We start from the raw sequence: 288358 nt of genomic DNA, 5'->3' as shown, positions 1-288358 counted from the left end.
GTGACTCCTTTGATTTAAACAAAGAGGACAGAGATGAGGATGGTGGAAGAAAGGGAGCAGTACCATGAAGTGGGTGGAAACTCATGTTCCAGGGCAAATCCTTACATCTGTGCCCTGGTGATGCTGAGAGGATCATGTCTGAGGTGAGGCAGTGGGTGGTCAAAGCCCAGTGACAGGATGAGACTCCCCAGAAACACAGGCCTCTCCCAAGGACCGTACCAGGACCCAGCGTCAGCAGCTCTCCTGAAGGTAACTGCTTTGTAGCCCCCAGGCCATGGGGGACCAGGAACCCCTCCTTCATTCCTGCCAAGTGGGAGGGCACAGGGGTAGCATGACCAATGCTCACTTTTTCCCTGCAAATACAACTTCCCTTGTACCCACTGCTCCACGGGGAGAAAAGCCTCTTACTCTAAAACCAACACAGCTAACTTAGAAGAACTGCTCCTCTTCCTGCACTTTGCTTGAAAGTCACCCTCCCAGTTTTCTAGCCTGATCTGTTCACCAGACAGCAGAGCTGGAAAAGGAGGGGCCTGACTATAGTGGGTCTGCATGGCAAGGTTTTGGTAGCAGGGGGGCTACAGGGGTGGCTTCTGTGAGAAGCTGCCAGAAGCTTCTCCCGTGTCTGATGGAGCAAAGCCAGCCGGCTCCAAGACAGACCCGCTGCTGGCCAAGGACGAGCCCATCAGCGACAGTGGTAGCTCCCTTGGGATAATGTATTTAAGAAAGGGGAAAAAAACCCAACTGTGCGACTGCAGCCAGAGAGAGGAATGAGAATATTTGAGAGAAACAGCCTTGCAGACACCAAGGCCAGTGAAGGAGGAGGGGCAGGAGGTGCTCCAGGTGCTGGAGCAGAGATTCCCCTGCAGCCCGTGGTGCAGCCCATGGCGAGGCAGCTGTGCCCTGCACCCAGGGAGGTCCATGGTGGAGCGGATGCCCATCTGCAGGCTGTGGGGGACCGACCACACATTGGAGCAGGGGGATGCCCGAAGGAGGCTGTGACCCCGTGGGAAGCCCACACTGAAGCAGGTTTGCTGACAGGACTGCACCCCGTGGAAGGCACCCACACGGGAGCAGTTTGTGAAGAAGTGCAGCCCTTTGGGAAGAACTTACATTGGAGAAGTTCATGGAGGACTCCCATGGGAGGGGTTTTAAGAAGGGAAGGTGTTTTAAGATTTGGGTTTGTTTCTCATTATCTTACTCTGATTTGATTGGTAATAAAATTAAACTAATTTCCCCAAGTCAAGTCTGTTTTGCCTGTGATGGTAATTGGTGAGTGATCTCTCCCTGTCCTTATCTCAGCTCACAAGCCTTTGTTATATTCTCTCTCCCCTGTCCAGCTGAGTAGGGGAGTGATGGAATGGCTTTGGTAGGACCTGGCGTCCAGCCAGGGTCAGCCCCCGACACTGACTCTCCGAGCACAGAGCACCGCGGGCACATTGCAACTGAGGGCAGGACACTGCAGTGGGCTCTGATCCCTTCTGCACCCTCGGCTTGTCATGTCATCTTGTAAAAACTGTTTCCCCTTGCTCTGCACAGACCAGCAGTGATTTTAGAGATCTCTGCAAAGCCGCCTGCACTCCCTTCATTACACAGGCATTATAAATTGCAGCAACAGCAAAATTCCTGCAATGTTCCTTATAAGCTCCTGGCATCACCGGGGAAAGGCTTAAAACCTTTTGTTGGGAGACAGCTAAGCCCGGGGAGAAGGAGAGAGGCCAGGTAGCTGAGTGACCCAGGGGCAGCCAGATCCTCCCCAAGTGTAACGGGGATATCATTTACTCTCTGACTTTCCCAGGATCAGTGTCTGGGAGCTCCAATGCTCTTCTCTCCCTCCCTTTGCATCTGAAAAGACTCCAGCATCTTCTTAAGCCCTGCTTAGCATCTAGAGAAACCATCTGGATACACAAAAGACACTTGATAAAAGCCTTCCTCTTTAGTACAGAGCAGAACTATGTAGGAAAAATGTGCTCTGAATTGGTTAGAGACATATAGAAAAGTCCTTTAACAGCTAGCACTTTCTGTGGAAAGCCCGAGAGAAAAATCACTACTGCATGCCTTCCTGAGAAAGGTATTTTTTATTTAAGATACAAAACATTATTGTGTTTGTGTGCTGCCCTTCATCTGCATTACTCCACTTAAAATCCCATTTAAGAAATATGAAATAATTCTGTTTTCTTTAAAGATACATAAGCCCTGTTCCCAGAGGGATAAAAGAGCAACATAAAAAAAGGGACAGCTTTAGTAAAACAGCACTGCCAGGGGGCATAATAAATACATAAATTACTCACAACCAGCAAGGCATACTCACAAACTGCAGAACAAGCTCCCAGAATACAAAGAAATATATTCACACGCTAAAGGAAACCTGCACAGTAATGCAGTGCCCTCCTGCCTGGTGCTGCAGCCCCTCCACTAGTCATTGGCAATGTTCTCTAGACGAAGAAGGAGTCATAGCAGTGTCTATACTGCCAGGCTAGTGTTTGCCTCTGGGTCTCTAATCATCAAACTTTCAAACCTGTGGCCTGAAAGAAGCTGCACTTCTTCTGGAGCATAACATTGGAGCCCAACAAGCTCCCATCCAAAGAGGATGGCTTACACTGCTCACCACCCTTCAGGATGTGAGCAGAGATGGTGAGCCAGCAGCACCCCAGGTCCATGCAAAGATGGTTCTGTAGGGCAGTGGGTGCTCAGGAAAGACTCGGGAAGCCCAAATTCCTCATATGGTTTGCCCAGCTGTGTGTTGCTGGACCTGAGGACCATAGGTTGTCAACACCCAGATCAGCACTTGGCCATTTTTGTTGTGTCTCCCTCTATTCCCGCCATTCTTTTACACTTGTTGGTTCCTTTCCCTTTTCCCATCACCCCCCTTCTGTTCATTATTGTATTATGCTCCTTCTCCAAGTTAGACATCTCAGTCCTTATCCTTGAGCTGCTCACAGAGAGCCAGAGGAGCATGGTCAGACTGTGCCAGCACTGGGGCAGGGAAGGAGGAAAGATAAGAGAATTTGCTGCTCACGTGATGCTGCTACAATCAGCACCAGGAGGTGGCAGGAGCTTGGAAGCTGATGAGTACAAGTCCACCAACTATGTAAGTGTCTCACACAGAGACACGGAGCAGAGCCTGTTGAAGTCCAGACAATGTGTCTAAACAGTCTCAGTTGGTGAGTCACCATAGTGCCACTCACAGCCCATGGGCCACCTAGACTTGGGTTAGACTTTGTGTAATGACAATGATCCTGGCAAAATCTTCAAGCCTTGGGGTAAGACCACCAACAAACTTTCCTCAGCCACTGTCCCCAGCAACATCTCTAGGAGAACTGGCTTCATTATAATTATCTAGCTCTGATAAATCTCTTGCTCTATTTATTCTAGTTTCAAACCAGGAGGAGGTGGGAAGGAAAAGGAAGAAGCTGTGGTGGACTCTCTATGGTCCCATAATCCCCCAGATTCCTTCTCTTCCATTGCACATATACCTAGTAACAGAGTTCACTTAGATATATTATGTGATGTATTTCTGTATAATCATTCTTACATATTATAACCTTCTAACTTTGCACAAATGGTTGTAATAAAAATTATCCTGTATGTGGGAGGCTGGGGTCCACTACGTGCTAGAGTTCTACAAACTTATATTGTGGCGAGAAGAGTTTGGCTCCGTCATCTCTGTAACTCTCCTTCAAGTAGTTGTATGCAACTATTAGATTATGCACCCTCACCTCCTCTTCATTACATGAAACCATCCCAGCTGTTCAGTGTCTTCTTGTTGGACATGTGCTCCAAGCCCAGGGCCACCTTTTCAGGTCTCCAGTGGATCCCTTACAGTTTCTCAGCATCTCTCTTGAACTGGGGGAGCTCAAAATTGGACATAGTACTGCAGGCATACTTTTCCCCCATGTCAAGCAAAGGGCCATAACACTTTCCCTCAGAATGCTGGCCACTCTCCTCCCAAACATAGCCCATGGTACAGTTTGTTTTAATTGCAATAAAAACCACTGTTGGTTCATACTCACCCTGGTATGCATTATAACCCTCAGGCCCTTTTCAGCAGGACCAGTGTCTCAGCAAGCAAGCAGTTCATAGTGTGGTCCAGCTTCCCAGCAGTCTAAATCCAATGAAATTGAGCTAAAGTTTCTTATTAAAGATACTGAATTGGTGCCTTATATACTGAATTATGCATTCATAATGGCTATTATCATCCATCATGGGTTGTTATGCTCTTTTTAATTGGCTAATGATTTTATCCATACGCTGAACACACACTAACATTGTAGTTATTTTTAGAAGCTATATTTAGGTATTTTCTGTCCTGCATATCTTTCGCCATGCAATACCTCAGGTGTCTTTTGTATCTCTTCATTGTCCTTTGAAGGATTACCATCATCACTCCTACTCGTTATTACCTGTGTACTTATCAGTTGAACTCCTGAGTTCCCCATTAATTCAATTGGAGTTAAAATAACCAGGCATTTTTTCAGGCATATACAGCACTTCTTTAGCCTGCTGTATTCACTACTGGAAGTATTGGCTTCTTCAGACTTGTCTTGCACATTTGCAGAAAAAGATTATAGTGCTATACCCTTATATTGCACTAATTATGAAAAATAAAACAGAGATATGACCTAAAGAATACCCATGTGGGTCAGCGGTGTTAGGAAAAAGAATTGGGAGATGGCAGAGCAGATGTGGGACCCCATGTCTCTGAAGTGCCTACAGAGAATCAAGAGGAAGGGTATGTGATGCACCAGGAGACAAGATCATCACAGCTGGCAGCCTCCACTCTGTTTGCCTTTGCTCCAGCGATCACCCAGGTGCCACCACTGGCTCTATCCAGTGTCTGACAAGGGACGGTGCTGCGGCAATAGTAAAGTTGGCGGACAAGCTGGAAAACTGGCTCTCCATCCTATGGGCCTTTGGGGATTTCTCTGTCTTTGGTTCCTTGTCACTTTGTGCCTGTCCTTTCTCTTGTGTCATTATTTACGGCTAAGCACGAGGCCTCCTCATGTGCAGTGCTGTAACATCCATTCTAATGGGACCTCAGCTGCTCTTGCAGCATTGTCAACATTGCAGCACGCCTGGGAGTGAGGAGAGAGATGGCCTTTTGCCTGCATTCATGAAACCCCACACAAGGAGAAAGGTAACAACAAGGAGAGTATCTCCTTCTACCTCCAACAGACAGGACTCGGCAGAACAGCACTCATAGGCTGGCTGAGGAAGTCGTGAGGATGGAAAAGGCTTGGGGAATAGGAGTTCGTACCTGCAAGAGTACTAACCTCTCACCTCTTCTCAGATGCTTTCTGCTCTTTATGTTCTCCCTAGTGAGGTTCAGCATATCCTCTTAGCGTGTTTGTTGAAGCCTGTTCTGACATTTTCAAAGTGGCATGTTGGTTGGATTACTATATTATATCCTTAATGCAGCAAGGACAAATTGAAGAGTCAGCAACTTCAAATGTTACCTTTCAGAGAGCATGCTTTATTATTATGAATTCTTAACTGCCTTCATTCATTTTTATTTGCTGTCATCTCAGTTGTTCCCTTCTCTTTCCATCCCTGTATTTAAGGTGTTTTCTTTTTAGCAGATCCACCTTTGGGGGCTTTCACGCTCTACAGCTGTGCATCATCACATAGCTGCTCTGGTCTGGCACAGTTCTGCTTGGCTCCACCCTATCTCCAAAAGGTTTTGACACCTGCTGTGGCTAGACCCCGTGATGATCCAGTCCTGCAGATTTGAAGACAAGGGCTATTGCAATTCAGCTGTTTCTGTCAAGGAAACTTCTGTTCTGATCCATAGATTTAGAAGATTTGGGAGTTTTTTAGCATTAGTAAGCAGTTCCTAGAAAGCAAATGAAACAGTTCAATTACTTTTGGCTTCTCCCAGGAGGTCTTTGAGTTAGTAAAGTTAATTAATAAAAGAAAGCAGCAAACAAGCTAACACAAGAGGAATATATTACCATCCTTAACTCTGATGTTACAGTCGCATTTGCTCATCTTGACTCTCTTGACACTGAGAATGAGCAGCAGAGACTGAAGGAGGGAGATCCAAGCAGTAGAAAGACAAGAAAACTTGACATGAGGAGGGGGTGAGCATAAGGCAAGAGGCTTATTCACCAACACCACAGGCTGAAACTCACCTTGCTGGCTTCTGGGTGGCGTAACTGAAAAATTATATCTTGTCCTTACCCCTTCCATTACTGCTGCAGTTTCTTATGGCCTCTGACGGTGCCGAGCCTTTGACCTATGCTCTTTCTTCTTTCTCGGTCTCTGCCTAGCCATGTTTGACCCCCCCTGCCTGTGCCTTCATCCATCATCTCATAATCCAGTGAGGATGTCCTCATGAAACACTGCCACGAGCAAATAATCTTAGCCCCATGAGCTCTGAGCTCCTTTTGTTTAGCCACTGCAGCACTGGTGTATCTTTGAGCATTTCGCTCTCTATCACTCGTTTTCTCATCCCAGTCTTTAATTCCCTGCAGCTTGTCCTGTTTAGAGTTGTTCTTTAACTACTTCATGAATTAACCCTTCTGTCACTGTGTATTACTAAACCCCGCCACCCACTCTCAGAAGATTTTATGAACCCTCCTCCAAAGCCACCTGTGCTGTGACAGTCACAAAAACACTGACTATAGCCAGCCTGCTGCCTGCTACATTAGTGTTCATTTGCATTCTCAAAGCATATGATGTGATGGCAATTTTTTTTGGAGCAGAAACTCTCCATTCATCACAGAGATACATGGACTCCATAGTGGTAGTCACGTATTTATGAATCTCCACATAATATTAAATTAATACAATGGTAATTTATCAGCCTGGCATCTCTTAATCTAACAGGACTAAGAGGCAATGGGAAGAAAACGGATGCTGAGTTTTTTCCTAGGTTAAAGTATTTGCATCTGGTACTGGTGAATCATAAGATACAGCACTATAAAGGTTTCGTGGGCTCTTTCACAGCCTGGCTGTGCTATTCTGACAGATACCTAGCACAGGGTGTTGCAAGCCCTGAACCCTGAGTCGGTGTAATTTTCAGGCCCTGAACCTCTGGGTTTACTGCATCAAAGCTGTACAGAACAGAAAGTGTTTCTGCTGGAGTCTGGCACAGGAGGTCTGGCCCTGCATTTTGATACCTGCAGTAGGATGCACTCTGCTCATCAACTGCAAAGGGCAAGGAGGATTTGAAGAGACCATGGTGTTGTCTTAGAATAAATAAGACCCTCAGCTGGATCTATTTATCAGAGGATGTATCTTAAACTGAAATGCAAGCAGGAAGACTATAGAACAAAATGATAAAATGACAGGAACCCTCCCCAGAATCAGACAGCATTCACACAGGAGTCCTAAGGGAACTCAGGGACAAAATAGCAGTTGTAGGCAACCTCCGGTTTAAAACCATCATGGGATTAGAGAATTTTTTTTCAGCTTTTCTGGTTTAGCTAACAACAAGTCTAAAAGCCCAGAGTCTTCACAGGCATTTGTAGGGAAGTGGCTAAAGATAATGTGTTGGAACGAGTCAGTGCAGCTTTTCTCAGGGGAAGTCAAACTACTACTGAACACCACCAAAGGAGCCCACAGTCACATCCCAGGGGAGGCCTGGTTCATTCAGTCTACTCATAGTCTGAAGAGTATGCAGTAAGGTCCCTCACAAGAGGCTTTTAGAGAAATTACGTTGCCTTAGGAAGAAATGTGAAGGTCCTCATGTGGGTGAATATATGGTTGAAAGAAAACAAAGAGGTTACGAGTAAATGAGCAGCATCACAGTGGAGGGAGGGCAGCCGTGAACTGCCCGGGTTTCTGTGACAGGGTCTGTGCTGCTCAGCTTTCTCATAAACAATCTGGAGAGGACCATGAGTGCTTAGGGAGTGGTTTGCTCCTGAGGCACCGTTGCTCAGGGGACCAAGGAGAAAGAATCATAGAAGCACAATGTGATACAATGGAAGGTGAAGTTTAATGTAAATAAATGTAAAGTCAAGTGCATGGGGGAAAACACTAATTACGCATCTCCAGCAATGGGATCCAAGTTGGTTACTGTCATTCAGGAGTGATGTAGTGAGATTATAACAGCTAGTTCCATGAATACATCAACTCAATACACAAAAAAGCAAATTAAATTATAGAATTACTAGGACAAGAGAGGACAGATACATAAAAATATGTATATGATATCAGTAAATCCATGATAAACTTCTACCCAAATACTGTGCACAGTTCTGGTCCCTCCCATCTGAAACAGGAAATACAGAAGAGCTGAAAAAGGTAGAAAAAAGCACAACAGAGTGAATAAGGTCATGGAAGGATTTCTGTATGAGGAGCAATTGGATAGTCCAGGACATTTCAGAAAGAGGTAGATGTGACAAGAAATATGGAAAACAGGAAACGGGTGTGAAGGTGACAGGCTCAGAGATAGACAAGGGGAACACCAGAGGTAGACAGCTTGGTAGGGAAGCTCTCTCAGAAGGCATCAAGGGAGCTTCTGGACATGCTCCAGAGCACCATGCTTGGAGACATGTACAGAGAAAAGGGAGGAAACAGTTCTCACAGTCACTGCAACACTCCTTATTGAACCTGGTCGTTATAGGATCTAGCAGACCTCAAATGAGGATATGACAAAGCCTGAAACCACAAGTGAAGGAGACTGGGGTAGGATAGGAAAAAGGGGTTGGACCTTGGAGGAAATAGAGGAGATAGCTGCCTTACAAATGAGATAAATGGGGTCAGGTGCTTCTCCCAGTATGCTTTGTCTGAGAGGCAAGAAGGGGGGAAAAAAAAAAAAACATTTGGTGCTTTATCTCAAAGCAGCCCATGGGAGACCGCAGAGGGCAGGCCCAGCAGCAGGACATGGATCTACTCCCAGTCTGGCTGGTGGTTTTTGGGAGGCAGGATGTTAGGGCAGATGGACTTCACATGACCTTGTACAGCCATTTTCTCTCTACACTCTTCTCCCTTTTCCTATTCATGCAGCAATGAGGCTTTCAGTGATCAATGGGGAAGTGAGAGCACAAGTGTCCAGCAAACACAAGCCTGGCAACACTGATAGCACTTCATTAGAGAAGTCAGTTAGCATTAGCGTGTACACTCACTTTACTGTATAAAATGAACCTCTTTTGCATGTGTTAAAAAGGCAGGGCTGCGTGACTAGAGATCTGATCCCAAGCTCTTCTGGACAGAATTTTGAAGTGATGCAGCTCTGCTGTCAGCCGATATCCCGTTTGTGCCCCTAAATGCAGCTGTGGCTTTACACATGCAGGGTGGGTGCTATGCTTGAACAAGCTGAGCTCTGTAAATCACACACTGGCCTTTAGAGCTGTCCAGGTTGTGGCAGGGGTAGAGTTAATTTTCTTCCTAGTAGCTGGTACAGTGCTGTGTTTTGGATTCAGTGTGAGAATAACTTTGATAACACACTGATGTTTTAGTCATTGCTAAGCAGTGCTTATCCTAAGTCAAGGATTGTTCAGTTTCCCAGGCTCTGCCAGTGAGAAGGTGCACAAGGAGCTGGGAGGGAGCATGGCCAGGACAGCTGACCCGAACTAGCCAAAGGGATGTGCCATACCATAGAACACCATGCTCAGTATATAAACGGGGGGGAGTTGACCAGGAGGAGGGCATTGCTGTTCAGGCATCCATCAGCAGGTGGTGAGCAATTGCATTGTGCATCATTTGGTTTTTCTTGGGGTTTATTTCTCTCTATTTTTGTTATCTTCTTTTTCATTATTATTATTATTATTACTGTTATAATATTTTATTTTAGTTATTAAACTGTTCTTAACCCACAAATTTTACTTTTTTTCCAATTCTCCTCCCCATCCCATCAGGGAGGGCAGCAGGAGTGAGTGAGGGGCTGCATGGTGCTTAGTTACTGGCTGGGGTTAAACCCAGAGCGCGGGGTTTACTTGCTGATGCAAAGTATTGTGCAACTGTGCTGGAAGATCTCTCAGCTGCAATCTCTGTCTATAGAGTTGGGACAACTGAGCAATGGGACATAAGAAAACTGTGTCTCCTTAGGATCTTGAACTGTGCAAGCCACACAGTGGCCCTGAGCTGGTGTTGGGTCGTTAGGAGCTTCTGCCACAGTTGTAACGTGGACTTGATCAAAACAAGATGTGTTCTCTTTTTTGACATTGATGATTTTCAGCAATGACAAACGTAATTCCCTGGACTCTGGTCCTTGGTGAAAAAGGCCTGAGAGACACTAATAAAGATGGGCATTGTCTGTTATCTATGTTCAAAGTCTGCTGGAAGATGACAGGCACTAAAGCAGGGACCACATCTTTAGACCACACACGATTCAAGCATGCTGGCAGCCTTCCAGGGAGAAACGATGCAAACCAGAGTAGGTTTATACATTTGTTTTCTTTTGCAACAGTAGTCAGGGGGCTGTTCTGTCAGAGGGATATCTCAGGAAAAGGACAAACAGAAGCTGAGCTACCCATCCAAACAGAAAGTGAAATCATTATCTTTGAATGGTCTCTGATATTCCTGGCTGCTCTGAGGCAGTGACCTTTTCATCATGTTCCTCTCTGCCCTGACGGTGAGCGTGTGGATGCCTGCCACCGTACTCACAGCTTCGCTGCTCCTCTGGGTTAACAACTCTGCCACTTCCCTAGGTGTTACATCCCCTGCCCTACGGCTGCAGGGTCCTCTTTGCCCTTTGACCTATATTTTGTCTGATCCACCAGCTGGGGAGAGCTCACAGCTCTTCTCAGATCCTACCTCAGAGGTAAGATCAGAGGAGGAGGTGGGATCTGAGGTCAGAAGGGACCTCTGCAAGTTTCTGATTCAACCTCTGCTCAAAGCAGGGCCAACATCAGGTTTCTCAGGGCTTTGTGCTGTTGTTGTCTAAATATCTCCAGGGACAGAGATCCCACAACTCCTCTGTGTGCCTGTCCCAGTGTTTGAGGACCCTCAACGCCATTTATTTCCATTATACAGCCCTTCCACCCACCAAGTGTGGAGCTGCCCCTCCTGCTCCTGCCACGCACGCTGTCATCCCGGATACCCTCCATCTGCACATGCTTCTCGCTGGCCCTACCAGCCCATGCAGAGACTGGCTGTGCGTTGGCTGTCAGCTCCCCAAGCTGTGATGTTTGCTGGATGTTCGTGTCCACGATTCTGCAGAACTGCCCCCCTTGGTGCTCGCAGTCTGGACTGATTTCAATGCTGGGAGCAAAATTCTCCCGTTTCTCCTGGCAATGACAGAGATGCGATCTCAACTATTTCATTTGGAATGAAACATCAAACTAATGTCTTGCTTTCTGTACAAATTAGCTTTCTTGCCCTGAAAGAAGGTTCTGGTCAAATTCCAGTGAAGGTAATTACACTGAGCTCACCTAAATTCCTCTAAAGCCTGAACTGAAGACATTATTAAGGAATAATTGTTTCTTAATTTGCTTCCCACAACACAGCTTTGTACAGTGTCAAATAGTTGTACTCCAAGGGTGGCTGAATTTCAGCCATGGTCACAATGCAGCTGATGGCTCTGTAATATTTCCTGGCTGTTGCCATGATGTAGCTCTTATACAACAGATTTGGAGCTAAAATTTAATCCATTATGGCTGTAAACAACACACTCCAATGTGAAGCAGGTGTAACCTGTGCTGTCTGCTGAAAATATGAAGTAATAACTCTGAGAAAATGGTGAAAATCTAACCGTCTGTCTAGCTATTTGTCAGTGTGTAATGTCCCCTGCATCCCACTATTACTGGGGGGTGGGATTCATCTAGCTACATGTGTCCCTCTGCAGTTGCTGGAGCTCTCATCAGTACAAGCAGCAGAGCCCAATCCACCATTAATCTTATCCTAAAGTCTAAAATAGGTCAGCAAACAGCACCTGAAAGTGCCACTTTGTCTCCAGATACTATAAATGGAGCCCACAGAGATGTGATCAGAGAGAGGCATTAAAAATTAGGAGGAATAAATCCCCCAGTGAGTATCTTACCATGTACCTGAGCATCCTCATTGATCCCTGCATAAGTTTACTCCAAAAAGTAATGGAAGAAGACACAGACACTGCTAACTCTGTCCCTACAGCAGTTCATCTCTTATATGTCATGTTCTGGCATGTTCACGCATGACTTGCATGTTCATCCAAATCAACCATGAACTGACACGGTGACACCACCATCGAGTAAGACCAGGGCAAGTTGTCCATTTACCTTTTATCAGTCTGAACACTGATCTGTGCCAATCCTGTGCCCTTGGACATAACCCACACCATCTATACTTCTATCTCGGGGCAACTGGGATCTTCTTGAGTCATCACCTTGTATTCATTGGGGCATGATGAGTCCTGGCAAGTGGTAAAATGTGGTCCAGGTAACCCTGAGTGGGGAGAGACTAAAGGGCAAAGTTCACAGTGTCTGAATCCAGAGTGTAGAAGCAAGTCCTTTTTACCCGAGGGAAAGGAGGTGAGCAAAAAAAGTGCCGTCCCCATAGATATTCCCAGGTCTGGAGGCCCCTGCCCCATAGGTAGGTGCCTGAAAAGCTGGGCCAGTCATGTGCTATCCCAAGTCATATCCATTTGTGGTCAGAAAAGGCTGCAGAGCTTGTTTTTCTCACCTTACCTCCTTCTGTGGTAACACGTCAAGAGTCATGGTCTTGAAGGAGCTTTTCTATCCTGTAACATATTGCATTCAGCATAAAAGTAATTTCACACAAGGAACAAACTGCAGGGTATATTTCTTCTCACCCTAATCTCTCTGAGAACAGAAGCAGGCAGCAGCTCAGGTGGCCGGGGTGGACAGGGAGGAGTTCAATTTATTGCCTGGAACATAACCCAGCATAAACAGAGCCGTGATGGAAACGTGGAAACTATTCCGGAGAAAGGCTGTTAGGAAAATGAGTTGGACCTTTCTGATAAGCTGCTACATTTATTACACAGCCCCTCTGTGAACCTAAACACATTTGCTTTCCTTTCCATATCTTCTTTCTGTGCCATTCAGGATTTCTGGGCCATCTGTGAACCATTGTCACTGTCCCCAAACCGGCCAACACAAGCATCCAGAGGTTACCCAATTCCAGATTCACAAATAAGACAGCAGGAGGGAAGTCTAGAGAAAGCAACCAAGTTCATTAGAAAGTTGGCAAGCAGGGGAAGAGTGGGGCAGTGCAGTTCAAAGAGGACACTGCTGCAGACATGTACCAAGATGCAGAGCAACAAATGCTCTGGAGAAGATGAAATGGGTGATCAGAGTCATCCCCTCTCCTAGCACAAAGGAGTCAGAGCAAGAAGTAACTGTGCTGAGAAATGAAAAAGCAGAGATATTTTTTGTTTAGTGACAACACACTAGAAGCCATAGGAGCTCACTGCAGTGAGATGTGGAACAAAACAGCTCTTGGAACTCTTGGAACTCTTTTCAGTAGGAATCAGACAATAAGAAAACCATCTGAAAATATATCAAATGAGATCATTGGCTTTCATATTTCAGCTTTTGTCCTGACAGTAGGAAGCCGCTTTCTCTCCTAGCCTGGTGTTCTCTCATTGTGCATGACAGAGTGGTATGTCAGGTTGGGGTCATAAGCTGGATGCTGGACTAAGTGTGAGATTCACCCAGTGGAGGTTGGTGTTTAGGGGTACGACTCCGACATGGGTTGGCTCCTTGCACCAGCTTTGACTCAGGGTCATCTTGCTGGGGCATCCATCACCAGTAAGACAGACTTCATGACAAGGTGGCTGCCCAGACAAGTACCCAGCATACCTAGCAACCCATATTCAGTCTATTTATACGTGTTACTACCCACACCAGTTAGGTGAGTGCCAGCTCTGATCAAACTGGGCTGCTGCAGCGATGCCTCTCTCTTACTGCTTTTGTTTGCTGGAATAAACCTGTCAAGGCTGCTTCTTTCAAATTTTCTGGGGCTGGAACACACCAAATGTTTTAGTGCTCCTGAAGACAGGAGCCAGAAGGAGTTCGAGTGACAGGAAGGCTGTGCTGGACTGTCCCTAAGGACAGCCCTTTTGCACTCACACTGCAGATGGCCCATGTGCTAGCTGGGAAGAAGTTAGTCCTCAGACTGTGTCTCTTACCAGTATTCCAAAACCTGCCCGCTCCAGCTGGGAGAGAGGGAAGCAGAAGACATGTCCACGCAGGCTGGTCCTTCTCACGGGAACCACCATGCACCATTCAAGTGACAGCCAGAGTTATGCTGGCTTCTTGTCCCTTATTTTAAAGGTAGATCCCTGATGGTTTTGATTTGTTCCTTGAGGTGATTGTTTATTCCTTCTTACAAGAGATGACCCTTATTTCATTTGTTACATGAGTTATAGGAAGGCCGTATCAATCAGTCAAAGCCTGGAGAGTAAGCAGTCCCACCATTGATTAAACCTTGCTCTCTGTGTGGAATTCAGCCTGGGGAAACCTTGTCTTTTAACAGAAACTAATCATAAAGTTAGGGGGAAAAGGAGTTTCTACTTTTGTGTTGCCAAATATGGTGTTCCTTGTGCAGTCTCACTAAAATATCATAGATATAGTGTTGTGTTCAAGACTTTGCCTGTCAGATGTTATTATCCCCAGCCTCTGTTGTCAATCCAGCAGGGGAAAGACATACAAGAAAAGTCTCCCAGACAGATCCATGGAGAAAAAAACAGAAAATGTTCAGCCTACCTGGACACTCTGACATTCTACTGCAAGGATTTAGCGAGTCTAATGGGTAGGACAGGGCTTTGAGACATCATACAAGGTCATCTCTCTCTGACAGGACCTGAATGTTAGAGCCTGGTGCTCTGAAAATCTCCATCCCTGGCTGGCAGGAGGGCTCCGGAGCCAGACTGCAATTACCTTCCTTGAAAGCTACCTCATTTCCAAAAACTTTGGGATCAAGTTCAGCATACTTCATCTCAAATACAAAGAAATCACATCTACACAGCATCTTGAGAACCAGGGGGCTGCTACGTTACTCAGAGGAGCAGTTTCCAGAAATTATTTCTGTTTCCACTGATATATAATGACCTGTTTGAAATGTGTGTTTAGATAGTCTACAGCTGAGATAACACTAGGCAGTCAATCTTTTCTCAACATAAGGGTTTTTTTTAATCTATAAATATATGATAGTTAAGCACTGGCTGACCAAGGCAGGTCTCTGTGGTCCACTGGCCCAGTGTACTGGAAGGCAAGCAGGGTGGCCAAGAGCAGTGACTCAGTCACAGTGCAGTTTCTGTGTCCCACATGGATTGCAACCGTGTGAGTGACTGTAGCAAGTCAAAATATGCCCTTAAAAAGAAAGAAGCTTTCTGTTTTCCCAACTGAGAAGCTCTCCCATAGATCACTAAATATAACAGTAATTTCCATAAGCCTTGCTGGAGTTTATATGGAAGTAGGTTCTCAATTGCTTGAGGTGGGTAATCAGATATAAGTCAGTATGCAAACGGAACAGTGCAAATTCTAAAATTACGGCATCAGAATTTTATAGAATATAATTACCAATTATTTTTGTATATAATTATTTTTATATAATTATCATGGAACTTGTATGAGAAGAACTCTTGGAACTTTTGCATGAGGAAGATGAAAATATAGAAAATGACAAGGTAACTGCTGCAGAAACAAAAGTGTATCACAGCATTATCCGTAATCATTAATATAGAATTTTGTGATTGTCATAACAAATGCAACACTTCCTTCTCGGACTTCACTTACTGGTAAAATGGCAAATCTTGGTGGGGCAAAGGAAGTATGTATACTGCCAACATGTGAGCTCTCCTTCATCTGAGGAAAATTATTAATAAAGTCTGGACATGGTTTTCTTCATTGTTGATGCTTTGTGCTGTGGAAATAACAAAATCTGTTGTTATGCATTACAACATCGTTATCATCTGCTTGATTATTTTCAAGATAAGAAATGTGACGCAGTGCTTCTTTCAGAATATAAAAAAAAAATCAAACATTTTGAGCTTTTGACTATTTATCATCATTTGTAGATTCTATGCTAATATTAATTTTGGTAGATACCATTGACTCCAAATTAACAGGAAATGAGAATGAATATGTGCCCTGCGCTAACTACCAGCTTATATACAGCACAAAATAACAGGGTATGCCATAGATATATCATAATTTTATCTTCAGAATCATCAATAAACAATTTCAATCACTCTTTTTAACTTATGAAAGGTGTTCCAGCACAACAGAGGTCTTTCATTTTGGCAGTCTTGAGCACGTGGAAATATTGAGGTATATCCACAGAAGCCTTTTTTATTCTTTGCTGTGCGTCTAAAAGGATCATTAAATGATTTCCAGTTATTAGAGATTACTCCTGCACATTGAGGGAGGACTTTCCACACTGAATTTTTTATGTTGATAAACAGTAGTAAAGCTGGTGATGCAGAGACCCTCTTTTTGATATAGCAATATGTACATATTTATTTATTTATTTCCCAAGACACCCGAAGATTTTCTTTTTATGACACAGCTAATTAAAACAGTCTCATCTCGCGTTCCATTTATGAGGTATTGCAGACATTGAAGTGTGAACTAAAAAAAAAAAAAAAAGAAATGGGTGACAGATTATTTGGCCACAAATACAGCTCCTATTAAAAAGACAGACACTGGCAAAGTAGGAAAGATGCAAACAAGTTTCATTGCATTGCATCGTGGGATGAGGAGGAGGGCTTTTTTTATCAGGAGGTGTTTGAGAGGCTTTAAGTTGATATTGCTGCTTGTACAAGGACTACTGTGTGCAGAAAGACTCAGTACAGTATGTGTGTATCAACGGTCCAGAAGCCCTGTTGTCCACAGACATTTCCTGTATGTGGAAATGTCTGAAATTCAAGCTTCAAATAGTTCTTTCAAATTCTTACACCAGGGACATGTGTTGTTCAGATATCAATGGGAAAAAAAATTCCTTGAATAACTAAATATGAATAGGCTACACAAATCTATGAAATATTGATTCTGTTCAGGCTGGTCTGTGAATTAAAGTTAATCCTGTTCGTACGTGTAAAGAGTGTTTTACAAATTCATTAAAAATAACATAGGAGCTCCAGAATGCACTAAAGGTGATTAATATGTACCATTTAAAATAACATACTACAGTTTACAAAATCTGAATTATTTATGAGGGCAGTAGTAACATCTAGTGGAAAGAAAAATAAATGAATATCTAAAATAAACTGTTTTTCTAAATGTCACTTAACATACAACATTATTTCCTTATTACCAGTTGGTTGTTCCTCATCTTCATAGAACCACAGAATTGCTGAAGTTGAAGGCATCTCTGGAGATCACCTAGTTCAACTCCCCTGATCAAGGAGGGTCACCTAGACCCGATTGTCCAGGACAGTGTCTAGTAGGGTTCTGAATATCTCCAAGGATGGATACTTCACAACATTCTGGACAACCTGTTCCAGTGCTTGACCACACTCAAATCAAAAAGCTTTTTTCTTAGGTGTAAGTGGAATTTGTTGTATTTCAGGTTTTGGCCATTGCCTCTGGTCCTGTCACTGGGCACCACTAAGAACCTGGTTCTGACTTCTTCACAACCTCCTATCAGCTATTTATATGCACTGATGAGATCTGCCTGGAGCCTTCTCTGCTCCGGGCTGAAGCATCCCAGCTCTTGCAGCCTCTCTGTGTATGAAAGATGCTGCCATTCCATAATCATCCTCTTGGCCCTTTGCTGGACCCCTGCTCCCATGACAGGAGATGTGAAGGAGGAGCTGCAGCCACAGGAGGAGAGGCAGAGAAAGCTGTGGCACTGAACACCTCTGGAGCCAGGGCAGATTTACTACTCCTGGCAAGTGTTTTGATTCCAGTTTGGGGTTTTGAGACATCAACTAAAACCTCAACAAGATGCAATAGGAAGCAAGATCTCCCCTCTGCTGTCCCCAGCGCATCATCATCCCCATCCCAGTTACTGTCGTTTGACCACGCTCAGCCACCTGAACCACACGGTAATTCTTTGCCTTGCCAGTGCTGCAGCAGCACAGGTTGGATTTATCACTTGTGCAGCCACCTCCAGCAGCTGTTAGAAGAAAATGGAAAAAGGAGCCCTCCATCATCCCCTGGGGTCCCACTGAGACAGAAACTCCAAGCATCTGTTGTGAAGATGGACAGTTTTAATACCATACAAGAGCTCACAGACACTCGCCCTGACTATAGTGTGTTTGACAGTGCTTACTTCACTGGCACATGCCTGCTCTCACCTCTTGATATTTTTATTATTTTGCTGTCAGTTTTTCTTTCAAGCTGTTTTATGAGCCAGACTTTTCATTGTGCTTAAAGCCCAGGAAGCATCAAGCAGGGACAGGGTTAAAGAAGGTCAAAGGAGGAGGCAGGAATTGCAGTCTGCAGCTAGGATGTTTTATGTTCTCCCTAGACCTAGCTGCCAGCTCCTCCTGCTGTTGCCACATGATGGATTTGCTCTTGGCGCCTCACTAGACACCTTGCACAGCAAAAGCACTGGGAGAGAGATTACATCCAAATCTGGAGTGGGTAGTTGTAGCCCAAACTGGCCACCACTCGTAACTCAACAGCACCAATCGATGCTGAGCACTGTGGAGGGAGTGGAGTGGAGAAGGTGGGGAAACACATGTGAGGTTGTGCTGCTGGCTGTGTTTGGGCAGCTCAGGCAGGTTCCTTGCTTCAGAGTGTGAAGGTGGTAGGATGGCAGCAGGTGAGTGGCCGCCTTCACTAGCCAGCGTAAGACAGAGCTGCCCCAGCCAACAATGCTCAGGACTAACTCCCCTTCTTAGCTGAGAGTGGTGCATCAGTGATGTCCCTGCGGGAAAGTCATCCCGAGGTCAGTAGGACCCACTGGACCAAGCCTGCACAGGTTAGCCTCCTGAGCAGAGAGGAACGACACCAAGCCTCCCCTCGGGTGCAGGGGCTCTGCAGGATTCATCTGTGATTAAGCACTAGAGACGGACTTTGGCCAAGATTCAGAGACCTGATCTGGCCTGATCTTCATATGTCACCCAGTTCTACCTCCTCCAGATCACCATTAGATGACAAGGATGAAGGGGACTCTGGCATAGTTTTCTGTCTCTCACGTGCCATTCATCCAACAGGGAAGAATGCAGTGTGGCAGAGACTCAAGCCGTCAAGTGCAGAAAGGGAGAGGACCTCCCATGGAATTTGGTGGTCCAGATCACCTGCTTGTTACAAAGCACCCAGAGGACAGCACATAACATCCAATGCTGTCAAGGTTGGGTCTCCTCTGGACCCTCTGCACTCATCATTTCCTCTCAAAAGATAAGAAGAAATGGGTGAGAATTATGCCTTTTGCCAGACTTCTCCACTGTTGCTGTTCTCCAGTGGAACTGTAGCAAAACCCACAACCATGGCAATGATATGACACAGGTAGATGCAGTTATTCACCTCCTGGACAGCCAAACTTTTAGCATCATGACAGCTGTGAAACAAATGCCTGGATATTTCCACCACTGATGGTACACAAGAGAGACAGCAGAATTAGGAATGCCTGAAATAGGCGAAAAGGATGGTTCTTTCCAGCGGAGCTGTTTATTTGGAAATGTGCCATTGATGAAGTTGTTTTTCTATTCGGTTTCTTATTATGACACCGCATTACAGTCATTAGCACTTCACATTTAATGACAATCTCCTTCCTTTGGAGACCATTATGATATGAGATTATGAGGCAGGAATGATCTGAGTGCTTCTCAAGGGGACCTCATTATCTTGTCCAAAGAAACTCATGTTAATGTTAAAACATAAGCTAGAAAACCAACAACAGCAGCCATCACGATCAAAACCAAGACCCTGTTTTGAATTGCCAGCCAAATTGGCTCAGTAGGTACAGCCATGTGTCGTGGCTTAACCCCAGCCAGCAACTAAGCACCACGCAGCCATTTGCTCACCCCTCTTCCCTCCCAGTGGGACGGGGAGGAGAATCGGGAAAAAAGTACAACTCATGGGTCAAGATAGGAACAGATTGATAACTGAAATAAAATATGGCAATAACAGTAATTAATAATAATAATAATAATTTAAAAAAAGGAAGATAACAAAAATAGAGAGAAATAAAACCCAGGACAAGTGATGCACAATGCAATTGTTCACCACCCACTGTCCAATGCCTGAGCAGCAATCCACCCTTCTCAGCCAACTCCCCCCCAGTTTATATACTGGGCATGACATCCTATGGTATGGAGTATCCCTGTGGCTAGTTCGGGTCAGCTGTCCTGGCCATGCTCCCTCTCAGCTCCTTGTGCACCTTCTCACTGGCAGAGCCTGGGAAACTGAACAATCCTTGACTTAGGATAAGCACTGCTTAGCAATGACTAAAACATCAGTGTGTTATCAAAGTTATTCTCACACTGAATCCAAAACACAGCACTGTACCAGCTACTAGGAAGAAAATTAACTCTACCCCTGCCACAACCAGGACACCATGGCATGACATCAAGGAAATTAATCACTTCAGGGTCTCTTCCTGCAGCCCTGGTTGGGTTTCAGCAGGCGAGACAGGAAGAGTCAGGTAAGGCAAGAGGGTAGCGTACTACCCCAGCATTCATTTGCTCAAATTGCTGAGCACCTGCTATTGAATAGAAACAACAGTCTCTGCTCCTGGACATGTGTTGGAAGTAAGACTGGGTGAATAATTGATTTTTCAGTTCAACTACCAAGTTAAAAAGTGAAAAAAATCAATTTGATCTAGACTAAAGCAGATTTTTTTCAAGTTTCCTTGCCAAAAAGAAAAATGAAACAATTTCACTTCAGTGATTAAAAACAAAAAAGTTTTATTCCAGTTTGGGCCATTTTGAGCAAAATGCACCTGCAGCTGGGAAACCAAAGTTACAGCATCTTTTTATACTCAACAGCCCGTTACATTCAGCATTAGCATTGCCTGGAGCGGTGTCTCAGCACTCAACCTCCACACAGGGGACAATGTCCCCAGGTTTCATGGTGAGTCTGTTCCACTTGTGCTTTACTCACTGGAACAAAAAAGGAAAGCAGGTGTCTCCACTACCACCATAACCCTCTGAGATGCAGGGTCATCCTAGTCCCCAAATTAAGTATTTTGTCTTAAGTGGAACAATCAAGGTATCGTACCAATATCTTCCTGCAGATAGAGGAATTCAGCAGAGGTGGATCACCCCATTGACTCAGAGGTCTACTTTGAATTAATCAGAAAGTGGATTTCAATTGCGGAGAGCAATTTAACCTCCTAATTGAAGGAAAGAGAGTGGTTTATCTTCTTGAAACTCTTTGTTTGCTTGTTCACTCTTAACAGACTGGACATTTTACGAAATAGTTACTTTGAAATGCAGATCAGAGCAAAACATTTTAGACTGGTTCATTCCAACACTGAAGTTCACTTACCTGAGTTGTCACTGAACCTCATGAAGGCAGTCTGTCAGATTGCTTTGCATTTAGAAACTTGCCCAGAGTGCAAAATTTTTACTATTAAGTTTTAATTCAACCCCAGTAGTAGCAGGTACCACTAATGGTGCTGTCAAGAAAGGCAAAGCTGTTTCACTGGTCCACCTCGTACCAGAAGACAGAACTCAAGCATATCTCTTGTTTCATCATAAGGTAGATGACTTGTATTATCTAGAAAGAAAGTTCTTCTTGAAGGTCTTTAAAAGAAAAGGATGTGGGGGACAGCAAGGAGAGCCATGTGAAAACAGAAACATAACAGCAAGTGTTAACACTAACCAACCTTTTATCTCAAATTGGAAACACCCACCTAAGCTGCAAGAAACTTAAGAAACTTATTTGCTCTTCTGCTTCAGGATATCCCAAGGCACATGTCCTTCCCAGAGAAGGCTCTCACTGCTTCTCAAGTGGCTACTTGGAAAAAGCTAGCTGGGACGGAGGAAATAGGGACTTTCCTCCTATTTTTTAGAATCTGGCCCCCTAAAAATAACTCAGAATTTAGGTTGTGGGATAAAACTGAGTTTGCTTGTGTAGTTGAATGTTTGGAGGACACCCTTACTGCAGGAAAGTACTTTTGCACTAACAATGGGCACTTTATTATCTAAAGTACCTCAGGACATGGGGCCAGGACACTCCCATCCCACTCTGACTGAACTAACTGGAGTTACACTACAGCTTTGGGGCCATCAAATCTTTATAGTTCTACAAAAGGACCAGTCTGGCAGTTGGGAAGGTGTCCCACACTGAAGAACTGCCTCCAGTTAGTAGTAGGTCACCCTTCAAGGGAAATGAAAGAGAACATTGTTCAAGGAGAACTTTGAGCAAATAGAGAACTTCAAGGTAGAAAAAACCCCAAACAAACAAAACCAGCACATTTCAGGTAGCTGAAAAGGCTCAGAACACTGTTAAGATTTTTGCTATAAGCAGTGTTGAAGATTTGGATTTTGCACCTATGTTTCATGTCTCTATCCAAGTCTTCAGGCAAAAAGATTCTCAAAATGTCTGAGGTAGAAAATACACCTACACTGAGGTCTCTGGGATTGCAGTGCTGACGTTACATGCATACTAACAGCAAGCCACAGCAGCTGTTGAAAATACTAACAGTCTCCAAAGTGAGAAAGAGGTGCTCATCCTTCCCTTCTGAGAGACCACGTTACAGAGTCACAGAAGCATCTGCTGGGTGTTACTTGACCCAGCAGCCTTCCTCCCGCATGACTTGCGGTCTCCTTGTCCATGACTCCCTCCTACCTCCATCCCAAATAAACCAAGGCTGTGATAGCTCAATCCATAGCACAACTGCCAAGCAACAGCAGAAAGATGAGCAGTCAAGGGATTCACACCAAACTGGTACAAGCATCAGTCAAAGCTCTTCTTCTCACCAGAGCTGCTGGGCATGGACCATCTGAGTATGTCCATAAAATCAGCCAGAAGTGGGCCAGTGATGGTGTGGCAGGAGCTCTGCCTTCATGTGCATCAGCACTTACTCAGCAGGGCTTTGGCTTCTTTGCATGGCAGCATCTGTCTCAGGCTAACCCCATTCCCCACCTAAGCAATACTCACTTCAGTCCCGCAGAAATTCCTCTATTTAATTGTTGCCCAATTCTACTAATTGAGACTCTTGGAAAATTTTATACATGACAAGTGCAGGGAAGGATGCTGGGCTCAGAGCGGGTACAGTACAGATTCATCCAGACAACCTGCTTTGCAGAAAAAGGTGGGGGAAGAGCAGTAACACACACAAAACTTCTGAAAACACAAAGGGCACTTATGGAGAAACATACCGGGAGTGGATTTTTTTCAGAATTAATCCTAAGGGAGGCAGCCATCTCTGTATTTCCCTTACTGCTAAAATGGAGAAGCTTTGTTTGCATTTCAGACCTCTGTCCCACCATGCTTGACAGCACATTTCGCTCTACGAGTACAAGACCTTTAGATCAAGCCTTTTAGAAACATCATATTGTTATTCTCAGTGCAGCCCTGTTTCTGCCTCAGATTTTCTGGCCTGAAATATGTGCACATACATGCCTCAGTGCAGGCTTAGAAAGCCAGCTGTTGTAGGAAGAGTCTCACTTCCTGCATCAAAAAAACTAAATTCACAAATGTTACATCCAGTGTTTCTAGAGGGTGTGGGACCTCGGGCTTATGTGCACTGCAGTTGGTGTAGATACATGCAGTGGATGCAGATGGGATTTCTGCATCTGAACAGTCCAGTTAGTGCGAGTTCACAGAAAATACAACTGGGCTGCTCTCAGCCTGGGGAGACTTTGTTTGGATGTAATTACTGCGTGGAATAGAGGGCATCTCCCAGGAAAACCAGCTAGGTGTTCTTAGCCCGGCAGAAGTTTCAAGGGGGGTAGTTTGGAGAACTTGTCTTTAGGGGAGGAGAAATCAAGCCCCATGGTAGAGGAAAAAACACTGACTGGATAAAACAGCAGGACCATGTGCATGAAATGGAGGTTTCCCCCAGCCCAGCCTGCAGGAGGGCAGAGTAAGGCAGAAGAAATTAGGGAGAGCTGATCCTCAGAGGAACCATAAGAAGCATCACTGAGGCCACCTCTTACCAAGATGATGCTCTCTGTGTCCCTGAATGACGGTGAGCAAGCACTCAGCTTCATCCTGAAAAGTGAGAGAGGGGGCTGGAGCAGAGGCTGTGTTTCTGCTCTCTCGCTTTGCATCTGTTGTTCGGAGAGAAGACGTTGCTTTCCGAGGCTGCCAGTCTATCACCTTTCATCAGCACAAAGTATGTTTCGATAAAGAAATGAAATATGCAAGCTGAGGATAATTGCAGGTTGTAGATGGCGATAATAGCTGTAATTTGGATTGTGGAAGCAATAAACCCAGGCTCAATCACTGGCTGCTTTATCTGGGAAGGAGCCCAAGCTGCAAACATTGAAAATGAAATTTATGAAAAATATATATTTCAAGAAAAGAAATTAGCATATGTCTGTTGCTGTGGTTGCAGGGGACTGAGTGCTTCCAACTTTGTGCAGGCTAAGCCAAGATGTTTGCTTCAAGATAGGCAGGCTGGGTGGGAGACAGTTCCTCACAGGCTATCATGGGTAGCCAGCACAGGTGGGATGAATCACCTGTCAGAGGCATGAATCTTTCGTTATCAATGATGAGTTGCATAGATTGGACATTGAATTTTTAGACAGCTAAAGGTAGGTGGGATAAATTTTACTGTCATTTGATTGACATTGGGTCATCAAAGAGACACTGTAAAAAAAAATCATTCCCACTGAGGTTGCTGTGGTCATGCCAGTGGACTGTAAAACATTTCTAATTGTGCCTGCTGCTGACGGCTGACTCATTTCATGCTGCTCCAGTTTATGACATGCTCAACAGGTCATACGATGAGAAGAAGATAGGGTAAAACCCATCTCAGTTTTTTGATTCTGTCTTCCTTTTTTCTTTTTCGTTGGCAGTCTGGAGCTTTCTGTTAGCTTCTCTGCACCAGTGTCCTGCCCAGCTACATCTAGGCTCATGTTAAGCATCTCAAGTAAAACAAGACCAAAAAAAGGGTGCAATTAATAAGCAAACTGTTCCAAAAATTAGATTCAGAGTGAATGAGACTACATTTTATTGTTGACCAAATTCAGTTAGTGTTCTGGGCATAAAGAAATGGAGGAAATCAAAAATGCACAAGTCTAGACAGTTTCAAAAAAAAAAAAATCTGTGCTCAGGAAATGCAAGAAGAGTTTAATTTTTTTTTTAATTAAATTGCAGCTTTTCAATGTAAAAGTGGCCAGCATCAAAAGAGCAAGACTTATATAAATCAGGCACAGTATTTATCTGCCTCTCAGTAGAAACATTTCAGACCCAAAATGAATTGAGGGGGTTTTGCCAAAGTCTGTGCTTTCAGCAAGAACAACAAAAATTCCTTCCAAAACAAACTTCACTGGATTTTTAAGCTTGGTCACTGACATGAAAACTCTATTATTTTCCCAGATCATATCTGAATAACTAAAGTTTCAATCATCTCCCTCCCAGAACTTCTTCCCCTGTAAAATTGATCTCCAGGGAGAGTTTCCCTGACAGTCAGTTTAACCATCCGTTCTCTCATTTTCATCCCATTACTCCTAGCAAATTATTTTGTTAGGGTTATTGTGATGAGCGATGGGTATTCCTGAGACCCTTCTCACTCTGATCTGTGTATTATGGGATGGGAATGTGGTTGGGAAACCTCTTACTGCTGATGGATCGGTAATTGTTTTACCTTTAAATATCTCTTCAGCAAAATATCTCAGGTCTGTCTATTTTTTATGGACACGGGACTTCACCCTCATGAAATCAAAACTGCAAAATTAATGACCCATGTAACTCATTCTGGAGGTGGGACGGCTGTCCAGGAACAAAAAAAAAAAAAGAAGAGAGAAGTTGTAACTCACATGAGTTCCTATAGAATCCTGGAAAAACAAAACAAAAAATAAAAGTGCTTTTCATCTTATTTACCTATGGGAGCAGGGGTCATCTCTTTGTTTGATAAATTTTAAGCAGAACCCCCCCTGTGTCTGCCAGTCTGGACATGGTTTATTTAAACATAAACAAGTTCTGATCCAAATAGTATTTCCTGAAGAAAGAGCACACACATAGAGGCATCTTCACACTCATCTTGAACATGTTAGGGCAGACCCAACTGCAGTTTCACTCTCTGGACACAAATAAACCATGCTGGAAAACCAGTTGCCAGCATCAGCACATGGCCAGACAGCTGAAGACCTCTCGCAGACTGCTCCTGCTCCCCCCGGAGATGGCCTCTCACGTCTTCAGAGCAACAGGCACATGCTGAGAGGAGGAGATGTGCAGACTGTGGCCTTACAGGGAAACTCCAGAGACCGTGCACTATCCTGCTGCAGGTTTTCTAGCTGCTGGAGCATTCAGGAAGCTCCCGCCTCACATTTATGCTCTGTGCAGGGTCAACAGATGATGCTTCTGCTTTCAGGCATTCGTTCATTCATTTATGGCAGCAGTGAATGGTCCACTCCGTCTCCTTCTGACACAGTCATTTGTAGGTCATCATCTTCTCCACCACTTGTGCCCATTGCCTTGGCTGTCTAACATCAACCACAGGCACCAATACTGCGTAAGATAAAAGCTGAAATTTATCTTTTTTCAATTATTAGCCAAACAAATCAGTAAACCCTTTTCACAGCTGTTTAAGGGTTTCCATCACCAGCTTCTCTCTTGTGTCTGGACCAGCACTTGCATCAGATCGTTTTGCCATGTTCTCTGAAAGAGAGGGAATGGGAAGAGCTTCAAGAGCCCTGGCTGACAGTCTGGCCCTGGCTCTGCAAGAATTCTATGCACTAGGTGATATAATGATGCCAAAGCCTTCCAAGTGAACACACTCAGCACTGAAAGACATTTGATCCAAGGAAGGTAACTAGGTGACATCCTGAGATAGAAATCCCAGGGATCAGCAAGAAAGGAGGAGTACAGACACAGCTGAGGTCTCGAGGGTAGTTGTGGTGCACCTAATAAACTCCAGCATGGTATGTAATCCTTGATTTTCCATAAAGTCTGCACAAAGTTACATCTGCCTGCAAATATTTAACACTTGGGAAGTGATAAAATGAGCTAATAAATACTTGTCTTTGCATGTCAGTAGGACACAATGTCCTTGGCTTCAGCATGCCAGCAGGTGGCAATGGCCTTTGGGCACTCCAATTCACACAGCTTTAAGTGCTTGGACGTGTTACTCTCCTCTTAAACACTCTGACCATTCCTCAGCATTTTGGTCAAGAGACTTCCAACACCATGTGACATCAACAAGCCTGTGTGCTCTTCGCAAGTGCTGTCCAACTGAGATCATTGTTTTCCAGAGGAGACAGGAAGACTTATGACCTGGTGTGTCCGACTGACGTTTGCTCCGCTCGGTTGCCACTGATAATTTCCTCAGGTTTTATTGCAGATTTAGTCAGAGAGCACTGCAGGGAGAAACACAAACGCAATTTGTCACTGACTCAACAGAAGAAATGAGTAGTTTGGCAGCTATCAGAAAGTTGCCATTGTCAAAATATCATAGGCTATTTCTGTCATTCTCACCTTACTAATTCCACAAAACCATGCCTGGAGCTCCTCACAGGTCTCATTTGGCTCTAAGACACCCTATTCTCAACCCAGGCTAAGTACCCTTCACAAGCAACACAAATGCTCAACAGGAGAAATGCAGAGCAGTCATGCAAAAGCGGATGCTCAGCCCTAAACTGTGCTGGTCTAAGACAGGGTATACATCTGAGAGATTCAGATTTTAGCTAAGGAATCACAAGATTTGTATTCACATCCATTTACGGCTATGGACTCCCAGTCTAAACAAAATTTTACAGGTAAATCTGACAGGGACACTTAAAATAGGAGCTAGATTTGGTAACCCATGTCTGAAATTGTGGTATTCTTCAAGATCCTTTTTCAACTTCTGTCTACCCCTGGAAGTTCTGCTTCAGCTTTCAGTGTTCAGCCCCACCAACCTGGCTTCCAGGTCGGGCAGTTTGGACCCAGGATGACAAGGGCACCTCACAGATGCTAATTACATCCTACTCACCTCTGTAGACTTTGGTCATGTCATAACACCAAAACTAGCTGTTCCTCCTCATGTCCCCCAGTCCATCTACCAGGTCAGGCTCTTCATAAAATGGACCTGTCACTTTTCCTTTTAAAATACAGCTGAAGTAGAAGGGGTTTCACAAGGGCAAGTCAGGGGTACCGACCTGCCTGACTTCAACAAACCTGTCAGCCTGGAGCCAAGGAGCTGCAAGGAAGGACCCCCATCAGGAAGGTCTCCCACCAGACCTCTACAGGTGCACTGACCTTGAAGTCATTGTGTAGCCTGATAACCTGCAACGCTAAGACTGCAGAGCTGTTTTCCCTTTCTTCAGATCTGGAGAAGCACAGCCCACAGACCCCCCAAAACCTCTAGAAGAGGAGCAGATGCCTCTGGGGAAAGTATTTTTCTGTTGGAGAAGGCAGGAGGAAGCATGCAGAGTGGCCCACATCCCCACGTATGTCAGCTAGGAGAGAGCTTACATTGGAGACAGCATTTGTATTCCCTTTGGAAATGTCTGGGTTTGGTGTACCCAGCACAAGGGATACCTGGACCTCTGCTGGAGCAAGACTGGGGAAAAGCAGACATGAAAGACTAGGCATGAAAATTATATCCAGGAGCAAGTTTTCTTCAGTGATAAAGGCACTGGTATGATCTTACATGCCATGAATGCCAGTCTGGAGTATGAAACACTGGAGAGTTAACTTGAGCAGCCACAGGTGTTGTTCCTGCTGTTTGGAGCTGGCTGCTCAGTGTGGTTATCAGTACCACTACTGAAAATTAAAACCAGAAAGAGAAGGCAGCTGCCACAGCAAGACAAGGGCAGCACAGAGGACTGCATGACTTATTGCTTTTTTCTTTGTTTAAACTGTTCAGATTTGTAGTTTGGATTCATGATTCAAAAGAGTGTTTATACTATCAGGCTGATTTCATTGCTGGAGTTTCTAGGTAGGATAGCCCAGTTGTTTTACTGCCCTGCAGCCCCTGACAAAACAGCAAGGGCCAGACAACCTCATTTTGTCCAGAGAAAATGCTGGGAGATTGTGATTCGCTTCTGCATTCAAATCTGAATGATTCCTGAGGAGGGATGCAGCCTTTAGTCATGAGAGAGGGCTGCTCATCACTGCCTTGCCCCATGGGGGTGATTTGGTGTTCCCCACTGTGCACGGGTGTTCCCCGTCCTGTTCCACTCACACAGCAGAAGTGCAGCCACACTGCTGCAGCCGCCTCTTCTGCTGTGACATTGCCTCTCCAGCACAAATATAACATGCACCGGCATGTATGATGATTTGGACTCAGCTCTCACATAGAGTTTACCTGGTGCTGTCCTCCACTATCTGCACTGGGAAGGTCTTCTGCTATTATGCACATTTTAAAAGATCAGTCCCTGGCAGTGCTCCATTGGTAGCTCTGGAGGAAAAGTTGTGCTGACATTTACCCGCAGTCTGAAATTTAAATTTCTACAGCCACAAGAGCAACCTCAGCCCCTTCCAGAAGTAAATTGAGGTTTTTCCTGCCCACTCTCATGTTTGAGCTCTCAGGCAAGGGATGCTTTTCACGGTTGTTGACAAAGCAATTCTCACCTGCAGAAGAAACTGTGTGGGATGCTATGTCACCAGTTGTCATCTGCCAGCTCTTGTCTGTGGACTCAGGAGGTGACAGGGAGCCACTCCTTGTCCCCATACTGCAAAGCTCAAAAAGAAATAAATATCTTGTGGTCAGCAGGTCAAGGGAAGTAATTCTGTCCCTCTACTCCACTCTGGTGAGACCCCACCTCAGGTACTGTGTCCAGCTCTGGAGTCCTCAGCACAGGAAAGACATGGACCTGATGAGGCAGATCCAGAGGCCACAGAAATGATCAGGGGGATGTAACACCTCTCCTGTGAGGACAGGTTGAGAGACTCAGGGTTGTTCAGCCTGGAGAAGAGAAGGCTCCGGGTAGACCTTATTGTGGGCTTTCAATATTTATTGCAGCTTATAAGAAAGATGGGGACAGACTTTTCAGTAGGGCCTGTAGTGATAAGACAAGGAGTAATGGTTTTAAACTAAAATAGGGTAGATTTAGCCTAGATATAAGGAAGAAATATTTTACAGTAAGGGTGCTGAAACACTGGAATAGGTTGCCCAGAGAGGTGGCAGATGCCCCATCCCTGGAAACATTCAAGGTCAAGCTGGACAGGGCTCTGAGCAACCTGATCTCATTGAAGATGTCCCTGTTCAGTGCAGGGGGGTTGGACTCAATGACCTTTAAAGGTCCCCTCAAACTATTCTATGATTCTATGGTTCTATGATCTTCCCTCTGAAGATTGTGCTTCAGCTGACCTAATGTATTTGCAAGGTCCACAGTCACACAGTACGGCAGGAGAGAGGACACAGTGTATAAATCCCATGAGATATCATCATTTCTTGTTAATAGTAGGACCTGGTGGTAATACAGAAGGTCACTGTTGTTCATGCACTGTGCTAGATGTGTTCAGACACACCCAGAATATCAAAGAAACATAACGCAAGCATGAGGAAATAGCACACAGCTGAACACAAAAAGCAGTATCTGTCTCCCTTAAAAACTGCATTTGTTCTTCACCTTCCCCTGAAAAACAGAGTTGAAAAAGCAGGATGATGAAAAAGGGAACAGAAGTTAATCAACAAAGAAGTTCTGGCAAGAAACCAAGTCACCTTTGGAGCTTCTTGTGTTGAACGAGAAACCATCAATGATAAGGTATAGCCGTAAATGATTTTCACAATGGACTGGCCCAAACACTGAAATTATTCTACAGGGAACAGCTCTTCACAGGCTAATTGAGCTTGTTCAGTCTTGAACGCCAAGGATACACAAGGGGCTAGTTTCATTTATTGGGTTTAGAAGAAGTATTTACAAATCTAAAACCATAAATCTGAGGCTTTGTAGCCTTAGCTAAAGAGCAGAAAGGGAGCTAAGACTGATGTCAGCCAGGACTTTGCCTTCATCCTTGAGCTTAACTGATTGAGTTACATGTAGATCATTAAAAACCATATATTAAAAGAAAACTCCTGACCTCTGGGGAGACCAGCCCCGAATACTTTAATGCTAGCAAAAAACAACCACCAGAATTCAGCAACAAAAATAAGAAAGAAACCTGCAGCAGCATAGCATCAAGCAGATAGAAATAATTCTAGTCAGAAGCCAAAAATTCCCAGCCTGCCTCTCTTCTTTTCATGGTGGGCAGGAGCACTTTGATTTTGTGAACTCAGTGTCATCACAGCTGGACTACAGTGGACCGAGATGGTGACAGGTTCAACCATGAACAAGGTGGACATTGAAGAAGGCTGATGTCCAGCTCGACAGCCTTTATAAGTCACAGCAAACACCCTGTTTGCAGGGCTGCAGGGCTTCCCCCAGACCAGGGACTAGCTAGACCAAGGCAAATATTCATTAATTAGCAAACTCTCTCAAACGTGTGATCTCAGAGGGAGTAAGATAAGTCACGAATGTCAGTGAAATCTGGCTGAAAAAAAAATCACGAAACTTTCTGGTATAGGAAAAAATCATCAAATATATTTCAGGTTGGACGGGACCTCAGGAGATTTCTATTCCAAACTCTTGCTCAAAGCATAGTCATTTATGAGATGAGATTACTTAGAGCTTTGTCCAGGTTTGTCTTAAAAACCTGCAGGTGTGTAGACTCCGCATCCTCCATGGGCAACCTCTTCCAATCCTTGGCTGTCCTAATGGTGAAAAAAATGGATCTGGGCTTTTCACTATTGAGTGGTCCTCTTCAAAAGAGCAGGAGAGAGGGAAAAATACAGATAAAGTGGGCAGGCAAAGGAAAAATAAAACACCCTTATGTCAAGTAGTGGGTCAAGCAGAAGGAGCAGAGCTCATTTCACCTTTTTTTTTGAGCTGGTCATTCCTCCTTGCTGCCCGAGAACTGATACACTTAGTATATTATCCAGTCCATCTCAAAGGAAACATCTAATATGGCTTAGACCAGTGCCCCTCAGGACTTCTCTGTCTCTGGTGACTGTGAGAGGACCATAGGCTACTCCTGCAGAAAAATACACCTTCACCGGGATATATAAAGCTGGGGTTGATGACTCCTGCCCTGCCCACCTCTTTCACACCATCCCCCAAACACAATTCCCTTGTTTCTGCTCCCCTCACCAAAAGCTGCTGGAACCGCAATATCAGCTCAACTTCCAACCAAAAGGTTTGGCATCATCCTTATAGATGCAAAAGCCAAGACATTAAAACTAAGGAAAATGTGCTTGCAGAACAGCTTGGGGGAATGGATTTTCCCCCCACTTATAAGCAAAAAAGGGACTCCAGCCTCTCAGAGAGGGGCTGATCCACACTCTTTGTGCTTGCTTTTCCTAACCCTCCAGTTTCCTCCTTCAGAGGCAAACCCAGGTCCAGCCAGTTGGCTTGTGTGTGTCCCTGGGGCTCCCTGCAAGCTCTAAGCGAGCTTGGAAAGACAATACATTTGCTTGTACATGCAAAATACCATTGGCATCGAAATCACAGCTCACAAGGTGGTCTGGCTTGCTCAGGGTGCCACATCCAACACCCTCGTATATCAATCCAAGCATGCACGTGGAGCTGATTCACGGTGAGCTTGGTATGGACAATAAAATACTATTTGTCATCTAATTACTCTGGACCGTAGTGGGTTGTATACTTTAAAGGGCTCATTAATTTAAACTAGTCTCCTATTTAGCTGTTACTTTTATGCAGCCTCTCTCATCACTCAGTCAGGCCTCAGCGTACTCCATCAGCACCGTGTTGTCTGAAGCTGTACATCCAGCTCCAGGTGCCAAGCAGCCCCCTTTCCAGCTCACATGGACCAGCCGCCAAGGCAACAACTGGAGCTCGGGACTGAACATTAGGTGTGAGCCAGTTGTAAATGTCACTTCAGTGTTTTGGCTCCTGCAAGGAGGGATCAGTCCAAGTAGCTTTGGGAGTGGTAAACCTGGTTTGCAAATCCAACTCCTCTGATGACACGCTTTCTGCATTGTGCACAGAAATGATCAAAATGGTAAGAACCTGAAACAGAAAAATCATTTGATGTAGTCCTCTTTATTTTCCAACTCATCTGTAGGAGGGATTGTTTGGGCACAGAGCAGTAGAGAAATTAGCATTGTTAATTTGATGCAAGCCAGGGTAGCTATATGCGTTCAAGAAATGCAACACAATTAATTAGCCTCTAAAAAAAGCATTTGAAGTGTTTATTGCAGGATCAAGCTCCTGGTTTTATAAGCAGATGGGGAAATAAAGTGCTAGGAATGACATGGAGAAAACAGCTGCCCTGGGATCAGAAGCCTAATTCATAATTCAACAGACTAATCAGTGAACATCTTCTGCAGTTCCTCAGCTGTAATGGAAGAACGTGAGGAGGCAAACGATTAGGCTGCTTTATTTCTTAAAGAAGCTCCTACCAATTAGCTTTCTTTCTCTGTTGCCCATGTACAAATCTAATGATGTGGCCCATGTTATTAAAGAGACAGAGAAAAGTAGGTCAGCCTAAAATAATTGTCTTAATGATAAACACTCTGAGGCACAATTTCAATACAGTTTGCTGAGAATTAATTAAAAGAGTAAAGACCTGTTCACACTCACTTTTCTGATCTTTCCCATTCTCCTGCATGAAGAGAAAGGGCTGATGTTTTGTTGCTGCTGCTGTTTGCTCTGTAACTGCCTTTTAGTAGTGACTGCAGAGTCAGCCATGGTGGTGGTTCATCTCCATGCAGATCCAACCAGCACAACACAGCTTTGCATTCAGGGTGTAGCTTTCTCCTGCCTTAGCTTCGCAGTCTGGATACCTAGTACTCATTGTAGGCACCCAGGAAGATTCACCTTGTCACTAAAAGGGACAGATCTGAGGCATCTGCCCCTCCACAGAAACAGAAGGGGAGCCAGCTGTGACTGGCCCAGATTGCAACAGCAATTCAGTGTCTATGGCCAGATGATTAGGAGCTGTAGGGAGATGACTGCTTTCAAGGAAAAGTGAATCCTAGCTTGGATCTGTCCCTGAATCCAACAAGAAAGCTTTTTCTGGGGAAAACACTGCAGGAGGGTCAGTGTCCTATGCTGTCTGACCTCCTGGGAATAAGGACTTCGCCTTGGCATAGTCTACTGTTCATCAAGAGCTTGGCTTGGAGTACACCTGACATGGTCTCTGCCCTAGGCAGAAACATTATGCTTTTCTTCCAATTAAAAGCCATTTGTCTGACCTAAGATCCACCCAGATGACCCTACCATCTGCATTTCAACTTCTTTCCCAGAATCTTTCTTCCTGGTCTAACCTGGAGGTCACTTCACTGGGAGCCTTGTTGCCTGCTGGCTCAATTTCCCTTCATTGGCATCAGGGCATTGAGTACTGACTTTTTCTGTGTCACACCAGAATAACAGCCTGGCCCTGGTTGCCTCCAAGTATCTCTGTGCAGGTCTGTGCAGCTGGGTGAGCCCAAGGTCCAAGATAAACTCACTGGTCTTGGCGTCCCTGTGCTGGCAGTAATCTCAGTTGAGATGTGATTTTTCCTTTTCATGGATCCCCCAATTAAAATCTTCAATTACAATTAGTAGAGTCAACACACTGTGTACCTCTGCTGTTCTTCCCAAGGTTGTGAGAGTCCAGGTACCATAAAAATGCAGTTGGAGAGCATCAGCCCAGTGGTTCTGGAAGAAATGTGCTTCCCTTGGTGTAGCAGCAAATCTTCTGAGCAGAGAGGGGCTGACATCTTCCTGTTTGCCTGCTGAAACCTGTTGCAAAACCAGACCAAACTGCAAAGTTTTCTTTAGCTGAGGTTTTAATCAACTTTGAAAAGTGGAACATTTCCCAACAAAATGTTTTGCTTATTCTTTTCTTAACAATAACTTGTCAGCCTTTGCATTTTCAAATAACTAATGCATAAAATTCAGTGAGGCATCTTGTCATTTCTTCCTTTTTACACCAAACCCAAAAACATTTTCAAGTTCTTCCAGAATGATTTTTAAAGCTTTTTAAAATTTAATTTGATGTAAAAGCCCAATTTTTTCCAAATCTGACTGGGATAAAAATTGATGTTCAGAGCCCATTGATATTATCAGGCTGCACCTGGCTGTTCTGACATTTGTTTAGAGACAAGCCAAAGCCAGAGCCACAGATCAGAGCTGCTGCCTGAAGAACAAATGGCTGGGTCCTCCCTGCCGGGCACTTTGAAAACACCAAACCTTGTGCTTGTCCGCTCTGCTTCTGCCTCAGAGCATCCCCTGCCAGCTTCTCCCTCAAGACCTGCTCTTGTGACCTATCTGAGCTACGCTGTCTCTCACAAAGCTGCAGTTTGTCATCTCCTACATCTCCAGAGCAGTTTGGGGCTCTGAATGTGTTGCCTAGATGGGAGCTGCAAAGGTGCCTCAGTACAGACGTGCATAGGCCACATATGCCACCTTCTTCTCTGGAGGCAAAACCAGTCCTTCCCAAGACATCGCTTTCTACAAAGCCCTCATGGAGCACGAGGCTCTGATTAAAAGGAAAGGAAGTTTTTCGATGTCTCCCTTCAAGAACTGTATTACTGAGCTTTTCAATAATTACTGAGCTAATCCGACATTCATGATCCTTTCTAAGAGATGGACTTGATTTCACTCATTCATTCAGTGCCATATAGAATCTGATTAATAAGATGTTACTTAGTGGAACACAGTTTCTCTTCTTCCCCAAGGACATTATAATTTTAGAAATAATTTAAATATTACAAAGTATAGCAGGTAATTGGCAGGAGCACTCATCATGCTGCTTATTAATTCATGGGCTTCCTGGCCACTAGGAGAGGTCTTTCCCAAAAGTTGGGGGGGAGCAGTCAGGAAGGAGATGATATTCCTCCACAGATTTCCAGTTGCTCACCTTTGAGCCAACAGCCTGTGCAGCATCATACCTGTTTAACAGCCTATTCCTCCTGGGGTCCGCTGACCCCATGGATGCTGTTGTGGGACAGGGCATCTCCACTCTCTTCTGTCCGCTCTAGTCCAAACCTATGCATTTTCCAAGATGTTATGTACCATTTGAAGTGCCACGCAAATCTGACAAATAAAACTACAGCAACATTAATTGCATACTTATTTTTATTGCACCCAACCCTAGTGGGGAGCAGATGATATAAAATGGATGAAAATGTTGACAAGACCAGCTTATCTCTTTGTTATAATTGTGCTGGGGGCTGCCTGTCTTTGTGAAGTTCAGCCCAGTGTCTCAGTGCTGACAGCCTGGCAGTGTATTCCTCCTAAGCCTCAAGCCCCTGCTGTCTTTTACAAAGAGAATATTAATGTTCTTTCTGTCATGCCAGATCCGGGGCTGTAGACCTCATGCAGTTCATTATAATTCTCTCAATAGATTTAAAATTAATTCAATACCTTCATGCCTGCTTTTTCTCATGGACATTATTGGGTTAATTAATATCTGGCTGACTTTCACCGAGCCCTGTGTGCAATACATTTGAATATGAGCATTACAGGAAAATGTCATCATGAAAAAAATGCATGTTAAGTGTACCACATATTGCCCTACTTCTAAAAGCAGTTTAGGCTACTCACACGGCCTATGTGGAGCTCTTTGCCCAGCTTTACTGCTGTCTCCACACAAAGCCCCAACTTTGCATCTTATTTCTAATGTGAATCTAACAAAAACGGACTACATCGTCCCCCACTGTTCCTCTGGTAGCTGTGTACAACGAGTCCAGAATAGGCTGGCTGACTGATTTTTGGGACACAAATTTAAATGTCTGGATATTTGCAAAGTGAGAGTATGGAAAATAGACCCTGCAGGAGCCTCTCTGTGAAGTGCTCAGGACTTCTCTGGTGACCAATGAGCATTTGTGCTTACCCGTAACAGATTCTTGCCATGTTTTGTGAGCATCACTGATGTTGCTGAGGATTAGGAGCACATCAGTTGTCAGGGCTCAGAGGGGTCGCTACCTGTGCAGATGTTCTTCCACAGCTCCCCCTCAAATGAAATGGTGCTTCAGCTTCCAAGCTCCTATACAAAGGTGGACGTGACAGTGAAGCCAGCCCGGGGCTGCCCAGGATGCTCCTTCGCGGTCCCTTCTGCACTTCAATTCCCCTGGGTGAGCCCATGTGAATATGGAGAGATCCGGGGTACAAACTGGGTTAGTAACAAAGGTCTATTTTAAAGGCAATTCACCTAAAACAGCAACAGGAAGATCTGCTCAGGATCCTGTGGAACAACATCACTTTGAATTCAGACTGCAACCTTTCGCCTGCTATAACCTGCACATGGTGGTGCTTGGCTGGGAGCTAAAGCAGAGGCTCTGGGTGTTTGCCTTCGTCTCAAAGCCTGTGGCATCTTTCAGGAAAGGGATGGTGTTGACCTCCACAGCTCTCCTCATGCACCCCCCCAGTGGTCTCCTTCTGCCTTCCTGAACAGGCTTTCCTTGCCTGCAATGTGTAATCCTAAACCCCATGTGGCTGAAATAATGCTTTCTCCTATCAAAAAAAAAAAAAAGGAGGGGGGGCTTTAATTAAAGAAATTAAATCAAACCTTTAGAGATTTTTGGGGTTTAGAACCTGAGAACTTTCTTAAATAAAATACTTTTATTACTCAAAACAATGAAAAAGTGACGAAAAAGCAAGTGAAATTAAGCTAATGAAAATCTAAATAATTTAACTGAGAAATGAATTCTCAATAAATGCCGGAGTTTATTTTTTTCCCTCTCAAATGTCAGACCTTTTTTCTCCTAAGCTCTCACCCACAGCTTTTGTTCCTTTTACCACCCACTCCCCAAAGCTCACTGCAGCCTTACAATGCTGTTCGGAGCGATTCCTGTGCATTGCTTGGTTTAGTCCTCAGTTTATAAAGACTGTTAAATACTTTTGGATGTCACTCATGTCACCTGTCCTCCCAGTCATCCTCCTTAAAAATGATTTCCAGAAATGGGCAAGCAGAGTAGGTTATCCCAGACTTCTAGGTCAGCCACCAACCCTCTCTGTTTCTTTGGGCTCTGTAATTTTTAAATTTTTTCCTATTTACAGTGCAACAGTGAGCCTGTGCTTCCCACAGTAGCATCCTCAGTGACATGTGACAGAGCTGAAGTGGGACAAGTGGAATTGATGAAGTGGAAGAAGGGTTATTGTCACATTTTTCCTTTACTAGTGGAATTGGAGTGGTTAGGAAAAAACAATTCACCCCCATAATAGAGACATCACAGGCCATCACAGTTTCAGAGAAGGCTGAATTGTTTGGTTTCCCTCTAAATGAGCAGATGGACTCAGTACTTCCATAGGTTGTTTGGAACTTCTGCAGTTTGGAGGTTACCAATTCTTGCCATTTCATCACAATAAGAAATACTTTATTAAAAAAAAAAAAAAAAAAACACCAAAAAAAAAAAAAAACAAAAAAAAACCCCAACCAAAACCCAACAAACAAACAAAAACAAAACCAAAAGAACCACAGCCATTTCACAATTTCAGGTGGATTTTTTCAGTTAACTCTTATTCTTCTGATTAGCAAGGAGGATTAGGAAACATGACCTTCAAAGGCATAAAGCAAATACACAGAGGTCATGGTTAAATCTCCCTTGTATTCAACCACTTCCAGCACTTAGTGGGACTTGTCTGTTAGTTTGTGAATGTACAGGATTGGCAACAGTCCTGCAGTGCGTGGAGGATCCCACATAACTATTGATGAAGCCATTTTGCCCAACAAGGACAAATCAGAGCAAGTTTTTGCAAAGGGTCCCAAACCAAGCAGTCCTCCAAACTGAACATTTGGAAAGCAGGAGCCATATGAGCCCTCCTTTACCATTATAAATCGTGACAGCACTCCCACAATGACTGCATCATTTTTAGAAAGATTGTGCACACTTTGGTTTGTGCATTTGGTCTAAGTGGTGCCCACTTCTGCAGCATCTCATGGAGCGATCCTGTCCACATATGCCAACTGTTCACATTAACAGTGATACCCACTGCAGTGCATCGTTTAAAACATTGATTTTTCTGCATGTGCTGATGCTTTTCCAGTCTAACAATTAATATCAGAGACCAAGTGTGGTGGTGCATCAGAAAGACATCATCTTCCATCATCATTATCATCCATGGGCATGGACTGTCATGGCACCCTACTGCCTCCATCACTGCATTAACCAGTTCTTTGCTGGCTGCAAGAGTTTCTTTGGAAAATTGAACCATTTCACACACATGCTAATTTCATAACACTTTCAGCTGTTTTAGATAAGAATCTTGATGTGTAATTCCTTCTACAACAAATGTAAAGTTGTTCCTAGAGATATCATACACTACTTCTTTGAAGAACCCAGCTCTGATTCCCTGCTGCTTTGTCTCTGTGGGACAGCACCAAGTTTTTCAGTGAGGCTTTCCCAGTTTGACTTTCAGAAATGAATAGAGCAGCAGAAGGACATGGTTTCTGATGTTATACTTGCTTTGATTCGCATAGCAACTGTCGTCACAACATGTGTGGGATACTGTCCACAATAGCCTTATGCACAGTCTGGTGGGGACACTGAATAAACTAGATAGAGGTGCACTGCTGTTTCCCATGGTTGCCATGGACATAATTAGGGATTGCTGGGCCATGACTGAACTCAGGTGATGTTTGTCCGCTTGTGCTACAGAGTTTCCATTATCGTTATTTTTGTTATGGACCAGCTGATGTTATGGCATTTGGACTTTCCAACAACCACTATAGATCTTGTTTGGTGGCAAGGACCTCTCTGATATATTTGCCTGCCCCACTGAGAAGTCTTTCCCATGGTGCCAATGATCTGCCCAGCTCAACATTTTTTTTTTCCATATAATAGCGGGTGTTTTGCAGAATTTGCAGATGCTCAGAGTCTGGCAGGAGCGGCAAGAGGGATGCTCCTACCCTGGCCTAACAGTGGTACAAATATGTAAAGACCCGAACCAAAATGCAGGAAGGAGACTGAAATACTGGCAAGCCACCTGGTATGTATAACGATATGTTATAATGATGAGTAGGGAAAGCTATCCTTATCGTGTGATGTAAGCAACATGTTAATTAATGTAACAAGTACTGACAGCCTTGGCATACTGGAGGTGGTACCTGTTTCATTCCTCACTGAGAAACATCCAACATAAGATGATTTTGGCTTAAAAATTAATATCGTCATCAGGGTGCCAGGATAAGGGAAAAGACCCATCCCTGGTTAGGCTATTAGCTCTCTGTATCTTTTGGAACTAAATGAAGGCACAGTTTCAAGAAAATACAAAGGGGAAGGCTCATTTCACAGAATCACAGAATATTTGAGGATGGAAGAGATGTCCAGAGGTCATCAATCCTCCTGCTCAAGCAGGGTCAGTAGACCAGGTAGTCCAGGCCTGTGTTCAGTTGGGTTGTGAATACCTCCAATATTTCCTATTAGTCACGGTTGCTTCAAGTCAGCTTGTTGTGCTGGAAGCAGCGGAGCAGATCCAAAATGATCAAAAGCGATTAGGGATTCCTGGGAATGATCTCACAGGAAGCTGCAACAAACTTCAAGTAATTATGTTGTTGCGGTTTATTGTGTACTTATTAGTTTAAAACTAATTATTAAACCCCACAGAAGACACTTGAATTAATTATTCTCATTTGGAGAGACATGCTTCAAATAACGACTCTGATTTGCAGAATCGCATTAGCTAGTACTCAAACGCTAACCGACCCTGGGAGAAAAAGCATAATCATTCCTGTTATTCGAGGAGAATTGTGGAGTCTGAAGCCCAAAGTCAAAACAAGCTGACCCCAGCAAAAGACAAAGTCAGCTGGACGATTCGGGTACCAGCCTGGGTCTAGTCCTTAGACCTGTTGTGCAGTGCCAGCACACCCAGCGAGAGCAGACTGATGGGTGTGATGAGGAATGCTTCCCTGTGCACCCAGCAACCCCTCTCGTGGGATTTTCCATGCATATGTAGAGCAATTATTCCACACGCACGTGGAAAAGCAAACACACTTCTGGCCTGAATTTCAATTCAGGGAAGAATCTTCTTTACTAGAAACAGTGAAGCACTGAGAACAGAGACTCCAGCGAAACCTTTCCCTCTGCTGCTTATTTATCTTTTTTTCACATATGCAAATAAAGCCCCCGTACACAGCCTTCTCTACAGAACTGGGTGCAGGTTCAATGGGAAAGAGGTCACACTGACTGCACCAAATTGGTTTATGTATCTTGCTAAATCAGATTACGGGCACCAGACGGGAGATTTAAAATATATTGAATATCAAAAATTTGAATATGTTTTATGAATCTTCCAGCTTCTACAAGAGCACAGCATTCAAAATAATGAAGGGATTTAAAGTATGCATTCTGGAATGTTTCTGCTAGCTGTGACCTCTAACAGCATTCCTCTGTTGTGTTGAGAAGCTGACCTCATGCATATACACTGAGCAGATTCTTGATGTTCTAGTAGCTGTCTGAGCATCACCAGTGAATGCTGCTGATTCATGTTCAGCCAAGTGCCCCATTTCTTCATGCCTGGGAAACTGCTCGATGAGACTGATCAATTTTGTGTGCCTTAAGGGTTTCTCAGAGAGGCAAAACCCACAAAACAACGATTAGGCCCAAGCAAGTCCCAAGAGCTACCTGCCAGTCTTTACATTTCATAGAATCATAGGACGGTTTGGGTTGGAAGGGACCTTAAAGATCACTTAATCCCACCCCCCCTGCCATGGGCAGGGACACCTTCCACTACCCCAGGTTGCTCAAAGCCCAGGCCAACCTGGCTTTGAACATTTCCAGGGAGGGAGAATCCATAACTTCTCTAGGTAACCTGTTCCAGTGTCTCACCACCCACACAGTGAAGAATTTCTTCCTTATATCTAATCTAAATCTACCTTCTTTCAGTTTAAAACCATTACCCCTCATCCTATCCCTACACTCCCAGATAAACCGTCCCTCCCCATCTTTCCTGTAGGCCCCCACTATAACATCTCCCATCCCTGCCCTCCCTTTAATCCTGGACCCATAATCTCTCTGTCAGCTCCTCATCCACCCCCAGGTGGAGCTCCCTGCACTCCAGCTGGTCAGTGACATAGAGGGTGACCCCCACTCCTCGTCTCCCCTGCCTGTCCTTCCTAAGGAGCCCGTACCCTTCCATTGCAGCACTCCAGTCACAGGAGCCATCCCACCACACCTCCATGATGCCAATAAGATCGTAGCCCTGCAGGTGTGTGCACATCTCTAACTCCTCTTGTTCATTCCCCATCCTATGTGTTTGCATAGAAAGTCTAGTTGCAGGAAGATTTTAGATCTTTGGCTTCAAATTCCTGAAAAGCAGAACTACAAACACTCAAACTGTGTCAGATCCTTGAGATATTAGCAATGGACAGTAAGATGTTGCAGCTTAATGCCCAGCTCAAAACTGGGGAAAACATACCATGCCAGTCCAATAAAAATTAAATCATGAGGCCTGGGAGGTCTCAGGGTTGGGGCAGTAGAAGAGTAAAACAGGTAAAAATGTCACAATCCTGCTGGGGACAGACTGAAGGAACACAATTTAACATATAAAGGTGAAAGAGAGACACAAATGATGGATTTAGCTGCAGGAAAGATTTCAAATAATGAAGTGTTGAATCCAACTGCTAAAAGCAGATCAGGAACCAGTGGCAAAACCCTAAAACCAGGCTAATCCAGATTACAACTGAAATACCACAGTCGGGGATGTTAGTTTACCTGCTTCTTGAAGTGTGCAGTAAATTGGATGTCTTCCTAAAATATATACTGCAGTTCATCCACAAATGGTCAATGCCCTGAAGGAGTTATGTCTTCTGTTCTGTGTGATGTGGCAGACTGGAAGATGACATGTGTTCCTCCTGAAGAAGACATGAGACAAATCTCTGATGCTTCCATATACAGACCAAGATGTATCAATTTGACTTGATGGAAAATCATGTGTGAAAACTTAAAAGTACATCAAAAATGAGCTGAACAGTGAAAAAATTGGTTTTGGTGGAAACAGGCAAAGCGTCAGAAAACAGTATCAGTACTGGTACAACTGGTGTTTGAGGAATATCTGAGATAAGAAGTTCTTCACCTCTTCCTTGGTGATGCCATGATGTTAAGACCAAGATTAGGACAGAAACTGAAAGGAGGTTGCAGAGAGTTGGGGACGAGTCTCTAACCAAGTAACAAGTGATAGGACAAGAGGTAATGGCCTCAAATTGTGCCAGGGAAGGTTTAGACTGGATATTAGGAAACATTTCTTTACAGAACGGGTAGTCAGGCGTTGGAATGGGCTGCCCAGGGAGGTGGTGGAGTCCCCATCCCTGGAGGTATTTAAGAGTAAAATTGACTTAGCGCTTAGGGATATGGTGTAGTTGGGAACTGTCAGTGTTAGGTCAATGGTTGGACTGGATGATCTTCAAGGTCTTTTCCAACCTGGACAATTCTGTGATTCTGTGATTCTGTGCTGGAAGTGGCCAGCATATCCCACTGCACATTTATCTGGCCAGCACAATTTAGCACAGAGTGATGGGGACACCAGCAGCAGCCACACCTGGCTGCAGGTTGGAGACCGCAGTCCTTCCTTATCTCTTATTGCTATTTCCAGAGGAAGAGGATTAACATCTTGGCCAGCAGCTGCCTTCCCACAATGAAGTGTGAAATTTAAGACCCAGACCCCCACTGCTTTGATCAAGGGGAAGATGCTCCCTGGCTGGAAGAGGACCTGGGCTGGCTTCAGGGAGCGGTGCTCAAAGCCACCCTTACCAGAGCAAGATCTATCGCCACAGCTTGTCTCCCTCCTGGCCTTTGGGAGTCCCTCTCTGCACCATTCGGGTTTGGGGTGATGTTGGGGTCACCATTAGCCGGGGTCCTTATTTCTCCGTGCGGGAACAGGAACGACACAACCCCAATATGATGATCAGATTGTCCACCTTTATTTCCCAATCCTGGTTACATTTATATCCTACTAAGTTCCGTACACGCACTCATCTATCTTCTAATAGGCTACAGGTTATCTGCACGCGCTGTTCATGCACCTCTACAAGCATTTGCATTGGTTAATTGCAATTAGCATGTAAAGCCCAAAACTTGCCAAAAACTCCCTTATCTCATACCCTGTTTTGCTCAGACTTGTGTGCTTTTGCTGACCACAGGTGTTTCTCACTTACCTGCTATCTTGTGTGTTTTTGCCAGCCTTATTTTGCTGGCCTTGTCTTGGTCCTTGCATTCTTCTGCCTGCACTAACTTCCCTCCAGCGCGGCCCAGACTCCTACAGGGTGATGGTGCTGTTTGTGTTCAATTCAAGAGGTGGCCGGAGAAGGGAGGGAGTGCATCCCTGCTGAGGTACCGTGATGCTGTGCAGCAGAGTATGTAAATGTGTGACTGTCTTTGTAATTAGCCATTAAGCCAAACAACTAATCTTCACACAAGCCTGTGAAAGCCTATTTCTAATGATATTGACATTATTCTATCCACATTTCAGCTTGCATGTTTTCTATTAAGATTATTTATATGCCCCTTAAAGCAAGGCCTCACGGACTCTATTTGCCATTCCAAGGCAGTTGCATTAACTTTATCTAATGGGACATTTCAGCTATTAAAGATGGAACAATTCCAGTTTAAGTATACTTCAGAAAGTCAGACATTAATTACAGCAACAAGCTTAAGAGAATTAAAGACAACTAATGAATGGGCTGCTTCATTGTTTGTCAGAAGTGATTTCTTCTGATAGAAAATGGAGCTTAAGAGCAACTTTACAAATGTGAAGTAATCATGGATCTGAAAATATATCTCCTTCCAGAAAATTTGGCAATAATTTCTGCTGGGAATGAAATTTCTGTCACTTCCAACCTTTTCTTCTTGGTTCCTGTTCTTGAGAGATGAATCTCATGTATCATTTCAGTCAACCAGTTATGCCATTAGATAAGACATCACAAAAGTGATGTTACATTTTTCATCCCAGAATATTTGATGTTTTGAAATTCTGGGGTTTTTTTAAATTTTGGAACGTAGAGTTTTTCAATATATTTAGAAGAGAGGAAGAAAAAACGGAACGGCATAGGTTATTTTTTTTTAAATGTTGAGAAGATTTGTGTGATGCTCTTACCTAGGTAGTTCTGGCCTTAGAGCAAGAAAGGAAGTTGAGGATTCAAGAAGAAAGAGCAACAGTGAGCAGACTCTTCCCTTTTGATCTAGCAAAGTGTCTTTTTCCTGTCTTGCCATAAATATCCCTTCCACCCCTCCATCATGCTCCATTTTATCAACGTCCAGTCCTGTATGACAGTGAGTATGATACATAGCCCAGTTCCAGAGCCCATATTTCAGAAAGCATCAAAACTGAAGAATTCAGGAAAAACCTGCAGAAGTTATTTGAGGATCAGAAAATATGTCTTCTAGCAAAAGACCAGAATGTTACATTTGTGGTTTTCAGACAGAGGAGAGTCGCTGGACTGCGGTTAAAATTTTCTCTCTCTCCAGTCAAGTAAGGCAGACATAGCCAAGAAACTTACATTTGCTGTAGAAGGTTTTGCGCCTTTACAGAGAAAAAAAATAGGGGTCTGCAAATCAAAAATGACTGACATGCTCTATGAAAATGTGAAATGATGATATGATTGCAGCTTCTGGGGACTTACCAGCAAAGAGATTTCTGACCAGAGCCAGACTTCTCATTGCATGCAGCAAAGGCACCTATGAGCTAGAAGCTGCAGGTAGGGACATCTGGGCCGGATACACAATGCAGTGTTTAACAGGGGATTAGCCACTGGGATCCATCTCTAGGAATAAACTGAATCCCGACAGTTTTTATACAAGGTGCACTCAAGCACAGAAGCAATGGGCTCCATGCAGGAGGCACCAGGTGGGACTGTCTGGCCTGACCTGTGTGAAAAGGTCAGTCTAGTCAGTCATGGGGATCTCACCTGCCTTCAAATCCAGAACTGTTTTATTGTCCCTCAGGGTATGTGCGTATGAGTGGCAAGTGTTGAGCAAAGATTCAGGAAGCTCCATGGCAACATTGACAGGACAGAATAACATGAGCTCTCTGCCACGTGGGCAGGAGCATGTCCTACCATGGTATCCACATCCCAGGGTGGGCCATGGCATTGGCGGATGGAGAAATGAGCAGGATCAGTACTGAAGGGCCCTATGGACATCGCTGCAAAGTACAGGGGACTCATTGATCCAACTCCTCTCCTTGACAGTGACGTAGCACATGCAAGAGGGGCCCAGACTGAGGCTGATGCCAGTTGCACAGGCATGCTGTAGCTGATGGATGGATGTGCATTAAGGATCTGAGCAGCTATGGCGCCCTGGGTTACACAGAGATTATTCTAATCCTTTCATTAGCTTAAATCCTGCTTTTCTCCAGAATGGTTGATACTGTTACAAGGAGAAAAGAGTCAGCAGTGCAGGAGCACACTTACCCTTTTCTGCCAGGGAGAAGGATCTGGGAATAATCCCCTTTGTTGAACTCGGATGAATGGTGTGTGATTGGCACCACTGGTCCCTCTGCTAATCACACTGGAGTGCATGGAGATGCTCCATGCACACACAGCAGCTTGGGAAACAAGAAGCAAAAACCTCAGAAGACATTTCTTAATTAGGAAGATTTCATTTCTGCAGATTAACGTATTTATTATAACCATTAATCAACCCGTCCTGTGTCCTACCAGAGCACAGCTCAGCAGGATCAGGGTGCCCCATCTTCCCTTGCCAGGGTGGGATGGGAGCACCCCACCAAGGAGCCAGTGTCTTCCAGGAGACCCTCCCAGCAGAGAGCATCCTTCTGCTCCAATGTCACTGGAAACAAGCCAGGAAGGTCCTTGTCAATGTGATACCAGTTGTCACCACTGCCACAGGGGACTGCATCCCAGACTCCTACCCTCTCTGGACAGGGTGAATTGAGAAAAGGAAGCGTAATCACTTCTCCCTTTGAGAAGTTCTGGCCATGAATGTCCCAGGGAGGTGCAGACCCATCTCTGTGATCAATGACAAATCTGACTCCTGTGTTCACAGCTTCCAAGGGGTTCCAGGGATTCTCTTGCTGGCCACAGGCAATTCCCCACTCAGCTCCCAGCCCCTCCAGAGACCCCCAGGACATGCCCAGTTCCCAGCTCAGCCAGGAGATCCACCCTTTACTTAAGGTGCTGTGATCCAGCAGTCAGGGACCAGTCCACTGTCACAGCAGGAGACTTACAAGCAGCAAAACCGGGGGATTTGGATTGGTAGGTTGGTTGGTTTGTCTTTTTCTTCCAGCACTGAGTGACTCCTCTGGATTCAGATGAGGAGTCTATTCCCTGCCAAGGTCCAAACCCACAGTCTCCTGTCCTGCTCTATTGCCCTGTCTATAGGATCATCCTCCTCTGCTGGGGTGGTGGATCTGAGCATAGAGTGTGGACTCAGCAAAAACAGACGTACTGACTCTGGTATCCCATCAGTAGGGCATACGGGATGAGGATTTCTCCAGGCCTGATTTCTGGGTCATTTCCACCTCCTACAAGCACCACATCCCTCCCAACAGGGCAAGACAGGCTCACCAAGCATCTCCCTCAGCAGCTCTTGCAGCTGGGTTGCAGGTAGTGCTGGAGACTCTGAACACCTCAGGCCTACCTGAACCCTTCAGCTTGCCACACTTGGCTGCCTCCTGCTATTAGGGCCTTTGTTTATAATTTAAAATGCATTTTACCCCAAATCCAAAATGCACCCCTGAGGTTTCTTCTGTACCAGATGGGTGATACCTTTTTCCCTGCAGTGACCCTTTATCCAGGGCTCAGCACGGGAGGAAGCCTGGCTGGTGCTGTTGGTGTACTGTGTGGAAGGGGCTGTGCTGGATGTGACAGCCTGCCTACCTGCTGACCCTGGCCAGCCACGCTTGCAGCACCACGCAGCGAAGCCTGTGCTCTCTACCCTTCATTCAGTGACTGTTTCTTTCAGCTTTTCCCTTTGCTAGCACTAAGCTGCACTCCTCCAGGAGATTGTCTAAACTTTGAAGTCCACAGTGACCATGAAGTGTTCAAATACAAGCAACCGAATTATTATGCTATTGTATTTTTCCTGCTTAATTGCCTCTGCCCTGCTCCTGGAAGAGAAACAGAAGGATGGCACTTGCTTTCCTCCCCATAGCACTGTACACAGCCACCAACATGAAAGGAAGCCCATTGATCTCCGACTTTCTGTGTCTGACCTACTTTCTGACTCTGAGAAAGGGAGAGGAGCCGCTGTGTGCTACAGCTCACAGCTCCTGAGGGCAACATGCTCCACAGAAAGGGGAGCACCAGGGCATGCGGGCAGGCTGTACCCTAATAGCAACAATGGAAACAGTTTTGGGGAGGACTGGGCAGAGCAGACAGTTATAGATGCTCAGGAACAAGGATTATTTTAAAGCAATGTTTCCTCTGGGCACCAAAGGAGCAGATTATGGCTGGATTTGCAGCGATGTGCAGTATAGAGTCTGTCATCCATCACACTGTGCCTCTAAGAGGGTTCCCCTAATTAGAAATCCCATTTCAGAGCTTCATGCCCATCCACTTTCTGACAGAGTACAAGCATGACCCTCCCTCTCCTTAACTCCAACCGAACACATGATTTTTCTTCATCTACTACTAACATCTAGATGTGCTTGTTGGGAACTGTTGGCCAGCAGCCAGAAGCAGCAGTAGAAGTGGCTGCATGTCAGTGGTCCATGAGATAAGAGATTTGCAAAGGATCTAAGGCCCATTCAGGATGGCACATGGCACTGGCTCCCCACAGTGTACCCCAGTGTCTCCCAGTTCATCAGAACCGAGCTGGATTCAGTCTAGGGACTTCCTGGCAATGAGACCAACCTGCAGCCCTAGCACTAGCCAGCTGCAAATGGGTGTCACATGTCCTCCATTCATCTGTACCGTGGATGTGTGCCAAAGTCAGCAATGCTGCTGGCAGCTTTTCTCCTGTCCCACCCCCAGGGTCAGTGGGCAGTGCCCTTCCTCTGAGCAGATGTTCTTGGTTGTGTTGCCTTTGCCCCCAGAGCTATTACCTGATATCAATTTGCATTGCACAAGCCTTCCATCTAATAAGTCAGCTAATTACATGACTGAATTCCTTCATGTCTTTTAGCAATATTATACTGTCACCAAGCTGGAGTTAGGAAAGTAGCCAAAGACCCTGAACAAACCACATGGGAAGGCAAATGCTTGTTCAAAGTCCAGGCTGTATCCTGACTCGCTGCCTAGCATTTGCTTGGCATTGGTCACATCGGTGTGTTCAGCTGCCACAGTGGATGTCCTTGCTCTGTGCTGCAGAGAAAGATGGAAAAGGGGCTGCAGCTGTGGTGCTGGGCCAGCCCTTGCAGATACATTTCTGATTCATCTTACTGCTGAGGGCCATCTGTGGCTTAGAAAGAAGCCCACAATTTTCCTTGAGTCCCAGGTGCTCATGATTCATTTTTTTCCCCAGAAAAGTCATGTCCCCACTCCCAATCACTCTGTCTTTGGTGAGTGAGACAGAGAGATGGCTATCTATGAGGAAAGAGCAGCTTGTTCACACAGCTCAGATATAAGCCCTGGTTGGCCTTGGGCAGCCCCACAGCAGAGATCTTCCTCCCAGAGCTCCCATGAAGAAGAGGTGATCCCGTGGGGTCATGTTCACGCTGCACATGCAGGACTGGGCTCTGTCCCTGCAGTACCCAAGAGTGCTGGCATCAGCTCTGTGGCAGCAAGTTGAGGCTCCTGAAACCTGGAAAAGTGGCGTCACTTCAAAATTACAGCAAACACAGACTAGAGCCAAGAGCTCTCCAAATGAAAGTGCAGCAGAGTTCCCAATGTTCATTAGCAGGAGGATGTATGGGCAGAAATGCAGAAGGCAGGAGGTTTATTTTCAGAAATTGTTTTCTATGTCTGACTTTTCTTACCATTTTTCTCTAAAGATTTGCTGGAGGTTACTGTCAGAGATACCAAGCTAGATGGACCTCTCATGTCTATTTGCCTAGTGGGTGCATGGAGTTGTGGAACAGAATATCTGGGAATTTTTTAGGCCCCCAAAGACACACAACCCATTAAATGTAGCCTCATTTGTCCACTAAGTAGGGAAGAGAGGACACCAGATCTGTGGAGGGAATCTCTTCCTGTCTCCACCATAACTCAGGTACTGATGATTTGGGGAGATCAACTGTTCTGCAGAATAGAGTCACGGCAGAGACCACGGGGCTGGCACAAGAACTGGCAGAGGATAATCAAATTGTACTTCAGCAGATGCAATAACAGAAGAAGATAAATGGGTGGAAGCTAGGAGGGAAGCAGCAACAATGAATAGGGACTGTAAGACCTGATAGATCAAACAAGATAAAAAGCAATAAATATGTACATTTCTAGTAAACAAGGATTAATGGGAAACAGCGGATGTTGCAAGGAGGGATTTATTGGAGCCAGAAGGCGGAGCAGAGAGGAATAGAACTAATGAGACATCATGATGAAACAGAAACGGTGGCTGGTAAACCTTGCACCATCACAGCAAAGAGGAAAAGCAAGAACCAGATGGGTAGGACCCCATTGCTTTGGTTAGTAAAGAGGACAGGAAGCTGACTGGACTGTGAGGGACAAGAATGAGCAGTCTGGACTCACCACGCTTTGGTCTCACATCTGCATGGCTCAGAGGCAGGCTGTGATGGAGCCAGTCACTGCTGTAGGAGCACTAGTTTCCCCACACCAGCTCCCCGCATGCAGGGGACTTATGGTTGTTAGTTATTGTGGGAACCAAGACTTTTTTCTGCTGCTCCTAGGAAGGGTGGTACCTTCATTCACTGTGAGGATGCAGACTCCCTCAAGCAGCACCAACTGTTCAGTTTTATTGCCCACAAAAAAAGCAGAGCTTGAACCCATCTCTCTTTTTCTTTACAGCAGGACCTCCAATGGTCCTTCACGAGAAGTTTGCAGCCTTGATCCTACCGCACAGCTTTTTTGCCAAACACCTTTACCCACAGGTTTGGTCACTACCTGCCTTCTGTTACAACTGCAGAGACCCAGAGCAAGGAGGGCAGGGGAAGGAGGATCATTTGGCAGCCTGAGCTTGCCCATCTTGGAGGGGCTTTCAGAGAAGAGGAGCTGGGGACTGTGGTAGGTAGTTCTGGCCAAGGAAAGGAACCTTACCCAGCTAAACTGTCCACCAGGTGCTGAGAGATGGGAGCCATCTATTAAACATAATTTCCCTTTTCCCATCAAGCTGCAGATTCTGCAGTGATAAAATTAATTAACAACTGCAATTAAATCAAAACCTTCCCTGTTTTGTCAGGATGAGTTATCAGGAGCTGGGTTTTATAATGGCTCCACCATCCAGGGGAGAGCAAGGGGGTGAAGTGTTCACAAGTTGTGATCCCCTGAGCTCTAAATCACTTTGTTCTCCTTGGGGAAAAATGTATTAGAAGGCTTGGATCTACCTCTTGGAAGGCAGGGAGCCAAACTGCCTGAATATCCAGGAAGAGGTCCTGATGGCCAGGAGAGCTTGAAGATGGACTCCAGCTCTGAGATTGCAGGGATCCTGGGTTCATGGCAGAGACCAGAGGATAAGAAAGGTCCTGTGTGAAGACCTGCCTTGGCCCTATAGCAGAAACTGTTTTCAGGATCCCTCCCAGCCCATAAAGAGGTGAAAACTGTCATCAGACCATGTGAGGTCATGGGTACATCCTGCACCTATGAGGCAATGTGTGGTGCTCCAGAGACCAGCCCTAGCCTGGAAAGTACCCAAGCTTTCAATGTGCTGGGCACCAAGGTGTGTGGTAGGGAAGGGATTCCTGTTCCTGTCCAGCGTCTTCTGATCATGAGAGCCACAGGGGATGCTATTCCCCATCCTGGAGGGGTGACTGCCTCACCAGAGATGGTGGCTTCTCTAAGACACTGTGGCTAAAGCTGCAGGGCTTGGGCAGACACAGGGTGAGTCTGTTCATGCACCCTGGTAGTACCAACAGCTCGTGGAAGTCCCTGGATGACAGTCAACTGGATGTTCTGAGATGGTGCAACTCAGGCACCTCTTTCCTGACCAAGAGATGCAACCTCAGTGAGAGCTTCATCTCCTGATGTGCCCCTGAAGCATGTGGATGATCTGCCTTGCCAGACACCCTCTGCAACCTGCACATCACTACAGCCTGACCAGAGCTGCTTTCTTTGCCTAAAGCTGGGGTGAATAAGGAGAGCAAAGGCATTTTGGGCTGAGCACCAGCAATGCTCCTGTGCCCTCAACAGGAAAACAACATGGATGGTGCACTGCATCAGGACCCTGGGCAAGGGCCCGACAGGTGATTTTTGTTCTGGAGTTTCAGTTTTTCTCCCCTGACAGTAAAAGGGGACACAGGGAGAAAAGCTTAAATAGAAGTGCTGATGTTGCTGATGCCCAAATTTGCAGTGGTGTGAGTCCTAACTCTTACTTCTGAGAGCAATAATCCCGTCTAGTCTGTGCTCTTAATGACATCAATTATATTAATTGAATTAAAAGCCATTTATACAGAACCTGATTATTTCAGGTCTTTGTGGAGCCTTTAAGAGAGCAAAACTTTCAAGCAGAACCTGACTATACCCAGGGATATCTATAAACCTTACCAGTACAAGACAGAGAGAAAAGCCCCAGTGAAAACCTACTGCATGGAGCCGAGAGTGGATTTTGGCTCCACATTAAGACATCAGCAGTTACACGTCCTCATGCAGGGCAGATGTCTATGTCTGAGATTGTGTAGTCTCCAACCTTGGAGATTTCAAGATCAGATTGAATAAAAGCTCTGAGCAATCTTGCCTGACCTCAAGCTGCTCTGAGCAGGTCTAGAGACCTCCTGAGGACGCCTCCAACCTGAGTTCTGCTGTGATCGCTTTAGTCATTAATGGGACCTTGCCTTTTCCACAGCTGCAAACTGTTGATTCTGCAAAAATATTAAGTATCTGTTGGGTGACTACTGTTAGGCTAACAGCAAATCTCTCCAGACTTTTTTTCTTTCTTAAAGGAGTTTTGAATTCAGGGTCCTGTGCTGCAGAAAGCACAGGGGCAGCAAACCCTACAGCCGCAAGTAACAACACTTTAATTACAGGCTCACTGCAACACCGAGGAAACATTTCAGAATGAATAAAATATTTGGGGTTTTTCACCAGAAGTACTTCAGGGCTTTTCTATGCTTGGTTTTTAAATAAATGCAGCAGTATTTGCCACGAACAACAAGTATACTGTCATTAAAGCAATAAAGAAAAGATTAGCACTTTGAGGGGAAATTTTCAATTTGCCTACAGGTGACATTTAAAGCCTCTTCATTGGACCTTTCCCTTCCTCAGTCTCTGGAACAGGTTGCTTGCTTACCTAGCTGAGATAATGAAGTGGCATCAGTGCAGGAATAATTAAAAAAAAGTAGAATTAGTCATATTTAATTTGTCTTAATTTTGCAGGAAATAAACAAAAGGGCTGTGTTCCTGTACACACGGAGTCTGGCATGGAGCTTGAAGCTCTTTCCTTTGCCTTCAATTATCTACTGAAATGCCAGGGAAAGAGAGAAGCCCTTCTATTTAAAATCTTTGCATTTGCTTTCACCCCCCAGAGACATCCCTGGTACACCGCGGCCAGAGGAGGAAAACAAATCTCATTGTGTAGTTCCAAGGGCTGAGTTTTACAACAGACTGATTGTGATTTAATAACAGGTACTTAATAGAAATACTGAACGTTTGCCTCACACAAAACGGGGATCAAACTGAGCCAGAATACTTGAGAAAGGAAAAAATCTTTCAGACAGCCTGTCTCCAGCAAGAGGCTGAGAGATTAATACTGGCTTGATTTTGTGGGATTATCCCTGCTTGTGTATTTTTAATTTACTCACTGTTATGGATAGGTGCTTTGAACATCTAAATAAATGATTCAACTGCATAAATTCTCCATCAGATTTAATTTTCACTTATTAAAGAATTATCTTGTAATGCCATTCGTACCCGTGTCTTATTAAAAAGATCTGCAGAAGTTTCTTTTTCTTTCCCAGTTTTACAGTTAAGGTACTTGTTAGTAACACAAAATGACAAATCAAGTACTAATGAGAAGGAAAATCTTCTTTTTGGGGGGAACCGAATCTGAAAACCACCATTCGGTACAAATGCTTGGGATGAATCTTTGGCTGTGCTCCCCACCTCTGACAAAGACATGTTTTAGTAGTCTCTCTCCCAGTGTCAAGGCAGAGCCTCTCTGCCAGCACAGACAGACCTAATCCCTGTGTCCTCCTTGCTTTTCTGCACTACCTAATGATTTCTTACTGTTTCACAGATTAGGGAAAAAAAAAAAAAAAAAAAGAAAGCAAGCCCTTCCCAATGTTGTCTGGCAACATCAAAAGCAGAGAATTGCTTTAAATCTCTCTTGACTCCTGAGACAGAGCAATGGTCTGTGTGTCCTATGGCTGCAGACAGCCCTACTTGACTTCCTACTCTTTAGTTCAGACAAATGTTTCCTTTCCCAGCTATGCTGGAAAGGCAAAACACATCTAATAAGACCACAAATACAATCATAATTAGTTTTCAGACTGTGCATGAAATAAATAGCTATAGAAGAAATCTCCTTATGGATCATTCAGGTTTTATTAGGTAACGTGCTTATGAAGCTGGTCCACGTGAAAGAGGGTTATGGCTGCACAAACATGGCCAGGAAGATGTTTGGATTTTTAAGACCAGTTGGCAAGTCTTTATCTTAGGAAAAAAATAATGTTCCTGTGGGAATGAGAGCATGGAGAGAGCAAGAACACTGAAGAGACCCTCTGACAAAACAACTGGTGTCCCCAGTAATCTTTTTCCAAACGAGCCATATCTGAGGAGCACTGTGGTTTAACACATTGCGTCAGGCTGCAGCAATGTACAACCAGTGGATACTCAAAAAGAGAGGGGGGTTGGACCAGGGACGTGCTTCACACAGGGTGTCCCTTGGTGCCAAGTCCTGGGACAGCAGCAAAGACTTGTTTTGCTCCTGCCATGTCTGATGCTGCCAGAGAGAAAGGAAGTAGAGATGGGTCCAAGCAGGGCATTTGTGTGGGGGTGAAAGCAGGAGAGGCTGAGCAGAGGCTGGCCAGGAGCCCCCACACAGGATGGGACCCAGGTGGTTGTCTGGAGAGCAGAGGGCTCCAGAGCATCCATCTTGGAGGGTGGCAGTGGCCACCACCTACCACAAACCCTGGTCCTGAGCCAGTCCTCCAGCACCCTGCTGTGCTTCAGGGGGTTCAGCAGTGCAGGGGATGAGCACGGTCTACCCATTCCAGAGACCCACAGCACCTTGCATGATAGAGTGCAATGTATTTGAATCACAGATAAGGTCATGTTGAGATATTTACAGTTATTTTATTTACCATTTTGATCTTACATCCCCAGGTGTTGCTTGTCTCCACCATCAGGAAAAGGGGACGTTGCCTCTTCTTCCCTTCCCTAAAAACAAACATTGAGCTCCCACTTACATCACTTACCCCCAGTCTTAAGCAACTCCCCATCCCCTGGAAGACACGTGAAGTGAGGTCACTGCAAACACTGACTGCTCTGCATGTAACCCTGTTTTAAGTTAATCTACCAAGCAACAAGCAAGAGAGTGTTGTACCTATTCTATGGCTTGGAGAGACCTTCTGGATTACCTACCCTCCTCTCTGAGAAAAAGCAACTGTCCCTGGGTGAAATAATAGGATACAGTAGGAGAAAGTCCTTTTCAATCCTGCCTTGGTGGTCTACCCACTGAGACCTACGGGGCTCCAGAGTGTCCAGGAGCATCACCTGTGTGACCTGCCTGACCCAGGCATGCTGCTGAGTCACTCAGCATCATGCCCAGACAAAACCTTGCTGCCACTGGGAGCAGGGCAGCGTGCACACCAAAGCATGCCCAGAGTCCTCCTGTGCCTGTGCCAGTTCTGGGCAGGACCTCAAGAGCCCTGCCAGAGCCTTGCTGTGATGGGAACAGGAGGAGAGGATACATGCAAGGATTTGTCTTTGACACAGAGAAATCATTTGGGTTTTGCTAATGGATAACGAGGCAGTTACAGCCTTGAAGTGTGCTTAGACCATATGATGTGGTTGTCTCAGTGTTGGTAGTGAGGTTTCGGTGAGCCCGCTGCAAGGATCTGTTCAGACGCAAGAGTTTTTGCTTAGACATGGGTAGAGACTCATTCGGTGAGCCCTGATCCAGACCTGTTGTCTGCAGCCTGCACTGCCCAGGCTACAGGCTGCCCAGGCATTGCATCACTCCTGTGAGCACTATGAGGCTCTTGAAGAATTCACCCCCCACCCCAAACATTGCCACTACCCGTGACCTGCACCACGAATGGAGCTCACATCACTCCACACCCATGCCTGGGGGAGCCCACTGCCCTCCTGTTGCCCAGGACCTTCTCTTTTTTAGCTCCTCCATCATCCTGAAGGGCCATGGTCCTCTTTTGCAGAGCAAAGGACCCCAAACTTGCCTTTTCACTTGCTGCCCTCCAACTGAACACCTTGCCAGCATGCTGATTTGTTTGCTTTTCTCCCTTTTGCCAGCAGCCAAATGTCTTTCTGATCCCTCCTTCTGCCCCATCCTGCAGTTCACACCAGAGGTGTAGCAGGAGAACACCAGGCAGCACATCTGCACGCACAGCTCTGGGCAGCACCTGCACGCACACCAAGCACGACCTGTGACTCTGTGAGGTTTCACAGCCTCCCCACATCTCCTTGTTATTCTATTTTTTACTTCATTATTAAGAACACACCCCCTTCCTCTGACTTGAATGATGCCCATATTGAGCCCACAGAACTGTCTGCTGACACCACTACATGACGCTCTTCAACATGCCCATGCAGTGGTTGTAAAGACGTTTTCTGCAGTTGCCGTTTGCTTCTGGACTGCATGGGCAGCCTCCTTCGGTGCGTGCAGGATGCTTCTCCTCAATTCTGGAAAGAGATTTAGATAAAGTTTTGTAGCTCCCTTTAAAACTTCAGTCCAGCACTTGAGCTCTTTTCCTTTGGGAATACGGGATCAGGCCTCGTAACTCCTATTTTGAGATCTTCTCTGCAGATCTCCCTTTTAATCCTTTGGGTTTCCTAGCAGGGTCCTAGGTCACTTGTGAATATCTAAGTAAAGCAAGATTTTATGCCTTTAGCAACATGATTAGTAAGCCTTATACCCAGGGAGACCTCTAGGCATGCATTAAATCTTTACTCTATTTGCTTTTTACTGAAGGTATCTTAAAAGACACTGAGTTTCAGAGTTAGTTGTAATGTCTTAAAGAATTTTCTCCAGCCATCTTCAGAAATCTGTTCTGTGCCTCAAACTTTGTTTTTTATTTTGTTTTGTACTGGAACCAGGAATACTGTCACTGCTATGTGAATATGTCATGAAACTACATATCTATAATTTTCATGTCCCTGCTGTAAAATGACTTTGTGTTGTGTTTGCATTTTGAATTTGCTGGTGGAACAATAATATTCCATTTGGGTCAGAATTAGGGTCCTTGTACTATGATAAAATTTTATGCTTAACATGAATATTTTGTTTGCTATGTGGGCACTGCAAGATTTATGATGCCCCTAACCATTCACTTAGTTGCTTTTAAGTGGCCAGGTGTTTTGGATGCTGTGATAAGTAAGTGCATTGTTGTCAGTCAGCCACCATAATTGGCTTTTGAAACAAAGACTTCTGGCTTTTGGAATATTTACAAGCAAGTTGTGACATTTTTGACAGATCAGGCAAAGCTGCTGACTCAAAAAAGCTTATTTTTGTGACTATCAGCAACATGACCTCCCTGGTTTGAAAAGAAAAAGAAGTGATCTGGTTAGAGCTGACAACGAGGTTTCACATTCTTTCTCATATTCACAGCATATTTCTAATACAACTCGGTAATGGAAACTGCACTTAAAGGGATATATTTCAGTGCTACACACGCATTCAAACTCAGGTCAGGAAAAGTTTTGGCTTAGGAAATGCATCATTATGAATGCAGAAATACACTAGCCCAGGCAGCAACAAAATTCCCACTTCTTATCATCAAAAGGTACCGAGAAGGGATAGACATCTGCTCCACTGTCACATTTGCAAATGGCACACCTCTTGTAGGAGCACACATAGTTACTGGCTGCAAATAATCACTCTTACTGCCTTCAATACTAAAAAAGTTTCTTCTTCTCACCTTCTGCTCACCTTCCTGACAGCGATTCCAGAGCCTGTAATTGGAGATAACCTAATTAAATGGCTGTGAGTCTCTTTTGCTGTGGTCATGTCCAGAGTATCTGTGTGAGCTGCCACATGACACCACAATTTCTGGACATGAAACCCTTGATATTTTGTCTTTCTCTTGCTGAGACTCTGCTCTGCATTGCTATCAAAGTTGTGACAGGCACTACAAAAATGGTGGTGTATTTGCATCTAAGCTTTACACCTCCAGCTCTACTAAAAATCAGTACTAAAGTTAAGCACAGCTAAAAAACGAGCTTGAATTTAGGTTCCAGGATGGAAATGACCTGATGTTGGCAAACTGATATTCTAGGAGGTAACCATAGAAACGTTCCCAGCGGCGTATGTGGAAGATTAAAAGTTGCAAGAAGGCAGAAACATGCTCTGGATTAGTTTTTATTCGTGCAAGGCCATCACCCTGGCAAGGTATTATTAATTACACGTTCTAATTCTGCACTTCTAAGGAGCTGCCTTGATGCAACTGCAGCTGCTTCCTAGACAGATGGAGAGCCCCTCTTCCCCGAAGGAAAAGCAGATCATGTACGTACACACGTGCACATTTTGCAGCTCTTGCAATTGCATTACTAAGTGTGGACGCAGGCATTGTGGTGTGCAGACAGCTGTGCTGTGACACAGTGCAGCTGGTGTTGCACATGGAGTCACTGAGCTAAAGTCAGGGTTGATGTTGGGGAAAACGTTTCTGCTTTTAAATACAGGAAGAGTCAAACTTTGGTAGAGAGATGACTGTGAGAAATTTAAAGTTGTTAACAAGAGGAGGAGAGACTGTGGAGGAAGAGGAGCTTGGGTTTAGTCCACTGAAGGGCTGGGCTGGCCTGCCTGACTCCATAGGATCCTCTCTGTAGACCATCTGCTGCAGAAATATGGATGTGCTCAAGGCTAGGACAGTGAGTCTTTCATCATCCCTGATGAGCTCAGGTGTCAGTGAAATGCAGAAACTATCAGAGCAAAGAGTGACTCAACGAAAGGATCAAAGCCCTTCTGGACACATCCTTGATCTGAAGGTAGGCAGCTGCCATCACCTCACAGCGCCACCGGCTCACACAGCAAATCAGCCCTCCCTGAAAATACAGGCCTGGCAAAAAATTCGCGTTCCCAAAATATAGATTTGTACCAGTCCCTGTAGGTTTGAATAATTCATTATGTATTGCATCTTTTTGCTTTCGGGATCCTCAAATCCAATTCTCTGTTTTCCCACAAAATCTGTGCCACTTCTATAAGATGCAAAAACACCTGAGGACAGTATTAATTTTTGTCCAATTTACACAGGGGCAAGAAAAAGGTACAAGATTTGGGGCATCACCATGACATCTACTTACAAGCCTCTCTATTGAGCAACTTTCATGTGCACGCAAAAACCAAATTAAAGCCATCAAAATCAATTTACTTTAGGAGTGTAGCCCTGTACTCACCGCACTTGTTTTGATAATAACTTATGAATCATTAGGTGTGAATCAGAAGAGCAATCATGGTTTACTTTGTTTCACAATACTCCTGTAATATTCCATGTATAGTTGAATTATATTGAAAACCACGAATCATTCATGTAAACTTGCTATTAACTGTTGCTACTGTAACAAAGAAAAAAATAAGAAATACCCCACGCTCAAAAGAAACCCACAGTCACTAAAATGATTTTCTGGCTCAGTTTTCAAAATGCTTATACTTGACTAGAGACTCATCCCACAGGCAAACTGCTGGGGATGAGATGTGAAGCTGTTTTCACCCATGCCAGGGTAACTGTGACGTGTCCATGGGGACTGCACGTGGAGCAGGTGGCTCTCCTCTGGAGTTGCAGATGGGACATAAAAACTCTGCACCTCATCCTCCATACCTACCACTGGACCTATGGAGTAAGCAGTGTGACATCTTGTTTGTATCTGGACCAGGGAATCAGTTCTGTGCAAGGACACAGCCACTATACTCCATGACTTGACTGTACCCATGCCACACATGGGCAGGGAGCCTGGCTGGGGGTCATACCCTCAGGTATGTCCTAGAATCCTCAGGAACCTGGGCAGTGCTCAGAGCTCCCTGCTCACATCATCAGATGGGTGGAAAGATGAGATCAGGAAGGCAGATGGCAACATAAGTCTGTTGCTCCATTGCCCACGGAAAATCCTGTTCCTCTGTGAGTTGTTTCCTCCCAAAGGCAGGTTCAACTCTTGATGCTGGTGTACTGCCACCTTTGGGCTAAAGTTCCACGTGTCTTTGCGCTAACACTGACCATGAAGACAACATTCACAGGCTCTTGTGGCTAATCCTGTCTCTTACTTTGGTTTAAGCTGCTCTGAGGAGGGGTAGCAGAGCCCAGAGCTCTGCAGTGTGGTGAGGAGACACCTAGCATCCTTACCAGACCTTAGTTCTCACTTACAGAGCAGTTAATGAGTCATACATGGCAAAGTCAAAGATAAGGCTTTGATGCACTTGCAGCTGTGCTTCTCTGAGACTGTATGGGTGCAAAGCCCGGGCAGAAGAGCCTAGGATATGATGCTCAGGAAGTGCTTTGCACAGAGACCTCACTACACAAGTTTTCCGGAAGAAAGGATGTGGGTCCAAGGCCTGAACAATTTTCCTTAAGGACTTTTTCCATAGGAAAATCTTCCACCGTGCATTGCATCCTCAATACAAAAAATTGCTGTGTACCCCTAGATACCACCAAACTTCTCAAAAAAAACCCTCTACAAACTATACAAAGAAATAAGGCTTTCACAGGAAGATCCTATCCCCGTGGGCATTTTTATGTGTTTGCTTGCTTTTAATTCTACTTTTAATTCAAATCTTGCTTTTAATTCAATACACCTACTTCTTTATGCACTCTGTTGGACATCTGTGAGGACCCCCAATGGGTGAATCACACATGACCACACTCACTGCAGTTGTCCCAGCTCATTGTTGCAGGCTACAAACCTGATGGTCACCAGGAAAAGAAATATGTGAGGAAAAAAATCTCATACTTCTAAAACAACGATAATGCCTTGCTAATGGCAAAACATGCAGTGAGGCATGGATGATCCATATCTCAGTTATTTGTCTTTTTTTTTCCTTGTGTCAAAGAGTAAAAGAAATACCAGGTGGTATCAAAAGGCAGATGAATCAGACGCACTTCTCCCTTTGCAACATATGTTACTGCTAATAAATTTTTGTTGATGATCTATTTGTGGGGTTCATGCTCCTGCCCTTTCTTTGTAGTATCTGGACAGCTTCTATATAAAATTAATAACAAGAATTAAATCCCTAGTGAGCTTCAGGCATTATCTGATCCTTTTCCCTGCCAAGGACAAAGCTCTGCTCCATGTGGGTTTAATAGGGCTCTGCTAACCGGAGTAGTGTAGAAGAGAGACGTTGGGTTTTAGCATAAAGATTTTTAAAGATTTTGAAATATAGTCCCAAAAGGAATGAGAAACGAAACATTTATATATTCTCGATGGGTAATTCTTGAGGGGAAAATTACAAGCAGCCAATGAAAACATTTAATTTTGGCACAATGTAGTGTGATTTTGATTCTTAAATTGTATAATCAATTACAATATATTATATTATAAACCGTGTTACATTCTCTGCAGTCTAGAAGATAACAGTTTAAAAATGAAAAGTAAAACTTTCCATTGCAATAGCCTGCAGGAATCAAAAACAATACCACCCTGAAGGACTGGAGGCCTGTGAGAGTAGGAGGCAGAGTGGTATCTTGGAGGCTTTTGCAGTGAGTGTCTCCAGCAGAGCAGGATGTGTCTGTGGACTGGAGCAGGTGTGGGTGAACGGCACAGTGGAAGGAGCTCGGGTCAGCTGAAATGTGTTGGGTCTTATACAGCAATGGAAGGTCCCTCAAAAAAGTGGGTGGTGGCACAAGCAGAGGGACTGGGAAGCTCTTCAGTCATGCTCCAGCCAATGCACCCTAGTCTTCTCCTCCATCTAGGATCTCAGCTCACACATGCCACTGTGTCATGGTATGGACACTTGATAGAGAAGTCAACAAATTGTGTCAACCCAAAGGTCCATCTACTCATTACCTGTCTCTGAATGTGTCCAGTAAAATACACTTGAGAACAGAGTGTGATAAAGGAAAAAGCAAGTTTATTCCTCTACCTGTGGTATATGTCCCAGTGACCACAGCTTAGGACTCACCCACCTGAGGGCTTTCAGTGCATCTTTCTGCTTAATAACTCTTCTTGGACTTCCTCTGTCAACTTCTTTAACCACAGATTGAATTCACTAATACTTTCAGACACCAAGTACATTGTGGTCGAGAGTTGTGCAATTTAGTCATACTTTGAATGAAAAAACCCAAACAAATAGATTTAGTCTGTTTTATATCTGGTCTCACACCATCCTGTTTACTACCTACCCATTTTCAGTTTGTGAGAGATAGTGGATAGTCATTACAATTCCTATTCCTATGACACTCTTGCGTTTATATACCTTTAATAGATGTTCACTTATCTCTGTTCCAGGCTGAATGGGTACAGCCTACTTTGTCTATTTGTGGAGGCCATTCCAGGACTCAGTAATTTTTGTTGCCTTTCTCTGGATCTTTTCAAATCTGTTCCTGCCTTTGGCGTAGGGATCAGAACTGCACACGTACCCAAGGAGCAGGCACATGGTGGATTATAGAGCTGCACAAGCATGTCTTATGTCCTCTTCATCACTTCATCTTAACACTACCTAAAGACTCTGAGACATCAATGAACTCCGAGATAGCATTTGCAGAGGACTCCCCAGAGTCGCTCTAAGATCTCTTTCCTGAGCAGCAATATCTAGCTCAGAGTACACCTTTCTAAACGATTGTGCCTTGCTTTGCAATTATTGACATTGCAATTCACCTGCCATTTTCTGACTTAGTCACTGAGGATCATGAGATCCTTCAGCAACTTTTCACAATCAGCTGTCATTTCTCCCTGCTGAGGTGGAAATGTCAGAGGCTGACAAATACAGAAACATCCCTTTTTGCTGAGCAGATTAGATTACACCTCGCAACTGAACTAAGGACCGAAGATGAGGTTAAAAGAGATTACTCATCCTAGGTAAAATAAACTCATACCAGAAAAAGAAAAGTTACAGAGAACAAACTTCCTAATTAACTTCAAGACTCTAAGTACCAAACCCAGTGTATTTATTAATCTTACGATTCAGATACACACTTTTCTGTATGTGGATCAGCTGTCTTGTTCTTTAATTGCTGCATCTCTAGTTCTGATGTCCATCTTCAAGTATGTTAGCTGAGAAATATTAGATATGAAAAAGAATGTATGTGTGAAACATACTCCATTTAGAGAAGTAACTGGATTTTACTGTTTTCTCTAAATTTCTGTAACGCTGAAGAATGAAATGAGCTTCCTAGCACAAGGACAGTAAGAACACTGAGCATACTTAAACATGCTGTATAATAACCTGGAATATTAAAATTAATCACTTAATTGAAATGAATAGGGTGAATTAGTACAGCAATACAACCTCTGAAATGGAGAAAATATAAAAGGCTCCGACAAGAAACAGATCAAAGAAAGCTGTTATGTGCTGATGCCATCTCCTGGGTGTAGAGGGAAGGGTGCAGAGGGAAACAGAGCAGTGAAATCTACAAGTCCAGGAGGAATAAAGGAACTCTCCTCCAGCAAATACAGGACCGCAGTGTAGGAAAACTGAGCTCACATAGACACCTTAGATTTGCTAGAGTCCCTAGGGTCAGCTTCTTCCCCACCTGAATACAGCCAGTAAAGGGGAGTGAGAAAACTGCCTATTCACTATTTGTATCTTATTTTATATTTTTTACTACAGAGAACTAAAAGGCTCCTTGCACACTCAAGATATATCATCCTATATATCTGTATAATTCTATCTATCAAATCATGCTTATGCACCTGTGTGATACTTCCTGAATTAGTATATATATTGATTATGAGGTATCATCAAATGTACCTGAACTGAAAAATGCTTTTGAGGGAAAAGTGGAACCGGAAAGCCCTAATGTTAAATTTATTGAGTTAAAAGTCCCAATAAAAAGACTTTTTCTTTTTCTATTCTATTCTATTCTATTCTAGTCTAGTCTAGTCTAGTCTAGTCTAGTCTAGTCTAGTCTAGTCTAGTCTAGTCTGTAAGCTATGTAAACTGGATCATCTACTTTGTTAAGTAAGACTTTGGCTTTGCTATCTGCCTGGCATCTAAGCAACCCCAGAGCACTCAGCCTCTTTCCCACTTATAAAAAGAACTCAGGCACCAGACCCTTTCTCAGCTGTCTTTTAACAGGCTCGTCAGTCTCCTTTATATGCTCCACTGATGATGTGATTTCATTAACAAGAAATGAACAGTTCATCCCATTTAAAGGTAAGGGAAGTAGTCGGAACAAGAGTTCCCCTTGGCTTAACTGCAAGCTTCTGAGTCTGATTGAAACCAAGAGAGAAGGGTACCAGAGATGGAAAAGTGGACGAATACCCATTGAGAACTGCAAGGACATTGACAGGGTATGCAGAGATGCAGTTAGAAAAGCAAAAGCTCAACTCGAATAGAAATTGGCCAGAGATGTCAAAAAATACAAGAAAGGGCTCTTGGTACGTAAACAACAAGCAGAAACAAAAGGAAAATATTGGCCCGCTATTAAACAGGAGAGATTAATTAGTCACCAGCAACACTGAAAAGGCAGAGGTTCTCAACACTTTGTTCACCACTGTCTTTACCAGCACGGTTGGGCCCCAGGCCTTGGGAACAAAAATCCAGGTTGACGCAAACACAGACCCATCATCAATGAAGGAAGAGTTGGTATGTGAACGATTACAGAGCTTGACCCCTACAGGTCCACGACCCCTGAAGTTATCCACCCGAGGGTGTTAAAAGATCTGGCTGATAACCTTGTGAGGCCACTCTCCATAAACTTTGAGAAGTCATGGAGATTTGAGGACATACCAGAAGACTGGAAGAAGGTTGATGTCACCGTCATCTACAAGAGAGTCTTAAAGAAGAATCCAGGAAATTATAGGCCCGTCAGTCTTACTTCAATCCCTGGGAAAGTTATGGAATGAATCCTCCTGGGGGCTACCACAAGTCAAATGAAGCATGTGACTGGGAAAAGCCAGCATGGATCCACCAAGGGCAAATTGTTCTTGACAAACCTGATCGCCTTCTACAAAAGAGTAACCTACTCGGTTGATGTGGGACAAGCAGTGGAAATTGTCTACATGGATTTCTCCAAGGCTTTCAATACACAGCCTCCCCCACAGCCTCCTCCTAGAGAAACTGATACATTATGGTCAAGACAAGTGATCTGTACAGTGCGTGGGGAACTGGCTGACAGGCCCCACCCAGAGGGTGGTGGGAAATGGCTCCTTTTCAAACTGGCAACCTGTTACAAGTGGGGTCCCCCAGGGATCGATATTGGGCCCAACGCTGTTTAGTATCTTCATAAGGGATCTGGGTGATGGATCACTGAGTGGTGAAGTGGACACTGCGGAAGGGAGACCCACCCTGGAAGACCTGGATAGGCTGGAGGAGTGGGCTAACAAGAACCTTATGAAGTTCAACAAGGCCAAGTGTATGGTCTTGCACCTGGGAAAACTTAATCCAGAAGCGCAGGCTGGGATCCACCTGGCTGGAGAACATCTGTGGAAAGGGACCTGGGGGTCCTGGTGGACAACAAGCTGAACATGAGTGAACAGTGAGCTGCAGCAGCAAAGAAAGCCAATGGGATGCTGGGTTCAATCAACAAGGCCATCACCAGCAGAGATAACATCATTATCCTGCTCTACTCAGCACTTGTCAGGCCACGGATGGAATGCTGGGTTCAGTTTTGGTCCCTGCTATACAAAAAAAGCTGTGGCCAGGCTGGAGAGGGCCCAGAGAAGGGCCACAAAGATGATCAACGGACTAGGAAGCCTGCCCTGTGAGGAAGGCTGAGAGAATTGGGTTTGTTCAGCCTTGGGAAGAGAAGGCTTAGAGCAGACCTTATCACCATGGTCCAGGCTACAAAGAAGATGGAGACTCCCTTTTTACAAGGAGTCACGTGGAAAAGACAAGGGGTAATGGGTACAGGTTTTTCTTTGGGAGATTCTAATTGGACACAAGAGGAAAATTTTTCACAGTGAGAACAATCAGCCACTGCAATAATCTCCCCAGAGAAGTGGTGGATTCCCCAACACTGGACACTTTTAAGATTCATCTGGACAGAGTGCTAGGCCATCTTGTCTAGACTGTGCTTTGGCCAAGGAAGGTTGGATCAGACAATCCTTGAGGTCCCTTCCTGGTATTCTATGATTCTCCCCCTCTACTCCACTCTCGTGAAACCCCACCTGGAGTACTGTGTTCAACTCTGGGGCCCCCAACATAAGAAGGACATGAACCCATTGGAGCGAGTCCAGAGTAGGGCCACGAAGATGATCGGAGGGCTGGAGAACCTCTTCTATGAAGACAGGCTGAGAGAGTTGGAGTTGTTCAGCCTGGAGAAGAGAAGGACTCTTGATCAGTGAGTGTAGAGATAGGACAAGAGGTAATGGTTTTAAACCGAAAGAGGGTAGATTTAGATTAGATATAATGAAGACATTCTTTACTGTGAATGTGGTGAGGCACTGGAACAGGTTACCCAGAGAAGTTCTGGCTGCCCCCTCCCTGAAAATGTACAAGGCCACATTAGATGGGGCTTTGGGCAACCTGGGCTAGTGGAAGGTGCTCCTGCCCATGGCAGGGGGGTTGGGACTAGATGATCTTTAATGTCCCTTCCAACCCAAACCATTCTATGATTCTATCAGTAGCTCTTGCAAAGCTGCGTTCTCTGAGCACACATGCTTTGGAGGGTTCTTGTCTCTTGTCACTCCAGCTGTGACCTACCAGCTATGCTCTCTCTGTCATCCACCTGTGAGACTGTACTTCAAAATAAAATACATTCACCATTTAATATGTTTGCTTGCTCCATCCCGTAGTCACTAAATACCCTGCAGATGTTTGATGGTAAGAAATGTGCAAACAAGAAAACTATAAAGAATTTTAATGCCTAATTTTCTGGTTAATTTGTTTGAACTTTTGGCTTTCATTTCATTTTCTGTGCTACACTCTTGAAAGAACATTATTTTCGTCTTTGAACTCTCCCAGTACCTGTTCTCTTTGTGTATAATGGACTACAGGACATACTTTGCTTATAGGGTTAAATCACCCTTATTGAAGAAGCCTGAAAACCTTCCAGATTTCATCATTATGCTGCTGCCCAAACTACGCAAGTTGATGAAAACCACCTTCAACTTTCAGTCCTGAAAGTATTTCTTTTACTCTTTTGAAAACATTTGTTCAGAGTCAGTGTGGCAGGAGCCAGACACTGACCTGGACTTCCCAGCAGCATGACATTACACATGACATGCACATTACAAAAGAGCAAAAGTGGGTGCCAGATATTGATTCTCCAGTTCAACAGTGAAAGTACTGATGTTTGATTATTCCTCTGACAGCCCTGTGGTATTCGGGTGAAGGGGTGTAGGCTTTGGGAGGTTTAGGGGTTCTTTTGTCAGCCTACTTTTTTCTTGTTCCTCTCCACATACGAATCCTGAGAATCAGGGTTCCTGCCTTCAGCCTCCTGATTTTGTGGCTCTGAGGGGAAGGTTTGATAATAGTTTTCCTCCCTGTTTCATGAATGTCTCGGATTGCATTCAAAACAGTTTATTCAACTAATTTTTGTGCTGTTACTGGGAGGTTTCCTTATCCGGTTGGAATCTTGAAAAGAATTTTTGCCTCTTTGGGAGGGCGAGGTGAGATCAGGCAACGTGTCCCCAGATGCCACATGCCCAGGAGGCTGCATTTTTTGGCTACCCTGCCTGGTGGCAAACACAAATCAACACGCATCAGCTGGATGGTGGGAATTGCCCAGAGCCCATCTGTGGTTAAGCACAAGTGAAAGCCATGGACGTAAGTGTAGTACTTCTGGGTGACCTTTCACGGTAAAGAGTAATTTACACATCGAATTATCTTTATTTTATGGAGAACAGAGTTGAGGCTTAGTAGTTTCAGGCCAAGTGTTTGAACCAGAATAACACAATAGACTGGTGCGGAGAGGCCAAAAGCCCTGGGTCTCTCTGTGTGCCAGCTAATGTCAGCTGCAGGCATGTGAAATAACCCAGGAAAAACAAGTTAATGCACAAAAAAGGATCAGAAACACACAAGCCTGCAAAATTCAAATGTACCATGGTCCTCTGCACCCTGTTGTATGTTTACAGCTGCAAAACATAGTCCTCCCACCTAGACTGTCGTGTTGTGTGTTGTCTTTTAAACAAGAGTAGCAGTAGGTCACCACTCAACTTCTGTAGACTGTAGAGCAAAGCTCTGCTCAGAGAGAAGGTAGATTTGAGGACTGTCAACTCCAGCATTGTAGTCTCTCAATACATGCCTGGCCTGAGCAGGGTGAATCAAAAACTAGTGATGGGTTCAACAGAGGGATTAGCCAGAGTCTCCAGATGATGGCTGGAGACAACATCTAGTTCGGGAAGACTTTAAACCCTGGAGAACTGGAAGCTGGGAGGGATGAGGAAAGAGCACTGTTTGCAAAAGGGGGTTGTCAGCAGCACGGTGCCTTGAACCAGCTCCCCATGAGGTCCTACAGTGATTGTGGCAGCCCAAAGGGAAGGGGAAGAGCAGTGTTTTGGGGCAACAAAACAGACAGGGCACAGCAGACCCAGCCGAGGTCAGCTACACTGCACACACCAGTCCAGTCCCTTTGCACTGCTCCTTTGGATGGTCTGTGGGAAGCAGTTCCATGCACTTCCAAGCCATCAAAAAGGAACCTGCCACAACTCTGTTGTTACTCTATGGGGTCTCCACATCTTAAGAGAAATCGCATGGTAGCTGATGAGCCTGCAGTATATTAGCCAGTGTTACTGCGAGGCCATGGAGTCTGCTTTGATGTTGTTATCCCAGGCATAATTCATGTAGGAATCAAGGTCTTTTTAGCAATTTCCTATGTTTTTTGGCCATATCCTTTTTGTGACAATCCTGCCACAGAAAACAGGAATACCTCAATTAAGGATGTGGCAAGCTTTAAACACACAAACATACATTTTTGTGTCTCTGGAAATAGCCTACTAACTTCAAATATAAATTGTTTGAAGAGTCAGCTAAGGGGTGCCTGGGTGGGACGTTCTGGCCTCCACAGGTGCAGCCAGATGATGGTCATAAAGGTCCACCCCACCTTGGACCTCTGTACAGCGATGGGAAAAAGAGATGCCATGAACTGCAATGAGGACAAGACTGAGATTTGTAATTTTTTTCTGCTCTCCCAGGGGAGGTCTGGTTGTGCAGGACACGCAGGCAGGCAGGCAGGCAGGCCCTCATGCCTCCAGTTTGCCCGCAGCAGTGTCTGCCAGCAGTTACTTTCAGGCACACAGTTAGAAGTCACCTGTCAAAAAAAAAAAAAGAGAGAGCGTGAGATCTTTTGCCTGTCATTCCTGGGTCACTTCAAGTTTAGCTTAATGCTTGTGGAGGGGAAGCACCAGACTGAGAAAAGCCTGCAGTTAATTAACTGCTGTGTGGGGGTGATTGGCAGCTTGGTCATTCAGCTTCTCAGCTGTTTGCAGGGGCTTGGGTTGAATACAAAAGGCTTAACACGTCTTTCCCGATTATCCTTTGGTAAGGAACAGTTAACGAGGGGGAGCTGGTGGATGGTTTTCACCCTGCTGTGAAAGCACCAGGGGAGCTTGGGTGAGAAGTGCCTCCTCTGCACCTCTCACCTTAGGAGCAGGCTTGACTCCAGCCTGTATAAAGTGTGGTGCCCTTAGAAACATATATTCCTGATCACCAAATCCTTTTTGTGGGCCACACAGCAACTTTCATTGGGCCCTGAATCCTGCAGCTGTGAGTTTAATTAGCCAACACCTCATTGGTACGTCCTCCCCACCAGTCACTGCTCAGCCTTGACACTACAGATCTGACCATGAACTTACTCCAGATTCAGTACGGCCAGATCCCACTGACTTCAGCAGTTGGGTCCTGCTTCACTTCCAATTAATTGAGCTCAAACTTTGATGCTTTCTCCATTCAGATCCACGGCATGGCAAATTTCCTTTAGGACAGCAAAATAATTCATTTCCCTGCCTTTTGGAATAGAAGTTTTGGGTCATTATGTTTTTTTCTTGGTCCACTGGGAGTACAGAGCTCAGAATCTGAAGTCCAGAGTTTCATAACAAACATGCAAGGAAATGTGTAATTATTGTCTAGAGAATTACATGATTATATTACAAAATGGAGATCTCCTTGTCATTAGCAAATCTCTCCATAGGCACTTTTTTACTGGGAAGCTTTGAAACTATTAGCATAATAAGCTGTTCCTCAAATCCTGATTGCTAATTAAAGCCATATATTATTGTCAGCTCCCCCATTGGTATGTGAGCTTGGTTTTACCTCATTATAGTGTAATAAATGCTTCTTTTTTCCCAGTCTTTTGTTTCCTTTTTTCCTTCTTTTTTCTTGCTAAAACAAACTTTCAGAAAACTTGCCACTACATGAAATTGGACTATTTCTTTCCCCCTTTTCTGGAGGGAAACTACACAGTCTATTCAGCATATTTTTTATGTTTTTTCCACAAATAAAGGAAGCCAAATAGCTATATTGACTGCTCCCAAAGATATCACACAGCTTTGGAGCTAATTAAAAGTCAGTCTCTGTGCAATTGCCATGGAATAGGGTAAAGGCAACCGAAGTGAACAGCAAAATGCTTGAAGATTTTCCTTTGAAAATCAACCCCAGAGCTATTTTGTGCAAATACTAAATGAGGAAGTTAGTTCAAAAAAACAAGAAAATGATGGTTGTTCTGCTCAGCACAGAGGCTATTTAAATAACTTGAGAGTCCCAGAAGGGTTATGTGACCCAAAATTACAGACACAAAAGAAGATGTAAGATGTTAGACTGCTACACAAGTGGGACAGGCTGAACACGCGGTGCTGAGCAGCATCTCCCTGCACTGGCACTGCAGTCCAGTAAACATCACTGGAAGAAATTTGAGATACCAGAGGAGTGAGAAAAGACAACAAGAAGCCATGGAGTGAAGGAGACCATAGTAAATACATACCGGGAAGGCTGGAAGCATTCTCCATCCCCTAAAGCTGTATGCCTGCCCCATGGATGTATGCCAAAATGTGCTGCCCTGGTGCTTACAGGTTGTCTTTAAACAACAGCCTTGGACTTCCTGGAGAGGGAATCACCCCTTTGTGGGTAAACACGTTATGTTGGGATACAAATTTAACATAAAGGTAAATCCTTGCCAAAGAGTCTGAGCCTCCTGTGAGACAGGTGAGATACAGAAGGGTAATAACAATGCCAAAAGTAGAGAACTGGCTTTTCTGTTCCTAACAGCTATGCACTGCTCATGAATTGAATGACACGTTCACTTACGTCATGGCACTCTCCTACATTTGCTCGCCAAGTAAGAGAGCTTCTTCAGGCTGTCTTGGGAGTCCCAAGGGAAACTGCACCCACACCATGGTGAGCATGAGGAATACTGGTACCATCCATCTATTCCCCATCCCCACTCTTGGCAAGCCCTATCCTCTTTGTTGGAGACCCATTCCTCAGAGATCATTGCAGCTTGTGACTTGGGAGTATTTTCTGAAAAAGGGTAAGAAATCTATAAGGACACCCCTGATTTTTAATTGCATGAGTTCTTTTGGTGGTGGTTTTAACTGGGGAGAGTTGAAGCTGGGAATTATCTTTAAGGTCATACAGGAAGAAGAAAGCTCTTCTCTTGTACTGTGTCTGTTGCCATTAGACCCCAAACACAAGCAGATGGAAAACTGTACCATTTGCAGAAAATGACACAATTTAACTCCAGAACAACTCCATGCTTATTGGAATTTGTAATCTCAGGCATGCAGATTTTTGAGTGCAGATATTTTATGTTCCTGTGTTACTCTATTAAATAACTTTGTCTGGAGGAGCAAAAGGAAAAGTCTGTTAGGATTCCTTCTCAAAAAAACAGACTGGAAGTCCCCTTCCAGGCGTGATGCCTCTTGGAGGAAGGAGGATTGTCTCTTGTAACTTGCAAATCCAGTACAAAATATGTCCCTGGCAAAATGAAACTCACATCAGATCTTAACTCATTTTGAAATCCCAGATAAATGTCAATTTGAAAATAAAAAATTGACACGTTACATTTTATGCAGGAGGGAATGGTGACGCTTCTTGAGGGGACTAGGAGGTTATGCATAAAGGAGGGAATGAAAATTAATTGAAACGGTTTCCAACCTGGGGGCCTACTCAGAAAGGCTCCATTCATCAGCGAAGCAATAGAGAGACTCTTTGAAGTAATCCCTAAAGAGCAAATGCTCAGGAGGAAGGATATAGATGCTATAACGAAAACATATTTGACCTGAGCAAGGGAAATTCCGCAGGAGAGGGTTGGTCATCAACGAAAGCTTAGCTGCTGGTGAGGGTCAACTCACCACACCTATCATCTCCAAGGCCTTGGTAAGATATCCTTCTGGGCTGTCCCCTGCTGCAATCCCCAGTCCATCATCTGTAATGCCTCTTTGGCCACTGTCCTGTAACACACCCTAGTGTGCTGAGCCTCAGCTCCTGCATCTCTGCTATTCCTGATGTCAGGAGGCTCTTTCCAACTTGTACCAAATGAGTTCTCCAAGCACAGTTGCTCTTCTCCCTTGCTATGCAAGAGAGTCTTACTCTCCTGCCTGGACACGGCCAGTGTTACATATGCAATTCATCTCTCATAGCTTGGGTGCAAAAAGTTAGACAACTTGTCACCAGAAGAAATATGTTCAACTTGGACATGGGACTTTCAGATGTGAATATGTCAAGGGGATGTAGGGGATGTGTCCTTTAACAACGTTCACAGAATTGCAGGGGTCACATCTGAATGTTTAAATATCTGAATATTGTAGGTGAGTTCAGTGCTGATGAGAGGCCACAGTCCAGCTACCCTGACAACTCCCGCTGAATGAGGATGGGTGACAGGCTCAGCCCTGTGTTTTCCCAGTTCCTGGATCTCACTTCCTTTCATGAAAAGTAACAGAGTTTCCATAGAAAAGAACATCCCAACTGAAACAATGTCTCTCCTTGGTCACTGGGAAGGAATCTCCCATGGCAGAGCAGGAATCAGGGCAGAGACTTCTCCTGTCCTGAGACTAAACACTCATCCCATTCACAGCAGTGTTCCTCAGGCATTAATACTATTTTTTCTGAAAACCATGATCCCACTCAAGGCTTTCAGGCCATGAATCCCCCTCCTCCTGTCAATCTGAACATGGTGCCTAAACCACAGGGAATATTCAAGACAAATCTCCATCTCAGGGTCTCCTGTTAGGCAGATCAGGATCATTCCCACCCAGGGCACCCTCTCTCCCATCCCCAGTTTGAGGTACCAGTATCCCATACAGTTCCTCTCCAGTGGGCTAAAAAGTGGTGCTCAGCTCCATAACCATGCTGTGGTGTCCCAGAATAAGCGAGAGACAGTAGCAGTGCCCTACCTCTCAAAGGGGGTAGGAGCTACATACACTTGCAAGTCTGGGACATGTCCAGCAATGTGGGGAAAAAACACCTGAGTTGTGCATACACCCTAAAACAAAAGCAAAAAAGTCCCACTGAGAAATGCCAACGATGCAGTGTGTTTTTATTTCACTTCCTCACCTCACCAAATTAAATTAGTTAAAAAGAATTAACTGGAGTTATAAATCTTTGAGTAATTATCATCTCAATAATAATGAATTGATTAATGGCTGCATTAGGAATTACAATAATAATTATTAAAATTTATACCATCTAGTAATTACTAATACTTATTAAATGCCTGCTAATAAGTGGAATAGAATCATTGAACCTTCCCTTTGAGGAGTCAGAAAAGTGATAGGAAACACAAAGTTGTCAGGAGCCGTGGGACTGACTCCTGATGGGTGCCCTTCACTCCAAGCCTCCCCTGACCTTGGTACTGCAGTTTGCTGCAGAGAACGGTGGGGAGTGCACTTAGAGGGCCAAGATACCTGTGACACGACAGAGCAAAGACCCTGCTACTCGGTCATTAGAGAGAGACCTCTCTTGGTGAACTCTATACTTCTGGGATTTTAGCAAATTGTGTTTATTAAGTTTTGTTTCACAGGAGGGCTTAGCTGACCTTGGAAGTGGTCTAGTGAAATGCAGAGGAAATCTTTCAGGCAGTGATCTAGGCATGTTCAGAACTCACCCAGACAGCAAAACCTCCAGTTTGGGGGTGTTTGGTGTGGAGAGGAAGTTTCTGGGGGTAATGCACTTGTTTTGTTTCATTAGCAAACAGTTACAAACTGACCCAAAGGCAGAAGAACCGCTGAAGCTTGCGGTCCCATGGGCTTGTGCACTTTGTCTCCTGTTCCCACCAAAGCCCCTCTTGGATGTCTGCACTGGACTGAAGGCAGCAGAGCTACATCTCACCCGGAACAGTTCCTCGAGGCTGATCCATCTTGGGGCAGATTATAGGGTGGCTGTTGTCTTCATGCCCACAAAAGCTGGTGCACGTCTTTGGGAGGGAGCTTCTTATCAAGCAGAAGAATTTTAAACCAAAGTGGTTTTTGAAAGGGCGTGTTCCTAGCCTGCATCCTGAAGGCATCTTTCCACATAGCCCGAATCAGACCCTCACTATGAAACTGCTGCTCTGGGTTTTCCTTCTTCCTCTACCACCGTCCTGTTCTGTCATGCATCAGGAACAAGGGGGTGCTACCTGGATGTAAATCAATGTTTGACTGCAGCTTTCTACCCCTTCCTATATTGCTATAAATCATCGCACCCAAGGCATCAGGTAGAAATCAAACTATATCTCTTTAAGTGTACTTCTGCTAAAGACCTAGAAACCTGGCCATTTTTAAAGGCAATTAGCTCAAAACTAGGTAGTTAGGAATGTCTATAGTGAAAGGATTCCTGATATGATGATTTTATAGTTAATATTTAGTAATAGTCCTAAAAATACCCGAATGGGCACAGTGTAAATTGTGGAGCCTCCAAAAGGCTGTTAGACAAAAGTCCAAGGAGCTATTATTTGCTTTCTAATAAATTGCAAGTGTCCTCCCAGTATTTCTAACAGGCAGCTCAGGTGTCCAGTCATTACCAACATGAAAAGACTTCTTTGCCTCATTTGCCCATGTTAAAAAAGCTGTATTAAAAATATACATGGCAGAGTTCAAATAATATTCAGAAATTGGTATTTGTATCATTGACATTGTAAAATACCAGTCAGTTGTCCCTTCCTCTCTCTGGATATTCCCTGCGTATGTCAGGTGGAGAAGTTAAGACCAAGCCTGGCTGGCTCAGTCAACTCTTTATGGTCTTAACTTCTGTTTGTGGATCAAATGACTGCTCCACCTCTCTTGATTTGTGCATTTTCTGAGCAGGCTCAGATCTTCACCCTGTGCAGAAGGAGACAGAAAGCACAGATATCACACCGTGAACTTCGAGATTTCAACAATTGTCACTAAAAGGCCAGACATTAGGCACACCGGAGAGGGTCAAATAAGACTCCAGCTGCCTTCAAGCAAAAAGAAAAGAGCATGTTTATCCACCTTGAAAGAAAAATGAAGCCCTGTTGGCATTATAGCGGTATCATTTTTCTTGCACTGCAATATTTCATGGTATCATGCTACCTTCATTACCCTTTTCTATTTTATCAGCATATGCCTGTCACTAAAGGAAAAACTGAGCCCTGGGAAAGGCTACAGAAGAGTCATATTTGCCGGTCAATGTTATTTCAATAATAGCAGTGAATCCAGCAGCTCTTGTTCCCACTGATTCTGTTAAAGTCCAGACTAACACCTCAGACCTGTGCTGGTGCTGTTTTTCCCTGGGACTTTCACCTCCACATTTTAACATCCTTTCCAGGTAGGTAAGGAGACAGCTGGTGCTGACTGTCACAGAAATGCACGGCATCTGCAGATATGTACAGACAGAGATTTTTTATTATTTTTAAAATAGATTTGCAAGTAAATCTCCAGTGACTTAACATGATAATATCCTACCAGACAGTCATGGCTGAGATCACTGCTGGAACTAGGGCCATCCCAGGACCAAAGAAAGGGAAGATATTTCTGACTTGTGCAAACCTTTGCCAAGACCAAACGAGCCTGTTTCAGCTGCGTTCTCTCATTGCCTCCTGAGAAGTTCAAGACAACTGTGAAGGTTTAGGGCAACCATCCATCTGGCTTGTTGTAGGCACATCCCCAGAGCTCAGTCCTCCACCCTTCTTTCCAGAAGCCTGTGTCTCTGCTGCCATCTCGTCACTGCCTATTTTCATATGCAGTCCTTAGCCTGAAGACATTCTAACCACAGGGCAAATGCTTTCCTTTCCAGTGGCACTGGGAACCCACACTGCCACAAAACTTAAGAAGAGAGGAAAGATGAGGACAACTTGCAAAAAAAGGAGAAAGAACAAAATGAGTAAATGATAGATGAATCTAAGCCTCTGTTTTCTCCCAGGGGTGACATCAGCAGGCCACACCATCTACAATGTCCACCCTAACAGAAGCTTCCCACAGGGCTTGGTGAACCACAGTGGGTAGGCCATCAAAATAATCATGGAATCACAGAATGGTTTGGGCTGGAAGGGACCTTAAAGATCATCTAGTTCCAACCACCTGTCATGGGCAGGGACACCTTCCACTAGCTCGGGCTGCTCAAGAAGAAGGGAGAAATGGTCATCTCAGGTCAGCTGGAGGGTCTTCAGGACTTGCACAGGCTTCACAAAGAGACAACTGTTATGAGCATTCATATTGATCTCCCAAGGCAACCCCATTCATTTTGGGTTCCAAAAGACAGTTAATCTTAGTTAAGAATAAATACACTCAATTACTGGAAAGGAAAAAATAGCAGTGTATTTATTGTGAGGAAATCGAAAGTAATTACTCTGGAAAAAGTTATGTTGGGGCCTGGAAGTGCAATACATTAGCTGTCATGATTTTTAAAGCAGTTGGCAAAGACCATTCCAACACGTCCCTGCCCATGACCCAGGAAAGACTGGAAGAGCAGCAAAGAGGTACAAAGAGATCTTGCTTGGCCCTGATGGTCTTTTTTGTTCCTCAATCCCCCAATTCATCTTGACAGTCATGGCAGGAGGCTCAGTGCTGTCTCTGCAGATCACATGCAGGCTTCCTCTCCACCCTCTCCTCCACATCCCTCTGCACCAGCTGCCCAGACAACTACTTCCCAGGGATCCCCTATCCCACAGCAGTCTCCTCTTCTTTCTCCTCCACCTTTCCACCTCACCCTCCCACTGAACAAACCGTTGACTCCTGTTTTCATGACAGCCATTTCCTCCATCCCCAGGCTTTTATAAGAACATGAATATTTCTGCTGCAGAGGCTCTGCTTACAAGGCATTAGATCAGCACAGTATCATCTGTCAGGACACCCCTTTCTCTTGCAGCTGGGAAACTGAACCCAAAGTGCAATGGGTAATCCAATTCACAAAATCAACTCATTAACAGGTTATTTGCTTACTAACAAACATCCTCTGGCCAGAAAGGGCCACAGGAACCCCATTCGACTGTCTCACTTGCCATGGCAGCTCTTAGAGAGAGCTGCACTGCTTGAGCAGAGGAAGACCTTGAGACCTCTACTTGGGCAGAGGAAGAGAACCTGGGGCACTGAAGTGGGGTGCTGGACAGTGGTGCAGACTCCTAGGTCCCTGGTTTTAGGGATCATCAGGCACATGGTATGAGCCATTTCCCTTAAAGATACCCTGAGTTCAAACTGCAATGAAGGAAAACCCAAGAGGAATATTTGGTTGCCAAATTCAAAATATACGGCACAGTTACCTTGGATTATGAAGAGACGAAAGGCCATAGGTAACTGGACTGAAGCTAGTTTATATTTATCTTCCACTTCATGAGTGATGCCCTTGTTGTAGTGGGTGCACTCAAGAGCAATGTACTCACTGGTTGTCCTAGTTGGAGTGCGTTATGTCCCCACTCTGTCCTCACAGAAGGCATTTCTATACCAGATACTTTTCCATTTAATACCATAGGCCCATCCTTGACATTTATCCAAATTGGACCCTCTGACACTTCCACCATTCCCCGCTCTGCACCTCCCACCATCCCAGTTGTTTCACTGCAGTAAGGAAGATTTGCCTTTCCTGTGTCTACAACATTGTCTGCTCTTGCTGGCTTTGAATGTGCCAGTGTCCCTTGAGCCTGCGCTGCTGCACTTCTTATTTGCTCTGAAAACAGTCAGTTAAGATTATTCCCATGCTTCAGTAAGCTCTCAGCAAACTGTCAAAGAAAAACACTTCTTCCAGTGGTTGAGACAACCTTTACATTGCTTTAAATTGCTTGCAACCACTTGAAACTGCTAGGAAATGGAAATGCTGATGTTCTAGCACCCATCTGCCACACAGTGAGGGCCTTCAGGAGCTTCCGTTACCATCCAGTGTCACCAGCACTTCCTCAGAGTAGGTCATGGTTTACAACTGTGTTGTCACCCTGTAGTAGAGTCCAGATTTGTTTCCAACAGAGACTATGAAAAGGTTGTTTGGAGAGCTGTGAATCTCCCAGTGACTGTCCCAAATGAACAATATTTGAGTCTGTGTCTGATCACGCCTGCCTGCCACCACGGTCTACGTGCCAATATTCTGGGATGCCCCACTGTGCTCATGGACAGTGTTTCCCTGGCTGATTCCCAGTGCTGCCTGGAGACCCTATACCCATCATCCTATGGGAAGATCCATAAAAATAACTGAGGAACATTTTCAGCATAGTTCCTCTTATCAGTTGTCTCACGCAAGTCATTCACAAATAAATGTATTCTCCTTTCTCTTCAGGCCACCTGATAACACTTGTAAGATAGTGTCTTTCAATGAACCCATCAATCACTCAGAATTGGACTTAAAAATAATTACAGGAGGGACTGCCTTCATTCCCCACCCACTGTGGCACAGTCAGCATGTACCACATGAAGTAAAAGAAACCCCACAGGAGGTAAGACCACCATGATCACCTATAAATGATCTTCCAGGGTATTATCTGTGTTTGTTCCTCTTCAAGTCTAGGATTTGTAACAAAATTAGACCAGTTCTTTTAGAAAAAGAACAAAGGCTAAACTGAAAAATGTACAATCTCAGTGAACCCAAAACCTCCTTTGGTAAGGTATTATGTTGATGAAATACCCCACGCTTACCTCAGCTCTTTCTCTTCAATACCTGTTTCTTGTGTGTGGCACCTCTGCACTGATCCAAGTCCCTGCTGTGTATCTCATAGAATGACGATGGTGAACTCACGTGCCATCATCTTACCATCACCTGAGATGATGGTTCAATCCCTGTCAGATACCATGTCACTAGAGTGCAAATAGTCTTACATGCCATCTGATGAATCAACGCTCTTCTGAGGGTCGTATCCAACCCCACTGCCTCTAAAGGGGCAGAGGACCTCCAAAGCCCTGCCTTAAGAAGAGTCACACACTCACTTCTGGCCCTTGCAACTGGGAGAGCAGCAGCCATGGGCCCCCCAGGGCTTCAGGCAGATGCACCTGCGAAGCCCCCTCCAACCCACCTCCTCCTTGCCCCTTCTACCCCTTCTGGCCACGTCCCCTGCTCTGCTCTCCAGGCACTCTCCAGGAATGTAGGAGCCAGGTGCCACAGTCACTTTGCTGAACTTATTTCCTTGTTTTACATTAAACAATGACAATTATCTTGTCTACCAGCTTTAATCAGTAGGCCACAGACACATGCCATCCTTATTTGCTCCCCCTTCAGGGATGTGGGATTGCTATCCATCAGCCCAGAAAGCAAGAGGTAGGTGCTGTTATCCTCAGCTCTAGTTTTCTTTGTCAGTGCGTATAATGATTGCTGGTGTCCTCTGTCCTATTGCCAGTGTGTGACGGGCATTTCTGGGAAACTGGATCCCTCGAGTTTGGGGTTTTTCCACCTGGTCACTACCCCTCTGTGAATCTAAGCAGGGAAAATGTGCTACCCACAGTGCTTCTGCACTGTGCCCATGTTCAGAATCCTGCGCAGCTCTGCAGCCCTGAACTTGTCCAGCAAATGCATTTAACAGTATCTACAGCTGCAATTTTCTGTATTACAATGTATCCCAAATAGATATTCTGCTGGACCTCGGTTCCCTTTCTCCTGCAAGACAATGTTTTACAATAGCAAGTCAAGTATCATCCAGAAGAGCATTGTATCAGCACAGTAATACTTGTCCCATCAAAAAGAAGAACTGTTGGTTGCAACCAAATTTCAATAAAACAGCCTCAATCATCAATTATTATTAGTCTTCCTTTAACTCTGCATTACTCAGATGCCCTGTTGCTTATTGTGGTTTTCCCCATGGCTGGAGTTACCTGCAGCAGTCATTTAGCCTGTCTCCCTGCTCTCTGGAGCTTCCCCCTTGCTTTGCATTTACTGGAAACCTCCATTAGTGTTTCAGAGAATTCCTTGGCCTGATCTTTTTAAAGCCTTTGATGCAATTATCTGGATACACTGATTTTAAAATAACTGCATTTAGCTATCACCGTTAAACAACCCCTTTAAAATTATCCCTGTTCAGACAGTCATTTTCATCATCATTTTTCTTTTTCAAAATGCAACTAGAGAAATGCCATCCCTACCCGGAGCACTGGTTGGGTACTACCATTACTCCACAGCACAGCAATGCTGCAGGTGGGCTTTCCTGCTCCTCCTCTGCAGACAAGATACCTGTGCTCGGTGAGGGACTGTCCCACAGCATCTTACCACAGTCATCTTCTGTCCTCACAACGCAAAAACCAAAAATAAAGGAAAAAGCAGATAAGATTTGGTCCCACGTGAATCAAACCTGAGGGCAGAGGAGACGCTTCTCGGAGAAGATCAGAGCTGTCTCTGTTGCTCCTTTAATGCTTCGATCCCACTGTATGAAAGCAATATGCTAGCATTTATAACAAAGGGCTCCTCGGGGTTTGAAAGTGTTTGCTGCATAGGTAGGGCCTGGGAGCAGAAGGCCATGCGTGCTCTGCGCTTGCCATTGGAAAGACAAATCTCAGCCGGTGCTCCTGCCTGTGATGTTAAAGGTTTGTGTCTCTAATGAATGTGGCAACTGAACACTACAAAATTTCGCTCGTGTTGAGAAAAAAAGCAGGCAGTATTGTGGGCACAATACCATCCTGCTTTAAGGGAGCTGCCAGGTTACCCACAGGTTGGGAAGCACGGTGAGAGAAATCATTTCACAGCTAAACAATTACACCGCACCTCGCCGGGCATTTATTCACAGCTCACATTCCAGACGAAAATGAGCACAACAGCAGCAGACACAAAATGATACGGCAGCTATGGCCAGCGTTGAGTCATGCCGCTATTACAGATCTGATTTAGAGCCATGCCGCTGGAAAGCAGGAATAGTGCCTGGCTCCGTGCTTTGCACAGGCACTGCAGGTAGAGCAGGGCTCTCTGAGATATATCATACAGTCTTGAGGAAGAGGAACATAAATTCAGGGGAGCTCAGGAGGTCTCTCAACCTGCTGCCTAAAGGAGGGTGAACATTGAATTCAGACTAGGTTGATCAGGGTTTTGAAATTACAGAGCCTAATAACACAGCTTTGAAGGCGCCAACGTGCTGAAACATCCCCTTCTGCATATAGTGAACTGTTAATAAAGCAGAAAGTCCCTCTCAGGAGGATCCTGTAGGAATGGTCTTTCTGCAGGACAGACAGGTTTGGGACAGAGCTGGAACAGCAGCTATAATCAGCATTTAGGAATGGTGCAAAAACAGGATAAAGTGATAAATTAGTAAACTGCCTTGCTTGCTGCAAGGAGCTATTCTGCTGCAAAGATGCATTCATAAAGCATGAAAGATAGGATCACTGTGATGTTAGTGTCGTTGGTGAGACAGTTAGTTATAGAAATGTGTGACTGGGAAATGCCAGAATAGGCATAAGGCTTCTGTAAATGAAAGTGTACATAAAAGCTGTAATACAATTTTCTCTGGATTAGAATTTAAAGCTGTATTCTCCCCCTGGTTAGGCAATGAGATGGCCTCAATTGTCATGCTGAGATAAACATATCTTACGGTATAGCCAGTATAAGTTTGTGCATTTAAATCATGTTGTCACAGGAGCTGGTCATCCCCCTTGGAAACACCAACATGCTGTAGCAATAATGCATAGTGCCAATATTCCCCTTAGTCATGAGGGGGTCTTGGAGTATTGAGTTAAAACTGCGTGCCAACTCAGCAGCTCTCCACTACCTGAATGCATACACTTGCAACTCCTTAAATTGTGTCACTTATCGAACATAGATTATTTTTAGTGAGTTGTCTGAAGAATGAACTCTAGGGCTGCTTTTGCATGTCGGAGAATTGCCTCTCTCCTGAATACTGCTCCTGCCATGCGTAACCTCCAGACCTGCAGCCGCAGTCAGTTTGCTGGCCAAGTCACTGCTGGGTGCAAAGCTTCAGCTGTGCATATGTGGTCCCAGCAGAGCCCTCTGACACCTGCTCCAGTGTCAGACAGGACTGAGGAAACAGCTGGCTGTATGGGTGAGTTCATCCACCGAACCAAAATTCAAATTAATTGGCACCTCTAGTATAGAAGTGATGCTGCCTGCTCCTTTCAGTACAATCTGTTAGAGGATGATGCCTTTGAAGAACCTCAACTTCTGCAACTTCCAACAGTGGCAGTAGAGGCAGAACTTCTCCTTGAATGGACCTCATGGAGCTCAGCAGGAGGAATGGACCTCATGGAGCACCATCCTCAACCCACCAGAGACAGCACATCAGAGCCAATCACCCAGGCAAGGGGGAGAGTGTGGGGACTGGAGAGGAGCCAACAGAGCTCCCCAGGGTCACAGAAATGAACCTGAAGCTGGAACATGGTCACACACAGCAATAGATGGCAGAGCTGCAGCCGCATTTAAAAAGAAATAGAAGATAGCAAGCAATCCTCGCTGGTCATAAATCACTGTGGGGTTTATTGTGGAGAAAGCAGCCGAAACAGAGCGTCGTAACTGTGAGTAATGCACAGCCAGAGAAAATGATCCTGCGGGCATGGCTTCGTTGGACTGACTGCTTGTGCTCGCCCAGCTCAGATCCGAAATGGCACTCAGTGGTCTGGCACTCACACAGAGGTGTCCAATGGGGGAGGAGGGCACAGGGAAGAAAGGGGAGGACCTCCATTGTTTTGTACCCTTCTTGAAGAAAAGTGGAGGGGGATAACCCTTATTCCTGGTAAGGGGCCACTAGTCCAAGTGACCACCCAAGGGGTCACCAACACATCCTCCCCTCACATATAAAATTAACTGCAAATATTATTAATATACAAGCATACAATTACTAATTATGTCACTGGAAGCAGTGAAAATTTAGCATTAAAATTAGACATAGCACAGGGGAATTTCAACCACATGGACCGGATTAACTCATATTTATTACTGATTTGCATGTTTACACAGTCTGTCCCCAACATTCTTGTAATTTTGGCTCTTCTTTCATCCTCGTCTTGCTTTGCTTGCTGCCTTGCTTTTAGATGAGCAAGCAGTATATAGCAGAAAAGTTTCTTTACTTCAACTCTCGCTAGCCAAGGAAGTAAAGTCACTATAGAAATGTCAGTAAAATAGGACAGCGTCTGTTTTTTAAAATAGACACAGATGCTGAGGAAGAAAGATTTTGAGGTACGTTCCTGAAGTCATGCAGAAAAGCTGTGATGGAGCAGGAAGAGAGCCAAGGAGCCTTAGACCTTTGTCAGCATGTCCTCTCTCTTTTGGCCATGGTTGCAATACTTACTTTACATCCCTCTTCCAGTCTAGTGTTGACTGTACCTGCTGTGTTTGAGGAGAAAAGAGGAGGAAAAGATCCACAGCCCTGGGAGGGAGCTGCCTGGTACTGGCCAGCTCTTCCCAGAGGACCAGGGAGCCTTCAGTCCAGGCCCATCTGGGACTTTCACACCTAAGTCATGTTTGTTGCAGAGCAGCCTTTCCCCATGGTAGACCCTTCTTGGGTGGGCCACCTATGCCTCCCCACAGGGGAGATGGTATTTGTCCTTTGAACGTGTCTGTGTTGATGTTTTCTCTCCACTCTGATGGCTCTCCTGCAGCCAGGGAACGCAGCCAGCACCCTCACCTTGCGGATATGAAGCTGAACCCAGCTGCTCAACTGCTTAATGGCTTCTTAAGTGATAAAGTGAGATCCTGTCTGGATGTCCAAGCACACATGACTCCTTCACATTTTCAGCAAGAAGAAATTACTCTTCAGTCTGCTAGCTGAGACTTGATAAATCAGATTAACCTGTCCCAGCAATGATGGATTGGTCCTCCCATTCTTGTACAACACTCCAGAGCAGGACTAGAATTTAGATGTCCCCAGACTCCTGCAAGGAAGAGACACCTGCCTGTACCCTGACCTGGTAAAGCCACAGTCCTGCTTTGTACAATGGCTGAAGTGAAGCTTGAGAGCCTCTCCACTACCGCAGTGGGCATAGCCTGTGAGCCAACTGGTAGGGCCGTTCCCCGACAGATGGAAAAGGCATAGCTGAAGCCACTCCAACAGAACTGAATGCCTCACCCTTGCTTGAGATTTAAATGACTCTATAAAACCTGGGACAGCAGTGGTGTAACTGAGCGAGTGTTAGAAGAAATGGAGAACCTTTCCCGGGTTCCTGTGGAGTCCACTCTGTCACAGTGCTCCTGTATCCCTGCTGCCCCAAGCCTCCGCTGGAGGAAAATCGAATTTCAACTTACAGTTGCATCCAGACATCCACCAAGTCCCACCTGCCCGGCCCATCCACCATGACATGATTTCATGCAATGCTCAGAGGCATTGGTCAAGTGCCTGGAGACACCTGAAGGACTCTGCAGTTTACGGGTCTGTCCTCAGAGGCAGCTGTAGGACTTTTCATGGTCATGAATTTCCCCCAGATTCTGCCAAGAAGAGATATACATTAGCAAAATTGGCCAAGTTACCAATTTTAATGCATTATAGCTCATCATGCGAGCCACAATTGACAGCATGCACACCCAGCTGTGACACTACAGCATGTATAGCAGTACAGCTAGCTCCAACTACTGTAAAGTTTGTGGGCTTTATCTCTCCCAAAGCACCCATACGGGTTTTTGACAAATAAAGCTGGTTCACTGTGCATCACTAGAACACGAAAATCAAATGCTCAGTGTGTACACTTTTTGGAGGAAAAATTGATGTGTGTAAATTATACCTTCTCCCAAATGCGACTCTTCTCTTTCCTCATGTCTGCCCAGTGCTGTGGTTCAGAAAGGCCTGCACCAGAGAAAGAAGAGATTAACATCTTTTCAACTACCCAATAATGGTTCTTATCCTAATTAAAACAAACCTGCAGATTTAATGTACACATCTCAGCAGCTGGTTTTCTTTGTAATATTAGCAGGCACTAATCATTAGAGAATTGTTTTTAAATAAATTACCAGTGAGCAACTGGAGAACTGAGGTGATGTAAGCAGCTGCATTAGTGAGACTGAACTATTTATTCAAAAGATAAATATCTACCCTTTGAGAAACAGATCCACCTTTACCCTGAAATATTATAATCACCAGGTGACAGTAGAAAACTCCTGTACAGGCTGTAATACCGCTCCTGCAGGTTTTGGTAGTGAATTCAACAATGCAGCAAACGCAACAGTCAACAGTCTTGTCTTGTGTTTGAACAAAGGCAGTTGCAGCTCCTCTGGCTTTTCATGCTTTAAATTATCCCTCCTCTTGAGGATCCTTCCTGAACTCCACACACCCCACTGTGATGGGTGGTATTTTTTTATCTGTTTGTGCTCAGGTTGTGGGTTCCCTTCCCTTCGGGAGTCTGAGCAGGTCAGGCAGTTATGAAGGGAGGGATGCTCCTGCCCCGGGAGTAGCTGAGCACCAGGAGTTGGAGAGTTCAGGGTTTGGGGGTACCAGGCAGGACAAGAGGTACAGCAGGGAGTGGGGAGCCTGCAGCTCCAAGCGAGACCAAGCAACCACCGACAAGACCGAGGAGCAGAGAATAAAGCTAAGAAGTGGCAGAAAAAGCCCTCCTAGAAACAAGCTGAGCTGTGCAGAGTTCACCACAAGCAGGAAAGCCCCAGTGTTACATGAAGCCAAGTCTGGGAGCAGGCAACTGCCTGCAGGTAAGATGTAGATATACACATAAAACTATTTCTATTGCATCTTTTTTCTCTAGCTCCTTGGAGTTGTCTTTATTTATAAATTAAATATTATAGGCTTTATTCTAAAAGGCCTTGGGTTTTGGATGTAAAAACCTCTTCTGGCTTCTTTGGAGAGCTTTCTGTAAGAGGAGGTCTGAGCAGACCAACCACAGGGCTCTGTCAGATTCAAGACTTCATCGTATCTGCACAGATTATATAATCTTTGGCCAGAAGGGATGAGAAATTCTTCTTGTTACTAAGATCAAGAGCCTGGTGTTCAAATTTCTGTCTCATTGTCCTAGCAGAGGCTTCCTGGAGCTGTGTTAGGAGGTCATAGCATTAAACCACACACTCAAAGTAACATCTGGAAAACACCCTTTGTCAAAAGAAAAATCAGCTGAGCGTGGGTAAGGTGGCACATGGACCTCATAAACAACCTCCTCCTTCAACACGTTGTCTCTGGACAAGTCAACAAGAGTGGGAGACTGGAAACCACAAGCAGACTGAAAAATTACTGATGCTTGCCTGGGGCATTGAAACAGGAATAACAGTTTTACTTGGCTGCAGAACAAGTTCGTGATGAAGTCTCCCATTCATTCACTGGCAGCTGCCAGTGGAAAGCAGAAAGCCATCACGGTGGGAGTGAGACCACAGGATTGCAGCAAGCTCCCCTGCAAATTACTGGGCTTGGGGAGAGGATGGAGGAGCTCGTAGCTCAACTGAATGTGAATGGCTTTATGCAAGAGTATTTGGCTTCCAATACTTTTTTTCTCTACTTTTAGAACAAAAGAGAGTCTCGGTACAGTACAGAAGAGGCCAACAGCTTACCAGATTGGCAGGACCCAAGGAAGAAATGGCCATAAATAAATGACAGCAGGTGGTTTTCAAGGGAGATATTTTTCATTATCAGCCTACCAATCTTTCTGGGGCCAAAATTCAACTCATACATTAACAAAATTCCTGCCCTCCACCACTTGGCAAATTCAGCCAGTTAGTATTTTCCCACTCCCCAATCTTTTGTGTTTCTTTGATACCAAATTTTCACATTAAGAAGTCAGGAGAATTGAGGGTTGGATCTGCCGTATTTACTGTCCGTGGTAGTCACAGGCTTACAACATTTTAACAACTTGCCCTTCTTTACTGTAAATGTATCTTCAGTAAACTAAAGCAATTAATATTGAAGACAATCAATACTGCAGGCAGTACAGTTTTTTCCAGGTATTGTAACAGTTATTGTGCTGGTAGCATGGTGTTTATTGATACTGTAATACATCACCTAAAACCCGCTATAGTCTTTGGGATAGTCTATGAAATACGTAGCCCTTTTCCTGAAAAGCATTTAAATGTAAAATGTAGGATTAGATTTCCCTGCAATGAGTTTAGGGCTTTACCTTGGTGAAAAGTACACAGATTTTCCCATTATGTAGTATTCCAGATGATAGGAAGGAAAATCTAAATGGATTTCAACAGCACATGCAAATTAATCGAGTTTAAGTTACTGCCCTATGCTTTCTGAAAATGAAGTTTTAATTGTCATCGCATCCTATGGTGTGGGGGTTTTCCCTGGGTACAGAAGGTATTTAATCACAAAAGGATAGGAGACAGGGAAAAGAGCAAACCTGAAATAAACAGCCCTGGCACCGGAATGCACAGTGGTTCAGATTCAATATCAGCTCCAGCAAAATCAAAATATGTGATGAAGATACAGAGGGGTGTAATTACTCAGTGAAACATTTCTGCTGGTCCCGAATTTCAGACTCACAAAAAGAGTTTTCTATAAGGCAAGTCAAGGTCCCTGATGAAAACTCCTCTGGCACATTCTTCGTGGTAGCTTTTGAAATGACCTCTGGATATTTGGTTCTGGGGAATTTCAAGAAATATTGAAAAGTGACGAATTGAAAAGCAGCTGAAACTCTGTCAGACTTCTTTTGGATTTTGCATTTAATTGAATTTTATCCTGCATTGTCCCAAAGTGTCACTGAGATATGATGTGTCTTTTATAGCTTCTGTGAAGTGTTATCTTCCTGGAACAACAGAAAGTGTAAAGAGCCACCGAGATAGGCTGTGTGTAGACACATTATTAAAAGCTCACTCTGATTTCTGATCTATGTGCACTTCTACAAGTGGATGGGAGCACTGGTCCCACAGTCCATCCCAGCACCGAGTCTACTGCCAGTCACAGAAGTTTAAAATGAGATAGAAATTTCGTTCAACATGAAGGCAATACTCTCAGAGAGAAATGTGACATTTTTGCATCCTTTGTGTGACCAGAATGAATACGTGGGTAATATCCTTCTGGGGCACCACAGCCCATTCTTTGTGCTGAAGAGTGTTAGGATGATCAGGGAGGTAGGAGGCTGCTTTATCATTCTGCACCCTTTTCCCTTTCTTGGGTGTCCTGTGCAATTTTAATAGCTGCACATCAGGAGCAGAGCAAATTGATCCTTTTCTATTGTGAAGATCTATTCTATTCTATTCTATTCTATTCTATTCTATTCTATTCTATTCTATTCTATTCTATTCTATTCTATTCTATTCTATTCTATTCTATTCTACATCTGTTTCTATCTGGGGATGACTTTATTCAAAAGCTGTGTTACTAATACTCTGCTGGGCTGTTAGTCCTTCTTCCATAGCATAACAGGCAGTAGCCAGGAAAAGAAATTCCTTTTCCTTTCCAAGGACCCCAGCATGATTTACCAGCCATCCCTGCCACCCTGCGGTGTGTCCACACCACAGCCCACGGGGAGCAGTACCCCTTACTGGTCCACATCCCAGCAAAGGGACAAAGGTCTGAATAGCTGTCTGAGATCAGACTGCAGCCGTAGCATCTGAAGAGGACCCTAGGGAAGACCCATCTTCATTGCCCACATGTTTCCAGATTGCTCCACCTGAAGGTACTCAGGTCTCAGCCAGGTGAGAAGCCACCTCTGCAGAGCCTGAAGTCTGACACTGGAGAGCTGCTTGCTGCTGGCAGCCATGAGGGCAGGTTGCTGGGGGAAGAGAGGGGCACAGGCTGGGGCACAGGGGTGCCGGATGACCTGTGCAGCGAGCAGCCGCTGAAAACAGGAATTGTGTCTTGGATGCAGAGAAATGAAATCACAGCCACATCCCCAACTGAGCTGCTGCCAAAATGTCATTTCCAAAATGGGCCCCTGAGCTCCGGAGGTACAAAGATGCATTGGCTGTTCTGGGGTGCAGCGACAAGAGCTGGCAGGGCTGTTGGGGCCAGCTGCCACGGAAGCAGTGGTTGCAACACAGCCCTGACACTGGTCATGGCAGCTCTGCTAGCCCCAGGCGTGGGGCAGGGGAGTGGCAGATCAGGCACAGCGAGCCACAGCGCTCACGCTGGGAGTCAGCACCATGCAAATGAGCATGCAGCACCCATGGTGTCCCCTGGTCGCTGCTGGCCCCCCACTGGAGATGTGTGTTGGACCTCTGGGGAGCAGACGTGTGAGACGCAAGGGGAAGCTGGAGGGAGATGGGCAGACACTGCATGGGGAGCATTGCCTTTGCACACTCACAGATTGAGCAGAAGGTGGGAGACTCAAACAAGCAAGTCCTGTCTGGGAAGAAGGGGACCAGCAATCAGCAGTGCTGCCAAAGCAAACTCACAACTCCTCTTCAGGAAGAACACTGTTTTGAAGCTGATCCCACATGCACATGCACATGCACATGCACAACAGTTAGAAAGGGTGAAACTCCTTAGCTGGGACACATCCACGCCCTGATGTCCTGCTCAATGCCTTCTCTGATATCCTTTGCCCTTTCCTAAGCACTGGTCCTGCACAGCTCCAGGTCCCAGTGATGAGAAAAGAGATGGTGGTGCAGGTTGGGTCACCCCAACACTCCCAGCCCTCCCACTACCAATAGGTCCCATTGGGGATCACACAGGGCCAGGCCAAGGCAACCTGACCACTGTGCATGAGATCCCCCCTCTGCCTGTATCAGGAACATACTGCTGGGATGGGGGTGGGGTAGGAGAGCAAGAGCTACAGCTCTTAATATCAGGCAAAAAAATCTAAATCAGAGAAAGGTCTGAGGGCAGTGGGGGACAGCAAGGGATAAGGAGCAGGTGGTGAGATCTGTACCTATAAGCCCGGAGTCTGAGGAGAGATAAGAAGGCAATGCCTATCTGTGGGAGGTCAAAGCAGAGCGCAAGGCAGACACACAGCACAACTTCCCATGGTTTTCTCAAATGCATTAGGAAATATCTCATCTAGTGACATGGCCTAATGCTGGACTGGTGCTTTGTGGTGCAGTAAAGTGCCGTACAGGAGTCCCAAACCAGCAGCAGCGTCTCTTCAGGTGAGTGAAGGTATCTCCAACCTGGGCATCTCCATCCACGCACAGCACCCGGTTCCTTTTGGAGATAGTGGAGGTCACAAGCATGGCCTCAGTTGGGCAGCGATGTACAGCTCAGCACATCCTTCATTGACTCAGGTGAATCATGTCCTAAACACCACTGAGGATAGTTGCCCAGGTGCCATTGCCTATAAGAACCCAGGATGGTTAGCTCAGATGTAGACACCTCCAAAACAGACACCTGAATTTCAGTGTCTTGGAGCCAAGTTCCATGTTAAAGGATGTACAATGCAACACCAAAACCCTCAGCTCAGCCCAGCTGCGGGATGCTCAAAGAACACAGTGTTTTAAGAGCAGAAGCCAGGCATGCCAGTGCTGCTCCAGGACTGTATGTATCTTCCTTCTTCCCCGAGTCCAACCCACATCCATCCTCCACTGCCACACATTCCTGCCCTGCTCAGGAACAAGACAGAGATCACAAAATACAGCTTTAGTAACCAGCTCAGTTTCTCTAAGCAAATAAATTATAATCATGAACTAGAGTGCAGCATCTTCCAGAATACTCTTTTTTGTTTTAAACAAATCCCCTGTTCTCAGAGACCAGCAGATATTTTCTTTTTTCCCTAGTTGAAGTCATACCACAAAGGATTATCTTCCTGCTCTTGCACCCTATAAACAAATTGTTTGCTTAATTTGTCACATGCCAGTGCCTGCGATTCTCTTTGGATTATTCTCTTACCAGACGATTCTCTGCAGCTCATGGGAAGGGTGTTCCCAGTCAGAAATTTATGTCTATTCTTCCCTAAGATACTGGTGATTGGATGTTTTCCTGGTTATCTGAGCTGGGGAAGGAGCTTCTTTCATCACCGAAAGGGCCTATTCAGCCTGGACCGAGCACACAAGAGCATTTCCAGCTCAAGAATATTTTTAATTGGTTCCATTTCAAAAATTAGGCTGCACAGCTTTTGAAAGGGTCTTAATTCTTATTAATTTTCCCGATAGCAGACGTGGCCTTCTTTTGATGTGCAAATTTTAAACTATTTTTTTCCCCACTCGGCGTAGATAGGGATCTTTGGGAAATGAATATTATACCAGCACAGGGGGAAGGGAGGAATGGATAGGGAGGGACAGACACAGTGTAAGTGTCAGGAGGAGAAGAAAGCATGCAGCAGGCAGGCAAAAGATGACTGATGGCTGGTTTAGAGATAAAAAGACAATTATAAGTGCTGTGATTTTTGGCATGTGCTGGGGGAGGAGGTGCACAGCTGCAAGGCTGAGGTACCCAGATGTGCTGCAGCCGTCCTCGTGCTGTCCACTGGACACAGCCACACATGGTTAACCAGTCCCTGCCAACACCAGCAGCTCCTGCACTCCTGGGTCCCTGCCTGGTCCATCATCGGCACATCACATCTGAAGGTATGGTCAAGGCCGAGTGGTGGTCACTGCTTTTAACTGGAACTGTACACCCACTCCCCACAGTTCAGAATGAGGTAGAAAATATGTCATTTTACCTATGGTTTTAATTTATCGCTATTTCAGTCACCACTTCTGGGGCCAAGGTTACAGAAGTGTTTTTCCTGGTGAGGTCTCTTCTCACTGTCTCAGCAAAGCCCTTCCATCACGGAGCGGAGCTATAGCTCTGTACTCGCGCTTGCTCTGATTTTGTGTTTGCCCACGTCCCTGCCTGCACTTCATCCCACTGGTCCAATGGGAGTGGAAAGACCCAAGAAGCTGAAGTGTCCAAAGCCCCCCTTCTCCTCCCACCCTTGCCCTTACCTTCATGCATGAACGGGTCCCCAGCCCCAGACTAGTCATCAGATGTTACATGTCTTCAGGTAATGCTCTCATCACCATCACAGGGCTCTCAGGAACCCAGAGGTCACCAGGCTCACTACAGTCCTACCAGCAAAACCCATCTGCAGTAGATACCTTGCCCAGGAGGGGCTGTATGCAGAAGAGAGCACCTCTCCATGACACCAAGGTCACCAGGTGCTCAGGGAAAACCTGTGCTTGTGTAATTTGTCACAGGCACTGAGAAGCATCCAGAAGCACCAGGGAGTTCAGACCAACACCACTTGAAGCAATGATAACCTGGGCTCTGCTCAGGTGGTCAAGACAAGGAGCAAGCTTCTTCCTGATGTGTTCTGTGATCTGGTTTCATGCATTCTTGGTGCTGCCTGGGGGACAGCTGTGGCTCCGTGAGCACCCAGCATGCCACAAAGAGGCCATGGAGGAAGGGTGCTGCTTCCCTGTGGTGTTACAAGAAAGGAAATGGGTGGTGTTAAGGCAGTGAGCCACACTGATGTGTGGTGGTTCACATTTGCATGAGCTCGCTCTTTCCTCTATGCTCTGAGAAGCTACATGAAGACAGAGCTGAGCTTGTGTCTGTACAACCTGGATGTGAGACAGGTCTGAAATCTAGCAACAGCTTAAGCAGATGTCCAGGCAGCAGCACAGGCACAACCATGGAGGTGCCCTCAATGCCGTGAGGTGCTAATGAGCTTCTGAGAGATGTGTCTGTGCACAATCTTTGGGCTGCTCTAGCCTTTCCCCAAGGAAATGGGCAGCAGGAACATTTTGGCTTTCGGATGAATCTTACCTGAAGCAAGACCTCCAGCAGTCAAAGGCTGATGGCAAATTCCAGTTTTGGTCACTTTTCTGGAAAAAAGAAAAGTTTTCTTCTGGGAACAAAGAAACTGAAGAAAACTCATTCAGAGGCAATGAATCACCATTCACAAATGTGGGAGGACCTTGTGTTAGAAAAGGAAAGAAAGGAGTAATATGTCAGAGATGTCATTATAAGAATAAAAAAAAAAAAAAAAAAACCAAGCAATGGAAATCTCTGGAGTGATCTTCCAAACACTCATCAGAAATTTATTTCTCTTTGTTTTATTGGTTGAGCGGACTAATATGCTGTTGCCCATAAATTAAAATAGCTGTGAAACACTCTGTATGAGACCATCATTATTTTTCCCAGTATCTCATTGTAACTGCTTATTACCAGCCTGCGTCTTTATGGACCACATCGGCTCTGTAGTCACTGCATTACACATTCACTTGGTTCTCACAAACACCATCACACGCATCTCAGGTTTTGTTCACTGAAGGGTACAGCCCCTCACTTCACGGGTATAAGATACATTCTTTCTAGAAATACAACCTTGCATTTAGCAATATTAAAATACATATTCACTGCAGCCCCTATTATGAAGTAATTTTGATCATTCTGTAAAAACCGACTCATCCCTGTGCACCAATTTGTGCCACTTGCAAAATTCATGTAATGATTTAATATATGCTTGACTCTGGATCATTGACAAGGATTAAGACTTTCGCAGCACCCTCCAAGGAACTCGTACCAACTTTGCAGAAGTTTATGACCTTTGGGGGACATTATATCCCCAGCAAACTATTTCAGTGAGGGGACTCAAAGATATCAAAGGACTATATATCAAGTCAACCAGAAAAAAAAAAAGCAATACGCAATTTGGGAAAGGCATACCCAACTTGACTATGAAAATTACTTCTGTCAGTTCTGCCCAGTATGAATGAGGGACTCAAAATGGTAGGTAAGCCATCCTCAGAGAAACTCAGTCCTCACAGAAATATATCAAAAGAATGCTACTTAAAATTTATACTGTACAGTAAAATGATAAATTGAGAGCAATGCAATGGAGCTAATACAGAGAATTCAAGCTTGACCATAATATGGAACTTGTGTAAAAAATAAAGGAGACGATAATAAATGTGAAATGGAAAGAATTAATTTTTTGGTTGAGAAGTTTTGCTTTAGAACAAAACACAGATGCCGAGCCTATCTCAAAAGAAACTTTACCTAATCCCACTCTGGAGTCAGTCTACTCCACTGCACTGTGTGTGTGAGCACATCCATGGCTCTGCAAGAGTTTGCATGTAGGGGAAGGAGATCCTGTAAGCTCAGGCAGGTGATGGGCATTTCTCATACATTTTCCCCATACCAGGACCCAACCCAGCTGATATAACTGGCTGACCAACAGGGCTCAGAGAGTGGCAACAGGCAGGGTGTAAATAAAAGGCAGCATGGAAAGGTTATAGCAGGAGAGACCAGTGCTCAGGAGGGACTTGCTCTTCCCAGGCTGCTTGGAAGGGCCTTCCCCATCCACCTTTCTCTCTCCCCACTCCTGGATGCCAGCACAGATGAGATCTGGCCACCTGCAGAAAGAAAAGGGAAGAGTGTTTCTAGCACATACTTTTCTCCATTGCATCTGATGATAGACCAGCCCCAAAAAGGGCATTTCTATCAAGCTACACTGATAACCTGCTGGTGGAAGTAAAAATGAGTGGCAGAGGAACCAGCTGCTTCTGATGTTTGAAAGAAAACCATCTTCCCATCCTTGCTGGAAGGCACGACCACCATCAAGTGCCATCCCCCTCCAACCCCCAGTAGGTCATCTTCTCTCAATTCAAGGGAAAGAAAGTCACCAAGCATTGCCAATGGTGCTTGTGGAAGCTGAGGGGTCGTGCTCTGTATGGATATAGAGGCTGGAGCCATGACCATGGTGGTCTGGATGTGTCTCCTGCTACAGGGTTCCCGAGGCTAGCCACAGGGCTAGGGAGAGCCACGTGCAGTGACCAGGCTGAAGACGCTGAAACTGGCCAGAGGAGGTCTTCTTGGCGAGACTCATGTGCTTGTATTCCTCCAGCTGAAGGAAGAGGAAGGGTTGTGGTTCCCAAGGAGGAGGCAGCAGAATTTCTTGCCAAGCCTGACAACTCTTTGCCAGTGCTGATACAGCATCATCAGTGGGGTTTATGATGACAGCTGACAGAGAGGAAAACCCATCAGAAGGTCATCATTAGCCCCTCTCACTTTCCCTGCCTTCACCTTTTGGGTGGGCCTGGAGCAGATTTTAATGTTCTATGTTTTAATGTTGTAAGCCAGATCTTATGCAGTGAAAAATCCCCTGCACTTACTTGCTGTCAATGATGAAATGCAGGGGCTTTGTTTGCATTTCAGCATCTCTCAGCAGCAGATTTCCCTAGCAACTTTGATGTGATGTCTGTGCGAGTTATTGGGAGTGAATTTTAGCACACAGAGAGGAGGTACAGGCATCTTTGACCAAATGTCTTTAATCAGGGTTACTGAGAAAGATAACAGAATCAGCTCAGTTTCTCCTGATAGAAACTCAGCCTGGGTTGTTGCAAGCACAGAAAGCGGAGGAGTGGCAAATTTATTAGAAAAATTATACCCTAGGATGAGACAGTGAAAGCAGCAATTGTTCAGCTATTGATCTCTCACCAAAATATGTGGGAGTAGACTAAGCCCAGACCCAAACTAGCTAGTTACAACTGGGATGTGCAGCTGGTTCACACAAGGGTCCTGCAGACAGCTCGGGCATGGACAGGGATGTGTCTGCAGGAAAAGGCCACCAGTGTCCACAGCAGTTATTTTCACCCCAAAGTCACTGATCCCCCCACCAAAGCCTCACTGCTCTTCCCACTATATCTTAACTGAAGATACACGGTTGAAAAATTTAACAGGCAAGTCCTGTTCTCAAATGTTTATTTAGGCATCAGCATATAATATGTATTAAATATTCGTGTATTTTAACTAGTACACAAAAAACTCAATACTCCTGAAATATAACCTATCTCTGTGAACAGCATGTCCATGGCACATCAGCCTGTCCCTGGCATGACATCCTTAGCAGAAGTGACTTGGGTTGCTGAGAGAAACCAACTGGCATGACCAACCGGTGACCACAGGGGCTTGGGTGGCTCCAGGGACCTATGGCACAGCAGGGTCCTCCTGAGAAACCACCAGCAAAGTACTCCAGAGAGACTCTTGGAGGTTTGGAAAGCATAAATTTGTGTCTTTCCATCAACATTTTTAAGAAAAACTACCATCTGTGAAATCAAAAATCCCTACATGGAAAAAATATTTCCTATCCGTCTGGTGCATTCATCACCCATGGTCAATGTCCCAGATGACAGTGAACAACTGCAGGACAGCAAAAAAGTGGGAGGAACAGGCCTATAACAAGCCCATGTTGTGAAAAAATAGCCCTGGAAATATGAAACCCTGAAGTGAACAGGCAAGGGGCTAAAGGGCAGAATTACTTTCTACCGCTTGGTTTGCTCTTTCACCACTGTGTCCCAGCAGAGGAACTCTACCCAAGGACTTTGGTTATTTCTTTTTAATTTCACATACCCCTGCTTTTTGGGTGGCCAAGTCAAGAAGGAACTGATTTTCAGAAAGTACAGAGCCCTTACCCTTGAACTTTAATCCTGTTTGAGTTATTAAAGCAGCAGGAGCACCTAGCAACTTGTAACAACCTTGGCATGAGGCCACATCTAAGGCCTGAATGAATTTTTAAAAGACAAATCTTCTGGCAGAGCAGCAAGCGTGGAAAAGAAAAATGAGACATATTGCTGGAGCCAGGCCACGTTAGAAGACTTTTATAGCAAAGCCTACAATGGAAGTGTGGGGTTTTTCCATTTTTCTCTGGATATTTGCTTGCAGAAACTGTTTGTCATGACACCTTGTGTCACCACCCAGGGACTCAATGGGGCAACCCCTGGCTGTCCTGAGCATCCCGTGGAGAAGGGGGACCCTTCTTCAAGCACAGGCATAAATATGCCTCTGCCATTAATAGCCACAGCGTGCTGGAGTTTATTCTCATTTGCACCAGTTAGCCCTCCTGTCTGGATGACACGCGTTTGAATAAATACACGCCAGGATCCCTGGATTTCTCGAGCAGCCGCTGTGCAAACAGCACTTCAGTCTAATGGAGCATGAACGTCCCTGGAAGCACAGCTCTGGGCACGCTGCGGCCACCACTCCAGGCTGAAGCAGGGGACCCTGGAGCTCCCAGGCACGCCTCCAGGTCTCGGAGTGAGATGGGGAAGGGGGCATCCTTACTCTGTTGTTTTCCTAAAGGTGAAGTGGGTTTGGGACCTGCAGCATCCAGCAGTGCCGTATCCAGGCACAAGACGCATCAGCGCAGCCCAGTGAGAGCGGGAGCTGGAAGGGCCGTGGGACCACACAGGGAATAATAAAACTCAACCACCCTTTTCATTTCCTCAATCTGGCGAAGACGCTTGTGTGCTCTTGACACCTGTGCACTTCTCTGGGGGATTCTCCCAGAAAAAAAATAAGGATTCGTTTAAAGAAGAAAATAGCAAGTAAAAACAAACATGCAGGGCTTAGATTCAACTTGAAAGTGATACTGCAGGCTGAATGGATTGATGCTCCTGTAAAGTAACAGTGGAGTTTGACATCTGCTTGACTAACGGTAGCACTGGGCAAATGCCGCACCGCAGTGGGGGTGTCACAGCTCACATGCTTCGCCCATCCCAGCAGCCAGGTTTAACAAAGATATTTTTGGTAACGCAGATACAGATTCCATCTCTTAAATCTTTGAGGCTTATCAAAGGAGGGTTTTTTTTCCATTTTCAGCCCTGTATATTCTTAACCACAGAGATCTTCTTATGTATAATAAACACAAAAATGCTTCTCTTTCCAGCTTTGCTGCTAAAGCCAAGATGATTATAAAGCTAAATCCTCGGCATATGGCATGGGTACTGTTCTTGCAAACTTCTCACTGCGTCTTGCACCAAGGGGTGAGTTAACCCTTGGTAGGCAAACAGTGCTGTCCTCCCACAGCTGCCTGTGCCAAGGAAGGCACCAGGGAAAACCGGCTGACCAGTGTGTAGCACAGGGTGGAGGGACCCACACCCACACGGGGCTGGTGACATTTTCTCCTGCACAGGCTCACATGTAGGTATCAACACAGCGAGAAGTTCCCCAGCGTGGGATGGTCAATAGGAGGAAGGGAAGCAGAGGGACAGAAGCAGGGGGAAGGTATAAGTAATCTGAGTACTTGCATTACCCCAAAATTTTGATCTTGCCTCTGAAAGCTGGTGCAGCCCGGAGCCACCATGCAAGGCTGGAGCACTGCTCGCCAGGCTGCTGGGCTGATAGCAGCTTAGGATGCTGCCGGGATTTTATAAAGCAGATGAGCAAACAGGGCTGTCCAAGGAGAAGTGAGATCTTGCTGGTAAGTCCAGAGAAGGCCAGCGCACAGGCACCATCCCATCAAACAGGACACAACCACAGGGAGCTGGGCTCCTCCAAGCCCAAATCAGGTGTGCCAGGGGTTAGACCAAGGCACTTTGACAATGCTCCTTACTGAGGCCAACTTCTAAAACCAGGCACCCCTCAAATAATGAATGGCTCAGCTGCCTCCTCCACAGATGGGGATGGACAGCAGGAGAACCTCAGCCACCAGCTGCACCCAAATGGGTAGCAGAGATGCAACCAGCTGCTGTCCGGAGGGGTCACCAGCTCTGCAGATGGGAAAAGCCTGAGACACTACAGTGCTGAACACACCTTGAGGGGGTCAAAAAGAGCTCCAAGTTGGGAATGTGTTTGCCACAAAATGCAGCTGCAGGAAAGGCCCAGCCAGACTCAGCTTTGGTTCACAGAGGCATCTTTCCATCAGGTGGGATAACAGCCCCACTGTGTGGCTCCAGCGAGATCAAGTGCATCTCACTGCAAGAGCCTGGCAGGAGACTGTGAGCCTGAGCAGAGAGCAAGGGACAAAGTCAGAGCACCATTCAGAGGCGAACCTAAAAGGTGGAGGAAGGCAAGGCAGCTATATTGTATACCCTGAGAAGTTTGTAGTTTTCTTTTGTGCGTTTGTGTTTGAACACACGGGGTTTTTCCATATCATTTCCAAGTTCTGCAAAGTTTTTGCATTTCTCAGAAATTTTTTTTTCCAACAAAGGGGAAATTTAATATTTTTTAACATTATCTCTCACCCACTAGTTGGATGTGAGATGGCAGTACAAGTATTTATATCATCAGAAAGAGATGGAGTTCTACAGATCCTTCAAAAATAGCTGAAGTGCCTTCCCATTTTACCTTGCAAAGATAAAAAAAAGTGCTGCTGGTCCCTAAAGTTAGTTCTGATGATACTGCACTCTGCAGAGGGACAGCTTTAGCTGCCAAGGAAGGACATTGAGACACCAGTGGGCAACTATTCACAGCTTGATCATGCAGTTCACCAGTGTCTTCTGGTTCATGGTCTACTCTCGCATACAAGGAAAGAGCAGCAGGATAAGGCTGCACTTCAGAGACAGCTTGGGAAGAGAACAGGAGAAAATCGTAACTAGACAGCAGTCTGGGGGAGAAGAGGGGAGTGGGGTCCTTGTGGGTACAGCAGCAAATCATGGGTGCTAGACAAGACTGAGTATATGTACCACGAGTAATAGTGCCACCTTAACTCACTGGTGGATGAATGACGTTCAGCATCACAGTGATGATACCAGTTGCAAAGCTGGGGAGAGGAGATTTTTCTATGATCTTGTAAATCTTACACAGGTCTCTGCCTAAGGGAAAGGCATAAGGAAGCCAGAGCAGTCTTCTAGATGCCCAGAGACAGAGGAGATTTCTCCGAGTAGCTCCGACAAATTAACAATACTGTGAATGGATGGAGCCAGAGATTGAGTTTGAATGCGCACTGCTGCAAATATGCTGTGGTCAAAACCCAATATTCCCTCTTTGTGTATGACTTTCTGTCCTGGTTTCAACTGGGGTAAAGTTAATTTTCTTCCTAGCAGCCGGTATAGTGCTGTGTTTTGGATTTAGTATGAGAATAATGTCCATAACACACTGATATTTTAGTTGTTATTCAGTAGCACTTATCCTAAATCAAGGATTTTTCAGTTTCCCAGGCTCTGCCAACAAGGAGGTGCACAAGAAGCTGGGAGAGAGCATGGCCAGGAGAGCTGATTTGAACTAGCCAAAGGGATACTCCATACCATAGGATGTCATGCTCAGTACAGAAACTGGACAGAGTTGGCCAAGAGGAGGGGATCACTGTTCGGGCATCAGTCAGCAGGTGAGGAGCAATTGCATTGTGCATCACTTGTCTTTTCTTGGGTTTTATTTCTATCTCTCTTTTTGCGATATTCATTATTATTATTATAATATTTTATTTTATTTTAGTCATTAAACTGTTCTTATCTCAACCCATGACTTTTACTTTGTTTTCTGATTCTCCGCCCCGTTCCACTGGGAGTGGGAAGGAATGAGTGAGTGGCTGTGTGGTGCTTTGTTGTTGGCTGGGGTTAAACCACAACACTTTTCAAGGAGCAAAACTCTGTGGCTTGAGTCCAGAGGACAACTGACCACCATGCAATCATTCATTCACCCCTTCCCCCCCAGTGCTGGGAAGGAGAAAATGAAGCAAAAAGCTCAGGAATTGAGATAAGGACAAGGAGGGGTGGCTCACCAGTTAAGGTTATGGGCAAAAGACAGACTCGTTAGATGAAGAAAAAAAAAACCCAGAACTTTAATTTAAACAATAACAAAACCAACTCTTAACAGAGTGGGACAGGGAGAAGCATTACCACATCTTAAAAAACACCTTCTCCCATCTCTCCCTTCTTCCTGGGCTCAGTTTTGTTCCCAATATCTCTACGTCCTCCCCCCAGCAGCGCAGGGAGCAGAGAATGGGGAGGGTGCAGTCAGTTCACCGCTCCTTCCTCCAAGGAGCAGGGACGGGGTAGGGCACGCCTCTGCATTCTTCCCCCTGCTCCATGTTGGTGTCCCTCTCACAGGACACAGCCCTCCATGGACTTTCTCTGCCGTGAGTCCTCCCCATGGGATGCATTCTTCCCGAGATGCTCCAGTGTGGGTCACCCCACATGTTGCAGTGCTCCCAGTGCCAAACTACAACAGTGGGGGCTGCATCTTCCCACAAGGTCCCAGCCGCCTTTGGGGGCAGCCGCCTGCTCTGGTGTGGGCTCCTCCACAGGCCACAGGTCAGCATCTGCTCCCCTGCTGACCTCCATGCGTGACAGGGGCGTGGCCCTGCCCTCTCACTGCAGGACACAGAGGGGTCTCTGCTCCAGCGCATCTCCCCTCCTTCATCCTCCCTCCTTCCACTGACCTCAGTGTTCACATAGGTGTCCATCTCATAACGCTTCCTCAAAGTCCCACCCCGCTCTCAAGTTCCCCTTCTTAAACACATTATCACAGAGGTGCAGCCACCATCACTAATTGGCTCGGCCTTGGCCAGACCAGGGTCCAATTTGGAGCCAGGGCAGCTTCCAGAAGCTTCTCACAGGGGACCACCGCTGTAGCCCCTCCCTCCCCTGCTACCAAAAACCCCACCATGGAAACCCTGTACAAAAGCAAAAAACAAAGCGACAGCATTGAGCAGTGTCAGCATCAGGCAGTTTACATGCTTGATTTGCAAGGAGAAAAACTTCAGCCCAAAGTCACTATTGAGGCTCCGCCTATTGCAGTCATTAATGATGAAATGGATGATTGCACAGGTTCAAACATGCATTTTTGATCACATCTCAAAGAAAGGGTACATGTGGTCAGCTGAAGTTGTTATCTGTCAGAAGCTGACATGTGGCACCATAAATCAAGCAGTTCAGAGCCAGAGGAGTTCATTTGAAAGTATTCTTGAGTTTCAAAAGCAGGAGGCTGCATATATATGTTAAAAAAAAAAAAAAAAAAAAGGAGAAAGCAAGCTTTTGCCTCTGCTCCTTAGGGATCCTTTAGCACTCTGTTCACTGCACATGTTTTGTGCATATCATCAATATATCACCTAGATGAGTGCTTCAGACAGCTCTTTGAACAGTGGACACATTTTGTTCCACGGGTTTCTTTCAAATATATTTTAATCTTGGGCAAGGAGTTAGATACAAAGATGACTTGAAGAGTTCCTTCGCTTACTGACACACAGCTCTTGACCCCTGGGCCACTGCGGTGTAATGCACCATAGCAGAAAGGTTGTCAACAGTGAGTAATCCTGGTCCTGAGCTTATGAGATTAACAGAACAATGTCAGCCAACCTCCACTCTTCACTTACATTGCTGGCCATCTTCATGGACAATATGTACTCCCTTGTACCGGGGTACCTGGAGTATCTCAGAGAACAAGGAGTCCTGGAGAACTGCTGTCTTTGAGAAGATGGACGAAGTGCTGAGATACCCGGAAATAAATTCTCTGACTCTGGAAGAAGCTTTCAGTAAGATCTTTCACAGGTAATTTGTCACTCGGTAAAGAAACGTGCACTTCAACAATTTCAAAGGAGCCATTAATATCTCAATGTGGGGGAAAAAAAAAGGAAATACTTTGAGAATGAAAACAGAGGTCACTCAGGCATCCACTTTCTGAAAGGCAACAGAGTGTTCAGTCCAAACAGAATTCCTTTTATGTCTTGCAATATTACATATTAGAGCTTTATTCCTAATTGTATCACCAGTGCTCCTCCTGTTGAGCCAGCTGTCTGCACAAGCAGCCTTGCTTCTCTTCAGAGCCAAATGCTCAGCAGTAATCTCCTTTGACCTCCAGTGAGAGACCATATTCTACAGCAAATGACCACTGAAATGTTATAAAGAGGCTGTGGTAATCCATCAGGCACCAAATAAAGCAGCTCAACCTGCAGCATTATAGTGTCCCATGAAAGATGACCTGAGCCAGAACACAACTTGTGGGCATCAGTCTTTTCTATTGCACTGTGACTGTGATTTAGTACTTCACAATCAGTCTTTAAAAATTGACTATATTAATAATGAAATCAGCTTGCCTCCCAAACAGGGACCAAAACAACACAGTGGACAATCCTTCAAATTGGTTTTGGAAGAGGAATGTGAGCCCAGATGTTATAAAATCACAAGGCAAGGAGAGGAAGAGAGTGCATAGCTCTTGGGATGTCAGGTAGGAACAGCCAAAGGAGACCTGTAAATCACAGGGATGTAATCACCAAGCAAATCTGGGAGAAGAGCATGTTAGTGAGTCATTGTGACAAGAGGACTCCAAAACTAACTGAAGGTGGAGGAAGGTCATTTGTAAGGAAGCATCTCAAATGTCAAATGGGTCATCTGTGTTGGTAACACATTATGTGTTGCCTCTTTGAAAACCTCATAAAAAATGGTAAATTATCTGATCAATGGAAAATGCAGTTCCACTGCTCTATAAATCCATGGTTCAGCCATACCTTGGCTTCTGCATACAGTTTTGATCTCCTCATCTCAGACATATACTAGAGCCAGGAAAACATCAGATGAGGACAAGAGGGTGATCAAAGGTCTGGAATGGCTTTCATATGAGGAAAACCTGGAGGTCAAGACTCCAGCAGAGAAAAGAGATTGATGTAATGGACATGTGAAAGAAGTCAACAAAATCACAAGAGCCATGAGAGGATGTGTGTAGGGCTCAGCTTTTCATTTCTCTTCCTACAGAAGGACAAGGGGCATCAAAATAAACTAGCAGGAATCAAGCTCAAAGCAAACAAAATAGAGCTTATTCTTCATGCAACGGGTAATAGACTCGCTGACCTCCTTGCCAAGGAAAATTGCAAGTGCTAAAACCTTGTATAGGCTCAAGGAAAAAGTGGAAAATTATTTGGGGGGAGATTCACCGGGGGCTACTAAACACTTCAGCAGGTCTCAGAAATCTGCAATGGGCCTCTGAATCAAGAAAATGATCCCACCAAAGGCACAAGATCATCTAAGATGCCATAAGAGAAGGTCCTCACAGATAAATGTCTGTCCAAAATACAGGAGGCAAAGGACCAGAGTAAGTGCTCAGTTTCTGGAGCACAAGAAGGTGGCTTTTTGAAGGGATCTCTGCTTAAGGCAGGACACTTATGCGTTATCTATGAAGGAAATGGATGGAAACATAACACAATTTGCTGAACTGAGTTACTGAAGGTAGTAAAGGCAAGGGCTGACTGCAGAGAGTTGCAGGAGGAGCTCATAATATTGAGAGAGTGGATGACAAAATGGCAGATGAAATTCAATATAGATAAATGTAAAGTGATGCACAGAGGAAAAACAAATCCTAACTTCAGATATACCATAATGGGCTCTGAAAAATTACCACTCAGGAACAAGAGCTGGAGTTATAATGTACAGTTCTGTGAAAATGTCAGTGCAGCTCTCTGCAGTGGTCAAAAAATAATAAAACTGAATGTTGGGAACAAACAGAGAATGAAACAGAAGCCATCCTTGTAAAACACTGAGGTTCACCTGCAAGTAGAAAACTGTAGTCTTCCCTGTCCCCATCCCAGCTTCAAAGGGCACGTGGCAGAGTCAGAGGATTTACTGAGAAGAGCAATAAGGAAGGAAAACCAGATGTTATTTGATCAAGAGCTATTAAAGAAGGAGGGATTATCAAAGGGAGTCCCCAAGGCACAGGCTGTTGGAGCCAAGGAAATCACATCTCCACAGGCTGATGCTGCTCTCAATGGGCCCACAATGGGCCAGCCCACAAAGCAGAGGTGTGGAGAGATCGGGGGTGTACAAGCACCAACATGTGGATCCAGGTGGTCAGCAGGCTCTCGTTTCAGACTTTGTCCTCTCTTGTGTGTTTTGCCCTTATGTCCCTTGACTTCATCTTTTGCTGAGGATGCCCCAGCTGTACTTTTCACAGGCACTTGCTAAGAAGTGCATATTGTGTCCCAGCATGGGACTGTAAGTCTCTGTTTTCATCTTTGCTTATGTTTCAGTTGTGGGCCCAGCTTGGAGCCTGGGTTTTCCAAACATTATGAAGGTCAAGCCTCATGGAGCTCATCACCATAAATGTTGATCTCTTCCTCCTTCCCCCTGTTTCCTAGTCTTTAACATGATGCACCTCTGGAAGGAACTTCCTTTTAGTTTTGTAGTGACTTTGGGATCCTTTAAGATTTCTTACAGCTCCTTTGATTAGAGAACTTGTTAAAAATCTTTAGGAAATCCACGCAGATTACGCCAGCTGGATCTCTGGGCCACTTGATCCCCTGCCCTTGTGGACTCCTTTGGAAACTCCTAGGAGTTCCTAAGGTAGGGCTTCCATTCACAAAAGCCTTGTTGAATTTCCCCATAAATCATGTCTCACATGTTCCCTAATCCCCCTCCACAGTACGGTTTTACCTCATTTGGCCATCAGTTTTAATAATCTCCTGTTCCTTGGTCTGCTCAGACACATTTTTTAAAATCTCACTGCTTTCTTTCCCTCTGATAGTGTAAAAATTTTAAGTGAGAGGTTTCACAGTAAACTTAATACAGTTAATAGTTTGGCTATTTCATCCTTGAATTCCTTCAGAGCTCTTGACTGAATACCATCCGGTACCACCGAACTGTTACCGTTTATTTTGTCAAGTTGCTTTATAACTTCATCTACTGAAACATCCTTTTGAGAGACATTTTCTGGCTTGTCTGCCATGAAGAAGAGTTCCAAGCTGGGGACACCTGTAAGTTCCTCCACACAGACAGAAGACATTTGCTTGGCTTCTCTGCTGCAGGCTTATTCTCCTCATTCGGTGTTTTTGCATCCAGATTATTAGCTGGCCCTAGACCTGTTCTCACAGGCTTCCAGCTCAGACGTGTTTGAGAAAGAAAATACCATTGACATGCAACACCTGAGCTACCAGTGGGCACTGGAGGGATGATAGTGGCCCTACAGGTGGTGTGGATGATGATGTTGGGAAGCTGCCTCTCACCCCAGAGACAGTAAACCTCATATTTTGAAAGACAAAAGTTAGTATGTGCGTGGGCAGTGGTGGCTGTGCTGTCTACCAGCTCATATGTGCTGACTGTGCTGGGGGCTGCTCACAGGGGTGTCCCCCCAGCCTTCATGGGGGTCCTGATAGACAATCCAGGGACCTGAAAACATGTTGCTACCAGCCACCTTCTTCTGCTGCCGGCCCTTTCTGCAGCCTGCCTTCCCCACCCACAATACCGACCGTCGCCTATGGGTTAACACGGGTCCTGCAGGGTAGTGTAGCCAAATCCTTATGTGGGTGTAACATAGGAGTGGTGCGAAGGGACTGTTCACCAGGCAAAGATCAGAAAGGTCTTAGGGAATAGGCAACATGCGGCACAGATAAGGTGGGCACACGACAGCTTTGGATGCCTCAGTCAGGCTCTCCAGAACCATGGGGGAATAAAGCTGTGTGGTTGCTGGGCAGCTGCAATGTGTGTGCAGAGCACAAGTTCTTGTCTGGTGCCTTGCCCCAGGGAGTGATCGATCACAGATACCTTCCTCAAACAGGAACTCTCCTCCTCCTCTTTTCACATCCCCCCAAAAAGCGTGGTCCCCATCTCCAGCCAGAACTACCTGCCTTGGGCCAAGGGGCTGATCTTGGAAAGACCCCACTAAACACCAAGACATCAAGCAACCTCCACTTTAGCTTTTTCCCTCACCCATTCCTAAACCCACCCCACTGTTGTCATAAGGCAGACACATAAGGCAAGAAGTCCTCATCAGGACTGCCAGCTTCCACCTTGTCATGGTCAGAAACAGGATGCAGCCCTTCCTCTAGCTCTGGGTTGGTGGTTGCTGCTTCCCAGGGTCCATCTGGCCATGCCAGCATTGCTGTCTCCTGCCTCCGGCCATGCCTGATTACATCACCTTGCTCTCCACCAGGCATGCTCTCCCTCCATCCTCTCCTTCTCCTGCAAGAGCCTCAGTTTTGCTCCCAAAATCTTCCTCTACCTGGCCCAAGGCTGCACATTCCTCTCCAGCCCCTCACAAATCAGAGCTGCAGCCTTTCTCCAATGGCTCTAATTCAATTAGAGCCTCTTCAAATATTTCAGTTAGGCTTTGAACTGTTTGGTGGAATTTTTATCCAGCAAAAAATGGATTTGCTTCTCTATTACAGCCACTTCCTATGTATGAGAAAGAGTTACCACTGCATTAACATTCTGGTCACCATGTTGCCACATACAAAAGGTGCCACTGCTTTTTTAATGCTTTCCTCCCCCTGCTCTAGAGGACGAAGCAGCCTCCAGTTTCTCCTTGGGGTGTGCTCTGTGCAGAGCCTCACAAGCAAACCACGAGTGTCAACGATGATTATGATAAATACCAGAGTATTTAATGCATGATTTTTCCAGCACCCTTTTTTTCCTCAGATGCTGCAGTCCAGGTGCACAGGAGCCCACAATGCCATGTGCTGCTGGAAGGGGCTGGTCCTGCCACAGAGAAACATCTTCCATCTGCTTTACAAATGAGGACCATAAAGAGTTTCCTACAAAATCCTCCCCTCCCAGCTGCTTGGTTTGACTCCGAGCATATGATTGAGTCAGGTAAAAAGAGCCTCTGTTTGGGCAAGAGTGGTCCAAGAGGGCAGGGTGCCAACAAATAGACAAGATGAACATGAAGGAGAGGAACATGTTCTGCTCCAAGACTCCCAACCAGTGAGGTTGGACGTGTAAATCTGCTGGTTTATAGCAGAGATTTTTCTTCACGTTGCTTTGGCTGTGTAGGTAAAACCCATGTGAAGTTTCACCAGGGAAGAGGATGCACTTTGAGACAGATCTGCTCTGCTCAAGTCCACTTGAGATGTTGGCCAAAGCTTCTCTGCTTGCAGATGGTGAACGGTGTGCTGACTGCAAATGGACAGAGACCTGCATGGGGAAAGGCAGCAAATATTACTGAAGAGGGGTAACTCTTTCTTACCCCTCTTTTGTGGGATTACATATAAGCCCAAGCCATAAGGGTTGTCTTTTGGGTGCTGGATCCAAGGTTTAGAGCTTGTAGATGGCATGTGGGAAGGGTCCTGTGGCATTTGGGCACAGGATTTGTCCTGTGGGCACCTGGCAGGTGCCATTTCTCCATGTCACACCTCCATGCTCTTGCAGAGTTCAGCCAGCTCTCCACCATCAGGTGATGATAAAAATACAAAAGGCAGTGCTTTGGAAACAGCAGTCTTTTGAGAGAAAGGAAGGCTGGTACACTTGAGATGCGCTCAGCCATGGCTTCGTATTGAACTGTACAGTCAGTTGTCCCAGAAGGAAGAGGTATATCCCTCCTTGCTAACCTGCAGCCTGACATGCCTGTCTAAAGAAAAGCCCAGCTGCACCTAGATTTGCCACTTTGGCTTACAGACTTGATGCTGCTCTATATCCTGTTGCTTTTGCAGGAGGAAAAATCCTCTAAGGCTCTAGGTAAATAGGACCTGCTGCCTTTTTATAATGCATTTGCCATTTCCCGAGTGCTCTGCAGAAGAGCAGTGCTGAGCACGGGCCTCGGGTTGTGCAGAGCAAACTTGCCATCTAGTGGGTGAGAGCATCTCTGCAGAGGTGGCTAGGGTTTATTGGCCTGCAACAGCCACCAGACTGGGATTTATCTCTGATGGGTATCATCTAAAAGGGAGAGCTTCCACTTAACCTAGCCTTTGGGGTGAGTATATTACTTTTCCACAATGACTGATGCAACGGCTCTACATCTGCTAATTGCAAAGAGACTGGGTGTCCAGTTTTAACTCCAAGCTTGGTTTTAGCTCACTAATATTAGGCAAGATGGATCCTGCATGCATGACCACAGGCAGTAAAAGGCCACAAGACACTGTCCTGGGGATTTACCATCTGTCTGTGGCTTTCTTTTGGGCTCTGTGGCTGCAACTGGAGCTCCAGTGCATGGTTCAGTGACTGTGGAGATTTTCTTACTGCTTGCCTGATTGCCATATTTTTCATAGTTCTAATTAAAGCGAGAACTCTGCATAATTCCAACACCCATTATATGCATCTCCTGCAGGTAATTGGATTTAAAAAAAAATAAATAAAACAAACTGTTTTCTTCTGGCAGCTCCTACAAATTAGCAGTGCACAAAGCATGTTTCCCCACAGCATTATAGTGGGGCCCCTCTGTTAAACGCCCACAAATGTGCTCAGACTGCAACGTCATGGAGTGGTGGCTGTTTCACAGCTGTTGACTATTCCCAGTTCTGAGAGGTTTTGGCAGATGTTACAATTTACTGTCCTTTGGTACAGCAAGCATCAGAAATTCTCCAGGAAGAGCGAAAACGTGTCTCTGAGCTCAGCAGCAGTGCGTGGGAGCAGGTTCCCTCTTCCTATCTCTGCTCCCATGGAGCATCCACAGTGAGTTTGGGTTGCAGAACTGCCACAAGGCTGGAGCAAGAGCAAGATTGTATCACCCAAGGAGTTGTGCAAGATTTTCTTATCAGTAACACTTACACAAATCAGTAGTTACTGAGCGGAGACAGGCTCTCATCTGCAAACGCAGGGGCCATTTGGGCTCCATAAAATGTAAAGGCAAGTTTGAAGTGCGATGCGGAGCGGGGTAAAAGATGTCCTTCTTGCACTGCAAGCATGAAATATGTTGGGTGTCAGGCTATTACTGGCTTTCGCCTATCATAAAAACAACTCTTGAAAATCATTTAAACGTTTTTATTAAAGTTGCTGAAAGAATGGAAAAACCAGTTAATGTGTTGGAATATTAAGCGATAAGGCTCTTCATTTGATGGCAACCATTATTCTCATTCTCTTGAGCCCTAAAGAGCTTTTATGGCCAAGAACCTTCTGTTTGACAGTCGTTCTGATGTGAAACCATTAAATGTGAACTGGTTTCAAGCAGGGTTAAGAGAAATCAGAGGATTAGCAGTATAAATAGGCAAGCAGTGAGGGATTGCAGGAATGAAAGGTGTTTGTCCTTCTTGGGCATGGGGAGGAGAACCTACAAACAGAGGAGGGTCGGAGATCCCAGGGTCTTTGCCTTCCTAAACCTGTGCCCTACACATTTTTATGGGCTGATCCATTTCTATCTTCCCCCATGATAGCCCTCCCATGGGAAGGAATGTAGGCTCCAGGGCTGGTTTGTGGTGATGGGATTGCTGTGTGTGCCTTGGTTTCCACAGTTCCTGAGCTGGTTCACACTGGGGGTGTTGGCACATGGGGCTGGTCCCACACATGAGGGGTGATCCAGGGGAAAATGGATCATTTTAACTCAAGGGGTGATTCTTTTCTTCTTTCTCTCTTTTCCTTTTTTTTTTTTTTTTTTTGTTATTTTTACCCCTGAGGACTGAACTGTCATTAACTTCCTTTTATTTTTCCTCATTTTGGCTTTTTTTGCTTGGTTTGTCTCACAGGGAGAAGGGGAGGCACATGCAGCTTTCATTGTCTCACCCACTGGTGGGGAAGATAGAGTTTTTTGTCTGCATTTTTCTAGATCACCTTTCTCCCCAGGAAGGTCAGGTAACACCTCTTTATTTCTTTGTTTATTCTCCATTTACTGACAGTTCCTTGTTTTGATTAAAAGGATTCATCATCTTTTTTCCCTTGGATCTGCTTGACTTTTTTCATACCTAATGAAAAATCCTTATTTGTTTTTCTTATTCCATGTTTTTGGTTTTTTACCAAAAGATCAGTTTCCTTGAAAATTTATTTTTTTTCATTTCCACAATTTTTGTATTTGATTCTCTAATTTTTTTCCTCATCTTCTTCATACTTCCTCACTTTTTCCAGTGAAGTATGGTGGACTTTTTTTTTTTCAGATTTTCACCTTTTTTTGCTTCACTTTTTCTTTGGGGCAAAGTGAATGGATGTTTTTCCTATTTCTTCACATTGGGGTCAGAAAGCAGGGCATTTTCTCTGCACTGCTGGTCCCTGTGTGTCAACTTCCTTAAGTGCAGAAGGGCAACGACCTCCTTATCTCATTTCTTATCGTTTTTTCCCTGATGGACAAAATGGTGGCAAATACTGTTTCCCTTTTTTCTCATTTCTTTCCCATAATTTTTCATCTTTTTTTACATGATCCCTCCAGTGAAACAACATGGCAGTGTCTTCCTCTCATTTTTCTTTTCTGTTTTTCTTTAATTTCCTACCCAGTTTCTCATGTCACCCAAGTGGCAACAGGTTTTCTTTGCTCCCACTTGGGTGGGTGGTTGTTCTTTCCCTCTTTTCACAAGGGATGAAACAACAGCATTCCTGATGAGGGGAAAGCCATAAACAGCTCCACACCCTTCACACAAATCTCCTGGCAGGAGACACCATGCTCAGCACGGAGTGCCCCTTGTCCAGAGGCTCGTTTTTCAACCCGTTTGCTGAAGGTCATCAGGACACGTGAGAAATGTAAAACATGCTCCAGGCAGGCATGCAGAGGAGCTTTGAGAGTTTTGGATAGTCTCTTGGTGGGACACTTGTCAATGGGGTTGGGAACAGGCAAGGAAAGGGCAGGGTTTTCTGCTCATTTGGAAGTGGCTCTCAAGGGACTGGTAGGATGGGTGTTTTGCTTTTCTCAAAGCATCTTGGGGGTTATTAAAGAAAATGTTTCAGCATTTGCAACAATTAAATGAATAAGGCAAATATGAGTAGACTTTGCTTTCCACAGCTCCTTAGGAAGGATGGGAGTTGCAGCCCATGACCAAAGGTTACTGATAACCTAATGTTTTTCAGAAAAACAGTAAAGAAAACAGTAGAAATAATAAACAGCTCTGAATAACCACCTTTTCCCAGATCCCTGAGGGACCATCTGGGCAGGGGTCTGCCAGGAAACCACTGCTGGCTCTTCAGCTCTCTCCAGGGATGTGGGGAACTGCCAACAGTAGCATGGGGATGTCTCTCTTTGTCCAACATCACCAGCAGTTTCCTAGGGATAATGCAGTCTGCTCAGCAAAATCGTTTCAGATTAATCACCTTCTTCTAGACAGTGTGGGAATTAATATATATGAGTACGTTCACTGCTGTATGACCGTGGTTTTGCAAGAATTGTGGTACGTAAGCAACATGAGCAGAAAAGCTCTTGTTGGCTGGTGATCTCCCACATCAGCAGGTTTTAATTGTCATAAATCAAACGTGTTCCATTATTACTCTCACTTCCTCAGGAATGGTGGAAATTATTAAGAAAACACCTTTGATTAATCCCCATTACCTAGAACTGATGGGAAATCTTTATTAAAATCCACCGATGCCTCTGCTCAGCTACTGCTACTCACGATGCACTAGGACAAGGGGTATGACCCTAGAAAAAAATATTTTCACTGAAATTCATTAGAAAGCTGAGAAATTGCCACTACAAGGTAAGCATGGCTCATCCTCACTCTCATCGTTCAAAATTGCCAAGAATAAGGAGAGTGCCTTATCCAGAGTGAAAACAGATATCCTGACCCACTATAGAGGTGATGGCGTTTATCACCATAAATTACATGTGTTTCCACTGCATGCAGCTGCCTCGGTGTAATTTGCCCTTGCAGAAAGTCACTGGTCCCTCCAGCACGCCCTGCCTTCATGGCAGTCAACCAGCATACGACGAAACTGGTTTCCAATCACAACCATGTCCTTACAAATGCTGGGAACTGGGTATATTAAGTTGGCTGGAATTCCTAGGGATGCTGGGAATTAATCAGCGGATGACAAATCTGCTCCTGATCAACCATCATTAGCTCCCGTTTCCCCAGGAAAGGGGGGGATTACTCACCATGTGCACAAACTGCCTCCAATTAGCTGACATCGTCCACAGAGAATGGGAACGAAGCAGCTTGAGACAAATATGCAGCCAATTGACTGCTGGTGCCCCAGCCATAAATAATAATGGGAGTTGTTCAGTATAAGTACAAAATGCATCTAATAAATCTAATTACCTAGGAATTAATCAGCATAAGAAAAGCCTAGCCTTGCTTAACAACACCAGCCATTCCATGCAAATGATCAAATTATGCTTTATCAACAAAATATGTACCTGATGAAGCGGCGCTCTTCAGGGATGGTGGGAACTGATCATGGCAGCCAGAGGAATGGGAAGGAACACAGACAGGAAACACGCTGTTGAGCGGGTGGATTTCTCAAGGTCAAGTGGGAGCTTTTGTCCCGGGACAAGCATGTCTCTTCACCACCAAAATCTGAGCCTCCTTCCAAACGAAGTTACCCTCTGTGAGCAAAACACTCTTTGCTACTGGTGATTTTCAGAGGTGCTCAGTAACTAAATGTGTTAAAACAAGTGAACAGCTATAGCTCGTCCTGATCGTCACAAACACCCTAAAAATACTGGGAGATGGTATAGACAAAAATTGCTGCTGGTTAATTAGCATCCTACAGAAATTATTGGCATTAGATAGGAGACAGCAAATATGCCTTTAGTTAAGCACTACTGCACACTGCATTACTGTATGACACTAATAACTAACCAGGAGAAGAAAACATCTTTTACAGGCTAATATTGTCTCAGAATAGTAGAAATTAATCAGCAGATGGTAAATGCACTTCCATAAAATCAGCATGCTCCACACTCCCCATTGATTGGCTGGAGTTAGTCATGGTAATCAAAGGGATATAGCTGATTAACCAGTATTGCCCAGGAAGAGTGGGAATTAGTTAATTAGCATAAGGCAGGTACATTTTCATTTAGTCAGTGCTGACTAGGAGCTGTGGGTATTTCTCATCATAAGCAGAAATTGTCTGCTTACCTGGCAGTTCCCAGGAAACTGCTACAATCAAATGTGACTAAAATTAACTGCCCCCCCCCCAAAACAACGGCAAGAGCACCAGACTGTATCAGCATAAAGTAAATATAACTTCAATTAGCCACTACCTGTAATTCATACAAATGATGGGAGTCTTTACCACAGCCCCAAATGACTCTGATTAACCAGCACGGCTTAAGAATCAGGATAATTAATGAGCAGGAGGCAAATATATGCAATATATACAATTAAGCACCCTTATCCTCCATTCCCTGGCATGGCTGATGTTCCAGTGTGCTCTTTTTCTCAGTCCAGGTGCCCCATAGGTGGCTGCAGACCAGCTGAGCCCCTTCCTCCCAGCCTCCTGGCCACTCTGCATGGATGCTCTGACCTTGTGAGACTAAACCTGCTGCTGAGGGTCACTAGATGAGACCCAGGTGCATTAATGCTGGTCTGTGACAGCAGCTTGCTCACCAGTGAGCCCCGTCCTGGACAGGTTGGACTCTGTCCCATCACTGGCTCTTCAGCCTTCAAGTCCAGCCTTGGAAATGGTTTTGTCCACCCCACTCAAAGCCTTGTACCCCTTCTTCCATCTCTGGCCAGCCCTCAGACCAACGCTGGCCAGGTCCAGCACCTCCAGGCAGCCAGTGGTGGTGGTCCAGCCCCACGCTCAGCTGAGAAGGACTTCATCCTTTTGCTACCTGGGTCAGGCTGTTCATATTTGCAATCTGTTCCCATTCAGCTACCTCTTGCTTTACAGCATATTTTTCTAGCTTGCAGTTAAGTCCTTTTCACATCGCCCCAGGGGCTCCATGCTGTTCTTAGCACATGCTTTGACTTGTAACCTTAATGTTTCTGCTCAGGATGGGACCCGTGGCCCAGCTGCGTGCGTGTTAACACACGCCTGCCCACAGCTACATGAGGAGATCCAAACAGCATCTATTAAGCACCAGGAAAAAGCATGGGGCTCTGGCTAACAGCCCGTTAGGGATGGAGGCACTTACAGGTAAGTAATTTCCCACATGCCTACACAATAATTCTAGCTAATTACCCTCACCTGCAATTCCTGCAGAAGGATGGGGACAATGCTTTCCTTCTGACAAACACCACTGATTATGCAGGAGTCTCTAACGTGGCTGGGACATGATTATCCTGATGCAACTGCTCCTCACTGCTCTGCCTTCCATCTCCCTTTCAGAAAAGATGAGATCTGCTCACATGAAATGAGGATACCACCAATTACTCCACATTTCTCAGAGGGGGGAATTTAATCAGCACAGAGCAAATATATCAGCCGTGAACCACGAGTATCTGCAATCCCCAGGCATTAGCAGATGCTCTCCGTAAGTAAATATCTGTAATGGGTGAGTGCTCTCCATAAAAACATACAAAATCACTCGACAAGAAGGCAAGCGATCTTCCAGCTAAGCAGCACTGCTGTGGGCGGGTGGCTCTATCAACAGCAGAAAAAATGGAATTTTAAATGTCAATCTGGCCTCTATTCATTTCGCCCAAGTATGAGGTGGGGAGCATCTTCAGCCTCACCCCCTTGGAGACCCAAGGCTGCCATAGACATTAGGACTGGGGAGCTCCCAGCAAAGGTCCCAAGCCTTCATGGCTCAGCGTGTCCATTTCACCGTCTCCATTAGCATAGTTACTTCTTTTTTCCTTGGCAAAACATGCTCTGCATTCCTTACGATCACAGAGAGCCAGTCCCCAACGCCTTCAGCCAACCTCCCTGCTCTGCCAGGCAGAAACCTCCTTTCTGCAAACATCCAGAGACGTCAGAGCTGCTTCCCTCACCTACACAGAGCTGGACATATATTATATTATTACGTTACATTGTATCAGCATATATATTAATATACCAGATTCGTTTATTACGTTATGTTAACATCATGTTATATTACTGGATGGAGACAACCATTTTTGTGTTTCAGGCCACACATCCTTTGCTTGGCCTGTCTCCCAATAGCACCCATAGCCCTTTATTACTACCAAGAACACTCAGCATCTCTGGCAGCTATTTCTGTATATCTTTTCAAAATTGCATACAGATATAAATCAGAATTTACTTCCAAATTGCATGTCATTTCCCATTTTCAGGAGTTCCTGGGACGCTGTGTCTCACTCCTAGTCCCAGAAGCGCTGACACGGATGCAGACAGGCAGAGGGGGCCATACACTGTTCCCCCCTTCCTGCTTCCCTCCATTTTCTTCTTCTGGCTGGCAACAAGCTGCAGTTTCAAGGTGAAAATAGCTGGAGTTTCACAGGCAGCTGCTGATTTAGAGACCTGAATTTCTGGGGTAGCACTTAGACCTTTAAGTAGGATAACTTTGGCTGCCAAGGGAAACAGAGTTCAGCACGGCCCTGGAAAGAAACACTCCAAAAGCCTAAAAAAACCCCAAAAGTGAAAACCTTTAACTTAATCACTGCCATACATGCACAGTTATCCAGCTGTTGGCTAACACATACCAGCAACAGAGCAAACGCTTGCGAGGTAATAACACTGAAAGATACTTAACACTTTTTGTCCGTAGAAATAGAGGATTTTCTCTTTTCTGCTGCCTCTGTTTATTAGAGAGGAAAAGGCTTGTGAGAGAGAACTTCAATTTGCAGTCATTGCAAAGGGCACATTATTACAGAAGATTTTAAAATAGCAAGGCAAATTATAAACATATATGGGCTATACTAAAGGAACCTTTTATAACCCCCATAAGTTACTTTCTAGGCAATCTAAATGACAGGGAATGATAGAGAAAATAAACAGAACTAACTGCAGCCTGCGCGTTCTTGCAGAGCGTGAGCCCTACAGCAGATATCCGTGCATCTCTGCAAAATATACCGTTATGAATAACAGGGGGAGTCCAGTGCATCGTTGGACCCCTGGAAAGATGAAGGAAGATCTGGAGCCCAGTTAGCAGAAGCAGTTGAGCAAAAGTTCTGTATGTGTAAATACAGCTATGGGCTTGCTGGTGACTGTTCAAGGTCTGTACTAGTAAGAGCTATCCTGTCCAGGACAGGTTTTGAAGCAGATTAAAGCCCAAAAGTTAAAGCACGCTGCTGAACCATCGTCTGAACTGAACCATTGTCTGACATGTCAAACCCTCGACCAGGGGGAAGGTGCAGCTGATCCCAAAATCATAATAGGAGCACAGGGCTTAAGAGATTACACCTCTGCCTGGGCTTTTTACTATGTGCAAATATGGAAGCATTTTCTTTTTAAACCTCCTATTTTTATAAGCAAACCAAACCAAAAAAGCATGCCTTAAAATAATGGCTGAGATCTGGAGATCTGCTAGGCTTCGCTTAGCTCAGGTTTTCCCTGCCACCATGAGAATTGGAAGCTTAATGGGTGTATTTTTAAACAGAAAAATATTGACTCATACATTAAGGATAAATCCCAAGCATCCCTGGCAAGGGGAGAAGCTGGATCCACACACCCACGGTCACCATTAGCACAGTAAAAATAGTGACAGCTGACAACTGCTGGAATTAGCTTCCCTGATTACAAATACCAGTTTTCTTTGGGGTTCTCCTTGTGCTTCAGGGCTTCTCACTTGTGTTTTTATTTCCCCTTTACATATAAGGCAGAGGTGAATGTTTGTGGTGGGTGTTTTCATATATTACTTCTTGCATCCGACAGCAAGGTTTAAATTTTCAGCTCACCAGAGGGCATGTGGGAAACAGGTACCAGGCAGTTCACTGGGGAGAGGCAGCCCAGATCCCTTCTCTGGTCACCATTAAAAGACTGGCAACATAAAGAGCACAAAAGAAATTACCAGTTCAGATCTCCAGCCTGATTAAAATGAGTTATGCTGCAAAAAGGAAGATTTTATGCGAATCTGTGGCAGGTGCCAGGTGTGAGTGATGGCCAGCTTTTACCCAGGGATTTTTAAATAGAGGTCTTTCATTCCTAGCGGCTTTTCTACAGCAATTTCTGTTAAACTTATTCTCCTCCTGAAGAAAAGGCTTTTTGTTACCCAGACCATTTTATTTCTGAAAGCTCCTCCTTACATCTTCCCCATAATCCAGACCTCTTCACACCCTGATAAGAATTCAATGTCAGTGCTGGCAGCGAGCGCTTTCCCAGCTCGTGCTCTTTGCACTGAGCAGGTTTCAACGTGGGGCAGCTTTGGGAACTTTTAACTAAAAATACATTATCAACAATGTCAGCCAAGCCCATGCGGCGAAGGGTCCAATAGGGCTGAAATCCCCAGCTTTAACCACGCAGCCCCACAGCGCTCATGTTGTTTAATCCTTGATTGAGATCTCTTAAATCCTCTATAGACTGTCCCTTGTTACAGGTGCAGAAAAGCTATAAAATAGACATTGCCAGGTAACACTTTGTTACAGAGGACATTTTCCATAGCACTACGAAATCCATGTTGTTCATCAGAACTTTCCAGATTTTTCATAAATTTTTTTTCTCTTCTTCCCTACACTACAGTTCATCATTTCTGGCACAGAGCGCTGGCTCTAGGTATTTCATCCAGCTTTCAACTGGACTTTGGTTATATTAAATTAAAAATAACAGCTGCTCGCAGATTCTTGCATTGCCTTCGATAGAGACACATTTTGGACCAGATGCTTTCAAGGTTACAGCGGTGTCCCAAAGCTGCGCTGCACGATAGACCTTCCAAGCATGAGTTAAGGCAGAAGCATCAATTTTTATGGTTTCTAATGACACCGGTTGAAATCACACGGCCTGTCCCTCCTAGGATCCCCCATGCAGTTTCTCCTGCACAGATTTCTCTCTGTTCCTTCATGTCTGTCTCCTTGGCATTTTTCCTTCCCACCGTTCTGTGCATTTCACAACCAAATCCATTTGTTGCATCTCACTGTGGGTTTTTTTTTTTATTTTGCATTTCCACCAAAATCTTGGTTTCTGCAACACATGCCATGTTTCCATTTTAACAACCCATCGCACACTCCCCTTTTTGCCTCTCATCACATAACGCAGTGTCGGCATCATGCTATGCCCCCGTCTCACTACGTTTCTATTTTCAATCTCATTACATCTTCTGCATTACATGTATGTCAACATCTACACCTCAGCCACAACACTCACACAGCAGGCAGGCTCAGCCCAGTCCCTTTCCTTGCACTGCCCTCCTCACAAGCATATCTCATTAGTGTATTTATCCCCAAAAGCCAGCAAAAGAGCCTCGTGGCTACTGTCAAGCAGGAGCCCGGGCTGGGACACATTGCCTCTGCTCCCAGCAGCTCAGGAGAGCTGCACGTCTCCTCCAGCCCAGGAAAACAAGGTGCAAAAGTGAGCAACCATTTCAGACTCTTGGGCATATGAGCATCTGCACTTCGAGCTGTGTCATGTTCTAACAGATCCCTGGCAGGTCCCTTGCGCTCCCCCAAGACCTGGGGGTGCATCGTGCTGCTGCAAGTCACATTTCCACGGTGTGCTCCAGAGAACAGGGCGAAACTTTGTCCACCCATGAGGCATGGAAAGACCATCAGCCATTTCAGCCTGGTGTAGCCTTTGCAAAGACAGCGGGGAAACTGCCTCTGGAGCTCAGCCTTGCCCCCAACATAGCAGTCACTGCTCCTTCTGTGCAAGAAAAGGCCGTGCAGGGGCAGGATCGGGGTAGGACGGATGCAGATCTATCATGTCAGATGCTCATCTCTGCAGCGAAAATATATCCTGACAGGCCCACAGGACAACCCTCAGCATGGTTAAATCTCCACGGTAAGATACTCTCTTGCAGACAGAACAGCTCTGGTAACAAATGAGTGGACTGTGACCTGCAATGGAGGAGTAAAGGGAATTACTGATCATTTTAAGGCAATTCATCATTTCCCTGCACATCGGTAGGTGTCAACTTAGACTTTTTTTTTTTCCCTTTTGTAAATGATCTCTTTCCTGCAGAGTAAACTCCACACTGCCAGAGAGCAACACTTATTTACTGATGATGCTGGAGACAAACATATACCAAAGCCACATCCACAGCAGGAGGACTGTGCCTTTTAGCTGTATAACAACACACTCACTCTGACTTCAGCCACACCTATACCTCATTTTGGCTGCACCTCTCTGGTCTGGGAGGCAAAAAAGCACAAACCTGCTTGGGGGTAGCAAAATCTTAATCAGCAGCAAACCTGGCACTGGCCTGCAGGACTTGGCCAAGACCCAGCACCTTTTAGATGAGTCAGGAAAGCACTAATGCACAGCACTATTCCCCAAAATTTCAGAGACTCCCTCTTTAGCATCTATTTTTAAAGCTATTTTGCAACTCAGCTGGCAGGCCATTTTAATCCGTCGCACAGGAGTTGAATGGAGCACTGGGACATCGCAGGGTTTCCCAGCTTTGCACCTGATGATGATTATGGGAGCATATTCCCAAACACACACCTACAACCTCGTGCCTGACAGTTCTCCTGGGTGAGAGCACCAATAAATGCAGGTTGGACCGAACATTTTCCCCATCACCTCCTCTCCCCAGCCACTGCAGTTGTGGGGCTTCTCTGTGGTGAACTGCAGAGAAGGCATTTTCCACCTGCACAGCCAAGGTTACCCCTGTACCTTCACAGGGTCCCTGCTCCAGTGGGCAACACTCACTGTTCAGGGGTTTGCTGGAGGAGTCCTCCTTGCCTTGAGGATCTGCCTCGTCCACCCTCCCAGGAGCTTTGCTTTCTGTCTGGAGGACAGAAAACACTCAGGAGTTATCTTGGGATCTTCCTGCGGTGGATGCTAATGCTCCCCATGTCATCCCCTGACTTGCTGGAACAAAGAGCAAATCCAGACCTTACATGAATGTGCAAAGGACCTTGTGCTGGTTTTGGCTGGGGTAGAGTTAATTTTCACAGAATCACAGAGTCATCTAGGTTGGAAAAGACCTTGAAGATCATCCAGTCCAACCATGAACCTAACAATGACAGTTCCCAACTACACCAGATCCCTCAGCGCTATGTCGACCCGACTCTTGAACACCTCCAGGGATGGGGACTCCACCACCTCACCACCGCCACCAATTTTCTTCATAGTAGCTAGTTTGGGGCTATGTTCTAGATTTGAGCTGAAAACAGTGTTGATAACACAGGGATGTTTTCGTTATTGCTCAGCGGTGCTTACACAGCGTCAAGGCTTCTTCTGCTCCTCACACCGCCCCACCAGCGAGGAGGCTGGGGGGCACAACAAGTTGAGAGGGGTCACAGCTGGGATGGCTGGCCCCAACTGACCCAAGGGATATCCCAGACCATAGGAGGTCACGCTCAGCATATAAAGCTGGGGGAAGAAGAAGAAAGGGGGTCACATTCAGAGTGATGATGTTCATCTTCCCAAGTCACCGTTACACACAATGAAGCTCTGCTTTCCTGGGGGTGGCTGAGCACCTGCCTACTGATGGGAACTGGTGAATGAATTCCTTGTTCTGCTTTGCTTGTGTGTGTGGCTTTTGTTTTACTTATTAAACTGTCTTTATGTCAGCCCACAAGTTTTCTCACTTTTACCCTGCAGTTCTCTCCCCCATCCCACCGGGAGGGGAGTGAGTGAGCAGCTGTGTGGAGCTTAGTTGCCGGCTGGGGTTAAACCACAACACACCTTGGATGTGCAAATGCAAGACAAGATAAGGAGCACCCAGCTGTTCTGAGGACAGAAATGTAGTACTTCAGACACTTTAAAAGTGGCAGTAATGCTTACCTGCTTACCTTTGACAGGGAACTGCTGGAGTCAGCCATGCAGCCATCAACACTGAGGCCAAAAAGCCTCTGTGAGCCCAGATCCTCCTGCAGCTGAATGTGAAAAACCTCTGAAACCAGTGAAATACTCTCTGTGCCCTCCGAGCTTGCCCTGCGGTAGGGTCTCTACAAGTGTCACGTCACAATTGTACCCACCAGCAGAGGTGGCTGGAGAGGGTTACCCACCAGCTACTCAGGCATGATCATGCTGACACTGGTGAGTTTCAAGATATCAGGGTCTTCTGGGGGGAAATTAAATCTTTTGCAGAGCGGAAAGGATGAAGATGGCACAAGAAAAAGGAGGAGAAAGGGATGGTTTGTGTGGGATCTCAGACTGTGACAGCAAAATTCTGGAGCTTCTCTACCAGGGGAAAAATGGGAGCACAGACAGATGAAAAGAGCTGTTTGCATCCAGCTCTGACAGCACCAAACAGCATTTGTACAGGTGACCGGCACCTTTCCAGCTTTATTCACAGAGGAAACATTTTTCGTACATGGAAAGGGAGGTACAAAACCATCAAAATCAAAGAGCAACATGAGATCAGCCATGCTCTGACTCCTCCTCTGACACCTTCCAAAGCATTCCTCTCGTCCTCCAAGAAGATGCCAAGGACATCCTCAAACTTTACGCGGGCGTGAAAGAGAAACGAAGCTCCCTGATCATGCTGAACAGGAACAACCGGGCTGTTTCACAAGCTCTAGGTCAAGGTTTCTCTCCTACAGACGTCAGTATGGGGAGCTGTCAGCACTGCATGAGCAGAATAGCACAGCTTTAGGGCCGCCTGGAAAGTGTGTGGTGACACACCAGCTCCGGTCCTCAGCTATTCTTCCTGGTCTTGGACAGCAAAGCATCTTCTCCCTACGATCCTCTGGATGGCTCCAAAGCAAAGCAATCCAGCTCGCTGCAGCACAAGGCAGCAGCAGCGACAGCATCAGCCTCCCCCAGCCAGAGCAGGAGCTGCAGGTGTCAGTGCCCAGCAGGTTCCCACCTGCACCCCAGCACTAAAAAAACGGCCAAAACTGGAAAAAAAAAGTGAACGCATGACTCTGGCAAGAGCAAAAGTGCTACAGCTTGGCTGCATCCACTGCCTCACAGCATTCTTTAAAGGCTTCTCCCGGGCATGCATTGCATTGACCCCAAAACCCCAACACTTCTATGGGGCTGTGAGCGCTAAGTCTGTGTAAAACTCCATCGCAAGAGTGCTCCCAGCTCACTGCCCATTTAAAAGGAGACATCTCGCTCTAGAATCAAACACAATAAACAGACTTCAATTAGATGATGCAGGTTTCAATTTTTTCCCTTGTGAAATAATTGCAATTTATCACAGCTACAGGCAGCCTCAAATCACATCAAAACGTTTCAGCAGGAGTGAGACCAGACTGAGAAACTCCCAGGTGAGGCTCATTTGAGCTGAGCCATCAACATCTGTTTATTAAAACTAGAACAGCAGTGTTTGCACTTAATAACAGCTTAGAAGACACTGCCTGGTTCTGCAGGGAGGTGAGGAATTCATGCACGTGTGTCAGCCTGAGAGGCTCATCGCCAAACACCGACCTGAGCAGCCGTCCTCCCTGGGACATGGCCACTGAGGTAAGGCTGCACGGGGAGCCAGAGAAACATCTGATCCTTGCTGCAGCTGTAGCAGATTTCACATCTGGACACTGTCAACTTAAAGTAACACCAGTTTAACCTAAAGCAAAGCCTCTGTGCTCTACCTGCAAGACTTTCCTCCAACTTTCCACCCAAACCTGGAGGTCTCCCTGTCACCGTTGGCTCCTGCACCTCCTCTTCTGGGCAGGGGGAAGGCAGCAGGCTGCTCCCAGCCCCATCCTCCAGGCTGGGCTCTGTCGTACCTGCATCATCTGCAGCACAAGCAGTTCCCCGTGCACATGCAGCCCAGGGCTTTGCACCCAGGACATTGCAGCCAGCACCCCGCACCAGCTCTCTGCACGCAGGACCGTGCACCCAGAGCCTTGCCCTCAGTCTCTGCACACAGAAGCCAGGACACCACACCTGCACCTGCACCCCAGGACTGTGCACCCCAGCACATGGGACCCTCCACCACAGAACCTGACACGTGCCCAAATCGTGCACCCCAACAAGGTGCACTGCATCACCATTCCCGGTCCTCCAGACACCCACAGTCCGTAAGCCCTCCTGGTCCCCCTCCCCACCACTCCTAACCCTGCAGCATCCTCCTGCCTCAGTTTACACACCCAGTGTAAGCAAAGAAGAGCCCAGAAGCAAAAAGGAGGTTTGTCACCATTGGCTTAAAGAAGAGGAGCTATCTGGGTTCCTTTGCCCCCGCAGCACCTGGCAAACCCATGCAGACAGGGATGTCATAGTGGTGAGCACCTGCAACATCTCCAGAGGGAAGGTGAAGATCAAGCAGAACATGTCTGAGGCCCCTCAGCGAGAGCCACCTCACCCCTCAGCCTGAGTTTATAACCCATGGCCACCTCCACAGCCAAAGGGGAGGACAAGGCCCTTCTATAGGACAAATTATATGTGAAGACATGTCCAAGAAAACCACATTAAAACTTCTTCTGTTTTACACAGCCACAGGAACATGATGCTTCAATGGAATGGTTCCCCAAACCCAGCGATCAGACAAGTCCCCACCAGGCCATGACCCACCTGATTTTTCAGGACTAACCTTGAAAATCTTGATTTGTCTGGAAGACCCCATGCAGGTAGGCAGAGCCCACAAACAAAACATTTAACTTGTGGTACAAGGGAGAATATCTCTGTACACCAAATTGGCAGTGTAGAAATCCGGGTCCTTCTGTTACTAATAAGCATGAAATGTTCTTCTCTGGAGAACCTTCTCTCTTTTATATCTTCAGAAACACCAGTTTGACTGTAGCCCGGCAGATGCTCTCTCTGATACAGCCAAAGCTCTTCCTTGGGGTTTTTCCCTGGTGAACATGGTGATGCTGGATGTGTTGGATGCTGCGGCTGAAGCTTTTCTCTTCTCCTGGGATTTTAAGGGCTTCTGTGGGAGCATCCTCCAGTGACCAGCGAGTGCTGAGCCCTGGCAAAGCTCATCTCACACTGTCGCAGGGCTGGGGTCTCTCCCCCAGGCAGATTTGCTGGTGCTGCAGAAGCCACAACTGGTGAGCAAAGCTTTTGGCATGGCTCAAAACGTTTCTGGGCTGATTTTCCTGCTGATGGTCCCCTTCATCTTCCACGTTGCTCCTTCACCTGCTGGGCCAAAACAAGAATCCAGGTGTTTGTGCAGCAGAGATCATGGGAGACACGGAAGCAGATGCTCAGGAGCAAATGCAGAGTCACGGCACGAGATGCTGTGAAAACGGAGGCATGGCTTCATCCCAAGCTGCAAAACAACAAGAAAAATAAGCAAAGACAGAAACAGATGCTTCAGCTTACACTGAGCAGTGGGGAATAAAAAAAAAGTGGTAAGAGGGAGGAGGTGCAGTCCAGCCAGGCAACATCACTGCAACGTGCTGTCCTTGGGGACCACAGCACCTGTGATAACGGAGGGCAATGCAGGTTCCTCCACCCGAAGACCTTTTTGCAGCACGCAGCAGGGAAGGAACAGCACTTCTGGTTGTTTTTTTTTTCATTCTGTGCAGGCTCATATCACTTTCTGAGCAGTCCTGATATGCTGAGCAAACATCTTCACTGGCCTATAAATAAATCCATATAAAAATGGGTGGGAGGGCAAAGAGGGTTCATCTCTAGCCCAGCTGGCAACCTCTAGCCCCAGCCTGAGAGCACAGGATGCAGCTCCAGGGAGAGAAGGATCTTGTCCTAACCTGCTCCCTGTGTTGCTTTTCCTATTGTCCTGCATCCTCCTCTCAAGAGCGGCTGGACTGCAACAGCCACACTGAGAAACTGTGTTGCAGGAGTTCGGGAATAAGATGGGAGTTAAGCCACACATGGAGGAACATCATAGAGTTTCCATTATTCCTCAGTTACCAAAGGGAAACTGGTGGATGCAAAATGTTTTCCTTGTTTCTATTACAGTGTCCCTGCTCCAGCACCTGGAATAGACTTTGTTGTACATGAAACACAGCAGCAGCTGACTTTGGCCATGGGATAATTTAGAGATAAAACTGTGAGTAAAGAGTCTTTGAATTGCCATTGTCCAGAGCTTTTTCTATACACCAGCAGGTCCTCCAAAGAGAGGAACAAAAGAATATCTGAGATGTGAATCTCCACTGAGCATCCTGTAAATTCACACTCCCTTCCAACAATTTTTACCATGCAAGCTCAAAGCCTCCTAGTCATCCTTCACCATTTCAATTCGTCATCCCCAGCTACTCCCAGCCCTTGTTGGAGAAGCAAATGGTGACAAACCAACCCCAATGTTTCCATGAATTGTTGAAGAACCAGCAAGTTCTGTTATGAAAGTCCATCACTAAAGCAAAGTTAATCTTCCACTTACTGTGTCTTCAGCCTCCTCCAGAATCAAAACCTTCATGCACATAACGAAGAAGGAAGGTTTGAGGCCCAGACAGGGAACCCCACAGCTGAAATTCCTGGTGATGAAAATGTTGTTGTGATCATTCAGAGATTTAGGAGCCATTTCTGCGTCAACCTTCTGCTAAAAGATCAGTTTTATCTTTCCTAGTATCATTCCTATGACCTGTTTGCAAAGACGTTCATGGAGCCTTGCAAGCATTTGGGTTTAAAAGCTCTTCAGAAAAAAATGCAGCTGGCACCACAGTCCGCTTTGTGAAACTTAAAGGGAAAAAAAATAATGCAATAACTTCAGCAAGGGAATGGCTGTGCATTGTAAGTAATTTCAGAAACCTCCCCAATCCAACATTGCAGAAAAACATAATGAAAAACACTTTTATTTTAATTAGAAAGAAAGCACACAGGTATTTCAATTCTCCTCCCCTCCCTTCCCTGGAAGGAGGAATAATAATAAAGTACTGCAAGGAATTCTCCTTTCCTCCTCTGCCCACGGAAAAACTCTCCTTGGCCATTCTCCTGCAAATTAAAAACAGCATTCTCTCCAATGAGATGCGTGGAGGCTAAAAAATAGCTTTCTCCTTTTCAAAATTAAATGAAAACATCTAAACAGAACAATTGCCTGCTGTTTCTTTCATTACATATTTCTGCCTGCAGCCGCCCCAGGGCCAGTGCTCCCAGCTTGGCTGTGCCGCTGAATCCTGCTCGCCTGAGGGCACTTGGCAGCTTCAAGAGCCATCACAACCACACAGCACTTTTTAATGAGGTATTTGCAGTTGCATTCATTGCAAGTTCATGCAACCCTGTAACTGTGACACCTGCCCCTGCAGAGGCCTCCGTGTCCAGCGAGAAAAGGATGCACGTGAGATCACGCGTGGGGAAAAGAGTGCGCCCCTGAAACCATCCAATGCTCCCCCAAAGGCAAGTGCCCCAGCAGGGCTACAGGCAACACCAGAGCTCTGGGGAGGGTGAGCAAGAGCTGTGTTTGTAAGAAACTGGGCTGGTTTCTGCAAGGAGGGCTGAGTCAGCCCCTTTCCTGCATCTCCAGGTGGTATCCTGGTCCCTTCTCTGCGCTCCTGCCCATTCCCTGGCACTTGTTCAGACACTTCACAGAGCCAGCTTATTATTAGAGCTAATAACCGGGCTTGCCAGCTTTCTCCGATACCCTCATCCAGCAGAATTTGCCCACAGAGTGGACAGATAACTGCAGTAAAGAGCGTGTATCTGAAGGGAGAAGAGGAAGGCAACAGCAGAGGAGCAGGACCTCTTCTTTTTCAGGACATCCATCTCCTAAATCATCTTGAGTATCCCTGTATCATTGTATCCTGATCTTGAGCTGGGCTGAGTCCTCTCACTAAGTCAGCAAGAGCAGGTTTCTGCCAGGTGAGTGAGCTGAATCCTATCAGCAAAGGTCTGCTCAGTGCCAAGGACAGACAAGAGAGTGCCCAGAGCCCTCCCAGCAGTTACCCACTGCCCGGATAACTTCACCCTCAGAGGGTAAAATCCTGACCCCGTGAAGAAGTCAGTGGCAAACAGCTCCTAAGACTCTCTGCATCTTTTTTTGGGGTGAGCCAAGCTGAACCCCTGGGCTGGGGCCCCACTACAGAGTGTGGTATGTAAAAAGTAAAGCCAGGAGCCCTGACTATTTGCATCAGCACTAGCGTGGCCAGCAGGGACAGGGAAGGGATCTGACCCCTGTGCTCGGCACTGGTGAGGCCGCACCTCGATGAGTGGGTTCAGTTTTGGGCCCCTCACTCCAAAAAGGCCATTGAATGACTCGAGCGTGTCCAGAGAAGGGCAACGGAGCTGGTGCAGGGTCTGGAGCACAGGTCTGATGGGGAGCGGCTGAGGGAACTGGGGGGGTTTAGTCTGGAGAAGAGGAGGCTGAGGGGAGACCTCATGGCCCTCTACAACTCCCTGAAAGGAGGGTGCAGAGAGGGGGGATGAGTCTCTTGAACCAAGGAACGAGTGGCAGGACAAGAGGGAATGGCCTCAAGCTGCGCCAGGGCAGGGTCAGACTGGCTCTTAGGAAGGATTTCTTTGCAGAAGGGGTTGTTGGGCGTTGGAATGGGCTGCCCAGGGCAGGGGGGGAGTCCCCATCCCTGGAGGGGTTGAAGAGTCGCGTTGACCCAGCGCTGAGGGATCTGGTGGAGTTGAGAATGGTCAGTGTTGGGTTCATGGTTGGACTGGAGGATCTTCAAGGTCTTTTCCAACCTTGATGACTCTGTGATTCTGTGACTATGAGCATCATTCCTTTGCCGGAGGTCTGGTCTAGGGGATTCCTGCCTCCCATGCCACCTCGGGCTGCAGTGAAGAGCCATGGCTTCCCTGTACTGGATTTACTTGTCCCACACACAGATGTGCTCCCTGTTGTCCTCCCCTCCATCCTCACTCTGTCCTTTCTATGGGACAGCCTGGCCAGCACATCCCACTGTGACCAGGGAGATGCTGATGCAGGAGCTGGCAGGGACCAGACATTTCTGAGGAGATCATTGCTCCCAAGCCCATGTACGGACATGAAAGGACAGCAATGCTCTCAACAAGTTTGCTGTCTTTCCTCTGTCTTGTTTAAGCTCTCTCCAAGCAGACACACAAGCGCCTGGGACTACAAAATTTGTCCTGCTAGGAGACACCATAAAGAGAATTTATTTCATCAAGCATCTCATATGTTCTCCCTTCAAAACTTAAAATTGCTGCAAGCTTTGGTCTGAGCACCCTGGATCTGGTGCACGTGCAGAAGGGATGACTCTGGCAGCACAGCACTCAACATACACATGGGTATCAGGTGAGGTACAGGTCTGGGCTGATGAGGAACCAACATTTTCTCTTCCAACGGCATCCTGGGCAGTGGCACCTTGCATTTGAATGCTAGAAGTAGAGATCCTCCTAATAGCTCAGCGCTGCTGAAGAGGAAGGTTCAGCTCCTCCTTCATCTCCTGTCCTCAACCACGTGCTGCTCCTGCCCACCGCACTCCAGCTCTGGTGCTTGTGACCATGAGCAGAGGGCAGCCAAAGCAAGATTCCTCCTTGCTTGTCACACAGAGCTGCCAAGAGTGCTGAGCTGCTCACAGGACCACACTTTGCAGAAAGTGCAGTCCTGGTGGAGACACCCAAACCAAACCCCCAGACTGGGTCCCTCAAGCTCCAGCACTCCTAATCACCTTGCCCAGTGCTCTTCCAGGTGCTCTCCCAAGCCCCCTTCCCTTCTGCCACGCAGCTCTCCTTCATGCAGGCTTGTCATCTGAAGACATTTTTCCACCTAAAATGCTGACCTCCTTGGAATTTGGAAAGCTTCGCTGACCTCCATGGTAAAGGCTTGTCAGCATTAACAGTGCCCTGTTTTGTGGTTTCGGGATTTACTGCTCTGACCCCACATCCTAATTGCAAAGCACTTGCAGCATGCCTGGCCACAGTCTCCACCTTGACCTGGGACAAGACAAGTCTTTCAGCCCAGGCACCCAATCTCCCTCTCCCATGTCTTCCCAGCCCCAAAGCATAATACCAGCCCCTCTCTGCAGCCACCCCTGGACCTCTCCACCCCATTTCTTGCTCTCACTCATACCAAGCTCCCGATTACATGTGAGGAAGGAGATGCAAAGATGTTGGTAGGGCTCCCATGTTCACCTGGCTGGACCTGGACAACAGCTCAGTGCAGGAGTGCAGGTGTGGACCCGTACTGATCGCTCCTAACACATGTACTACATGTTCCCAGCCAGGATCTCTGCCAAGGGAGCCTGAAGGGAAATTTCCTCTAGGGAAGGTCCTTGGAAAACATCCTGCAAAGGGAAGATCCAGCAACTCCACGACTGGTCCTTCTGGGCATACACAGGGAGACTGAGCAGCCAGGGATGTCTCTCCATCTCCATGCCCCAGCCCAAGTCCTGGACACAGGACACAACTCTTCCTGCAGTTGTGCTTGTTCCTGCCATTTGTGCTAGGGCGTGGGACACCGGTGAGATCTGGCATCAGGAGCTTCTGTTGGTGCTGGTCTCTTCTCACACGTAATTAGTGATAGAACAAGGGGGAATGGCTTTAAACTCCAACAGAGGAAGTTCAGACAAGACATTAGGAAAAAAATTTTCACAGAAGGAGTGGTCAGAGAGTGGAATAGGCTGCCCAGGGAGGGGGTGGAGTCACCATCCCTGGGTGTGTTTAAGGGTCATTTAGATGAGCTGTTGGGGGATGTGGGGTAGGGGAGAACTTTGTAGAGTCGGGCTGATGGTTGGACTCGATGATCCCAAGGGGCTTTTTCAACCTGAATGATTCTGTGTGATTCTGTGATCCCATGAAAAAGTGTGTCCTTGTGGCGGAACAGGAAATGCAACCTCCAAACTGCCTGTGAGATGTACCTCATGGCTAATCCCAGGTTAGGAGATGAGAGACTGAGAGCAAAGGAGAAGCCGCAGAGTGAGGAGTGTAGAGACCCTGTGTCTCACCCAGGCAAACTCAGGAGAGGGTTCCCTAGGACCTCCAGGGCCCTTCCACCAGCAGGTCCCTCAGCCTTCAACAAAAGATTCTGGTATCTCTAACTCCATGACACAGATTTATGGTGGTGTTGGGATCTGCCTAAGATCTCTAGGTTAGAAACAAAACCCTGGTGTCCTAACCTCACTGCACAGTTATTCCTACCAAGCTAAAGTCCTCTTGGCGTGCTCTGTGGTGGAGCTCTGCACCTCTTGCTTGCTTTGGATTAGTCCCTTGGGTGAGGCGGTGGCAGAAGGTGAGTCCCTTGTTCCAGGCTGTCCCCATAGCTCCTCTCTAGCTGTGGTGGCCAGCTCTCTTCCTGGGACAGTCAGGTTCCCCAGGCTGTGGTGTGTCTTCTCCAGGTGAAGCTCCTGCATGCAGCACTGGAGATGGTGCAGGAGCTCCAGGGACCCCTGGCTACGCTGTCGGAGGCCAGGCATGATGCTCAGGGATAGGGAGGAGGTGGGACGGGAGTGTGGATGTTCACTCTGTGCATGGGAGAGGCAAAGGTCAACCCAGGTTTGAAGGGCCAGGAGGGTCTCACAAGCACATCCCTGACTCTTGGTTGGTGTCCCCAGAGCCTGTATCAGAGACTAGCCATGGGCACACAGGGCTGGACACACATCTGCTTTCCATGTCATCTGGGGAGATGTGATGCACACTTCACAGGAAAATGCTGGCCCAGTGCAGCCTCTGTAGGTGAGCTGGAGGTCCCTGCAGGTCTCTGAGACCCCAGCCAGAGCAGCCCCTCCTGAAAACAGCCACCAGAAGCCCCTGAACCCCCCGCCCCAACTTTGCAGGGGCTAAGAGGAGCTTTGAGGCAGGACCTGAAGCATTCACCTGGATCAGCTGCTCCTTCAGGGCTCCTAGAGCTGCTGTCTTCTCCATGCAAAGCTGCTCTCGCTGCTGCCTCTGCTCACACCACTGCACGTGGACAGAAACACAGGTGGCCCCACTCACCGGCAGCCCACATATGGGGTCTGTGAGTGGCTGGAGAGGGGCCACTCTCTAGCAGACATCCCACCGCCCTGCACTCCAAGATGCGGGCTCCAAGGACGAGGAATTCAGATTCCTCCAAGGGCTGATATCTGTCATGGATTCCATCTATTTCACAGCTGCAGAGAGGAGCTGGGGGCTCTGCAGGTGGTTGAGGAGAGGGGAGAGCCTGCCTGTCTCCATCACTGCTCTGCCCCAAGGAGCAGGTGCTGTCCGACACAGGCAGAGGGTGTGAGACCACAGGCTGGAGCCTTACAGCTGCTGTCCCCAGCCCAACTCCAAGCCCTTAGCCACTGCAGGGTCTCTGCAGGACTGCCAGCCCAGCAGTGCCCCAGTTAAGGTGATGGACAGGTTCAGAGAGTCACCAAAAGCCTCCAGCCCCAAGCCCCCGGCTGTGCAGCACAGGCAGAGGACACAGCCCAAGGAACCAGGGCTGTTCTCTGGGTCAGACACCATCGGTCAAAATGCACCCTGGCCCAACAGCTGTGTGGGGTGAGACCCTCCGGCCCATCCCCACATCACCTTCTTCCTCCAGCTGGTGGATCCCTGGGCTTCCTCTGTCCTCCACAGCTCCCCGAGGTGATGACGGATTTGCTCTTGGAGGCCATGCAATCCACAGAGCGCGTGGCTGGGAGAGAATGGAGATGAGATGGAGGAGACCAGCCACAGGCAGAGAGGAAGAGCCAGCATGCCTGAAAGCACCGAGCAGCTCCTCTGCAAAGGGTGCTCCAGGGCTGTGGGGCGCAGAAGCCCATGTCGCCCACACTGGGCAAGCAGCCTCCTACCAAAGCACCCCGCAGTTACGGGACTCACCTGACCACTGCCGGCACAGGGCTCTGCCCCACGGCACTGTTGGGGAGGGGGTTGTGTCCACCTGGGCACGCTGAGGTGGTCCCCGTGGTTGGGAAGGGCCCAGTCTGCCCCCGCACCGCTGGCTCGCAGGGGTGGCTCAGGAGGTGCTGCAGCTGCTGCAGCCGTGGGGGAGCAGTCACCGGGAGAGAGACGGATCAGAGCGGCAGCTGCACCACCCAGATCTGCCCCCTGAGTCCACTCAGCCCCTCATATAAAAACTGCTGGCCTTGCAGCCAGGTCAGAGCTTCTAGGAAAGATCTGGAGCCACCTTGTACACCCAGGGCTGAGCAGGAGAGGTTTGGCATGAGCAGGTCAAGCATGGAGGCACCCAGGAGAGCATCTCCTCTGCCCTCCCGAGGCATCCCCAGCTCGGCGCAGAGACCTTGCCCCTGCAAGGCAACCAGCTGAGCTTGCTGCCCGATGCACCCAGCAGACCCCGCCATCCCTGCACAGCCCCTCTCAAGAGCAGGACAAAATGCCTGGGTGACCTTGGGGAACAGCACATCAGGGCTGCTGTGCTCCCCAGCACTGCTCCCCCTCCCTGCACGAGCCACAATCCCCGGCCAGCTGAGCGGAGCCGGCAGTTCTGCTGTGGTTGGATGTCACCAGCCATGGTGGGCCCTGGCAGCTGCTCCCTGCCCAGTGTGGTCCCTGTGTGAACTCAGCTCCTGGGCCCTGGACTGGAGTTATCCCGTATCCCCAACCTGCTCCAGGGCCTCCTGGAGCTGCCAAAGGGCATCCACCTTCTCCTTCTGGAGCAGCACGTGGAGCTGGAGCAGGGCTTCCTGCCTCTGCCACAGGAGGGAGCAGGTACGATGCTCCAGCTCCCGGAGCCTCTGCAAGAGAAGCCGGGGTCACGTCACCCCTTTTGGCAGCACACGTCCACCCTCCAGGTCCAGGAAGATTCTTCCCAAGGGCAGTCTCTGTGCTGGATGCCTGAGTCCCTCCTGGCACCACCTCAGCCTATCTGGCACAGGGCTTGATGACCCTCCTGGCAAGCGCTGAGGTTTGGTGGGGAGGTGTCGGTGTGGCATCGCCACCCCGGGGTCACTGCAGAGCCCCAAGCCCTGCCCTCTCCTCCTGCCTGCATCCAAGACCCCAGCTCTCCCTGCCTCTGCTGGGTCTCTTCAGGGACCTTCTGACCTGTGACCAATAACCCCAGTCTGCACACAACCATACGAGGGGTTTTCCCAACAAAATCTTCTCTTAAAAACCTCCAGCCTCTCAATAAAGTCTTCCTGCAGATAGATCTAGTTCGGCTCTGTAGGGATTTGGGCAGCACTGAACGCTTCCCGTGGGACATGTGCCTGCCTGGATAAGGGGCTTAGGCTCTGACAGGGGGGGGTGATGTGCTCCTCCCCAGGGTACCTCCAGTGTGACTCTGGGCCCCCTGGAAAGCCAAGAGAGCACTGACCTTCTGTAGCTCCAGTTTCTCTTCTTGCAAAGCCAATGTTTTCCTTCTTTCCTTCTCCAGCCCCTCCTGGCACTCCGCACAGGTTCCCTGCCCCTGCCGAGACTGGAAAATCCCCCTCTTCTCCACCTCCCATGTCTTTGCCTCTTCCAGGAGCCAGCTCTGGCCCTTGCATCATGCCCAGGAGCGACACTGCTCTTCCCTCCCAAAGCAGAGCTGGTGGCCGTGGCCAGCACAGCCCCTGCAGCCTGTCCCCAGCCCACCAAGGACACACCAGGACCACATGACTGAGGACCTCCCCATCCTGTCCCTGCCACACGTGGCTGTGCCTGGCCACCCCCTGCCCTGGCCATCTCCAGGTCATCTCACCATCCTCTCCAGGACTGTCAGGTCCCCATGGGTGGCATCCTGGATGTGCGCCCGCGGTGCCAGGCCAGCCCTGCACCGGGGACACCGTTACCCATGTCCCCGTCCGTGCCACTCCCCGGCTCCGCAGACAGAGACCCCACTGGATGCCCACCCAGCACCCAGGGGTCCAGGACCCTCTTGGGTTTCCTGTGCCATCTTCTGCTCCTGGGGCACTGCAGGCATCTGTGGGCATGCCTGAGTGCAGGATCCCTGCCTGGAGCCCCTGGCATACCTGTCTCTGTCTCCTGTTCTCTGAGTCCCCTTCACACCAGATCCCAGTGCTCGCGTCCCCTCCTGGCTCCTCTGCAGGGACCAGCGCAGTGACACCGGCTGCCCCCCTGCATGCTGGCAGCAGGAGTGGGGTGACCAACCCATTTACTCCTGTCCCCGTGCATTTTCATGGCCACCAAGTGGGACCCAAGGTCCGGGGCCAGGCTTGGTCTCCTGGCCGCGTCCCCTCTGCTCTCCACACTCCAGCAGAAAGCAGAGCCAGGAGCCATCCCCTCATCCATCGCTGACCACCCAGAGCATCCTGCCACAGCTGGGGCTGTCCCCCAGGTGGCGGAAACACCCACCCTGCTGTCCCCCACCCCGCAGGGCACAGCCAGGCCAGGGATGTACCTTGCAGGGCAGCACAGCTTTCTGCTTCCCACGCTGCCTCCGGCACTCAGCCACTCCTGGGCAGGATGACACATTTGCCCCTGTTCTGCATCGCCCAGGGGGTCCTGCTGCTGTGTTGGTACCTGCAGGAAAAAATGGCATTTTCACAGGAGGAGCCCACACACCCCAGACAAACCCCATCAGCAACTGGGACAGGTCCCTGCCACTGTGCCCTGCATGCAGCTTGCTGCACGTGCCCAGAGAGAGGGTCCCTGGCCCAGACATGTCCCTTCCCCCTGGTTGGCCCTGGTCCTCCATCCTCCTCCAGCAGTACTCCAGCACCCCACAGTCAGCCCAGACTCACGGTGAGACGAGCAGGGAGCTCTCCTCTGCCTGCTGCCTGCTCCTTCCTTCTCTACATTATCCACAGCAAGAGTGATGTCCCCTCCATGCCGTCCCCAGAGAGCTGGTGGCTCCTGCTGTCTCAGGCCCAGGGGCTTGCTGGTGGGATGTCCCCTGGTCCTGGCAGCACTGGCCCTTGGCAAACCACTGGTGGCAGAGCCCCTCCTTGCCCCAGCCCTGCTCCTGCCAGCAGAGATGCCTGGGACTCTCTGGGGACACCCAGCAGCCAGGTCTTCACCATGCAAGGCCATGGCCAACAGCTCCTCCCCTGAAAATGGATTCCCATGGGGAGAGTCCTCCCAGCCCAGGGCCAGCTGCATGGAGGGGACTGGCCAGGGACCCCCCCAGGCCGTCCCCAAAGCATCACTTTGGCTCAGTCTGGTTATCCTCCCTCCCAGAGACTCCAGGCTCTGCCTCCTCATCAGAGGTGGAGACCTGCCCCGCGAAAGACGTCTGCCCGGCTCTGCCGCCAACTGCTGCCAGACACCCAGTCTTCTCCCTGCAGGGAACGAGGACTCATCTTGCCCAGGATTATGTCCATCAGGCTCATCTTCCTCCTCCTCGGAGAACAGCAGGGGCTCCACCATGGCCTCCCGAAACCTGGCAGCGAAGTCCTCCGTGCAGGTAGAGCTGGAGCTGCTCCGGTCCCCCAGGCTGGGCTGGGAGCCGGAGAGCTGAGCCAGCCCCCAGCAGCACTCCTCCCATGGGACAGGGCTGGCGTCACCCCGGGGACACCCGTCACGGTGTCCTTCCAGCTCTGTGTGGGAGAGCAGAGCCGTGAGCCTCCCCTGCGCCCGGGCAGGGATGGGAAGGAGCCACCCCATCCCATCCAGCTGCATCTGAACCAGCTTGGAGGTGCCAGCAACTCACCAGGGAGCTTTGGCAACGCACCTAAGCTCAAACACCGAAGGCATCCCACCCTCTCCAGCCTCAACCTCAACTGCTTCCCAAAGAAAAAACCACAATAGGATCCTTTTTTAAAAAAAAACAGGGTAATTTTTCACGGCCGTGGCAGCACAGCTCAGCTTGCGGGGGCAGCAGGGCAGGGGGCTGGGATGCTGTTAGCTCTCCTACTGTGAAAAATGGGAAGCTGCTGCCTGATGGGAGGGTCCTGATCCCAAACGTGCCCTTTGCATCTTTGCAAAAGCCCCTCTGACATTGCCCAGGGTAAAATTCTGCTCTCCCAGCGCTTGCTATTTTGGTCTCTGCGGTGCGCTGTTGTTTTACTTAAATAGCTGCAAAATCCTCTGCCTGAGCATCAGCACATCTGCTAGTGCCCCAGGAGGCATCTGCAGGAGGGTTTGGCCCTGGCGGGCTGCGGGGGGGGCACAAAGCAGAGCTGAGAAAGGACCAAAGTGCCCTGTCCCCACTCACCAGCCCTCCAGGAGCCAGCGAGGGAGGTGGCAGCAGAGATCCCACCGACCTCAGTGCTGCCGGTGCCCCGCGCACCCGTGTCGTGCCGCTGCAGGGGGGGGAGCAGGACATGGGTTGTCACTGGTGACCCGTGTTCACACAACTTCAGTGCACCAGGGAGTGGGACAAGGCAGGGGAACCCCACTGTTGGTGCTGCATCATCCCCCTGGGTGGTCCCACTGCACCCCCACAATATGACCCCCCTGCCCGTGCCCCACCCCTGGTCCAGTCTACGGTCCCGGTGTTCCCGAGCCCAGGATCCTGCAAACCCGGGCTGCTCCCCTGGGCCCAGCTCTGCAGAGAGGAGAAAAGAGGCGCTGCTGGTCAGGACTGAGCAGCAGGTTAAAAGCCCCGGGGGGAAAAAATCCCCTATGTTGGGGTGTGGGGGGACTCCAGGGGGGACAGGCAGGGAGGGCAGCAGGCAGGAGCCCTGGCTTCTTGCACCCTGGGCTTGCAGATCACCCAGCTATGGAGTGGACAGGACAAGCCCATCCATGGCAGCACAGGAGCAAAGGCATGTTGGTCCAGGGCTGGGGGACAGCCAGGCACTCCCGTGCCCTCGGTGCAGTGCCAGGCACCTGCGTGAGCCTTACTGCATTTCTGGCCTTTGAAGACAGCCTCCTCCTGCTCCATGCCCACCACCCAGGCCTGCAACACAAGACAAGGTGAAGGTAACACGTTCTAGAAGCCTCCATGAACTCATTAGGCTTCAGAGTGAACATGCTGAAAACGACACAGCCCAGCCCACCCATCTCGCAGAGCCGCAGTGCCGGGCTGAGGGCCACGCCACGGGAGTGACAGGTGGATTTCCAGGTGCTGTAGGGCACAGAGGAGTCAAGAGGAGTCATTAAAGTCAAGACACCAGCAGGCTTGCTGCACCCAGGAGCTGGAGGCCCTTGGTCTCGGTGCTGTGTGCCCGGGGCCCCACTGCCTGCACCCAGAGCAGGCAGGGAGGCTCCTCCCCACCACCCGGTAGGCTGCCGGCATGGGCTGAGTGGGTCCCAGTGCTGGGGTTCCCCCCCCCCAGCCCCAAGCCGTGCTCACCTGGCCAAGCTGGGCTGGGGCAGGCAGGGCGGCGGGCAGGACTGCAGGCAGGACAGGCAGCGCTGTGTGTGTCTGTTGCCTGGCAACGCTGCAGCGGCCGCCAGTCTCAGCCTGCCCAGGGCTTCCACCACCCACCTCCACAGCCCCTGCCCAGACCCTCCTCCAACTCCCTGCCCAGGGCCTCCTCTCCTGGGCCACCTACTCTTGGCCACCTCCTGCCCCAGACAATGTCCCCTGGGTCACCTCCTTCCCACCATCCCCAGAGAAACTCCTACCTGGGCACCTTCCTCTGGGCCAGCTCTCTTGTTCCTCCTTTCCTGGACCTCCTCCCCTGGTCAACCACCTTCTCCCTTGGCTGAACTCCACTGGGACATGTCCTCCCTGGATGAGCTCCTCCCCTGGCCCTCCTCCCTCCCTGGGCAACCCCTTCCCAGGTCCTCCTTCTCCTCTAAGCTCTCCTGGAGAACCACCTACCAGGGGTACCTACCCCTGGGCCACCTCTCATGTTCCTGCTTTCCTGGACCTCCCTTCCTGGGCAACCTTCCCTTGGACATCTCCCATCCTGGACAACCTCCACCGGGCCATCTCCTCTCCTGACCCTCCTCCCTGCCAAACCACCTACCCTGGACCACTTCCTGCCCTCGGCAACCTCCCCCCCGATCCTTCTCTTTCCCTGAACAACCACTTCCCTGGATCTCCTTGTCCTCTGGGCCACCTCCCCTGGACAACCTCCTCCTTTGGACAACCTTCCCTGGGCCACCCCCTCCCCCAGCCCTCCTTCCTCCTTGAGCTCCCTTCCCTGGACCTCTGGGCCACCTCCATGGTCCCTTCCCTGGCCACCTCACCTGCCATCCACCACGTGCCCAGAGCTCACCCACCTCAGGGCTCCTCCAGGACCCCCACCTGCAGCCTTGGGGAGCAAGTGACCATCTCAGCACCGCGGCTTTTAAAACTCCCGAATCCAAGTTTTATTACCGTGTAGGAGAAGAGGGATCACTCACAATATATTGTTCAAAAAGAAATACATTCAACAGCATTTACAGTGGAATGACATTAAAATCCCTGCGGGGGGAATAGAAAGACCAGGAGATGGTGCTCTGGTTAAGTGCTGCTGCTAGATGATCTCTGGAAGATTAAAATTAGCCTAAAAACCGGGGGATTTCTGCTTTGGGTGGTGCTCCTTGTGCTCCCCCGAGCTCTGCTAAGCTGTGATGGTGCTTTCTAGACAGACGCAGCGATGGGGGGTACATCAGAGAGGACCTCTCAGGGTCCCAGAGCCCAGCAGGACCCTTGGTGCCAGCACTTACTGAGCAACACCTCGCTCCCCGCTCTCCTCCGCTGCGGGAACACTCGGGTCCCGGGTTGGGGACAGCCTGTGCAGGAGCTTCTCACCTCTCCAAGTTCTCGGGGAACACTTGCATTGACAAAGCGAACAAGGAAAATAAGGCATTTTGAAGAGCTCAATTTCTAGTTCATTTTACAAAACTGATTTAGGCCTCGAGTGGAATAAAAGCCCCACAACTTTGGTTGCCGCCACAAACCAAGCACCAAGGTCCCACGCGGAGCATCCTCTGTTTTCGCAACCAGGCGAGAGCCCGGCTCCAGAGGAGATCTGCACACCCTGGGCTGGGCCACCCGGCAGCTCTCCGCAGGCCACATCCAACACCTAATGCAGCCCTTTGGCTCACCGCAGAGCTGCACCAGCTTTACTGAGCCACGGGCAAACCTCCGGGAAGGGCCTGGAAGGAGCAAACGTGCCAGATCAGCTGCTCTAACGCTCAGAGAGCCGGGAAGCGGCTTGGAGCACCCCGCTCCCAAACACCTGAGTGCCGCCCTTCAAACCCCAAATGCATCGTTTCTAGATGGGAATGTCTTTCTAACACCTTTTGAATGCTGTCGCATCCAGCTTTGGAGCAAAATGTTGCTTCTCTACTTTGGGAATTACTCTGTCACCATCACCCCTACACTCTGGGACAAGCCTAGGGAAATCGTACTCGTGCTACAAAAACTCAGACAGACACTTCTGTCTTCATTATTTTTCATCTATTGTGTACCATAGAAATTTAAGCAAAATAATTTTATATATATTTATATATATATATAAATTAGAAGCAAATAAATAAGATTAAAGGGTACAATGAAATCAGTGGGTGTTGCCACTCCAATAGCCACTCACTACTGTTACGCCATACAAGGTCTATATATACTGTACACGTAGGTTTGCTGTAAATAACAGGTATGGAGGTGCTGGAAGAGAAGCCGACCAGGAGGAAACTGATGGTTGAGGAACCTGATTGCATAAGTGTTCCGTGTGCAGCCTGGGTATTCCAGTTACCATTGCCTCAAAGTTCATTATTGCTAATTATCTTCCAATGTGGATGTGACAGTCTGGCTAGGGGTGACCTCTGACCCCCACGAGGCAGCAGTCAGTGTGATATGATGAAGACCCGGAGAAGAAGACATCAAAAATGAGATCCTGTGGGCGTCCAGGTCTCCCTGATACTCTCTGGCCCAGCGGATCCCATCTTCGGGGTCCTGCCACCCCCATCCTCCCCGTCGGTGCTGGGGACCGGTGGTCCCTGCCTGCATGGCCGGTGCCTGAGCGCCGCTGGCTCCTGGTCCTCGCCGATCACCGGCAGGGCTTGCTCCGCTTCTCCCGGCGGGTCCAGGGCCGCAGCAAGGCGGTGGCATGCAGGAAGGGCAAGCGGGGGACGTGGGGTTCCCCCAGCCCTGTGCTCAGGCTGCTTCAGCCATGACCTGAACTGCTCCTGGGAGAGATCAGCCACGAGGGAGGAGAAGGAATGGAGCCAGGCACCAGGTGCCCGCCAGGCTCAGGCTGTGATCCCCGTGCTGGGGAACTTCAGCCCAGACCTGTCTGGCTTCATGGGGAAGACACAGGGATGGGAGACCCAGGACCAAGGCTCCATCCCAGCGGCACCACAGCATCTCTTCCCTCCCCTCCCGCCCGGCGTCAGGCAGAGCTCAGCAGGGAGACGCTGCCTGTGAACCCAGCACCAAGGTCCAGGCTCCTGCCAGCCCCTGGGCTGAGCGACACAGAGCGGGAGAGAGCTGGTACCTGGACCTTGGAGCATCACTGGTCTACAAACCTCTCCGCTCGGTGTCTGACAGGTGTTCCTGATCTCAGCGAGGCCATTTCCCCCTTCGGATGTGGTTGCAGGAAAACCAAACCAAACCTCACTCAAATCACTCTCACAAAGCATCGTGTTAAAGACAGTCCTAAGACTTGACTAAACACGGCAGACTGCGGGGAATCTGCTCAAACACTTCTTGGGAAAGAAAAAAAAAAGAAAAAAGGTCAAAAAAAGATCACTGAAATATCCTAATTGGTGTTACTGGGATGACTGGGTACTGTGGGAGCCACCAAGAGCTTCCAGGATCAAGCGCCACGGCCCCTGGAGACAGTTTTCTGAGCAGGACGCAGGGCTGTTCGTGTCTGTCTTTGAAGAAACCTGAACCAGGAGCAGATTTTTTTTTTTAAAAAAATAATTCCATAAAGTCCACACACAAATGGGGAAAAAAAAAATAATGTCAAAGAAAAGAGCTCACACAAATGCACAGCATCCCCACAATGCGAGCATCTTTGGAAGTCGACGTCTCAGCTGATAAAGCCGAGGCGCTGAGATATAGGCAGCAACTCCTGATAGCAGTAAATATGCTAGGCTAAAAACAAACCAGATTCACCGTCCTTGTTCCTAATTAGTCGCTGAAAAAGCCATCATTAAAAAAAAAAAAAAAAAAAGGATGCTATTTATTAGTGCGTAAAAAAATAGGTTTGGAATCCCTGTTTAGATTTGCTTTTCAAATTTCTGCATGTATTGACTCTGTGTATTTGCACTATTAACTGCCGGCGGGACGCTGCCAGCGTGTCCTCACTGTCCCTCGGTCTGTCCCGAGCTGAGGCGCGGGGCCGGTCACCCCGGCGCGAGCGGGGCGGCTCAGAAGATGTCGGGGCACGTACTCCAGTCCTGCTTGTCCTTGGCCTCCCAGTAGCCGCCCTTGTAGACGCAGATCAGCTCCCCTGTCACGGCATCCACCTTGCGCTCAAACCACAGCGGGATGTAGCCTTCGTAGTCCTTGCCTGTGCGGGGAGAAACACGGGGGTGAGGGCTGCTTCTCCCACCCGGCCGGTCCCACAGAATCACAGAACCATCTCGGTTGGAAAAGACCTTGAAGATCCTCCAGTCCAACCATGAACCTCACCCTGACCGTTCCCAACTCCACCAGATCCCTCAGCGCTGGGTCAACGCGACTCTTCAACCCCTCCAGGGATGGGGACTCCCCCCCTGCCCTGGGCAGCCCAATCCAACGCCCAACAACCCCTTCTGCAAAGAAATCCTTCCTAAGAGCCAGTCTGACCCTGCCCTGGCGCAGCTTGAGGCCATTCCCTCTTGTCCTGGCGCTGGTTCCTTGGCTCAAGAGGCTCATCCCCCCTCTCTGCACCCTCCTTTCAGGGAGTTGCAGAGGGCCATGAGGTCTCCCCTCAGCCTCCTCTTCTCCAGACTAAACCCCCCCAGTTCCCTCAGCCGCTCCCCATCAGACCTGTGCTCCAGACCCTGCACCAGCTTCACTGCCTTTCTTTGGAGAGGATAGCAGCAGGGTCCTTCCACCATCCCCACACCCAGCGGGGTTCCTTCGCCGCGGCGAGGGGCGGGTGGTCCCTGCCCCCAGCATCCCAAAGCATCTCACCTTCCTCCAGGGCTTCCACGGCCTCGGCCTCTCGCCTCCGGCGCACGGCTCGCTGCTTCTCCTCCAGCCGCTGCTTCTCCACGTTGGCCTCGTCCCAGCGGCCGCTCTCCATCAGGCGCTGGTCGGGTCTCAGCCGGCTGTCCGTGGGGGCCACGCGCTCCTCAGGCTCGTTCAGAGTGAGGGCCAGGTCAGAGAAGAAATACATGTTCTCGGCGTTCTCCCTGTGGCAGGAGAGCCCCCATCAGGAGGGTGGAGGTGGTGCCTCCATCGAGCAGAGCTCCCCAAGCCCCTCGTGTCCTTGTGTCTCACCCCAGCCCCACTGATGCTGCTCCTGATACCCCAAACAGACATGTAGGGGTGATTTGGGGAGCCCTGTCTCCCACCCTCTGTGCGTGGCACCTCGATGGGTGTCTTGGAGGGGAACAGAGACCCCTCCTCTGTTGGCTCTGCACGGGGAAGCTAAAAGCCAAGCCTATGAATTCTGAGTGCTGCATCACAGAATCACAGAATCACCCAGGTTGGAGAAGACTTTGAAGCTCCTCCAGTCCAACCATGAACCTCACACTGACCGTTCCCAACTCCACCAGATCCCTCAGCGCTGGGTCAACCCGACTCTTCAACCCCTCCAGGGATGGGGACTCCCCCCCTGCCCTGGGCAGCCCATTCCAACGCCCAACAACCCCTTCTGCAAAGAAATCCTTCCTAAGAGCCAGTCTGACCCTGCCCTGGCGCAGCTTGAGGCCATTCCCTCTTGTCCTGGCGCTGGTTCCTTGGCTCAAGAGACTCATCCCCCCTCTCTGCACCCTCCTTTCAGGGAGTTGGAGAGGGCCATGAGGTCTCCCCTCAGCCTCCTCTTCTCCAGACTAAACCCCCCCAGTTCCCTCAGCCGCTCCCCATCAGACCTGTGCTCCTACTGCCAAGCCAAGACACAAAACAGCTTCACCCAAGAACTGCTGAATCCCCAACTGCAGAACTGGTGGTACCAAGCAGAGGACACTTTCCAGAGGGGACCATTTCAACAGTGTCTCCAACACAGGGATCTTTGCTACCAAAGGTTGGAGACTGATTTGAGAGCAGCCCTGCTGTGGGTACGTGTCAAGAGGACGGCTCTCCAGAGGGCTAAAGCAACCGGTAGGGCAGGACAGCCAGTGACTCACCAGCAAAGCAAAGCACCCAACATCTCCCTGCCATAGCCAGCAGCTCAGAAAACCTAACCAGTATCCCCGCCTGCCCAAAACCTACCTGCAAGGGTCCCCCTAAGCTACCATCCCCTTTCAGGAACCTGCTCTCCCCTCCTGCTGTGTGCTCAGACCCCAGAAAAAGCCACATGGCCACCCAAGTCCTGGTCCCCTCCCCATGTCCTCAGGACTTGGCACATGTGCCCCCTCCATCCCGCAGGGGTCAGGGCAGCACCATTAATCCCCATCCAGCTGTTGCAGCCCTGAGCACAGCACCCCGCGCTGAGGAGGGGACTCACGGGAGGGGGTACTTCTTCCACAGGACCTTTGGAGACAGCGTCTGGTAGACAGTTTTCTGCTTGCCCTCTGTGCTGGTGCTGCCATGGCTGCTCTGCACTATCTTGGAGCACTCCATCTTCTCGTCCCATGTGCCAGACATGACGTAGTGGGCTTTGCCGGCAGCATCACTCACCACCCCTGTCACCTGGCAGAAGGAGATGGCTCTGGTCGTGTTTGGAAGTGCCCGGAGGACAGGGAGAGGTGCAGGGGGGCAGAGCACCCTCCAGGTGCCCCAGCTGGAGCAGCTGGGCCTGGCGCTGCGTGTCCAGGGGGAGCGTGGGCCCATCCTGACCATGCAGGTGGGTCTCCAGCCCATCAAATCCTTTCCAGGTCTCAGTGCTGCAGCTCCGGCACACGGAGAGCCAAAACATGGGCTATGTTTGGAGGTCCCCCCCCAGCCCTCCCTGGTGACCCATGTCAAGAAGTGCCAGCACAGGCCCTTGGCTCCACGCTGGGGCGCATCTCAGCTGCAGTACTGGGACCCCGTGAGCCTGGCTTAGAGGTAAGAGCCAGGTCTCACCCCACACAAGGCTGCCAGAAGGAGCAAAGAGATACCTGGATACGTACCTTTCGGGGGACATCTCTGGAGAAGTAGCTGTAGGGGGTAAATTTCAGCTGGCATTTATCTTTTGACTTATGGTTAACAATCTCTATTTCACCAGACTAGATGAAAAGACACAGAACCACAGCGAGTGAGAGACTTTGCAAGGAGACAAATCAGGCGTTAGTTGTAGTTCGTGCAGCCGCCCCCCACCAGCCCCACGGCTTGCCAGTAGCAGGGTGAAACCCACCACGTGTGTGACCACCCTGCCCCACGGAGCTGCTGGCCTTGGGAAGAGGCATTAGGAGCTCCCAGAAGCCTTCCCCCATCCCTGCCAGGGAAGCACACCTTTGTATCGTGGCAGGAGTACAGCGGAGACGCCAGGCATACACCCCAGGAGGGCAGTGCCCTTCCAGCCCCCTACCCTTCCCCGGAGCCAGGCAATCCCCTCGGACCCGTAGCCACCGACCTGGTCAATCCAGAGCTTGCCCACGATGATGTTGTGAACAGTGGAGGTGACTTTCCTCCAGACGTAGTGATTCCCGCTGGAGTGAAACTCGAGGTGGATGGCGCCTGCAGAGAGAGGGATGCCCTGAGCTCAGCGAGGGCAGACGGCCAGGCAGGGCTGCGGGCATGCTCCCCCAGAGCACACCAGCTCGTCCTCGGAGCTGACGTGGCCCCTCTACCTGCATCTCCCATCATCAGCCCCCCTGAACCAGGGCTGGGTCTGGATTCATCCCTCCCCTTGCTGCACGCTCTGTGGTCTGCTGCAGAAGGGAGCTGCAGGGCCTTGCAGGGCCCTCTGCCCGCTTCCCACCCCATCAAAAGCACTAATTTTAAATGCAGGACAGAAATGTGCTGCCTGGTTGACTCTCAGTGTCAGGAGACCAGCCTGGCACCAGCACAGCTCTGGGACCAGCCCCAGGCGTGCTGTCCAGCCCAGGGACAGGCAGAAGACAAATAAAATATTGGAAGGAGGCAGCTTATTGCATCTGGCTGCTAGGGAGAAGGTTAAAAAAGGCAGCAAGCTAACCCCTAAATGTCATTTAAAGAGAAATCAATTCATAAGCAAGCAGGGTATTTCCAAAGCACATCTGCTATGGTGCGAGCAGCAGGCAAAGCAGTCTCCCTTTGCTGGTGGCATAATTCCCATTTCCAGGGCAGATGAGTTATCATCGGGTTGTCTGTGATCGGGAGCACGTATCTGTGCTCCCTACATCGCTCGGGGTGGAATTCACTGAGCCCTGCGTGAGCCCAAGGGACCAGCACATCACTTTAAACTCTTGGGTATTGCAGGAGCAGCAGAGGATGAAAAGCAACCGATCCTCTCGGCACAAGTCACCTACCCAGTGGCATGATGGAGAGGTATTTGCCCCTGAACTTGCTGGCGATTGTGATTTCCTGCCACAACGTCCACCCGCGCTTGGAGTAGACGTGATGGGCGGCTGCCGGGGGGTGGTGGCTCACCTAGGGGAGAGGAGAAACAGCCCGTAAGGTCACAGCCACCAGCACTGGAGAGCCCTGGACCCCTAGGAGAGGTGACACTCCACGCCAGCTTTGGCCCTAAGGACGCTCTGCTGTGCTGACCTGAGCACCCCAGTCTTCTCCTGGGTGCTGGGGTGACCTGCTGTGAGGTACCTCAGCGGCACGCAGAGCTGCACCGAGCGCCCAGCAGGGTTTTCTAAGGCTCGTTAGCAAACTGTCATCCATTAAACCTTAACTTGAGCCACTATCGCTGTGAGATGCTGCTGTGCTGTGACATCAGGACACGGCCCCGCTCTCCAGGGATCCTGGTTGAGAAACAGGGATGTGCCGACACCCAGCCTAGATCCCCAGTAATCCCAGTGTCACAGCACCTCTCCTACCAGCAGTGGCTCCCGCTGCTCTGCCTGGGAACTCCCAGGGGACACAGGCCCCCATGCTGTCAGAGACACACAGACCTGCCCAGCCAAGACTTCAGCTTTGCCCCCACAACTGGGCTGGAAAAGCAGATACGACATCCTCCATCCTGGGGACGATTTGTGACAGGACAGTGCCCACACTCCCATGCACTGGCCAAGCTGCCCAAAACCCAGGGGGGAGCAGGACATCCCAGCCAGAGGGTTCTGCCCTCCCACCACGTCTGACCCACTGCAAGATGGCCAGCAGATGAGCATTGTCTCAACGTTGTCATCAGGGACATGAAGGTACCCAACAATGGCCTGTGTGGAACACAGCTGCCGATCCCAAGAGCGGAATGTGGTGCAAAGGCTCCCGAATGCAGAACTGTGGGGCACAGCCAGTGCTGTGCTGTTCTTCAGTACCTGGGCCCAGCCGGAGCCGTTAGAGGTGACCACATAGCTACTGTCAAAAAGGATGGACCCAACTGTTGCCACAACATCATGAACTTTAGACGAACTTTGCTTCATTATAATACCAAAACACACCTCCTGGTTGAAGGCTGCCCGCCTCTAAGACTGACCATGCCTCGGACACTCCCCCTCGTGCATGTGTGGGAGCCTCGCTGGAGAAGGGCAGAGATCCCTGAGGCAGAGGAGGAGCAAGGTGTGTTGCTAAGCATGAAAGATGACTTCTGGGCAATGAAAACTGGAAGCTTCCCCACCAAGAATCATGACAACCGATGACGGAGCATCAGCTGGACCCGAGACCGTTAGGACATGTTGAGATCAGCAGTGGTAGCTATAACCTGTCTTTCTCTTCCTTCTAAACTTCACTTTACTTTTCCCTTTTCTTTCACCCATCTCTGACTATCCCGTGCTGCTTCACGGGCAACGCAATAAAGTTTCACTGTTTGATTGATACAATCCCCTTTGGTGTCGGTTGCCTCAATTTTGCACTTTCGAGGTCGTAGTAAAGGAACCATCACAAGTCCACCGAGTGGCCCGTGACACCCGCGGTGCTCCGGCACGGCACACACCACCCATCACCGGGAACCCGCTAACCACCGGGCCCCGAGGGCCACGCCACCGAGTTCAGAGATTATTTGCACTGATGTAATTACAGGCTGAGCGCCCCAAGCTACTGGATTACAAACATGAGCAGAGGAAAAACCTCTCCATTAAATCCCACTGTCACCAGCAGGAGAAAATCCTATTTGGATAACTGGATTTCAAGCACAAGATTATCAACGCTTTGTGCGGTGCGTTGGCGGGCGGAGCAGAACACCCAGCATCCAAGGAAAGTTCAGAGCAGTGGGAAGAGCGTCCGTCTGTCTGTCCCACGCTGCCTACACCAACCACAGGAACCAGGGCAAGAGGCACTGGCAACACTGCACCAGTGCAGAGCAGCACTGGCATTGAAATGTGCCCTTTGAGATGGCTCCAGGAGGGAGATTTGGAAGCCCCACTCGTGGACAGAAGGCTCCAGAGTGCTGCAAAGGAGCAGGTTTGCTCCGAGTTACAGTAAATCTAATTTCAGAGGAAGCTCATGTGCCGTGCCAGCAAGGGAAGGACTCAAGGACCAGGCAGGAGGGCTGCACCCAGGAGTTCGGGCTGGCTTGCAGCTCACCTAACATGGAGGTGTCAGAAACACCAAATCTGGGTACAGATGTCAGAAAACCTGGACCAACCAGAAAAAGTAATTCAGGGCAGATTATTTATTTGGGAGAGGACAGGGATGGAGAAAGGAGGGTGGTGAAAAGGAGCGTGAAGGAATGAGAAAAGGTATGGCAAGATGTGGGAGTGACGTGGACAGGGCTGTCCAGCAGTACCTGACAGCAGCACTGGGCTTCACCACCACGGCCTGAATGAGGGTAATAAACCCACCCTGTTGCTCCAACTGTACCCCGGGAGGATGAGGGGTGTTGCTGGCTAAGGGATGGATTGAACATCCTGGTAAGGAACCACCCGTTTCCTCTAAAACCGGGCTTAGCAGGGTGACAGCCCAGGGAGACGTGGAACCAGGGAGGTGCTGGAGAACAGAGACCCCTTATATCTTTCTGCTGTGCACAAAGCCAGCTGGGGAATTTGGCTGTGCAGCAGGACTGGGGAATCGCTGCCGGGCGAGGGGAGGTGAAGGTGTGATGCTGCTGAGGTGGGTGGACCTGAGCTCTGTGACATTCACAGCAAAGTACCAGGGGGATGCCTGGAGGGACGCTGCTGTCTCTGATCTGCCTCCCAGGAGCAGGCAAGGCGCAGGCAAGGCGCCAGGCAGAGCACGAAGGGAGGTAGGCTCACAGATAGAGCTCATTACACTCTGGTTGGCAGTGTCCTGGCTCGCTGCAGCCAAGGGCATGAGGTCCCAAGGCTGGGACAGACCACACAGGCACCACTGGGGACGATCAAAGGTGGCTGACATCAGCCATGGCACCTGCGACAGCGACTGCTCCAAACCCAGGTACGAAGGGCCACGACTTGGAGATGACGACGAGGGGCAGAGACAAGCTAAACCCCATCAGGGGGACACGGGGATGCTGGTGCAAGCCTGAGCCTCCCCACTGTGTATTCTCAGCACATCCCATCCACGTGTCTGACATCTGCTGTGGGCACCACGTAGCACAGCACGGCACATCCAGATCAGCAGCAAGCCCCTTTTCTCATGCAACGCCCCTCCAAAAAGCCCACAGGTCTCAGGGCATGGTCTGCAGAACAGCTCTGCAAATCTTGGACCTGCATCGGCCTCTGCAGAGTGACAGAGGTTTGTGATTTTTATTTGATGCTTCTGAACACTGAAAGACACGATGGTTGCTCTGTCCCCAGTATGGCATAGAGAACAGACTGCCCATACCAAAGTGATGTCCTGCCTGAAAGGGGTGATAAATGGCCCTGTCTCTCCCCAGGAATCCAGGACGGACCAGCCAAGTGTGCTAAATATTAAACAGTCCATTTTCTTCACAGGTCACAACTCATTAAGTGCTCCAGGTTTTTAATTAAGACCTGCTGTTTAACTGATGTGTGCCAGATGTGCTCCGTGGTTACAGCATGGGGCTGTCAGAGGTTCTCAGGTTGCCCCCAGGCTCTGAAACTAAAAATTTTCAGTCCAACAAGAAAGAAAGGAGACCCTGAGACACCTTCCAGCCCAAAGACACCCTGAAACAGTTTGGGGGCATCACTGCAGAGCTATGAGAGCTTCTCCCTTTCTGCTTAAGTATGGAGATGTGACAGCAATCCCAGCTCCAGGCAGGCAGCCAGGAGAGCTGGCAGGGTGATGAGCACCTTTCTCCTCCTTGTCTTCCCCACCTCCTGCTCTGCAGCACTGGGATGGGTACACTCTGCTTCTGAAAAATGGCTTGGGCTGCTCCCGCTGCTGCTTCTGCCAGTGCCAACAGCAACCCGCCGGCTGTCTCAGCCAGGAAGAAGGCTCAGTGCGAGGAGATGCTGCGTCTCCTGCAGGGAAGGGCTGCTCTGGCTGGGCACGGGCAGCAGGGCAGAGAGGCAGAGCCCCTCCACAGCCTCCAGCTCACCTGCTCGCACAGGGAACGGAAACCAAACTCCTCCAGCCGGTCGAGCTCATAGGTTTCCCCCAGCAGCGGGTTGAATGGCTTTGCGGTGCGGTGGACAGTTGTGGAGTAGGAAGACACCGAAAACGCAGCGACGAAGCACATCTGCTCCGTGGAGCTCTCGCACTTGACTGCTTTGTCCAGCAACTCGTGGTACTCCAGGTCCTCCGTCAGCCTCTGCAGCATGGAGAGTGGCTCGTTGAAGTTTACCTGGAGGGGAACAAGTAAGGGTTAGCAAAGCAGGGGAGATGCCAAGCCGGGCACTTCACCCTTTGCCTTTTTCCCCCAGCACTGTGCCCTGCTCACCACCAGCAGCCCACACGTTTGGCTCTCCGAGCACGGTGCAATGTGCTCCAAGAGCCAGGGATCCCGGGTGGATGGAAAGTGCCAAACCAAAGCAGCAGCCCCGCAGGGCACACGCTGCCTCTGCAGCACCACGCAAACATTTAAATAAAGGCAAGAAATATGTGCTCTGCTCCTGAACTGTACCACGAGAGCATGACACAATAACTGAAGGATGGAGATACTTTGTCTCAAAAGGTCTTCTGCCTCGAAACCATGTGAAATTCACTTTTTATTTTCAGTTCAGAACAAAGAAATGTATTTTAGAAGAAGCAGGTGGTTGAAGGATGGGAGAACCAATTCTATAAGCCAAGTTACATGTTTCATACTAAAGAAAACAAACTCCAGATTGCTCCACTTGGGGATTTAGCCTGTAAGCAGCAGGGATCTTACAGCACCCGAGAAGGAAAGAGCTATGTAGAAAGGGCAGCATCACATCCACACAAAAAAAGCAAATCACTGCCGGCTTGAGACAACTCTCAGGAGAGATGCAGGAAGCAAGAGAACAAAGCCAGCAGCTGCATCCTCTCCACCAGCACCGCTTGGGCAACGGCAAAGCAAAACCCTTCCATGTAGGAAGATAAACCCACCCGAAATGCAAAATCCCTAAAGCTGTTTTCTTCCTTTTCAATGCTGCAGATTTGTTCATTCAGCAGAAAAATTAAGGAGTGCGCTGTCTGCGTGGAGATGTTTTTCAATCCCTCCTGTCCCTGGGAAGGTCTCAGAAATGCTCTTAATTTGCCAAGGATCGGGTGAAGCGCATGGAAGGAGAAACTCCCATCACTCAGTGCGCACAGCAGGCTCACTGATGGGTTGGACTATAATTAACCACCCTTGCAAACAGCCCTCCCCGAGCTGGCTGCTCCGCTTCCTTCTCCTCCTCCTTCGCTCCGCTCACCGCAGCGGCAGCTTGGAAGCCCTCACGTGGCAGCTCCGTCTCGATTCACAGAGCTACCGGCTCCTCCTGCACTATGGAGACAGAATTTCAATGGCTGTTGAAAGGAGAGTAAATTGCCCCCTGTTACCTTACCACGGGCTGCTTGTTCTTGGGGTGAATCTTCCAAAGAAATGCCACGTGCGGCTGAGCTTGGGGGGTGCAAAGCATCTCCCTGCCTCTGTATCTGTACAGATATCCAGAGAGAGGAGCTGACAGAGAGTGGCTGCCACGGGGCTGAGCCCCTTCTTTACAGCCCATAGCTCTGTTGAACAGTTTACAGAAACAGCAGTGCTGGGAAACCAGATCTGCTTGCCCCAGGGAGGGAAGGAGTAATTACATCCCCTGAGCCAGCACCGGGGGGCTGCTGCGTGAGCAGAACCGCTCTCAGGTTTGAACTCAGCTTTAGCAGCTCCCGGAATGATTTGATTGATAGGGAAGGTATAAATTTCCTCTCTCCAGGCACCAGCAGCTGCTGGTATTTCACATCCTGAGCTTATTTCTGTATCCATCATGCCTTTATCTGATATTGATGTTGCTGCAGAAATGCTAACGGACGGCGCTGGGCTGTATATCTCAGCTGAAAATAGCACAAAGAAGAGACAAACTCATCTTTCTTACTCAGAGAGTATCAGCCACTGTTTTAAGAAGAGACAAAATACAATCAGTTCAGCATCCAAGCCCCTGTAACATGCTCTTTCCCCTTTACCCAGCAAAGGAAGGACCCTGAATACAGCTCCAGGGCTACAGTTCACACTTCGCTGGGCTATTTCCCCTCGAGTCAGCTCCACAATAACCCCCAGTCACCCCCAGCTGCTTTACAGCTCCTCCAAGCTTGCCAGGACTTCATGGTTTTTGGGAAAATGGCCTCCTTACAGTGTCACCCAGTCCCATCCACACCACTTACTGGGCTGAAGACCTGCTAGAGAACCAGCAGCCTGGGAAGTGATGGTTTGCTCTGAAAAACATGGCTGTAGTTTTGGGGGAACTCTCGTGTGGGCAGCATTTCGTCTGGGTATATGAGGCACAGGGTTATTTATCTTCAGGAATTAAATGCACATCCTGCTTACCCCCTGTGAGGGGGGTTCCTCCAGACAGACCCCTGCCAGCAAACCCTCTCCTGACCATCCGCAGGAAGCCTTCGCCCCAAGAAGGAAACCCACAGCACCCAGCAGTGCTGTACATTGTCCCCACAACATCTCCTTCACTAAAAGGCTGCTCTTTGCAAGGAAAATAAAGGTACTTTTCGTCCCTGGGGTAAAACACAGCCCTGCCGTGCTGTTGGTGCAGGCGGGGCTGCTCCCCAAGCACCGTGTCCCCGGGACACAAACTGCATGATCAGCCATAAGGCCTCTTCTAGGCTCTGGGTGAAACACTTGAATCCTCAGGGATTCAAGGTGTCCTGGTTCCCTCCTTGCCTCTGCAACAGCTGGATTTGCTTGGGCAAATGGGCAATGTCCCCTCTGCTCCAGCTCGCCCTGGAACTCATGTCAGCAAGCTGCCAGGGCTCTCCACAGCTGGCACAGGAGAACGGATCAGTCCCAAAGAAAGAGCTGATCCCAAATAGTCCCTAATGTAACAGCCACAACATCAGAGGCATTTACCACAAAGCAGTTAGCAGCTCTATGCTGCTGAGAACAGCCTCCTCCTGCCTGGCTGCTTCACCTTTCAGGCTGTGCTGGCTCTCTGGCAGCAGACGGATGATTTCAAGGGGCAAATAAATTTCAGGGAAAAACTTAGAGCTTAGAGTCAGCAGAGCTGAGCAGCAAGGACGCACTGGTGCAGCAGAGCAGGGCTGGGGAGAAGAGCAAGGTGGTTTCAGCAGGCTCTGCCAGTGCAAAAGCCCCGCAGGACGGGGTTGGCAGCTGGTGACACGCTCCTGTCCCGCTCGGGGCTGCTGTGCTGCCACGGCACCCGGCAGGACCACCCGTAATCCAACTCCTCTGCACAGAAAAGAGCCAAGAGCCGTGCCCAAACCAAACCCTCAACGCTGGCACCACGGCAGCGCCCGCCCCGCCGGCCCTGGGCGCCTGGGCCACGCTCACGTACGGGCATGGGGATCTTGGACAGCTCTTTGCCGATGCAGTTTTTCATGATGCTCCAGAGGTTAAGGCTGTAGTTGGGTTTGTCGGGGATGCGAGTCCGCCTCCTTTTCTTCGGCAGGAGATCTTTGCAAGTGGACTCATTGTAGCTGCTTTGATTTGAGCTTTCAAAGACCTGCGGAAGCAATAGAAGAAACCCAGGTCTAAGCTGGACCTACCCAGTATGACTCAACCAGACCTGGCAGCTCCCGGGAGCAGCAACCACACAGCTCAGGAGACATTGTGTGCACTTGTGCTGGGGAGCATCGCTGGAAGCCTGTTCTCCAGGGCATGGGGGAAACAAAGGCACAACTGCCCCCCCAACACTTTCCTGCTTCCCTCAGGAGGGTGCTTGGGGGGCTGCTGGAAGACTGCTGACATCTGTCCCCAGCCCGTGGCTCACAGAGCAACCAACTCTGCTCCACGCTGGAGGCGCCCCAGTGGAGAGTCCCTCCAACAACCTGCTCCTCTCCCACTCCTCTCCCCAAGCTTCGTCCCACCGCGACTCCCCCTTCCGCTCTGCCCGGCCAACTCACACTGTCCTCCAGGTTCCAGTCCTCGGGGTGGCCCTCGCTGGCCCCACTCAGGTTACTGCCCGAACGCCTGTGGGGAAGAAAGTACCAGTTGGTAAACACTAGAAAGGGTAGAGGAGGGGGGAGAAGGGCCAAGGCTGGTGGAACACAGTCACCATCACCCAGAGCTTTGCCCTGCACCACCCCAGCATGCTGCTGGGAAGGCAACAGGGTGATGGAGGCCACGCACAGGTGCTGGGGGGTGCTCAGCACGGCATGCCCCAGCCTGGGGGCACAGAGCCTCTGCTTTTGCCAGAGAGGGTGGTGGAGTGACCATGGTTCAGACCACAGGTGCCTCCAGCCCAGAGGGACGCCCAGGGAGGTGTAAGAGCAGGTCAAGGCAGACGAAGGCAAGGTACTCCCTGCTTCTGCCCAGTGCTCTGAAGGATCTCCCTCCACGAGCTCACACCAGCTGCTGGGGCAGAGGACTCAGCTTTCCCGCAGCATAGGCCTGACGCCTGCCCTTCCTCACCTGCTTCGTTACAGCTGGGGCCATCCTCAGCCTCGTTCACTCCAGGAACACAAGAGCAGACGGGCGCAGTACAGAGCCCTGGGCAGAGGCAGCCCGTTTGCTGGGGGATGTGCATGCAGAGTAGCCCCGCGGGAGAGGATGCTGCCCTCAAGCCCAAGCACAACGCCAGACAAACTGTCTCCCCTGCTCTTCCTGCACTCAGAACAGGTTTTGTCAGGTTGCACCGTGCAACGCGTGGCCCTGGGGAGGAGGCTCGTACCTGTGGTGCTTGGGGTCTGCGGTTACAGTGATAAAAGCTGGTGCATCCTCCATGGCATCAAAATACTCTGTCTCTTCATCTTCATCACTGGCCTCTCCTTTTGCAGACTGCACACTCCCTGCCGGCACAAAGGGTTTGAGATGCTCAGGTGCTGCTGGTCCCCTTTCCGAGCCTGTCCCCAGAGCCCACCCTCCTCCCACTGTGTCCCCTTCAGCGCTGGCTCCCTTTACAGCTTGTCCCCCTCCTCTCCATCCCATTCCACAACAAGAGGATGCCGTACCGACTTCCAGCTCCTAAAAGCAAGGATACGCCCTGGCAGTGTGCGTCCTGCTCCCCAGCCCAGGCACACAAGGCTTCCCTGCCATGCTGGGGACCACCTCCAAAAATGCCACCGGGCTGCCTGAGCCAGAAGACACACGTGACTCGCCCGCCCAACCGTGCCTAAGGCAACTGCCGCTCCAGCACCGCCCTGTCTGCCGGGAAATCCGGTTTGGATTAAAGCAGAAAAAAAATGTCACGTGTTTCAGGTGATGCTCAGAGATTTCCCAGCCCTTGGGTTTTCCAGCCCTGCACTTATAAACATTTCTCTTCTCTGCTGCGGTGGGAGGGATCACTACGAAGCCGGGAGCAGACATTAACTGCAGTGACTTTTGAGACCTGGTGTAGCAGCCCTGCTCCTGCCCCTGCTGCGCTGCACGGCAATGCCACGTGCAGGGACCAGAACAGCCACCCAGGCTCCAGCCACCTCACCACAGCGGCCCGTCCGGCTCAGCCGCTGGCTCGGCTTCCTGGCAGGGTTCAGCAACCTCCTTCCCTGCATCGTTCCCACACTCCTACAAAGGAGCAGATGGGGCCGAGGTGGATTTACACCTGTCCCTACAGCGATCTCCCCCCTGCCCTCCCCAGCTGTGCCACACAATCACAGAATCATTTAAGTTGGAAAAGACCCTTAAGATCATCAAGTTGAATCGTTAACCTAGTTAACCTAGCACTGCCAAGTCCACCATGGCCCTGAGCACCACAGCTACATGTCTTTTACATACCTCCAGGAAGGGTGACTCAACCACTTCCCTGGGCAGCCTGTTCCAACACTTGACAACCTTTTTGGTGAAGAAATTTTTCCTAATATCCAATTCAAACCTCCCCTGCTGCAACTTGAGGCCACTTCCTTGAGGCCATACAAGAACAAAGGCAGCATCTAGCACTGCCATCATCCCCCGCAACAGCTGCTATTCTCTCCCTCGAGTCTATATATCCTTTAAAAATAAGACAAGGCACTATTTGGAGTTTTGGGCTACCAGACTGTAACTAATACATCTCGCAGGGAAGGAGATTTGGCACGAATATGCAAAGCTGTTAAGATTTTATTGCCCAGTAACTCTTGCGAGCAGCAAATGAGCCCCGGCTGTGACACCACCACTCCACGCAGCCGGGAACTCAGCAGTGCCAGGGGACCCTGGGCTTCCTCCAAGCACTGCAGCTGCCCTCCAGCAGCCAGAGATGTGTCCACCAGTGAGGGTTAAGGCTTCCAAAATAGCCTGGAATAACGTGAGCGAGCTGGGGGCACAGCCCTCTCCTGCATCCATATCTTGGGGACAATTATGGTGTAATGGGATCCATTAAAAAAAAAAATCACGGGCATACAGGTCACTGCCTTGTGCATCCTTCCCACCAAGCAGAGAGCCCCCATCCATCCCGGGCTTCCTGCAGGGCTCTGCCCCCAGACCCGCCCGGCCCGCCGGGCTCACCCTTGGCGGTGCTGGTGATGCCGGTGCTGCTGGCGGAGAGGCCGGGGGCTCCGCGGCAGGCTCGCTCCAAGCTGTTGTGCTGCTTGGCTAACTGCTCGATGGTCTCCTCCAGCCGGATCCGCTGCTCCCGCTCATACTGCAGCGCCCGTTGCCATTTTCGGCTGTGAGTTTCAGCTAAGTCCAGGAAATCCCGGCAGGCCTGGAAAGGAGGAAGGGACACGTCAGCACCTGGCACGGCCCCCACAGCCCAGGAGCTCATCACAGAGCCACCACTGGCACGGGGTGGCTCCAGACCTGACTCCCCACCACTCCCCTTCCTCCCGTCCCAGGACCCTGGTTTTATGAAATGCAATCCCAGAGCTTTTTGCGATCCCCCATACTGGGGGTAAAACCAGTTCAATTCCAACCATCCAAACCTAAACCACCTCCGAGGAGATGGCTGCAACATGGACAACTCCCTTGAGACCACAAAGCCTTCATGATGTCCCATCTCCCGCAGGAGCCTGTTCCTGTCCCTGATCGTGTCGCTGCTCCCCAGGAGCCCAGGCTGGGCTCAGACAAACCTCGGTCAAGCCCAGCCCTTCGCAGATTCCCTGAGATCCCCAGCAGCCACCTCCATCCCCATCCTGCAGATCAGGAGAAGCTGGACAGAACAATAGTCCCCAGGGTGACAGTCCCTGGGGTGACAGCCACAGACGGGAGAGGATGCTCAAGCCAGGAGCCAGTGAGCCCTTTGCTCCAAGAAGGCAGAGTGGGAAGATGCCCAGCTCCTCCTCAGAGCCACAGCAGACAGCAAAGGGCCTGGCCTACCCCCAACACAGTCACCATGGCCAGAAGCCCTCTCCTCTCCTCTCCTCTTCATGATGGGCTCTTTTCCGAGGAACAGGACCCGCCAGCCGCAGGGACACAGGCAGACACACTCGGCCCGAGGGAAGGAGCACTCACAGGATGCACTAGGCAATGCCTCACAGAATGCCCGGCGTCCCTGTCCTGTGCCACCAGGCAGCAGACAGCAGGGACGCCACGACCTGGGCTGCCAGGAGACCCCCCTGGGGGGAACAACCACCGCCGCAGCTGCCCCGAGACCCTCTCAGCATCGCCCACCCCTGGGCGCACCCGATGCCAAGCGGGAGGTTTCTGGGTGCAGGACATCTGCTCCCGGATGGGATGCTGCCAGCTCTTGTGAGCCGCCTTTCTATTGTCTGACCAGAGAGACAGCTCTCAGATCTCTATTTTTAGGTTATTTTTTTTACATTTGACTGAAACACTGAATCCCTTCGACCTTGCCTCTTTCTTTGCGATCAACCCTACATGAAGCTGACCACAGAAGCAGGGCTGCACCTCCTCCTCCCTCCCCTAAATCTCTGCAAGTTGGGACACACTAAACTGCTTCTTACGTATAGAAGTAGGAAGATATGATTTTTATGGAAATTCTATAGGAGTTCAGTGACAGACTGGCAACTTGCAGGCAAATTAACTGTGCTTGTGCTTCAGCTAGCTCCAACTCATTGCTGTACCAAGGGAGGTCCTCTTGGGGTAAATGCTGGCCTGAAAAACTCAGAACTATTCAAAAGGACTAAAACCAGAGAGTTCTGAATGTCTAACAGACTTCTAACCATCCCCAGGACCCGCTTATTGTCTATGTTTCCATCTACTTGGATTTCACATGTGATTTATCCAGTTCTTGGGAGGTTACTCTAAATTTGGGCTGCAGGTGGCACCTGAATATCGAGGTATCTCCTGGTCAAGCAACAGGCTCAGGGCTTCAGCTTCCATGACCTGGCTTGATTTTACCAGGATTTGTCCAAGAAAAGCTCTGATACATCAGACCTCTCCTTCTGGATAGGTGCAGGATTTGAGTCCCATCCAGGGAAAGAAGTTTTTCCTTTAATAACATTGGAAACAAATCACCAGGAAAGCATCAGGTTTTCATATTTCAGGTGAAGAAGCATGAAGCAGAGGGAATGAATATCCCATGATAAGGCAGAAAAATGCAGGGGGTGGGCACATGGGCTTTCGGTGATGTCCTGAACACTGTCACATCCACTGGGAGCTCACCACCATCGCCAGCCTCACCCCGAGGAGTCCCCTGGTCACAGAAAGAGGCAGGAACCAAACTCAGATCAGATAAATGAAGGACAAACACAACGAGTTTGGGGCTGCCACGGTACATAGGGCTGTTACCGATATAGAGTCTGTTCTTTGGAAAAAAAAAACCAGTGTAACCCATCATATTAAAATAGATGTTTTGCTTTGTATTCATCTCTGCTCTCTCCTGCTCCCCGACACCTGCAGCATGCAAGGACCCGATCCTACGTTTGTGTAACCTCCAGCCCTGCTGCTCCTGCCTGCTCTCACTGCACAGAGCTCCGTCCACAGGCAGGTTTCTGCAGGATCAGTCCCAGCACCAAACTGGCCGGGGGGAATTTAAACCCACAGAGCATGCTCTTGCAAACCAGCTATTTTTTCCAGTGCAGACGGGTATATGCAAGTGTCCCAAGGGTGAGCTCCAACATACATCAGTCTTCAGCATCATCAAGGCTCTCTAACGAGACACAATCACATGCAGCTTTGCTAGGCAAAAATTATTCAGCCAAAAAGTGTTTGCAGGCTCTTAACATTGGCTTGTCCTACGGCATCAGCTTCTCAGCCTCTGGATTTCTATTTGTGGCCATCAGCGACTCTAAGAAGCAACTCAGCACTGCTGTCACAGCGATGGAGATCCCTACCTGCCCGAGCTCAATAAACATTCCCCTGCGAGCACCACACTGCAACGGCATTAAGGCTGTATCATTGGCCAGGAGAGCACGTGGAAACGGCCTCGGGAAAGGAGAGGGGCAGAGCCCTTTGCACATCCTCAGCACCACCATGGGCAACGTAGCTCCTGCAAGCTTGGAGCAACGCGGTAGGTCCCCCCGCTTTGCTGTTTCTCTGATTGCAAGCAGGGAGGTGTCAGAGTCCTGTCCCCCCAAATTCCGGGCTGTGCTCCCATCCTACATCCCCCCAGCCCGAGGGGGACCACCCAGCTCCTCCTCCTCATGCGAGCCACAGACCCCGCAGGGCTGCGTGGATGAGCAGGGGAGATGCAAGACAGGAGAGCACATTTTCAGGGTGCTTCGCACCGTGTTTTCACCTCATTCTCTGGAAACAACTCAGCTCCTTTCCTCACCCCAAGAAGTCCCACTGGCAGCCACCCACAGGCAGACTCTGCCCTGATGCCTTCATACCCAGCTTCAAGCTGAAGCCTCCTGCCAGTCAAAACTAACCCACGCCCCAAGCTGGCACACTGGCTTCATTTTTTACACTGATGCATTGCGATAAGAGGATGAAACCACAAGGGCAAGTAATGAGATAGCGGCCGTGACCTTCTGGGCCTGGTAAAGCTCATTATCTGCTCCAAAGGTTCCTCTCCACAGGCAGCCCGCACACAGTGGGCACAGAAATACCCATTTTGGCACAGCTCACTAGCACTGAGGATGGAAATTGCTGTCTGTCCCCAGCTCAAGTGGTTGAGCACTTTAAAACGATACACTAGGAAATCACCTGTAATTATCGTACTACAATTACACACAGTTTGTAAGGTATAATGGTAAATTAGGGGAAAAGGAGGTAATTACAGAGGAGCCACATGAAGGCAGCCCTCCAGCACGTCACCAGGCAGCTGGGAGCCGTGGGATGCAGAGGAGAAATCACTTCATCAGCCACAGGAATCACCATCCGAAATAAAAATCACAACAGAAAAAACCTCGGGTCCTCCCATCCCAAGGCTGCCGAGCTCCACGGAGGATCCACGCTGCATCCCAAAGGGAAACCTGCACCAACGGGCTTCATTTACAGCCATAGAAAAAAAAATTCCAAGTGACGGAGAAGCGGCCGTTGGTGTTGCAGACTTTCTCCACTGAGCATGAGGATGTTTTGGGAAGACGACCAACCCCAGACCCCGCCGGAGGCAGCGGTACCTCCACGCAGCAAGTTGGGACGATGCCTGTTCCTGGCAGCACCCCACAACTTGTGTCCATATGGATTTATGGGCCAGCTGGGGTACGTACAGGGTTTATTCCCTGTTTTCAGAAGACTGTCGGGCCACCTTTCTGCACCCTCTTCTTCTGTAATTCAGACACTGGCACAAGCGCCCTGCCTGTGGCCCGACCCAAACTGTCACACTCCCAAAGCATCCAGATCAACCCAGACTCATCACGTTTGCTGGCTGGAAGAGAAGTGAAGCCGAGCATGGCAACAGGATAACATCCTGCAAGAAAGATCCCCTGAGCCCAGCTCCCCAGCTGGCAGCAGCAGCCAAGCAAATTAAACTTATTAATTTGGTTTTATACCTCCTACAGCTCGACAGCACAGAGTTTCACAAGGATGCTCACTGGAGGGGGGAGTAGCCCTGAGTGGGGCTCAGGGTGTATTTTTCCACCGCTGTCTCTGTTGACAGAGCTCATTCCTGAGCCAAAACACACCCCAAACCCCCAAGTGCAGAGCAGCTCACAAGTTCCGCAGGGCTGCAGGGAGCTGGGGGCAAGTAGCTCAGACACGAGCATCTCCCCCAGGGAGGTCGGTATCGAAGGGAAATGAATCCCAGCCCTTACCTCGGGCTTGGTTGCCCTCCCCAACCCCCATGGCTGCTGGCATGGTCTCAGCTCACCGCCCAGCAGGAGCCCCCCAACCCCTTCAGCAGCTCAAACCAACACCCCCCTGGCCAAGGCTGCTTTGGCCATCCCCACCCTTGCCAATGACAAACCAAGACCAGCAGCCATTGCGTTACAGGATTTGCTCACAGAGTGCCAGCTGGAGCACCGTGATGACCCTTCCCCAAGATAAAGAAACAGGAGCACCAAACACAGCTGCAGTCTGACATCCTTTTAGACTGGCTCTTAGGAAGGATTTCTTTGCAGAAGGGGTTGTTGGGCGTTGGAATGGGCTGCCCAGGGCAGGGGGGGAGTCCCCATCCCTGGAGGGGTTGAAGAGTCGGGTTGACCCAGCGCTGAGGGATCTGGTGGAGTTGGGAACAGTCAGTGTGAGGTTAATGGTTGGACTGGAGGATCTTCAAGGTCTTTTCCAACCTTGATGATTCTGTCATTCTGTGATCCTCCGAGGCCATGTCCCCCCCCGCTGTCAGCAGCAGCAATTAGAACGCCGCTGGTTGCTGCCTTCCACTGAAGGCCACGACATGACCTACGTCTGGTTACAGCTGCAAAAGCCCAGAGAGCTGCACCTTCCCCTTGGACACCTCTTCCTCTTCCAGTGAAACCCCTCGCCACATGCCGTCTCTGTCCCCTCGGGACGCAGGATGGAGCCCCTGGACGCGCCGCGCCGGAGCCGGCATGCCAGCGTGGTGCTGCTGTTCAGTGCGAGGGGACACAGCAGCAAGGCCAGCCCATCGCTCCTGGAGGAAACAAATCCAGAAGGAAACCGTTTATGAGGCTCCTCCAGGAGCAGTCAGCTGGGTCTTCTGCTCTGGGCTGGGACAGCTTCGCCACCGCTTTTGGTGACGTCCATCACCCAGATGATTTCTTCCGCTGGCTGAGCACCGCGAGCTCCCAGTGCTGCCACTGCGGAGCAAGAAAATTTGGCCAGGAAAATGGTCCTGGAGGACAGCAGAGTGAAGGCAAGTGGCAGACAGGGTTGGGAAGGGGGATGTCCTGCGAGGTGAGGGCTTGGGAGATGATGGTGAGGTCCTGAGCAGCAAGTGGCCATGCAGGGAAGGGAGGAAGGAAGAGCGACGTCCACCGAGTGCAAGAGCCGGAGCAGGAGGTGGCACGACGGTGGGATGCTCTCTGCATGCCTTCCCACAGACACAGCTGCAGCAGAAACCAGGACTGGTGACAGGAGAAGCCCCAGAGCTGCTGCTTCAAAGCCCAGATCCTCCCACCAGCAACCCCAGCGCAGGATGTGCAGCTCCCCATGGCTGGTTCCTCAGGATCAGGCCCGCAGGTGACACCAGTGTGCTCCCAGCAGCACAAGAGGCACACGAAATACCTGCTCTAGGATTTCCTGAAACCAGTCAGGCTCTGTGGTCCCTGGGATGGGGCTTTTGCAGGTGCATCACCCAGCACCCCAATTCCTGATTGCTCCTCTGCAAAAACAAGTCAGGCTGTCATTGCTTCTTACACCCCGAACGGCAGCACCCAGCTTGCACCAGCCACGCGCTGGCAGGTAGCTGGGGATCTGAGGGTGCCCTGAGAAGTCCCCATTAATGCAGGGGGGCTGGGAGACACCTGTGCAAAGCCCAGGGCAGGATTTAACCCTTGGGCTCTTCAGTGTCAGCTGCCATGCACTGTTAGCAGGCGTCTGCTTGGCACCATGGGCATCCTGGCAAGGGAGAGTGAGTAATCGCAAAGAGGGATGTCCCCACCACCCTCCGACTGGTTTTCTTGAATGTTTGCAAGCAAGGACTGTAAATCCACTCTCCACAGAGCAGCACAGGAGGCTCAGGCACTGCTGCTGCTGCAGGGACCCAGCGGATGCCGGATTTCCAACAGTCACCACGCTGCTTTGGTTCAGGGTGCAAGCAAAACGGGGAGCAGCTTCCCATCTCTCCATGAGTCGCCCTAAAGCTCAGCCACTGCAAAACCTTTTTGAAATGCAGCTGCTGGGAAGCCCCAACATGGCACCAGCGTCACAGGGGACCATCCCCAGTGACAGGGACCCCGCGGAGGGCACCGAGAGCCAGGAGACTGCCAAGAGACCCCAATCCCAAGGGTCTGTCTCTTCTCAGGGAAGGATCCAGCCCAGACAGAAGAGGCAAAGGTGCAGCATCACGTGTCCCTTCCTCGCAGGAGATGACGGGTGGGAGATGCTGTGCACAGGGACACGCAGGGACCCTGCTGTCAGTGCCCCAAGCACACCAGCAGTGCCCTGGGACCCCCACCCATGCTCCAGCCATGCCCAAAGCAGCACCCAGAGCGGTGCTGCAGCACCTCGACCCGCTGGGGCAGCCAAGGAGGAGCGGCTGCAGCAGGAGACGGCGTGACAAGGTTCCAGGACAAGCTCTGACCCAGGGGAGGAGATAAATCCCTTCGTGCCCCCACTCTGCTGAGGCCTGACCTCAGGCAGGTTTGGCTCAGTGCTCTGCACTGTGCTGGGATGAATCCTGGCTCCACTCCCCTCCTGTGCCACAGACCCTGTTGCAGCAGCTCAACCGACGCTCAAGATTTGGGCTGAAGGTGCCCACAGGCTGCTCCCCCTCATCATCCCGCTGCCTTCTCCTGTTTCAGGGGAAGCCAGAAGCCAAAGGGCCCAGGAGCTGCCCGCTGTCCCCCCAGCACCCAACTTACCTCAAACAGGGGCTGAGAGCACCCGGGGGGAGTCTAGACCTTCTGCTTCACCACTCACACGCATCACCACTTCCCACCTCAGTCGGTGGATTGTGTCATGTTGTCCCCAACAGCAACAGATTTTGCAAACCACCCGGGATAAAGGCAGGCAGCCGTTTTCGGCGGCAGCGATCCTCCCTCTGCGGGCAGCCGAGGAGCAAAGGGATCGCCCCTGCCAGCGACCTCCCGCCGGGGACAGTGGAGGGACGCAAGCGGCTGCCTCAGACCAGTCCTGGCACAGATTAAGGTGAGGGCAGGGGACATGAACCCGGATGAAACTCCAGCATCCCAGGTCATCGCTCATTCATTTCATTAATCCCCCTCTTCAAAGGTGAAAACAATTGCAGACGCCGAGCAGGAGCAACACCTTGAAATCCAGCTTATAAAAGCCTTACAGAGCAGCGGCTAAATTTAGTTACAGCTGAACTTGATCTGGGCTGTAAGGAAGACACAGCCACAAATCCACGTTACACTGGCGCAGGGACGTGGGCCATCCTCGCAAAGGTCAGCGGGCAAGAGGGTCCTTGATGAACAGACCACAAAGGAGAGCGCAGCCCCCAGTTTGCAGGGTAAAAGCTAAAGAAAAGCGATTCCCCAGTGACCCATATGGCTGGGGTGTGAGGCTACACACATCTGAAGACACAGCCTTCACGTAGATATTGCCATCATCATCTGCAGAGTTTGCCCACCCCACAGCTTCTCTGCAGCACGAGGAAGACCAAGGCACAGCCCATACATCCATGTCCCCCCCGAGCCGTCACTGTCACGATGCAGCTGCTGCGTTTCAGCACTGCCTGGCTGCACGTGGGGTTGGGGCAGCACCAACATTGGCTCCGGTCCCGCACAACAGGGCTGCTCCTACCCCCAGCCCAGCCAGGGCATGGCAGTGCTGTGCACGCAGGGTTTCAGGGAACCATCACTAACCCCCCCGGAGTGGGGTTCATCACAGGAGCAGGCAGCTGCTTTCAGTGCCTCCTAGAGAAAAAGGCAATTTCTCCCTCCCATCCCACCCTGCCTGCACAAACGTGAACCACTGCCCTCCTTAAAGGTCCCCCCAGGACCAACCCTCCAGCAAGCAGGAGAGGGACTGGCAGAGGATGCTCTGCCCATTCTCACGCAGCATCCCACCCCACCGGGAGACGGGCTTTAATCCTCCAGCACCCCAGCTGCTGCCTCCCCGCATACAGAGGAGCTGGCGGGGAACAGGATGTGGCACAATTTGCCACAGGGCCAGAGCTGGATGGAGTCCCAAAGTCCAACCACCAGTGTTGTAGCCCAGAGGCCGTACCACTTCTCAGCATCATCACAGCACAGAGACAGGGTTAGAGAGCAGCAGCTCAAGCTTGTTTGAAAATAGTTAAGATGAAGCGCTTGGCTAAGGGGCAGGGCTGCTTGGTCACCCCTGAGTGTCCCAGCCTGTGTTTACCCCTCGTTGTCTTCCAATTCTGGCAGATCACCAGCAGCTAAAGATAAAAGCAAGCTCCATCCATCTGCAGTACAGCTGCAAGGTCGCAGGGAAGCCCAGCATAACCTGCAACCAGGTGGGACAGAGGTGGCTTCTCCTCTTCTCTGTAGCTGGAACAAGTTGTTATAGCAGGTGCTAACCCAGTGTTGGATGGTGGAGCTGTAAATCACCATCAAGACAAGGAATTACAGCCAAGGTTGCCAAAAGAGCATGTTTTCACAGAAAAACACCACCAAGGCTCCTGCAGATTCCCATAGAAGAAGAGGCAAGCTGCCATCAAGACCCTGCTGGGGAATAGGAGGTGAGACTGGTGCCACCAGCTCTGTGGTTTGTCCCCTGGCCCAGCACTCACTGCCACTATGGGCAAATTTAGCACTTCCACACATTTTTCAAGGCAAACATACCAGATTTCACAGCTTGTTGCAAGCTAATAGGAATGTCATTAACAGCCCACGGATTATTTATGCAGCTGAAAACGATCACCCGAGGTCACCCGCATCCTGCCAAGGTGGTGGTGTCACACGCCTGCAGGCATCTCTGCAGAGCTGCAGTGCTCCTGGTTCCTCAACGGGAGCAAACAGTCAAAATCAGAGACAAGGAACAAAGAGATGAGGTTAATTAGCTTGAAAGCGTAAACGATCACATCGAGGTATGTCGGATTTCTGCCAGGGTCTGAACCACGGGGGATGACAAGCTCTTGGAAATTCCTAGCAAGGCTGAGTGTTTCACCACCTCCAACGCAATGCTGATGGATGCCAAGGGAACGCACTCAAACCTGCAGTCCCACTTGCCCTGAGCATCCCAGAGGAACAGCCCTGCAAATCCAACCTTTGGGGAGGAAAAAAACCTACCAGGAAAAGCACCCGCTGTTCTGGGAGCGACATCTCCTGCTCCTCAACCAGACCCTTCCTTTGCCCCCATGGGACAAGGACCACTTCATCACCCAGGAGTGACATGAGAGAAGACAACTGCCAGATGCATTCAATCATCTCTTTTTCAGCAGTGAATTATACAGCAAGAGCCGTCACTTCATTCATCAGGGGAAAGAGCGCCTTGCCGTTTTGCATGCGTCTGGTGCCTCAGAGATAAGTGCTCCCTTCCTTCCTGGGAGTCATCAAAACCCTGGGACACATCTGCGCTGCTGATTACTGCGAAACAGCCCCCCAAGGGAAGGACAATTTCTGATCCTCTTTTTAGCTCTGAACACATTCACACCATGTCAGCGCTCCAGGCGCATGGCACAGCATAAAAATGAGTCGTTTGGATTCAGAGCGGTGAGATACACAGAGCGTTTGCACCGAGAGAGGGTTAATTTGTCCTTCCCCCCCACCAAAATACTCTGAGAAAAAAGCAAAAGGGAAAATACAAGGATGGAGCCGGCTTGAATCTCAAATCATCTCACAGGAACAGTCAGATCACAACGAGACGTGCGTTTGAGTGTAGTCATCTGCCACGACAGCAGAAGCAGCAGCGCATGGAAACATCCAGATCAACACAGACTGCTTGAATAACGACAAATCTGTCCCAGATCCTTGGAGTGACCCTCAGCCGGCTCACGAGCATCCTGGCTGTCTGAAGCAGGAGGATGCAGACACACCGAGAGCTGCTTCTCCCTGGGGCAGGGCTGGTGGCAAGAGGAGAACCTGAAAAGAAGGTGCTGAGCCTCGCCAGGTCACGACACCACGAAAAAACAAGGTGGCATTGCTTAAAAACCTGTGAGGGACAGTAGGTGTGAGTTCAACACCGAAAATCATCCACTCCCTATGGCTTTTTTTTTTCCCACACTTCTAAGTGTTACATTGGAAGGAGCTTTACATCCAGGCTACAGAAATGCCCAGACATGGAAAATCTTATTAGCATCCCAACGGGGAGTGGGAAGGCACCAGAGCAGAGCGGGCTCCAGCCCGGCTCTGGGTGACCTGCAGCACACACTGCACGCTGCCAATGTCAGCATCTCAGCAAGATCCCCACCATTCACCCAAGGTGCTCCCAAAACCACTGATGGCCCCATTCCAGGTGGCACCTCATACCCCAGTGCCTGTTTTTCTCTGTGGATTTCTTGAGAGTCAGAGACATCCAAGACGGAGACATCTACGCTTGGGTGAGTCAGATCTGGTCTCATGGTTGGGTCTCTGGGAGTTTTATTTAGAATCACAGAATCACAGAAGGGTTTGGGTCAGAAGGGACCTTAAAGATCATCCAGTCCCAACCCCCCTGCTATGGCAGGGACACCTCCCACTAGATCAGGTTGCTCAAGGCTCCATCCAACCTGGCTCTGAACACTTCCAGGGATGGAGCATCCACAACCTCCTTGGATTATGACCTTATCATGTTATTTTGGGCCATCTGCCTAAATGCCACGAAGACACCAGTGTTCCCCACCATGAGGCAGGCTCAGCACTGCTTAACCAACCACACACACCTTGCCCAGGGGGTGGCTCCTCCAAGAGGACCTCACCCCAGGTCCAAAGCAGCAGAGGCAGTCTGGGGCCGGCGCTGGCACAACAGCTAGACTCTGCCTGCAGCAAGTGCCGTTACAGACATGTAATCCACCCCATGCAATAAAGAGAGGATTAGTGTGAAACAGTGGCAAATCCGCCCGCCCGGCTGTGTTAACAGGCTCTAATCCTGTACCCACGCAGCCTTTACACAGGCTACCAAATCCGTCATCACTGCGTTCTCAGCACGATAAAAGGAAACGTTACGGCTCTGAGAAGCAGAATAAGCCAACCCTGCCCAGGGGTTACAGGCCAAAGCGATGACAGCCGGGCACAGTGGCCTGGGAAAGACACAGGGTCTGGTTTTCAAAGCATTGCTCTCCGGTGGAAAAGCAACTAAGGCATTTGCTGGGTGCTCTGGCATGCCGGCAGTACTGCTCCCTTCCACCCCGAACCCAGCCGAGCAGCTCATGGCAGCATCCACTGGCTGTGCCAGAGGGTTTGTTGGGGCACTGCAGTGTGCTGAGGACATGCTGGGACCAGTACAGAAAATACATGGGGAGCTGAGACTTCATGCTGGGACCTCCCGCTGCAGTGGCCAGTCCAGAATCATGCCCTTGCAGGGTTTCGCTGCTCTCCTTCAGCAACACTCGTGTATTTGGCTCTTCCTTTTGATGCTCCTACCTGCCCAGCCAGCAGCGGGGCATCTCCACTGTCACGTGGGCCAAAAATCACCTCCCTGGGAAGCTCCCAGCATCAACTCTTCCCCCATGGGGAGGTACCTCCAGGCAGCTGCTGCAGTTCCGTCCTTCCTCTTCACTTACCCAAACCACCAAAAGCCACCGCAGCAGCGCGGGGAGCCTCACAGCAGTCTGCAAAGCAGAAGAGCCAACACCACCAGAGCAGCCAGTCTTCACTTTTAGTGCACCTGGAGGCCTGATCCTGGCTGCAGTGTGCTCAGAGCGCTCCGTCCTGCAAACAGCTCTCACAAAGCGAGATTTAACAAGACTCTTGTTGGCTTCTTCTCTTCTCCTCTGCCCGATGGAGCGAACTCCAGGCTGGAAGAGCATCTGCCCCCAACCGCACGGCGGGCAGCTGCGGTGGCAGCAAGCAGCTGCCACTGCCTGCGGGCAGCTCTAACCCTGGGATCTGGAGGAAGCTGCTTCAGTTTGTAGCCAGTTTCAGCCTCGTGCAACGCCTTTGCAAACCGCTCTGCTGCAGGAGAGGTGCTGCAGGAGCAGCGGCTGCCGTTAGCAGTGTGTCTGGCAGCAGCACCCCTCTATCCCCCTCATCGCCCCGTGCCATAACTTCTTCCTGGGTAAATCCATGGGAGGGCAGTGCTGCCATTTCAGTGCCTTCTCTTTCGACAGATACTGGAGGAAAGAGCCGGAGAGAAGCATCTCGGTGCATCAGCCCGGGCAAGAAGCAAACACAACCCTTGTGATATCAGGGGCAGAACCCCAGAAGGGATCTACCCAGCGATGCTTTAGTGTTTGCCCTCCCCGTGTCCCCAGCCTGCCCCAAGGTGCCCATAACCACCAGGCAAAGGCACATGGCAGCTGCCTGAAGACCACACGAGGTATGAGCAGGGCTCACCTGGTTACAGCACCACGTTTGACATCAGAAGCAATGCCCGGCTGGGCTGTCTCATGGTTCAGCAGAGCTGCTGATTAACATCAGGCGTTGCTGACAGCGCAATCCCTGTCTCCGACGTGCTAAGCCCACCAACATGCAGCCCTGCTGATCCAGCAGCTACCCGGGCAGAAACGCTCAAAACTCTCCTCTGAAGCTGCAATAGAAAAGCTACTGCTCTCAGCCAAAAAAACAGGAGGGCAGAGCTGCAAGAGGCATCCTCGGGTGCTAGTGACAGTCGTGTTCCCCATCTTCCTGCACAAGGCTTCAAGGGGAGCCCCAGGACAGATTCTGAAGCCTCCTGAGGGTCAGATGAGCACCATGAGGAGGACGAGAAGAGGTGAGAAGCCCCAAAGCACAGTGAGGATAATGTAAGTTGTCTGCAGGAGCACCAGCCGAAAGCCCCCGGCTGGCACAGAGGCTCCATGGACATGCACGAGGTCTGAGCACCCACAGGCGTGATATAATCTGGCCGGAAGGACTCAGGAACCCATGGGGATTGATGATGATGAGGGGAGCCGGAGGAAGGCACTGCCTGTCTGGACAGATCTGATCAGACATACCCTGAAACCTCTAAATTAAAAAAGCAATAAAGGATGCTCCAGGGGAAGTTGCAGGAGCTCCGAGTGCAGGGACAGGGCTCCGCACCTCCGCTCCCCTGGACCCCAGCCCCACTCTGGCAGACGTGCAGGCAAGGATGGACCCCAGGGACACCCGTCACCCTCCACCACCTCCCCCAGGGAACAGCAAAGCACCCACCAGTTATTTATGCATCAGCACGGCGCATCCACAGCAAAAATGCCCAGGACACACGGACCCCTCGCTGCAGCCCTCTCATCCGACGAGGATTAGCGTTGGGTTAGAGACTTAATCCCGAGGCCGGGGGTTTTCTGGGTCAGTGACATGGTTTTCAATGCGCTGATTAGTGCGCGTGTCGTTAGCGCAGCACAGATAATTAACAGAGGCTGTGTTACAGGCGAGAACAAGCTCCTCCTGCGCGATCACCATTGCAACAGTCCCAGGGAAGAGAAACCCTGCCCCACTGCAAGGTTTTTCTCTGATTTTAGGCAGCAGAGCATCTGCTTGGGGCCACTGAGGGCAGCTGGGGGCAATCCCTGCCACTAATGAAGCAAATCCAGGAGCTGAAGCTGGAGCTTGCTCGCTGCAGTGCCTGAATTAACCCCTGCACTATGAGGATGCACAGGGTGGGGAGCTCCTCCAGCCCCACTGGCTGTACTGGGGTGAACTGGGAGCAGCCCAGCAGGCTGCTGTTCCCTCCCTGCTGCATATCTCTGTCCCAGCTGCTGGGAGCGCTGCGCAGGCAGAGGTTGGGTCCATTCTCCTGCCTGTGTCATGACAGGCTTGGGGACCCCGAGGGACGGCATCACACCCCCACCCACGCTGGCAGCCGGCTCTGCGCCGGGACCCAGCCACGTTTGCAGCAGCAGCATCGCCCTGACCACACAGTCACTCGGGCATCTGAGTCCCGGGGAGGAGAACCCAGGGACTCTCTTTTCTACCAGCTTTAGGCAGTTTGGCAAGCACACACAGACACATGTGGCAGTTCACCTATAACCAAAATAACTCATTCGAAATTACACACCCGCTCTGGTGAACCTGGTGTCACCCCGAGCACACGCTCAACATCAGTCCAGTTTAATAGGAAACAATTTTAGGAGTACAGATTAATCACAGCAGCATCCCCATGGGGGCAGAGGAGGCTCAGCCCTTCACAAAAACAGCAGTGAAGCTGGGACACGGGAAGGCAGAGCAGCAGCTCTGGGGAAGCACATCTTTTGCCCAGGTAGCTCGCTCCGGCACAGGCACCCAGGAGGTCTCCAAATAAACTGTGTGAGCAGCTGTAATCCCCCCCCAACTCCAGCACTCAGACCCTCTGCAAACCCACCCACAGTGCCCGCTGGCAGATGCCTCCCCCGGGCAGATGCCTCTCTGAGTCTCCAGGAGCGGAGCGTGACCACGGGAAGAGGTTGGATTCTCAAGCCACCGGCACGTGGCACAAGGCCACCCCATAACGGCTGCTGAGCCGGAGCACGGCCCCAGAGGGCTCCACAAGGAGATACACTGCGGGGGATGGAGGGTGCAGCCCCTGGGATGCTGCTGGGCATCCCAGAGAGGCTTAAACAAACTGCCTGCAGCTGCCTTCCCCCGGGCACAAGCAGCACATACTGTTACTGGTCTCACTTCTGGTTCAAGCACTGTGTTTCACCTACTTAAAAACCCTCCCTGCAGGTTCAGAGAGTCGGAGGATGCTCTTTGCTGATGCCTTGGGGCACTGGTGCTCCAGACAGGTTCATTCCCATGGGAAAGGAAAACCCAAGTGAGGAAGTCACTCTGCCTTGAAGCGGGTGCTGGCACCCTCTGCATGATGGGCTTGGGTGGCCACCAGCACGGTGGTCTCTCTTAAGAGCGGGCGTGGAGCACTTTGGGTCCCCAGGACCGTCTGCTCCACACCAGCCCACACAGGGCTCCCTCCTCACGAAATCCTGCCTGCTCAGCATCTCCTACCCAGCACCGCATCCCTGCCCCAGCAGCCTCTCTCAGTCCTCCTTGCCCAGGCTGTGCTGGCCTGGCAGAGCCTTCCTCCACCTCAGCTCCTCATAAACCTCAAGGAAAAATGCAAACTAACCCAGGAGTGATGCACGGCCAAGCCCAAGCCCTGCTGCTCTCCATGCTCACATCCCTTAAGGAAGCACAAAGCAAGCCAAAAGAAGAGCGCAGCTATTGCACGCTCGCACGCCGTTCGGCCACCTCCAAGCTTCGCTGTAGCAAATCCCATTCCCTTTAAAAGCCTATTTCTAGCAACACCCACAGCACTGTGAGCTCTTCCTGACGCCCAAACTGGCTTCCTCAGCGTGTCCACACGGCCTTCCTGCCTGCTGTCTGCTGCTAAATTATGAGACAGGAGCTTTCCCGGCTCCTTGGACGAGTCTACACAATTCAGCACAGTGTTCTTCATCTCCGTGCCCCTCATTATTCCTTTAATTTGTTGCTTCTTATTTTTACGTACCTCCCACTCCTCCCTCGCGACAAGATTGCAACTTGCTTTTCTGTGTCTCCTCCTCGTCGCTCCACACAGACCTGCTGACATGGGGCGTCTTGGTCCTGGAAAGGCTGAACTCTGCTGCGAGTCTCACCCGGTGTGGAGTTACGAGATTTCCAAGATTTCGGACAGGAGCAGAGCGAACTGGTCGCTCGCAGATGTCTGGGCTTAAATTTAAGCCCTGCAACAGTCAGTCCCTCCATGTTTCAGATCCTCACCTGTAATGCAAAGGTCCAGCACGTCCCTCTCTGCCTCTGCCCAAACCTTCCTCCGTCATCCCAAGCATCCCTCGCGCAGGGGCAGCCCGAGCTGCTTTCTCCTCCCGATCTCCAGAAGCACCCAGAGCACTCAGCGAGGAGGTCACCTTCACAGCAAAGCTCTTTCTTTTACATATATGTTTATTTATTTCTACTTGCTTGCTGCCGCTCCCCGCGGCTCCGGGGACATTTACATAATTGGATCACAGGCAGCTGGACGGAAACTGCAAGCGCCGGCCCCTCAGAGCATCCATCCCTTCCCGCTGCAGGCAGCAAAGCCCAGCTCTGCTCTGTCCCTTGCCCACCGGCCAGGGCACGCTGGCTGCACAGGTCCCAGCCAGGAACAGGACCCAAGCGCAGAGCCTGGGACTGCTCCTGTGAGCCCAGCACAGCTCGGGAAGCGGTCAGGGGCATACACCTCCTGAACAGGCCAGCAGCTCGCAGGTCCAAACCCCTCGAAACTGCTCAGGGATGCAACCGAAAAAGAAGCGAACGCAGCACGACGTCAGCGACGAACGAGCAGCACTGCATGTCACCATCTCCAGCCAGCCAAGGCACGGGCGTGAGCCACAGCACCTCCTGCAAAAGCCAATCTCTGCTGCACAGGCAGAGGTGATGCCCTCGGAGGCAGGATTTGGCCATGCTGGGCGGAGCGGATCAGCAAGGTTTGGTGCTGGGGTCAGGGCAGAGCGTGGACACAGAGCATCCGCATGCTGGCACCAGCCCATCGCTGCCGGCTGGGACCTCTCTGGGGAAAAGCTGGCAAGCAAGAGTGGTTTAATTTCTCCTGCAAGGAACTACCAGTCCGTCAAAAGCATCCTGTGCTCCCGTGCGATGCGTGGCCCTGAGAAGCCTGCGAGGACTGAGGTGGGCAGGAGCAGGGTGTGTTTTCACCTACTGCCAGGAGATGGCTTGACTCCATGTGCTTCCCTGTAGCTATGTTTCATGTTTCAACACAGATTTCGGGATCTTTGCACTGCACAGAGCCATCCCCCCAGCCCATGAGAGACTCCCCGGGCAGGATCCACGCAGCAGCCCCATGTTGAAAAGATAAATCAAGGCACAAAAAGGGAACTGGGCAGGAAAAGGCAGCATAGCTGGGAGCACCAGCCCACCACGGTAGGTGGTCAGGCTGTTGGTCCCCCTCCCTCCCAGCCCCCACGATCCTGCCCTGCTCACCTTCCTCCTGCCTTTCTAATCCATCCCCCTCAAAGCATTGCTGCTTCCTAGGAGTCAGCATCCCCTTGCCCACAGCTCCATCATCTCCCCCCCGAAATGACAGGCTCATCAGCAAGCTGGGAGAGCTGCAACCACTCCTCCGGAGCTGCCACTCCGCTCCTGTCCTGCTTCAGACATCTCCTCGAGACGCTCAGCCACGAGCTGAAGTGCAAAAGGATGCTGTTAAAAACAGATCTCTGACATGCACCTGAAAACACGTCCCTCACTCCCTACTTGGCCCCTCTTACCCACTCGGTGTTTTGCACAAACCATGTTTCTGCCGTTTTCTCCCTGCACAACAGTTTTTGTGCTATTTCCCACTGTTCAGACAGCCTTGCTCAAGTTTTTATCATGTCACAAGCACCACAACTCTCTAGCCTGCCCACAGCGAATATTGCTCTGCCCGTCCCATCCCAAAAGGCTGCTGGAGAAATCTTCTCCCCAGCAACTCCCTGCCCGCATCCCATCACCAGTCTGCCTTCTAACAGCAAACCCCCACCGCTCCCGGCAGCACCGAGGGCTCCGCCATCACCCTGCACTACTCACGACACGCTGCCATCCCCGCTCCAAAAACTTCAACAAACTCTCCGCAGGGAAAGCGCTGCACAGGCACCCCCAAAGCTGCTCCAAAATGCAAGACACCGTCTCAGGAAGCCCTTTCTCCCCGTGGCTACAAAATCCTGTGAGCTGGAAGAGGGAGGATGCTGCGAACGCAGGGCTCCTGAGTGCTCTCCGGCTCCCGCTGTGGATTATTATTATTTTTTAAAAGCTCACATAAAACAACACACGACCTCCTTTTGCTCAGGGCTGGGACAGCACAGCAACAGCACTGCTCCATTCACAATTCCCTGAGCTCTGCCTTCATATATTATTCCAGGTCTGTTAGGCTTTTGGGTTGGTTGGGTTTTTTTGCTTTGAATATTTTATTTAGTTTTGCTCTCTCTTCTCCTCCCCAGCGCTCCCCAAGGAAAATAAAGCTCCCCAGGAAGGGCTGTCTCACTGCGATGGAGGCAGATCTACACCCCAAACAGAACCTGTTCAAACAATAATCAGAAAGCACCGTCACGCTGCACAAGGCAGGGAGCAGCGCCGGTGCTGGCACATGCTTCACGACCTCCAACCAACCGGTCCGGGAGAGCACAGCCGGCACAAGACAGCTGTCGGACCCTAAGGGGGTTAAATCCCCCAGTCGTGTAAAACAAGGGCAGCTTCATGGAAGTCCATGAGGATGTGAGTGATGTGGGGACGTGGGTCTGAATCCGCAGCGGACAACGGGCTCTGAATTGCTGTGCCAGCCAGAAAGCCACCCCCAGGAACAGCAGAAAGCCCCTTTACACTCCAAACCTCTGCATTACCTGGCTTTACATCCAGAACAGCCCATTTCGGAGCAGCCTCCCCAGAAAGTACGCTGTAAGGAGGTAGCAGACCTGCGTCTCGGGGGGTTACACACGCCCGTGCCCGCTTCCCAGGCTGCATCTTCCCAACTCCCCATCCCCTCACCACTGAGCCGGCCCCGAGCCGGCATCGAGCCCCCGGCCGTGCCCCAGCCCCGCGCCAACGCACGGCTCTTGCAGAAAGCCAGCGCACGGGGACAGAACGGGGCCGTGCCGGAGGGAAGAAGGACGATGGAGGAAGAAGAGGAGAAAAACCACTTCCCTCTCCATCTCCTCGCTAACGCGGTGCCTGGGCCGGCAGCACTTACGTTGATCATAGCATTGGAGGTGATGCGGAAGAGCGTGGCTCGTTCGTTCACCGCCTTGATCTTCTCGCCGCTCTCGGCCGGCAGCTTCAGGTTCTCCAGCTCGCTGAGCGAGCGCTGCAGGGCCGCCCCGTGCTTCGCGATCAGGTCATTGCAAGTGCTCAGATCCTCCAGCTTACTCGAGAGGGTTTTCAACGTGCTGTGCAGCTCGCTCTTGTCTGACTGCGAGGCGGGCTCCTCGTCGCCCGAGTCATCTGCAAAGGGAGGGATGGAGAAAAAAAAAACAGTTTCCATGGTTACCCCCGGACCGTACTAACCCGCCATCGCCGCGGGCAGGGGGACCTCCTGCCTCCTCCCGCGCCCAGGCAGCTCTGCCAGGGCTTGGGGTCATTGTCACCGCGTCCTCCGGGAGCAGAGCGTGGTGCGGAGGAGCAATGCTGGACATCACCCAGAGCCCCAAGGAGGCGTTCGAAGGGCTCCTGTGGCGGTTACTGGGATTTGGCTCAGGGCTGCTAAGGCTGAGCAACGGGGGGTGGCACGGGGGGTGGTGTGCTGGTGCCACCAGGGAAGGGCCACGTGCCAAACCTCCCCTGTTCCACACGCAGCCACGGGAGCCGGGCACAGTGTCAGTGCCCCAGCACCGAGAGCGAACCTCACGGGGGCTCTGCAAGGTCTGCTTTGGGCAGGGTAAACTATTTCACCCAAGGGAAAGGTCTTAAAGATACAGCAGAGAGTAACAGCCTTTACCCAAAACCATCACCACATCTTCAGAGGGCAGAAAACTCCACGATCGGCATCTCAGGTACAGCAGAAATGGTTATTCCTGCAACTCCGGACCACTTGGGTGACTTAAAACCAGAAAACCGACCCAAAACGGAACAGCAAGTACCACGCAGCATTTCTTCAGATCATCCCACCGCTCCCCCGGGGAAGGCAGAGGAGGTGAGCAGCTCCGAGAGGCGGCGTTGCCCAAAGCAAATACAAAGAGCGAGAGCAGATCAGGTCCTGCACAGGGTCCACACCCCATCCTTATGTGTGAGGTTTAGCCAAGGTTTCTCCAGGTGCACCCAAAAACCACGAAGGCAGCAGAGCATGGAACTGCCCCTTCATTTTCCCTCCCTCAATCATCTCCTTCTGGATTAAAAAGAGGGAGGGACCAGCAAAACCTGCCTGCAGCTTCACTGCCAGGACTGGGGGAGCCCGGGGAGGGGGGTGAGGATGTTCTCCAAGCCAGCCAGGCTGTGACACCGGGATGCTGCAAAGCACAGACCTCGGGGATGCCTCAGCTGTAACAAGCGTGCAGCACATCCCCTTTCTGGGCTGCAAGGAAAGGAGAAAAGCCCGTAATTCACTGATAGGTGGGTGTTTGTTTTTTATTCCTGGCTCGTTTATAAGACCTTTTGAAATGCTGTAGATAGTGACGGTGATGTTCAGCCATCGCTCATACCAATTCCACTGCTCTTGGGCCAGCTAAGGACAATAAGAGAAAGAGCATCCTTCATTTAACAGTACCAAAGCTGTGCTTCTAAGGCAAGAGCCAGAGCAACCTGGGTAGTACAAAAGGACCATCAACCCGGAGTCGAAGCAGCAGCAGAGCACAGCTACCCAGAGAGGAGGTGATGGGACAAGGAAGCAAAGCCCACGGACAAGGCTCGTCCCACACAGTGGGATCTACCCCAGCTGCCCAAGGAGAAGAAAATCAAAGCCCTGCTGGGAACCAGGGCACAGAGCAAAATGCAAGTGGCTCGTGGAGCATCAGGGCAGCATCTCCCAACGCAACAATTTGGTCTGGTTGGAACCCAGCCCTGAGCACCCACAGCACACAAACCTCTGACAAACGTGAGGAGATAAAGCAGCTTGTGGCCACCAAGGACAAAGGGCTATCAGAGCCAGCATTCACAGCACCCACGGGAAACCACCTGAGACCTTCCCAAGGAAGATGAGCAGCTAGCCAAGGTGCTGGGGGCAGAGCTGTCTCCCACCGACAGGCTGGGGAGCTCCAGAGCCACATGGCCAGGGGCCAGCCCTGCTCTCAGGGACGGGACCAGCATTCTGGAAACACACCCAGCACCAGGGAAGTCTCTGGCACAAGTAGAGGTGACAGGCAGGGGAAAGGGAACGGGGACATGCAGGATTCAAAAGGCTCCATCCCAGGAGGTGCAGAAAGGTGCCACAGCAAAGGACATGGTCATCTTGTACATGACAACTGCAGAAGATCTAGCAAGAACATTTAAGCCACTTTTCCACCAGTAAGGAAAGTAATAAAAACCTTCCCAAGGTCTGCTTTGTTTCAAACGTTTTAAGTATTTCCACAGCACCTTTCACCCTTGGGCACACAAAAGCACTCTGGGTCCCTGGCAGCATCTACACATCCCCCCCGAGCTTTGAATATTGTCTTTGTCCTGAGCTGGTGCATCCGAGTGACAGAGCACACTGTACCCTGCAGTGCCCAGATGCTCGCAGGGAGGGGGACTCCGTGCTGCTGCTGCTGCTCAGAGCCATCTCCCTGGGGCTTTCCAAGGCCATCTCGGGCAGAGGCTTGAATCCATCTCCTTTCACAGTCTCCTTCACCATCAAATACAGCACACAGGATGGGAACAGGATGGTGGTGGCATTTACACAGCTCGTCCCAGCCACAGCCACCTCCTCCAGCGCAGGAGCCCCTTGCTCTCTCCAGGACCACATCTGTGCTCTCCCCATGAGCATCCCACCAGCCTCTCCTGGGCTGGGCGAGATGAACGCAGATGGGAACCACCTCCCCATAGCATCCAGGATCTGATCGCTAACAAGGCCGGTCTTTAACAGCCAATTTTAATCTATTATAATGTTTTATAAAACTACCAGAAGCAGAAGTCAACCACACTAGCTCAGCTTTCACCACAGACAATTGACAGGCATCTACCACCACTAATTATGTCAAAAGACACCATTTCCTCCGTGGGACTCAAGGGGACAAACCAAATTTTCAATTTTTCTGTCTGTAGACATTGGTAATACTTCCCAAACTGTTTACAAAAACTGCAAAAATCAGGACAAGCAGGAGGAAGCATCTCTCTGGCCTGTCCCCAGGCAGTATTTAACCCCCAGATCTCTCCCTCTCATTTCTTTACCCCTCTCTCCTTATATAAAATGCCTTTTCCCAGGGCAGTGCCATGGGACCACCCCAAAGCCCCGGCTCCCACGGGCTGTCGGTGCTCTGTGCTTTCCAGAGCAAAGCCCGGATCACCCTCCCCAGGTGCAATCCCAGATCAGAGCCTAGGGATTTTTGCCCATCATTAAAACGCTCCGACACAGGGACGGCACCGCGGGCGATGAACAGGCTCCATCCTTTGCCAGGGCATTATTTCCTGCCCATCGCTGCCCATTTATCGAGGCTGTGGTAATGATCCCTGCCTGTGTGCTCAGCTTGAGGCAGGAGGCACGAACGCAGCGTGGCCCATTTTTTTTATCATTGTGCAGAATTATATAAATGCCTCAAAGCCCGGGAAAAAGGGGGAAGGCACCTGGGTCAGACCACGCCAGTCGTAACGCTGCTTGTTCAGGCTGAGTTAGCTGAGCTGATCGTCCCTCACCGGCTCCCTGCCTGCCCCGAAGCTGCTTCCATGGCCGTGCCAGGATGCTGGTGGGGTGGGCAGCAGGATCCCACCTTTCTCCTCCTGCCTGTGCAAATGGAGGAACAGGGTGTCAGACCTTCTGCTGAGGCTGGAGACTTCAAATGGGATCTTAAGGCTCGAGGGTCGTGGTGCACCCACGGGGAGCGATGTGCAACACTGGCTGGGGAGCGAAAGCACACCCAGCGCAGAGGACGGAAAACTCATTACCTCTCCCCGTCCCCGGTAAGCTCATCCCCATCACTGGTCCTGCCTCTGCACCCGCAGCCCCAGTGCCCAGGACATACAGAGACCTGGACCGCTTCATGCTTCTGTTTCTCATGATAAAATAAAAATACCTCAAGCAACATAATTTGCTGTAATTATCTCAAAGCACAGGAAGAAGGAAACACAATGTCATAGCTACCATCAAATCAGAGCAAATTAAAGCAGAAACAATTGCACAAAGCACCCAAACAACCTCACTGCCATCCCACCAGGGCGAAGCACAGACATGGGCTCTGAAGATGGATTTCCAACCCAGTCAATGCCAAAACACCTCCCAGCACTGAAATACTTCGCTCCTTACCGCCCTCACAGCACCAGCACAGGCCAGGCAGGATTGATCGAGTCCCCAGAAACTACTTGTCACTCATTTCTCTCCCTAGAGGTTTTCTGACTGCAGACATAGTTGTGAAATCCTGGCTCTGGGAAAGCTGGGAGGTTGAATGAGGTCTTGGCTTCACCTACAGGTGCAGCACTGGGAAAAACATCCTAAAAGGGCCAGGAAAACGCCAACCGCAGCCCCCCAGGGACCACCATCACAGGCAGAAGAGCGGTGTGTGCACTCATTATTATTTTTTTAATTACACTCAGGTTTCCTCTGCTCTGTCCTTCCACACTTGCTCCACACACAGCACTCACCGGAGGCTTCGGCATCCTCCAGCGCCGGGCTGCCGGCAGCACACTGCTCTCCAGCCCAAGGAAGGGAGGCGTGAGGACCAGCGTTGCTGTACCTCTTTCTCCTGGGAAATTGAGGGAAAGCTGACCAAAGCCCAAATACGCAGAAACACAAACCCTTCTGTTTCCTCAGGGAACCAGCAGCCTCTCAGATCTGCACCAGCTTCAGCCCCCAGGCTGAAGGTAAGAGCAGCCCCCAGATCCAAGTGGAAGCGCACTGCTTCCACGCCATCTCCACCCAGCTTCCCAGCTGGTCTCCTGGTATCACCAGGACAACCACCACAACAGGAACATTCCCGTTTGTCCCTGCGGCACAGCCGGGAGGGTGGGGACAGGATTGTCATCAGGGTCTCGAAAACTCCTTGTTTCCCCATCTGGGGGAGGATGGTCCAGGGGAGTCACTTTGCTGCAACAGCACAAGACCCACCAACTCCTACGGTTCCTGCTGAAAATTTATAAAGTGCTGGAGGAAAGAAGAGCAGCAACATTTATTCTCATGGCTGAGGATAAAGGATTTACTCATCCAGAAAGGTGAAACAGCCACAAGCCATCGCCTGGAGGTCTTCGCTTGGAGCATGGCCAAACACTGCGGTGCCGGGGATCCCTCCTTTGTATCAACTCAGCCAGGAAAAAAAACCCGTATTTTGCTTTGCTAAGGCTGGTAAAACACCCTGAAGGTCAGGAAATGCCCACACAGAGACTATGTCCAGGGCTCCTCAGGGCTATTAGAGGGCAAAGACCACGGGCAATTTCCAGAAGCAAACCAGCAACCTGCCCGGCAGACCTGCATCACCCGGGGCTTCAGCAGCTGCCCCAACGGGAGGTTTCCTAATCACAGTGATTCAAGACCACAAAACCTCTTGGAAGCTGGACAAACTTATATTCCTAAATGCTTGGGACCTAGAGTGGGGGAAAACATGACTCCCAACTATTCTTTTCCATCCCTGGCAATGGCTGATAGGTCCAACTCAGAAGAGACCTGTCGAGGGCAAAGCATGGGCACAGCACACCGGGGACATCTGCGAGGCTTTGCCATAAGCTTCACAACACACGAGATGAAAAATCCAGGCAGGGCAGTGCAGCATCCCTTGCTGGCCCAGCACAGCCCCTCCGCGACGGGAGAGCTGGCAGAGCAAGGACTGCATGAGGCCGACGGCGAGGAACGCCCGGGCACCCCGGCGCTGCCCAGCAGACAACAGCAGACAGAGTTTTCCAGTGCAGCGAGTGTGTCCCAACCCAAAATGAGTTTTCACGATGGCTCGGAACAGGGGTTTCCAACACAAGCAGGGGATGAAGAAGAGATTGCCAGAACCAGGGCGGTGAGGACGTGCCGAGGTGGAGGATGCTCTGTGCTCACTGCCTCTGGATGCCACCCTTACAGCTTTCACCAGTTTGGCTTATTTGGATCCTCTGCCCACTCCAAGCCCAAGCTACCTCCTAACAGCTCCTAAATCACATTAAACCTTGAACCAACATCCCACTAGCTGGGCAGGGCCAGGGTGGACCATGGGCTGTGTATCTGGAACCAGCAAAAAGCTTGGAGGCTCTGCAGGAGCCAGGAAGGCATCCCTGCTCCCTTCACACAGGAAAGATCCTTCAAGGACACAAATACTATTTTATCACATGGTTTCCAGCCATGCCACCCTCCAACGCAGCCCCAGCACACGCTGCCCCCAGCAGAGGGAAGGGGCTCTGCGATGGATTCCCCTCCTGTGAAGGACAGCGGTGCTGCTACCTGACCCCTGTCCCTCTCTGTGCCGGGTGCCAGCTGGTGCTGCCAGCAGCAGCTCTGCCATCTGCTCTCCACAGAAGAAAGATCATCCCTAAAGCAGCAAACGTTCAGCAGGTTGGCAGGGGGGCTGCCCAGCCCAGGACCCCCCACCCATGCTGGGATGCGGGTGCCCCTGGACCTCTTCGGGGAATAAGAGGTGCCCAGCTCATGAGCTTCACCTCAGCTCACCCTGCTCCTCACCACAAGACACGTTTATAATGAAAGACAGACATTTAGCAAGAAATCATGTTGCTCTTCTACAGCGAACAAAAGCTACCCAAGAAAATAAACGTGAAAGGCTGGCAGCAAATATTTGACAACAAATTGCAAGGTTCCTTTCATTCCTGTGTCTTGTATGAGTCAGCGCAGCTTCCACAGCATCCTCCCAAGGTTTCCTGCCCTTCCCAAACTCAGTGTCCCTTGGAGACCTCCCCGTGCCCATTGGTGGCACACAGGGACACCAGATATTTGAACGCATCCCCCTTTCCCTCCCACAACCAAGCCTCGCACCGATTGCTCGGGGCAGAGCTTGTCTCTCGGTACCAGCGCCTCCGAGGCGATGCCTGCCAGGACCCTGGGCCAGAGGTGGCTCCGAGGCCGAAGTTTAGGGCTGAGCCTGCGTGTAAGGTGCCATCAGCCATGTGGGAGCACGACCCAAAGCCAAAACCACCACTTTTGCCCCTGCCTGTGGTATCGGGCAGGGCTACCATGACCCACAAGCGTGGCAGAGCAGACCTGGCCCCCAGGCACCGCAGTAACCCATGCAACAGCCACCGAGGTTTGCAAAATCCTCCTCTCCCTCCTGCACCAGAAAGGTTTTACAAATGCAGTTGCTGTTTTATGAGCTGCCTTTCTTTTTGCTCACGATGCACACGGGAAACATCTGCAACCAAGGGTTCAAATACAAGAGACACAGATCACTGCTTACAGCAGCTTTTAATAAATCTCCTCTCCAGGAACACGCACAGCTTGTATTTTACACACACTATGCACCCTAAAAACACGCGCTCATGCAAGTCGAGTCCCTTCATTCCCCATCTCATACTTTGTTTTGACTTGTGAACGAACTTAAAGGCAATCTGTTGTGGTTTTTATTTGTAGGGCACTGGCATGAAGCAGTTGCTATAGGAACAGCCAGCCTCACGGTAAGCTGGGAAGATTATTTTTGGAGCTGTGATGCTGTTTCATCTATGTAAAATGGATCAGCAGCTATCGGCCGTAAGCCTCTTCAGGCTTGTTTCTCAGCCCGGAGAGCAACACAAAACCTCAGCGCTCAGAGCAAGCATCTCACAAGGAGATCATTAAGGCAGAATTTCCCTTTACGCACCCATTTTCTGCCTCTAAAACTTCCCTCAGCTAATATTTCCCATTGCTTGCAATTTCTCCAGAGCTGGTGGAAAACCTGCTGGCTGGAGGCACAAGGCAGGCACTTTCCTGCACTAGCAACACGCTGGGGCTTTGCACTGCAGCTCACGGGGAAACCCAGTGACACGGTGCCCACCGGAGGCACTGCCACGCAGCACACCCACCCCAAAATCATCGGGGAGACCTGGAGCAACCCCAGGGTGCTGCTGCTCAAGGGCGGGCTGTTTAGGTGCTGCCCCTGGGCGAGCGGAGAGGGGAAGAGCCTTTCCAGGGGATAAACCAGGAGGAGGCAAAGGGATTGGAGGCGTCAGCATTAAACTTTCTGTTCTAAAATTCACAAACTGCATCTGGAGTCCAGCTGCGACATCTCCAGCCCGAAGCACCGCAGCTACAGGGCACCACACCACGGCTAGGGCGGGCAATTAATCCCCACTTACCTTCCTCTCCGGGTCCAGCAAAATGCTCTCTTCCTACATCCCACACCTTCCTTCTACGCCCTGTGAGCAGAAAAGTTTCCCTTCCCGGGTATCCTCACTTTCAGAAAAAGTCCTCGTCCTTCCTGTATCACCTTGAATTTCTCCCCGAGCCTCCTGCAACCCTGAGCCACTCACCCACTGCTTCACCGAAGCCCAGTCTGGAGCCTCTTCTCAAAGGCAGGGCTGGCCCTGCTGAAGAAATTAAATCTGGGTTTCTGCTGGTAGGAAAGGGGAATGAGCAGACGAAACCCAACACAGGGGTGAAAGCGTGGGATCGATATTGCAGAGCGAAGCCGAGCCAGACCGGCTCCTGCACCACAGAGATGCCGAGCTCCGCGATGCCCAGCACCACCAAGGAGCCACACACAACCCGAAAGCAAACTGTGCGCTGCAAGCTGTCCTCTGCATCCAAACGGTGTCGTTTACCTACAGGGTAAAGAGATCATTGACTGCTGCCCACAGGTAAAACTGTAACAGGACAGAAGGAGCACTGATGATTTCAATTACAATAATATTCCTGGGCTCCTCCAAAGCCACCAACAACCACAGCAGTTAAGGCAGGGCATCTTGGCAGCTGCCTTCTTGCCTATCAGCGGCAAGAACTGTGCGTCTGCTGGTGGGGAGCTGAGTTTTGAAGCACCAGAGTCACCAGCCCGACACAACCTGCCCTTAGCAACCCCAGGCCACCATGGTTGTTCCCAACGTCCCTAGAAAAAGCTGTCTTAGGGCTGCCCCAATGACCACACCACCAGCAGCAAGGCACGGCTTGTTCCTCCATCAGCTCGCTCAGGAGGTAGATGCGGCCAAGCCAGTGTCAAGCTCAAGGACACGGGCACCACAGGACCTGCAAGCCATCAGGTATCAGAGCCACAGCGAAGTGGCCATCTCAAGTTTGCTCTTCTCAGACACGGGAAGGAAGGTGCCGTCCAAGGCCACAGCAGCACTGGAGGCTGTCGCCGCCCCCAAGCATCTCCGCCGGTGATGCAGCGTCCCGGGGTGGCACCACCGAGTGCTGAGGTTGTGGGGTTGTGCTGCAAACACACAGGGCAAGTCTCTCATGTGCGTAAGAAATGACAGGAGAACAAAAGACTCCATCATTTCTTCCAAATAGAACAAATTAACTCATCAACGTGCTACCTGCATGGCATGGTAAAGCCACAACATCCTGCTGCTTAAGATGATACCAGCCGTGCAACAAGAGTGTGCTTTGGCTGCAAGAAATCCACAACTCTTCCCACCGTATCAGCGAGGAGGTGAGTCAGATCAGCTTGCCATAGAAAAGCACTTTTCCCAGACAGGCAACAACCCGCCCAGCAGACACACTGCTGCAAGCAGCCCCAGCCCAACAGTCCCCACCAAAATCCCGGCAAGACACTCTGCTGATGCATGGTGAAAGCTGCCATCAAGTGCCAAGGAAACCACACTGCTGCCCATTCCCACAGTTCACAGCCCAGACCTTTCCACAGCAGCACAGCCCGCAGCTGGCCTCCAGCAAAACAACCTCGTCCTCCTCACCAGAGGATGATGAAGAAGTAAATCAGCAATTCCCAATGTCATCTGGGGACGGGCTTCAGCACAGGCAGCTGATGCCAACGCTCCTGAAACACGGGAGTGCTGCTGAAGCAAGTGGTGGAGCAGCATTGGTGCTTTTAACAAAGCCCACAGCGCCAACGAGCTTCTCGCAAAGCAAGAACCAGGAGAGCCCAGACCCGTTGCTGCTGTACTCTCCCAGGTCCGACGGGCAGCATATTTAGGGGTCATTTTCCCCATCGCTATGAAGTGCTGCAGCGTGTGATGTCCCTCCTATCAGGCACTGCCATGCAGGGACTCTGGGACATGGTTCTGCCCATCTGGGGACAGCACACTGCCTGCAGCCAGCCCGGGCAGAGCACACAGGCTATAACGGGCACCAGAGATTCAGAAGCTTCCCCTTTCCAAAGGGAAAGTCAGCACAGGCCATACCCTGCCTCGGTCCCAGCTTCCTCTCCATAGTTGTCACCAGAGGGCTACTGGAAAGCCCAAAGAGCCCTTCATCATCTGAAGGGTGTCCCCTGGAAAACTCCCCAGTTCACAGCTCAGAGGATTGCAGAAACGGGTGACTCAAGGTTCTTCTCCCACCTGGCTGTCTTTAGGAGCTGATCCAATCCAACTTGTGATTGCTGTCACTGACAAGCCATCTTCCTACTAAAAAAGCAGAGCTTTATATTTACCAAAAAAAAAAAAAAAAAGTCTAGGCTTGGTTCCCATGTTTATCACCACCTCAGGTCACTGCGAACATTTAGCACCCAGATTTCTTTGTAACACTTACAAAGGAGGATGAATTCAATGAATACCCATTCCTCTCACCTGATTTTGGGGGTCTGAATGCCAGACTAATCACCCAGCCCTCGCTGCCCACAGGGAGCTGCCGGGGCAGGAGCAGCCTCTGGAGCTGCTGCCCGCTCCTCTGACGGCAGAGGCAGCACTGCCTGACTCACTCAGACATCTGACTTTCAGGCTAAATTAATCTCTGCTAAAGTCTTACCTCCTCCTTCCCTCTCCCAGGGGGAATAAAAAAGCACTGGCCATCAGATCATTGTCCTGCAGCAAATGGTGCCTGATCCGGCTGCCTGGGGGAGGACAGGGAAGGACCGTGTGGGTCTGAGGATGCTCAGCGTGATGCAGGGTGACATACAGCCCCCAGGGCCGAGCCGGAGGAGTCACCTCCTGCAAACAGGAGCAGCCCTGGCACGGCCCCATCCTACCCAAACCAAAACCATCCCCTGGCTGAGCCGCTTCAGGTGGGACACAGACTCTCCCTCCCCCCTGCCTCAGTTTCCCTCCCGCTGCCATCCGGACCCAGTGCCTGGGAATCACGGCATGTTTGCTGGGTTTGGAGAGGATGAAAAGAAACACAGGGAGGGACAGGGATGGGATGGAGAGAACACAACCCAACTGCAAAATGCAGTGTGAAAAGAGTGGTTTTTCACCCTGAACCTCCTTTTTCTCAGTTCTACCTCTGGTGCACTTTCTCCTGCCTCTTCCCATACCTTTTTAGGAGTTCTGTATCTAAACGTATGAAAAATATCACACTGAATTGGTAAAAGCTGTTTTCCCTCCCGCAGGCAGAGTGGAGAAGGTCCATGAGGACAAGCAAGCATCAAAGCCAACCTCTGCTGCAGCAATCCCAGAGAAAACTCCAAGCCCTTGCTCCTCACAGGTGTTCCCACAAGTAAATATCACGGAAACCAATCCCACCTCCTTAGGAGATTCCCTATTTATCCCATCGTCGACCAGTCTCCCTGCTGACACCATGGGTTTGATTCCGAAACACCAGCCCTTCCCATATGGGATTATCTGGATCTCTTAGAAACGTTGATCACCCGTCATTTCTCAACCAGAGCCACTTCCACGTTGGCTCTCGAAGACACATCTGCTTTCATCACTTTTAATAGCTATGAATATTAAATGGAAACGGATATCTATATTTAATAGTCTAGCCTGGCTGCCAAAAGATAGATGGATTTTTACAGCATCTGCGGATGCAGGCACAGGTGGTACTTCTGTGGTTATGAAGAATTTCACTGGAAATTAATCATCAAAATAGTACAGCAAATAATCATTCATAAAACATTCCAAATTTGGCTGATCACTTAGCAATTATCACCAACCTGGCAAGGCTATTTCTTCTCTCTGCTAATGCAAATGGAAAGCTGTTCAAGCAAATGGAGGCCTAAAAATAGCAAACACTGGCTGCTCGTGAAAAGCTGTGACATTTCCTGAAGTCACATTCAGTGGAAGCAGGTGGTGGGCACGAGACGAAGTAGGAGGACCCCAACCTGGCAATAGGGCTCCACAGAACAAATCTAGAGCTCAAAGACCACTGGTCCTCACCAAATATCCCATCAGATTTGCCTGAAATCTGTGAGTACTGTGGGGAGACCTGAAATGAATAAGTTTTGCAGAAATTTAAGTCTAAGGACTTGAGCGACGTGATCTATGTTGGCCCAAGGTTGAGCAGGGGGCCAGAGCAGAGACCCCCAGAGGTGCCTTCAGACCTAAGTTACTCCACGACTCTACGCTAAGTGCAACCTTGTACTTGTAGTAGTTGCTTTTGGTTAACAATCGGATGTAATGCTAAGTTGTAATAACAAGGGAAATTCAACATGCATATCTGGTTCTAAATTAATAGGTAAAATAAGTAGAATACAAAAATAGGCTTAAAAATTTTTGGAGCCTTTCTTTGGATGGTAGCTTGGACAACACAGCATCCCTCTTCTTTATTTCAACATGGCCTGTTAGAAGGCGAGCAGCTTCTTCCATTTTGATTTTTAAAAATGTTACTCCTATATCTTGATTTCAGTAACCGTGATTTTCTTAATACTTTGGTGCAGCTGGTTGGAGCCAAACCTAAGGGAAGAAGTGATGCATTAATGTGGCCCTATAGTGCTTGGTTTTTTGGTAAGCAAAGACCATAGTGACACAAGGGCTGAAAAGACCACGAACAAGAGACCAAAGGGATAAAAAGCAGCTGGGGTTAATCTCTCTGCCTCGCATTCAGGATAAATTACAGCTTACAAGGAAAGCAACCAGGCAAATACACACCAAATACACAGCAGGGAAAGTGTCTGAGCCAGGACCCCAAAACAAAGGTACCAAGGCTAATCCCATGAAGATGCCTCCTTGCAAGGAACGATGCTCCTGAGACGAGGCTGCCCAAGGAATTTCTTCTGAGACATCAGAAAGTTGATGCAACCAAGGAGGCCAACAGAACCAATCAACAGGTCTTGATCTGCTCTGGCACCAGCCCTTCGCCGTTCTCCTCACGTCTCACCCTTCTGCACAAGGGGTGAGCAGTCAGCTCCACCCTGCCTGTCACACGCATAACCCACCTGAGCCAAAACACACTTTATAACTGGAGCTGCCTTGGGACCACAGCTTCCACGTGAAACCAATGCTTGCTTCAGTGTAAGCAGATCCTACCTGAAACTAAACACAGGAATACCAGAGGACCACATTTCCAAGAAAAACCCACACTAAGTTTCATTTTCAGGAGTCCATTGGCAAATAAACGATATTTGTCCCACTACAGACCATAGAAGAGACCTAAACTCACAAATTTCTTTCGGCACGAGCTATCCTTGCCCTAAGGGTCTTGAAACCAGTGAAGTTACACCAGGGATGAATTTTGACCCACCTTATGGTGTCAGCTTCCTTTCCTATGGAATACGTATTAAAACATGAGCCTGAATGGAGAGTGAACACACCAGCCCATTAATGCATGTAAAGGACTTGCTTGTTTCTTGAAAGAAAAGCAGCAGGAAAGCACAAAGTATTTTTATTACGATTACTGCAGCATTCCCAGTCCAGCTATTGAACATTTTATTGCTGCAATTAGAAAATGATGATGTTACCAGTCAATAAGCCTCAGCAGCAAATGCTGCACTTTATCTGGATTGCAGTCATTCTCTCCTTCCGGCACATACGGGATTTTATGATTACCCGATCACCCGAACAACTCTAATAAGCTGGTAATTTAGGCTACAAAGACATACAGATGGGTTTAAAACACACCAAAAGGCAGGGTTTAAACTCAAAATAAGATGGACACATTGGAGAAATGGAGACTGAAATGCAGGATATGATAAATGGAAGATACCACGCTACATCAGGAGAGAGAGCCAACCCAACAGATACTGGGCAATTGCCTGGTTAGCAGAAAAGGAGTCAATAATCATGGCTTATTATAAATCCAATATAAATTACAACAGAACTTTCAAAAGCAAGCTAAAAAAAGCAAAATAAATTCAGGGTTATAGGAACGGAAAAGTTGTATCTGAGACACACGATGGGACCAGAAAAGTATCTGAGACACACGATGTGATTTCTGGTAAGTCCCTGGCAGTCTATGCCTGGTTTGGGATACTGCACTCCTCAGACAGACATGCACCATAAAAAGACACCCATGAGGATGACACTGGGGCTGGAAAACATGTCCTGCAGGGAGAGACTGAATGAGGGGACAGTGTCTAGCAGAAGTGGGAGAAAATCAACCAAAGACGTGCTAACAGTCCACAAATAACAACTTCTATGAAGTATAGAAGGGACTGGTCAGTTCTCCATGTGCATAACAGCCAAGAGAAGCAGCCACCATGAGCTTAACGGTCGCAACGACTCTGGATATTTGGGACAACTGCCTCAGGTCAGGGGCAGGGATGCTGGCGAGGCTTCGGACAGGGACCGGGACACCCCAATGCTGGAGATGTCTGGGGACAGACCAGCAGCCATCTGCGAGCATCACTCTGATAGAGCTGATCCTGCCTGAAATCTTCCTGCCTCGTTTTGCAAGATTTTATCATTTGAAAGAAAAAAAAAAAAAGGCTAGAGGACACTCAGGAAGTCAGCCTACGAAAAGGGGCAACTACGGGGGTCAGCTGTGTCATGAGCTAAACCAGAATCCTGCTGAGGTGGACAGGACTCTCCCCTTTCTTCACAAATATACGGGGAGGAGTATATATATATACACACACACACATACATATATTCATGGGTTGAAACATGAGCAGGCATCAGTGCTATTTCCACAAGCCTTTCAAATGGATTTCTTCAAAAGCTTTCCAGAACTCTTCTCAGGAGAAGCCACGAGGACTGTGCAAGGAGATTTCGGTTTGCTGGCTTCTGGAGGAGGTAGAGGGCAGTTTGGTTTTTTTTGCTCTGTCCTTTCACTACAATATTCTGCTCTCCATTTCCGTTGGAATAAGAAGTTTGGCAGCCACCAGGAGAACTACAGAGCCAGACCTCAAACCTGCTAAACTGGAGTCACAGGGCCTGAAGAGCAGAGCTGGCAGGGAAAGCAAGCAGAGATAAAAACGAGCCCAGCTGATGCTTTTGTTAAAATGATGGAGAGCCAAAGTCAGCCCCACTGGACACAGCCAAATGTCTCCTCCCATCCCCTGCAGACAGTTCTGAATAGCAATGAAAAAAAAAAATGGTGGTGAAGGTGTGATTATAGGGAAATAACTGCTCATTATCAGATAATTGGTGGCTCATGCTGCATATCTCATCACCAGGAAAGAAAATAAAAAATTTTAAAAAAAAAAAAGACTGATAAAAATAGAATCTTTCTCATTATACAGCTCAGAACGGCAACGACACGCAAAGTGCCAACCTCCCTGAGTACTGGCTCGGGGTGCAAAGCTCCACTTCACTGCCAGCATGTGTTAACATCTGCCTCCTGGTCTGCAGGCACAGCTGATTGCAGGCCCCAGGGACAGCGACTTTGCTTTTATTCATACCTGCAAAGCTGGACATGCCACTTCCCTGCCAGGGGATCCTTGGAGGAAAGGCCCGGACTAGCCCCACCACAGCAGGAGGGAAGTGTACAGCCTGCGGCATCACCTCCTGGCTCCTCGTTTCCTTTCCAAGCCCACTAAGGGTCTGGGGACCCAGCATCCACCAAGGGGTGCCACATTTCAGTGGACCAAACCTTTATGGAGCAACTAACACCAGGGAAGGGGAAAAAAAAACCTGTTTATGGTCACCCCATGCTGGGCGAGGACCAGCACCAGGAGCTGCGATGGAGAAGGTCTTCGCTGAGAGCCCACACAGACACGCACTGAGCCCATCCATCAGGACATCCCTGACAGCTCCGAAACCACTTGGTCCTCCTGTAAGACACCTGAGGAACACTTTGGGGTTGAGTCTGACCAACATACACAGAGGCAACAACCTGACTGTTTCTCAGAGCAGGTATCTGGCAGTAGTGAAAGGGTTTCTGCCACCCAGACTCCCGGAACACTCCTGCCTCCCCTTCCCCAGGGATCCAAACTGCAGAAGACATCCCTTTTTATAAGCAAAGAACCATGGAATGGTTTGGGTTGGAAGGACACATTAAAAGTCATCTAGTCCAAGCCCCCTGCACTGAACAACCTAGATCAGGTTGCTCAGAGCCCCAACCAGCCTGACCATGAATGTTTCCAGGGATGGGGCATCTACAACCTCTCTGGGTAACCTGTTCCTGTGTTTCACCATCCTCATCATAAAATATTTCTTCCTTATATCTGGTCTGAGGATGCCTCGTCTGCAGAGGGAACCTCTGCACCTTTAACAACCACTGATTTTTCATGCCAGAATTTCATTCAGGAATCACTTAAGGTGTTTGCTAAGCACAGAGGAGACCTTCCAAGCTGTTAGAAGATGAAAACCACATGCTGCATGCTAGGATCGCTCTGTCAGCTCCCTGGGTATCACTCTGTATTAAATTAAATTAAAGCAGACATCATAGGACACTGCCCAGAGGGAGGCTCCAGGCTTGCTAAGGAAGCCAACCCCAAATCAGCCCACATGTGCCACCCGAAGAGTCTCAAAGTCCAGCTACTCCTATTCTGCATATTTCAAGAAAGAAGGAATGATGGCAATGCTGCAGAGCAAGTTCCCAGCCCATGTCTGGTACCCAGCTCTCCTTTGAACACAACCTCCACCACGGGAGTTTGATGATAACACCGAGATCCTCCCTTTGGGGTATTCTTGGATCATTAAATTACTCGGCAGATAGAACAGAGATCAACAAATCCGTAGTTCAGGCAGCCCTGGTAACGCTTGTATTTAAAAATATCCCAAGTCAAATTCCTGTAGAAGGTATGAGGTTCAGCCCCAGAAACCTCCTTAGGTGGAGCAGATCCAACCCAGGGCTGCCAGCTCCGTGGCAGACTCTGTATTCTTTCATATTCTGCTTTTCCATGGGGTCCACAGTCTACCAGGCAGAAAGCACTGGGATAAGGAAGCCTCCAGACAGCCAAGCCCTGGGTGATGAGGGGCTTTGCTCTTCTGGGAGTTGGTTGGGATGGTGAGCTTGCAGGAGGCCCTGTCTCCCCCCAGCATCCCTCTGAGATTTTGCACAGAAAGGCTGGATATCTGGCTGATATCCACCAAATCCCACATAAAACTGCCTGTGAAAGCATTTATTATCTTTCAATATATTCATATCAGCAATACAGAAGCAAAAACCTCCGTGACCCACTCTGAGTCTCCAGGGCCAAAAAGATCCACATCCAGATGAACATTACAAATTTGCACTTTACTAAACCATCCCTCCTCTCATTTAGATGTACACTCTGAATTCACAGCCAGCACACAATCCAGTACAACTCTGCAGGGAGGACTCGCACTACCCACGGCTTGGGAACTATCTCCCACTAGACCAGCAAATATTTAGCCCTGCAGACACAAGTGCCATCATAAATAATTAAAAGTCATTTGCTCTTGTCTAACAGATGAACAAAGCATATGAAAAAATGTACATATTTTGTTATTTAATTGTGTCTGTCCATTTACTCCATAAATCCTTTAGTATCCGGTGATTACTATGAATTTGCACCGCTCCCCTGCGCTGAAATGAAGGAGCCACCACACTTTGGTGGCACCACAAGCAAGGGAACAAGAAGTCCCTGCGTCTCTGCAAGGGCCGCAGGCAGGAGCAGGCAGGGAGTGGTGCAGGGCTGGGCACGAGCAGCTTGCTTAGCCCGAAACAAGCCAGGAGAAATGCAGAAGTGGCATAAAATGTCAAGATATTTTGGCGGAAATTAATTTTCTTCAGAGCAGAAACTCACAGAACAGACCCCCATCACGGATGTGGGGCGATGCCCTCTTCTTCCACAGACAACAGTAACATCACCCTGGCACGCAGCTATTGAAAGCCATCGAAAGTCTTGGATGTCTTCCTAAATGCGTCACCAAACATGCATTTTTAATGATGCTTAAACATTTTCCAGCCTCAGGTCTATCTACAATTTCAGCAGTGTGAGGAGGGGAGCTCACATATGGGTTGGCCTCTCCTCCTGAATCCATCAGCGAAAGAAGGCAGCACTGCCAGTGGCACAGCCGGGACTCGGGAAGCGAATCTGAGAGGCACATGAGCTAACACGAGTCCCATCCCTCACAGGATAACGTCATCCTTGGTGTAACCATTCCCAGGGGTTCACCAGAGATGAACCTGGCCCATGATCTTTTTAGTTTATTTATCAATAAAGTCTTTTTTTTTTTCCTAGAAGTCTCCCATCAGCAGGGAACACACAACCTGCCCCAACCTTCCTCATCCTCACAAAAAACAGTGGGAGATGTATAAAGGACACTCCCACATTCCTGTCAGCTTTCTCCTTCCTCACTAACCCTCAGTAACGAGAATGAGATGACAAGGGACCTTGTTCCCAGGGAGTGGGAGCAGCGACACAAATGGAGGGAGTGAAGAGACTGCAGGGCTGCGATAGCATCGTCCCCATCAAACCTGCAGCCGCTGCAGGATCACACAGGCGACAGCACAATTCACCAGCGCTGGGGGTTTCAGATGGCTAGCACCAGTGTGACAGTGGTCAAGGTCTGCTGGGACACGAGCTCAGCTCCCACGGGTACGCCAGGGGCTGGGCAGCCTGTCCCAAAATCGCTGCTGCTGCGATGCTGCCCAGAGCAGCTCAGGAGAGGACACACTGCAGCCTCCCTTCTCCCAAAGCCACCAGCTAACACACCCCTCGCCCCTGAGACCCCGCGTCACGCACAGCAACATCCCTGCAGGCTCCCAAGCTCAGCTCACCCAACATTTTGGAGAAAGCCTTCGACAGCCATCCAGGCTGAGCTGGATGCGACACCGTCACATTAATGCATGCCATTATGTGCATTTAAATCCGCCTGAGCTGCCTGTGCTCAGCTTACTCGCGTGTAAGAGGATCGGGGTGGGTAAGTTACCTACCCTCCTCCAATACCCCAAAGGTCAGGACATGCCAGCGGCAAGGGACGGATGCTGCAGGACCTGGAAGTCGCCCAGCCCGTTTGCTCTGCTGCCCAGCGTGTAATTGAGAGCCCCAGGCACGGGGAGGGTGAAAGCAGGTCACAAACAGCCCCAAAGAGGCATCTGACTTACACCCCCTTCCCAGTGCTTCTGCCTTTGGATTTAAATCCTGCTCCATCAGTACTCACACGCAGACAAAACCGCGGAGCACACACCTCCACCAACCTCCTCCTCCTCCTCCTCCTGAGCACCGGCCATCCAGGGCAGGCTTGGTAAGGGTTTGAACTGGAAGGAAAGACAAAGCTTCAGTTGGACCCTTTGTCGGGAAGATTTTCACATTATAGGGAAGATTCTTCCAACAGAGAGCAAGGGTGAAGCTTCAGCGAAACACAGAATCTCACCTAAAAGTGAGAGACCTGAAGCAAGGTCTATGGCAAACCTGCAGCGGGACAAGCGAACACATCGAGGGTGCAGCGCTGGGGACATCACCGTGGGCTGGAGGGCTCACAGATAGATGTGGGGACAGATCCAAACCCAAGTTTAACTGGCTGCATGCCTTTACAAACTAACAACTGCTAATAAGGCTTCAGTAATTACTGGTAATCTTCCCACGGGTAAGGCGGGATGAATGTCTGCGCAACAAAATGTGTATTTTACTGGACTGCACGTTCATTAATTAAAAGCTGCAGTTTATCAGCACCATTCAAGCCTTCTTAATTGACAACGAACACCAAAGCTGCACATACTAATTAGTGGGCTGCACAGTATTACATCCAGCTTGCAGCTAAGCTGCCAGCGCTGGTCCTGGTCTGACACTGGCTCAGAACAAGATGCCCGAGAGCAGGAACATGAGGAGGAAGCACCTATTTTCCCCACTTCTGCAAAATACCGTTGAGAGGCTTAAATGCTGCATGTTGGAGGATGCTACGGCACGGCACAGCGCACAGGCATGCCAGTGCTCACACCAAGAGCAGGCTGGCACCATGGCACTGGTCACAGTTGCCTAAGGGGACACCTTTCCCTTCTCCTTTTCCCTCCTTCCTTCCACTCACTGGGCAGGAAGACTTTCCAAACACACCAGAGCAGACAGGCAGCAACGCACTATTCTCCTGGAAGAGGGCAAAAGAGAAATCATTAACAGGCAAACAGCCCTAACAACCCATTTCCTACAAATGGAAAGGTAATTTAATCAGTTCCACTCGGTGACAGATGGGCCCATCACGGCCAGGGCTCCATCAGACATTCAAACTTAAAGCACTAAGCAGCGCCTGAGGTGGGAACCCTTCTGCCACACACAAGTGATGGACCATCACGTGCCCAGCACCTGCCACCTTCACGTCCCCATGGATCCCTTCAGCAACAGCAAGTTCATCCTCCAAAAGCCTACAAGGTATTACAATAATAACCATCATCATTTATTCTTTGGCTTCCACTTGATCTCTACAGCTCTCACACAATTTGGTGGGATCACCTCTCTTGAGATGCTGCTCCAGCCAATGTGCCGTGCTCTTTGAATGAGGAGGCTCCAGGAGATGCAGCAGCTTCCGACATGCCTCTTGTGTGTCCCTGCATCTCTTTTTGTCCCTCTCTCCCACACCACAACGCAAGTCCAGCCATAGGCCCGATGGTGGTGGAGTTGCAACATCTCTTGGGTCGACAAGAGCTGCTGGGGTGACACAGCAGGACTACGGAAGAAGAGAGAGCAGCAGGGACAACATGAACTCAAGTTTCATCACGCTACTGAAAATCTGAAATCTGCCTGGGAGAAGTTGTGTATTTAACGAGAGAGGGAAACTGGAAGAGACAGAGGGATGGGAGAAAGAAGAGCCAGGAGGTTGCATAGCCATGTGAGGAGGTCTGCAGAGAAGGGCAGACTTTTGCTCTCTCCCTTTAAAAAGCAAAACAAGACAACAAAACAGAACAAAACCACCCAACCCCCTCTCTCCGCTGTATCCTACAGCTTGGGACAACTTTTTCTGAAGCCTTCCCAAATCCCTGGTCTTGTCAGAAAATTAACACCACGGTGAAGAGGGCAGAAGTGTTCCTCGCAGTCACCATTGCTGACCCACTGCAAGAACAGCGATGGGGGGCTGTGTCCCCCCCAGGGGCTCCGGGAGGCCGTGCCAGACCGCACAGCACTATTGAGGGGGGGGGGCAATCCTACTTCCAGGCTGTATTTACTCCTAGCTCCTTTCCACCTCCACCTCCTTGTGCCACGTCTGTCCTCACAGTTCTGCTCCTTTCTATCTGTTTCAGCTCAAGGTCCTGTTTTTCGATCCCGAGTTATCCAACGCAGGAGCACACCTGCAGCCCCCCGCAGCGCTGCCTGCGTGGGAAGTGCCTGTGAATACCCACCTACCACATCCCCTTCCAGCCTGAACACAGCACGAACAAGAACAGGCATCAACAATACGGTGCTCTTCATGATGGAGGGACCTTCCCAGCCCCATGCTGCAGTGTTTTTTCCTGGTTTTATTTAGAAGAGTTCAGCCCTAGAGCCACTCGCTCCTTGGGGCAGGGGATGACAGCACTGTAAGCTGTAGAGAACAAAGCAAGCTGTTCCTCCACACTGGTTCGGGCTGGGATGCTGACACCCCCAGGGAAGACACCTGGCCATCTCAACGGCTTCACCGGTCCCCATGGGCTCCCTCCTCCCTGCCCAAGGGATAACACTGGAGCCTGCTGTGCTCCCCCCACACCGGTCTGCTGGGGCATGTTGGCACAGCAGCCTGCGAGCCACAGTGACCCAGACAGACTGACACAGCAAGGCACAGCAGGCTGAGAGTCAATAGGAGCCTTTGGTGACCGTGTCCCACAGCCATCTTCCTGCTGGGAGCAGAGGAACACGGCACTTCCCTCGCCTGGTCGTTACACAACCGTTCCTGCTGCGTGCCAATGGAGCCGAATCCTTTTTGGCATCAAAATCCTGCCCTAAGGTGAACGAAGCAACATCCATCTCCAGCAATGTCACAGCCAGGCTGTGCTGGTGCCCAGGGAAAATGAATTGCAAAGGGAAGCTCAGCGGGGTTTGCACTCTTTGGGGCGTCTTTATGTTCTCAAATGCGATAGCTCCTTCCTGGAGACAGTACCATGCCTGTGTTTTACTTTGCAAATTCAGGGATCACCCAGCCTGTTTTCTCTCCTGGAGATGCTGTAGATGAGTGCCCTGGGATGGGGAGGAGGTTCCAAGAACCAAGCTCTGCTATACCTTCACCCTAACAGACAACAGGTTAAAGCCACCCCTAAGCTGCCTGAGTCCACGCCAGGTCTGGGGCAACCAGGGAGCTTCAACAAGCACTCTGAGGCTCCTCAGTGTTTGTCCACCCCTGCAACGAGCCAGTACAACACACCAAACCCATGCTGTACTCTTCCCTCCTATGGCCGGGTTAATTTTCTGCTGCGTGAGCGAATGTAAAGCCAGGCTGGACCCCGCGGGAGCTACAAGCACAACAGCCATGACTGCAAACACATGTGCTTTGACAGCAGCTCTGCAGGACCACAAAGGAGGATGGGCAGTGGCTCGCTGAGCCTGGGCCACACTCTGCTGTCTACACAGCAGTTACTATCTGATTTACTGCAAAAAGACCCTCTAAACTAGCAGTTTACCCCTGGAATTGCTCCTCCATCATCAGCTGCCAGTCCAGGTCTGGCTGAAGAACAGCACAGACAAGGAGGACAGTCACTCCAATGCAGCATCTTCTCTCCTAAAGTGCTGTGCTGGCTGCCTAGTCAGTAAAAAAGCAAAAAAAATAAATCCATTTCTGCTGTACATAGGACCTCTATTTGCAGACCCATTCGGACGGAGCTGGGAGTTCATCTCCTTTCCAATTCTATAAATGCATTTCTGGTCTCTAATTACACCATGGGGCTGTCAAGATGGCCACTTCCTCACTAATTACTCTGCTTTGTATTTAAGACACAGCTAATAAGCCCACATTGTTAGTGATTGCTGTCGATTAGCTCTGAGGAGAGCATCTCCTGCCTTGCACTGAGTCACTCTGGCACCGATCCTGCACCGCGAGTGCCCAGGCATCGCACCGGCTCCTGCGCGTCCTCGGGGTTCATCCTCTTCCAACCCAGCCACACGTGCACGCAGGCAGAAACCCATCTCCCTGGCTGCTAGAAATGAAGGGGAAAGGGGAGGAGAGGGCATCATTTGGAAAGAAAATGGATGGTTCCTGCCCTCGGCGCACGCTTCTGCCACCTTGCTGAACTGTGAGGGCTCCTTGGTGTGAAGGGCGCGGCTTGGCCAGCTCAGGAGGCAATGCAACGCGCTCTGTTCGCAAAGCAGGGCTCCCTTCGGACACTCACTGCCCTACGAGCTCGTCCTAGCAAGACTTGTGGGACTGCAGAGGCTGCCCAAACCGCTGCGGTGCCTTGTCGTGTGCACGCAGATACCTGCACATCCACCTCCACCGGTCATGGGGGGGGTCAGGGCAGCTGGAGGGGGGGCTCCTTCCTCCCTTCTGCAAGCAAACATCCCAGGCACTCCCTTTGCTCGTGCTGGTTAAAACAACAGAGGATTTCCACAACATGAAACATCTCTTAACATCCCCAGGGACAACCCCTAGTTATTTCACTGCTGCAGCTGGTAAAACCATTTAGAGTGAAGTAGAGCACTATGTAAATACACCCTACATAAAATATCTGATAGATGTAAAGCACTCTGTCTTTATTTTTAAAAAGATGACTCTGACAGCCCTGATTACAGACTTTAAGCGCTTTCACAAAGGGAAAACAGCAGCCACAAACTGCTGCTCAACTGCTGAAGTCATAACAAAACATCTACAGCTCTTCAGCAGCTCAAGCCAGGCACAACCCCAGTGCAAACTACAGAAATCTTCTAACCCTGACAGCAGCTACCCCAGCAACAAGACGACCAAGAAGCCAATGGATTTAGCATCTCTTCATGCTTCTACATCTCAGCGAGATGCCTTTCTCACAGACATGCTTTCCAGAGGAACTACATCACACAGGAGAAACAGCATGGGACGTGCCTGTGGGTTTCATGGTATTAGATATTACTCTCCATTTCGGGCTCCCTCTCTTTGTGGATGACCATGACAAGGGAGGAGGTGTCAAAACTCTCAGGCAAGAGCGCCCCTGGAAGACTTCTAAATAAATCTGGAAAAAGGCTGAATCAACATTTCTGCTTTTGGAAGCGGGCTACAGCGTCGTCCATCATCAATGGTACAGCAGCCACGCACGCCTGGTCCCTCCTCAAAACGTAACCCAACATTCATCATAGAGCAGGCTTGATCTGCGCATCAATTTTAAACACCCACTTAAATGGTTTCTAGCTGGGCCATGAAATAAATACACACTGCTATGTATGTAGCTATAGAAATGTATTTCCTCATCTATTTTATGGCCTGGGTAGAAACTATTCTCATCACACCCACAAGCCCAGTGCACTGACAACCCAGCCCCAGGAGCCCTGGTCGCTGACGGGTGGCAGCCTGGGATTTGACTTTCATTAGATGATTACAAGCCACGTTACCATCAAATATTGATGACGGATTACATTTGCTGAGCAGGGGACGTGGTAAGTAACCCAGGCCCCAGCACCGAACACACCAAGTGGACCTGGCAGGGGTGTTTCTGTGTATTTTCCTCTGCAAGCAGGAGCATCATATTTAGTCACTTCTCCTGTAAAGAGCTTTGAGATCCTCAAAATTAACTACAGATCAGCTAATTATCTTTATCTGTCAGCTACCTACTGACCTTTTTATGCACAGTAAGTGTGGTCTTTGTATTCCTGCTAGCCTGTACTCCTATGGCATTAAGGCAGACAGCTGTAACCCGTTAGCATAATGCAGAATAAAACCCATTATTGTAACACAGAATAAAACACTTCACTCCTTACAGAAAGATTTCAACACCTCGGCCCTTCTTCCTTAATTTGGCCGATGTCAATGAACCCAACAGACAAGATCCCATCAGCTCTAATCAAACCAGATCAGGCCTTTAACATACAAAGAAGAGTAAAAAAAAGTCCCCTTAATTCCATTTTCACCTTTTCTTGTCACTGTCTAATCACAAGGTCTGCACTGGTTTCATCACACAAGCACAAAAGAAACTATTAAAAGCAACCCAAAGCCTCCAGGCTGAGCACTTTTGTTTGCAAGGAATCTCCCGCTGAGCAAAAAGCCAGGTCAGCTTTTCCCTGGGCTGCTCATTAAAAGTCATCAGCATTTTAAACATACCTCAAACGGCTCCTTTTTTGGTGACATAAGTGGATTTAAGGCCAAAATTTTTGTAGAAAACAACTATTACAGCATGAGGATTTCTTAACGAAAAGCAAAGCATCTTTGGGAAATATTTTTGCTTCCAGAAAAAGTATCACATTTTCAATGGGGAATGTGGTTACCAGAGAGACTTTTACTGCACAGTTTGCACATCACATTTTTTACAGTAAATTGATTTTAAAAGCCAACATTTTCCCAGCTTTGGGGTTCAGTTCATTGCTAACATGTGAAAAAGATTTGCTTGTTACGTCCCAGGGTCAACATCCCTCTGCGTTTGCTAAATATGCTCCACATGTGGCATACAGATATGCCCCCCGTCATACAGGGAAAGCTTTATACACGTCGATGCAAAACTTCCCCAAAAGCATCGTTTTCCCACCAGAAAATGAGGAAAAGATGCTTTGGGGGCAGAAAAAGACCAGCCCAGCCAGGAAAACAACCCCCACCTCATCCTGCCGGTGTGAAGCAGCATCACAGAGCTGTGGGAAGCTCCTGCATCAGGAGCTGCCAGAGATGCGTTAAAGGGAGTCTGATAAACCCAATATTCACTAAAATGGAGGAAAAAAATCAGGCTGTGATTTGGGGTGTCCACTCCAAGAGGGCTGCATGTTGCCTTCAGCCCCTGCCACGAGTCTCTCCCTTTGCCCAGGACTATGGAGACCAAGTGGGGCATCTTTGTGGATAGGAAAGGCTAACGTAAGACATCTGAAACTATTAAAATCACAGGTATATTTTGCACATTTTACATTTTACACGTGCTGTCCCACAATGAATATGTTTGACACACCCAGGAAAAGGAGTGCATGTGTCCATGGTGGCTGCAAGCAGCCACAATCATTTTACCAGCACCAGGCAGAACGAGGGGGGACAACTTCAACAGCTGGGTGAGACTGTGGGGAACCAGCCCGGGAAGAACTACGGAAAACCCTGAGGATATCTGAATTTGAAGGTTGCTAAATTGGAAAAAAAAAAACAAAAACAAAAAAAAAAAAAAAAAAAAAAAACAAAAAAAACAAACAAACAAAAAACCAACAACAACAAAAAAAAACAAACAAACAAAAAAAAAAAAAAAACAAAAACAAAAACAAAAAAACCCCCAGTGCTTCATGCTCTCTATCACTCCCTGTTGCAAAGATGCCAAGGCCACCTAACGCCTTCCCAGACACCCTTGGAAGACACATCCCGAGGTTCGTGCCTTGTGGTTGCCAAGGTCTCCCTGAAGTTCCAATCGCTGTTTCTCCCGTGCTCACCACTCACCACCTTCCCTCAATTTTCACGCAACAGGAATCAGGCTGGTTTCAGCTTTTTGTGAGAATAATTCTGGTTTGGGGCATTTTATTCTCCGCTGAAGCCTAGTTACATAAACTGCTGTGCAGGCGTGTGCAGATCCCCAGTTACACACGTGTCCTTACGTCACCCGAGCTGAGAAAAACTGCTTGAAAAGAAAACCAAAGGAGAGAGGACGATCTGGATCTGATAAAAAAGCTTTGGTTTTTTGTAATCTGAAGCCTGTAAATACTCAATTGCTTGAATTTTTATTTGCATTTCTCCTCTCCATGCTTTTTTCTGGGGGAAGGAAATTACATTTAGATAAAATAACTTATTGTGAAGTGATGCTTGAGAGCAGGACAGCAATGTGTGTCCATGTGGACGGCGCGGGGACCAGACCAAGCAGAGGCTAATGCTCACACACCGCTCTGCAGAGGCAGCTTCACACCACACATTAATGAAAATAAAACAGGACCAGCATTTGAAAGTGGCAACTTTAAACACTGGTACCTAACGAAGATGAGATGACTTATCTCACCTACCTCTGACAGCCAGAAATGGAAAGTCCAAATCTGAGCAGATCCACCCCCAGGCTTCCCTCAGGGTTGGACGCAACCTCTCTGGGGAAGAAGCAAACAGCTCTCGGAGGTGCCCAGTTCTCTACTGGTGCCAAAGACAGCTCCGGGTCAAGAGATCAGCTTTTAAATTGGATATAACATGATCTCACCTAGAGTGAGGTGAGATGAAACCCACGCAGGAGATAGTGACTTGGTTCCTAATGAATTTTTTGTAGGATCTGGCACTTTCCCTTCCTTAAACCTATTAATCATCCCAAAGGACATCAAAAGAGCAACAAATGGATTTGACCACCAAGAAAGTCCAGGTGTGCATCACCCAGCGCCACCAGTTCCCAGCAGGCACAGACCCTCCAGGCACCACAGCAATATAAATACAACACAGTAAGCAATGAGCTGTCAGTGCCCAGGATCAGAGGACCCCTCGATGGTCTGGAAGGAAAGTTAAGGGCATCCTGCAAATCCTCATTTCTCACCACCACCCCTCTTCCTTTGCTGTGAGAAGCCCCTCCACCAATGAAGAGACACAGAAGCTGTCCAAACTGAAAGGCAGGACCCCTGCCAACAGACCTGTCCTGCTTCATCGCAGGATCCAACCCAGAAAAAACACAACGAAATTGTTCAGTAGCGCTGACAAAACAGCGATTTCTGCCCCAAACCAGCACGACTTGGGGTGGAGCATCAATTGCCCAGTAAAGGACAGTGCTCCTGAGTGCCCAGCACTGAGCTCTCCTGGGACTGGCAGTGGGAAATGCCTGGAATAACGTGGGGAGCAATAACACATGGGACATTATAGTGCTGAGTCTTAAATTATATCTCACCGCCACTCAGGTGCTCCTGGGGAACAGCTCTGCCTCTCGCGACATGCCAGGCTCATGGGCAGTACAATCACAGAAGCGCTCTCATTTCATCTCAACTACAAAGTAATTTGGCTTGTAACAAAAAAAATATATTTTACTGAAAGCAAGTAACAGGTCCAAACAGACTGTAGCAGGAACTAATTTACCCACTACAAACAAAACAACCAATTCTTCTTTCCGATATTAAACACGCGCAAAAAGAACAAACTATCATAGGATTTAACCTTCTTAGCCGTAGAACTTAGTAAATCTGAACCGTGGGTGATTTACTGTATTTTTTAAACATCTGATAAAGCAGAAAGAGCAAGTGCCGCACACTTTATAAATCTCAAACCAAACCGAGAAAGGACACAGCACGTGATGCCCAAGAGCCCCGTCTGTAGGCAAGATGCCACACCGCCACGCAAACGCCACCGACGGACCGGTACAGAATATTTTTTGTATTTCTCTGTCTCCCAGGGCTCCTGTGTGGAGTTAAACACCCTCCCCATCCCAAGAAGGCACCTTGCTAGCTAGAGCAGCCCCTCCATCACTCCCCAGTGCATCTGCGTGGCAGGGAAAGGCACCACGCCAGATGCTGAGGGAGCACACGCTGGGCTGGGTCCGTCTGGCAGCGACGGCAGGAGGACGCCGGGAAGGCCACTAACCCTTGTGAAATTTATTCAGACAGCCGGCGTTGCAGAAGGAACGGATGGATCCTGTTTCCCAGCAGCCCCTACCCTTCATCCCCACAGCGGGATCGCTCTCGCAGAGGCTACATGGCTGTTAGCTTTAGGATAGAAAAAGAAAAAAAAAAAAAAAGAAAACGTCCTTATTCAGCAGTCAGCCAGACGGCTGCATCGCTGCACTTACAGTTCCACATTTCACGTAATAAATTCTCACCACATGCTGTTAGCAGAGCACTACGGCACCCAGCTCACAGCAACCATCAAACCACCCTCTTACCAGCATGCACCACGGAGCAACCCTTAACTCCATCTCTGCCAGAAACAGGCATCACCCTGCCAAAAAAAGGGGGGAAAAAAAGACAACACCGCGTCCTACCAAGGGGAGGTTTCGCTGGAGCTGTCTCCTGAGCGATGATGAATGGGCTGTCGGATATTCAGTCCACAAACCAAAGGGATGCTGCTTTGGAGGGGGGAGGATGATATTTGGAAGCTTGTCCCTTTAAATGCTGCTGGAGGTTATTTTTAGGACACTTGCTTGAAATATGTATCAGAATTTCTTCATTTTTATCAGAAACTTCATTATACATTTTACTCACACAGCTATGTTTCACATCCCCCCAACACCTCAATAACAAAACCTCTGAGTTTTCACAACCGCATGCCCTCCTGTTATCTTATTTTCTCGCCCCTCTGTTGTGGGACAATTGGATTTTCCCAGCCTTTAATATTTTACTGGTCTCACGGGAACGAGCAAGTCCGGAAGAAAAATGCGGCATAAATCACAACTCAATATAAGACAAGCAGCTACAGCCAAGGTGCTACCGCATGATGTGCAGCTAAATACACAATCACAGCTCAGGGAATTGGAGCTGAAACTGCTGTCAAGTACTTACAAGTATTAATAGTTTATGCTTGATACTTTTCTCCCACTTTAGCTGGATTTCAAGGCTTTTATAGCAACAAAGGAAAGGCTTATATTCCATCTTTTAAATTGCAATCACTCTCTGTGTATACATATTTAAAAAAAGAGGCAGGGACTGTCCAAGCATTCTGGGTGGAAAAAGGACAAATTCTGAAAAATCAAGCTATCACCACACTACACATTCGAGGCAGAGAAAACTAATGCTGGCAATGAACACGCATGCAAAGATTTTATTAACTTGTTTGCACATATACTCATGCTTTGAGTAAGAGCCAGCAATTTTTCAAGGGGAAAAAAACACGAACAACACGAGAACAGCAATTTTTAATTGGAAGGGAAGGCCTTGATGGGATTTAGCTCTAAATGAGCACTTCCAGATCCAAGAACCAGATGGAGCCAGGATCTGTGTTTTGACATAAGATCAGAGCCAATACGTATATACGTCTATATATCAGTACATGTATATATACATACCAGGGGAGATAGACATACATACACACATACATATATATACAGAGCATATACTCATCTTCCGCATACAAATACCAAAACCTCATGTGTATGCCTATGATCAGCAAAGCTGTGATTTCCTACAATTACTCAGTTTCCCTGAAAATCGGACCATTTACGACCAGTTCAGGAGCAGCTTCCAGCCCAGGCCCCTGTAGATGACACCAGACCGACACAGCCAACACCTTTTTCTCCTTAGGGCTGGCTTTGCCTCCCAGGCTTCAAGTACAGCCTACAGGGGGTTTAACAGTGACTTGCAAGAACCTTTCACTGGGGTTGGAAGGTAAGACAGCAAGAGGAGCGGGGTACAGCGACAACCACCTGAGCCTCGCAGAAGTTTGCTCTGTCAGGGAGTGAAGGTCATGAAGCTCAACTAGGCAGGACAAGCAGGGCTGAGCTAACAACCTGCTGTGTATGAACACGTTGACACAGGGTCTCGGTCAAATATAGAATCACAGAATATCTCAAGTTGGAAGGGACCCATCAGGGTTCATCATCCCTGGTGAGATCTCCCCGCTCACCAGACAAACCCATGGAATGTAACTCCGTGATCTCCCCCAGTTTACTAGAGGAAAATGCATTGGATGACTGTCTAAATCGCTAGGGAAAAGCATTTTTCACCAAGATACTCTTTGCTTTGTTCTTCTAAGCAACCTCCTTATTCTAGTGGCGGCTTGAACACAATTTAGCTGTACTCCTGTTGCAGTAACTGCAAGGAAGTACCATAAAATACAAAGCTCAGATCCTTTCGGTCAGTCTTTCACAAACTGTTATAACTAGCTCTGCATCTCTTCTGCCAGCTGTCATGAACCTCCTCCTGCCAATGTTTAAGTCACACGCACAGTTACTCATCTAAACATTCAGTGAATTAGTCTTAAAGTTCCCTGTTTGAAAACAGATTGCAGATTTATCCTTGAATTTAATTCACTCCACTCAAAACCAAGAGTTACCTTGGTCCCAGGATCAGCAAGAGATACCCGGGAAATGTCATGTCACTCTACGTCAAGATGAAATTCCTTCTTGCTTCTTTCTGTGAGAAATACTCAAACCGTGATGTTACTTCTTGTTGAGCAACAAAAAAATCAGTAGGCAAGTCAGAGGTGGGAAAGGGTGTGGGGTGTGTGGGTCACCAGGGCTGGCAGAGGTGGGCCAGGAGAAGACCAGGATAAAAATGATGAATGAGGGGAGCCAGAGGAGAAAATTCATCTCCCTGTGGCACACCCAGCATCCCCACGGACACGCACTGCCTCCCGGATCACTGGTCTACCTTCAGGCTCTATTGGCGATACCAAACCATTCTGCTTCCAAAAAAATAGATCAGATTTTTAAAATACACCCTCCCTTGCAACTTTTACCTTCCAAATACTTCACGTCAGAGAAGAGTAGGCAGGAAGGTTAGGATGATGATTGTAGTTTGGGTTTAGTCTGACTTCTTTGTCCAAGTTTGATGAAATTCTAAAACACAGACTTCAAGTATTTTCTCTTTTCCCATTCCTGAGTGTGACCACTAACACACATACCCCCAAGGCCTATACACTTTAGCACGACATCTTCTTTTCTCATCATTATTATTCACCTAATCTTGATAGCATCTATAGTCCTTAATTTTCTAACATCTTTATAACTGTGGCACATCCATCTTCAAAACCACCCAATAAAAACATTAGATGAATTCTAAAAATCCAGAGCTCTGACAGGATTAGTGGTACTAAAACAACTCAAACTCCAGTTCATCCATCAAAAATCGATTGGAAAGGCATTATTTGTAGCAGTTGAACTAACTTCTCCCTGGTGGAGCTGCAGAAAGCAGCACTGTGCACAGTCAGAAGGGCTGCCCCATGCAAGGACCCGCTCTGCAAGCTCTGAAGACCACCCAGTATGGAGAGATTCATCACTTTATGAATTCAGACATTTGTTTATGTGCCTAACCAACTCCAAGGTCTCTCTCAAACACTTCCATACCCATTACATAACCCGAAAGGAGCACAACCCTACAAGCTTGCAAAACCCAGCACTCAAAAAAGCACCAAAATTTTGGTGGCTCACACGTGCCAAACTCAGCCCACCTCCTGCTTTGTTACGGTCTGTATTTATTAAACTACATACTGCGTTTTCCACAGCACCTCTTCCTCATCCAGTGCTCTGCAAGGGCCCAGCTCCGTGAAGTGGGGACGTGTGGTGGGAGATCACAGCCGTAAGGCTCCGACCGAAGGCGATCTTTCCTCCGGGACACTCTTTGCAGGCTCCATATCCTCATTTCTTCCCTTTCCTTTCCCTCTCTGCAGCTCTCATCCCCCCGCGCTCGGGGCTGGGAGATGCTGCCTGCTCCTCCTCCTGCGTCCACCACGTGCAGGCAGCTGCCTGCCCTGCCCCAGCACACGGGAGGCATGAAATGAGCTCGGAGAAAACAGAAACTTTGGAAATTTCAGCTGGTTTTAAAGTTTCTAATGGAAAAGCACAAATACAGCCCCTTTTCAGAGGCCTCTTCTTCAGCACGTCAGGGCAGATCTGCCTTTCGAGAGCGACAACAGCCACACAAAGACAGGCTCCTCGCCAAATTTCAAGTCCTCACTTCAAACTGTATGGGAGGCACCACGACAAAACTGCCTTAAAATAATTCTGGGGACTTTTGCCTGCACCCAAGTACCTTATAATACACTAAGTAAAATATACTAATTATAATAACTATAATAATATACTGTATAACATAACACTGCATTGAAATACCCTTTCCACAAATGCCCAAATATTCCACAACAAAGAAAAAAAGAAACCAAAAAACCCAACCAAACCAAAACCCAGCCACATGAATACAGCCAGGATCTAAAGAAACAGAACAAATAGGTAAAGTTTAATACAACTACAAGGAAATGGAGAAACCTATAAAGAAAAGCATTGCACCCAGGTAACAGCAGAAGGTGTCTCTAATATTTACAGCAGCGACACAGGAGTGGTACTCATCCAGAGTACCCATAGCACCTCTGACACCGGCTTGTCAAACACTTTCTTGAAAATGTTGCTTCCAGATGTTCGTGCTCTAGGGCTTGGCGTGTTTTGTAAGCAGAGAATTATTCTCAACACCCAAGTTATTTCTTGCTCCCACTGAAGGGATTGCCTCTGCCCCCTGCAGACACAAGGAAGAAGCAGCTGCCTTTCTTCTGTGCAAAAACCTTCAGTGTATTGGAAAACACCTTTCACATTTTCATAACCTGCTGCTTTTTTTTTTTTTTTAAATACAGTTTGATTCTTTCATGTTTCCTACATTGCTGGGTGTTCCTCACAACTCTCCAAATGCCTTCTGTGTTTTTAAAGTATGATGTCCCAAAAAAAAGCACATATTCACCAAAACAATACTACTGGGAGTTTTTTTAGCAGTATTTCACACCCAGCTTTACTAAACTTCATCTTATTGATATCAGACCACTCACCAATTTCCAAACCTCTTCCATTCCTCTCCTCCCTTCCAGGAAAAGCCATTCACACCATGCCTACACAGCAAGAAAACTCTCGAGACTTTCAAAAGGGAAACACATTTAGCATTTTAAACCTTCTCCTGACAACTAGGTAACACTGCACCTTCTCCCTTGTTCTGTGCTTCAAAAGAAAGAATTATTTAAGGGGTAAAAAGAAAAAATAAATGTAAAATATAATAGCATCTTTGCTTCTCTGGGTTTTAGACTTTCTCATTCCTCTTCTCGCTGCAAGGAATTAATTTTGCTTAAGCTTATTCTTAAAAACACTCAAACACAACCAGTTCCTCCTCACCTCTGCGACCTGTTTTGGCAGTTATCTGGCCCATCTCCGCACTGACACAGGACACACTCACAGCAGTTCTGTGTCAGCCCTGCACTGACAGACCAACACAGGGCACGCTGCAGCAGCACCCGGCTCCTGCCGCAGCCCACCCGGCCAGGGATGCCCCTCGCTCCCCTCTCCCTGCCCACCGAGGTACCACCCAGCGCGGGGAGCCACGGGGAGCCTTCCCACTGCCTGTTCCCTTCCTCACGACTCATCTGTACAGGACCTGGCTCCACCTACCAGAGCCTGAACCTCCAGCCTTGAAATCCCAGAAGCAGGGTGCAACAGGGTACGGCTGCAACACCTCCACGTCCTCCAACTTTCTGATTCTCTTCCCATCCCCTCCAGTTCTTCTGCTGCCCTTGTTCCTTCTGGGTTCGAACGGGGCAGGTGCCCAACACACCCGAGCCCCATGGAGTGGGGGCACCACTGATGCAGCTCAAACTCAACATCACAAGCATTCCAGGAAAGGTCATTTTTGCTAATAACTTGGTTCTAGAAAAGCAAAGGAGCATCTGAGTAGCAGGTTCATGCCATGTAGTCCCTCGGTTAAGCCATTTCTACCCACACCATGCTGGCCCTGATGACATAAACTGGAACAGGCACACAAGTACCTTCACTGGTGACAGGGGTGCAGGGAGGACCGAAGCATCACACACCAATCATCAATGCCTCAAATCCTCTCTCTGTATTCTCTTCTGCTGTATTTAGTTTTCCATCATTGCCTTCAGTCAGTGGCAGTAAGTCAGCACGAGCCTGGCAGCACACAGCTCGGTAGACATCCCCATGGAGCGAATCCCCTCAGCCCCACCTCGTCCCCACGCACCTATTTTTTTTTATGGTCACAAGTAGAGTCGGGGAATCCAGAGCTGAAACTCTTCCCTGCAGACCAAATGCCATTCAGGAAAAGACACGCTCACCGCTCCATCTGACCTCCCAGCCCTGCCATGCATGAGCATCGTGCAGAAAAAGATGGCAACATTGCAGCCGATTACTACTGGGGGTATTTTCTTTCCCTGTTGAGAAGAATTTCAACCTCTGGATATCACCAGGAAAACAACATGTGCAAGGCCAGAGCAGTTTAAGACCCATCTCACCATCCCCAGGCTGCAAATATCAAACCAGGGACACCCAGAAGCAAAACCACGTAACTTGTCCAAGGTCATACAGAAAGGCTGCCTCCAGAGGAACAGATCCCTGAAGGCTCTTCATTAGCTTTGCCCAACGATTGGCTTTTTCTTCACATTTTGCTCCTGCCTTCATTTATTTTATTCCACTCAAAAAGCACTACTGGAGTGAGAGAAAACACCCACAGGCTCCACCTTGTTTACACTGAATCCCACGGTGGGTTTGCATGCTACGAAAATCTTAGATTAGTGAAGAATATGCAATTCACCCTCAAGATGGAAATAAACAGAATAATCAAATTAACCTTTTTCTAGTGTAAATAGTCAGCTGAAAGAGCTAACACATGGATCTTTCACTAACACACTGATGGTTCTACTCACAGCTTGACCGAGGCTGCTCTTTGGCACTGTAGGTCACAGCATCCCTAGTTAGGAACCATAAACTGTTAAAAACAACACATTTTATACACAACTTGTCTGTATTTCTGTTTATTTAGATGGATTCTGTTCTTTGCATTGCTCCCATCAAGGGATGCAGGAACAACTCGCACAGAAAGAAAGCTCAATGTACAAGGAACAACTACCAAAAAATCCACAGAAATGACAAAAAAAGGACACCAAGTTTGAGCTATTACACTGTCCTTCACTATGTGAAAACCTAACAAAAATTTGTCTTGTTGAAGTATTTTGGCTTGATACAATACACGTTCCAAAATCTACAGGATTTTGGATAGCTTGCGGCTACAGTGTCCCACGTACATCAGTACCCACCAACAGCACACAAGACTATTCACTAGCTTTTAGAAATCACAGAATCCTCTAGGTTGGAAAAGACCTTGAAGATCCTCCAGCCCAACCATGAACCCAACACTGACCATTCCCAACTCCACCAGATCCCTCAGCGCTGGGTCAACCCGACTCTTCAACCCCTCCAGGGATGGGGACTCCCCCCCTGCCCTGGGCAGCCCATTCCAACGCCCAACAACCCCTTCTGCAAAGAAATCCTTCCTAAGAGCCAGTCTGACCCTGCCCTGGCGCAGCTTGAGGCCATTCCCTCTTGGCCTGGCGCTGGTTCCTTGGCTCAAGAGACTCATCCCCCCTCTCTGCACCCTCCTTTCAGGGAGTTGTAGAGGGCCATGAGGTCTCCCCTCAGCCTCCGCTTCTCCAGACTAAACCCCCCCAGTTCCCTCAGCCGTTCCCCATCAGACCTGTGCTCCAGACCCTGCACCAGCTCCGTTGCCCAAATATGTCAGAACATTTTTTTTCCATGACAATTTTAAATTTGACATCAAAAAGCAAGCCACTGCAGGAAAGCAGCAGTCATCCCCACCTTTCACTACAGCATCAAACTACAACCCACTCGCCAAGAAACACACAAAACAAAAAAAATTGTAACTTGCATTCAAACCATAGTTTTGCTTTAAAACAACCTGTCCCATACAATAGTGCAATCAAAAAAAGTTCAGGCTTAATAGAACTCTGAAGGTTAGATAAAACATTTATTGCTCTTTGCTCTTAGATCTCATATCAGGAAAACACACCTTGTTATTAGCCAGATAAACACAGAAGAAAATCCTTGCCATCTACATTTTTTTTTCAGAAATCTGGCCCCTCGTCAATACAGACCTACACATGTCCCAGAGTTTTTTAATGACACAGCAATGCAATGTCTCTTTTTACCTCATTTTCAATTATTCACCTAAGCAGTGAATTGTCAAGCCTCAGGAACACTAAAATTAAGCATCAAACAATAATTGAAAAAAATCAAGACTAAGGGATGAGGCCGAGCAGAGGGATTTCTGCAGTTGCTCCACCCAGCTCTTCTAAGCCAGAGCAGCCACACGGCCAAAAACAACCTGAAAAGCAAATTACAGCTGCCGGAGCCCACCCGCCAAACCGCTGCCACCTGTGGTGGGTTTTGCTGGCTGGAGCAGACACCGGGTTCCTGTGGGAACCCCTTGGGAGCCAACACGTCTTGGTGCCTGGTTGGGCTCGTGGCCCTCTGCACAGCTCCCACCCCCCCGGCCATCCCTGCCACCCCCTCAGCACGCCGGGGTCACTTGGCCCCACAGGAATGGTGGGACCCCAGGGACTCATGGCGGGGTCTGAAAAGACAAACATAACCTCTCAGCCCTCCGACCCTTCTGTTTTGGGGCTGCTTCAGCTACAATTCTCTTTTTTTCCAAAGATTTCCACTGAACTGAGTCACTACTCTGCTGCTCACGTGAGAGTGGAAAATTAAATTAATATACTGAAGTGCTAAGGCTTGGACAATAAGCTCAAGCCAGGGTTGACCTATAGATGAATCCTGTATATTTTATAACTGATAACCATTGTGCTAACAGGTCTTATACTAAGTTATAACAAACCACCTAGTCTGATGTAAAAGGTGGAAGTGTTGAAGCCTGAGCAACAGGCCCTGCGCTGAAACTGCTAACTCAGTACGTAATCATTAGTGAGATATGTATAGAAGATGTAGCTAAACATCATAAAACATGTCTATCCTCAATATATCTTTATCTTTCTTTGTGTGGGCAAGATAACAGGGCCACAGAGACAGTTGTCTGGCCTTGGGACCTGATGTGTGACCTCGCTCATAATCCAATTAGATAAGCAGGGAAACTCCCTGAGCTTCTCCCCTGAGCCCTGGCCAGGCTCTGGGGGAATCTAATGTGAGACTGAAACCAGGTATTTACGCTTAAAACAAAGGTGCCAGCTATTCTGGCTTGCTGATTTTTGGGTATATAAGGCTGGACCCGCTCACACGACTTTGGGTGCCTCAGCTATGGTGGACGCACCGCGCAGGATTTCCCACTCCCCGGGAAACGCTCAACAAATCCTCGCTGCACCCGGGGCTGCCCAGTGCCTGCGGGGCTGGATGGTGGGAACGGGTGTGAGTGGGGATGGATCTTCCTTAATCACTGTTCTCTCTCTCAGGTAGTAACGATTTGATGCATTACCCTGTATTTTCCTGTTTGAGAGCACTATTCTGTCTTTTCTTACTGTATGTTTTCTGTATTATTCTGTTATATTAGTTAGCTATTTCCAGTAAAACACGCCTGCTCTTTTCACTCTGGTGTCTGAGTTTAATTGATACCCCTAATCAGCAAAACATAAACTCATGTCAAGAACAGCACTGAGCTCACCTCTGGCCTGCCCAGCTCAGCATCGCTACGATCAATCACCTGTTGCACAGTCTGCAAAGCAACAGCCCTCGAGCTCCCCAGGCTGGAAACCTCCAAGGAGCAGAACGGGCACGTGCTCAGCCGGGACTGCAGCGTCCCCCGGACCACGCGAGCCACAGAGAACCTGGGACAACCCCTCAGCTGACCACAGCCTTAAAAACAGTCGCTTTCAACCTTCAGCAGCCTGACTTCATTATTTAATGACTCCACAGACACCTTCAATAGCTACGTACGTTTGTAGGCATCGCATCACTGGAGGCGTGCAAAGCTGGGGGGGGAACAACATCAAAGGGAAGGTGCAAACCTGGAAAAGCAAAGGCAAAGCCAAAACCACTGAAGCTCTGGAAAATGGGTCCCCAACACCTTGGTTTTACACACCCTCCTGCCCCAGGCTAAGCTGCTTTGCCAAGCAACAGAAGAAGTGAGAACAAAAAAACTGTCTCCCAGATAGTTCGTTGCACTTCAAAATTATAACACAGAGATGCTTTCCAGAGCCCCGTCCTGGCGGTCAGGAGCAGCACAAGCACGACACATGGCAGGGCAGTCCCACGCCGTGCCAAGGTCCCACCACCACACCATGCTGAGGTCCTTCCACCACACCGTGCCACGCTGCTCCTCAGCAGAGCAGTGTTTTTGCTCTTGGACCACTGTCCTCCACGACACAGCCCACCTCTGTGCTTGGCATGACTCATTAAGCAGGAATTGGATGTTATCAAGATTTAGTAACACCCAGAGCTTTTCATTTTCACTCACAGGCACAATGAAAGTTTTAGGAGGTACTGTGCTTCCGAGTCATCACCAGCATCACCACTGCAACACAAGTGATCCTCCACAGTCCTCCACAAGTCCTCCACAGGAGGACTGCACTAGTACAGGCACAACAAGGAGCATGCAGAGGGGATGGGACTGGGAGTCACCGAGCTATGGAAATGAAATGCTCCAATGCCACTTTTATCCAGCCCATTTCCAGCGAGGACTTTGCCACAAGGGGCCTGAATGGAAAATAAGCTGGGGCTGCCTGAGAGAGGACAAGCGTGAGGGCTCCCAGATGGGGCAGAGGCTGCTTAATTCAGCACCAGCACAAAAATGAGGAATGACAACAGCCTCCACGGAAGCTACGAGCTACTCCCAGTGTAATGGCACGTGGTCTTGCCTGCAAGTCCTCCATATGGATTGGGACCCCAGAGCTCTTCCCCATCTTCCCACAAATGCCCCGAGGCATCGGTGAGGAAACGCCTGCAGACAGTCCCAAGAGACTCAGCTGTGTCCTGTTGGACCATCAGGTCACCTCGCTCTCACAGAAGAAGTAGGTTCATCCAGGAGCGCATCCGTCCTGCAGCCGGGTGCTGGAGAGCAGAGGCAGAAGGCAGGGGAGCAACGTGACTTCTTTTTTTCCTTTCCTTTTTTAAAGCAAAGACATTAATCCTTCAGCATCTTTTGTTTGCGCTGCTTACTAACAAGATGCTAAGCAGTGAAACGGAGCAGGAAAATGCTTCTCTGGGTCAAGGCTCCCCAGGTTCACACAACACAGGCAGGGAAGGAAGAAGCCACTGGCTGAGCTGACATAAAATGAAAGAGCTACAAGAGAGGTGGCTTAGCTGGGAACTGGCTCAGGCAGATACACCACCACTGAAAATGTTCTGTGGAGTTACAAGAGTTACAAGCAATACCATCCAGCTTCAGAGCCAGTCACATAAACAGAGATAAAATATCCAGCTGCTGTCCAGCGAGTCTACCATTCCCTGCAGTCTGCAAGAACTAGGTTTAGGCAGGAGATCTCTTCCAATCCTCCCCATGTAGCACCCAGATAATGGGGTGCCCTGTGTCAAACGTGCCCCTGGGACCAGCAGGATTGCCTGCTCCATCTCACCCTCCGTGGGAATAAGCTGTACTCCTCCAGGAGGAAAATCCTGTCAGGATCTGCCAGAAATAAACTACAACCTACCCCATTTCTGGGAAGAAGAAACAACTGCTCGATGGCTGTGGTCGCTGACTGGCAGACAGCCTGGCTGCAGGTATCGCGTCAGCAGCACGACCAGTTACACCCGAGAGAATAATCAACCTCCAGTGCTCTTTGCAAAGGAGGCCAATAAACCTCTGCCCACGGCTTGGGAACCTCCTCCTGCAGCAGAGGAGCCTGTCTAGAAAGTCTTAACAGCTTTTCTATCCCCTCCATCCTCTCCAAAGTCAGCATCAGCATCTTACGCCATCAGGTCCTTCTCTTCCTTGCCTTGCTGCTGCTTGCGCCTCTGCCCGCATCAAAGGACTCTCTGCGCAGCCCTTCCACCCTCGCTCGTGTCAGAAGCCGAGTGATTACTGATGCCCGGTGTGACAAGTCACCACTGTGCTCCTGTGCTGCTAAATATAACAGCTGCCACTTCCCTTGATAAGGCTCTGTCAGCAATTTAAGCTCCTATCAGTACATTCAGGGGAGAATCATAAATTGGATTTTTATCATCCTGTCATGCTTTCATACCTCCTTGTTCTCCCTGAACAACTTGTCCAGCTTTAGCTGTAGATGAATATTTAAGTCTAGTGAATGGGTTAGTCCCAGAGGGAGAGCTTCTCCCTGAAGAGATTAGTTTAAAATTGGTAAGACTCCTTAAACCTGAAGCTACAATTCTAATAACTGAGGTGAAAAACCAGCGGTTATTCATCTCTATGAAGAGCATCCCCGCCAATGTGACGTTACTACAATACCATGAGAAGTTATTTTACACAGAAAAAGGCAGGCTTCAATGCTGCATTCGTCTTTGGAGAAGTCTCTCTGCCCCCCACACAAGTTTTGTGTCTCAGCACTTCTCCCAGAGCGTGCAGGGCTCGCCTCCAGCACAAACTCCCAGGGAAAGCTGGAGCTGGGTCCAGTGCTCAAATCGCTTCACACTCATCCCACGACAAGGGTCCTACGTGAGAGGCTGATGAGCCACTGAAAGGTGCTCCCGGGGACCCCCGGGCAGGTCAGGCAGAGCTCCCTTCCCCAGAGAGGGGACCAGGGACCCACAGCGACTTCAGGTGTTGCAGGTTGCCACCTCCTTTCACTACAACGTCCCCTTCAGTGGGGAAAACAGTCATAAATCACCAGATCCATCACCTTACCTATACGCAGATCACACACAGGCTTTGCTTCACACCCACTGTTCTTTCTTTTCTTCTAAGACCAGCAACGTAGAAGATGGGGATCCGGTGCAACACCACTGAGGCTGTGCTGCTCCGATGGGGACCAGGCTGCCCCTGTTTGGGACGGCAAGGGCTCCACAGGTAACCAGAAGTCACAGAAACCAGCAGCTCAGTGTCCCTGCTGGGTCCTGGGCACAGCCAAGGGACCCTCACCACACTGCTCACCTCCCTCCACCACTTCTGCATCTAGCCTGTCCACAACCTTGCTCTGGGTGACTAGGAAACTGCTCGAGAAAAACTCAAATCAACATAGACATGGCAGAAAAGCCAGGGAAGGGTCCAGGCGACAGGCTTCAGGAACACACATCCCACCCATTCCCAGCATGCTCCTAAAAATCCTAGGTACGCTGGGAGCATCTGCTTCCACTGCTACATGGAGATACCTGCTGCATCACCAAACCCTTACAATCACAACTGCAAAGGGCTTTTTGTAATTGCTGTTAGTGCTGCTGTCCTCTTTAAATCCCCTCAACCTCCTTCTCATTCCATCCTAAACTGCAGCTGAACGATCTTATAGTAGGTGCAACAGCTGTGATCATATAGTAGGTGCAACAGCTGTGTTTTGGTGACAGGAAAAATACCTCATGTCTCATCTCTGTGGCCATCTGTGAAGCGCCCCAAGGAGGAAGGTGAGGGCAGCAACACCTCGGCAGCGTGCGCAGCTGCAATGCCTTCGTTCACAGCACACGCCGCTTCACCTCCTCTCCACTGGAGAAACGCTGGTCCTTACCGAGGGGTTTCTTGCAGGAACGTCTGCACAGATCATTTATTCTGATCAGTTTAATTAACAGATCGGTTTATTAATTAGCATGCAGCAAAACACGCTCTTGGCTGAAGATCTTGGGAGTTTCTCCAACACACACCCCAAAATATTTAACTGGGATGTCATAGAGGAAACAAATCCTTGCAAGAAGCTAGCAGTGACGGTGGTGTTTAGCAGAGGAACCATCAGCATGACGAAGAAACCTTCCAGGTGACAGGGTCTCTGCAAACCACTTTGGGCAGGTTACCCGCTTCCTCCTCGGCAGCCCAGGCAGGAGGGGGTTCCTGTAAGCCTGACTCTGTCCTGCTGCCCCCAAAGGCTTTTTCAGACCTTTTAAAGATGCTGTCAGAAAACAAAAGCAGTGAGTTGGGAGGCATTTGCAGAAAGCTTGAAAAGAAAAGCCAAGGAAGCCATACCTGCTGCTTGCTTTAGTACTGCTCATAAGCCAGACACCTTTAAAGGTCCCCAGAATAAAGGCAATTATCTCACTGTTCCCTTTGGTGAACTTTAACATGTGGTTGATCTCCCATGACCCACTCACCATCCAGACTAATGAAATGGGGCCATGTAAGGACCCATGGAGGTTCCCTTCCTAGGCAAGATGAGAGCCACCACTCTCCCCAACAGTAGATGTTCTGCCTCAGCTCAGCACTGCCACCACTGCCCCTCCACCAGCGTGTGGATCCACCGGCTGAGCTGCCATCCCACAATCACACTCGCATCGGGAGTTTGTATTCTTAAATATAACACAGGTTATTAGCTACCATGGGGCTACCTCCAAGAAATACTCATGTTTCAAAAATCAAACACCTGAAGTAAGGACACAGGGTCAGCATTAACCCTGCAATGACAATCCTGCCCTTCCCAATTCTTTCACCGGGAGGCAGCTACCAGCACCCATGGGAGCAGAGTCTCCTGCTGCGCATTTATGCAAACGCAGAGCACACGTGTCGGGGTCCCTGCGTGTCCCTGGGGGCACGGGCCCACTCGCTCTGCACACCAGCTCACAAGTCCTGTCTCCCTTCCCCAGCATCAAGCCACGCTGGGTTCTTCCCTTGCTGCTGTCTGTGGTCAGGCAACACCGAGACCAGGGAGGTGACAGCCCCGGAGCCAGCTGCCACCTCCTGCCATCCTCCGGTGGTGGAGACATAGTGCACCCTGGGGGGGACATTTCAGTTTGTGTCAAGGCCACAAGCCCCTGCAGAGCACAGACAGAGCCTCTGTGCCACGGGTCGACGCACGGCACCGCAGTGCCAATTGTGCTTGCCAAAGACGAAGGGAAAGGAGAGTTACGGACTGCAGCTACAAAGAGAAGCAACTTGCCATCAATTAGAGCTACACAAATGAAGCTGCTGGGATTTCTAATTGCAAATAAAGCATTAGAGGGAATGGCTTTAAACTGCAACAGGGGAGGTTCAGACTGGACATTAGGAAAAAATGTTTCAGAGAAAGAGTGGTCAGAGAGTGGAATAGGCTGCCCAGGGAGGGGGTGGAGTCACCACCCCTGGGTGTGTTTAAGGGTCGTTTGGATGAGCTGTTGGGGGATGTGGGGTAGGGGAGAACTTTGTAGAGTCGGGCTGAGGGTTGGACTCGATGATCCCGAGGGGCTTTTCCAACCGGAATGATTCTGTGATTTCCCGGGACTACGTGACCTCCAGAGGCACCACCCAACCTCAGCTCAGCTGTGTGGCTTCACGCCTCTTCCCTCTCCGCAGGACTGAAGCCATGTGCGAAGGGCTCAGCATCCTGCAAAGCTCCCAGGCAACTCAACCAACTTCACGGTTGCCGCCTCACCTGCTCTGTCCTCAGGCTCTGCTCCCACAGGGACACAGAGCACCAGCCCGCTGCTCCGCCTCCACCTTCCCCCACCATACACCAGTGCTCCTCGAGCTGCACAGCCCCTGGCACTTCTGAGCCGTCCCACCTCCAGGGTCACTCCACAATCACCTTGGCTAAAGCACCAATTCCTGCTGCCCCCCACTCCCTTCCTGACCAGGGGGTACCCCAGGCCCTTCCTGAGGGGTGGGGGACGTGATGCACCCCAGCCCAGCAGGGCTGCGACCCCCAGCAGCCCCCCCTCCGCTGCCTCCCAGCAGCAGCACCACTCTCTGTATCCCACCTCTCACCGATGGAGCCAGTGGAGGAGGCTACCAGCTGCTATACAAGAGAGATTTCCCTTAAATAAGATAAAAAGCTGAGCAGAATAGAAGTGGCATTATATCCTCTTGAAGTTGATCTTCACCTCCTAGCATGACAATTTTAACTTAAAAATTCCTAAACTCAACAAGAATTACAAATTTCCCAGGCTGGATGCAGGAAAATGCCCCCAGAGGAGCTCATCTGTCGGCATCAAAGCTGATTTCAGCGCCAGGAGGAGATGAGGAGCTGCAAGAGCACAAAGCACCGCAAGTCGCCAGCACAGGCTGTCGGATGAGCCGTTTCCACCCCAACATCTCAGTGCAGTGGATATTTTGGGGTCCCCACAGGGCACTGTGAGCAGCCCGAAGCCCGCCTGGGCCCAGGGAAGGAGCTGCAAAGCTGGGGAGAGGAGCAGCAGCTCTTCCCCACCAGCCCTACCAGCAGAGCTGACTCTCCTGCTGTGCTGGAGAGCGTCTGAGCAGGGTCTGGCTGCTAAACCCCTCTCCTGTAACTCATCCTTTAAAGGCCAGTTGCAAAGTCAAGTATTGGCAAGCAAATATCTTCAGTGTCTTCAACGGAGGGCTCTCTGCAGGGATGCCTGTTGTGCTGGGGAGCCTCATGGCAAATCCTGCTGAGCGCCACAGGGAGTCAAGGCTTCACGGAAGAAGCGTGCCAGGAGAGGGCAACCTGCTCCTGCTGCATCGCCTCGGCTCCGAGCAAACCATCGCCAGTGGCAGCAACACAGAGCAACGGGATGCTGGGGAATAAAGTGCCACCACAGCCCTCGGTAGGTGGTTTAAGAAAACAAGGTGTCAGTAAGCGTCATTTCTGTGGAGCTGAGGGGTGACGAACCACTTGGCAGCACGGGATGAAACGCTCTGCAGGGTCCTGGATGGCAGCAGCGCACTCAGATATCCCCTTGACCTTGTCCCGAGGGACATCTCACATCCCGCAGGGATGGGAGGAGCCACATATCGATGCCGTCAGTCCCACCAAGCTGTGAGTCCCAGCAATTCACCCATCTCGGAATAACAAAAACATGGCATCCAGCCTCAAAAAATACACATTAATTTAGCCGCGGGAAGAACCACAGAGGGACTCGCCATGCCCTGCAAAGGTGGCACGGGCTGTACTCTACCTCAGGCCCAAATTCAACTCTCCATTCTGTGGATGGGGAGCAGAAGCTGACTTGCTTCATTAGACACAGCCACACGCCAGAAGGGTTTTCCTCCAGTCATTCATTCCTTAGTGTAAAACAGCTCTGCTACCTCCACCGCTGCCCCGGCCCAGCCACCAGAGATGCCTTCAGACTTTTTGAAGGAATCACCTTTCATCTAATGACTCATTTCTAGTTAGTAAGAATTGTTATTATTTTCAGAGTTCAAAACCGATCTTCCTCCGACAGCCTTTCTCTGTGCCAGTTAAAAAAAAAAATAAAATAAAAGCACTTGGGAATTTTAAATGCCTGAAAATAACACCAAAATACACTGAACCGATTACGTGAGCTGGAAACACTCCCCCTTGATGCTTATGAAAACCCCTGTTACATTACTAAAAACTATTAAAAACTACTTACAGCTGAAACTTGTTTGGCTTAAAAATTTAAGTAACAAGCATCTGTTTTCACCACTTAGCGAGAGTTCAAAGCACAAGAGCTGGGCTGTGCGAGGACCTGGACACAGGGCTTTGCCCTCCTTCATCCCGGAGGCTCTCCTGCACCCACACCTCCGCATATCAGCATTCCCATGAGGAAACTGCACCATCCAACTGCACCGGGAAGCCCCTGGTGATGGGACTGTAGAGAGCAGAAAAGCCTATGTGTCTGGAGATGGGAGATTTCAGCATCTCCAGATGTGCTGGCAGAGCTGCTCCCTGCCGCTGGGGCGCCTGATGCAAGTGGTACCCACGGCACAAGGCAGCATCACCCAGCAGCGAGGGAAGGAGGAGGCAAAGCCACGCCAGCTGCCTGTTTCCCCCTCCAGAGCAGTTCTGCCTCCTCTGCCACCATTCCCCAGTGGGACCCAGCCATCACGCGCCTGCGGCAGTTCTGGGAAATCCCATCAGAGGCCTTATCAGGTGGCAACAAGGGTCAGAAGTCAAGATCCGACCAAATATCCTCCCTTGAGATGCAGTTTGCTCTTGATCGAAGTGCCACGAACAGCTGGGGCTGGCGGGTCCCCTGCACAGCCAGCAGCCTGCCAGTGGGCTCCCCGCCACCTTCAGCCTGAGTTATTGCCCTTTTGCTTTGTTCCTCATTACAGACGCAGGCTCCCTCCCTGTCTGTGTCAACTCTAAATGAGAGCACAGCTTGTTTGTAGCATCCTCACGTTCAGGATGTGCTGCACTCAAGTGAACTGCTGGTCCCAACCTGACACAGCTCCAGGTTCACGAACGAGCTGCTGTAGGGCATGAACAGCAACCACGCAGACCTAGAGGTACAACGGCAAATTAAAATTCAACCCAGGGGGAGCATTAAAATTAGCAATCTACCACTGGTGGTCAGTCAGGGACCATCTGCATTGACTTTCATCCCAACTCCAGTTATAACAGTTACCAAAATGGCAAATCAAGCTAATGTTAGCGAGCGCAGCAGAGAAAATGACACAGATCATCCTTCCCACTTGTGCCACCCACACAGGAACAGGGATTTTTAAAGATCGCAGGGAACATACGCTGCACGCCTGGCAAGAGCCAAGGAGAGACTCACCCCTGGTGACAAGCCAGGACTCACCAGCTGTTTGACTGTTCGACTCTCCAAAAGAAAACCAAACGGCGGGATCAACGCAAGGATGGCTTAACCAAGGCCAGAGATGTGAGCTTCTCCCATATAACCTGCACGGATGCAGAGCTGCTCACACATATCCAGGTATTTCAGTGACTGAGCAACGTAGTTGTCTGCTTGTTGAATGGAAAAGTTCGAAGCTGAACAGCTGGTTGAACCCTTAACAGAGCAACTCCCCACACCAGTGGTTTGCAGTTGTTAACTGGAAAGTGAGACTGGCTAAAGGAATAAACCAGACAGCACACTTAAGCTAAGTTTGAGCACCAGCTGCTCCCAGGCCGTGCTTTCACCGCACCCAAACCACGGCACCTGAAGAAGCCCTGGCAGAAGAAACAGCGCTGCTTGCCCCAGGCACTGCGAGGTCTGGTGGTACGTCCTGCTGCCCAGCCCAAGCCTTGGGGCACCAAAGGTGCTCCCAGCCAGTGCAAGGCAGGGATACACCTACATCCACCCAGGCTATTCCCAATCTGAGCTCAACAGCTCCTGAAAGCTTCTCTTAAGGCAGAAAGCATCCTGCCTGCGTGGTCCCAGCCCCATTGCTGAAAGGGTGGAGGGCTGGTGGCAGCCAGGGTTTGGCCAAGAGGAGCACTGCAGACAAGAAGAAATCCTGGGGCTTTCTGCTTGCTCCCCAGGGTTTCCAAGTGCTGGACCAAGCGCTCAGGAACGGGATGTGCATCGGCCACTGCTGCATCCCAGCCCCATCATCAGAGTCTGCTCCAGACCTTGCATCTCATCTTTGCTTTTGCTCAAGGACAATTCTTTCCCCAAAAGCAGCCAGGGTGATAAAGCTACAGAAAGCCACCCACACGCCAGCTCCATAAGGAAGCAGTGACCCACAACACAAGCCGGGCTTGAACGTGGCCAGGCGAGAGCTTCCCTGTTTCCGATGGGAAAAGCAGCTGGCTCTTCTGCAGCAGCCCGAGGCCACCCCACCTCCACCCATCCCAGGCAGCTCCACGGGCCAGACCAGCAGCACCAAGCTCAACCTGGAGACCCCAATGCCTGCAACACCAGCCCCTCCGAAGTCTGTCAGATCAGGGATCCCAGCCACAGCGGGAACAGCCACCAACAGAGCCCAAATTCATCCCCCACATGATGGCTGCACACAGCATGGTGCCACCCACCTCTTGCTCACAGCAGCCAGGGGCTGAGCTCGCTTTGGACCGAGCGCAGCTTCACTTGCAGGCAATGGAAATCAGCCTCGGAGAGATATTTTATTAAAACAAACCCAGGACTATTTCAAAACAGCTCACAGGTATGCAAGTTATGAAGACAAAGGAGCCCAGGTTGCCATCCCATTCTCAGGACACGCGGTCACACCACCCTGGAGGGACAAAGGACACAAATGATGAGGCAAGAATTTACTGTGGGTTTACATACCAGGAGAAAAAGGCCAGGGGGGGCACTGGGGCAGAAATCAAGAATTTACACAGGCAAATCTCTCCCTGCTCTGCATCCTGAGCAGCCCTATACCCTGGTATGAGCAAAAAGATGCTGAACGTGGGTTGGGGACAGAAGAGGGACAGTGTCAGCTCATTCCGGCAGCCTTTGAGAAGGGAGAGGAGGCAGTGAGGGGAAAGACAGGGCTGTGAGGGAAGGCAGCTGCTCAAAGCACTCTTACCTCTGCAGCGAGCAGGACTTCAGCTGCATCCCCAGCCCCAAGATGAGATCTGGGGGCGAGGATCGGGGCAGGGGCCAAGCTCTGCCACCCACAAGCCCTCGTGTCCTGCCTCCCTCAGGGCAGCAGAGCTGGCAGCATCCCGGGGAGCCCCGTGCTGCAGAAAGCCACTATCAAAGACGGGGGATTTGCTTCTCCAGGTGGAAAGGGCTGGTGCTTCTGGACTGTAGCCATGGCCTGGGATGGGGGCTCGCTCCACAGGTCACACCGTGATCTCCCAGCAAAAGGGAATCAGGTTTAACACACATTTCTCTTGAAAATGCATCTGCTAGGGGAGGCAGGCATCAGTCTGACAGTTTCTACCCTAGCACAGGGAGCAGCAGCAGCCCTCTGCTTCCCACCACTCTGAGGACCCTGGTGCATCGAGGTTTTCAAACCCGCCACTGACAAGTCCTCAGTCAAAAGGATAAAAACCACAACATTAATGCAAACTGAAGCTACCGCCTCCGTTCTTCCGCAGTTACTGTTTAAAACCGGTCATCATCATACGGACCAAAGCCGGAAGGATCAGGGGATTAATCCCCCCCACAATGGGGCATGGGATTTGACCCAAGCTATGGATTTCAGCATTTATGTGGCAGCGGTTTTTGAGCCAGAGAGCAGCCAGCACCAGCTCCAGGGGTGTGCTCTGGTCTCTGCCCACCCAGCTCTTTACAGGGATTAATTAACGCAGAAGTAACAGCTCCTCCTTTCCTTTGCATGCTCAGAACGACACAGGGAAAGGGACTGGACACATGGGTAAGGCAAAATTTTATGCACTGCAAGCAAAGGATTGGACCTTCAAAGGCTGTTTCAAGCAACCAAGTGCCACTTCTCATTCTCCAAGTGAAATAATTAAACATGAGTTAAGGTAAAATGTGTGCACAGCTTCCCAGGTTCTACTGATTTTTGCACTGCAGTCTTGACAAGCAACCTTGATAAATTCCTTTGTAAAAAAAAAAAATGTATGGAAGTGATGAAATCAAATGGAAGCAACAAAAAAAAAGCCACCACGCGTTAGACAAAGGAAACATTTATTTACAAACAGCTGAAAAACATGAAAATAATGCTTACTCAAGTCATGCGCTCACATGCAGCAAATAGTAGCATTTGTCCAGAGCATAGGGTGAGAGGTCAATAATAATTAAATGAGGAAAAAACACAGATGTTAAAGAAACAGAAGATAGGCACAGGAGAAAAATAAACAGTAACATGATACACAGGACAACAAAACCAAATTTGCAGTGAATACAAAGACGGCAAAACAGAAAGCACTCTGTCACCCTTTTTCCTTGATACTTATCAATTTGAGGAGTAGCACAATCCTCACTGTAGATATTTATCCCTCTCCTACTTTTGCTGGTGAAACATTTGCTCTCCAAGGGGAGAACAGAGCTGATCCCTATTGCTATGACAGGCTACTTTTAGCCCCCTAATTTTGCCCAACCTTCCAGCTCCTACAGCCACAATGCAGGGCTGAGTAGGGACCAGGAAGGATTTTTCCTCCCTGTGTACTTGCACCAAACTCCTTCTACGTCAGCTCAGTGAAAAAAGAGCCTTTTCCTTCCCCCCCCCCACCCATCCCAGGTCCCTCTCACACAACCCTGCCAGCTTTGCAGAGGGAAGAAGGGGCCTGAAGGGCTGGTGTGGCTCCGTGCAGCACAGCTGTGCCAGCAGACTCCAGCAGAACTGAAAATACCCGCAAGGCAGCATCCCTCACCCCAACACCAGCTGCAGGCAGAGGGCATTCGGCACAGGAGCCACAGCACCACTAACAGATTTGTAGCCTAAAAAGGAATAAAGTGGGTTTTAACTTAACAGCAGTGCTTCTATACTTTAAAATTTAAAAAAAAAAAAAAAGGTTTCTTTTAAGATCACCATGAAAACAACTTTTCACTCAAAAAAGTCTATAAATCACAGCGTCAGTGACATCTCGCAGACCCAAATTTTGCTGTATTCACACCCAGCATCTCAGGTCTTTGTCGTCAGCTGATATCCTCGTGCCACACATCCCGACCCTCCTCCTGCAGCAGGAGCATCCTTCCCAGCACCCGTGTGGGAGCAGAGGCTCCTGCCCACCGCTGCCTCGCTCCTGCTGAACAGCCGTTAACAAAACCCTCGCCCCCTTCCCTCCTCTGCACAGTCACGTTCAGTTATTTATTATCAGGGGGCTTATTAACGCAGCTTCACCTGTACCACTGAATTCACACAGGATTCCAAAAAGCAGCTGCGCTGAGACCAGGCTCTGTCACAGCCACGGAGCACAGCTCACCGCACACGGCCTATCTGAGCACCAACTTAGCAGCTGTATTTTAAAAACCCTAAAACATGCTTCATGAATTCGTGTCGCAAGTCTGCCAGAGTGTAAAATAAAAGCTGCAGGGTGACTGCTCGGCAAGCGAAGCACCAAGGCTCCCCGCTTCCTCCTGCTCCGCTGGGCAGCAGCGCACACCTGCAGAGGCGGTGGGGATGTACCCGTGCTGTCGGGCAGGTCTAAGAGCATGTCCTGTAGAAGCAGTAGAGTGCACCATGAGCTGGGACATCATTTTCCATCCTACTTCTGAACCCTGCTCATACACCAAGTGTTTGCAACACTACCATGTACTGTTTCCCCAATACTGCTCCACACCCAATTAGGGGGTTTTGTAAATTGTAAGAACATCTTGGAGCATTCTGCCAGTCTTTCCTTGCCTTTAGCCACTGCTGGTGCACAACAGAATCACAGAATCGTCTAGGTTGGAAAAGACCTTGAAGATCCCCCAGTCCAACCACTGACCTAACACTGACCGTTCCCAACTCCACCAGATCCCTCAGTGCTATGTCAACTTTACTCTTCAACCCCTCCAGGGATGGGGACTCCACCACCTCCCTGGGCAGCCCATTCCAACGCCTGACTACCCGTTCTGTAAAGAAATACTTCCTAATATCCAGTCTAAACCTGCCCTGGCGCAGCTTGAGGCCATTCCCTCTTGTCCTGGCGCTGGTTCCTTGGCTCAAGAGGCTCATCCCCCCTCTCTGCACCCTCCTTTCAGGGAGTTGTAGAGGGCCATGAGGTCTCCCCTCAGCCTCCTCTTCTCCAGACTAAACCCCCCCCAGTTCCCTCAGCCGCTTCTCGTACAACATGTGCTCCAGACCCTGCACCAGCTCCGTTACCCTCTTCCACAGACACCAGGCCAGCGATGAGCGAGCAGCCCCGTGGCACGTGCAGCAGCAGCGCAGCTCCTGCGCTCACTCCGGAGGACGAGGCTGAAGCAGCGGACATGGCCTATATACTGCAGTCTGCACGGAGCTCCCTGCTGTAATGTTTAATTCGTGGTGTTATGTAAGTACCATTTTCTGTGTTCCTTCACTATAAATTATTATCAGGAATTACATCTGCAATAGAATAATATATAACACGGTATATGCGTGTGAGAAACAAGAGAAAGATCAGCACCAAACCGAGGAGGTAAGTGTATTTCTTGGGTAACTCTAACTCAACGTGCAAGTGAAATGGAAAACAGGAACAGGAGAATTGAAAACAGATTAGCAAACAAAAAAAAAAAAAAAAAAACACCACACAAGGGGGGTGAGAAGGGGAAGATTCCAGGCTTGTGAAATACTGGAAAATCCTCAAGATTCCCCCCATCCTCCTCACGTCTGCTTTGCCAGGCAGCAGCTGGAAGAAAGTAACAGTTGGAGGCTGTGCAGATCCCGGACTGTTTAAAGCCCACTTCAGCTGAATGCCCATCCATCAGGATGCGTCACCAGCTGCAGATATTCAGACAAACTGATTAAATACTCACCCCCCTGGGCCTCCTATCTCAAAGCCTGAAAACTTCTTGGTTGAGAAAAATTCCCAGGCTGATCAGACACCCTCTAAAAGCAACAAAACCAGGAAATCACCTTTTTTTTCCCCCCAACACCTGTATTTTCAAGAACATGCCAGACACATGTTCAGACCACTTTAACCACCTGTATTTAAAAAGAAGTCAATGCTTCATAACCACGTTTAGGGCAACTGCTGATAGTCCCACAGCCTGCAAATCCCCAAGCGTTCAGCCTCAGCAGATGTGGAGGACCACAGTCATCTTCCTTACATCCAAGGCCCAAAGTTCTCGCCTTGCCTTGCAGAGCCCTTTCGTTCCTCACAAGATGCCTGGGAACCTCGTCCCATCACACTGCATGACAGCCAGGGAGAATCTTGCCGCACACTTACGATGTGCCTGTGACAAGGCAAAGGCTGGTGAAATGAGGAAGGGAGTCGCAGGAGACCTTGCCTGCACCCTCCAACATGCCACTGGCATGCGGTTTTGCCCGCAAAGCCCAGGGCTGCGACACCAGCCAGGTTATGGAGGGGGCTGGAGAAGTGAGGGTTGCTTGCACGGTCTCTTCCCCAGGGTCAGGTATTCAGCAGTGAAGGCAAAAGGTTAGATCAAAAGCAGCAGGTCAGAGCACACAGAAGTCCACCAAATCCACTTGAGATGGTCCCAGTAGCCCACTGGCACCACTTTCAATGGCGGCCAGCTGGAAGCTTCATGCTCTGATATCCTCCAAACACACCCTGCATCCAACCCTGGGCGTCAGGCCCCATCAGAGAGACAAGGCTGATAACAAGCAATATTATCCCTAAGTAAGCCTAACATAACCTTACTACACAGAGAATAAACACCCAGAAAGAAGATCAGTATCAAGCCTTGCGATTCCATTAGTGACACATCACAGCTGGCACAGGGTTACCCCCAACAAAGGGCTGAAACAGTCAGCAGGATTGCAGTTTTTTCTGGATACCACTAGGAAGACACAAAGGACCAACAAGGACTTATCAAAGTCTATAAAAAAAAATATATATATATATATATAAAAACCCAAAGGCCACGTACCTCAAAGAAATCTTGCTGGTTTTTGAAAGAGGGACTGGCTGAAATTCTGCAAAGTTTGAAAAACTCCATTTTGACACAGCAAGAAACTCCTTCCTCCAGCTGTCCCTCCTCCACACCACCTCAACTTACAGGGGGTTCACAGAATCAAAGCTGTAAAAGACCTTGAAGATCCTCCAGTCCAACCATGAACCTCACACTGACAGTTCCCAACTCCACCAGATCCCTCAGCGCTGGGTCAACCCGACTCTTCAACCCCTCCAGGGATGGGGACTCCCCCCCTGCCCTGGGCAGCCCATTCCAACGCCCAACAACCCCTTCTGCAAAGAAATCCTTCCTAAGAGCCAGTCTGACCCTGCCCTGGCGCAGCTTGAGGCCATTCCCTCTTGTCCTATCACTTATTACTTGGTTAAAGAGACTCATCCCCCCTCTCTGCACCCTCCTTTCAGGGAGTTGTAGAGGGCCATGAGGTCTCCCCTCAGCCTCCTCTTCTCCAGACCAAACCCCCCCCAGTTCCCTCAGCCGCTCCCATCAGACCTGTGCTCCAGACCCTGCACCAGCTCCGTTGCCCTTCTCTGGACACGCTCGAGTCATTCAATGGCCTTTTTGGAGTGAGGGGCCCAAAACTGAACCCACTCATCAAGGTGCAGCCTCACTAGTGCTGAGTACAGGGGTCAGATCCCTTCCCTGGCCCTGCTGGCCACACTAGTGCTGATACAAGCCAGGATACCATTGGCCTTCTTGGCCACCTGGGCACACTGCTGGCTCATGTTCAGCCAGCTGTCAATCAACACCCCCAGGTCCTTCTCTGACTGGTTTGCACACCCCACCCTCAGGGTACATCACAGCATCCCTTCGGCTGCAGCAGGAGAAGCTGAAGTGCTGACTGCAGCTCGCCAGTGGTGGCTGAGATGGAGCAACCTGTCCCGATCACATCCTAACAGGGAAACAGGAGAGGCAGAGCATCCTGCCAGATGCAGGAGGGAACACAAGTGAGCAGCAGAAGGCATGGAAAGGAGACAGGAATCATTAAGAGTGGGAAATCCAAGTGAACAGCTCCATCTCCGCAGAACTGCCAGTTTTATCTTCCATGGCAGCAGCTCCCAGCACAGTTAACAGCAGCCAGCTGTCCTGAGAAAATCCAGACTCCAAGGATCAAAAAGACAATTAGAAGACCAAGGTAACTGAGCGCAGGCAGCCAGTGCCTCTCCAGGCACGAGACCTACGAACAGAGGGGAAAACAGTTCACAACATGATGAAAAACATCACAAGGAGGATGGGAAAAAGGAGCGCTTTTGTAAAAAGAACTGGAAATAGCAAGGACGATTACAGCAAGCAAAGAGCTGGCATCGAGGGCGTACGGACAACAACAACGGGGACTGTCCAGTCCTGTCACAGCCACAGCACAAGGCCACCTGGCCAGGAGCTTGCTGGAGGGAAGCAACCATGGGATAATTCACAGAGCTGGGCAAGGAAGGTCGCGGATGCTTTGCAGTATTACATTCCCAAGTCAAAATGTCTTTTGCAAACAAAACCCATACTTCAAAAGAGGAAAAAAAACAGTCAAAATACATCAAGCAACGAAACTCACGTTATCACTAGCACAACTAAAGGGAAAGCTGAGGAATAACTAATTACAGATCCTTTTTAATCCTACTGCAAAGGCGCTACAAGTGGATCTAGCACGCTGAAGCAGAACTACTTGCTGGCAGCCTGCTTGTGTGAGCTGCAACCCTGAGAGCTGCATCTTGGCTCTCGCCCACCAAACCGCACGCCAAACCTGCAGTGGGATCGCCAGCCTCTACGGCAGTGGTGTTCCTCTCCAGAGTTGTATTTCCCCTTTACGCTCTGCTGCGGCAGAAACTCATCCCAGCAGCCAGGGCAGAAGGCATCACCAGCACTAACAACCCTCCTCCTTCCCCCTTTGCACCATTCCCGCTCTCCAACTGTCTACAAACAAGCCCCTATAAAGCTGCTTTTAATCACTCCCTATTTGCTAAGAAAAAACCAACTGATTAAGGCAGTAAGAATAACGAGACAACCCATGCAGCCAACCCCTGTTATTCCAAATCCCAGACCCACACCACACGTGGCCACACTGGGGTGTTGGTCTCAAACTGAATTCTGCCCCATGGGTGACACAACCCTGAACAGCTGAAAACACCAGGTGAAGCCCAACAGCCACAACTGAGAGATTTTGGGGAGCATCGCTCCAGCGGCAGCCTCGCCAGGATGGTCACGCAAGGTCAGCCGGAACACCCAGGCAGCTTCATGTCTCCTCTAGTCAGCAAATTATAACCACTATTTAGGAAATAGGATAAAGGAACAGGGCACACACAGTTTTTCCAGGAATAACTGCTTAGCTTTTAGCGCTGTGCTGCTTAAGGACCTCCTGGGCTGCACTTTGTATATTGAAATATTACAGCTCATATCCACGAGCAATGAAATTGCACCCAAATCTGTTCAATCTCTCTGGATTTTCTGGCTTCCTGCAGCGAGTGCCACCATTTAATATTGTGTTGTACAAAATATTTATTCCTGCTTCATTTAAACCTATGACCTGATAATTTCCTCCTTGCTCTTGTTGTAAGCAAATGTCCCCATCTTTTCCTGCAGCATTTACTATCTTCCATACGGCATCTCCAGCTCTCATTCTTCCAGATGGAAAATTTACTTTCCCTTGCTGGAGGAGGTTTTATTTATCTGGTTAATCTTATCCCTGTTTGCTTTTTGGGGTTGTTTTCTGTTTTGTTTTGGGTTTGGGGGGGGGTTTTTTGTTGTTTTGGGGTGGGTTTTTTTTGTTTTTTTAAGTTCTGCTGAAAAGTTTGTGAGCTGGTGTGATGCGAGCCAGGGCCTCTCAAGGGGACAAGCATTACAGCTGCATGTGGAGCAAACCTACATTTTCTCTTTTCTTCTTTTCTTAGCGATTCCCAGCTTTGTTGCTGCACTAACGTCTCTTGAGTTCCAACTTCAGCGTGAGGCACCTGATGCCTTTGGGGGAGGCTGGCAGGCAAGCTGGTCTTGGCACAGATGTGAGCACTGATGTATGCCGTTAACTCCCGGTTTTCTAGTACCACGGACACCAAAAACACCTTCAATCAGCCTGAAATCTGCACTGGTTCAGGTGATGACCTGAATCACAGAGTGGATTTGAACCTCTCCTCCCAGGAACCCTTGAGCAGGGGGCCAGAAGAAGTCACCAACTCTCTCACCTCTCCAATCAATCACCAAGCAGCCCAAGTTCATCTTGGGGTGTTTTCCAAAACTATACTGAGCGTATTTACCTAGCGTAAAGAAAGATTTTCTTTCTGCCATAAAAAACATATTAACCACAGTCAACAAATACTTTTAAGTTCGCATCCTCCAAGCCACAACAGCAGAGAGAAGACCAAGCATAAGGAGCAGATAAAAGCATTTCTTTGCCACTGCTGCTCTCCAAAGGTGAAGCTGCCAAGAGGCCAACACATGAGCTGCCAAAATCCACGTGGTGATCTGGGTACAATACGGTGAGTGGAGAAGGCTGAAATTATTCAAGAATTTACAGTAATGCGAACAGAGGGCAATTACAGAAATCTGATTTTCAGGACAGATAAACAGCACAGGGCCACACCAAGCACTGATGCAAGCACAGCCTGTGCCTGCTCTTTCCACGGGGTGAGAGAGCTGGGTACCATGTGGGCAGATCAAGCTTACTGCAACTTCATCAACAGTTTATAAACCCAAGAGGAAACCGGAATGCCAGATTTGGCTCAGCTGAGGCTAGATGCAAGCCATCTTGTCCTAATGTTACACTATACATTTATCTTAGAGGACTTAAGCACCACATGGTAATTGAGGAGAGAGCTAAGACAGCAACTCAGCTCCACTCTCACTTTCTGCCCCTAATCCACCCAGCACCACTAGGCAGGTTTCTCACCAGTGAAGCAGGGTGAGGACAGCGAGCTTCCTCAGGTGACATCTATCAGTACTTACTCATGTCTCAGCTCATGGCTCGTTACCAAAACAGTCCCAGATACCCACTGGGTAGAAGGGAAACCAGAGCTCCTTCAGTTACGCAGAAGAGGGAACAGCAAAGTCTCCCATCTCATACTTGGTTTGGGTGTAGGTTTTGCTATTTCTTAAAAATAGAAATGAAAATCAGTACTGTGAAAACGGCACCTCGCAGTGCACAGCTCAAGATAGCCAGTAGTCAAGTTAAAAACGCTTTTGTACCTGTTTATTTCAAGAGAACTACCAGGGGAAAAGACTCTTTTCATCCACCCCAAAACAGTTTCCCCGTAGTCAAAATATTTGCAGAGTTAACCCGATTTGCCAGTCCATCAAATCTCAAACACCAGGAAAGCAGTGAGGGACCACTGACTTCTGCAGAAACAAGTGAATGGAGAACCCCAGCTTACACCCAGTAGCAACTCAAGTGTGGCTCATCTTTAAAACATTTCCAAAAAGAGGTCAAGCTTTTTTTCTTTATTTAGATTAATTAATTCCACACTAACACATTGCCCCTTTCCAGACGCAAGGAGAGAAGGACTCCAAAGCACTAGGAAGCAAGAACACCCCCTTCCCTCTCCTGGGAGCTCCTTGACTGCTGAAAACCGTACAGAGCCAAAAAGCTGCTCCCCACGTGAGACTGCCCCAGTGCTTATGGTTGGAGACACCTCAGAAGCAGCTGACTTGAGCCCAGCCATCTCCTCCCCAGACGTGCCACCTCCACCAGAGCCCCCACGTCCCTGAGCGTCAGCAGAGAACGCCAAGGACGGGCTCCTGCCACATCCCCCCATGGCAGGCAGAGCAGCAGGCAGCGCCTGCGAGTGGGGATCGCTGTAAGGATGCTCCTCGTGTCCTACCCCAGAAGGGCTGGCAGCGTTAGACACAAACCTGCTTCTCTGTCCACCTCACTTGCCCCCTCCAACACTCTCCCAGTCTTCTGGCCCCCCAGAGCCATCGATGCTCCCTCCCTGTCAGCATAAATCCACACGGCTGCTCGCCACCCTTCGCACTCACTGGCCAAGACAGCCCCAGTGCACTGACCTGGGCTCTACAGAGCAGCCCTGGGAAACACACGGGTTTTGGGGATCAGTCGGGGTAAGAGAAGACTCCCCACATGAGCAGACCTGAAGGACCAAGGGACTTCTTGGGCAAATCCAGACCCTCCACTTGTAAACACCCATCCCAGGGCTCTGCAAAACGCCCGGCACTCAGAGGGACATGACACTAGGAATTTTATTTTGATTCAAGCAAAACAGTCAAACCTAACACACATTCATTCTTTACCTTAATTAAAGATCTATAATTGGGACAAAACACCATCAGCCAGGTGAACATTACAGTGTAAAGTAATTCACCAGTGTCCTCAGCTCTAAACTCCACAGCACAAGGATTCATCGCCCATTCACAGAGTGTCTCATCCCTCGGACCAGATCAGAAAAGCCTGGAAAAACAAGAGTTTGGTTTGGTTTTTATTTCCCATCAACTCCCTGGCCTGGATCACAGCATTGCCCCACAAACAGCTGAGTCAGCACAACCACAAGGCAGTACAGGAACAAGCATCCGCAGCCAAATCAGCACTGCTGCCGCACTGTCCTGACCCTGAAAGCACGGCCTGAGCTCGCTGGAGTTAGGAAGTCAGCACGTCCAGAGCCTTAAGACAGGAAGTCTCCACATTTGCTATTTTTATGTAAAGACACAAACCAAAATAACTGCGCGTGACTCGGGAGGCAGCACCGCTGACATCCTCCTGCAGCCCCGGGCTGGGCAGGAGCTCGGCAGCCCGCGCCGCTCCACGCCTGCCCTCGCATCGCCCACGGCCCGACAATCAGAAAGGTGAAGGTAAAGGCACACACCAACCTCTCCCACGTGTGAGATCCTCTTCTAAAGGCCTAACCCAGCTAAAGGACTCGCTTCCCGCTAGGGGGTAAGCGACGTTCGCAGGACCAACAGCATTCACACCCAGCTCACTACAGCCAGGACCTGGCACAACGTCACGCTCTGCCGGGCAAAATAAGCATGTCTAGAAATTTCCATCTTCTCCTCAGGCAGCTGTATTCTCCATCGGTATTCACATACGCTCCAGAGCTGCAATATTAAGGGACAGAGAGTTCACAATACTTGATGTAATTAAATCTGTAGATGCTAGTGCCCTGAACACGGCATACTTGAACAATTATGGGAAACGGGTAAGTGGCTCGCGCACTAATCAACTTCTGTATGACCTTGTGGGATGGCTAATTATGCAAAAGTCAGACCACATTAGTCCAGGACTCAGGGCTTGTTCTCCTGCAAGTCAAACCGTTGGCACTCTGGCATTCTGCTGCCCTCTACAAAACCTTACGCCGAGCACAGGCTCTGCCTGCGCAACGCCCCCAGCAGCCAGCATCCCAAATGACCGTCCCACTGGTACACAAACAAAAACATTAACACGCTGCCTTCCAAAAACGTGGTTGCACTAATTTTGTGTGGACTGTGTGTTTTCATAAGCCAGCAGCATTAGAAGGCGGTCTCCATCGACACAGCCTCGACAGCCGCTCAGACGGAGCCGCGCCCCGCAGTCACCCCACGGCACGCTGTAGTTTTGGTGAGCAGGCAGCAGCGTTTCCCCTGGAAAAGCAGAGGTTTTTCTTGATGCACTGAACCAACCACAACCTTCCTCGGTGGCGATGTGAAAGTTAAGCTTCACAAACTCTACCCACAGGTGCAAATTCACTGCAGTCAGTAGCACAGAGCAGCATCTGCAGCTGTCCCAAAGCCCAAACCTGGACCGGGACAACAAGATAATACCTAAGCACTGAACAAAAGTGCTTTTCCCTGGTCACACCTTCACATGCTCCTTCTCTAAAATATATTCATTCTGAATATACATCTTCGTTTTAAGCAGAGTGTTACAAAATCGGGTGTTTGCTACACCTTTTCTGTTGTGTAAGGCCTGATTTCCAGCATTCAAGACAAGATCTGACAGTGGGTTTATTTTAGGACAGAGGAGATAGACAGCTTTTTAATTCATTCATGGGTTTTGTTTCATGCAACTTGAAGCCATGCTCATTAGTTGAAGAAAACCAATTGTTAATCCCAGAAGGGTTATAAGCATTGAAATATTTCTAAAATACTCTAAGCACCTAACCAACCCATTACACAAGGGAGCAGTAAAAGTGGCACTGGGGAGGAGCTGTGTAACAGGCACAGGGCTCGGACAGCTCGACATAATGCAGCTGTCCCAAACGTACATTAATAAATACCACACCACAGCATAGCGTGTGTGGGGGGGGGAGAAGGGAAACACACATGGAGAGAGACAGCTCAACTAAATGTACACGTCCATCATCTACCATCTAAGCTATGGGCGAACAGAAGGACACGGCCCTGGCACTGCATGGCGAACTGGTGATCCCTGGATCACTCACCACTGCACTTAGTGCCTCTTACAGCACTCCCTGCCCACACCAACCAACCCCAAGTCTCCAGGAGAAAGGCACATACATCTGCCTTCCAGAAGAAGCATCATTAGTTCATTTTTACCGGCCCTCTGCAATTTACAGTCAATACCAGGGGCTTTAAAGACCTGCTCAATGCTGCACGACCAGATGAGATGATGTTGGGTGCACACAGTATTGTTTAAAACCCTTTGTGTCTCTGTGAAACCATCAGCTATTTTTAATTGCGTATGAAACAGTATCTGCCAGGGTTTCTGCACAATTTAGCAAGCACAGAAGAGCTGGTTCACAAGGCGGTTTTAAAAAGGATCCAGTTGCAGGTTCACACACCAAGACGCACTCTACCTGACTGGTTGTTCCTCATGCGGATGGCTTTCGCTTTGGCCAGCTCCAGGGCAGTGACCCAGCGCTGCCTCTCCACTTCTGAGTTTGCCTTTAAGTGGTAGGTCCTTCCCCCGTTGGAAAGCACGATGTTACAAGAGTCCTCCGTATCGATATGAGCCGTGGACAGGTTGATGGTCCCGCGACACGTGTGGGCCATTTCTGCCTGTGTCCTGCAGGGGAACAGAGGGAAAAGGAAGTGTCAGTCCCCCTGCACCCAGCCTATACCCAAAACACCACCAATGCACCCTCCCATACAGCAGAGACCCCCAGAAACATCCCGAGCAGGCAGCAAGCCTGTCAAAGCCACCAAAGCTAGACAAGCTCCTCAAACAAAAAAATAAAGGGCTGCAGTATTTGGATTGAGCTTGTTCCCTTGTATGAAGGTCACCCCCAGCATTTAGGCTGCTGGTTTCACATCCTGCTGTGCTGATTGCTTCTGGCTGCCCTAAAAGTGAAATTACCAACTGCACACTGCTGGCCTTTCTCATCTCATTTGTACTGCTCTTTTTCTCCCTTCTCCCTGCTATCCCACCTCCAGCATCTAGTATTTCATGGGTCTTTATACCCTCTCTCTTCAATCATTGTCTTTTGTCTAAGTGTGATAAGATCTTCTATGCAAAGATCTCCATTTGTAAGGCAAATGAAAGCAGCACCATTCCTCTTCAGCGGTTAAAACACCTTTACTACTGGCAAAATTGCTTAGTACTTCGCTAGGCTCACCCAGATGAGCAGAAGGCTTTCCTGGGGCTAAATTCCCAGAGCACCAGCCCTCCTCCCACCCCAACCGGGCATACCATGGAGAAGCCAAACCCACGCGGCAACAGCCTTAACCCACGACCATCCCCACTGCTGACAGTCGCATCCAGGACTTCATGTCCAGGGGCCAAAGCCCCCCCAGGCTGTACGAGAGCACAGCACACCCCTGCCCCACACCACAGTTCTGCCGGTCCCAGCCAGGGACAAGGCACAGCAGGTTGTTTCAAAGCGATGACCCCTCCAGCATCCACGATAGCCGCTGCTCTATCATGACAGTATTTCCATGTCTTCAAACGCTCTTGGCTCTCCATGGGCTTTTAGCTTTATCAAAGCTGAAATGATCACTTAATTTTTTTATTTATTAGTTTTTCTTTTTCCCCTCACCGGCTCTCACGCCCCAGGAGAGCCGCCAGTGCCACACTGCCTGCTCGCCAAGGCGCAGCGGGTACCGTGCTGGCTGAGAGCGCGAGTCTTGAACACAGAGAGACACTTTGTCTTTTCAGAGCGTGCAAGCTGTGGAAGAGCTGCATAAAAACTGACAGCCACTTCTTAAAACATGATTTAACATTGTGTTTTCAGAAGCAACTGAAGTCACTTTCTTAAAAAAAGTCACAAAGATTAGGTTTTTAAAGGCCAAAAGTAGTCCCAAAACTGCCTGTACACCCACTGCTGCATCGCAGATGCCTAAAATAGCTCTACAAGCACTGAGCCAGCGAGCCCTCAAGGTTTCCCACCAGCCGGGCAGACGTGCTCAGAGCAGCCAGCAGACACAGCCGACAGCGTCACCAATGCCATACAAACCCTGCCAACACTGGCGCACGCACAGCGGCCACCGGCCTGCATCACCCCGCTCCCATCCTGGGGGCTGCATGTTCTCCAGCCGGGGGGCACAGAGGCTGTAACCCCCGTGTCCCTCCAGCCAGGAGGGCCTCAGCAGCACCTGGAAGCCAGGACCTCTGGACAGGAGGAAACAAGAGTGTTTTCCTTGACCCCCACTGTATTTTTCCATCTTTTACTTTACTCCATTTTTTTCACTTTTATTTTGTCCATCCCCTTTCTCACTCTGTTCAGCTCTGCTGCATACCCACCCCTTAACCCTCATTCCTCACCCACCCTGACAACCCTCCCACTGCCCAGCACCCTCTCCCCCTACCACACTGCTATCCCTCCCTGAAAGTGGGACTACAATAAACACACTTGGCATTAGATCACTTCTGTGTCCTCAAACGTTCCCTCTCCCCCCCAGCATCCACAAACCACCTACCACCTTGCATTTACACCGTGCAGCAAGGTGGGATCCTTCCCAGCTTGTCCATAGTACCAATATCGTAGAACAGACATCATTAACACTTAGAAAATTCAATTCCTCCAATGTTTTCCTCCCTTCTGCTGCCGGCTTTCACTTCCCATGGCAGTTTAATCTAGCCCACCATTTTCACCCACATAAGTAGCCAAAGGTCCTAGGAGAGTTTTAAAGACTGTAAATCTCCCTAAATCCAGGTGACCATGCTGGGGGACAGAGGCGGGAGCAGGCCAATACTATCGTAGGATAAATAAGCCTTGTGTATTTTTAAATGCCTCTTGTCCAAGTCATTTCCAGAGTCCTCTCCCTTTTCCTAACATTAAGACATGCTGGAATTGGGTCGATGTCAGACAATCATGCAAGGATTTTGCTAGTATTTCAACAAAATACATTACTACACAGTTGCTCATTGAGTTGCAGCAGCAGGAGGAATTGCAGTCATTTATAGGAATTACCTGCTCCTTTCATTTCCCCCAGCCTAGCATTCCTTACCCAGGAATGTCCCCCCAGGTCCATCATTCCTCAGGTCCTGTGGATGGACACCTGTCTGAAACGTCCCGTGGTACAGATGGAACCAGAGTCAAGTGGCAGGACAGGCTCTTGCCTCATCACACCTCCTCATCAGCACTTTACAGAGCAGTTCACAACGGCCACAGGCAGTTGGCGTGAGCACCACGCAGAGGATGATGATCCTCCCAAAACCACTCGGTCAGGGCAGCGAAGTAACTCAGAGCACAAGGCCTAGTGAAGAACTGGTGCTCCTCATGCACCAGACTGCTTTTTAAAGAAGTTCAACCTTGCTACTTGAAATATTTTCCAAACAGTACCCAAGGAAGGGGAAAAAGCACTTCCAACTGGTTTGGAAGACTTGATGGCTATTTGTTGCATGATAGAGCACCTAACACTGAGAAGAGCTCCCCCCAGACGCACGAGGCTGCTTCAGGCTCCAGAAGCAGAAAACCACCCTTGCTCACAGCCTTGAATCACCAGTTACATAGCTCTGCTCCACGTCCCATGTCTGTCTGCCTCTCCACCACCCTTCCGCTGTTTTTCTCCACTTCCTCCTTGTTTCTTTACCCAACACGTCTTAACCCAGCTATTTGCTCCTAAAACTGCAGCACCCCCAGGCCCAGAAGGTCTTCGCCCATCCTCACATGGCAATGCCAAGTCTCTTCCTCTGCTTCTGATCTCCCTCTATGCACAGAGTCCTCCTCATCTCCATCCAGCTTCTTATTTTATCAGGGCATTCCCAGTTACTCCTTTTTTCCACCACTAACAGCCTCCCTCCGTCCCAAAAGCAGCCACCCATCATGCTGCTGCACAGCTCCTCCCAGCTCTCAGGTCACTAATGACACCTCCATAAATGCACTGAAGTCCAAAAGTGATCACTGGCCACAGCTTTTCCAAAATTTTAAAATCCAAGTCACATCTTTAAAGCCAGGAGCTGAACAAGCCATCAGCTGCTGAGCACTGGAAGCTTTCACGGAGGCACACAACACCAGCTTGGCAAGTACAAGACCGTTCCCACAAGCGCTGGGGGCATCTCCCCTTATGCCTGAAAGGTTCAAGGCAGTTTGCGTGTTGCTTCCTTCTCTGTGGCTCTGAGCACGGTGATAGCTCCATCACATCACACAGGCAGGGGTACAGGTTTCAACATGGTTCCTCCACAACATCTGTAAAAGCCACCACGTGCTGGTGATGGGCTTCCTAAACCTTCTGGCCCTGCTCCACGCACTGATGCGGCGGGAGAGCGAAACCTTGGCTGCACGTCGCTCGCCAAGGAACACATCACAACACAGGAGTCTCGAGGTCTCTTGAGGGAGGTTTTATAGCCTACAGATGCTCTCAGAAAGTGTCAGTGATGGAGTTCATTATGGGATGGAGATATGGTCCCTACCAGGGGAGAAGAGGCAGCAGTTCAGAGACACTCATTACCAGCCACACTGCTGGGGTTGCGTGTCACACAGAAGGAAGCCATTCTGGCTGAACGTGAACTCAAATCCCCAAGCCCCATAACCCTAACTACAGCACCTTGGGGACTCCTCTCACCTGCTCAGCCCTGACACTGTTTTGCAGAACAGATTTAACCTAGAACCACATACGAGCTTGACATGCAGACACAGAACCCATGCAGAAACAAAAGCCTCTTGGCACCTCCCAAGGACTACGGTTCATGTCTCGCAGCACCACAGGTTAAGGTCAAACCTAACGTACAGTGTGATCACGCTTGCTTGGAGGGGGGGTGAATTGGCTCCAAATGAAATCAAGCACTGATTTTCATTTCCAAAGTCATCCTCCTCATGATGCAGCACATACTGATGTGTTCCCAGACGGAATTACTTCCTACCTTGAGAGAACTGCTAGAATGATTTTCTCTTTTACACAAAACAAAGGTCTCCAAGGTGACTTCACTACATCAATTTAAGTCATATTAAACAGCCTTGCTCTCCCACCCAAGAAAACTGTTTCGGTACGGGTTTTTGTTCTTTAAGCTACCTTTCCGTGCCAATCTGCATGGGAAATCAATTCCTATCAATCAGCACCCACACACGAGGCAGGCACCTGACCCAACCCTGAGCCAACAAGCAAGCAATCTCCTCTGTCCGCATGCAGGAAAAAAAATATAAGAGGTGCCCTTCAGAAGCACTCATGGTCAGATGGATTTGCTTATTCACTGCTAGCAGCTCAACTATTGCATAACGTGATCCAGGCAGATTTTCTGATTCTCGACTTTCTGCAATAATCTGAGCACTGCACATATGGGAGAGCACGTGGGCAGGCTGCAAAAAAATCTGAAGGAAGGTTAAACGTGGACATAGACCACACACACAGAGGTGGATGCAGCTGAATATCTGGGGCTTTTTTGCTGCTCCCTCACAAAGCTGATCAATAGGATTCACCTTCAGAGACAAGAAACTATAGTTGTGCATGGGAGAGACAGAAGAGGACTGCCTTGCATACAGCCCTTGCCAACACACACAGTGAGAGGGGCTATGCAACACAAGGAAAAGATTTTTTAAAAATACCTTCAGGTGTTAAACAGCAGGGAGGACTAAAGCACCCATCCAGCAAGAGGAAAGCTAATGTCCAGGGTGAATATAACCCCTTTCCCCCCAGAGCACAGCAGCAAGATCCTCAAAGCAACCAGGGCAAGCTCCACGCAAGCCCTGCACAGCTCGGGCACCTGGCTCCAGACAAAAAAGGCCATGACCTATCGAGAGGGATGTGATGGCTTATTCCCAAAATCATTCTTGATGCACTAGGATCATCAGCAAGGAGATTTCTTACTCTAAAAGCATGAATATACTTTATCATGATGCCAGCAGTTCCCTATTTCAGCTGCCAAACCTTCTCTGGATGCACAGGTCCCAGTTCCTGCACAGATTTTGTCAAAGCTATCAAAAGATCCTGCTCTGGATACAGACATATTTGCTTTTTTTATTTCGACAGCATGTAGGACACAGTAATAGAAATTTCAGATTGGCATCATCACTCAGGCACCCTACCCACAAGTACGGGAAAGCTCTTATATCACAGCAATTTGCAGAATGCTAGATTTTGCAAAAACCTTCAAAGATCTTCTTTTTGTTAAAACGTTATTTGCAGCATTTTTTTTTTAACAGTAAAAGCTGCTTCAGCTACTTTAATACCACAAATCTAAACAGAGAGCTTGACAAGACAACTTATCAGCATCAGTTACTTAAAAAGGCCTTCAGCATAAAACTCCTGGAGACTAAATTTTAGCAACTCATTCTGCAGCCTGACAGATCAGCTACATGCTGTAGTGCAATAAAAGAACAGCAAATCACAATTTAAAGACCTGCTTTCCAGTTCTTAAGGAATACTTGAGCTACACGAGGCTGCTCAGTATGCCAGCACTATGCAAGAGAAAGATGCTCCCAATTTTCAACAACTGTAAGAAATCTCACTATATATAAAACAATGACATTCCTTTGTGAGAGCTGAGAAGACAGATTTATCAACAGAGCAAAGAAAAGGTGGTGGAAAAGTAGGTAATAAAATGTTTTTCATCTACTACCTCCACAGCTTTGGTTTCAGTTATGCCACAACAGCCAAAGATTTAGCTTCAGATGCTGGTAAGATGTTGCTCACATGGATTTTGTGACTATAACCGTGCAGCTCTGCTGGAAGTTAATAGGACACAGCGAGCAATAAAAAGCCCCAGCTCACACTCTGCTCCCAGACACTATTCACTTAAAGCAAGCAAGCACGACGGATGCTTGTGGAATTTCTCTGCTAAGGTTTCCTTTCCAGCAGCAAGGCTCAATGCCATTCCTGGGTAGCCTTGTCTCTCTTAAAACTCAACTTCTCCTTTTCTCACAGCTGAGACAAGATCAGGCAAAGAGCCCCAGCAGGGAACCGAGACTGCTCTGCACAGCACCCACTTTCCAGGCGGCCAGTGGTATTTCAACATGCTTTACAGCTTGAGCACCGACAAGGAGGTCAGGGAGAGCACAGCAACCCGACTCTGAGCCCAGAGCACACAGCTGCAACCTGGCAGCTCAAGAGCTACTTCAGTTCAACCGAGCAGAGCGGGTACGACACATCTAGGGACCTTGTTACGTTACGTCCTGGCTGGGAGCATCCAGCTTCACAAGGGTGCTAAAATTGCTCAGGCTAGCGAGCGTGCACCTCTCCAAACTGGCTTATCCACAAAAACCTCAGCAGGACACTATGCAAACACTGACCTGAGGCTTCTCTCCTAAGCTGGGAGGGCCAATACTGCCTGCTCATGGGTGCCCAGCATCACTCTGTATCACTAGGCACCTTCACTCCAAAAAGGCCATTGAATGACTCGAGCGTGTCCAGAGAAGGGCAACGGAGCTGGTGCAGGGTCTGGAGCACAGGTCTGATGGGGAGCGGCTGAGGGAACTGGGGGGGTTTAGTCTGGAGAAGAGGAGGCTGAGGAGAGACCTCATGGCCCTCTACAACTCCCTGAAAGGAGGGTGCAGAGAGGGGGAATGAGTCTCTTGACCCAAGGAACAAGCGATAGGACAAGAGGGAATGGCCTCAAGCTGCGCCAGGGCAGGGTCAGACTGGCTCTTAGGAAGGATTTCTTTGCAGAAGGGGTTGTTGGGCGTTGGAATGGGCTGCCCAGGGCAGGGGGGGAGTCCCCATCCCTGGAGGGGTTGAAGAGTCGGGTTGACCCAGCGCTGAGGGATCTGGTGGAGTTGGGAACGGTCAGGGTGAGGTTCATGGTTGGACTGGGGGATCTTCAAGGTCTTTTCCAACCTAGATGATTCTGTGATTCACACAAAAATCCAAGCACAATTTAAACTGTACTCAGAAAAATGAGAAAAACACTCACTCCCTCTTCCTAGAGATCTTTCTCCTGTTACCTCAAAGTAATTTGCTTGCTACAAGCCTCAGGTAACCAACACACCCAATTCTACATCTTAAACGATAAATTCCCACCTTATCACTCTTAAGGCTGTTCTGCTTTCCAGAGTAAATGTAGGTCACTGCTGGGCTCAAACTTGTCCCTGTGCTGACAGCCACAGCCACCTCCCCATGACAGCCTCGGAGAAGCACAAGATGAGCAGCATTTAAAGACTCACATGTTCTTGTCTTTCCTATTCCAGCGTATCCTTGGGGTTTCGCTCACTGCAGTTCTGTCACAACCAGTACAGTTTGGGCATGTACATTAGAGGCTGCACCTGAACCCCCAAGTCTCCAACCACACCCTTCGGAGAATTCACCCCCAGTGTAAGCGGGATGCTGAAGCCAGCACAGCTCACGAGCAGCCGTCTGAATCATTCTGCCTTTGGGAAAACAGCAGCAAGTGTTTAAACAGAAATCTGCTGTGAGCTACAGCCCTGGCAACAGGCAAGAGGCATCAGCAGACACACCAGATTATTTGCCAGGTTATCACTCAGCTGCTTCATCACTGTTTACCAACCAGGAAATATTTTCTAATTTAAATAGTATTTACAGGAAAATCTATTGTTGTTGCTGTGCAATCTTCTTGGGTTTGTTTTTTCTTCCCCTCCCCTCAATGATTACTTGAGCTGTAACAGCTCACGATGGGTGGCTGAAGTTTTGCAAGGGAGTTTTACTGTCCACGTTTGAGTTTTGAGTGTAGGTCCAGAAAGAGCCTCCCCAGCACCGCCGGCACCACCGTGACAGCCAGTTCCCGCAGGTCAGGTGCCTGGGCTGGGATGAGCAACACAGCACAGTGACAGAGCCAAGAGGTTCACTGCCACTGGGGATGCTCCTGGCTTTGTCCTCCATTTCAGGGAGAAAATAAGAAACATATGAAGAGTCTGAAAAGTCACAGGCTGTCATGGAAGAGAGTGAAATTATTTGTGGTTTGGGGTGGGGTTTTTTTTGAGTCTCTGGATGTGAGGTACAAAGACCTTACACTGCCACTACATGCACGGCATGAAGCTGGACACAAATCCCAGGTCCCTTTCTGGAGCTGGCAAACAGGCACCTCGAGGAGCTTCCCCAGTGAGCTCCACCACCACACTGTATTTGAAGAGTTAGGAGCTCAGAAACAATTTTTGGCTGTCATATCTCAAGAAAACTATGAATCTAGGCTTCTGCACTGGTGCTGCAGATCACACCCAAAAATCAATCCAACGCAGCCAGAAGTAAACACCACAACAACACAAGCCCAACATCTCAGGGCATCCTCCAACACACCAGGAGATCTGGAAAGAATGGGATTGATAAGCATGTTGGTCTGGAGATGCCCGTACACCTCTGATGTCAGAGAAGCTCAAGGACCCAAATCACAACTCACAGCCCAAGTACTGAAGGGAGTTGTGGCAAGACAACTTGTCAAACATCCCTGAACACCTCCATCCTGGCTGCCCTGGCCACTCGACCAAATTCAGCCAGCCCAGCATCGACTCACAGCTTAGCCCTCACACACCGCCAGGTAAACAACACCGGGCTTTGTATCCGTTCCCCAGTGTTCTCAGCAACACGACGAGGATAAACATTTCCATCCTGATCTACCAAGAAGAGAGCAAGGCGACATAAACTCACAGCATAGCAGATGGACTGCAGAGCAACACAACCAGGAGGCACTTCCCCAATTAGAGGGAGTCCTGTTCCTGCATCTGCTCAGGGCTCCCCCACAGCCTATTCCCTCCCACGGAAGGGAAGTCCCCAGCATTTGCAGCTTGGGACCAGTAGTTCAGCACATCCCGGTCCCAGGAAGACCAGAGGGTTTCTTTGCGGAGGGTTGTGGAAGAGTATCACCCCTGCAAGGCACAGCGGTCCACGACACAGGCACAGATCACTGTGCTCCTACCTTGCATCACATGACCATGGATATACAGGTAAAACAGGGCAGGCTTTGTTGTAACTACAAGAAAAAAATACAAACACACATTGAAACTCATTTAAACATGGGCATTTCTCTCGTAGAGAAGCAGTACATCCCCAGAAACAGGTAGGAAAATCAACTCTAAATGGCTGCAAAGCATTCCCCTGGCTGTCTGCTAATCGCTACTATTTCTAACAGTATTTCAAAACAATGCAGACGTTTAATACAGAAGTTGTGCAGACATCTCACGTTTGTACAAGAAGATTATTTCACTCCTGTTAACCTTGCACACAACACGAAGACCATTCTCTGGTGGCGAAGTGTAGATGTTTGACCTCCCTTACCACTCCATACCTGATTACACAGGGACCAGTCTCATCTCCGCCTTTGCTTTCTCCACTATACGGCAACCTGGAAACATTCAGAAGTTCAGACAAAAACCACTTTTTTAACTCCTGTCCTCCTGCAAGAGAAAGAAACTGTAAAGCCTCACAGATGAGGGCCTCATTGCTTCTTACACTACTGACCTCTCCCGACTCGGTGATTAAGACCTATTTCTCCTACTGTATCTTTCACAGATTAAGTTGAAGCCAGTTTATTAATTTCATTTTCCCACCACACTGCAAAATATCATATCCTTAACTAAGTTAAGGGCTCTGTAGCCACACAGTAATATTTATACCAGCTGCATAACCGGGAAATGCCCTTTAGAGTAAAGAGACTGCTGCAGGCAGAAGCAAGAACAGAAAAACAAGGACAGGGAAACAAAATAAGCAGAATCAGGCAATGCAATAGATGGGGACAGAAAAGAGGAGATACCAAACGGATTTACAGCCTGCCTGGCCCACAATAAGAGCAATGCATTGAAATACTTTCAGCAGACCATTTTTTTTTAAGATGATGCAGAAGAATCACCACAGACCAAGGTAATCAGGCTGATCCTTTTCTTAATTAAATGAGGATGGAAATTTCTCTCAGGGGATTTTGCTTCATTACCGGGAGTGGGGGGCAGCACAAAAGATGGCGCAGTCACAAGCCTCCATGGTGCAGGAAAGGCCATTTGTGCCCATCTGCCGTGTGGCTGGGCAGTGAGGCTCGCTCTTCCCGTGGGACGCTGCTCTCTGCCCGCGTTCCACGAAGCACAAACCAACTCCGGACGATGCACAAGGATTTCCATGCAGAATTCACAGTCTAACAAGACTATCTGGATTAGGTCAAGCTCTCTGATCCTTCGGTGACCCCAGCAGCACGGCCAGCACCCAGCGGCATTTCCACACGGCGCAGGGACAGGAGCCGCGCTCCCCGTCTCGCCCGGCCGACAAAAGGCTGTTGTGCCACCACCGCCTCCCCAGCATCGCCTGCGCCGGCCAGCAGCTCCCTCCCCACCTCAGCACCAGCTGAAGCTCCACGCCGCTGCAGCTTCAGGGTCCTCTGAGCCTAAGCAGTCCATCCACGCTGAAATCTGGTGCTCGATTTCAAAGTCACCATCATTCCGTCCTCGATATAGGAACATTCAAAATATTTCGTGCAGAGCAGCCCCATAGCAAGGTTACAGAAACCCATCTACACAAGTGCTTCACGGCACATTTTCCAAAAAACTGAGATTTTGCCCGTCCTTTGTTCAGAATAATTGGGGGTATAAAGCCAGTGAAATCTCTGCATTCATTTTTATGCATGAGAAATTCTAAAAAACACTTTAAAATTGGTTTTATTTTGAGGCCAAAAGCTCACATGCCTGAAGTTAGGGGATGTAAGCATGGACACCAAATCTCTTGGGGTTATTACTCTCCCTTGGTTCAAGGGAAAAGGATTTTTATGACGACTCAATTCCAGAAAACAAATGCCCAAGAGAAAGCAGGCGCGTGGCTCGGGAGGTATCTTCCCAGCTCACACAGTAAGCTCACGTTCAGCACATCACGGCTCTCACAAACCACAAGCTCCGCGTGACAAACAGCTCGAATTTTTTCTTTCTTCCTCTTTTTCCCTTCACCAAACCTCCCAAACCACAAACAACACCCAAACAAGCCTATGGCGAGTGTTGTACTGAGATTTCTGCAAAAAGACACGATTTATTTCTATTTAAAGACTGATTAATCTGCAATTGGCTGCAATCAGGATGGGCACAGATTAGTAATGATCAGGTTTAAGGGAAAAAGCCTGCAATCCAGGCTGCAATCCTTGCCAGCTGGAGGGATGCCCACAGCTCGGGCACTCACCACCTCTGCAGCTCACGGGAATATTCCCACTTCGGACCAGCAGCAGCTTTCCAAGCCGGTTTCTGGGACAAGGCTCTACCCGCATGCGGGACCCAACACCACTGAGCCTCAGCCAACACTGCACAAGCAAGGATTTAGGGGTGACTTGACTAAACCTCTCCTGTAAATAGATGGATGCAGTACGCGAAGCAATCTGGATTTCACAGTCCTTTCTCCAGTCCTTTGCCACTTTAGCTGTAACACCCCAGTGCAGGGCAAGCCTTTGCAAGGAAAAACCTGGAAGACGCTTCTGCTTCACATCATTTACAAATAGACCTTGTCTCTCCATGCTTCACGAAGAGGAAAAAAAAAAAATCTACAAGGGATATCGGGAGGTAATTTATCAGAAAGACATTCTCACCCACACCGCCGCAGCGTAGGACAAGGCACCACACTCATCCCTGACAATATGCTGTAAAGGTTTAATGCAGAAATCTCACAAGCGCATTTTGCAAACGTTAGCACTTTCACATCAGAGGCATCGTCGATGTAACAGTGAGGCTTGGAAAATGCACTGCTGGCAAAGCATACAGATTTAATAGGTGGCCAGGTCAAGAGAACTGACAACATTGCCAAGCTGAAACATCTCTGAAAACACCCAGGGTTCCCCCCTGCTTCTCTTCTTAAATAAAAGTGCAGCAGACCTGCTGGCTAGATGGCTGAATAGCGCAGATAGCCCCATTTGGCTCATCAACAGGCAATCTCCTCCAAATATATAATATATCCAAGCAGGGTGCCCAAGTACAGGGCCTCTTGTTTCCTGAGAAACCAGTGTGCAAAGCCTGTATAAACGCACACAGACTTATAAATGCTTTTACATCAGAGCCACATCAAAATGCGCAGACGTGCCCCAGTTCCCTTCCCCTCATTCCCCAAAGAGGAGTTGTTCTGCTGCTACAGTGCTCCCACAAACAAGACTTCCACCCCAAATGAAAGGATGCTCTAAAAGCAATCTATCCAGATGCATATTCGTCAGGATTAGCTTTTATAACACATTTATGACTCTCCCATGTGCAAAATGCAGGTTTTCTGCCAGGAAACCTCAGCAGTGGTCAGGAGGAAAAAAAACTAAGCCATCATGCAGGTATCAGCAAGCACAAGACGTGGTCTGGCAAAGGGACTTTGTGTTGGGTTTTTTATGAAAAAATAAAACTAATTTTTAAAAAAGCACCAAAAAAACCAGTTACCAGTAAGCATATCCGCTCCTCCCACCACGCCGTGCTATCTCCTCTCCACCTCTGGAGAGGCTGGTGGTGGCCCTGGCTGATAAGGGTATCAGCCCTGTAAACAAGGGCACCCAGAAAGAGCTCTTGAAGCCACTGGTTTGGGTGAGCAGCTTCACCTGCTCCCCAGGGCGAGCCATCACCTTGTTCTGTAGGGCAAGAGAAGCTCCCCATGCCGGCGTGACACTGTACAACCGCAGCTCTGCTCCAACGCAACACTGCTGCAGCCTCCCAAAAAGGGCTTTTACTCCTCCTCTTCCAGCAGAAGCAGAATTAAAGGCTGTAAAGAAACTCAGCACAGGGTGAGCAAAGCGTTATCTAGTTGGGAAAATATGCTAGTACTTGGCCAGAAGGAAACCCCGTAAGAGTATACCAGAGTACCGAGTGTCCCGTTTACAGCAGTCAGCCCGCAGCTGATACAGCACACGCGACGCACCGTTGTCCATCTCGGCCGAGAAATCCAGACCACGAGGTCAGCAGCTTTAGCAAAGCCACTGCTGTACGGCCAGGCAGGGGGAAGGCTGCAGCGAGCAGGGCTCTGCATGTGGAGCTGCATCTCCAGCAACAGCGTTCCTGATGACTGTAACACCATTAGGCACAACAACAAAAAGCATCTGGGGAAAACAGGGACACCGGTACCACCCTCTGCGCTCCCTCACCTGTATGCTGAACGCACTGGATTTCCTTCCATTTAGGCTCTTCTCTGACTAGTCGCCTAGATGTAGTTCCCAAAGATAAAACCCCAGTTCAGGGGTATGTTCTGGTAACTACAAGCACGTATGAGAAAGTGCCAAACTGCAACCACCGGTCAGAGCCCAGAGCTTACAGCCCAGCAGGGACACCAGCAGCTTCTCAGGAGGCAGGCACACGCTTGGCATTCAAGAGAAACCTCTTAAGAAACCCTGATCGCCTAAAAATGCCAGAGGAAGCACCCAATTTACTGGTTTTATTACTTTTCAAGCAGATCCAGAGGGGAAAAATCCCACCAAGATTTGTGGGCAGTACCGCTGCCAAGTTTACTGCATCAATTAAAAGTTTATGGAAGGTCTGGTCCAGATCCCATCACCTCCACAGAAGTCAGTATAAACTCAGACCAGGGCGATGCACGACTCGCATGCTTGGTGGCTCATCTTTAAGCAAGAACGAACAACAAATGACCATACACAAGGTTAATTTGACAAATGCTCTTGCTGCACAAGAATGCTGGAATAAATGCAATACGGCAGATGAGAGCCTCAAGCAGTAATTTTTCTTGCTACAGCCTCTGCTTTTAAGTTTTCACTGGTCCTTCAGCCCTTGGGGATGGTGTTAAATGATCAGAATAAAGATCAGCCACAGTCAGCTCATGTTTACATTTTCTCACCATCGTGTCCAAGAACATAAGAGCACACAGAACACAGCACCATCAACATTAAGACCCAATTTTTATTGCTATCCCAACAATGTGCTTTCATACTTAAGATATTCAGATTGGCAAAAATACCCTGTTTTTTCAGACTATAGAGTTTAGGGGTGTATTTGCTTTGAGCACAAGACTTCCCCAGTCTTGCTGAGACAGTGGGGATAGAAGAGCTTGCTTCCAAGAATTTTTCCACAGCTGCAAGCAGCTCTTTTTATGCAAGTTACCATCAGTGTTAATGTTTTCAGCACCAAATAAATTTTCTTCAGAGACACTGCACGAATTATAGCCTGTGACCTCGAACATCAGTTTAAAGTCATCGCACTTCTGACTTTTTGCCAACTTTCAAACAACACTAAAATTATACTGCAGAATTTCTTTCTGTATGAAATATTTCTTACTGATAGATATCTAGATGCAAAGGCCGCACGGTTGCATGACATATTTCTTCCTCTATTTTGAGGCTTGGGCACAAGAAGACAAATCTAAAACTTCACATTTAAAACCCAGTCTAATTGTTGCTTCTCAGTCCTTGACTGTGAATTCCTCAGTTCAGCAACTCCTCTGCTACAGAGCAGAGCGTGAAGGCCGGTTTCTACGTGTGCATGCAGCACAGATCTGGAGAGCAGTTCATTCGGCTGCATTTCCTCACCAAACATGACAAGCAGTTGCTTCTGCTCAAGGCAAATACTCAACATCAGCAGGACAACAACAATTTCTGAGACCTCCTGCAACCACCCAGAAACTTTATTCTGTGACAAAAAAAAAAAAAAAAGTTTAGTTCTACAATCAGCACATCCTACTTTTGGTTGCAATTACCTCTTCTTCATGGAGATCAGCGTACAGAGCTGCCTGCCTTGCAGAACTGATTCAAGTCACTGGCATAAAATTGCTACCCAAGTCTGAGCAGAACATGAACTTGAAAATGGAAAGAGACACTTATGTATACGAGGTACCTCCACGATCTCCACTATCCATGAAATGATTAGAGTATCCTTCCAGGACGCGCTCCTGAGGAGCGTGGAGGTTAGCAATCCAGTGAACAGCATTTTCCGTAAGAACTGATGAAACAGAGAGGGGAAAATGCAAGCAGGGTCTTAAAACATGTCTGCAATGTGAGTGCATGGGGCACTGTGACACAATGTAAGATCTTTCCCCTTCCTTATGGCACTACCCAAAAAATAAAAGAATTTGGGCAGATGGCTTTTCAGCCGCTGGAGGTGCCAGAGATTTTTTTGAAATAGAAATCAAGAGTTAACTGCTTACTGGCCTGTGATTTGGACTAGCAGATCTCTTGGATCAAATCCTGCAGATGCCCAAGTGACCTTGGCCAGGCACGTCTAGACAGACCTGACACATCTCAGCTGCTTCACCTGCAAGACCAAATGCCCAAATCAAGTCTCTCGGTGTTAGTGCCTCGAGACCTCTTCCTGAACAGTTACATCTTCATTACCATCAGCCTACTTTGATGAACATTGCTCATCAGGGTCAATCAAGCCAATCAAGGATAAAGCATAGAAAAAAGTTACAACTGTTAGAGCAAGGTATTAAATTTAGGGTTTATGTATATGTACAAGTTATGTATATGTACAAGATATAAAATTAATTTCTACTGTATCATATATATTGTATTATATCATTTATATTGTATCTCATAATCTGTAAGAAAACTCAAAAATAACAGGCAAGCACCAGGTGACACCGTGTTTCTGTATCTACCTTCACAAAGTAAATGCCAGACACAGTGGGACTGCTCCCGGCACTTGGAACACCACATCCCCTCTGGCCCGCACACAGGAATATACGACTGTACAAAGCACGTAGAGGTGCTTTCAGAAATTTACCTCGGGGATCCGAGTCACAGCAATACTCTGCACTGGGATCAATGCTCTGGGGCTGTGTGTTCTCTGCAAAACCCTACGGATATTGACTGTGGGCTACCAGGAACAGAAGAGTTAAACGTACAGTCAAGAGGCAAAGTCAGTGACCTTCACAAGGGACTGCTCTCACGTGTAGACGAGGATGAGTTACAGCTTTAAGTGAATTTCCCAACTGCTCAAACCAGACTTTCAGTGTTATTTTAGTGTACTGTGTTGCAAGAAAATTTCCATGGGGCAATAAGACGTTTGGAGTTTTTTAATGAAAAAATATTTGAGCCGCTTTGGCACAGCTTGAGACCTGCCCTCTGCTCTCACCAGCTTCATGCTCCTCTGGTTACAGTCAAGCCTAACTAGTGTCCCAGACAGCACTTCACAAGACACCATCACACCTTCTCGACAAGAACCAGCTGCCATCCCATCCCTCTCCTCCACACAGGCAAGGTTCCCATCCACAAAGGCAGTGCCAGCACTTTATTCAAAGTCACTACTTTCCATTTCAGCAGCCACTTTGGGAAGCCAAGGCACTTCCAAAGGAGCCTGCTATACACATACACAAAGGCAAACAAACAATTAATAAGCAAAAGCACATTTTGCCCAGTCAGGCCACCCACTCCAGGCACCCAGCTGCTAAGGCTCTTGGGAAGCAGAAGGATTTTGCCAGCAGGTCCCAAAGCCCCACCGGAAGTCCAGGCACTCATGCTTCATAAAGGGCATTAAAAACCTCCATCCCTGAGTGCCTGAGAGTTTGTGTCCAGCAGCTCCCGTCAAAGGGACGGGGCTGGGAACAGTTTATTTTTAGACCTCAGCCTCAGCAACATTAATTTCCGTTGGAGACATATCAAACACTTACCTTCTCCAAACACCTGCCTCCTCTACCTCAATTTCAATATTAAGACTGCTTGAGACAGAACACAGAGATTCCTGTTTGCTAATCAGAACAATTTAAATTGGACAAAGCAAGCAAAGAGCTAATATACACAGGGGCAACAGCTGGTTACTTTGCCAGTGGAGAAAAAACAGAAGTGAAAACTGGAAAAGCAGAAAAATATTTGCCATATGCCTTAACAGCGATCAGCGTATTGACACACACTCCCCCAGTATGGTATGAGATACAGATAGTTACACCTTTGAAAACAAATAGTGACAAGTACAGCTCAGCACCAGAAGGAAACCAGTTCTCTGAAGCTTTTTCACAGCTTTACATTTTCTCCAGCCAACAGAAGACGAATTCTGTTGCATAGCTTTAAAGTATAATATATTGAAGACCAAACATTTATATGAAAGCATTAAGTCAGGAGCTATACAAGAAAGGCCAGATTTGCTCTAAAAGTCTCTGTCTCCATGCACGCCACCCTCCGCTTAAGCGAGTCCAAGGCAGCACTGGCAGGACAGCGACTCACACCCCATCCCTTTCTAGCAGCCGCCAGGAAGGACACGGAGCCCCGGGGGTCTCGCCCCGGCAGGTTCCGCTGCTGGAAGGTTTCCACCAAAGGGTGGACACAGCAAGTCTCCCCCGGGGAGGAGGAAGACCCCAGCTGAGCCGTAGAAGAAAGCAGCCCACTGCTTAGCCAGTTTTCACAGCATAACTTCCTGCAGGTGAAAAATAAAGCTGTGTTCATCCTCCTCCTTTCTTCCCAGGATACACCAAAGTGCTTCTGTGCATGAAAACCCATTTTTTCTTAGCTTCTCTGCCCATTTTTATTTCTTTATTCTTGTAAGGAGGTGCAGGAAGGAAAGCAAGTTTAAACATTTTTTTTATTATTATTATTTTACCAGAGGTAAAAAGAAATACTGTAACAGGGAACAGAAGGCTACTGTAGGAAATCTTCCCACGGCCCAATATCAACCTATTAAGGAGTACAGACCAGTGAAAAAGCAATAAAATGTTCTTTTCCCAAGCAAGCAAGCCGGATCACATCATATTCATGCTTGCTTAAGACTAAACTAAGCTGTTCAGACTACAACACTTGCATACAGGAGCAGATTCTTTTTATAGCGATCTGCCACAGCAGGACCGCTAGTCTTGAGGTTACATTAAAGAGATAAAAGGTGCACTTCGTACCAAGCAGCATGATGTGCCTTCACTAATTTCAATCACGGGAGTGCACTGAAACCAGACAGTGATTTTAAGCATTTCTGCTAGGTTTACATCCCTCAGGCCACGAACTGGCCCTCAACACATCATACGTAAGCACCATGCTGTTGTCTTTGTTGCTGTCCTGTACAAAGCTAACAAACCTCCCCACATTTTCTCCCATTAGCAACTAGAGTAGAAACATTTAGGGTGAAAGACAGCTTTACAACACCGAGCAAAGCCCACCGCCCCAAAGGCCATCACATCTCAACTGGTAGGTCCCACACAACAGGCTTGGGTCTTGCATTTCGTACTGTTCTCCTTCCATCTGACAAAGATACACTCAGTAGGGAGGGGGAAAAAAAGACAGTGGTCTCAGACACACACTGCAAGCTAAATATCACCAATTCACATGCAACTCTTGCACGTCCTCTAAAAACTCCTTCGAAAGCCAAGAAGGATCTTTTGATACAAGGCTTGACGCACTGTGGCTTTTCTTAAAGCCACTCCTACCAGGGAACCTCTACTGATGAGGCACCAGGAGGGAGGCACGAGCTCACCTAACAACATGGTCTCCATCAAGTCGTCTGCACAGTTTAGGCTCCAACCCCAGCAAGACAATATGGGACCTGAAGCCACATACATCCTGCTGCCACCCACAATGTAAGGTAGCGATCCCAGGTCTGGGCAGCATGGAAGTCTGATCAACAAAGCCTTATCCCATCGTCTTGTCTGAGCAGGGAAGACGTGCATTCCTGCTGGCAGTATGTGGTCTACTGTAGCACACATTCCCCATGGGTTATTAACACTTGGTTAGTTGTATATAGAATCAACAGCACAGGTAACCCAGCAGTTCCATAAATAAACCACAATTTGTAAATTTAAAATACACTTAATGGTAACAGTGGAGATTACTTACATGACACATGGGACAAAGGGCTTGCTAAGTTTAAACTTATTTCCTTTAAAAGGCAAATGAAAAACAGCGAAAATATTTAAAGAATGGTGTGTTGAATGCAGGACAAAAACGTAATTTCCTCCATACCTGTGATGATGCCCTGCTTCAGGGTAACGCCCGCTATCATTAGAAGCCAGCTTACTATTGGCATTTAAGCTAGTTACTTTACAAATTCTTCCTTCCTAAAATTACAAAAATTTTAAATCTTCATGATGGAAATGCCTCAGACCAAGTTCACAACAACATTAAAACCACTTTGTTAAAGGTTATGCGGCTCCTACTCCCATGACAAGAACCCAGGGCACGGCACAGCAGCCACGTTACAGAGGAAAGCTCCGCTGCCACCCTCCCAGTGCTTCACCGCAGATGTGTCACCGCCTCCCTGCAGCATCCACAGGGATTTCTTCTCCCTAAAGCTCTCAGTGCCCCACCTACACTGACAGGAGAATTTGACTCTCACAGTCATTAAGCCTGTTACAGGTATTGTGCACTTAGAAATCAAATGTAAAAATCCTGATGAAATCAGTCTCGTTCCCACAGCGCGTGCTTCAGGCTGTCTCTAAAGCAGGGGATGACGACAGGTTAATGTATGAACCTGTAACATCCCCAAAATGGAGAATATCGGATATGGGCAGCCAGAGAGATATTTCATTACTGCACTAATAAAGGCAGTTTAGGGCTGCAGATGCAACGAAGAATTCAATCCAACCCAGTAATTACAGACCTTATCTGTGCTGAGATACAGTGCTGCATTGTCTAAAGGTACTTCGAAGTGACAAACCAGGGCTTGATGCCTACAGGCTGTAAGGAGGAAAAAACTGGCTTATTGCAGCACAGCAAAGGACAACTTGCCAGACCTCTGCGAGTCAACTTCCAAATCTAAAACTAAACTTCCACAGAGCTTGCATCCGTAGGTTTTTCTCCTTCAAAGCAGAAGTCTTTACTGCTTTTCTTACAGTGTAAAAGAAAGGGACAGCGAGGAAGAGGTAGATGCCTCACCCAGTGCATACTTGAAGTTTACCTACATAAAAATGCAGGCTCCTCAGAAAACAGTTCAAGGGCAGCACCACAGCTGGGAAGTCCCACAGACTACACAGGCAAAAGCAAACAGGTAAGAAAATATTAAAATTTTTATCTTTCGGCTCCTAAGCTAATCCCACTTCTAAAGGGATCAGAAACCCAACCAGGTCTTTGCCTCCCCAAGTGTCCCAGCAAAACACCGTATCTATTGTAAGCTTTAACTAATAAAACCATAATATCACAGTAAAGCACTGTTTAATCACAACATACATTTCAGACATGCATTTGTATTGGCTTGCCAATCCTCAGGCTGTCCCAGTGTCAGGCAGAAGTCCTTCCCTCAATTTAGGGGCCAACTTACAACTTTAAAAAAAAAAAAAAATCAGTACAGTTTTATTCTCTAAAGCAGTACAGTCACAAGCAGTGCAGGAACTGAGAGCTGGAAGGGCTGGATGAGTAACGCCAGCTTTTACACAGCCAAACTCTCAGTACTATTAAAAAAATCAACTTTAGAACAGGCACAGAGCATCCGGTGAGATTGCATTGTTCAAGCTGTGCTGAAAGCTCCAGCATCCCGATTCTTCACCAAAGCAGCTTTTCAGATTTATAAGCGGATCCAGCTCATTTCCGAACGCAAGGCACAGAAGAGCCCCAGACCACAGGGGACATACCCTGCAGCCCGTCCCTTCCCACCTCCCCCGTGGGGCAAGCAGAGGAGGTGCAGACGCAAGGACCAGAAGGATGCAGTAAACCAGCAGCGATCTGTACACTCCCAACGCTCGGCGAGCCCCGCTCAGCTCTCCTCACTTCCCATCTGGATACCCAGCACCCAGCTACAGCTGTCTGTCCCTGATACTGGCAGTGGAACATGAATCGGGGAGAAAAAAGGAAATAAGTGAGTGTGTCACGCTGTGAATCCCCTGTAGCAGGAATGATGTGGGGTGCCATGGAAGTGGGGGAAGTCTATGAAACAGCCTGAAGTGTCCAGACACAGGAATTCCCCCAACACAGCCAGGGCAAACCATAGACACAATGTGGCTTTTCTTCATCCTCCATCAGTATCTGGAGCGCTGAAGGCAAACTGACCAAGTTTAAGCATCAGAAACCAAATAATGACAGAATGGTACATTAGCTGAGTCTGGAAGGCACCTCAGGAGGCCTCAGGTCCAATCTCCTGCTCTGAGCAGAAGCAACTAAATCAGGTTGCTCAGGACACTGTCTAGCCACAGCTTGAACATAGTCAAGTTTCCTTCCCCTCTCCAGACCGTGATCCCAGTATTCAGTCCCTTCTCCGAATTAAAACACGTTTCCTTGTGTCCATGTAGGATTTCCCATGCTCTGGCACCAGCCCGTTGCCTCATCCTGTCACGAGCAGAGCCAGGCTCTGTCCTCTCCGCACCCTCCCGTCAGGCAGCTGTGGGCACCAGTAAGGTCTCCCCTTCTCCTCTCCAGGCTGAGCACACCCACATCCCTCCACCACTCCAGCCTCATCCTGGGGAGCTCCAAACCAGACCCACAGCCCAGATGGGCCTCCCCAGTGCTGAGCAGAGGGGATGGTCCCTTCCCTTGAAATGCTGACTGCATGACTGCTAATGCAGCCAAAGAGACAGCTGACCTCTGATGGCTCCTGGTCACCTTGCTGTCCACCTGGACACCCCAGGGGCTCTTCTGCAAAGCTGCCTTCTAGCCACCTACCCCAAGGCAGGGCTTCTGTTCACCTCTGCTGAACATCCCATCATCCTGTTTCCCCAGCCTGCCATGGTCCCTCTGAAATCCAGATCTGCCTTCTGACGTAGCAACCTCTCTGCTCCATTTGGTATCATGCACAGACTGGCTGCGAGTGCACTCACCCATTAATAAAGACATTATAAAGCAAATACCAGGACTAATGCGGTGTAATCTTATCATGTCTACCAACAAAAAAATTAAATTATGCTCAAACACTACACACTAACAAGTATCAAGCCACACAGTACTCCTAACACAGTACTCCTTGACCCGATATGGCTACTGTGAGCATCAACACTACACACCAGCTTCAAAAGGGGGTTCTACGTGTTGTCTCAAGACAATGAAGTACCACACAATTCAGCAGCGTGAGCTGATAACATGCTGTGCATGCTCAATAGAAATCATACAGTATTAAGATGATGTCACCTTTTGTACCATCACAATATGACTTTTGGTTTGAGTACTCTCTTCCCTCTTGCTTATAAAAATAACATCCCAGGAGAGATTCAAAGGTGGAGAGCCTGCAGCAGTCTCTCACCAACAGAGACCACAAGAGACCCCCCTGACAAGGAAAGGAAAAAATTGCTTGGATAAAATAAAGCCACGTTTTAATTTCACCAGACCACACACTATAAACCTGTAGTGCTTTTTGCTCCACAAGCTCTGCTGGGGAACACCTCAGTGGTAACGTGGGAACAATAAACAGCAGATAAACAGCATCCAGCATCAGTCACAGTAACGCACACACTTGGAAACAGCAAAGCTGGAAGGTCTCAATCTTTTAAAAATAAAGGATGGGGCTTCTGAAGCACACAGCCCTGACACGTAGCCATGCAGCGCCACCCGAGTGCTAACACCCAGATGCCTCCAAAAAGGACTTCAAACCAAAGGCTGAAACGTAACTTCATTAACTCTTAAAGCTGCAGGCAAAGGTGGCACCCCCACCTGCTGCACATCATCTCCACATTTTTAAGACAAAAAGGTGTTTATTTAATCATGTAATCCTCACTCATGCACAGTCCGTCTGGGGATAAGGGGCATGTCTTTGTCCTACTGGCATGAGCACATCTCAGTCACCCATGTCCATTCTGCAGCCAAATACACCCAAACTCACCCCATCTTCCGAACTGGGACCGGTGTATTTTTCACACGTTTCCAAGAAGAGCCATCACTCCTGACAGTTGCAGAAGACCTGAAAAAAAAAGTTTGTGGAACCACCCCTGTGCATTTCACAGAAAAAGAGAAACTTCAAAAATCATGAAGATTCACAGAACTGGCAAATTAGTTGCCATGGATATTTTCTGCTGTGACAAATACTTAATTCTGTGTTCGGATGAGTGACAGGCACAAAGCACCGAGTCAGCTGGGAAGCGCCCAACACCATACTTCTGAAAACACGGCTGCACTTACAGCCCAAAGTCACCAAGCGCTGCAGGGAGCATCCCTGAAGAAACTAAGCAAGTAACCTGAACACATGCTCTGGCAACAGGAGGTCGAGTGTCTTCCCAGAAGAGCTTTACTGCCCATCCAGGGTTACTGCTGCAAGCTCCTGTTATCACATCTGACAGCTATACCACGGAAAACAGCAGTTTGCTGTTCTTTAAGACCACACAGCTGCAGTGTTTAGGTATCCGTATCAATCAGCAAGCTTTAAGTAAGAAGATCTTATGCATACAGCAGTAATATGCAAGCAGTAAGTGTGAAGGACGTTTTCCTGCTCCATTTTTTATAAAATGCTTAGCAGCAACCTGCTCGAGCTGTTAATAACAGATTAGGAATCACTGTTTTGTGTTAAAGAAGGGAAAGAGAAAGGCACAGACTCCCACTTCACCATATTTATCTTCACATGCATTGCAGAGGCTGCTTTAAACTGCTACGCGTGCCCAGGCAGTGCTCTTCATCTAGAAAGATTTGGAGAATTAACACTATTTTTAGGGAAAGAAGGACCTCCCCCTGAGTCACCGTAGGGACATATATCTATCCGGTCATGATTTCAAAGCAGAGATATCCTTGAAGAGTTAGATAAAAGATTTAAAAAAAAAAAAACAAACAAACAGGAAAGTTGATAGAAATACAGTTCAGCCCAAATCGCAGTGAAAGGGAGGCCTGTTGGATGCAGGACAAATACCTGCAACAACTCGTCTCTAATAGATGCATGCAAACCAGTCAGTACTGCTTACAATTGCTGCAGAAATTTCACCACTGCCCATGCGAGCACGGGGAACTGCATGACATAACTTGGGAGCAGCAACCAACCCAGCAGTGCAGCAATGTCATGCAGTTACGAGCAACATCACCTGGTGACAACGGGAGGCCGGGATGACTGAGAGCAACAAGCCACGTTTCAAACCAGTGCTCCCAGGAGCCCACGCTCGCAAAGGTGAAGTGAATCGTGTAAGCACCTGGAACAGGACCAAGGAGATTTGTTCTGCTTTTATCCCAGTGTTGCTACTGACAATCAAATCGTGCCACTGGCCTGTAGTTCCATGCTTTCAATTTGCATTTTTAATTCTGAAGTTGATTCATACACAGCCTGAAGGCTCAGCACTGGCGTCCTCGCACACATGCTTGTGTGAGTCAGCAATCACTGACCCAAGAGCTACAAGCACATCCAGCTTTGTTATCCTCCAGCTTTAACTCCATTTGCCCAGCCTGCAGTCATCAGACAGAGAAATATTAAGTAATTCATTATTAAACAAGCTTTTTGATCGAAACCAAACACAGGCTGATATAAAGTGCAGAAAGATCCCTGCCAAGGTGCCACAGGAACGATTAAAATAATTGAACCGCATAATGAGGACCTGAAGGGAAATGTAATACCTCCAGTTAGCTCAGGTTTTGAAGCACTATCCTATTTAGGGGACAAATCTCCAGGATGCTACAGCACGGCAAGCTGTCCGCCCTCCAGACAGCAGGCTGTGACAACTCACATTTCAGGGTGACGACCTGAGTTGTTGGCCATCAGCACTGGATCTGAAGAGACCTACAAGAAGCATAGGGCTCAGATATCACCGCACGCTTCAGTTACCTAAATTACTCGAGTAAGTTACCCAGCTACAATGCAATTTATACATAAGCACAGAACAATACAGAAAAGAAGCTCAACAGTCTGACCTGCTGGCTGCAACATAAAAATCAACCTACAGATAATGAAAGTCCAAGTCATTCAGAAGCGGGTTACAGTGCTCTAAAACCTGCACGTTGCACTGATTGAAAACTCCTCTTCGGAAGGAAATCGGGGAGGTTAAAAGGGATACTGCAAGGAAAAACACCGCAGGTTTCTCACATTACTTCTGACAAGAAAGATCAGCTCCTTCACCAGTGACTCACTGTGGGTCCAGAGGATGACAGACCATGCAAGCACAAATTTAAACCTGTAATTGGAGCAAGCGAAGTCAGAGCTGAATACTATTACCCTGGAGAAAGACAGGCATAGGAGCTACAGCCTGAAGGCAGTGACGCCAGTCACCTCCACGCACCTGGACCAGAAGAGACAGCCATATCGCTCCTCAAGCGTGCCCAGCAGCACACGCTCAAGGAAGAGAACCCAAAGGCTGACAACAGTTTCTCAGAGGTGAGCAAAGCCACTGTTGTCACAAAGCAGCAGCCAGCCCACACAAGCCCTCAGCTGCAAAAGGCAGAGCTGAGCAGCAGCTACCAGCAATGTGTGGGAGAAACACAGGACTGGAGCAGCAACCTTTCCCTGCCCTTCCAGAGGACAACAGAGGAAGGCTACAGCAAAGGCGTGACTACACCTACATGTGCCAGAACAATTGAGACCAGAAAAGGGTGACAGGCATCTTACTCTCCCATAACTATCCAAGCAGCTGAGCCCATAAATATGCTTCATACCCGCAAACAGCTCCAGGAACTAAAATTGCAGTGAGCGATGCTACGTGAAAGTTCATCATGTAGTTGACCTTGAGACAGCAATACAGGCTGCAGTCATTCCACACAAAACCAGAACGCATTGCTCCTCTCAAAATTTTAGTTCTTCACAAGACAAACCAGCTACTTCTGCTACAGCTTCATAAAATAAAGGACCTGGGCCTGTACACTTGATTTAAGATTATATCGGTAGAAATAAATCATCGAGATAGTTCATGGCTCTTGTTGGCAGTTTGCAATCAGCAAAAAGAACGAAGCAGAATACTACAACCAAATGAACAGATAAAAAAAATCCTCACACAGTGCTAATAATCAGGCCATGATGCAAACACCCTTAAGGACTAAGATCTGTGTCTCATGCTGACCTGCAGTGTCAGCAGCAGTTGCTGTTTGGAGTCAAGTGAGCCCAACTCCCCCACCACAGCACTAAACTGGGAGCAGAGCAATCAGGCCTGCAATGAGCAGCCCAGTAAAGAGCGTTGCTCATCTCACACCACGGCAGCACTGGAGTGCTGCTCTGACGTGCCGTGCAAGCACCACGTCCCCAGTCACAAAGCACACAAGAGGAGCTTCCTCAAAAACGGGCAAACGATGAACAATGATCAACAGCAAAGCGCCAGATGGATAAAGCAAGCATCATGTGAAAACAAGATGACTGGGAACACGAATTATTAAAACGCTGTTTAAAAACAAGTAGCTCCAAGTCAACACGCAGTTACAGGGCTGTCCTTGAAACCTGCGTGCTCCAGCACCCCAAGGATGACAAACAGTCAAGGACATTCAGCTGCTCCTGTGTCTGCAGGGGGCCAAGCTGTTATAAAAATCATTCTAGGAGAGTGTATCTCTCTCCTCATTTTACTATGTACAAGCTAAATATAAGGAAATATTTTTCCCCCAAGGGTGGTCCAACACTGGAAGAGGGGCCCAGAGAGGCTGTATAATCTCATACCACAGAGACATTCAAACCTCAGCAGCTCAGTGTCCTGAGCAACCTCACTGGGTGGCCCCACACTGAGTGGGCACTGGATCAGAAGCTCCCAGAGGTCTCTTCTGGAAGTCCTCAATGTTTCCATGTCTCTAGGATCAGCAGCCATTTTCAAGCTCCTTCCTGAACTCACTGTCTCAGTTTTCAGCTGGAGTCTCAGGTACAAGGAAGAAGAAAAAAAGCCCTCCCTGGTTGTACTCAAGAACTTACAACGCTAACCAAGAGTTAACTGCTGGATAAACAAAGCTAGTGAAGAATGCTGCTCTGGGAAACAGCTTTTCCAGGGAACTGAGCTGCCCAAGCCCTGCACCACAGATAGCAGAATAATGCAGACCAGGCAGCTAAAGTGCCCCAGGCACCCATCGTTCCTCTAAGAGCAGACCCAGCAAGGGGAGCTAAGGTTGCTTTCTGGTAAGAAGCCTTTCACTTCACAACAATGACCCAATCACACACAGCATGAAATGTTTTTCCCTTCTCCATTTGGCATTGCTTTAACTACTACATCCAGCGACCACAGAGAGTACTGCTGAAGGCTCTTCAGACACCTGAATAACGGGCTACGGACCAAACCCAGAGGGGACAACATGAAACTCCAGCTCTTTGAAATGCTTGGAGAAGACAACACTCATCTGGAGCATTGATCATAAGAGCCAATGCCGATCGTTGATGAATTAATACTTACCTAAAGATCCTCTCTAATCTCCTTGAAAACACTCATCTGCTCAAGGTGATTAGATTCTCCTGTACAGACACGCTAATTATAGATAATGATAAATCTTTAAGTGGCAGCCTGCCAGAGCAGTTTAGAAAGAGTTTTGATCATTAGCAAGTCAAGTAGACCAGTTGTGCCATGCTTAAAGTGCCTTCCAACATAAGCATCACCTCTATGCTGTAGATTTCCAAGTCAGCCAAAAAACTCAAGTCAAAAAAACAACCCAAGAGAAACAATCAAGGACAATTAAAATGGTCCAACTATCTTGCTGTGTGACTCCTCAGTTTCTAAATCTACATGCCTCACTCCAGAGGAGGGTACTGCAGAGGAAACCTTCAAGAATTACTAGCTGTTATCATTTTCCACAGGTTCAGAGTAAGGAAAATGAAGCAAAAGCACATGACCTGGAGGGAAGCTTCACTGGCAGCAAGACTTGATGTCTTCATAGATATAGCAAAAATACAGGAGGCTTTAAATACTCCATTTGTAAAGAATACTCTAATTAGAAGCTTTAATTCAGCAGACTGTCCCTGTGAAACCAACCGGGTGGAAAATAGGCATTGCACCTGGCTGCCCAAGAAAACCCCAGCGAGCAGCTCCTGCCGGATGGCACTGCGCCCACCCACGCCCCACTCCAACGGGAGCTCCCCAGAGCCCCTGCAAGATTCTAAGTGCTCAACTCTACAAACAAAAAACCTACCAGGAATCACCACCAGGCAACGTGACAGGCTGTTTTTTCAAGTAAGCTAAAGAGCGAGCTGCAGGAAATTCAAATGAAACAAAAAGCCTCAATCTGGAATTAAATCAATACACACAAGGAGGCCACTTGGGCATCACGGTGCAGTTTTTCCAATTAAGACGATTTTAGCGCACAAGCAAAATGAAGTTTCTATCAAGCTAGCCCTGAATAGTCAACAGCTAAATCATCCAGGTGGTGTATCACGGCAACCACCTTCCAAACTCAAGCTACAAAGGCGTCAAAAGCCACGGAGACAAGGAGAGCACAAGCAATTCACCCGCGAGGTTACGATTTAACCTGCAAAGCCTTCAGCAGTGAGGGCAGAAAAAGAAAATTCTCTTCAGAGCTGGGATGAGCACAAAGACCCAGCAGAAAGTAAGACACGTGGCTCACAGAATAGCGAGACCTTTATAGAAGTTATTTCTTGAACTCTCTGCATAGAAGTCAAACAAGAAGCAGCCCACGTTGCCCAGCAGCCTGCTCACAAGGAAGAGGTCAGTGAGCTTCCTTGCTCCTGTCAGTTAGCTAGAAGTCATACTACAATAAAAATGCCAGTTTACCCCAGATTGCCTCATAGGAGCGCTCTGCGATGAGCAATTTGAGCAGACGCTCAATGGACTGGCATGACCACTATTTAAGAGCGTTTGTTTTGAAGAGTATCACGGAGGCTTTTTTCCATTTAAGAAAAGCTTCATCACGTGTTTTGTACTATATTTTTGTACTCCTGACTCACAACCAAATTAACTCCATTCTCATTGAGACGAATGATGAAAAGAAGGCATAAAAACCTTCAGCATCACTCTTCCCAAACAGCTGCTGCAGGTCTGCGCTGGCTGAAAGCTCCACAAAGTAATGCATTTTCAACTCCTTCACATGCTGCTCAGAATAATTTCCTTGGGTGTTTTTGTTTATTGTTTCAGCCTAAAATGGATCAAATGGTCTTAAAATAAACCCAGTTGTTCTGATCTAAAATAATTGTTGAAGAAAACCACTTGTTTGATCATGACAGACTTGGCACCGATACAGAAAAAAACACTCTGACATAATTACAAGTGGAGCATTAAACTTCAACAACCTTTTCAAGCTGCACAGCTCTGCTCGTCCAGATCTGGACTAGAGTTAAAGAGCATAACCACACCTGAAAAGATTACAAGTAAATCAGCTGAATTAGAGGGAGGTAACTACATTTTCAGGGAGGGGGGGGTTGTTAGCATTTTTTCTGGCTTGAATTTGGGGCCAGGGGGGCTCAGTTAAACAACTCCAAGTAGATAAACACACCACTAAACTTCTGACCTGTTAACCTGCCACGGTGCAACTCCAGGACCCAAGTTCCAGACGTTGTTTTAGAGCTGGAGGAGTTTATATTAACACCTGACACTGAGCTGAAGCTCAGGGATCTGCTTCAGGCTACGTGCCAGCAGCTGTAGCAGGGAGGGAATCAGAAGATGAACTTTGTGTCAGCAAGAAAAACAGCTTTTGCGTAGCCTTTACAGAGAAGTCCTCACTCACAGGGTTTGGTACTTTAAAGATGTATTAATTTATAAAGCTTTAACCACTTTTAATATCTGGGATTGTTTCCATGTTCTGAAATACAGCCAACATATAATCCACAATACTAAAGGCGACAGAGCACGTCTTCCAAGTGACAAGAATAAACATGGTCCTTCCTAAAGGATAAAAACACCAAAATCTTACAACAACCATATGTTTATATTTTTACCACTCAACTGATACAAGAAACACAAGAGAAGCGACTAAGACATTGCTTTGGATCAAACCTCAGTCTTCTGTCCCCGTGTCCAATACCCTCCTCACTGAACCTACAGCCTGTCTGTACAAAAACCATCCCGTTCGACAGCAAAGCAAGCCAGGCAAGACTTCTGAGTCCCTGCTAAGTGCTATAACTTCCTTCCTTCCTCCAATAACACAGCCTCTTGCCTCGGCTGCCTCCCCGAGCATAACATCCCAGGCCATCCTCTGCCCTCGGACACAGCCTCTGCAGCGCTCGCATTGCCACGAACAGCTACTGGAAATATTTTCAGCCTCTGGTGTCCTGTCCAGCAAAAAAAAAAAAAAAAAAAAACAGCAGAATCACGTTACAAAAGCAAATCAATTTTAGGAGAGAAGGGTTGGGTTTTCTTGTTAGAAGGCTTATGATTTTGGCTTTAAGGGTAGTTGTAGCAGCTGCAGATGCTGCAGCATGAGGCGGAGGGATGGGGGATCAACGGGGCGGCCGATCCCCGCGTCCCGGCCCCGGGGGCCCGCACCGGACCCCGCCGCGGCGCTGAAGGATCAAAACCCGAGTTTTGCTTTAAAAGAGGAGAGAGGAAAAAAAAAAAAAGAAACACGCCAAACTCAGTAAAACGAAGAGATTTTCGTTCTGCAAAAGCGCAGACCCCGCGGGGCGCTCCCCGCCGGGCGGCCGCGGCTCGTTCCCCGCCACCGGAGGCACCTGCCCGGGCCTGGCGGGGCCGGCCGACCCCGGGGGCAGCACCAGGCACCCGGTACCGGGCACCCGGCTAGGGCAGCCGGAGGACACCGCGTCCTGCACCCGCCCCGCCGCGGCAGGCCCGGGCCGGGCCGAGCAGCCACCGGTACCGGCCCGCTCCCCCCCGCCCCTCGTCTCCGGTACCTGTAGTAGCTGAGGAGCCCGTTGCTGAGCACGAACCAGCGGCGCTGGTAGCCCTTCAGGTAGTTGGTCCACTTGAAGAGCCAGCCCTTGTAGGTGTCGGAGCCCGGGGCGGCGGGCGGCCCCCCCGCCGGTCCCCCGCCGCCCCGGCCCCCCGGCTCCGCGCTCATGGCCGGCAGCTCCTGGCAGGCCAAGCAGGGGACGGCGCTGAGGAGAGAGACCAACCCGCGGGTGCTGTTGCCGCAGCCGCCGCACAGCGCGGCCGCCTTCCCCATAGACCCCGCGGCGCGGCACGGCCCGACGGCTCCGCTCCCGCCGCCCCGCTCCGCTCCGCCGGGCACCGGCGCGGGGGCGGCGCCGCGACCACGTGACACGGGGGGGGGGGGGGTGCGGGGGGGGTGCGGAGAGGCACGTGAGGCGGCGGCGCGGCGCGGGCGCCCCCTGGCGGCGGGGCGGGAAGAGCCCGCGCCCCCCTCCCCCGCCATTTTGACCCCCGCCGCCATTTCGCGGCCCCGCTGACACCGGGGGGTATCTTGGCTTCGCTGCGTCGACCCCTCCTTTACAGCCAGGCAGCGGGCGCGAGAGAGCGGTCAGTGCCCTGGGGAGCATCGGAGAACGCTCCGGAGAGCGGGGGGGTGTTTTATGCGGCCCAGCCACAGGCAGGACCCCAGAGCTGCGGCCTTAGGAGCCCCACAGCCCGCCACGGTTGTGCCATTGCTCCAACACCCTTCTCTAAAAACACAGAAAAATGCCATTCTTAAAGCTGTTTTTAGGAACAGGATGACCTGGGGAAGAATGCAAACCATCAAGCAAACACGGAAAACCTATGAGATCGCTAGGTGAGCACATGTGGGGCAGAGGGGCTGGCACGAGGGGCAGCAGAGCGGGCCAGGGGGAAGGTGCTGTCACAGCTCGCATAAAAATCCTTCTTGGTGCCGCCTGCCCAGCCAGGAGGAACAGCCCTGTCCCCCTCACCTGCTCCCCACCACCAGCCCACGGTCCTCGATTTTATGAGCTGGGTCACATCTGAGGGGGATCCCTCTCCACAGCGAGCCCAGCAAAGCGCCATGGGGACCTGCGGCAGATGCTGCCCCACCGAGGCTCCTTCCCTTCCCACTCCCAGCCCTGGGGGATCGCCTTTCTCTGATCTTGCTAATCTGCTCTGATCCCCCCTGATCGCATTACTGCTCGCCCATCATCCTGCACGTGCACATCTGCCTGCTTGCTCATGGCAGCCCTGCCGGCACAGGCAGCCCAAACCCGGAGCTCCTGCCAGGGTCTCACAGGGGCCTCGTGGGCCGTGACACAGACCTGGGACCAGCCATCTCTGTCCTGTGTGACAGCTGGTTCGTGGACGCACCACAGAGCAGAGAGGCTGTGCAGCTGCACTTGAAGGAGGAGCAGGTGGGGTGGCACAAGGGCCATGGGGAACCCCACAGCACTTAAGGGGTTCCAGCAGGCTGACGCCAAGCAGCGAGTAAAGGTCCCGTGAACAAGGGCTATTAGGACTGAGTGGTCGGTTTGAAGCTGAGCAGGGAGATGTGGGGCTGGGTCTGGCTGAGGTGTGGGTAAAGGGGCTGGACACTAGCCCTGGAAACATCTCCAATAAGGACACTTGGCTCTAAGCCTGAGGATCTGGGCTAGGCAGCTCCTCAGGTGAAAAAAGATAGAAGTAGGCAAACTATCCACTGCTCTGGACAGAGCTTCTTCTGCCCCCCTGAAGCTAGTTGAGTGTTTCCTCCCATTCTAAAGGGACACCCCTGTGAGTCCTGCAGCCACAAGCACCAGCACCTCTGGCACTAGCAGGCACTGAGGCAGCTCAGAAGGGCCAGTCCTATGCCTGGAAATAGTCTGAGAGTACTTTGGACTCCAAAGGCTGGTGTTCTCCCATCAGAAGGTGTTCTCAGTCTGCCACCCAGCTGAATGCCTCTGCAGGTAGGCTTTGACATCTGGAGGCAACATTTGGAGGTCTTAGACAAACTCTGAGACAGGGAGGCATCAAAATCAGTGTCCAACAGCCCTTGCAACACCCCAATATCTTCTAAAAGCATGTCCAGACCTTCTTTTGCCAGCAATTCTAGGGCTGTTGGTATTTGTGAACTGAAGCCTCCCTAGAGATGAAACATCCCTCTTAATGTAAATACACCCCAAATTACCCACGTGGGTACCAACATCTGAAAGTCTCCACATATCCTGGCATTTCTTGTGGCTGAAAACAAGGGAAGACACCTCTCCTGGCCATGTTGGAGGAGAGAGGGGCCTCACCTGATCCCATGTCTCACATCCTTGTGATTTCTCAGTGATTCCAGCATGCACTTGGGATCAGGCCCTGTGCTGGTTTGGACACAGGATGGCAAAAATCCTGCGATTTGCTGGTGCTACAGACACACCACAGTGACCCTGTGACTTTTAACCAAATAAACAGTCAAGGACAAATCTGTCAGGTCCTTGTGTTCAGTACTTGGGGCACTGCTGTAGGATCTCCCCCTCATGGCAAGCTCAGCCCTTGAACGTCCTTAGCAAAATTGCCCCCTCTCCACTTTGGTTTGCATTAGGTGGTAAAAAGCATCTCAGCCCTTTTGCTATAGGTACCCATTTATGAGTAGAAGGGCAGACAAGGACTGGAGCCTGGTGGCTATTAGGGCTTTGCAGCCAGCGTCCCTGCCCTCTCCTGGGAAGAAGGGCTGCAAGGGCAGGCCACTGAAGTCAGGAGGGATGAAATGTCACTGGGAGTCTGGATCCAAAATGCTGATTGCTCCCAGCCTTGTTAAATGCAAAGAATAGGTGAGAGAAGGTGCCCAGGACTTTATGGTAACACGTAACAGCCTGGTTTCCCAAGACAATGAAACAAATAAGACATAGCAGTCTGTGCATGCCTGTATCCATGCCCAATTTCACAGAATCACAGAGTCATCAAGGTTGGAAAAGACCTTGAAGATCCTCCAGTCCAACTATGAACCTCACACTGACCATTCCCAACTCCACCAGATCCCTCAGCGCTGGGTCAACCCGACTCTTCAACCCCTCCAGGGATGGGGACTCCCCCCCTGCCCTGGGCAGCCCATTCCAACGCCCAACAACCCCTTCTGCAAAGAAATCCTTCCTAAGAGCCAGTCTGACCCTGCCCTGGCGCAGCTTGAGGCCATTCCCTCTTGTCCTGGCGCTGGTTCCTTGGCTCAAGAGACTCATCCCCCCTCTCTGCACCCTCCTTTCAGGGAGTTGTAGAGGGCCATGAGGTCTCCCCTCAGCCTCCTCTTCTCCAGACTAAACCCCCCCAGTTCCCTCAGCCGCTCCCCATCAGACCTGTGCTCCAGACCCTGCACCAGCTCCGTTGCCCTTCTCTGGACACGCTCGAGTCATTCAATGGCCTTTTTGTAGTAGGGGGAGAGTGAGCAGAAGAGTAAAGAGCCCTGTGGTGTGAAGTTGCTATATAGCTACTGAAAATGGGAGACCAAGGGAGTAAAACCATTTGACTCATGCCCCTGTGAAAGGCAAAGGCTGCAGTGTGCTCTTGGGGCATTAGACACTGGAGAATCCAGAGAGCGTGTTGTCAGAACAAATGTCTGCATTAAACAGGGCGCAGTTCGTTGCTTGGCTTAGGGAGCGACTCGTAGGATCGGGAGCAGGGCACAAGCTGGGCTGTGCCACATCCCACCCGTCAGAAGGCCCCTGATGAAAAATGGAAACTGTCAGGGGTGATGCCTAGCCGGGACTTGTGCCACCCCTCTCACCGATAAGCAATGGTCCTGCAGCTTCCTCCTGTGGAAAGGGACATGGTCTCTCAAGTCCACACTAGGAGAAACCCTGTCAGATGAAGGGCCTCATCCTGCCCCCAGGAATGATTTTATTGCCACCTTCAGTAAGAACAGAATGTGGCCCCGACACACAAGCAAGGCAGAAGCAAGGAGACTAAAGCCAAGGAGAAAAGCCAGGAACCTGCACTCCTGGCCTGGTCCCTTCATCAGGAGACATTCTCCTCCTTGCAGAGGTGGCAAAGCCAAACCTAAAACGGTGAGACATGTCTTCACACCACTGCTTCAGCATTCTCCAACTATGAGAGGCAGCCCCAGCCCTGGAGGCCTTAATGCAAATGCTCTCCCAAATCTAATGCTTTTATCTGGAAGAGCTCAGTCCCAGCAGAGTCAGCAGCTTTGCCAGGAGGAGAAAGAATACATTTTGTGCTTTATTTCTTGGCCTTCTTGCCCTTGCCCTTGCCCTTCTTCTTCTTCCTTTTTGACTTGAAGAGGGACCGGACCAAGTAGCCTCTCCAGAAGGCCTGGATGCGGGTGGCAGCAAGCGTCATGGTGTTCAACTCCTTCAAAGCCTGCTCCTCCTTCTCCTGACGTACCCTGCGCTCCTCCTCAATCTGGGAATACTCCTGGAGAAGCACAGCATGTTTCTCTGTCAGCAGGGACAGCTGGGCCTTCTCCTCAACATAGGCAGCATGAACCTCTTCATACTCAGCCTAGCAAGACAGCAGATAGCAGGTACAACAATTTTTAGGCCATTCAGCAGCTCCTGTGTATAACACTAGGTAAGGGTTCTTATATCCATCCCAGATCCAAGCAGAACAACAACTGGAAGCTGAGCTGAGCCTTTCCAAAGGGACTCAAAAAGGAGGTGTGCCCAGTACCCAGGGAATTTAATGAGATGCCAGGTCCTAGTATCTTCATGCTCCTCTGAAAAATACTCCCATCATTCTCGCTGTGTTGCAGACGGCATCCACCCTCAGCTGGGAACTCTGACCAGGTCAGAGCCCCTCCTGCAGATGCTTTCTGCAAAATGACGTATCACAGCAGTTTGGGTAAGGCTGAGCTCACCTCAGCTAACAGCTTTGCTAAGAAGCCATTTTAGATGAGTGGCACTGAAGCCCAGCTAATATGCTGTACACTGTTGAGAGCATGAGAAGAGCCAGACCGTGTCAGCCTGGAAAAGGCCAAGGACAGGTAGTTTTATTGGTGTAACTGCACTTCCAAGCTCAGCAGTTTATGCCCTTGAGGAAGCCACGTGAAGGTGGAAAATTAGGGGAGCCAGCAGTGTGGATGTGTGTCTGCCTTAGCAGCTCAGCCCCAAACCTGGTGCTCCAGCCACCCAGCAGACAGGAAAGCAAAATAATCCCATTGTTAAACACCTGACAAGGGGGGATCATTTCTTACAATTAGTAGCCAGCTTCTAGGCCCCTCCATACATTTTGCTTTGTTAGTAATCCAGCAGCTTTTATCCATCTCCATAAATAGGGCAAGAACAGGAAAGCAACTAGGGCGTTCTCAGAGGAGAGGCTGGGGGCACCGATGTGATTCTCAGCCTGTGGTGGTTAAGCTGGATGCCAAGGCAGCGGTAAGCAGGCTGGTGGGTTTCTCAGCACATCTCTCAAGGGGGGCAGCAGAAACAGGAGCATGATTTGGGTACCAGGTAGGGCCGACAGGATTGAGGATTAAAGCAAAACTCAACAACCTGTTCCCTAGCGTCAGGTGGGCGTGTCTGACAGAACATGGCAACCCATTTGCCCCCAAATACTGGGGGATTTAGCAGTGGATGTAACTTTTTCTAAAGTCAAAGCAGCAGAGAACCTCTGAACACATAGGCAGGACAGAGACCTTTCCTTCTGAAGCCTGTTGGGTTCGGTTGGGGGGGTGGGAGTCTGGTAGCAGGGGAGGGGGCTACAGCAGTGGCCCCTGTGAGAAGCTTCTGGAAGCTCCCCCAGCTCCAAGTTGGATCTGCCTCTGGCCAAGGCTGAGCCAATTAGCGATGGTGGCTGCACCTCTGTGATAATGTGTATAAGAAGGGGAATCTGGAGAGGAGGAGGAGTTGTGAGGGAAATACCTCTGCAAACACCAGGTTAGCAGCAGAAGGGGAGGAGGTGCTCCAGAGCAGACCCCCCCCTCAGCCCATGGGCAGAGGGCAGGCTGTGCCCTGCGCCCATGGAGGTCACCGGGGGAGCAGATGCCCCCCTGCAGCCTGTGGAGGACCCCACGCCAGAGCAGGGGGCTGCACCTGGAGAAGGCCAGGACTGTGAGGGCAGCCCGTGCTGGCACAGTCTGTCGCTGGGAGGGCTGCAACACCTGGGAGGGACCCACGCTGGAGCAGTTTGTGAAGAGCAGCAGCCTCTGGGAAGGACTCACATGGGAGAAGTTCATGAAGGACTGATGAGAGGGACCCCACGCTGGGGCAGGGGAAGAGTGTGAGGAGTCCTCCCCTGAGGAGGAAGGAGCAGCAGAGACAGTGTGTGATGAACTGACCACAACCCCCATCCCCTGCTCCCCTGCATCACTGCGGGGGAGGAGGGAGAGAACTAGGGAGCAAAGCTGAGCCCAGGAAGAAGGGAGTGGGGGGAAGGTGTTTTTAAGATTCAGTTACACTTCTCAATGCCCTACTCTTTGTTAAATTAAGTGGTGGTGGTGTTTAAATTAAACTGATGTTCTTTTTCTTCCCCTAACGAGTCTGTCTTTTGCCCATGACCATAATGAGTGAGTCATCCCTCCCTGTCCTTGTCTCGATTCCTGAGTCTTTTGTTTTGTTTTCTCCTTCCCATTCCTGAGAGGGAAGGAGTAAATGAGCAGCTTCGTGATGCTCAGTTGCCCTCTGGGCTCAAACCATGACACCTGTACTTCTTCTGGATGGAGAACTGCCCCTCACTTCCACGGCTTCCTGTGTAAAATCTACCCGAACGTATCACCTCATGGGAGAGCAAAACACTTTAAAGTCATTACCTGTTTTTCTCCCATGTCTGTGTCATATTTCTGGATCCAGTTCACAATTTCCATCTCCAGTCTGCACTTCCTCTGAAACACAAAACAAGATAGGTTCCTTGCAGGCACCTGAAACCTGGTAGAAAGTAGCCTGAGTTAGAAAACAGTGTCATTAACTTTGAGTATAACACCTCCTCCTTGTGGCAAGCTTCCTTCAGCAGACACATATTTTGTTTACCCTGGTTTGGGGATTCTCATGGGACATTCCCTGAGGCCAAAAGGGCCTTATTTGGTTTATAGCCTGGAGCTGGGGAATTGAAACGCATCTGAAAGGTGCATTCTGCAGTAGGAAATGAACATGTCTGATGGAATGGGGCAAGTCATTGACAAACTGGGGCAACCGGGCAAGTCATTGACAAACTGGGGCAACCACCCTAAAACTGAAGCAATAGAGAACTGCTAAACATGAAAGTGGAACACAAAGTACTCAAAAAATGGTGCCTTTTAAAGCAAAGAGATATTGCTAGCTGTAAAGCAGTTTAACAGTGGCTATATTGCACTATAACCAGGTACAGGCAGTTTACCCCAAGCTGCTGTATCTGTGCTCTGTGCAATCGTCAAGAGAAAGACCAGCTAGAGCCCATCACAAGTGCCACACCATTTCCTGTATGACACTGACCCAGGATGTCCCAAGGGCTCCTAGGCCATCATGAGGTCAGACCTCAGCTATTTAGACCACACATACAATCTTGGGCCATGCAGGGCTAGAGGATGCGCTAAGGAGGAGGAAAGGAGACCTCTGTGCTCAGTAAATCTGTCCGTCCATGCATCAGAATGAGCTGAGCAACTCATCAACAAATACTGCAGGGGCCTGAAGCTTCAGAAGAAACTGTCTGATAAAGCCACTCTGTTAAAGAAGGTGTAAATGGGTAGATTTTGGGTTTTGTACTGCGGCTTTAACTTGCTTTTGATGCTTTGTCGGTGCTCAGCCCCACAGCCACTTCGCTCTACATCATCCAACGCAAGAATGAAAGATGTCCCGTTACCAGTGTGTGCTGTCCTGCCTGTGGGAGGCCAGTGCTTGTTTGGAGTAAATACCCAGAAGGAGCAAAATCAGGGGGAAAAATGCTCTAATTCTAGATTCTCTGTGCCCTGTGTCACCAGCATGTTCTGCTCAGGGCAGAGCTGTTGATACAGAGGCCTGAGACTGCCTGCTGCTCCTGTTTCCTCCTTCTGTATCTGCTCAGCACTGCGATAAATCACATTTCCCCCTCATTCAACTCAGCACGACTCTTTGGCTTGTGTCTTCAGCAAAGTGGCAGACAGAGTAGGAATTGCTTAGCTCCCAAGATCAGCTGCTCTCAACCTTGAATACTACAATCAACCCTAAAAGATGGCTTTATATAAAGCCAATATTATGTTTGCTCTGCTTACTCTACACCAAATCCCTTGTTTCTTAGCATATGCCTTGCCTATTTTACTGCAGCCTTGCTGCTCTGCTGCTCTGACGAGCACGCTGTGTCACAGCGCTGTATAAAGGCGTTTTCAGAGCTAAGTCAGCAGGCAGGAGGAGGACCTGTGAGCAGGCTACTTCCCTGCTGCTGCTGCAGGGTTTGCTTTCCACTGGAATCAGCAGAGCATGAGGACAGAGCAGGTATACTCTGACAAACAGCATGTGCGTCCTGCCAGGAACTAGCGGGAACCAAGTAATTACTTGCAGCAGCCAGCAGCCAGCCCTGACAGCACTACAAAAGGTTTTAAATCTCCTGTTCTAGAGCTCTCCTCCCATTTACCTTTCTGAGAGCCAGCTCTGATGCTCGATGCTCCAGTACAAGTGCACTGAGCTGTGCTCCTAGCTGCTGAATGTCCTGCTGTAGCCCGGCACACTTGGCCTGGGAGGCTTGCAGGTCCTCTTTTTGCTGCTTTTCTCCTTCCTGCTTGACCTGCTGGATGCTGGCCTTGCAGTCTTTGGCCAGATCTTGCAGGCTGGTTTTGAGGTCTTTGATTACATCGTCCTTCTTCTGAATCTAGACCCAGAAAACAAGAGAAAGAAATACCATCGAGAAATTCCAGTGAGGCATAAGGTGGGCCGGAGAAGTAAGGCAGCCTTGCAAAGGTGGAAGAGATCTAAGAAGACACGCTGCCGAGCTGGTAACAACAGGAACCTGCCGCTGCTGGCTGAGGAAACAGATTTACGTGAGGTGCCTTGGAAACCTTCCCCCACTGCTCCTCTGGGAACCTGTTAATAAAGGTAGAGAATGAACAAACTATACTGAGACCCACTGGCACTGCCATCTGAGGAAGAGCCAAAATCAGAGAGAGTCACTGGAGCAAGGCCCGTGGCTCCCTCGAGCTTTGGATTAGGCTCAGAGTGACTGTCTGGGGGACACAGCTTAGTGTGCTGCCTGCAAGAGAAATCCTCGGCTGGGACCAGTGAAACAGATTTATTCTTTACGCCCTGGACAAGCTGCCAAATTGTACATAAAAATCTCAAGTGTCTCGATTCACGGATCTCCAAGGAGCAGAGGGAATGGGGCAAGCAGGCCCTTGTCTCCGTCAGCACCATTCAGTGCAGCGAGCACATGACAAAACCTTCCCCTCCAACCACTCTTGCAGGAAGGAAAAAGAAAAGCATACGTATAAAACAAAGGATTGCTTGTCAGGGGCTCAGAGGCTTAGATGCTGGCACAGCCCACAGACTCACAGAAAGAGCCTGGGAAATGCCCATTTGTTTATCTGTACCTCAGTTGCCTTCACTGGAAAAATGAAGAATTCGTATAATCACGTATTAATCACAAATGCTCTAAGGCAGCTAGTATTACAGCGTTGGAAGTCACAGAAATGTTGGCTTTAAGCAAGAGTGAAGGGAGAGCAGATATTAAAAATGGATTTTGATCAGAGCAATCTCTCCCTGGAATGACTTTTCATCATTTCATCAGCAGTGAACCAAGCCTTGCGCTGGCAGCTGGCATTGTAGCCCTGCCAAAACATTACCGCAGCAATTTGTGCCTGTCCTGCAGCTCCTTTTTAAACTCAGTGACTTGTGTCATTCAAGTTGGCCAGTGAGAACAGGTTCAAAACATGTCAAATTCAAGTTTAAAAAAAAAAAAATCAAGCATGCAATGAACATTTTTCATTATATTTTATAATTAAAATAGTATCTTTAAATTTAGGATCTGGTTTAGAAAAAAGTTCTGGAACTTCCTCTTTAGGAACTGCAAGAAAGGGATCATTTTTTAGCTTACCAAAGTTTTGCTTCAGTTATGCTTTGTTGGAAAATATATTCCCACAATATCATACCTCCTCCTCTTGAGTCTGGATTGCTGCTGCCAGTTCTGCCTGTAAAGCTGTGATTGCTTCAGCGTTTTTCTTAATCTGGAGGGAGATGGCTTCCATGAACTGGATCTTTTCTTCCTCTTCCACAGGACTAGTCAGGAGTCTCTCAAGCATGAAATTCCTGAACTCCCCAAAGGCATTGATAAACACTTCAGCTGGTGACTCTCTCGCCCAAGCTTCATACTTCAGAGCCTGGCAAAGCGAAGGGTTGGCCAGTAAGAGTCTCAGGACGTTTCTAACAGAACATTTCAGACGTTGCTCTAGCAAGCAGACACAGCGCTGTTGTTCCTCAGCTCTCATGGCATCCTCTTCTTCAGAGCTGGCAAGCAGGTGCTCCATTTCATTTGAAAGCTTTTGGTGCTCAATCAGGTTGTTTGTGATCTCAGGTCCTAGCATATCAGCAAACCTATCCAGAGAGTCGGTAATACATGGGATCAAACTGCTCATCTCCAGCTTAGCAATCGTCTCGTCCAAGACAGTTATGATTCTTTCCGTCTCCATGCTATCAGGTTTTAACTGACATGGATCTAACATCTTCATGGCATCTAATGTGACCACTGCCTTCTCTGGAGTTGCCATGCCCTTCACCAAGGGATTGTTTCTTTGCTTCGCGTCCTGAGATGACACTTGGAATACAGCTGGATTCCCTGTTTCAATGACTTCAGTTAAACATTTGTGAGCGGAGTGCTTTGAGGTCTAGAAAGGACACGACATCTCTTACACAAGGTAAGACTGGGTCAAAGAACATCAAGGTCCCTCTGCTGCTGCTGTCACATGTTCTTCTTTCTTGGATTTTATCTCTAAAAGAAAAACATGGTGACAGCATTAGAGAAACAATGTAACTTGGGAAAATGGGGGGGAGTTTCAGATTACACCAGAGCTCTTGCTGGGTCTGGACACAGGGTCAAGACCTGGGGTCATGCATCAGAACGGGTCTCTCCCAGAGAGGCTGTTGAACACCCATGGGAAGGCAGGAGAGTACTGAACTCCCGGCTTTGGGAGAAAGATCCCAACTGCTTCTAAGGAGCAGCTGAGGTGGAGAAGCACGCAGTGCAGCTCTGCAATCCCTAGAGGTGGGTGGAGAAGGGCTTGCAGGTCCCTCGGGCCACCTCGGAGGGAAAGGCAGGGTGCCCGGTGTGAAACACGCACCTCCATCCTTCCAGGCCTGGCCCTGCCAGAGGGACGAGGTGGGAGAGGGGATCTGGGTGCCTGGAGGGACAAGGGCAAGAGGAGGGGGCAGCTGTGTGTGCAAAGGGTCCCCTTGGCCTGGGTCTGGGGGCAACAGGGTACTGGGGGATCCCTAGGATCCCCCAGTTGTGGGAGAGTGAGGGGGGGGGTCGATTCCCGGTGGGGAGGATCCCCCGTGTGAGGGGCAGGGTCTCGAGGGGGGCTGGGGCAGGAGGATCCGGGGGAGCGTCTGAGGATATACCCGGGTCCTGGGGGGACAGCGGCCCAGGGAGGAGCCCGGAGGTCGGGGGTATCTCAGGGATCGGCTCCCGGCGGGTGTCGGTCCCGGGCTGCCGCCGGTCCCTGCAGCGCACTCGGCCCCGGTCCGGCCTCGGCCCAGCCGGCCGCCGCTAGAGGCCTTCGGTTGCTAGGCAACTCCCACGGGGGAGGGGCCTCTCTCCACGGCCTATGGCGATCGGCGCTTGCCCCGCCGATCGCTTGATGGGCAGCGCCGCTGTCCAATGAGACATCCCGCGGCGGCGAGCGGCCGCGAGGGGGTGGGTCGCCATCTTGTCGGGCGCGGGCCGGTAGAGGGGAGCGGCGGGGGGCGGAGTGCGGGGAGGGACCGCTGCGCGCCTGTGGGGAGGGAGGGTCCCGCTCTGTGCTTCTGACAGCTCTACCGCAGAGAAGAGGCACCCCGAGCTGCGTGTGCTCGCAGCAGCGTTCCCTCTGGGCTCCCCAGGAGTGCATTCCTGAGAGTCCTAAAAATAAGTCGGAGAATAAACTTTATACCGCCGAGATCAAGTCTCCCAGGCCCTGGTCAGTCGTAAAAGAGCAAAAATGAAGTAGGGGGAGTGCGTCAGGGAGTCGGTGTCCAGGAGCCGTTGAGCATGGGGAAGGGCCCGCCAGCTGCCCGCCGGACAGACAGACAGACAGACAGAGGTGTCGGGAGGACGAGGGGGTCGGTGGCAGAGCCATCCGCGGCACCCACCGGCTGTGACAGGGAGCCTTTGCCGTGGGGCCCTGGTGAGGAGAGCTCGCAGAAGGGCAGCCATGCGCTGAAATACCCGCCGAGGACGCTGCGTGTTCACACACCTCGGGCAGGCCAAGGTTATGGAAATTCAGACCATGTTGCAGTATTCAATCAGGCAGAATATAGTCTAGCAGGGATTTGAAATGTCGGAACACCAGCAACCAAGAAATTATAGGATTTTGTATTCAGGGCCATAAAAATGCTAATAAATTCCAGCCGATTAAAATGCTGATGCCGCAACATGCCCAATTAATTGGCTACCCGTGAATTAGCGACGTCTGCAAAGAATATGTTGGTCCTTGAAAGCTGAGCACAAGCCCTGCCCTCGCCCTACTGTGTGGTCAGAGAGAAGGATGTGTTCAGACAGAGGAGGGCTTTGGTTTCCAGGAGGAAAGTTGGCAAAATGCCGACGCCAGCCCAGGCTCCCGGTGATGCCAACTCTGTCCTCGGGGGCAGGAGCAAGCACAAAGCAGTGACACGGCGGCTGTGGCACCCATGGGCAGCCTTGTCCAGCACCACACAGCCTTTCCTCGCGTGAGCAGTCCCTTTTATTTCTGTGCATAGCGTGTCCGAGCCCATGAATAAACCCCCAGCACTGAGGACTGTGCCCGCTGGTCCAGCACATCACCAGTTTTAATTATTTCCCTACACAAAGCAAATAGGGTCTGGTGATGGGAGATGCAGTGGGACTACCACGGCTGGAATTTTAAGGCCTGGCACTGGTGAGGATGGATGAGAGGACACCCACGGAGGGGCCAGGCTTGCCCAGGTCTGTCACCTCCCTGTACAGAGCAGGACCGCGGGTCTGGCAAAGACGCAGGAGGAGGGCAGAGCTGCGGAGAGGAAGGCAGGAGCAGGCCTGTGTCGGCTCTGGGGTGTCGGGCTGGATGTATCCAGCTCACTGCCTGGCCGGGGAAGCAGCACCAGATGTGTGGGACACCTCTCGCCCTCAGTGACCCATCCAAAGGACCAGTTCAAAGGCAACACCAGGATTTGGTGTGATGTTAAGTCTGGGTTTGGGTCAAAACACTGCAGCCACCAGCACAAACCCTAACCTGGGACATACCCAGCCTGCTGTAGGTAGAAGGGGTGGCTCTAACTGCAAGTTTGGGACAGGCTGTCCCTCAGCCTCCAACAAAAGCACAGAGCTGTCCAGAAACACCTTCTTGTGCTCTGATTTGACAGATGGGATCTTGTGATCACACTGGAGCCAGATCCAGCAGATCCATGATTTCCTGGCTGCAGGGTGATCAGGAGACATGGGATTTAAGCACAGCAGGGCCGTAAGATTACAAAGGTGATGTGCCATGAGCTGGATGCTTCCCTCACAGCAGTCATCACAGCACAGAGAAGCAGCCCTTGAGACATGGAGAGCTGCTGCTTTTCCTGACAAGGACTTCAGGGTGACCCTGTGAAATGCTGCCACTTGTCCTGCAGACATTTTGGCGATTAAACCTGTCTTGAAAACAATGTCTTTTTCTTTCCAAAGTTGAGGAGCATCTTGATTGCTTCACTGGAAATGGGCCACTGCTCTCCAAGAAATGCAGGCTCGTGCTTCCTTACAGCCATGACCTGGAGATGGGATCAACTGCCTAGTGACCGTCAGCAGAGTCCCCTGTGCCCCTGTGCGCTCGGCTTGCCCAAAGGGACAGAAGGGTCCTTGGGACATAGAGGGAGAGAGGATGGAAAGAGTGGAGCGGCGGGTTGCATCCAAACCTCCTTTAAAGTAGGGAAGACCTGTTCACCAGTGCCACTCCCTCCTGGATTAGGGTAATTAGAGACATCCCTGCGTTGCATGCGGAGATGGGTGTGATGACACGTGCCCAGAGCAGCCTGACTCGTCCTGCAGCTTCATGCATTGCTCGGGGCCGGCAACAGCTCTTCTGCCAGGAAGGAAACCAGGTCGATTTGGGAGCTGGATGAAACGTCACCAAACCTGCGTCAGTCCCACCTCATCCAGGATGTAGAAAAACCTCAGATCCATCCCGAAACAATTCGCTGCATCCAAACCCACCAGACTGCATCATTGCCCTGAGACAGAGGTGTGCAAGAATCCGAACTATGTGGGCAGGGGAGCGGTGTGGGGCACCTCTGAGCAGGGAAGGGAGAGCCAAGAGACCCTGCGTGTGTGTACAGCCCAGGCACAGTGTCCCCCGCTGTTCGAGTCCAGCTGTGTTCAGACACAAAGGCCTTGTGACCAAACAGCTGAACATCAAAGACCTCCCCATATGGGCTTTCACCCCCCATTAGAATCACTCTCCAGACGCTGAACCCCTCGCCACTGCAGCCCAGGGAAGCAAAGCTCGGTGTGTGGGAGCAGGCAGGCTCGGCCAGTCAGCTTGGAAGGCCACGATCCACCCCAGCCTGGGTTTGGCCAAATCATTTCCCTGCTCCTGCTGCCGCCCACCCGTGTGTGGGACAAGGGAAGGGACAGCAGGGAGGGAGATGGATTATGCCAGTTAAAACTGATTGTGAAATGATACCGAAAGAGCAGAATCAAACAATAATGCCTTGCTGGAGGGTACAGCACCCCAACCTGGTGTCATTGTAGAGTCAGTCCCCTCCCGCCACCGTCCTTGCTCTGGCTGCAGCCAAATCACAGCTACAGAGTGGGCAGAAACCGATTCACCACTGCGACGGAAAGCATCTTCTCCTGCTCCTCTGCACACCAGGAGCTCTGAAGCGATGAACTCCTGCAGTACCCTCAGCACTGGGCTCCACGGCTGAGCTGAAGCAGCTGTGTCTGGAGGCACACGAGCACCTCACAGGCTGCCACCACCCTGGCACAGAGCTCTGCATGAGGAGCTGCAGCCTCAGGAGACCCTCCCGGGAGCCAGACCATGGTGCTGCGCCAGGCCTTGCACCAGGCTCTGCTGGCACCACACCAAGCCCCAGGGCAATCCGCAGGGCTGACTGATCCCTGGCCACCGCCTGGCTGCAGCTCCAGCTTCTGTCCACTCGTTCCCATGTCTTTCTGTCAGTGGGATGACGCGTTCCTCCTCCATATCGTGAGCAGGTGGGAAGGAGTCTGCACTGCCCCCAGCCCCTAGAGCCTGTCAGAAAGGCTCAAGCAGGGCTCTGGGAACATCATGAAAAATAACAACGTTGGGCCCTTTTCTCAGCACTTATTTCCTGTCAGAGGAGGAGGGAACGTCACTCTTGCTATGTGGAGGATCAGCTATAACCTGCATCCCCTGATTCCCTTGCCAGCTAATTTAGGGCTGAATGTAGGTTAGCTAAAACTTGACAGAACTTCCCAAACACCACTTCGGGGATAATAGTTCCTGTTTCTGCACTGGCCCCCAGGCAGAGGGGCCCGGAGTGGTCCTTGGTTGCACACAGGACATGAGACTCATGACACCGAGGGACACTGCTGGAATAGCAGGCAGCAGCTAACATTTTGTTTCTCAGGCTGTTTCCTACAAGCCTCTTGCAGCTGTGGAGGGTAATAATGATGCAGAATGCACATGAAACAAGCCCAATGAAGCTGCAGTGCTGGTCTCAGGAGAGGCACATGGGAGCTGCTATTTCTTTTCAACTGCACATTCATCTCGGGGGTTTACAAAGCTTGTTCCAGGTCAGTGCAAGCTCCTGTGATTTAGCATTCAGTGAACAAACACTGTTAATATTATATTTGTGGTCCAAGCTTGAGTACACGAGCAGGCAAGGGAGCTGCCTGCTAAGCCAAAGGCAGGCAGTACTGCCCTGTGATGAGGCTGAACCAAACCGCTCCCACCTGCCCGTCACACTGTACTAGGTCTTGCCTGCATGGGGCTATGGGCAGGAGTCACCTGCCTCTTTTGATACTGCCCGAGAGCATCTGTGAGCACTGCACAGTGTGCCAAACCCGGGATGTATCAGCTCCTTCTCTCCTTGGAGACTCTTAGGTGGGGAAGGGGCCCAGATCTCTGCCCAGATCCTGTCTGCTTGCTTCTACATGCTGAGATCAGAGCTGCAGGGAGGGGAAATGGGTTATATGTCAGTGTTGGTGCCCTAGGCCACTTTGATGATTCATAATCCTGAATGGCACCTGCCCTATGGCTCTGCCTTCAGCTGCTCCCCTGGCGAAGGTGCAGGCAGCCAGTACCATCCCCCTCTGCTCCAAGCACTGCCTGTTGCAAGTGTTGAGTGTTGTGCTGACACAGCTCCACATTCCTTCCAGCTCTAGCTGAAAACACAGAGCTCACCAGTCTGTGCCACGGTGAACGGTCCTCTCCCATTCAAAAAATAAGAGGTACCCCTCGGGGCTCCCTACAGTGGAGTGCTGGAACTGGGGAGTCTTTCCTGATCAAACCACCATTGCCTCCACCTCTGCTCTACCTGAACAGAGAAACCACTGAGTCCCTACAGAATGGAGTCTGCTGAGGAGACAGGTGTAGTGGGGTTACTGTAAGCTCTCAGCAAACTGACTTTTAAGAGGGAGAAGACAGGAGGGCTGGAGGTGCTGAGCTGGCTTTTCAGAGCAAGAAGCCTGAGAGCACCAGCCTGGGAGCTGGATGGCAGAAGCATGGGTGAAGAGGGACACTGGCTCAGCCAGCAGCACCCTCTGCAGTCAGCTGTGCGCGGCGATAAGACCAGCTGTCTGAGAGGAAAATCTTCCTGGGGGTGTTGGGGGCACTGAGATCAGAACAACTGATTTTGATTGGCATCTGCCTGCTGAGTCTGCAGCAAGTCACAGCCTCCAGTCTCCCAGGCAAATGTCAGCTGCTTCCTTGCTCTGCCGAGCAGGAACACGTGTGGGCTTGGCCCACCCAGGACTGGATCAGCACGAGCACCCAGCCTCTGCAGAGCCAGGTCCAGGAACCAGCTAATGCCCACAGCCCACCATGGCAAGGGCTACGGCTCCAGCAGCTCCACTGGTTTCAAGGCCATGGGGCTGAGGAGGTGTGTGAGGCGAGGGCAGACAGGGCCAAGCACACCCCGTGCCTTCTCTTCACCCCGGGGATGGCTGCCTCGTGCAAGAGCCGACTCCTGCCACTGGGACGCTGGGATCAAGGACAGCATGGAGCTGGTGGAGTGGAGAAGTGACAACTGGTGTCTGGCTTCTCCCAGCACGGGGAGGATGGGGAGGTGCTCGGAAGGGCTGAGCCCTGGCCCTGTAAGCTCTGCACAGAGGAGCACTGTTAGAGCCCCACAGCCCCTCTGCTTCCACAGCAAGAGGGGAGGGACATCCCCTGCTCCCCGCAGGATGCTGCCGCATACCAGGCACCGCACCGAGGGTGAGTGCCCTTTGGGAGATGGATGGATGAAGCTGTTACTGTAGCAACGGGGATGAACTGCTCCTGGGCTGACGGCACAGCGGAGCCCAGCTGAAACCGCCCCGGTGTCGATGCTGAAGAGGAGGTTGATGGAGGGTGGACAAAGCTGAGGGCTCTGAAATCAGAAAATGGGGAGACAACAAATGAGCAATCATTCACTGCTGCTTGTAACGCAAGAACTGGGGGCACACGGTGAATTTCGCTGGATTGTAGACTTACAACAAACTAAAGGGACTGGTTTTTCACATTGCATTATTAAACACTGAGCCTCACTGTCCTGGGATGCTGCGGAGGCCAGACACGTACAGGAGAGTCCAAAGGCCACGGAGGGCTGGTGTGCTGCAGCCCAGACTGCTGAGAGCTGGAATAGATGGTCTGCAGGAGCCCAGGGTGCACTTTTGGCTGGATAGCACATTTCACAGCTGAGAGAGCTCCAGGCAATACTCAGACAATAGCTGAAGTGTTGCGTGGTAACACACGAATGTCTGGACCAAATCCAGAAGCTCTCAGTTCATTTTAAACCAGTCCTTTTCTCACAGCATCTTCCCACAAGGAAAACCCCAGGGAGTGGCCAGCACAGGTCACCCCTGGGTAACAACCTCGAGGCTCCTATCTAAAACTGTACTGCGTTACTTGCTTGTTGGCATTTTCTGGCTTTCCACCTCAACATATCTCTTCTTGGGATTCAGCGCTACTCAAGCCAGCTGATGTAGGTAGACACCAGTCTGTCACTGCTGCCAGCATGACCAAAGGCATTTACTCTCTGTCCTGCCCAGCAACTGTCACAGTGAACAACAGATCCACATTTTCCTGGACAAACGCAGCAGGCAAAAGCTGCAGATTCAGGGATTCTAGGCAGTTAACTCTGCTGGTAATTTCTTTTTCCAGGTGGATGTCATCACTAAGGTCTGGTGCAGGATCCAGATGGCAGCATGGTGGAGGCAGGCTGTCCATGAGTGAGGTCAAGAAGGAAGGATCTGTGCATGGAGAGGACAGTATGCAGGGCATACACACAGGTGTAAGAAGGAAATACAACAAGAAGATGCCTTAAATACTCAGGAAAAACAAGACTTTATAGATCTGTGGTTTGAAGCCAATTCAGGTGCCAAACCCTGATTCAGTGTCTCTAGAGCCTTTCAGCACCTGGATCATGTCCTATGAAGCACCCTCGAGATAGTTTGAGAAGATGCCTTCAGCTAGCTGCAAGCCCTTGTAAGGCAAAACTATTGCAGGTGGCCTATTATTGCCGAGATGTCCCAAAGATGGAAAGCACAGCCCCTGAAGTCAGGCTGGCCAGGCACCTTCCAATCTAAGATTTTTAGTTATCTTCATGTGTAACGTTGCCAGGTGTCTGAGTCTGGCTGAATAATTAGAAACGCTCTAGGGAAGAAGAAATAAAAAGATTTCACTGTTTTCAAGAGCCAGAGGTTAGCGAAAAGTTTGTTGTTTCTTTAAAAAAATAGTCTTACAGTAAACTGAAAAGCAGTGTTTCATCATCAAGGCCTGATGCCTCCAGATTTTTGAGCACTAGAGTGTAACTTGCCAGGTGTGCTGTCCTGATGTCTGAGGTATGCCTTTCGTATTAGTCATGAAAATTCTCTTTAGAAATCCCAACTGAGCTTGACAGCTTGAAGGTACTGACCATTTTTTAATCCAGTGAAGAAAAAACTGAGTGAGGATGTGACAGCAATCTTCCAACATCCAATTATTCCCTCAAGGCCGTGGGGAAACATAAAAAATTATTAGCTTCATTTCAAGCAAAAAAGGTTTATGTTATAAAAACCCCCACGCTACAATGCTGGCTGAAAAACCAGGCCACCTCGAGAAACTGTAGCATCTCCTTTACTGCCAGATTTTTAAAAACAAGTTAGATGAACATTTTTCAAGGATAGTCAAAATATACTTAATGCTACAGCACCGCAGGGACCAGAGTGGATGATGTAAATCTCTCCAGCTCTGCGCTCCCACAATGAGCTGTATCCCGTCCTACTGGGAGGGACTCAATGGTTACTCTGAGTTTCTCTGGTTTGGGAAAAGGAAAGTTGATCACAGAATAACAGAATCGTCTAGGTTGGAAAAGACCTTGAAGCTCCTCCAGTCTAACCATGAACCTCACACTGACAGTTCCCAACTCCACCAGATCCCTCAGCGCTGGGTCAACCCGACTCTTCAACCCCTCCAGGGATGGGGACTCCCCCCCTGCCCTGGGCAGCCCAATCCAACGTCTGACAACCCCTTCTGTAAAAAAATGCTTCCTAATATCTAGTCTAAACCTTCCCTGGCACAATTTGAGGCCATTCCCTCTTGTCCTATCGCTTGTTCCTTGGGTCAAGAGACTCATCCCCCCTCTCTGCACCCTCCTTTCAGGGAGTTGTAGAGGGCCATGAGGTCTCCCCTCAGCCTCCTCTTCTCCAGACTAACCCCCCCCAGTTCCCTCAGCCGCTCCCCGTACAACATGTGCTCCAGACCCTGCACCAGTTCTGGGTTTTGAGACATCAACCCCAAGCCCAGTCATCTACTGCATTCCAGAGAGGACAGATCAGTTCTACTTGCCTACAACCACCTTCTCCATCTGCTGCTGACTCTTACCCACTTCTTCAGTGCCTTGAGGAACTCTCCTTCAATACCCCATTCCTTGTTCTTTTTTCTCCTAAGCTTCTTAAGTCACCAATCCTTTTTCCCCAACAACAGATTCATTTACCCTCCCTGAACCTCTGATACCATTTCTGGAAATCCAGCTAGCCATGAAATATGTTTTTTGAATCGTCTCTGACGGCACAAGCCAAGAAAAAACTCTCTCCCTGTCACATCACTTTTCTGTTGCCTGAAAACAAACCAGTCCTTCAAAGAGGTGTTTTACTCCTGCAGCTGCCACACTGCTCCCTGAATTGTCCCCAGCCCATGGCCCTCTAGCACAGCAGCCCTGTCAATTTAAAAGGTAAATGGACAGCAACATGAGACAGAGTGAGGGATCGTGCCGGTTTATTGCTGTACCAGGATCAAGCATGAGCTTTCTAAAAGGACAAACAGAAAATTCGAGTAGATTGGCAAGGCACAGGCCGGAGCAGTGGGACAGCCTGCAGGAGGAGCTCTCTAGACGTGTCTCTTGGTCCTTTCTTCCTCAGGAGCAGCTGCATGTTCCAAGGGCGTCCCTTCACTCGCAGACAAACCACCAGCGGAAGGGGTGGACAACTTCCCACTTCTGCGACTGAACACTTCCAGTGATTTTTCAAACCTTTCAGAGGCCTTCTTCCTCCACGCCATCTTTCTCTCCTGCTCTTTCAAAAACTGCTGCTTTAAATGTTTGTAGAAACCTTCAGTCTTCTTCTTGGCCTCTTCAAAGTGTTTTACCTTTACAAAAACAAACATAAGACCTTAGAGCCACTATCCTAACCATGAAATAAAGAATTCCAAAGTGATGCTTGTCTTTGGGAAGAGAGACATCCTGCCACATCCCTCAAGGTGACCTCCAAGTAAAAAAGCTCCAAAATTCATAAGTAACACTCTAAACATTGGTCTGAAAAAGATTACTCAAATCATCCTGTCTCCTTGACTACAATTCTTTTTATACTACTGTAAGAAGCGGGACTGGAGGACAGTAATTACACTCTTGTGCATTCTTGCATCTCAGACCCAACCCATCACACCAATAACAAAAAGCCCACATTATAAAACCAACCGATGACAATGTGGTCATCTGGTTTGAGTGGGCTCTCACCAGGAATTTACTGGACCAGCTACTAAGCTCCATGTCACCCACGCACCACAGGTGTGGCACAGGCTTCCACGCTTGCAGGCATGCAGTCTCTCCAGCCGTAGAGGGTTTCCATCTCCCTGGGTCACCTGATTGTGAACAGAAACCTGT

At 49.0% G+C, this 288358-nt stretch overlaps 2 protein-coding genes across 19 annotated transcripts; both read right to left on the bottom strand.

Moving 5' to 3' along the window:
* Positions 1-138135: 138135 nt before the first annotated feature.
* On the bottom strand, positions 138136-267331 carry OSBP2 (oxysterol binding protein 2). Of its 18 annotated transcripts, XM_074844188.1 has the most exons (17): positions 234198-234407; positions 233625-233781; positions 232566-232778; positions 232326-232470; positions 194040-194099; positions 174897-175147; positions 155805-156003; positions 154057-154174; positions 153290-153356; positions 152722-152889; positions 149361-149606; positions 145306-145426; positions 144429-144532; positions 143986-144081; positions 143379-143563; positions 141902-142122; positions 138136-141293 (listed from the first exon to the last, which is right to left on the bottom strand). In XM_074844188.1, exons 4-17 carry the CDS (start codon positions 232327-232329, stop codon positions 141151-141153), a joined length of 1983 nt encoding a protein of 660 aa, XP_074700289.1. In that variant the 5' UTR covers positions 232330-232470; positions 232566-232778; positions 233625-233781; positions 234198-234407; the 3' UTR covers positions 138136-141150. The 18 variants fall into 18 exon arrangements, with proteins under 18 accessions (XP_074700289.1, XP_074700280.1, XP_074700296.1 ...); XM_074844179.1 differs by lacking the exons at positions 232326-232470; positions 232566-232778; positions 233625-233781; positions 234198-234407 and adding exons at positions 236123-236331; positions 259172-259249; positions 267014-267331; XM_074844195.1 differs by lacking the exons at positions 232326-232470; positions 232566-232778; positions 233625-233781; positions 234198-234407 and adding exons at positions 236123-236331; positions 245503-245556; positions 245872-246050.
* A 3654-nt stretch (positions 267332-270985) lies between these two features.
* DRC10 (dynein regulatory complex subunit 10) lies at positions 270986-273691 on the bottom strand. The gene is made up of 3 exons (XM_074844602.1): positions 273687-273691; positions 273133-273280; positions 270986-271475 (listed from the first exon to the last, which is right to left on the bottom strand). Exons 1-3 carry the CDS (start codon positions 273689-273691, stop codon positions 271194-271196), a joined length of 435 nt encoding a protein of 144 aa, XP_074700703.1. The 3' UTR covers positions 270986-271193.
* Between the last annotated feature and the right edge of the window lie 14667 nt (positions 273692-288358).

The sequence above is a fragment of the Strix aluco genome, chromosome 18 (genome assembly GCF_031877795.1).
Source record: "Strix aluco isolate bStrAlu1 chromosome 18, bStrAlu1.hap1, whole genome shotgun sequence".
NCBI classification, from domain to species: domain Eukaryota; kingdom Metazoa; phylum Chordata; class Aves; order Strigiformes; family Strigidae; genus Strix; species Strix aluco.
This window is presented reverse-complemented; position numbering and strand designations above follow the sequence as displayed.

Excerpts from the sequence above, each read along its gene's own strand:
- OSBP2 (XM_074844179.1), bottom strand. The coding sequence starts at position 267,285 with ATGGGGAAGGCGGCCGCGCTGTGCGGCGGCTGCGGCAACAGCACCCGC. Across the intron at positions 194,100-236,122 it reads CATGAGGAACAACCAGTCAG|TTCAAACCCTTACCAAGCCT; the intron begins GTAGAGTGCGTC and ends CTTTCCTTCCAG. Across the intron at positions 143,564-143,985 it reads CCAGAGATGTCCCCCGAAAG|GTGACAGGGGTGGTGAGTGA; the intron begins GTACGTATCCAG and ends TCCTTCTGCCAG.
- DRC10 (XM_074844602.1), bottom strand. Across the intron at positions 271,476-273,132 it reads CCTTCATGAACTTCTCCCAT|GCTGAGTATGAAGAGGTTCA; the intron begins GTGAGTCCTTCC and ends CTGTCTTGCTAG.